At 53.0% G+C, this 257,712-nt stretch overlaps 72 protein-coding genes and 3 non-coding genes across 75 annotated transcripts; 34 read left to right on the top strand and 41 right to left on the bottom strand.

Moving 5' to 3' along the window:
• The first annotated feature begins 7,893 nt into the window (after window positions 1–7,893).
• MYCTH_2309686 (uncharacterized protein) lies at window positions 7,894–11,425 on the top strand. The gene is made up of 7 exons (XM_003665659.1): window positions 7,894–8,139; window positions 8,199–8,273; window positions 8,329–8,566; window positions 8,629–8,781; window positions 8,845–9,154; window positions 9,211–10,765; window positions 10,836–11,425. The coding sequence occupies exons 1-7, from the start codon at window positions 7,977–7,979 to the stop codon at window positions 10,877–10,879; spliced, it is 2,538 nt and encodes an 845-aa protein (XP_003665707.1). The 5' UTR covers window positions 7,894–7,976; the 3' UTR covers window positions 10,880–11,425.
• Window positions 11,426–14,747: 3,322 nt separating this feature from the next.
• MYCTH_116629 (uncharacterized protein) lies at window positions 14,748–17,494 on the top strand. The gene is made up of 5 exons (XM_003665660.1): window positions 14,748–15,418; window positions 15,538–15,797; window positions 16,037–16,133; window positions 16,473–16,690; window positions 16,847–17,494. The coding sequence occupies exons 1-5, from the start codon at window positions 15,231–15,233 to the stop codon at window positions 17,296–17,298; spliced, it is 1,215 nt and encodes a 404-aa protein (XP_003665708.1). The 5' UTR covers window positions 14,748–15,230; the 3' UTR covers window positions 17,299–17,494.
• A 1,123-nt stretch (window positions 17,495–18,617) lies between these two features.
• On the bottom strand, window positions 18,618–20,819 carry MYCTH_2120491 (uncharacterized protein; the record flags this gene model as incomplete). The annotated part of the gene is made up of 10 exons (XM_003665658.1): window positions 18,618–18,659; window positions 18,736–18,881; window positions 18,949–19,104; window positions 19,267–19,738; window positions 19,883–20,144; window positions 20,270–20,313; window positions 20,350–20,373; window positions 20,435–20,469; window positions 20,525–20,561; window positions 20,631–20,819. The coding sequence occupies 10 exons, from the start codon at window positions 20,817–20,819 to the stop codon at window positions 18,618–18,620; spliced, it is 1,407 nt and encodes a 468-aa protein (XP_003665706.1).
• A 4,686-nt stretch (window positions 20,820–25,505) lies between these two features.
• On the top strand, window positions 25,506–26,675 carry MYCTH_2066457 (carbohydrate esterase family 5 protein; the record flags this gene model as incomplete). The annotated part of the gene is made up of 5 exons (XM_003665657.1): window positions 25,506–25,659; window positions 25,726–25,882; window positions 25,903–26,008; window positions 26,086–26,265; window positions 26,328–26,675. 5 exons carry the CDS (start codon window positions 25,506–25,508, stop codon window positions 26,673–26,675), a joined length of 945 nt encoding a protein of 314 aa, XP_003665705.1.
• Window positions 26,676–28,581: 1,906 nt separating this feature from the next.
• On the bottom strand, window positions 28,582–29,308 carry MYCTH_2120489 (uncharacterized protein; the record flags this gene model as incomplete). The annotated part of the gene is made up of 2 exons (XM_003665656.1): window positions 28,582–28,998; window positions 29,174–29,308. The coding sequence occupies 2 exons, from the start codon at window positions 29,306–29,308 to the stop codon at window positions 28,582–28,584; spliced, it is 552 nt and encodes a 183-aa protein (XP_003665704.1).
• A 2,194-nt stretch (window positions 29,309–31,502) lies between these two features.
• On the top strand, window positions 31,503–33,189 carry MYCTH_54466 (peptidase-like protein; the record flags this gene model as incomplete). Its single annotated transcript, XM_003665655.1, has 4 exons — window positions 31,503–31,615; window positions 31,682–32,112; window positions 32,163–32,754; window positions 32,844–33,189. The coding sequence occupies 4 exons, from the start codon at window positions 31,503–31,505 to the stop codon at window positions 33,187–33,189; spliced, it is 1,482 nt and encodes a 493-aa protein (XP_003665703.1).
• A 1,109-nt stretch (window positions 33,190–34,298) lies between these two features.
• MYCTH_112050 (glycoside hydrolase family 10 protein) lies at window positions 34,299–35,898 on the top strand. Its single transcript, XM_003665654.1, has 2 exons — window positions 34,299–34,685; window positions 34,754–35,898. The coding sequence occupies exons 1-2, from the start codon at window positions 34,356–34,358 to the stop codon at window positions 35,663–35,665; spliced, it is 1,242 nt and encodes a 413-aa protein (XP_003665702.1). The 5' UTR covers window positions 34,299–34,355; the 3' UTR covers window positions 35,666–35,898.
• Window positions 35,899–37,197: 1,299 nt separating this feature from the next.
• On the bottom strand, window positions 37,198–39,058 carry MYCTH_2309668 (uncharacterized protein). Its single transcript, XM_003665653.1, has 2 exons — window positions 38,967–39,058; window positions 37,198–38,828 (listed from the first exon to the last, which is right to left on the bottom strand). The coding sequence occupies exons 1-2, from the start codon at window positions 39,036–39,038 to the stop codon at window positions 37,524–37,526; spliced, it is 1,377 nt and encodes a 458-aa protein (XP_003665701.1). The 5' UTR covers window positions 39,039–39,058; the 3' UTR covers window positions 37,198–37,523.
• Window positions 39,059–41,590: 2,532 nt separating this feature from the next.
• On the top strand, window positions 41,591–43,510 carry MYCTH_95473 (uncharacterized protein; the record flags this gene model as incomplete). Its single annotated transcript, XM_003665652.1, has 5 exons — window positions 41,591–41,818; window positions 42,002–42,675; window positions 42,766–43,171; window positions 43,241–43,387; window positions 43,463–43,510. The coding sequence occupies 5 exons, from the start codon at window positions 41,591–41,593 to the stop codon at window positions 43,508–43,510; spliced, it is 1,503 nt and encodes a 500-aa protein (XP_003665700.1).
• Window positions 43,511–44,806: 1,296 nt separating this feature from the next.
• On the top strand, window positions 44,807–46,068 carry MYCTH_2129554 (uncharacterized protein; the record flags this gene model as incomplete). Its single annotated transcript, XM_003665651.1, has 5 exons — window positions 44,807–44,977; window positions 45,059–45,095; window positions 45,155–45,222; window positions 45,285–45,661; window positions 45,738–46,068. 5 exons carry the CDS (start codon window positions 44,807–44,809, stop codon window positions 46,066–46,068), a joined length of 984 nt encoding a protein of 327 aa, XP_003665699.1.
• A 1,939-nt stretch (window positions 46,069–48,007) lies between these two features.
• Window positions 48,008–48,798, bottom strand: MYCTH_2309663 (uncharacterized protein). The gene has a single exon (XM_003665650.1). It carries the CDS (start codon window positions 48,620–48,622, stop codon window positions 48,047–48,049), a length of 576 nt encoding a protein of 191 aa, XP_003665698.1. The 5' UTR covers window positions 48,623–48,798; the 3' UTR covers window positions 48,008–48,046.
• Window positions 48,799–49,115: 317 nt separating this feature from the next.
• Window positions 49,116–49,771, top strand: MYCTH_83083 (uncharacterized protein; the record flags this gene model as incomplete). Its single annotated transcript, XM_003665649.1, has 2 exons — window positions 49,116–49,331; window positions 49,396–49,771. The coding sequence occupies 2 exons, from the start codon at window positions 49,116–49,118 to the stop codon at window positions 49,624–49,626; spliced, it is 447 nt and encodes a 148-aa protein (XP_003665697.1). The 3' UTR covers window positions 49,627–49,771.
• A 2,054-nt stretch (window positions 49,772–51,825) lies between these two features.
• MYCTH_2309660 (uncharacterized protein) lies at window positions 51,826–52,768 on the top strand. Its single transcript, XM_003665648.1, has one exon. The coding sequence runs from the start codon at window positions 52,163–52,165 to the stop codon at window positions 52,634–52,636; it is 474 nt and encodes a 157-aa protein (XP_003665696.1). The 5' UTR covers window positions 51,826–52,162; the 3' UTR covers window positions 52,637–52,768.
• Window positions 52,769–54,854: 2,086 nt separating this feature from the next.
• MYCTH_2309658 (uncharacterized protein) lies at window positions 54,855–58,683 on the top strand. The gene is made up of 4 exons (XM_003665647.1): window positions 54,855–55,897; window positions 55,995–56,231; window positions 56,303–56,378; window positions 56,437–58,683. The coding sequence occupies exons 1-4, from the start codon at window positions 55,198–55,200 to the stop codon at window positions 58,589–58,591; spliced, it is 3,168 nt and encodes a 1,055-aa protein (XP_003665695.1). The 5' UTR covers window positions 54,855–55,197; the 3' UTR covers window positions 58,592–58,683.
• A 72-nt stretch (window positions 58,684–58,755) lies between these two features.
• Window positions 58,756–60,713, bottom strand: MYCTH_2129548 (uncharacterized protein; the record flags this gene model as incomplete). Its single annotated transcript, XM_003665646.1, has 6 exons — window positions 58,756–59,019; window positions 59,108–59,561; window positions 59,635–59,647; window positions 59,729–59,773; window positions 59,843–60,467; window positions 60,603–60,713. The coding sequence occupies 6 exons, from the start codon at window positions 60,711–60,713 to the stop codon at window positions 58,756–58,758; spliced, it is 1,512 nt and encodes a 503-aa protein (XP_003665694.1).
• A 709-nt stretch (window positions 60,714–61,422) lies between these two features.
• MYCTH_2309656 (uncharacterized protein) lies at window positions 61,423–62,329 on the bottom strand. Its single transcript, XM_003665645.1, has one exon. It carries the CDS (start codon window positions 62,046–62,048, stop codon window positions 61,731–61,733), a length of 318 nt encoding a protein of 105 aa, XP_003665693.1. The 5' UTR covers window positions 62,049–62,329; the 3' UTR covers window positions 61,423–61,730.
• A 462-nt stretch (window positions 62,330–62,791) lies between these two features.
• On the bottom strand, window positions 62,792–64,736 carry MYCTH_112051 (cytochrome P450-like protein). Its single transcript, XM_003665644.1, has 2 exons — window positions 64,489–64,736; window positions 62,792–64,398 (listed from the first exon to the last, which is right to left on the bottom strand). Exons 1-2 carry the CDS (start codon window positions 64,595–64,597, stop codon window positions 63,131–63,133), a joined length of 1,377 nt encoding a protein of 458 aa, XP_003665692.1. The 5' UTR covers window positions 64,598–64,736; the 3' UTR covers window positions 62,792–63,130.
• A 4,671-nt stretch (window positions 64,737–69,407) lies between these two features.
• Window positions 69,408–70,608, top strand: MYCTH_2120482 (uncharacterized protein; the record flags this gene model as incomplete). Its single annotated transcript, XM_003665643.1, has 3 exons — window positions 69,408–69,546; window positions 69,620–70,049; window positions 70,137–70,608. 3 exons carry the CDS (start codon window positions 69,408–69,410, stop codon window positions 70,606–70,608), a joined length of 1,041 nt encoding a protein of 346 aa, XP_003665691.1.
• Window positions 70,609–71,093: 485 nt separating this feature from the next.
• On the bottom strand, window positions 71,094–72,454 carry MYCTH_54058 (glycoside hydrolase family 93 protein; the record flags this gene model as incomplete). Its single annotated transcript, XM_003665642.1, has 2 exons — window positions 71,094–71,748; window positions 71,835–72,454. The coding sequence occupies 2 exons, from the start codon at window positions 72,452–72,454 to the stop codon at window positions 71,094–71,096; spliced, it is 1,275 nt and encodes a 424-aa protein (XP_003665690.1).
• Window positions 72,455–73,642: 1,188 nt separating this feature from the next.
• MYCTH_2309651 (glycosyltransferase family 31 protein) lies at window positions 73,643–75,505 on the bottom strand. Its single transcript, XM_003665641.1, has 2 exons — window positions 74,178–75,505; window positions 73,643–74,092 (listed from the first exon to the last, which is right to left on the bottom strand). The coding sequence occupies exons 1-2, from the start codon at window positions 75,288–75,290 to the stop codon at window positions 73,721–73,723; spliced, it is 1,485 nt and encodes a 494-aa protein (XP_003665689.1). The 5' UTR covers window positions 75,291–75,505; the 3' UTR covers window positions 73,643–73,720.
• A 950-nt stretch (window positions 75,506–76,455) lies between these two features.
• On the top strand, window positions 76,456–78,282 carry MYCTH_10713 (glycosyltransferase family 2 protein; the record flags this gene model as incomplete). The annotated part of the gene is made up of 2 exons (XM_003665640.2): window positions 76,456–76,890; window positions 76,963–78,282. Coding segments are annotated over 2 exons (1,755 nt in total), but the record flags the coding sequence as incomplete, so codon positions are not given.
• A 3,091-nt stretch (window positions 78,283–81,373) lies between these two features.
• MYCTH_2309647 (uncharacterized protein) lies at window positions 81,374–83,730 on the top strand. Its single transcript, XM_003665639.1, has 3 exons — window positions 81,374–81,618; window positions 81,779–81,897; window positions 82,013–83,730. The coding sequence occupies exons 1-3, from the start codon at window positions 81,483–81,485 to the stop codon at window positions 83,609–83,611; spliced, it is 1,854 nt and encodes a 617-aa protein (XP_003665687.1). The 5' UTR covers window positions 81,374–81,482; the 3' UTR covers window positions 83,612–83,730.
• Window positions 83,731–84,483: 753 nt separating this feature from the next.
• MYCTH_2316112 (uncharacterized protein) lies at window positions 84,484–85,678 on the bottom strand. The gene is made up of 5 exons (XM_003665638.1): window positions 85,329–85,678; window positions 85,130–85,147; window positions 84,981–85,061; window positions 84,825–84,873; window positions 84,484–84,755 (listed from the first exon to the last, which is right to left on the bottom strand). The coding sequence occupies exons 1-5, from the start codon at window positions 85,557–85,559 to the stop codon at window positions 84,709–84,711; spliced, it is 426 nt and encodes a 141-aa protein (XP_003665686.1). The 5' UTR covers window positions 85,560–85,678; the 3' UTR covers window positions 84,484–84,708.
• A 28-nt stretch (window positions 85,679–85,706) lies between these two features.
• On the bottom strand, window positions 85,707–87,291 carry MYCTH_2309644 (uncharacterized protein). The gene is made up of 4 exons (XM_003665637.1): window positions 86,682–87,291; window positions 86,590–86,617; window positions 86,161–86,452; window positions 85,707–86,093 (listed from the first exon to the last, which is right to left on the bottom strand). The coding sequence occupies exons 1-4, from the start codon at window positions 86,957–86,959 to the stop codon at window positions 86,017–86,019; spliced, it is 675 nt and encodes a 224-aa protein (XP_003665685.1). The 5' UTR covers window positions 86,960–87,291; the 3' UTR covers window positions 85,707–86,016.
• Window positions 87,292–87,296: 5 nt separating this feature from the next.
• MYCTH_2309641 (uncharacterized protein) lies at window positions 87,297–89,976 on the bottom strand. The gene is made up of 2 exons (XM_003665636.1): window positions 89,420–89,976; window positions 87,297–89,364 (listed from the first exon to the last, which is right to left on the bottom strand). The coding sequence occupies exons 1-2, from the start codon at window positions 89,556–89,558 to the stop codon at window positions 87,557–87,559; spliced, it is 1,947 nt and encodes a 648-aa protein (XP_003665684.1). The 5' UTR covers window positions 89,559–89,976; the 3' UTR covers window positions 87,297–87,556.
• An 878-nt stretch (window positions 89,977–90,854) lies between these two features.
• On the bottom strand, window positions 90,855–97,647 carry MYCTH_103061 (polyketide synthase; the record flags this gene model as incomplete). Its single annotated transcript, XM_003665635.1, has 4 exons — window positions 90,855–91,706; window positions 91,768–92,085; window positions 92,157–97,312; window positions 97,368–97,647. 4 exons carry the CDS (start codon window positions 97,645–97,647, stop codon window positions 90,855–90,857), a joined length of 6,606 nt encoding a protein of 2,201 aa, XP_003665683.1.
• A 1,423-nt stretch (window positions 97,648–99,070) lies between these two features.
• Window positions 99,071–100,078, top strand: MYCTH_54987 (uncharacterized protein; the record flags this gene model as incomplete). Its single annotated transcript, XM_003665634.1, has 3 exons — window positions 99,071–99,112; window positions 99,186–99,617; window positions 99,713–100,078. The coding sequence occupies 3 exons, from the start codon at window positions 99,071–99,073 to the stop codon at window positions 100,076–100,078; spliced, it is 840 nt and encodes a 279-aa protein (XP_003665682.1).
• Window positions 100,079–100,113: 35 nt separating this feature from the next.
• MYCTH_2309637 (uncharacterized protein) lies at window positions 100,114–101,673 on the bottom strand. The gene has a single exon (XM_003665633.1). It carries the CDS (start codon window positions 101,393–101,395, stop codon window positions 100,463–100,465), a length of 933 nt encoding a protein of 310 aa, XP_003665681.1. The 5' UTR covers window positions 101,396–101,673; the 3' UTR covers window positions 100,114–100,462.
• Window positions 101,674–105,228: 3,555 nt separating this feature from the next.
• MYCTH_2309636 (uncharacterized protein) lies at window positions 105,229–107,606 on the top strand. The gene has a single exon (XM_003665632.1). It carries the CDS (start codon window positions 105,539–105,541, stop codon window positions 107,414–107,416), a length of 1,878 nt encoding a protein of 625 aa, XP_003665680.1. The 5' UTR covers window positions 105,229–105,538; the 3' UTR covers window positions 107,417–107,606.
• A 1,227-nt stretch (window positions 107,607–108,833) lies between these two features.
• On the top strand, window positions 108,834–113,261 carry MYCTH_2309634 (uncharacterized protein). Its single transcript, XM_003665631.1, has 5 exons — window positions 108,834–109,065; window positions 109,178–111,865; window positions 111,929–112,045; window positions 112,113–112,402; window positions 112,465–113,261. The coding sequence occupies exons 1-5, from the start codon at window positions 109,036–109,038 to the stop codon at window positions 113,129–113,131; spliced, it is 3,792 nt and encodes a 1,263-aa protein (XP_003665679.1). The 5' UTR covers window positions 108,834–109,035; the 3' UTR covers window positions 113,132–113,261.
• Window positions 113,262–114,325: 1,064 nt separating this feature from the next.
• On the bottom strand, window positions 114,326–116,416 carry MYCTH_2309630 (uncharacterized protein). Its single transcript, XM_003665630.1, has 4 exons — window positions 116,118–116,416; window positions 115,759–116,033; window positions 115,607–115,678; window positions 114,326–115,513 (listed from the first exon to the last, which is right to left on the bottom strand). Exons 1-4 carry the CDS (start codon window positions 116,167–116,169, stop codon window positions 114,491–114,493), a joined length of 1,422 nt encoding a protein of 473 aa, XP_003665678.1. The 5' UTR covers window positions 116,170–116,416; the 3' UTR covers window positions 114,326–114,490.
• A 793-nt stretch (window positions 116,417–117,209) lies between these two features.
• On the bottom strand, window positions 117,210–117,678 carry MYCTH_2129532 (uncharacterized protein; the record flags this gene model as incomplete). Its single annotated transcript, XM_003665629.1, has 3 exons — window positions 117,210–117,282; window positions 117,355–117,425; window positions 117,484–117,678. The coding sequence occupies 3 exons, from the start codon at window positions 117,676–117,678 to the stop codon at window positions 117,210–117,212; spliced, it is 339 nt and encodes a 112-aa protein (XP_003665677.1).
• Window positions 117,679–118,857: 1,179 nt separating this feature from the next.
• MYCTH_2027194 (DNA glycosylase-like protein) lies at window positions 118,858–120,327 on the top strand (the record flags this gene model as incomplete). The annotated part of the gene is made up of 1 exon (XM_003665628.1): window positions 118,858–120,327. A coding segment is annotated over one exon (1,470 nt), but the record flags the coding sequence as incomplete, so codon positions are not given.
• A 406-nt stretch (window positions 120,328–120,733) lies between these two features.
• Window positions 120,734–122,059, bottom strand: MYCTH_2112504 (uncharacterized protein; the record flags this gene model as incomplete). The annotated part of the gene is made up of 1 exon (XM_003665627.1): window positions 120,734–122,059. The coding sequence occupies one exon, from the start codon at window positions 122,057–122,059 to the stop codon at window positions 120,734–120,736; it is 1,326 nt and encodes a 441-aa protein (XP_003665675.1).
• A 1,421-nt stretch (window positions 122,060–123,480) lies between these two features.
• On the bottom strand, window positions 123,481–123,571 carry MYCTH_t145. The gene has a single exon. It is a non-coding gene; the product is annotated as a tRNA-Glu (tRNA).
• Window positions 123,572–123,684: 113 nt separating this feature from the next.
• Window positions 123,685–123,774, bottom strand: MYCTH_t144. The gene has a single exon. It is a non-coding gene; the product is annotated as a tRNA-Glu (tRNA).
• A 1,270-nt stretch (window positions 123,775–125,044) lies between these two features.
• Window positions 125,045–127,617, top strand: MYCTH_2309629 (uncharacterized protein). The gene is made up of 4 exons (XM_003665626.1): window positions 125,045–125,510; window positions 125,570–125,835; window positions 125,909–126,103; window positions 126,211–127,617. The coding sequence occupies exons 1-4, from the start codon at window positions 125,320–125,322 to the stop codon at window positions 127,251–127,253; spliced, it is 1,695 nt and encodes a 564-aa protein (XP_003665674.1). The 5' UTR covers window positions 125,045–125,319; the 3' UTR covers window positions 127,254–127,617.
• Window positions 127,618–133,909: 6,292 nt separating this feature from the next.
• Window positions 133,910–134,185, bottom strand: MYCTH_2066192 (uncharacterized protein; the record flags this gene model as incomplete). Its single annotated transcript, XM_003665625.1, has 1 exon — window positions 133,910–134,185. A coding segment is annotated over one exon (276 nt), but the record flags the coding sequence as incomplete, so codon positions are not given.
• A 4,396-nt stretch (window positions 134,186–138,581) lies between these two features.
• Window positions 138,582–139,615, bottom strand: MYCTH_2309625 (uncharacterized protein). The gene has a single exon (XM_003665624.1). It carries the CDS (start codon window positions 139,509–139,511, stop codon window positions 138,771–138,773), a length of 741 nt encoding a protein of 246 aa, XP_003665672.1. The 5' UTR covers window positions 139,512–139,615; the 3' UTR covers window positions 138,582–138,770.
• Window positions 139,616–141,127: 1,512 nt separating this feature from the next.
• MYCTH_2309624 (uncharacterized protein) lies at window positions 141,128–142,035 on the bottom strand. Its single transcript, XM_003665623.1, has one exon. The coding sequence runs from the start codon at window positions 141,848–141,850 to the stop codon at window positions 141,380–141,382; it is 471 nt and encodes a 156-aa protein (XP_003665671.1). The 5' UTR covers window positions 141,851–142,035; the 3' UTR covers window positions 141,128–141,379.
• Window positions 142,036–142,520: 485 nt separating this feature from the next.
• Window positions 142,521–143,183, top strand: MYCTH_2309623 (uncharacterized protein). Its single transcript, XM_003665622.1, has one exon. The coding sequence runs from the start codon at window positions 142,967–142,969 to the stop codon at window positions 143,156–143,158; it is 192 nt and encodes a 63-aa protein (XP_003665670.1). The 5' UTR covers window positions 142,521–142,966; the 3' UTR covers window positions 143,159–143,183.
• A 973-nt stretch (window positions 143,184–144,156) lies between these two features.
• MYCTH_103070 (chitin-binding domain protein) lies at window positions 144,157–145,044 on the bottom strand (the record flags this gene model as incomplete). The annotated part of the gene is made up of 1 exon (XM_003665621.1): window positions 144,157–145,044. The coding sequence occupies one exon, from the start codon at window positions 145,042–145,044 to the stop codon at window positions 144,157–144,159; it is 888 nt and encodes a 295-aa protein (XP_003665669.1).
• A 1,649-nt stretch (window positions 145,045–146,693) lies between these two features.
• Window positions 146,694–148,197, bottom strand: MYCTH_2309620 (uncharacterized protein). Its single transcript, XM_003665620.1, has 3 exons — window positions 147,907–148,197; window positions 147,734–147,852; window positions 146,694–147,667 (listed from the first exon to the last, which is right to left on the bottom strand). The coding sequence occupies exons 1-3, from the start codon at window positions 148,085–148,087 to the stop codon at window positions 146,798–146,800; spliced, it is 1,170 nt and encodes a 389-aa protein (XP_003665668.1). The 5' UTR covers window positions 148,088–148,197; the 3' UTR covers window positions 146,694–146,797.
• Window positions 148,198–148,572: 375 nt separating this feature from the next.
• Window positions 148,573–151,241, top strand: MYCTH_83111 (uncharacterized protein; the record flags this gene model as incomplete). The annotated part of the gene is made up of 3 exons (XM_003665619.1): window positions 148,573–148,783; window positions 148,848–150,487; window positions 150,536–151,241. 3 exons carry the CDS (start codon window positions 148,573–148,575, stop codon window positions 150,953–150,955), a joined length of 2,271 nt encoding a protein of 756 aa, XP_003665667.1. The 3' UTR covers window positions 150,956–151,241.
• A 330-nt stretch (window positions 151,242–151,571) lies between these two features.
• MYCTH_2309618 (uncharacterized protein) lies at window positions 151,572–154,347 on the top strand. Its single transcript, XM_003665618.1, has one exon. It carries the CDS (start codon window positions 151,883–151,885, stop codon window positions 153,995–153,997), a length of 2,115 nt encoding a protein of 704 aa, XP_003665666.1. The 5' UTR covers window positions 151,572–151,882; the 3' UTR covers window positions 153,998–154,347.
• Window positions 154,348–154,664: 317 nt separating this feature from the next.
• On the bottom strand, window positions 154,665–156,003 carry MYCTH_2112496 (uncharacterized protein; the record flags this gene model as incomplete). Its single annotated transcript, XM_003665617.1, has 4 exons — window positions 154,665–154,808; window positions 155,095–155,367; window positions 155,602–155,790; window positions 155,881–156,003. 4 exons carry the CDS (start codon window positions 156,001–156,003, stop codon window positions 154,665–154,667), a joined length of 729 nt encoding a protein of 242 aa, XP_003665665.1.
• Window positions 156,004–158,126: 2,123 nt separating this feature from the next.
• MYCTH_54533 (uncharacterized protein) lies at window positions 158,127–159,612 on the top strand (the record flags this gene model as incomplete). The annotated part of the gene is made up of 4 exons (XM_003665616.1): window positions 158,127–158,528; window positions 158,708–158,871; window positions 158,976–159,370; window positions 159,569–159,612. 4 exons carry the CDS (start codon window positions 158,127–158,129, stop codon window positions 159,610–159,612), a joined length of 1,005 nt encoding a protein of 334 aa, XP_003665664.1.
• A 1,055-nt stretch (window positions 159,613–160,667) lies between these two features.
• Window positions 160,668–161,691, bottom strand: MYCTH_2316107 (uncharacterized protein). Its single transcript, XM_003665615.1, has one exon. The coding sequence runs from the start codon at window positions 161,205–161,207 to the stop codon at window positions 160,785–160,787; it is 423 nt and encodes a 140-aa protein (XP_003665663.1). The 5' UTR covers window positions 161,208–161,691; the 3' UTR covers window positions 160,668–160,784.
• Window positions 161,692–163,503: 1,812 nt separating this feature from the next.
• Window positions 163,504–164,851, bottom strand: MYCTH_2309616 (uncharacterized protein). Its single transcript, XM_003665614.1, has one exon. The coding sequence runs from the start codon at window positions 164,525–164,527 to the stop codon at window positions 163,697–163,699; it is 831 nt and encodes a 276-aa protein (XP_003665662.1). The 5' UTR covers window positions 164,528–164,851; the 3' UTR covers window positions 163,504–163,696.
• A 2,122-nt stretch (window positions 164,852–166,973) lies between these two features.
• On the bottom strand, window positions 166,974–167,848 carry MYCTH_2309615 (uncharacterized protein). Its single transcript, XM_003665613.1, has 2 exons — window positions 167,426–167,848; window positions 166,974–167,341 (listed from the first exon to the last, which is right to left on the bottom strand). The coding sequence occupies exons 1-2, from the start codon at window positions 167,721–167,723 to the stop codon at window positions 167,061–167,063; spliced, it is 579 nt and encodes a 192-aa protein (XP_003665661.1). The 5' UTR covers window positions 167,724–167,848; the 3' UTR covers window positions 166,974–167,060.
• A 388-nt stretch (window positions 167,849–168,236) lies between these two features.
• Window positions 168,237–169,074, bottom strand: MYCTH_56173 (Emopamil-binding protein; the record flags this gene model as incomplete). The annotated part of the gene is made up of 2 exons (XM_003665612.1): window positions 168,237–168,691; window positions 168,819–169,074. The coding sequence occupies 2 exons, from the start codon at window positions 169,072–169,074 to the stop codon at window positions 168,237–168,239; spliced, it is 711 nt and encodes a 236-aa protein (XP_003665660.1).
• A 1,619-nt stretch (window positions 169,075–170,693) lies between these two features.
• On the top strand, window positions 170,694–171,163 carry MYCTH_2129515 (uncharacterized protein; the record flags this gene model as incomplete). The annotated part of the gene is made up of 3 exons (XM_003665611.1): window positions 170,694–170,817; window positions 170,995–171,015; window positions 171,123–171,163. The coding sequence occupies 3 exons, from the start codon at window positions 170,694–170,696 to the stop codon at window positions 171,161–171,163; spliced, it is 186 nt and encodes a 61-aa protein (XP_003665659.1).
• A 2,570-nt stretch (window positions 171,164–173,733) lies between these two features.
• Window positions 173,734–174,737, top strand: MYCTH_2309609 (uncharacterized protein). Its single transcript, XM_003665610.1, has one exon. The coding sequence runs from the start codon at window positions 173,791–173,793 to the stop codon at window positions 174,586–174,588; it is 798 nt and encodes a 265-aa protein (XP_003665658.1). The 5' UTR covers window positions 173,734–173,790; the 3' UTR covers window positions 174,589–174,737.
• Window positions 174,738–175,918: 1,181 nt separating this feature from the next.
• Window positions 175,919–177,065, top strand: MYCTH_103080 (Dihydrodipicolinate synthetase-like protein; the record flags this gene model as incomplete). Its single annotated transcript, XM_003665609.1, has 2 exons — window positions 175,919–176,475; window positions 176,630–177,065. 2 exons carry the CDS (start codon window positions 175,919–175,921, stop codon window positions 177,063–177,065), a joined length of 993 nt encoding a protein of 330 aa, XP_003665657.1.
• A 345-nt stretch (window positions 177,066–177,410) lies between these two features.
• Window positions 177,411–177,666, bottom strand: MYCTH_2129511 (uncharacterized protein; the record flags this gene model as incomplete). Its single annotated transcript, XM_003665608.1, has 2 exons — window positions 177,411–177,457; window positions 177,501–177,666. 2 exons carry the CDS (start codon window positions 177,664–177,666, stop codon window positions 177,411–177,413), a joined length of 213 nt encoding a protein of 70 aa, XP_003665656.1.
• Window positions 177,667–178,846: 1,180 nt separating this feature from the next.
• Window positions 178,847–180,499, bottom strand: MYCTH_2120441 (uncharacterized protein; the record flags this gene model as incomplete). Its single annotated transcript, XM_003665607.1, has 4 exons — window positions 178,847–179,245; window positions 179,401–179,402; window positions 179,706–179,991; window positions 180,290–180,499. 4 exons carry the CDS (start codon window positions 180,497–180,499, stop codon window positions 178,847–178,849), a joined length of 897 nt encoding a protein of 298 aa, XP_003665655.1.
• Window positions 180,500–181,954: 1,455 nt separating this feature from the next.
• On the top strand, window positions 181,955–183,372 carry MYCTH_70142 (RTA1 like protein). Its single transcript, XM_003665606.1, has 2 exons — window positions 181,955–182,460; window positions 182,538–183,372. The coding sequence occupies exons 1-2, from the start codon at window positions 182,223–182,225 to the stop codon at window positions 183,266–183,268; spliced, it is 969 nt and encodes a 322-aa protein (XP_003665654.1). The 5' UTR covers window positions 181,955–182,222; the 3' UTR covers window positions 183,269–183,372.
• Window positions 183,373–184,157: 785 nt separating this feature from the next.
• On the top strand, window positions 184,158–185,105 carry MYCTH_2120439 (uncharacterized protein; the record flags this gene model as incomplete). Its single annotated transcript, XM_003665605.1, has 1 exon — window positions 184,158–185,105. The coding sequence occupies one exon, from the start codon at window positions 184,158–184,160 to the stop codon at window positions 185,103–185,105; it is 948 nt and encodes a 315-aa protein (XP_003665653.1).
• Window positions 185,106–185,802: 697 nt separating this feature from the next.
• On the bottom strand, window positions 185,803–186,166 carry MYCTH_55985 (uncharacterized protein; the record flags this gene model as incomplete). Its single annotated transcript, XM_003665604.1, has 2 exons — window positions 185,803–186,068; window positions 186,133–186,166. The coding sequence occupies 2 exons, from the start codon at window positions 186,164–186,166 to the stop codon at window positions 185,803–185,805; spliced, it is 300 nt and encodes a 99-aa protein (XP_003665652.1).
• A 1,033-nt stretch (window positions 186,167–187,199) lies between these two features.
• On the top strand, window positions 187,200–189,250 carry MYCTH_2112484 (uncharacterized protein; the record flags this gene model as incomplete). The annotated part of the gene is made up of 5 exons (XM_003665603.1): window positions 187,200–187,307; window positions 187,431–187,541; window positions 187,602–187,677; window positions 187,752–187,933; window positions 188,000–189,250. 5 exons carry the CDS (start codon window positions 187,200–187,202, stop codon window positions 189,248–189,250), a joined length of 1,728 nt encoding a protein of 575 aa, XP_003665651.1.
• Window positions 189,251–193,025: 3,775 nt separating this feature from the next.
• MYCTH_2309600 (uncharacterized protein) lies at window positions 193,026–195,579 on the top strand. Its single transcript, XM_003665602.1, has 2 exons — window positions 193,026–193,638; window positions 193,704–195,579. The coding sequence occupies exons 1-2, from the start codon at window positions 193,295–193,297 to the stop codon at window positions 195,337–195,339; spliced, it is 1,980 nt and encodes a 659-aa protein (XP_003665650.1). The 5' UTR covers window positions 193,026–193,294; the 3' UTR covers window positions 195,340–195,579.
• Window positions 195,580–196,664: 1,085 nt separating this feature from the next.
• Window positions 196,665–198,870, bottom strand: MYCTH_2309599 (uncharacterized protein). Its single transcript, XM_003665601.1, has 3 exons — window positions 197,816–198,870; window positions 196,839–197,759; window positions 196,665–196,781 (listed from the first exon to the last, which is right to left on the bottom strand). Exons 1-3 carry the CDS (start codon window positions 198,494–198,496, stop codon window positions 196,755–196,757), a joined length of 1,629 nt encoding a protein of 542 aa, XP_003665649.1. The 5' UTR covers window positions 198,497–198,870; the 3' UTR covers window positions 196,665–196,754.
• Window positions 198,871–199,350: 480 nt separating this feature from the next.
• Window positions 199,351–201,500, top strand: MYCTH_2309598 (uncharacterized protein). Its single transcript, XM_003665600.1, has one exon. The coding sequence runs from the start codon at window positions 199,556–199,558 to the stop codon at window positions 201,098–201,100; it is 1,545 nt and encodes a 514-aa protein (XP_003665648.1). The 5' UTR covers window positions 199,351–199,555; the 3' UTR covers window positions 201,101–201,500.
• A 1,140-nt stretch (window positions 201,501–202,640) lies between these two features.
• MYCTH_2309596 (uncharacterized protein) lies at window positions 202,641–204,476 on the top strand. The gene is made up of 3 exons (XM_003665599.1): window positions 202,641–203,445; window positions 203,502–203,573; window positions 203,675–204,476. The coding sequence occupies exons 1-3, from the start codon at window positions 202,726–202,728 to the stop codon at window positions 204,254–204,256; spliced, it is 1,374 nt and encodes a 457-aa protein (XP_003665647.1). The 5' UTR covers window positions 202,641–202,725; the 3' UTR covers window positions 204,257–204,476.
• Window positions 204,428–206,162, bottom strand: MYCTH_2309592 (uncharacterized protein). Its single transcript, XM_003665598.1, has 6 exons — window positions 205,880–206,162; window positions 205,739–205,812; window positions 205,480–205,666; window positions 205,304–205,416; window positions 204,520–205,218; window positions 204,428–204,461 (listed from the first exon to the last, which is right to left on the bottom strand). Exons 1-5 carry the CDS (start codon window positions 206,007–206,009, stop codon window positions 204,658–204,660), a joined length of 1,065 nt encoding a protein of 354 aa, XP_003665646.1. The 5' UTR covers window positions 206,010–206,162; the 3' UTR covers window positions 204,428–204,461; window positions 204,520–204,657.
• A 706-nt stretch (window positions 206,163–206,868) lies between these two features.
• Window positions 206,869–207,458, bottom strand: MYCTH_2309591 (uncharacterized protein). The gene has a single exon (XM_003665597.1). It carries the CDS (start codon window positions 207,157–207,159, stop codon window positions 206,992–206,994), a length of 168 nt encoding a protein of 55 aa, XP_003665645.1. The 5' UTR covers window positions 207,160–207,458; the 3' UTR covers window positions 206,869–206,991.
• A 256-nt stretch (window positions 207,459–207,714) lies between these two features.
• MYCTH_2129497 (uncharacterized protein) lies at window positions 207,715–208,570 on the bottom strand (the record flags this gene model as incomplete). The annotated part of the gene is made up of 5 exons (XM_003665596.1): window positions 207,715–207,854; window positions 207,886–208,153; window positions 208,265–208,309; window positions 208,369–208,445; window positions 208,516–208,570. The coding sequence occupies 5 exons, from the start codon at window positions 208,568–208,570 to the stop codon at window positions 207,715–207,717; spliced, it is 585 nt and encodes a 194-aa protein (XP_003665644.1).
• A 2,914-nt stretch (window positions 208,571–211,484) lies between these two features.
• MYCTH_103090 (uncharacterized protein) lies at window positions 211,485–213,573 on the top strand (the record flags this gene model as incomplete). Its single annotated transcript, XM_003665595.1, has 5 exons — window positions 211,485–211,611; window positions 211,723–211,833; window positions 211,908–212,086; window positions 212,511–212,895; window positions 213,128–213,573. The coding sequence occupies 5 exons, from the start codon at window positions 211,485–211,487 to the stop codon at window positions 213,571–213,573; spliced, it is 1,248 nt and encodes a 415-aa protein (XP_003665643.1).
• Window positions 213,574–214,102: 529 nt separating this feature from the next.
• Window positions 214,103–215,213, top strand: MYCTH_2309587 (uncharacterized protein). Its single transcript, XM_003665594.1, has 2 exons — window positions 214,103–214,743; window positions 214,894–215,213. The coding sequence occupies exons 1-2, from the start codon at window positions 214,264–214,266 to the stop codon at window positions 214,966–214,968; spliced, it is 555 nt and encodes a 184-aa protein (XP_003665642.1). The 5' UTR covers window positions 214,103–214,263; the 3' UTR covers window positions 214,969–215,213.
• Window positions 215,214–215,443: 230 nt separating this feature from the next.
• MYCTH_2112475 (uncharacterized protein) lies at window positions 215,444–216,613 on the bottom strand (the record flags this gene model as incomplete). The annotated part of the gene is made up of 3 exons (XM_003665593.1): window positions 215,444–215,930; window positions 216,030–216,093; window positions 216,199–216,613. The coding sequence occupies 3 exons, from the start codon at window positions 216,611–216,613 to the stop codon at window positions 215,444–215,446; spliced, it is 966 nt and encodes a 321-aa protein (XP_003665641.1).
• Window positions 216,614–216,880: 267 nt separating this feature from the next.
• On the bottom strand, window positions 216,881–218,488 carry MYCTH_2309586 (uncharacterized protein). The gene is made up of 2 exons (XM_003665592.1): window positions 217,940–218,488; window positions 216,881–217,817 (listed from the first exon to the last, which is right to left on the bottom strand). Exons 1-2 carry the CDS (start codon window positions 218,310–218,312, stop codon window positions 217,168–217,170), a joined length of 1,023 nt encoding a protein of 340 aa, XP_003665640.1. The 5' UTR covers window positions 218,313–218,488; the 3' UTR covers window positions 216,881–217,167.
• Window positions 218,489–218,600: 112 nt separating this feature from the next.
• Window positions 218,601–219,608, bottom strand: MYCTH_2309585 (uncharacterized protein). Its single transcript, XM_003665591.1, has 5 exons — window positions 219,463–219,608; window positions 219,319–219,368; window positions 219,151–219,221; window positions 218,738–219,064; window positions 218,601–218,663 (listed from the first exon to the last, which is right to left on the bottom strand). Exons 1-4 carry the CDS (start codon window positions 219,501–219,503, stop codon window positions 218,825–218,827), a joined length of 402 nt encoding a protein of 133 aa, XP_003665639.1. The 5' UTR covers window positions 219,504–219,608; the 3' UTR covers window positions 218,601–218,663; window positions 218,738–218,824.
• Window positions 219,609–221,451: 1,843 nt separating this feature from the next.
• Window positions 221,452–227,186, bottom strand: MYCTH_2144990 (uncharacterized protein; the record flags this gene model as incomplete). Its single annotated transcript, XM_003665590.1, has 7 exons — window positions 221,452–223,887; window positions 223,982–225,713; window positions 225,791–226,056; window positions 226,113–226,343; window positions 226,639–226,762; window positions 226,987–227,039; window positions 227,133–227,186. 7 exons carry the CDS (start codon window positions 227,184–227,186, stop codon window positions 222,865–222,867), a joined length of 3,483 nt encoding a protein of 1,160 aa, XP_003665638.1. The 3' UTR covers window positions 221,452–222,864.
• A 776-nt stretch (window positions 227,187–227,962) lies between these two features.
• MYCTH_103096 (polyketide synthase) lies at window positions 227,963–237,453 on the bottom strand (the record flags this gene model as incomplete). Its single annotated transcript, XM_003665589.1, has 11 exons — window positions 227,963–228,088; window positions 228,189–229,127; window positions 229,233–229,710; window positions 230,042–234,590; window positions 234,683–235,144; window positions 235,234–235,726; window positions 235,802–235,914; window positions 236,012–236,225; window positions 236,344–236,764; window positions 236,852–237,346; window positions 237,434–237,453. 11 exons carry the CDS (start codon window positions 237,451–237,453, stop codon window positions 227,963–227,965), a joined length of 8,310 nt encoding a protein of 2,769 aa, XP_003665637.1.
• A 3,102-nt stretch (window positions 237,454–240,555) lies between these two features.
• MYCTH_t146 lies at window positions 240,556–240,649 on the top strand. Its single transcript has one exon. It is a non-coding gene; the product is annotated as a tRNA-Ile (tRNA).
• The last annotated feature ends 17,063 nt before the right edge of the window (window positions 240,650–257,712 follow it).

Genomic DNA, 257,712 nt, shown 5'->3' with positions numbered 1-257,712 from the left:
CCCTAACCCTAACCCTAACCCTAACCCTAACCCTAACCCTAACCCTAACCCTAACCCTAACCCTAACCCTAACCCTAACCCTAACCCTAACCCTAACCCTAACCCTAACCCTAACCCTAACCCTAACCCTCCCTGGGATAAATCCGGATAGAACCTTCAAAGGTTAAAGCTATCAAGAATTAGCTATAACCGACGTCAGTCACGGAAGTACGAAGTTTCATCGGATTTATAAACTTCTATCGGATATTTATTAGAAACTTTAGAGCGATCACACGACCTTTAACCCAAATAACTAAGAAGAATACTAAATTCCAATAGGAAGAGTAATATAAGCAAGCATTTATGTAAATCCGCGACGCTATTACCAAAGATCTAGTACTAGTACTACTAGACCCTAAGAAACCATTCAAGGTAGAAACAGACGCTTTAAACTATGCTATTAGAGGACAATTAGAATAACGAGACGGATAAGGAAAGCTATATCCTGTAGCCTTCTTTTCAAAGAAGCTTGACAGACCATGTCTTAATTATCCGATCTATAATAAGGAACTACTTACGATTATCGAAGCTTTTAAGGAATAGCAACTATACCTTAGTAGTACAATTAAACTAGTACAAGTATATATAGATTATAAGAATTTGCGATACTTTATAATGACAAAGGAGCTTAATAGACGACAAATACGATAGGTAGAATTCCTCGTGGAATTTAACTTTGAGATCCGCTATAAGAAGGGCAAAGAGAACGTACGAGCGGACGCTTTAAGCTGACGAACAGATTATACAGAAGAATAAACAGGAACAATACCACCGTTGTTTAAGGAACGAACAGACAGAATACTATATTACAAAACGTAGATACCTGTAGAAGATAATCTACTTAACTCGTTCCTAGAATATTATATAATCTTTCGAGAAGAAAGGATCAATAAGACATAGTATCAAGTAACACCCGGACCACTAGTACCTGACAGAGTGGAAGAAAAAGATGGGAAACTTTAGTACCGAGGCAAAGCGTACATCTATAATAAAGATCAACAGCTATAGATGATTCGAGAACTCTACAAGTCGAAACTCGGAGGATACAAAGGAGTTATGAAGACTGTCGTATAAGTCAAGAAACACTACGACTTTCCACAGTTAATGGCACGGGTTAAGGAAGTCGTATAGAACTATGATATCTACAATCGAAGCAAAACGGTACGATATAGGCCGTACGGGCTACTTTAGCCGCTACTAATAGCTGACAAACTATAGAGCTTGGTTATAATAGACTTCATTATAAAGCTACTAGAATCTAAGGACACAGCTACAGGAGTAACCTACGATAGTATTCTTACTATAGTAAATTACCTAACTAAATATAATCTATTGGCAAGTTATATTAGTACATGCTTAGCCGTAAGAATGGATCACTAATAGAGACACCAAGTTTGTATCGAAGTTCTAGCAAGCGTTAATACAATGATTAGGCGTTAATAGCAAGCTATTAACGACATATTACCTATAGACTGACAGACAAACGGAGTGACTAAACTAAGTTATCGAGTAGTATCTCCGTTCTTATGTCAACTACTAGCAAAACGACTAGGTTATACTATTGCTAATAGTATAACTCGCTTATAATATAACGCTAATGGAAATAACTAAAGTTATACCGTTCTTTACAAACTACAGATATAAAGTAGACCTTAGGCAAAGACTAGAGGTTATAGTGCCGAGAGCAGCAGTCAAAGCAGAATAAATGCACACACTATATAAAAAGCTTAAAAAGGAACTTGAGTTTGTCAAGACCAGAATAAAGAACTACTATGACAAATATAGGCTCGAGGGACCTTGCCTAGAGAGGGGAGATAAAGTCTACCTAATCGTATAAAACTTACAAACCAAACGACTAAGCACGAAGCTAGACTTCAAGAACGTCAGACCCTTTATTATCGAAGAACAAATTTCGACATCTAACTATCGACTATCGTTACTGTCATCTATACGACTACAGACAGATGTTTTTCATATTTCACTTCTCGAACTAGCACCAAAGAACGCTAAGGTTACTATATATATCGAAGCAGAGGACGAAGAGAAAGAATAGGATATCAAAGAAATTCTAGATTTACGTATTATTAATAGGGAACTATAGTACCTAGTCAAATAGCTTAATTTCGGACTAGAAGACAACTTATAGGAACTAGTCAAGAATTTGAACTGCCCTAAGAAACTAGAACAGTTCTACTAGCAGAACCTAGATCGACTAAAGGCAAAACTAGGACAGAATCGAAGATAACGCCCTAATTAATAATATTAATACTACCATTAAGCTACATACCTAGAACCGCCCCCGATTCCTGCTATCCTACCTCTTTTAATTTATCTAAAGATATAAGACCCTGGCGAACCATCTCCGACCCTCGAGATAATAACGATTGCTTTTGACGATGAATATAGTCTAAACGAGCTAGAGACTTATCTAGACAATGCTATACTTTTGCTAACGAATCGTAGTTAGTATAGAGAGCCTCCTTAGCATCTTATTCCAATCGGTTAAGGCGCTTTGACTTATCTATAATATAGAATACTATAGAAGTTAGTATAGGAAAAATATACTAACAAGGGAATATAGACAAGATAAAACTAGAACCCTAGAACCGTCATATAACCTCCTACGACGAACGTATTTACCATAATAAGAAGAACTCTCTATCATATAGTAGCAGAGGCTACAAGAAAAATAATAAGAATAAGGCATTACTTCGAACCCTAGCTCGTTAATAGCAGTAGCCAGGGCAATACGCTCCTTAGTCTTCACGGATCTTTTTACCGAACGCTTTGCTATACGAGACATGTTGTCAGCAGTATACAAAGGAAAGAGGGAAACACGGGAGATAACTTACTAAGGGTTGTTAGCGCTATTTGAAACGGCCTAAGATAGGCTTTCAGGTCAAAAGCCTTGAAGGAGGGGCATCGTATCACGGAAATATACATATAGGACGCTGCCTAAGCTGCCTCCCCCAACAGGCCAATAGGACAGCAGGCACAAACGGACTAATTAGGAAAGGATCACGCTTAGCAAAGTGATCTATATACTATGGGATCACTACCGCAGCCGTGATCCAGACGGCAAAGGATCACTAGGTAAAGAGTGATCCTAGGATTATATATATATATAGATAGTCACTCGTTATGGTAGACTCTAGGAGTTCACCAGTGGTAATAATCATAATCACAGTACTTATACCAAGTATTGCTAATTACTATAAGAGATAACTCTAGTGTTATTGTAAACCCTTTGGCTTTACCGAATCCCTCAGACGACCTGCCTGCTTGTCCCGCTCAATCTACCTTCGTCTGAACCCTTTTAGAAGAAGTCTGAGTTGGGTTCGTTATAGTATCAGCCTGGGCCGGGCCTGTCTTCCAGGGCCCGGAGAAGCTTCTATAGGCCTTCGATAGGCTTATAGAGGCCCTTAAGGAGATAGCTTTAGTCTCGGCTCTAGTAAAGAAGGCTAGTATAGGTGGCAAACGAGCTCGATGGTGGACAAAGGAGGTACGAGAGGCCCGGAAGAGGGCTAGGGAGGTAAAGAGAGCCTATAAGAGTACCCCGAACCCCTATATATAGGAGGCTCTTTAGCAGGCCCTATAGGACCAGGCCAAGACCATTACAGCCGCGAAGACTAAGAGCTAGAGAGCTATACTATAGAAGTCAACTAACTAGCTAGACCTACTATAGAGGCTAGAGCGGTAGGCAAGGCTATAAAGCCACTTACTAGTTAACCCTCTAAAGCTCCTAGCCTTTAAAGGAGGGCTTATAACTTACTAATAGAAGGCTAAAGCACTAGCCAATAAGTTCTTCCTAAACCCGGAAGTAGACCTATCAGATATTAACGACCCGGATCTAAACGACCACTAGGAGCCGAAGTTCGAAATAAGCTAAGGGGTTATAGTAGGCAAAGTCAGGGTAGTACTAGCTAGAGCGGCCTTATAGAAGGCCCCGGGGGAGGACCTCCTCCTTATAAGTCTACTAAAGGCCTATAGGTAGCCGCTCTACCAGATACTAGCTATACTAGCCTTAGAAAGCCTATAGCTCGGCTGTTTCCTAGCCTGGTTTAAAAGGGCTAGAATAGTAGTCTTCTATAAGCCCGGCAAACCACTATAGGCCTACTTTACCCTAGGTAGCTATAGGCCTATAGCGTTCTTACCAATAGTAGGTAAGGTATTAGAGGCTATAGTCGCCTGGAAGGTAACGGCCGTTATAGAGGCCTATAGGCTTCTACCGGCCGAATAGATGGGTAATTAGGAACATAGGTCTATAGAACTAGCTATCCGGCTTGTTATAGCTTAGGTCTGAGAGGCCTAGAGGTACAAGGCGGCTACCTCCCTCCTATAGCTTGACATCTTAGGGGCTTTCGATACCATTAACCATACCCGGCTACTAGCCACTTTATAGAGCTAGGGCTTCCCAAGGTGGTTAGTGGTCTAGGTCAGGGAGTAGCTATAGAATAGGGTAGCTATCCTTTACTTCGATAGCTAGGAAATAGAGGATATAGTAGTAAGGGCTAGGGTCCTATAGGGGTTACCTTTCTCTCCTATACTATTTATCCCCTATATAGCCTCCCTTTACCAGGCCATTTACTAGGCTAGCCCTGTGGTTAGTTTAATAGGCTTCGCTAACAATACTAACCTCCTAGCCTTTAGGAGGGCCGAGGAGGCCTATAACGATTAGCTACGGAGGGCCTGGAAGGCCTGCCTTTAGTAGGCAAGGACCTGGGGTATGGCTTTTGCCCTAGAAAAGTACGAGCTTATCTACTTTAACAGGGGCCGGAAATAGTAGTCGTAACCGCTAGATCTCCTACGGCCCGGAGGGGGTACTACCACTATAGCCCCGTCAAAGTCGGCCAGATTCCTCGGGGTCTGGCTAGACTAGAGGCTATAGTAGGGCCCCTATTATATAAAGGTAGCTAAAAAGCTAGAAACCTAGGAGTTTGCCCTAACTAGGCTTGCTATAAAGACCTAGGGCCCTGGCCTTTTATAGGCCTATAAGGTCTATACTAAGTATATCCGTAGTGCCTTAGCCTATAGGGCCTCGAACTTTTACAAACCTACTAAGCTAGGGGGCAAGCTAGAAGGCCCTGCTAGGAAGCTATCGAAGGCCTAATATAAGGCCCTTCGAGTAGTTACCGGGGTCTATAAGGCTACCCCTATCCGGTACCTCGAAACAGAAGCCTAGGTACTATCCCTTGACCTCTATCTTAATAAGAGGCTAGCCGACTTCGAAGCCAAACTTGATTAGCCACTCCTATGGACTAGGGCAGGCCTGGGAGCCTCCCGGGTCCCTGTAAGGGCTCTTATCTAACAGGCCTATAATAGGCTCAGCCAGAGGTTCTGGAAGAGAAGGGCCAGGGCAAGGGGCTAAGAGCCGAAGCCTATAGCTCTAGAGGTAGCGAGGTCGACAGTCCGGCAGTAGGTTTAGGAGGGCTATAGAGGGGGTCGACCCCTCCTATAGACCCTATAAAGAAGATTACAGGCCACAGAACTAGCCGTAGTAGCTAGCTAGAGCAACCGTTAGAGGGCCGACCAAGCCGGTAGGAAGATATAGTATATATCGGACAAGGACCCCCTACGCCTGGTTTTCACGGGGGAAGGCCCATAAAGGCACTAGGGCCTAACAAAGGCCTAGAGCTCCCTACTAGTATAGGCCTATATAGGGGCTATTGGCCTCCGTGACTTCCTTTTTAGGGTTTAAGTCCCGGGGGTTAGTACCCCCTATTATACCTATAGCTAAGAGAGGGAGACTGTCGAGCACCTAGTCGTATAGTGCCCGAACCTACTAAGAAGCCGAACGTGGGAATCCTAGGAAATACGGACGTAAAGGGACCTAGACCTTATCTTACGGGGTATAGGGGCCTGTAACTATCGTTTGGCAAGGAGAGTTTTACAATGGCTAATGGACCTAAGGAAGCTTCTGGAATACTGCCTTGTAAGTAGGCTAGACCGGGAGGGAAGGCCTCTATAGGGCTATTCTAGCTACTTCTCCTTTTCTTTATAGTGTATTAGTACTCTAGATTAGGCGTTAAAGAAGGGATAGAGGTTTTTATCCGGCCTATTAGGTACGGTTTTCTTTGTATATAACTAGAGAGGCTCTGGCATGCTTATTAGTATAGTAGTATAGAATAAATAATAATAATAATAATAATAATATAGTTTTAAACCTATTAGACTATTAAAGGTACTAACTATACTATTATTAAATATAGTATAGAATATCTTAGTCCTATATAAATATCTATATTAAGATGCTTAGATAGTAATAGACTTTATAATAGCTAAAGCTAAATATATATATAACGTTAATTACTATAATATTAAATTTAAACTAGGTAATTAAGTATATCTATACCTATACTATAGCTACTATCTACCTAGCTAACCGTTATATAAGTTATCTTAATAATATATTAGATCTTTTGAAGTTATTAAATATATTAGCTGTCTAGCTTACTATCTTTATCTATTACTAAATATAAATATCTATCCTATAATATCAATGGTATACTTATTACTTCTACCTCTAGGTACTAACCTATATAAATATACTATACTACCTCCTAACCCTATTAAAGATAGCTATACTAATAGTAGTCTAGAATCTAGAGACAAGTATAAACTTAAGTATATCTAGAACTATAAGTTTATATATAATCAATATAAATATCTAATCAAATAAAAAAGACCTAGCTATAAATATAACATCTAGAAGATTAACTTCTAACTATACTATATATATAAGATAGTTAATAAATACTAGGTATACTAGGGAGGTTAACCTATAACGACTTAAGCTATACTAAGGACTCTTATAAAGAAAACTATAAATAGTAAACGCCTATATAGATGCCCTTATAAGACAATATTACCAAACAAAAGGGACCTAATTCTAGTTCCAAGCCAAGTTATAGGTAGCCAATAAGAGGATATATAGGACACTATAATAATAGGATAACGCTATTATCTTCTATTATAATATTACTATAGAAAGAAAGCATGTTTAAGAGCTATTTAGAGCTATAGTATAAGCATTATATTTTTCCTTCTAGGTAGGGGACTTGATATAGTATGTTATCTATAGACGCGTCCATTATATAAGGTTAGATAAGATAAGCCCTATAGATCTAGCAAACGGGCTGGCAAATGGAGTGTTCTTTGTTCCTATCCTCTACTTATATAGAGCTAATAGGGCTAGCAAACGTAGGAAGGAGACATCGCTCTTTTGAACTATTTATAATTTACTAACTTTCTTCTATTAATTGGAACCATCTTCTATCTATTAGAACCACCATCTTCTATTACCGTAACAAGTAGAGGATTTAATTAGAACCGCCCGTTTCGTAACGTCGCCCCCATGCTCTGACGGTAGTTTCGTCCTCTATCCCTGCTTCCCTCTTTGCCTTACTAATCATACTGTCAGTACGATGACAGCAGAACTTTCGACTGTAAATTGTGCGTCTAGTAAAAAGCATATAACATGGTCTGCTGTGATCACCATTCGGACTATTGACTATCTTTAGGATTAACCCACTTGTGAGCTCCTTTGATTTGCATTAAACGATTTCGTCCTATATATTGCAGATTCTAGTGAGCGGCTGACCACCCGGACCACTTTTCCCCTTCTCTCAGTGGTCTTCTAGTAGCTTGGTGATATTAACTACGTCATACGGCACGTCACCAGTCCAGCATAAACTTCCTATCACCGTTGAACGGTACTCTGGTAACGAAATAGATTCTTGCGTTCACATGCCCTCTCCTCACCTTTATTAGTCGCTTGGTATAATTACCGGTTCTCCTACTGTCATTTTCTCTATCCTTCCAAACGACTCGAGCTACCGGCCGTTATCAACAAGCAGGCTCTATCGAAAATTCCAATATACCGCCAAACAACTGTGAAGCCTCCGAGTCCCTTGCACATCGCTCACCAGGTCGCTACAATGCCTAGAAAACAGATTCCGATCGCGAATCCCCCTCCTCTGCCGTCTCACCTCCCAGACAGCGTGCTGGAGCTGGCGGTGCAGCCCGAGAAGAAGCCGCTGCAAGATGACGTCCGACAGTCATTGAGAAGCTTCCAGCGGGCGGCAGAGTACATCACAGCAGGTAATTTCCTTTCAATTCCATTTCTTAGTTTGAACCTGTAACTCACATTGACATTTCAGCGATGATATTCCTCCGGGACAATGTCCTTCTTGACTCCGAACTGAAGATGGAAAATATCAAGCCCCGTCTCTTAGGTAGGCCTGTCGTTTGCTTCTCATTCCTTCAGCGATGTCTAACATAGGATGACAGGCCACTGGGGAACATGTCCGGGTCTCATCTTAGTGTGGTCCCACCTCAACCTGCTCATCCGCAACCACGACCTCGACATGATCTATGTTATTGGTCCAGGGCACGGTGCGCCGGGCGCCTTGGCTGCGTTGTGGCTCGAGGGCTCTCTGGAGAAGTTCTACCCTGGCCAGTACGACAGGAATGCGGAAGGGTTGCGAAACTTGATCACCAGATTCTCCGTTCCCGGGGGCTTTCCAAGGTGGGTTTTCTCGCGAAGATTGAACTGTCGCCTCAGGACCTGCGGCTGACGACACATCCAAGCCACATCAACGCCCAGACTCCCGGATCCATCCACGAGGGCGGCGAGCTGGGGTATGCGCTGGCCGTATCCTTCGGTGCAGTCATGGATAATCCAGACCTCATCGTCACTTGCATCGTTGGCGACGGGGAGGCCGAGACGGGGCCGACTGCTACGTAAGTCGAACAATTTCAACAGTTTCCTTGTGGCGCACACCGTATACTTACCTACCCAACCAGGGCCTGGCACGCCATCAAGTACCTTGACCCGGCCGAATCGGGGGCCGTCATTCCCATTCTCCATGCCAACGGGTTCAAGATCAGCGAACGGACCATATTCGGCTGTATGGACGACAAAGAGATTGTTTGCTTGTTCAGCGGCTACGGCTATCAAGTCCGCATAGTGGAAGATCTGGAAGACATCGACGACGAGCTGCAGAACGCCCTTGAGTGGGCCGTAGCTGAGATCAAGAAGATTCAGCAAGCGGCGCGGTCGGGGAAGCCGATAGAGAAGCCACGATGGCCAATGATAGTGTTAAGGACGCCGAAGGTAAGGAAGATGGCTCTGAAGTTCCGCGACCGCCGGCAAAGACTGACACTCTATAGGGTTGGACTGGGCCCAAGGAGGTTGAGGGCAACCTCATCGAAGGATCCTTTCATGCTCATCAGGTTCCTTTGCCCAAGGCCAACAGCGACCCAACACAGCTCAAAGCGCTCGACAACTGGCTGTCGAGCTACAAAATCGGCGAGCTCCTCAAGGACGGGAAGCCGACCGAGACCGTTCTCGCCCTTTTGCCTCGCAAGGACGGGAAGAAACTCGGTCAGCTCAAGGCGACATACGCCCCTTTCATTGGCCTTAAGGCCGTCGACTGGCAACCGTTTGGCGTCGAGAAGGGCAGCGAGGAGAGTTGCATGAAGGTCACCGGCAAGTTCCTCGACAAGGTCTTCCAGGAGAACCCCAAGACGATCAGACTCTTCTCGCCTGACGAGCTGGAGAGCAACAAGCTCGACGCTGTGCTCGACCATTCGCAACGCAACTTCCAGTGGGACCAGTACTCGCGAGCCAACGGTGGGCGCGTGATTGAGGTGCTCTCGGAGCACAATTGCCAGGGCTTCATGCAAGGGTACACACTGACGGGCCGGACCGCTATCTTCCCGAGCTATGAGTCATTCCTGGGCATCGTGCACACCATGATGGTTCAGTACTCCAAGTTCGTCAAAATCGGATGTGAGGTCAAGTGGCGCGGCGACCTGCCGTCGATCAACTATATCGAGACGAGCACGTGGACTCGGCAAGAGCACAATGGGTTCTCGCACCAGAACCCGTCGTTTATCGGTGCAGTCTTGAACATCAAGCCTAGGGCAGCTAGGGTAAGCATATCTCTCCTCCCTCCCGGCCTCCCTTCTGCAGCCTGCCACCGTGTCTTACACTCTTGCTCACACTGCCGACTCCTGGTGCAGGTCTATCTCCCCCCGGACGCGAACTGCTTCCTCAGCACCGTCCACCACTGCCTCCAGTCACGCAATAAGACCAATCTCATCATCGGTTCCAAGCAGCCCACGGCAGTGTACCTGTCACCCGAGGAAGCGGCCGAGCATTGCCGCCGCGGCGCCTCCATTTGGTCTTTCGCCTCGTCCCCTCCCGACCCGTCCCGGCAGGCGCAGGAAGATGAGCCGGACGTTGTGCTGGTCGGCATCGGCGTCGAGGTGACCTTTGAGACGGTCAAGGCGGCCGAGCTACTGCGAGCCCTGTGCCCGCGGCTGCGCGTCCGCGTCGTCAACGTGACGGACCTGATGATCCTGGCGCCCGAGGCTCGGCACCCGCACGCGCTGAGCCGCGATGCCTTTGTCGACCTCTTCACGGCCGACCGCCCCGTGCTGTTCAACTACCACGGCTACGCCACCGAGCTACAGGGCCTGCTGTTTTGTCACCCCGGCACCGCACGCATGAGCATCGCCGGGTACCGCGAGGAGGGCAGCACGACAACGCCGTTTGACATGATGCTCGTCAATAGGGTGAGCCGGTTCGACCTGGCAAGGAAGGCGCTGCAGGTCGCTGCAGAGAGGAACGCGGAGGTGAGGGAAAAGGCTGAAGCGCTAATTAAGGATATGGATGCACGGGTGGATGAGGTCAAACGGTTCATTGTCCAACATGGGAAGGGTAAGCCTCGCCACCACCAGGGTGTCTTCGGTCTTGGTCGGGAGGGAGGGTAAGCTAACACGTCATGCAGATCCCGACGACATCTACAAGCCACCCAAGTTTGATCACAACTAAGCCGCTGCAAGGAGAGGGTCCGGCCCGAAACCGGGGTGGCGCTGGGTGATGGGTGCCGTGTGACTTGTCCTGTGAGACGCCCGCGTCTTGATGATGGGGCGGTCGGGGATTCTCGGAGATGGCCAGGAGTACCTGAACTTAACCGTATCCCTGCGATGCCAAAATTAGTATGGTGTAATTAATTATATGATACATGCTTCCTGCATTTGCGGTAATAGCCTTGCCTTCTCCTCGGGAGATGACTGGCTCATTGGCTAGATATTGTGCGCATGCTGAACCCTGTTAATAGCTCGGCTGCGAGACATTTGTGGTTGAACTGTTCAACCGTCCATCGATGTCCTGGGCGAGGCGCTTTTTGTCATGCGACTTGCTGCAGAACAGATTCGATTCCATGAAGGTCGCTCTGCCTTCTCACCTCCACCTGGCTGAATCACTTCTGGCACGTGGATTGATTAATCCACAGCGAAAGACCTGTTGAGGCAGCCCAAACCGCATCACCATTTCCGAGTACTAACGTGAACTCCCGACAACCCTCATGGCCACTCATTTAAGGAATTAGTAATTAATAACTGGCGTATATACCATATAGTGGGCTCAGGTTTACTCTAAGCCTGTTTACTCTACTTGCTTGTTTAGTTTGCTCCTTCTCTATAGAACAAAAACCTGCCCTCGTCCACAAAACTTGATTTTAATCATGCGCAGCTGCTCGGAGGTGATGCTGGCGTTTACTGGCATCGGACCCTGTGCGAAAAACGCATGGCTGGAGACTGACAGTGTACGCTCCCAGTTTGTTTCCGAGGCTCTCGGGTTTCTCCTCTCCCTATCGTTTTAGTAGCATTTTGATGGGCTTCCATTCCTTTACACTACAGGTCCAAAGAGTGGTTGGTGTCATAGTTCGTGATGAGACTTGGACATTGTTAGTCGCTGATAACTTTACCCGCTGCATCAGCTGATAGCCCGTCATACCCACCATCCGAGTACGTCTGGAGATTTACTCCCGAACACTACTGTTGCAGCCCTTTCCCATCGTCGTCCAGCATCCGCACCCCTTGTTTAACATTGTGTTGCACCAGCATCGTCACCGCCGAAAGTTTACCGCCAGGACTAGTTAGCTCCGGAGTTTTCTTCACTGCCGGGCCTGCCCCACTAAAACCAACCTTTGCACGTCTGTACGGAGTAGTTACTGCGTACATACATACATACATACATTACCTAACCGGAACATTTTCCGGCCCTCCACTCTCCCATGTACGGTTTCGCCCGTCAATGGCACGCTGCAGTGCCAAACACGAATTACATACATGCATATCGCAGTGGACTGTTATGCATACCCTGTGCATAGTGTACACCAGAGTGTACGAATTGGTAATGCGGAGGGACTTGACAGTACAGCACGAGGAAGAGGGGAAAGGGGCCGGGGAAGCGTCGGCCATCGGCGGACGCGGGGCGGGCCCGCGGGATGATCGCCCGTCCGCGGCCGTTGCAGGATCCGATCCCATATGCCGCATGCCCGTCACTGGTTTTGATGCGCGCTGATATGCGCCAACGCGACCATCTCCGGGTGATAGCGCTCGCCTACATTACCCCTTGTGTACACTACACTGCCTTACACTACAGAACATTCCGTAAACCGCGCAACTGAAGGTTACACTACATGTAGTATATGTAGATCTACGACATCTCGTTCGCTGCATAATTATGGCCATGAACACAAATACAAGGCCTGCAAGTGCCTGGTATCGGGTGCTGCCGCCCGCTGCTGTTGCCACCCTGCCAGCGATGCTGCCGATGGGGATCTCTCACCTCGCGAAGTGGCTCGACGGTGCCTTGGTCCTTGCCTGAAAGACGAATAGACAAGTCTGGCTGCCCCCCCACATTTTTTACCCTTCGTGAATGGACAGTTCTGATTGACAAGTGCAGCTTGTCGCCTGCGGCTCACTCGGGTTGATGAACTTGGTCGAAGAATCATCCACCACCCCGTTCCCTCTCTTGACCCGCCAACATCGTCAATCCGGGAGATCATGCGCAAATGTCACAACCATTGTCTCAACGTACTTGTATACTCGTACCCTACCTGCGACCTCCGGGCTCTTGACGATTCCTGGACAAGTTTAAAAAGCCCCATCTGCTGTTCGTCAAAAGCCTAGGACGAGCGAAGATCTACCGGTGTCGTCGGTTTGTTAAACGTTCTGCAAGCCAGACTAAAAAACGGCCAAGGTTCCCCGCATCCTTGTCAATAGGGTCGGTCCTGTCGGAGCAAACGTAAGATAGTTAAAGAGGGTGCCGTTTGTAGGAATTGTTCCGTCTACGCCGCAGCTTGAAGCATAAAAATGCTCCCGGAAGGGGACACCGAAGGGTTGCAACGCCATTTCGTAGAATTAGTGTGGTGTCCTGTACAGTACATGCATACATTTAAAGCCGGGCTTCGGTATTGAGATGGTCAGAACCTCCATACATACTAGTATGTGCCATTTTCGTACATTACTCCGTATGATAAAGGTGATCATATTGTAAGTCTCCCGTGCGCAGGCACGTATCATGATCCACAGACACCCCCTCTTCTCCAGTGCAAGACCTCGAACTTTTGCAAACGAAGTACGGAGTACGGACGTACTTCTACCATGTACGACGCAAAACAAGGACCCAGGCTCACGCGAGCACAAAAAAAAGCAAAAGCCGGGCCCCAAGAACACCCCCATGGCAGCGGGTCGCGCAAAACTTGGAATTGCTAACGACAAAGCACCTCCAGGCCCTGGGGCTAGCAGTAGCCGGAACCATCAGCCGGCTCAACTGCCCCATCTGCACTGTGGCCGGTCGTGCAACCCTAGCAAGGAGGCGTCCGGGGAGGCAGCCGCGGCGGCCCCGGACTGGTCGGATCGCCCGGTTCGGTGGAGCGTGCAAGGACAGTGGGCCCCGCGGAATCACAACCCCAAATCCGTGTCTCCCTCAGGGCGAACATCATCCTTGGCAAAACACACGAGACGGTGTTGGGGCCCCAGCTCAATACCGGGGACCAGCGCCGTCCCGCCCCAACTGCAAGAACCACCGATTGAATTACCTGACACCGCTCTTCCCCCCCCCCCCCCCACCCCCTTTCCCACTCTATTTTTTCCCTTGTTCGCTGCATTGAAACGCGGAGAAGACGCGGGCTGGTGGCACATCGCAAGAACTTGATTTCCACTAGCTTGCACTAGTGTAGGGGAACCAACTGGGACCACCCGTGTACCCACCACTGGCTCCCCGTCCCACCATATGCAGGGCTTCAAGCATGGAGCGGATTTGCCCTGCAGTAATACACATAAACCTATCCTGGTAGGAGACAGGGGAGGGGGTTACCCAGGGTTTGTCACACGACGACTGCCCGAAATTCGCTTGTAGCCTCTGTTGCTTAGTTTATTAACTACACTACAGATAGTGTAGGACAGCATTGGATGACAGGGGAAGAGCCGTGCAGCCATATTTGCGGAGAACCACCCCTGGGGCGCCCACTGAAGTGAAAACACATGGTGTGAACACCCACCACCCGAAGCCCATGCATGTCATCAACCGCGGGATTCAGATTCCTGGGGGTGGATGGGGACGGGAACGAGGGGAGGGTGCACCAAGAGTACAGTATTTCATGCATACTCACACTAGTAAGTGTAATCCGTAATATTGTACAATACTACGGAGTATTCCGTGCAAGACATTGCACTAACTAGTGTCCGGGATGTCGAAAACATGCGCGGGGGGCAATTCCGAATTTGCTGACCTTCCCTCCCCGTTTAAGACGGCAGCTCGGCCAATCCAGCGGCTTCCAGGCTCACCCTTCGTTTGCACTCAGCCCACCGCGCTCGAGGAAACAGGCCCCCCGTCGACGTTTAACACCACTACTATGAACAGCGGCCCCAGGCACCAGTTCGTCGAAAAGCACATCGACCGCTCCTGGAGGGAACCGAGGCTCGACAGCTGACACTGGCCCGCCCGCATATCCCTCCGTTCCCGAACCCAGCTACTTCGTACATACATACATACATTTGCGCAGCCACGGCCTGGCACGGCTGCCGGGGGGAAGGGGCTCCTAGACACCACCCTCCCTCTCGGGCTACTCCCGGTGTCGAGTGAGCAGACACGGCTCCGTTTGGCCTCAGCACGAGGGCCCAGAAATAGGCCAACCGCCCGTCACTGCCGACTATTAAGGCGGTGCAGAGACTCCCTGAGAGGGGGGATTACGTGCTCACCCTTCCTGGTTGCCTCTTCATTCAGGACTGTCCCCCATTTCTGCCAACGCGATCCAGAGAATTTAACGCCAAATTCGAGCCCGGCATCCAACGACTGCGGAACCGGCGACTGACCGCCGTCAACCACGGCCATGAGCAGCGAATCCACCGTCGCCAGGGCGCCCGAGGAGGTTGAAGTCAGTCACTTCCCCGAGGTCATCTTCCCCGCCGGCAATTCCGACTTCCGTGCGGTGCGGAACCGGTGTGCACAAGCATGTCGCGTCTTCAATAGTACACCAGACGATGCGGACCCGGAGGAGCGGAGCCAGAAGTGGCTTGAGTACGTCGACCCACCCGGGCGCCGGAAAGACATCCTCCTTTCCTTCCCCACGTCCGGAAGGCTATCCACCGTCGTCGGGTGTGGGGGCCCTAAATCAAGGCGCACTAACATTTCTGCAGCATTGTACGGCCGGACCGCGACCGGGCCGAAGACGGCATCTTGGCCGTCACCCACGACCAAACCTTCGCCGACCCAACGCTCAAGGCCAAGACGCCGTTTGTCAAACCGCCCGTCTTTATCGACTATGGCATCCGCCTGCACGTCGGGGGTTCCACCTTCATCAACAGGAACTGCATGATCATGGACACTCCCGTGGCCGACGTGGTCATTGGCGAAGGCTGCAACATTGGCCCTAACTGCTGCATCGTCGGGGTTACTCGTGAGTCTAATCCAACCCCTTTCCTCCGTCCTCTCCCCCTTCTCTCTCGATCCAGCCAAGACCCCCGGGCTCGAAACCGCGCTCCTTTCTCTCGGGTGCCGTTCCCGTGCCGTCAGCCGAATATGCCCGACCTGCATGGCGGCCCCCCGCCCGGTAGCTTGCGCGCTTGTCCCGATTGTGTCAGCCTGCAGGACCCGCGAGAATGGAGACGGCTAAATGGACAAAAAAAAAACCCACAGATCCCGTGCGACTCGACGAGCGTCTCCAGAAGTACAGCATTGGTCAGCCGGTTACGATTGGCGATAACGTCTGGATCGGAGCCAATGTCACCATCTTGTAGGTTTGTCTGCTTCTGGCAATTGACGCCGGCATTTCGCTCTCACCACACCAAAACCCAAGTCCCTTCTCGTTTCATACTCTCATTCTTCTGTCATCTCTCTCATTTTCTATATGTTATTTTTTTCTCTTCCGTCCTTCCTCTTTCTCTCTCTTTCTCTCTCTCCCTCTTCTTTTTTTGGGGTGTTATTCTTACCCAGCGCTCCGCATTGTCGATCAATGGATGTTCTCATCACCCAATGATCCATCCCTCGGCACTTGAACTAAACCCTCCCCTTATCCCTATCCCAGAAAAGGTCTTTGAAGCTAACTACTGGACCGCTCATCCCCACGGTTCAGAGGCGGCGTGACGATAGGCTCCGGCGCAGTGATCGGCGCCTGCTCCCTCGTGAAGCACGACATTCCGCCCCTAAGCGTCGCCTTCGGCGTCCCCGCACGCGTCGTAGGCTCGGTCCACGACATCCCGCCGACTCCGCCTGACGCCGCTGTTTTCACGCATACGCTGGCCGAGGCCAAGGCGCTGAGCAACCGCCTCCCGCTCCCGCTACCACTGGCGGGTACGGGAAAGAGGCGGCGGTGGTGCGCTTCCGCCCGCTCTTCTTCTTCGACTGCTGTTGATGCTGCTGCTTCTGATTCTCACTCTGCTCGGACTTCCGCCTCCGGTTCGCGAACAGCGGCAACGGGTCGTGGGAAAGAAGAAGCGGTAGATGAAGAAGACGAACAAGAGGAGGGGGACGGAGAGGAAGAAGCGGAGGAAGAGGAGGGTTTGCTGGATTTCGACCTGCTGGAGCTGCTAGGGATGGAGAGTGGGGATGAACCCGATGACGACGACGAAGATGCGGACGAGCGCGGCCTTTTATTCCGCCGGGCGGCGACACCTCCGAGGCGGCGCTTTTCAGTTGTGTCCGGGTCAACGGCGCACAATAGTCGCCTCCTGCGTGCTGGACCGAGGGAACGGCTCAACATCGACCAAGATATGGATAGGATGGTCAGGGCCTTGTTGCTGCGGCGGCAAAGACAGCAATGTCGGCGACTGAAGAAGGCATGGGCGACGAAGGCGATTGCGGCTATGGCGGTTGTGACCGTCTCGATGGTTCTGTGTTTCTTGTTGGGATTATACCTGGGGGCGAGTAAAATCTCGCAAAGGGCCACCGGCCTAGGATAGTTGTAAGGCTGCGGCTGCGTACATCTTATAGACTGGGATATGGCGTCTATGGATGGCATCCTTTCTGGTTTCTCGGGTCGGATACCGGGCTCAGGGGATAGAAGATGTGACCGGCAAGGAATTTTCTCCAAGTCCGAAGGAGTCGGTTTGTTTTATTTTAATGGACGCCCGAAGATTGGGTTATTGTTTTTTGCGATTTCACGAACCCGGGCCTGGATATCCGATGATCGAGCAAGCGGGTCGCATTGGCACATTTGCGCGTGTCGCCACACCGCAGAACTGATGTGCATGGACTAATTAACGAGTACATTGCTGGATGCGCAAGTTCCCGGCTACGGGTGCGCCTCCCGTCACCAACGCAATGTACCAACAGATGATGGCCAACATCGAAACCCGCGTGCGCGAGCTGGTGGAAGTGGCCCAGAAAAGACACGACGAGTCCCTCCGGAACCTGCTGTCGGCCCTCGAAAACGCTTCCAGCACTGCTGTGGCGGGCCGCGTGGCGAGTCTAGAGGCAGACCTTCAGAAACAGAGACGTGATTATACTAACTTTTTCGAGAAAGAGTACGACACCCGTATGTTTCTCTTAGAGCAGGCACAAAAACGACCCTGATTATCCGAAACTGACCTGGACGGGACTGACATACGCCGGCTTGCCGGTATATCGACCGGGACGTGAGCTCTGAAGTTTCGTTTTGCATCAATGGAAGGCAAATTTGGGATTTTCGGGAATGGATACGGATTCGCCTAGGCCTACGTCTCAGGAACCAAGTCCGGGGTGTAATATTTACAAACCAAACGTTCTATAACATTGCCCAGGGCGTATCTTGATGCTAGAGTCCATTGTCTCCTGGCACATAGCTTTGCTCTATTATATTAGAGGAGCTTACGACGTCACGCATAGGAGTGAAAATCCCTATCTCTGGAACAGTGTGAGCAATGTACTCTATTCTAAATTTTTAAACATTTAATTAGCGCTTCTAAGGTATATTTTCTTCCCGGAAAAGAAAATCATATATTGCCAAGTCGGCATGATGAATATTATAATTAGGCAATGACAGCTGCGAGATGATCCTCACTGCTATAGACGCCATGCAATTTCCCCAATAGATTTCTCACCACACAATACTTCTCCCTAATGCATGTACCTATGAGGGTGCATGTCATTTTTGAACAAATGTCCTTGAACAGCTCACCAGAACCTTCCGGTAAATATCCTCCAATTGTCTAGATAACTTTCCCTGGACTCTCGTTTCTTCAGTTCAGCATATGAAAAGGTCTCTTGGGTGTAGAGCCAGCAGCCAAATGCAGCAACTCGGTTACACGGCCGCTGTGCCAGCAGAGACGAACAGGTTCCTTCGCTAATATTGAATGACACAGGTCAGCTAACAGCTCATCAACTATGGTGGAGAGGTGCTCGGGGTGGGATATACTTACGCTCAGGAACAGCGAGGTGATGAATCCGACTGCGGTCGCTTCGCTTCTCGGGATCTTGGGGAGTGCCGAGGTAATCCTCAAGATAGCCCTATTGGTGAAAACAGACCCCGAGACGGACAGGGTGAGGGTGATCCCGAGTACTTGGACTGTGTTTGGGTGACAAGTTTAGTCATTTGAGCCTATACTGGGATTCGTAGGGTTCTTGGGACGCACCAACTGTCATGACCGACACCACGTTGCTGACCTCGGGTGGGGGAGCGACGGCAGACGCGACGCCGACGCCAGCGCTTTGGAAGGCGCCAATACCCAGTCCCAGGAGCACCGTGTATCCGTACAGGGCCGAATTGGAGATAGAGGGGGTAATCGTTGCTATAAGTTCACTGTTGTCAGCTTCACGATCTCAACATTTGCCGCAAGGGACGGGAGGGAGGACGGGAAAAGTTCTCCCTTGCTCATCAGCGTGGATCCAGCAACCAACAAGGCATTTCCAACGACAAACGAAGGCATGTAGTAGCCGGTCTTTGAGCAGACAGCCAAAGACGATCATGCAGATGAGCGGCAGAATACGCACGCCGGCCATCAGCGGGGTGTCGCCTCGAGTAAACTGGAAGATGAGCGGCGTGTAATAGATGGACATCATCATACTGCCGGCAACGAGAAAGGCCTGTAGAGGCACCAAGATCAGGTCCTTGGTACGCATGACGTGCACCGGCAGGAGCCTCAAGTCTCCGGGGACAAATGGATGGTAGATGGTGACGAGGACGAAGGCGATGAACAGGACCAGCGTCATAACCCAGAGGGCAATCTCGGAGCCGCTATTCCAGGCGTAATGCGTGCCGCCAAAGCTGCCAGCCATGCTGAAGCAGGCCAAGAAGGCGGTGAATATTACGATGCCAACCCAGTCCTGCTTTCGCATCTTTTCCTTGAATGGGGTGTCCGGCATCGCATTGATATTCGGAAGGCTAAAGAGGAAAGCGGGGGCAAACAGAGCGGCGATCGGGAGCTGCGCGGGAAGGAGAAAAGTGTCAGCGTCGAATGATCTCATATGAACTAACCCGAGAATACTGGCCTGTCCCCTAGAACTACATACGTTGATGTAGAAGCCCCATCTCTAAGTGGCGGGGCTGGTAGCGAACGAGCCGCCGACAATGGGCCCCAAGACATTGCCAAAGCCCCATACTGACATGCAAATGGCGAGGTAGAGCGGGCGCTCGTTTGACGTGGTGAGAACGCTGATGTAGGTGAGCCCTCCCACGTAAATACCGGCGCCACCAATACCGGCAATGACACGGCCGAGGATGATAGCATTCATGTTGGGTGTGGCGCCACAAACTGCGCTTCCGACCTCGAAGAGAATCAGACTGACGACGAACAAGATCTTCATGCTGAACATGCCGAACGCCTTGCCACTAAATTGAGAATAATGTTCAGCGGAACAGCTCGGTCGAAGAAAGAAAGTCACTATGTCCCTTTTTTCCTCTGACTTTTCCCTTTGTTGTCCTAGTCTTGTTCTCTTCGGGATCTCCACACGTACATGGGCAGAATAACCACCTGGCGGAGCACGAAGCTGACTCCGATCTATGCGAGACTGCGTTGGTCGTTGAATCTCTTAACAATCGAGAGTTGAATGGTTGCGACCTGCGAATTGTTGGCAGTCAGTACTGATCCCCGTCGCATGACTCGTCACAAGGCAACCTGCGATAGTGTTGTCTAACGCGAAGAGCAGAAACTTCCCTGCATGTCGGTGCTACCCAACTTGTGCCAGGCGCTTCTTTCTGATGCAGATTACATACGGTAGACATCAACGAAGTGAAAATGATGAACCACTATAGCACGTACAAACGGGTCAGAAGTGAGTACAGAGATAACATCTCATGGGCACGCGGCAGGCTCACCTTTAGGCCCGTAACTGTCCGCTTTGGTTCCGCATCCTTGCCATCAGGAGCGGTGTCTCCCTTCGTATGGCCGTCCGACGACTCCAAATCGTTCCGGTTTGCCGGGGGACTTGCAGTGGTGCCTAAGCTTTTTTCGTTGTCATGGCTTTGGCGGCTTTGGGCGGCGCTGGTTTCGTCGACAACCGCCATCTTCTTTTCTTCTGTAACAGTGGCGTCTCGGCCGGAAATACAATGCCGGGTCGATGTGGACTGCCGTCACAAATAATATGTTGTGGGAAAAGCGCTCTGCGATCGTAAAATTTCGGCAGATGTCGACGGTATGTATGGGTTGGCGATGGTCGGTTAAAACGAGGGAGCATTCATAGAGCTTCGGGCAGGAAAAGCAGAGAAAAGGAAAATAACGGTCGCAAGAGCTCTCCGAGCCCCCGGCTGACGAATTCGGACAAGCTTCAACTTTTTATTTCGGTTTCAGATCTCTTCGACTTTTTGGATCGCCAACAAGCAGAAGGAGACGCGATCTCCCGATGATCGTCCGTGTTCCCATGAGCGGCTCGGTCCGAAACCACCGAATTAACATCTGGATTGGTCAACCAGCTCCTTTCGACAGGGGTGCCGGACGCCGCTCCGGAGCTTGAAGAGCGAGCCGGAGTCACCGGACCGAGGGTTAGGGTTGTTTGTAGAATCAGGCAATGTTCAGGCAAACTGTGAACAACAGGATGGGAATGTGCATGTTTACATATGGCTTGTGAAGCGCCGCAAGTTCTAACGCTTAGTCACTGAACGAATCTTGAATTTTTTTTTCGTATACCTTACCCCGAACTGTGCCGCTCCAGAAGCTGCCAATACAGAGAGCTCTAGCATTTCGGCTTGCGACCCACAGCTCGGGCCGAGTGGGGCCGTCCGGAGCCGGGCGACGGAGACATCAATCAATCCTCTGCCAACCGCAAACAATGCTTAGTAATCAACCAAAATATCTGTCTCTCCGCCTTGAATCTCTTGCTGTTCTACATGAACTAGAATCTTATTCACTATCGGCGCATTTTCATAGGCTATAGCACCCCTTTGAAGACATCGGGAACAAAGGCTACGCGCCTTGAGGAAGTATCATTTGCAGCCCCTAAGTGGTAACTTCGGGATCGACATTAAATGTGTACCTTTTGGATTCATGTCTAACAAATCCTATGATGCTAAAGCAACGAGGGCGTGAATAAGAGTTGGTACGCTTGGAACATAATACTAGAAAAGTATGCAATACTAGAAGAGAACACTCTTCCAACACTGATAATGGAATGATGAGCAGAACCTATTTGCTTAGAGACGATCCGTAATTAAAATGTTCATAGATATATAACTTTAAGGTAATTATTATACTCAAATAAACAGGTTAAATCGATGTTACACTTTCTGGCTCTTTCTATTAATAGAGTCAGCCTGAGAAAACCTCGCTTTTATAGAGATATCAACTTAAATTTATATCTAATAAGCTCCACATTCTAAAAATTGCTGTCTTGTTCCCCTCTTTACATTATAAACGTACCTAGTCCCGTTCTCTCTGTGACCTTGGACGTTATTTATGAATCGCCAAATAATTACCATTACAAGGAAAGCTAGAAGTCCCAAAATATATATCCATCCGGTTCTTTTAGCATCATTTGCTACTTGTCACTGTGTATACAAATAGAGGGGAGCAAAGACTTGACTATATGTGGAGTACCATAAGCTCTTCACCCTGTGCTGTGGTCTCGGAGCTAGAGAACCTTTACTAGCCAAAGAAGAAGGACTTGGATAGTTTAACACTACTATAATAGCCCACGATATCATACACAATCTCTCTTACGTCCTGCCGATCCTCCATTAATCCAGGTAGTTTCGTCCGAAGTCGATGGAGGGGCTCAATCTTAGAGAGCGCCTGCACTATTTCCCGATGAGCCTCGATTTCCGAAGCAACCATGCCTTAATACCGAGCTCTATGGGCACTCTGGTGATTTCACGATGGCTAACATGCAATATCATTTTCGTTTCTGCAAATGTACTGATTTCAACATCAAAAAAACATTGAATGGAGCAGTAGCGAGTCTAACACCGATTTAGGTTTTCCCCCAGTTTCTCGGTCGAAGTACGGGGGATGATCTGGGAAGCGTCGTTGGTGCCGCGCGTGATGAGTGTCAACGTAATGCATCAAAACAAGGCAAGTACCAACGAGTACATAGTTGCGTGGCAAACATTGGGAAGTCTTGCCCTAACGGTAGTTTCGGTTGAGGCGCGAGGGGTCATGCTAGCCTACTATCAATCGATATACTGCGAGAGCTTAGAGCACTACGCGGATGAAATATATGCCTTAATCTGGTCGTCTCTTCTCTGAGCCAAGTTTTCGAGTCTGTTATTCAGGGCACCCGATATACTCGAAGTTTTATAGAGGTAAAGCATATCCTAGCTGGGAAGTCCATTTTTCTAACCCTTTTTTGCCATAATTAGCACAGGGGTTTCCAAAAACTTCTTCGGTGTGTAATATAGCCCCCAGTATATCTACCTCAGGACCTACCATGACCTGGAAGCAAGATACCGCAGCCAGTGCCAGCCTTCAGATTCTATTTGCTGGGAGATGTCCAGGAACTCAAAATGCTCAGACAATCACGATCAAGATTAGGATCGACCTCTCACTCCAGCCGACAACTTCCATGAATCTGAACCTACGGCCCACTGTCTGCCGCATCGCGCCAGAACCCTCTATTTCCGCCCAATTGCCGAGCATTTACTTTCCGGAAATCCTAGTATAATTAGATGCACCTCCCTAGGCTGGAAGGCCACCCTGTTGTGCGTCCGCCCAGGCCTGACCGGCATCCTTCAGGCGTCCATGTTGGCATGGAGGAGGTCCAGACGCACTCGCGGCCAGTGGATGACGTACTTGTCGCAGAGGGTTTTGAATAAGCTACCTGAGGTGACTAAGTCCTACTCCAAAGGCAGGTGCAATGGTCATCATCCTTGCGGGCATTTTGAAGACGTTTACTCATTTGTCACTCTTTAGCTATTCTAATGTAATGGGCCAAAACAAAGCATCAGAAGGAGGGGGGAGAGGACCCGTCTCCCATACACCCAATTGGAGGATCATTCCTTTTCTCATTAGCTGTCATGTTCAGGTCCTCGATGCCTGAAGAAGAGGTCTGTGAGAAGCGGGGATTAACAGGTCTGTGGACTAGGAGCCGATAACTCCGATCAATCCAAAGTCATGTGGGTGAGCGGGTGTCGTACCAGAGGCTGAAAGCAGCATCAATATTAAGCGGAAGAACGCCTGAGAAAACGCCTTCATCAGGCATTGGTTGATCATCGAGTCAACAGCTGCATCTTAACCGGGCCTAAAAGGCAGGAAGAGGCGTGTGGCGCTCGGGCGGAGGGGAAGGACTCCATTGTATCGTACTTTGAGAATAGTTCAGTAACTTGGGTTTGCAATATAATATACGTATGCTGGTCCAAGTAACGTGGTTGTAAAAGCCCATGTATGTGGAGATTCCCGCGTCCATTAAAACGCGTTTATGACATGATCCTGGCCACTCTACGAGGGTCTCTGAGTGCAGAAATTTGTGAATTTTGATGCGAGACTCACAGTCAGTCAATTTGATTCCTCTACAGCTGCCTCAAGATGGCCAAGTACTAGCTGTGTGATGACGTGAAAAAGGATTTAGTGTATTAGACCGAAATCGCGGTTCCTTGACGGGGTTCTAGGCCCTTCGCCGGTGCAACTTGACCATAACCGGGATATTCGCAAGGTCAGATGACCTTTTCAAACGTTGTTTCCGCAATTAGATCTTGGACTAACTTACCCGTCCACCACAAGTTGTCGTTTGTGACACTAGTGTACGGTGGTAAACTCGTGCATGGCTGGCTAAACTGGTGGAAGAAGTTGTTCTTAGCCGGTCCTTCATCCTGCAGTGTGCAATGCCTTCCTCGCCAACCCGTTTTCGAATGTCGGAGCCTCGTCCGAGACCTGAAATGACATGGCGGAGGCAGTCTTGGAGTGGTTCGATGGAACTTGCGGTCACATCGTGGGCACCTAAGCATTAGTTGCCGATTCAGGCTAAAGGCTAAATCCCCTGCCTCGGATCTCTCCTGGCCGTCACCCCTGATCCTGGTGCCAATCCCAGCGTGTCCCCACAGGCGGTCGAGGCTTGCAGAGTCAAACCCCGGTACTGGGGCTCGGGTTCACCAGATCACCACTGGACATTGCAAGGCACCTTCCAGACAAGGATACGGAGTAGTTCATGCTGAAACCCAGCTTCTCGGGAGATGCTCTTGAATCAGCGTCCCCACAACTGACATGACGTATCTGTTGCTGCAAGTGCATCTGTGCTGATCATGAAATAGCAAATAGCGATGTATAAGACAAATTTTGGCCTAGTTGGTAGTGGCTTGGAAAGGAACCGCTGGCAGGTCTTTGTCTTTAGCCGATCTCGCCAGGGCTTGCGAAGACTCTGGGCCCTCAACTCCACCGCTTGTTCCACGTTGTAGCACAGGGCTGCGTCGCAGCTTAATGTGTAGTCAATGGCCCACCCTGACCCACTCATTGGGAACACGGGGTAGACAAACGCAGGACAGGTCACAGTGAACTGTTTCCAGACCTGCTCTCGGGTACCCGGAATGCAACAAGGTTGTGGTAAGGGCTCGAGTGTACTGACCAGACGGATTTGGGGAAAACCCCAGCTAGTATCGCCCTTGGCTGCCACGGTTTATGCTGCTGAACGAAATGGATAAGTTCCAGGAGCCCGTGGGGTGACATATAATAGCGATGTTAACCCCAGCATCTCCCCTTCGGCAAACCTTCTATCACCACCTCACTTCAACTTCACTCTGCCGTCGTTTTAAACCGGCAACTCGCCCAGAATGTGGCCTACTCCCAAGGTTGCTTACCTCTTGCTGGCAGCTCACTCGCTGCTCGTCAGCGGGACTCCCGTCGACGCCGAGGCCGTGGACACGGCCATCCTCGCCAAGCGCCAATGCCCGCAGATCCATATCTTCGGAGCTCGAGAAACGACAGGTTCGTCGTATTCTTGCCAGGTTACTAATGTGCATCTGAGGTCGTCTAGCTGACAATACGGGACAGCACCACCCGGATATGGAACTGCCGGTACCGTCGTCAACCTGATTCTCAATGCGTTCCCTGGGGCCACGGCCGAAGCAATCAACTATCCCGCCTGCGGTGGACAAGCATCTTGTGGAGGAGTCCAGAACGTGATCCCTTCTATTTGCGCCATGATATCGTCGACTAACCATCCTACAGGTACGGTGACTCGGCAAGGCAGGGCACCGACGCGGTGGCTTCGGCGGTGAACAGCTTCAACCAGCGGTGTCCCAACACTCAGATCGTGCTTGTTGGCTACTCCCAGGTGCGTGTCGATGAGAATGACAAGACACATCTGGGAAAGGACAAAGATGAGAAGGAACGGGGTTCTAACAAACGCAGGGCGGTCAAATCATCGACAATGCTGTTTGTGGTGGCCCTGACACGGGCTCTGGAATCACGACCACGACTCCTCCCATCTCGGCTGCGGCCCTGAACCAGATCAAGGCCGTCATCGAAATGGGCTCTCCACGGTTCGTCGCCGGCTTGTCCTACGACGTCGGTACCTGCACGGCACAAGGTGTAAGTGGCTTCGTCCTCTCTCGAATGAGGTATTCTCTAGTTTCTAACACACGCATTCCTAGTTTGCTGCGCGCCCGCGTGGCTACGTCTGCGGCTCCAACTCGGCGTCCAAGATCCAGAGCTACTGCGATTCGACCGACCCCTACTGCTGCACCGGCAACGACGCCAACAGCCACCAGCAGTATGGCAACAAGTACGGACAGCAGGCCCTGGCTTTTGTCAAGGCCAGGCTCAGCGGCAGCGGCGGAACTCCGACGTCGTCGGCCGGCGGCTCCGTTCCGACCGGCGGCAACGGCGGCACTTGCAGCCCGCTGTACGGACAGTGCGGTGGCCAGGGATGGACGGGTCCCACGTGCTGCTCTCAGGGAACCTGCAGGGCATCCAACCAGTGGTACTCCCAGTGCTTGTAAATCCAGGGCGTGACTCCGTGAGGAACATGGGTTCCAAGGACTCGACCTCTTCTTGTAAATATCTTGATTGCGGCAGTGTGAATACAGCCCGGCACATAGCGGAATTCCTTTCTGCCCCTTCTGACTAACACCGAGAGCAGCATAAGTAGATATATGCTTAGGAACAGACCGAGCCAGATAAAAAAGAAGCTTAATATGGAGGCTCCTGTCACAGGTTATAGACCGGAGTGCACAGCGGGCTCGAAGTAGGTTTGAAGCCGGTTCCAGTGACACCGAACACACCGAGCTCGGCACCAAATGAAAACGAATGCATGCCAGGTGAGAGGACAGATTTTCATCGCTGGGGAGTACTTAATGTTGCTCGAACGGCAGAGCAACACCGGAGATAAGCAGCGATACAACGGAAAAGTGGTCCTCCCCCAGCGACTTCGGAGACCCTCGGCCGGGGCGACACCGGTGATCCCCGCGACCACCCCGGATGCGCGATATAGTGTAAGCAACGAAATAATTAAATAATTAGATAATTCATGGCATGAAGGGACACCTCCTATTTAAAAATCATAATGTATACAGTCGCGTTTTCCATTAATGGTAGATACTAACTGTTTGGTAGAATCATATACGCTCATCTGCTCACTGCCAAGGTCGAGTAGGAGCCAAGGGAGGACTGATATGCGGCAATGCGCTGCTTGTTACGGGCCAAAAGAAGGAGTGCAGTCAGACCATGTGTAGGTCATCATGCTATGGATCAAACTGTGTACCGCCCCCGAACCAAACAGTATTCACAACATGTTGACCTAAGATGGACTGTGCATATCTTTCTCAGAATGCATTGAACGACCGTCAAATTAATAGATGAGGCATAAAAGAACACGTCCAGGACCCTACAGCCTCTCTCAACCATTTTCGTGTTCCTTCTTTCGCTAACCCTTCCTTGAAACTTCTGTCCTTCTCTTTGTCTTTCGTCATTCGTTTCCATGGAGTAGCTCAGAAATAGTTACATATATTGGCCCCCCAATGATTCTCTTGATTAGGTGATTGAAGTTAATTGGACTTGCGGTGGGCTCATCGACCTTAGTTGCCGGATATATGGATCTTAACGCTATCATGGTCGTGGAGTTATTAATCGAGCCTCATTCGGCCAAGCCGCCTTGAATCGTCGTACTAATATACGAGCAGAAGCTGTGCTCCAGTGCAGTACAATGCAGGCCCGGTTTATCACCCGGCCTATCTTCGGATATTATCTAGCTTACGGCCGATTGGCTTAATTATGGTATGTAGCTTGTCTCCGAATTCTCGGCTCTTGCTGGGTTGTCGCAGACATCGGGTAAACCCGAACCCGAGCGCATGTAAAGAGAACGAGCATCTCAGGACTGGATGCAAACTCTTTAGGACCTACTCCTACATCCGACTTGAGTTGGTTAGATTGCAAGAAAAATATTCCTCTCAGTTCCAATCTAGACACCGTTCGCTGCATTTGGAAGGTCGTGTCTTGAGGAAGATAAGGTCCAGATGTTAGGGCTGCCGCCAAGTGGTGCTCATGAATCTTATGTGGACAACCCAGCCGCTCCCCGTCGCGCCGTCAAATACCATCTGAGAGTGGCGAACTACTTCTTGGAGTGTATTGGCAATCGCCGTGCACTTTAGAGATCACCTCCGAGAACAATCATGTGTTGAAGTTAATCATTTCCCTATTTGGCGTGGCAGTCAACTGAAGCTTGATGACGAAACTCCTTTCATGAAAAGCAACGCATCTCTCCTATTAGACCGCCCTCCAAGCCAAATGCAATAGTCTCTGTGCACCCCAACCTCCAAGCACCGTCATGACCGACTACAAGCAGGGAAAAGCGTGAGAGGGTTCGGTCAAGTGAGCCACGACCCAGGGTTGTAACAAGCAGGCAGGAACTCAAATCTCGCCCGCCAGGTACTTGTCCTGGTCCTTCTTCTCCTCATCTTCTTCGGTCTCGTCGGCTCGACCGGTGGCCTCAGAGCTGCCGGCTGCGGCGCCGAGACCAGAGTTGTCAGGCATGGCAGAGGCCGCATCCTTCTTGGCACGGGCGCCGCGCTTGGAACCACCCGCAGCCGACTTGGAACTCTTGTTGGTGCGAGCCCGCTTCTTGGGGGAGGGGTTATCGTCGTCCTCCGGATTCTCAGCCGCGGTGGCTGCGGCCTCCTGCTCGGCCGAGGGCAGGTTGTGGTCCTCACGGAACTTCTTGTCATACGCAGCAATCTTGTTCTTGATGATGCTCCAGGCGTTGGAAACAGAGCGCGGGTTCTTCAGGTTCATGCGGTTGGCGACCTTGACATAGTCGACCTGAATACCCTGGAGACGAGATCTTAGCTTTCTGCTAATCGAAGTTGAGGAACGGAACCTAATCAGAGAAGGCAAACTTGAAGCAAGAGAAAGGTAGAAATTGGAAGAATGCCCTGCAACAGATGAATCGAAGCGCGACGGGGAAATGGTGAAATGGGGAGAGGGGGGGATGAGATAAACCTACAGCCGGAAAGTTGGAATCGGACAGCAAAGCCTGCAGCATTATGGTCTGCTCACGAGGACTGAGGACCGAAAGGGGGCCGCTGCCGCTCGTGGCATTGGACTCCTCCTGGTTACCCGCATCGGCCTTGGGAGCCATGGTGCGCAGTGACTGTGGTGGTTTAAAACCAAGTTAGCGTCCAAGGGAGCCACAGATCGAGATTGACATCCAGGAGATGGAAGGGCAGTTTGAGACACCACAGCTATGATAGCTTTTTCCGACGGTAGCTGCATTCTTGGGGTGGCCAAGAAGAAGCTACTGTTCCAGATCACCACGGCGGCCATGCTTCGGCAGTCGAGGTCCCGAGCAGAAGCCAAGGATGGGATTTGTCGCCGGAGAGAGGGATCAAGATGTGCAAATAGTGACTTACATGGTTAAAGAAGCTGATGAAAGCGTATCTGCTCGAAGATGAAGATTGCTGCAAACTTGAGGTTTCCGTTGGCTCAGTCGAACTCGCCGTCGGAACTGCAGTGATGTAGAGGAAAGGAAGAGTGCAAGAGTGAAGGCAGGCACTCTTATATTCCTGAAAATTGTACCATTTCGCCGAGACAATATATGCGGGTCTGGGAAGAAAAGCACACTTAGTCGTGTTAGGGCTATTATGCTGTATTCTCTCTTGTTTCGTTGCCAGGTATGAATAGGGTGTGGAAGTGCTTGCCGAGCCAGGCTTGTGACCAGGAAGTTGAAAAGCGGAGCAACACCTTGCCGACTATTCGCACCATGACTCCGTCATTGTTTGCCCAGAAGCTAAACCATCGGAGACAGGCAGATACCAGTTGTTAAAAGGGCTTATGGGGTGCAGGAAGCTCTTCTACCATGGGAAGGATATCGAATGTGCTTCCCTTTTTAACAGATTGAAGCCATTGTCTCCATGGGAATGTCATATCTACAGACCCAAGAGGAATGTCGAGATATCCTATCCGGATATCAATTTGCTTTCTTTTTCCATAAGTTGACCACCTTTTAGAAGACACCGCGGGCTTTTTGTTAGAGGAATAGAATTGACCAGCAGCAAAAGAAATTGATCGGCTTTTTCGAATGAATTAGCCTGTGACAAAGGATCTATAATGCCGATCAGGGAGTCGCACATGTTCGTAGCTTGTTATAGCTAGTATATTAACATAGTGTCTAGCTGATAAGCTCCTAATGAGGTATCACCAAGTCATATCACCATTCAGCATTTCTCTGTTTGATATTCGAGAATTTTTTTCAACTTTCCTACTTAAAGTTTTGACTCTTGTGCATTTACGGTGCTGTGACGTCCGGCTTAGAACCGGAAGCGGTCGCGCTGGAGGTTCACCGGCGCCGATAAGTGGGGCCGGGGCCGAAGCCGAAGCCGGAGCCAGACGTCGGCCCGGCAGCAAAAGCACAGTAGAACGCCGTTTCTTATGGACTGTCTACCAACTATGAATTTGAGAATGTTTGGATTCTTTGTGTATATACCAGTAGAGTACAATACTGACATGCACCTTTGGCAACATTGTATAATTAGGTACGTTTCACGTCTCCGGCGACATGTCACGCATTCCCACGATTCTGTGAGGTGGGCTGATGTAGTTAACATGAACTGTTGTGAATCTTGGTAACTTCCGAAATTACTATTCCCTATCGTTTCCGATCTCTGTTGGGAACGCTGCTAGGTGCATTGTCTAACAACGAGCGTCAGTTGCGAGTACGATAACACGGGGCTAAAGCATCGGACCAGGACAGGGCGTTTGGCATCGCCAGCTGTCCGAATATGAATCGTCTGCCGCGAGAAAAATCAAGCAAATTGACGGTCCTAAAACAGCCACTGGTAATATGAGAAAGCGAGATTCGAACGAGTCTCTTGCCATCGTTTGGGAGCACCTTCCATGCTGGGCCGACAACAAAATGCCCAGACTTTGGTCATGCCTCCGAGGGCCCAAGGGCCAATGGCAGAAAAAGTATGCCATCCGCAGTGTTGTACTTTGCGGATGCGCCTGCCAATTCTCATCACCTTCCAATTGCAGACACTGCAGCGCAACGGCTTGGCGCTCTAGCGCAAACGCCGACTGCAATTATCAGATTAATTCCACCGAATTGCAGCAGCGATCCTTGCACTGTAGATGATAGATGATATTGACATGGATGCTGACGACATTGCCGCCATCATAGGAAGATAAATTATCGCCGGCCCCCATTCTCAAAATGGTGCATTGGTGTATACACTTCCCGACACCGCTCAAGAAGAAACCGATCAGATCCAACGAAGTCCGTTGAAACAGAGTTAATGTCGCAGAGGCAAGGCTCTCCTACGCACAACAAGAGGACCATGAGGTTACTCCGCACCGCGGGAGCGGCAACTCTCTTCCTGTCGCCCGCCACTTTTGCGACCAACAACCCTCTGACCCCAGGCAAACTTGAGGCGGACATTAGAACCGAAGAGTATGAGAAGACAACAGTGCCAAACCTTTGATCCCTCTCATTCGTTAACGAATATTGCCAAACCAGGTTGCAAAATGTCCTCTGGAACCTCAATCACATTGCGGTCACCCACGGCGGCAACCGAGCCTTTGGCGAGCCTGGGTACAAAGCCTCGCTCGACTTTATTCTCGAGCGCGCCCAGACACGCTTCCACAATGAGTTTGACACTGTCGTTCAGCCCTTCAACCACACCTACGGCAAGACGAACCAGATCAAGGTGACTGGACCAGAGGGCGAGGATGTCTTTGTCATCAGCCCATTGTACAATCCCGCCACGCCGCTGCCTGATGGTATCACCGCTCCCTTGGTAGATACACCGGTCGATGACGAGCGCGGATCGGCGTGCTTTCCGGACCAGTGGGAGGGGGTCGATGTGAAGGGGAAGCTGGTACTAGTAAAGAGAGGCATTTGTGCTGTGGCAGATAAGTCGGCCCTTGCTAAGGAGCGCGGGGCACTGGGTGAGCTACGTCCTGGCTGACGGGGGAAGCAAACGTTGACGTCGCTCTAGGGGTGATCTTGTATAACGAACAGCCGGGTACGAACATCGTCGTCCCGACTCTGGGTGCAGAGAGCATCGGCAAGACTGTTCCTATCGGAATTATTCCCTTGGAAGTAGGACAGAGCTGGAAGTCCCGGTTGGCAGATGGCGAGGAGGTGACTGTGCACCTGCTGGTCGATTCCATATCCGATACGCGCGAGACGTGGAACATTATTGCCGAGACCAAACAGGGCGACCCCGACAAAGTTATCATGCTCGGTGCACATCTCGACAGCGTGCAGGCGGGAGCAGGCATCAATGACGACGGCAGCGGCACGGCAGCTCTCCTGGAGATCTTGACCGCGGTCCGGCGCTACGATGGATTCCCACATAAGATTCGGTTCGCCTGGTGGGCAGCAGAAGAGAGTGGTCTGGTCGGATCCCTCTACTACACCTCCCACTTGACCGAGGAGGAAGCCGACCGCATCAAGTATTACTTCAACTACGACATGATTGGCTCTCCCCATCCCGACTTTGAAATTGCAAGCGATGGCAACAGCGGAGTCGGGCCGCAGCTTCTGGAGGAATACCTCGTCGAGCAGGGGAAGGAGATTGTCCACGGGTAAGTAGATCCCACTCCAGCTCCACATCTATTTTGCGTACCTGGTACCTCTATGATATGTGCAGGTTCCGCTGACCTTGGGATGCAAGCGGCTTCGGTTCTGGCTCCGATTTTGTGGGCTTCCTCGAGCTTGGCATCCCGAGTACCGCGCTACATACCGGTGCAGGAGCTCCATTCGACGAATGCTACCACCAGGCGTGTGATGACCTCGACAATATCAACTGGGAGGCGCTGACCGTCAATGCCAAAGCGGCCGCTCGGGCGGCTGCCCGGCTGGCCAACTCGCTCGAGGGCGTGCCGCCCCGCAAGAAAACTAGCCTGAATCTTCACACGCGCCGTGGAGTGGTGCAAAACTTCCGAAAGTGGGCTTCATTGGCCGAGGAAGCGAGCCACGGGCACACGTGCTCGCACACGGGAAAGAGGGTCGTAGTGTAAGGCCCCTGCTCGAGGTTGTCCTCCCACAACATGACCCAGGAAATCATCGTGCACATCTTTATAGCCACCAGTATTGCAAGTCAAGTCGCCGAACGTGATAGAAGCCAGAAGCCAGCTCCTATCTCGACTCAATTCGCGACTCCTGTGCTCTTAAGCTTCTCACGAACTGGGTTAACCAGCCCGTATTAACCATCCTGTCTCGTTGGTAATTATTTACGGCCGCATTCGAGTCTCCTTCAACTTCCCATAGATTCAGGATCACAGCGATCCAAGAAGAAGACATCAACCTTTTCAGAAGTGGATAAGCCAGGAAACCTGGAGAAAACACAAGAGAGACAGAGATACCACATTGGCTGGCACCCACCCCCCGATTTCAACCGTATCTTCCAAGTCGTGGCAGGCGCCGCTGCTACGATACAAATACCTTAGGCGAGCGGGATTACGCGTTGAGGCGCCATATTTAGCATGGCTCTTCCCGCGCTTGCTTTCGGATCACGCATGGCATCAATCCGTCTGTTCTTCTCGATGGCTTGCACCGCTGGAGTCTCGGGCGCCAAGCCGCAACAGAATCGTAGCACGCAGTATTCAGGCTAAAGTCTCACGTGGCGAACAGGCCGGGATTAAGGGGTTCGTCAGCGGGGCTAACCGCTGAGAGTGGATTCTGAAGGGCCCGAGTTCCGGGTTCCTGAGGGGTTGGCGTCGTCTAGCCTACCCATTTTGTCCATGGACGGAGGACCCTCCGACGCAGAACCGGGTTGGGTTGTCGCTCCGGGCCACACCCATGACAATACAACTCTCCATCGCAGCAACGGCAGCGGTGTGAGCGCCATGCCAGATCCGACCAGCCTCGAAGATTCCAGGACGGTCAAAGCCGACACTAGAAGCAGGTCGCCCGGGCGACTCAACCCAATCCGGGCCGAGCAACTGGGGCTAATGACCGACAGCGATGCAACCCAGGACCGTGAACCCCATGCTCGAGCTGCAATGAGCCCGCCTGTTCTCCAGGCTCGGAGGACAGACATGGTGAACAGAGACAAGACATAAAGGACCCCAACAACTCCCCCAGTACAAATGGGGTTGCTCACGCCTCTACGCTGCTGGCTCTCCAACACCCCTGCCCCTCAGCCTCCCGCTCGTCAGTGTTGTATCCTCTTCTGGCCGGTATCATGCACTCCAAAGCTTTCTTGGCAGCGCTTCTTGCGCCTGCCGTCTCAGGGCAACTGAACGACCTCGCCGTCAGGGCTGGACTCAAGTACTTTGGTACTGCTCTTAGCGAGAGCGTCATCAACAGTGATACTCGGTATGCTGCCATCCTCAGCGACAAGAGCATGTTCGGCCAGCTCGTCCCCGAGAATGGCATGAAGTGGGATGCTACTGAGCCGTCCCGTGGCCAGTTCAACTACGCCTCGGGCGACATCACGGCCAACACGGCCAAGAAGAATGGCCAGGGCATGCGTTGCCACACCATGGTCTGGTACAGCCAGCTCCCGAGCTGGGTGAGTGCAGCCCCCCTCATCACATCCACCAGTCTGCAGTCATACTCACGAGTATAATAACACCGCAGGTCTCCTCGGGCTCGTGGACCAGGGACTCGCTCACCTCGGTCATCGAGACGCACATGAACAACGTCATGGGCCACTACAAGGGCCAATGCTACGCCTGGGATGTCATCAACGAGGCCATCAATGACGACGGCAACTCCTGGCGCGACAACGTCTTTCTCCGGACCTTTGGGACCGACTACTTCGCCCTGTCCTTCAACCTAGCCAAGAAGGCCGATCCCGATACCAAGCTGTACTACAACGACTACAACCTCGAGTACAACCAGGCCAAGACGGACCGCGCTGTTGAGCTCGTCAAGATGGTCCAGGCCGCCGGCGCGCCCATCGACGGTGTCGGCTTCCAGGGCCACCTCATTGTCGGCTCGACCCCGACGCGCTCGCAGCTGGCCACCGCCCTCCAGCGCTTCACCGCGCTCGGCCTCGAGGTCGCCTACACCGAGCTCGACATCCGCCACTCGAGCCTGCCGGCCTCTTCGTCGGCGCTCGCGACCCAGGGCAACGACTTCGCCAACGTGGTCGGCTCTTGCCTTGACACCGCCGGCTGCGTCGGCGTCACCGTCTGGGGCTTCACCGATGCGCACTCGTGGATCCCGAACACGTTCCCCGGCCAGGGCGACGCCCTGATCTACGACAGCAACTACAACAAGAAGCCCGCGTGGACCTCGATCTCGTCCGTCCTGGCCGCCAAGGCCACCGGCGCCCCGCCCGCCTCGTCCTCCACCACCCTCGTCACCATCACCACCCCTCCGCCGGCATCCACCACCGCCTCCTCCTCCTCCAGTGCCACGCCCACGAGCGTCCCGACGCAGACGAGGTGGGGACAGTGCGGCGGCATCGGATGGACGGGGCCGACCCAGTGCGAGAGCCCATGGACCTGCCAGAAGCTGAACGACTGGTACTGGCAGTGCCTGTAAGGGACGAGGTCCCGCTGAGGGCGAGTCTTCTGGATTGTTGAAGTTGGCAGCATAATTTGGTGAGGTTCCTAGACAGAGACCATCGGGGGCCGATCCAAGAAACACTGGCTGCATCCGACCGGGATTTTCTGACTTCTTCTGCATGTATTGAAGGTTGTGTTGAGAACCAACTGTAAATAAGGGACCAGCAGATCAAAGCTGGAGGTTCAAGCAGAATAAAATCTTCTCCTGACATCTGGAGTGGACAGACATCCAACCCACAAATGCAGGTACAGTGCGATGCTCTCCCTCCTTTTACTAGTGGTATGTGGAGGTCTGACTGTGCTAGTATTGCATAATTAAGAAGCTGCGCGACTTGTGTGGATCGCCTATTGTATGTAACTGACCCTGAGGTGACTTGGAAGGGATAATAACACGCCGTACCTTTGAGCCAGGGACCTATGCCCCTTATAATGTAAGAAATAAATTGCATTCTGCAACCTGCTTCCATGGTTATGACTTGTTTGCTGCCATTTTGCTTTGTCCTTCCTATATGATTTCCTTGCGCTTAACAGGGAAAGCATGATTTAATTAATTAACCTTTGTCCCACGCTAGCAAACCGGAGTTGGGCCATCACTCACTGTAGAATGGAAGTAGTCGCTCAATTGGGAGCAGAACTTATCAACAACAGGTCTGGAAGCAGGTCATTCAGGGGTAAACATTCGCTTGTTACGTTCATTGACATCACCACTTCAATCTGAGAGACGGACACACCAACCTCCAATTCTTGCTCCTGGGGAGGAAACCTAACGGCCGGCCACTCAGAGTGCGTTGATTCCAAATCATGACGCGCAGGAAGCTTCTGACGTGCGATGCCTCTACCAAGCCGCGCCAGGGAACCCCGACCGGTGTCAAGATGCCGACCGACGCTATCACGCGGGTCTCGGACCGCATCAAACACGACCACCGGGAGCTGGAGGAGTACTACGACAACATCAAGGGCGCATCGCGCGACGACAAGGTCAAGTGGCAGAACCAGGTTCGTGTGGGAGCTGGCGCGGCACTCGATCGCCGAGGAACTCGTTGTGTACCCGGCCATGGAGAAGCACGTCCCGGACGCGTGAGGTTGGCCGAGAAGGACCGGTCCGAGCAAGCACCAGCAGGTACTGTCTTGCCTCGATGGATTGTCTTACTTCCTTTCTCGCCTCCTTCCTGCCTTCCCTTGCTTCTTCGCCATTTCTCTTCACCATTTCCAGAACGTGCCGACGAACCCCGTTGTGGACAAACGTAACTGACTGTCCGCGGTAATTCTTCCCTCTTATAGGTGAAGGAAAAGCTGTATGAGTTCCAATCCATGGGCCGCGCCGATCCGACCTTCACCCCGGAAATCGACTCGCTATGGGAGACGCTGTCGCAGCATATCAGGGAGGAGGAAGAGGAAGACCTGCCGGCGCTGGAGAAGGCCATCGACACCGAATCGTCCGAGGCGATGACCCGCAGCTTCGACCGAACCAAGCACTTCGTCCCGACACGCAGTCACCCGGGCGCGCCGGACCGGCCGCCGTTCGAGACGGTCGCGGGACTTCTGGCGGCGCCGATCGACAAACTGCTAGATCTGTTTCGGAAGTTCCCCGAGGGGAAGTAATGGAGGAGGGGGCGTGGTGGTTCTTGGGAGGTTGCCGTAGGATGTGGTGGTGTGCGGCGGGCTTCCCCTTCTTCTTTTTAGGAAACACGACATGAAACTCCAAGAAGACATCGCTTGCATCTGAACCCTCGTCCATTTCAGGCCGCAACAAGCTGACTCTCGTGAACCTTATTGGTTCGGTGGGCGGGTGCAAGCATCTTTGAAAGCCTCACGTGGGCTTCCCTGCTGTCGAGTCACCCCATGACCACATGCCCCGTAATCCAGCCGAGGGCCCAGGCCGAGTGGCGCTTCCACGGCCCCGTCATGGTTCGCGCAATGTCTTGAATGACAGCGGGCGCCCACCCGCGCATGAACCAGTACCCCTGCATCTCTGCGGCGTGAAAGACAACACAGTAGTAGCTCAGTAGTGCGAGAGCCGGCTGGTTCCGCTGTCTCAGCAGCGGGATCAGGTCATCAGACATCTGGATGGGCCAGGCGGCAACCACCCTGTATTCGGGACCGGCGGTCTGGACGAGCGAGTTGCGGATGACCGAGACCAGTCGGTAGGCGTCAGCGTGGATAATAGCTCGGACGCGGGCGTCGGTCTCGGTTTCGGCAATCTCGACGAGGAAGTCGCTGACGGCCAGCACGACGCGGTCCAGGGCCGGGTTGGGCTCGTCGGAGCCGCCGCGCTGGATGAACAGGTCGCTCAGCGGGCCGCTGCGGATCAGGTCCTGGCACGAGTACAGCACAGTGCCGACGCCCTTGACCAGGATCAGCACGTCGACGAGGTCGTCGACGGTGAGGGCGTCAAGGGCGTCGCGGCTGGTGGACGCGGCGGCGAGGGAGCCGATAAAGAGGAGGGAGGACGAGGCGAAGAGGGCGTGGCAGTTGGAGGGCGAGAGCTCCGAGAGGGCGTGGCGCATACGGCGGATGCCGGCGTTCTGGTGCTGCGAGGCGCGCAGCGAGTAGACCTGGCGGCTCTCCGGGTGGAGATGGGCCAGGTGGTACGAGGCCACGGCGAGGATCTGGTGCAGCAGGAAGATGTGCACAAAGGCCTGCTTGGGCACCTCGGTCTGCCACATGCGGCTGGGCTCGGGCCGGGCCGGGTCAAGCAGGAGGGTGCTGTAGGTGGAGGTGGTGAAATGGTGGAGCAGCTCGAGGTCGAAGACCCAGTTGGCCGTGTCCTCCTCGGGCGGGCCGGTGACGAGCTTGGTGAGGTACGGGAAGGGGTCGGGGGTGACAGCAGTCGCGGGGGAGTCGGCCAAAGTGGGTACCGAGCCAGCGGGTGAGGGACCTCCTGCTTCCGAGCCGACTACAAGCGGTTCGATCTTGGGCTGCAGAGTAGGGTTGACGGGTCGTGTCCGGCTCCTCCGGGACGATGCCGGTAGTGGACACGGGGCAGACCCCGTTGCTCCTGCAGCTGTTGGGTTGGCGGCCACCAAAGTCGCAGCCGGGCTTCCGGCGGTTCCGGCGGCAGTCGGCGGGGGCTGCGTGGAAAGGCTACATTCGATGCCATGGCGGACGCAGGCCTTACAGGCCGGCCTCGTCTCGTCGCACTGCGTTTCAAAATGGGGTCAGCTTGTCAGCCTCTCTTGCCCGAGCGCGTTGGAGAGAAACGCAAAGCCAAATGGGGGTCGAAGGTGTGTGTGTGTGTGTGTGCGTGAAATTAACGTAGCTTGTTCCGCATAACATACCTTGACCCTGCGTTGCTTGCACCGCAAACAGCCGGTGCGCGACTTGGTATAGCCCAGTCGCAATCGTGCCATTGCCAGACCGAACAGACGGCTCGAAAGCGAAAGCGAGTTGCTTGGGTTGTTTCGTATTGCACCACTTCAAGCCCTCCGAAAACCTGTTCATGCCAGGAATTGGTGCACAGATCTGTCCAACCAGGATTGAGCAGACGGCCCGAAATGGAGAGATTGCGGGGTTTTGCGGCCCGTCATCAGCTGCCCAGCTGCCAGCTTGAGGGGCTCCATCCAGGGAAACTAGTGGTAACTAGCCGAAGCCCCCACATGTCAGTTCTTGAACCATGACACGCAAGAGGGCAGTCCTATCGGTTGTGCCATAGACACACATGCTGGGTTGTGTTCCATACAGTGCCATGTAGGTAGGAGACCTCTCGGGGTTGTTGACAAGCAGCGGCCGAAGCTGGCATCCTGGCACGGGTACTGGGTCAGGTTAGCCATCTCTCGGGCCTTTTTCACAGTATCGTGGCAGAAGCAATAGCCAATCATGCCCGGTTTGGAACGGCTCGTTGCAGGCGGGACCGATTCTGAAAGCGGGGCAGCAAAAAGCCCATCTCCGTTGAACCTGGCAGAGTGCTGCAATCCAAGTTCGCCCCCTCTCATCGGATGCAACTCCAAGGACGTCAACAGTAAGGAGAGAGACATTGTCATTCACAAACTGACTTGCATTACATGTTTGAGTAGGAAATATATCAAATAGAAACCGGCAGGCACTGGCAACAAAGCTGGAGTATAATTATGCAGATTTGGCGATGGTTCACCTTCCAGGGAAACAAATAATTGAGAAAAGAACAAAAAGAGAGAAGTAGTAATTAGAAGAGGTAGCCAAATTATGAAAGGAACAAACAAGTGAATATGGCGGCCAGGACGCAATGAATACCACGTATGTACAGCACTAGGTCCTATATTTGCTTATCGCAGGCAAGCTGCCGTTAAGCGGCGCGTGGTCAAAGGATGATTGTAGTCAACAGATCACTCTGGGGTAAGGAGCAAAGCTTTCTGTTGGCATTGCTCATCTTCGCATTCTTGTTTCCAAGCATACCTATGCCAGTATATGCGCAATAGACGGGGCGCGTGGGATACCTCATGTTGATTGACACAAAGCTTGTCGTCTGAAAAGTCTTGAATCTGGGATGTTGTTGACCCACAAGAGTTGTCTACCACCTCCCCGGTTTGTCCTGTTACAGCATTCATAGAAGAGGACAACGAGAGACCACTGTCTCTGGAGGCACTAAAACTGAAAAGAACACTCGCAAGCCTATGCATTATGTTTACATCCAAGTATTTGGCTTGTATTTTGTATATACCGTATCACTGTCTGAACGGCTTATATGTTCATTTATGTCAGCTACCTGCCCGGTCGCTTATGAAATTTCTTGAGCCATCCTTCTATGCGCTGCGGTTGCTTCTGCATTTCCGTCACCTGCTTCAAATCAGGGGCTCCGAAATCCTTGCCCGAGCTGCGAGACTGAATGAGTGGATCAGGCAGAAAGTCATAAGACCGACTCTAATTAGAGGTTGATTACAGGTACGCCCAAACAATACAGACGACAGGGTTATAAGGTACAGTACAAACACAAGTAATACAGCATACTACAGAGCCATACAGGTTCCTTTCATTGGAAATAGTATTACATGGCTCCTTCTTTACGAGACAGGTCAGCGTGCTTCATGTTTCTCTTAGAGCACATTGTGCAAGCAACTCCCGCTGACGCCGCCGAAAAGTCAGGTGCCAAATGATGGCGTCGACACCTATTCTCAGCCAAATGGGGACTGAGGCATTACGTAACTAGGTTGGCAACTATTATTCGATGTCCCCCCAAGCACCGGCTACAAATATTCTTTCATTCATATAGTTATAGACTGAGGCTACAGCCAGGAGACAGCGCTCGGGCACCTTTAAACGTGTACACTACGGACGTAAAAGTGCCGTCATGCGAGCTTGAATAAGAGCCGGTTTCGCATCAGAACGTGATTGGCTGGTTATTTGATGCTGCGTGGCCGAGCGGCGATCTCTGGCGGGAGAAATGAGGGGGGGGTTTTGGAGAGCTCTGTTTTCATCGGCACAACTGATCACTTCCGGCTTGAGAATGTTGCACCAGAACTTGTGTAGTGCATGGACGTCCATAGTGTACATTCCGGAGCGCTGTCTCTTGGAGGCCATTGATGTCGTCAACAAGCTTTCTTGGCGCTCAAGGTCAGTGCTAGTTATGACAAGCCATTTCCACTTGTGGTAAGGCCTGCTGTGCCCGTAGGCTAGTGTACGCTGCATACCTCGGTACCTAAATACACTCCCGGCTGTTGTGGATCTTCTGAAACACCTCAGGGCGCCAAGTGGAAGCAGTGCTCCTCCCGTCACCCCCGGATTTCTGTCTTCCGTGTCGAGCCGGTGACCCACCTGACCCGCCTGTGGAAAAGCCCCCTATGTACATAACGAGATGGCGGGAGGTCAAGAGCATCATATATGAATCCAGCGGGACGACATGTTTCTCGCTCCTGTACCTACCGGATACGCCTCCTGGTTCTGTGTCTCAAAGAGCTGTTGTTCGCCTCCCCCGTTGCCACATGACAGAATGCCAGGGTTGCAGGTTGAAGCAATCTTAGACGCCATCGGAGCCCGGCTGTCGCCCATCCTGCCGACCCTCGCTGCTCTCGTTGCGGTCGTGCTGCTGCAGCATGTCCTGAGCCGGGGCCCTCTTGCCAACATCCCCCTCGTGGGCCAAGAACTCGGCGGCGATGAGAAGCGGAGGCAGGCATACCTTTCCAAAGCGGGCGACTTGTACCTTGAGGGTTACAGGAAGGTTGGCTCGACCAAACATCGCTCGCCGGTGTTCTCTCAAGAGAGGCTCGGGCTGACGAGTCTGGTAGTTCAGGGACAGAGTCTTCAGGATCGTGACGTCAAACAGTAAGACCCAGAACCCCCGATCGGAAGGCACCGTGTGAAGTGGCTTGTTGGAAGATGACTGCCTGACTCTCGTCAAGAGTTCACCGTCGTTGTCGTGCCACCCAAGTACCTGGGCGAGCTGAGAAAACTCCCGGACGATGTCGTCGACTTTGACCAGGCCATCGCCCAGACGATGCATGCCAAGTACACCAAGATACCCATCGGCCAGCCATTGATCCCTCACACGATAAAGGCGAGCCTCACGCCGGCCCTGGTCCGGATCAACCCGACGATTGCCAGTGAAGTGCAGCTGTCCATCCGGAAAGAGCTCCCCCCTTGTGACGACTGGACCTCCATCAACATCAACCGGAAACTTCTCCGCATCGTCGCCCTCGTCTCCGGCCGGGTCTTCATTGGCGAGGAGCTCAGCCGGTCCCAGGAGTACCTTGACGCCGCCATCAATTACACCGTCGAGCTGATGGACGCCCGCCGCGCCATCGAGAGGCTACGCGCGTGGCAGCGTCCCTTCCTCGCCAACCGGCTACCCGAGGTGAAGAAACTCGACCAGCGGCTCGCCCAGGCGGACCGGTTCCTGCGCCCCATCGTGGCTGCCCGGCGCCAGCTGCAGGACAGCGAGAAGCCCAATGACATGCTGCAGTGGATCATGGACGGCCAAGATAAGTTCCGGCAATACTCGACCGAGGAGCTCGCGAGGCTGCAGTTAGCTCTCTCTTTTGCGGCAATCCACACAACGTCCCTGACGGCAACGAATGTGTACGTGTCCGCCGTCCTTAGTCACCTACTCCGTCTCGTTTAGATGATGGACGGTTGTTTGTTCCACGGCTAAAAAAAAGCCCCTGGCAGGTTTTACAATCTCGCGGCTTATCCGCACTATATCCCGGAACTGCGTGACGAGATCCGCAGCGTCCTGGCCGAGCACGACGGCGTCTTCACGAGCCCGGCATTGCAAGCCATGAAGAAGGTCGACAGCTTCGTCAAGGAGACCATGCGCCTGTACCCGACCGGCTTCGCCGGGTTTCAGCGCAAGGTCACCAAGACCTTTACCCTCTCCAACGGACAGGTCATCCCGGCCGGCGTGGTGATCCAGGTTCCCGCCGATGCCATCGCCCGCGACCCGGAAGTGTTCCCAAATGCCGACCAGTTCGACCCCTGGCGCTTCTCCCGGCTGCGCGAGGAAGCACGCCGCGCTGGGAAGGCTGAGGAGGCCGCTCATCACCAGTTCGTTTCCGTCAGCCCCGAAGTCCTGACGGTGCGTCTACCGAAGATTGCCCTCGTACAAGTTGTTTTTGTACCATCCCAAAGCTGACGGCTCCCGCAGTTTGGCTATGGGCGACACGCGTGCCCGGGCCGCTTCTTTGCCGCCAACGAGATCAAGATGATCATTGCCAACTTTATCCTCGCCTACGACATGAAACTGCCGGACGGGGTGACCGAGAGGTACCCGAACCTAACGTTCGGCTCGACGGTCAGTCTAATAACATCTCACACGGAATTCAGTAAAGCAGTAAGGTAATACTGACATTACCGAATTATTTTCCAGTGCGTTCCCGACCCTCGTAAGGAGTTGCTGTTCAAGAGGCTGGCATAATACGGGACTTAGTTGGCCGGCAACAAAGGCTGGGCCCAGTCGGTGTGAGAGTCATGCCTTCCAGGCCTTGCAACGGATTTCGGAGCCCAAATCGGAATCGCAGCAAGTCAGTCATTCAGTCCGGCTCAATCAAATGCCGGGCACCATGGCTTCAGCCAAGCCAAGCCGTCCTCGTATTATTATTACTCTACCCCTGATTACTCCACCCCTGAGCTCCCCAGTCACTAGCCGGGATTTCGAAGCCTCAACCTCACCGATGGTGACTAAAATTACCTAGTCATGTCACAGCTTCCTCGGACGAGCTCTGAGTAATCATGCCCTCTCATTTAGTGTACACAGATTAATTACAAGTGTTTGACCTCCCCTTCTACGCCTATTCATGTTCAACTTTGCCTGGAGAGGGTTCTTGCCAGCACATGCAGCGTCGTTCACCGTCCCAGCTGATGGGCCAAAAGATCAGGGGCGCTTGTTCTCTGCAGTAATTAATGGTAAAGCAAGAGTACGGAAGAAATAACTATAGAGTATATAAAGGGTGTGGACGGCCACGTTTTCAACGGCAAGCACGGAGTGTGCAAGGTTTCCAGGTCCGATCGTCGCTTGGTTCTCCCCACACGCCAAGACACACTGTAATTATCCCAAAGGGACCGAGATCTCCCAAGCGCGCATCCCTTTCCCCTCCAGCACCCAAGAGTCACCCCAGCGCGGCGACGCCGTCATGTCATACGTGTACTCTCCTCATACAGAGGAGACCCCGACGCACCCGATGCAACGCAAGTTACACTAGACCCGACGGCTTGGGTAAGGGGCACGATCGGGCAAAGGGTCCATACCCGTCTGGGGAAGAGGAGATGACGACCAGGGGTCAGAAGGCGCGACTCTCTCTGACGATCACTAGCTGCGGCTGGCAAATGCGCCGCAGGTCCGGGGACGATTCCGCTGCAAGTGGAAATTAACTACGGTCGATGAGTCGGCGAATGCCTACTGTGTACTGTAATCCGTAGTGAATCCGGCAGCAGCAGAATAAGAAAAACCTCACACAACCCATATATGTCTAGGTGTTTGGGCGTGGATACTGTGGCGTCTTTGTTTTGATCCCTTGATCCCTTGGATCCAGTTCACCAACATTTATCATCTATCACTATGATCATGCCGCTCCGGTAGCGAGAACCCACTCGGACTGGTGATCATAGTCCAGCGCCCCAGACTCGACAACCTGGATGCTATACTCTCCAGGGGGGCCTTGGTGGGTTGATGCCCAGACTCAGAACCATCCGGCACGACAGCACCGACCCCAGCATGCCTAGAGGTTCCGGGACTGACGCCGATGAAAGCGTCGCAAGCGGTTTGATCGCGTACTGCGTCGTCCTCTTGGTCGTCGTCCTCGTTGTGGTCTCGTTGCGCTTCTACATCCGCTTAAGGCTGCTTCGAAAGGCAGGAAACGATGATATCGCCTTGGGAGTGACAGTGGTGCGAGCTCCTTCTGATCTGCCACCGGGGAAGGTGTGGCCGGAAGTTGGCGCATTCTAACCTATAGTTGCCGGCTCTTAGGCTGCGACCATCGCGGACTGCATCGGGGTCACTTACGGTAAGTTGGCGTCTGGGCGGGCTCTTGGTCAGGATATCCCCCATGTTGACCTCTTCCAGCAACGCGCCTCGGCCTCGGCCGGCACATCGACACGCTGTCCCTGGAGGAGCGGTCGCATTTCCTGAAGGTATTCCTGGCTCATCGTCACAAGGGAAACGGAGGCGTGGCCGGGCTAACAACGTTACGCAGCTCCTGTTCCTCTCATCGATAGGCTATCATGTCGTCGTCATACTCGTCAAGACTACCTTCATTCTCCAGTTCCGACGTGTCTTCCCTCTCCCGGCCTTCCAGCGGCTCTGTGATGTCTTCTTGGTCTTCCTCGGCCTGTGGACGGTCGCCGGGATCGTCGGAGGGACTCTCGTCTGCCTGCCCGTCTCCAAAAACTGGGATCTTCGAGAGCCGATCTGGACATGCGATGAGCGGTACTACTTCTGGATGGCGCAGGGTGTAATACACGTCGTCAGCGACGTCGCTATCCTCGTCATGCCACTCCCGCTATTGAAGACGCTGCCGCTGCCGCCACCTCACAAAGTCGTCCTTGTGGGCGTATTCTGCCTCGGCTTCTTGTTTGTACTTCCCGCCCTCCCAAGGACAGCATTTGTGAATTGCTGTATCTGACGCTGGGATATTGCTTTTTTACAGGACATGCGTCATATCGGCCCTTCGGCTGACTACCCTTCACGCGTCTCTTCAAGAGCGGGATGTCACTTGGACATCAGTGAAGACCGTATTCTGGTCAGTCGGCGAGGTGGCATGCTCGATCGTATGCCTCTGTATACCCACTCTCCGTCCGCTCATGGGGAGCTGCTGCTGCTCTCGCCGCCTGGGCGACACAATTGTCGTGGAGCGCGGGACAAGGAGGTTCGGATTCTACGCGGTCAGCTTGCCTGGCTCAGTTGATCCTCCCGCGACTTCCCCACCGCCGCGGACAAAATCCCAGAACCGCATAACTGGAAACAGCAGGGATCCGTGATATAAACCTGGTGGTACATGCAAGGGCGCAGCCTCCCCTCTTGTGGCCTTTGGCACTGCTGAATCCGCCGTGTGGAATCATCGCGACTGCCACCCCATTCTCTGAGCGCTCTCCCGGGAAGGCTTCCGAGAAGCCGTGCCTTCGGTGGCGAAACAGACAGCGCAATCACCACTGCTGGTTCTGGGTCGGGTTCCGGCAACCGCACCAGCCCGCCAAAGCAGCACAAGCTCCAACACAGTATTCCTGCAGCCAGGAGCTCGAAGAAAAAAACACGCGCAACAAAACCCAAACAAATCTTCCACCGGTGGAAGCATCAAAAGCGCCGGGCTCGATACAATGGGGACAGCGATTCTGGTCACGAGGACAGCATCGAAATGACCTGACCATCGCGTTCAACCACAGCCCCCCTGCCAAGAGATTACAACGATGGACTGCTTCGAGTGCTGAACAAATAGCGGCCATGCTTGAAGGGCAGCGTACAGAAACGGACTCGGTGTACGTCATCAAGAAACTGGGAAACTTCTTTTATTAGCGACAACGCGCGTCCGCAGCAAGGATCTCAGCAAGGAACCCACCTGGTCTGTGCGCCGCTACACTTTGGTGGATCCACTTTCCACCACTGAGCAACTACAACTAATGAACCGAGCTTCTGCTGCTGATCACCTCACGGTCCCATCTGCTCAGAGGGACGACGTGTTCTGCTAACACCTACTATCACTTCCAGCATGGCTCCCAACCTTGTGCCTCCAGAACGCGAGATGAGCCGCGGTCTCGGCCACGGGCAACGTCGACACTCCCTACCGACAACGGGTGTGGAATGAGCCCAACAATGGCGTACTCGTTCATCTGCTGGTCAACCACGATGCTTGCGGCGTGCATGTTCGGCAGGCACGCGAACGAACACCCTCGACGGCATCGACCTGCACCCCAACAGCCACTATAATGCGTACGTGATTGTGGGGAAAAGTTTGAGAATCTGTTGCTGGGCTTTTGTCGAGGCCGACGGCATTGGAAGAAACAACGGGGGGCACGCGCGTGTGGTCTTCGTAGAGCGCTGGGGTTCTCCCTCTAGGCCAAGGCCAACCTGGCCGCTGTGTGCATAGGTGAGTTCTGTCCAAAAGGTTGACGCCGGTCTGCCTGCCTCCTTATCCTTCTCTCCATTCCCAGACCGCTGACTGAAACAACCACACGCAGAAAAGGATGAACCCAGATCCCTCGGCGAACCGAAGCCCCCCGTCGGCGGTGTCTTCTCCCCACACTTCCGGATTCGAACGCATCAGCTGGCTGAAAGTTGAACTACACGTCAAGAACCCGGGGCCGGCCGGTCATGCCCCCCGTACGGCGACGTGGCAGAAGATTTGCGCTCGAATGGCGGGCTGGAAGGACGTGCCTGAGAGACGGGTCTCGCTCCAGGTAGCGAATGATTCCATAATATCGTACAGCAATATCGAGTATATCGTCACATCCGCCGCGCGCTACCCACAACATCAATCACTATCTTGGGCACGACGCTCTATGCGCATGTGGCGCAGGACCTGCCTATCCAGACGCCCAGAGATCCTTCAAACACGCCCACGTCCTTCCTGTGGTATGCGAAGAAGTATGGAAAGGCAGGACGGGCCGACACAAACGCCATCCCTTTGGCGCGAGACCACTACGACATCACGTCCTGGAAGTCTGCCCTGCGCCAGACGGCGACCTACACAGGCCGGCATCCGCTTGGCAGGAGGAATTGGAGATTCTCAAAAGCTGAGCATTGCTTATGAAGGTCGAGTAGATGCCCCTTGCTGCCAAGCGATCGTGTCGATCTTTTCTTGTTGTTTTTTTCGCATGCTATTCTTCGGATCCTGCCCCAGGGCGGTCCCTCGAAGCCCAATACACCAAGATCTTCAGTATTGAGCTCATTGTTTCTTTCCGGTATTCGCTTCCTTCGGGGGGCCGTCCGTGTTAAATGATGATGATGTTGTCATGTGCTGTTTTAGTCGTCGAAGTGAGTCTGCACATGGTATGTGAGAGCTGCCGCATCGCCTCTGAAGTCGCCGCATACAGGGCATATCGACTCGTCTTGCCCGGAACGCAAGTGCGCATTAGCAGGTTGCATGGGAGCTTCGAGCGAGCTCTCGTCGTTTGCGTCGTCAATTGTGCTGTTGCCTGCCTTCGACCCCCTGTTGCCGCGTCGTTTGGAAGGCTTGATGTAAGCATCGAGACCGACCGGCTGTGTGGACGGCGGCGGTGGCTCTTGTCTCATATCCGTGTAGTGTCGTCGTCCTCCCCGGCGGCCCTGCGGAAAGCCCGCCGGCGCCGGACCGAAAATCATCTCTGGTTCGCCGCCAAGCTGATCTAGCGGCCCGGCTAACGCGGCGTCCCCCGCCATGCTCTGAACCCGGCCAACCCTGCCATCCGCCAAGCGCACCTTGATGCCTCGCGGATGGTTTCCCCTGGTCAGAAGCTGGGCGACCGCGCCTTGAACTGTGCGACCTGTGCGCTGGTCGGCTTTGAGAACAATGTTCACGAGCGCCCCCGGCACAACCTCTCTGGTCGTGGGGACTGGCATTCTCGTGATTTGTTCCTGGGTGACGGATAGTGGATATTTACCGGAGTACGGAGTAGTCCCGTACTTGCAATGCGCGCGGTTTGGCGTTGAACGGAGTTTCTCTCCGGCACTCTCAATGTCAGGCTAGCGCCTTGGCGAGGCAAGTTTGGGCCCACAGCTCCTCTTCAGGGCGACCATTATCCGCAATGCCCCACTATCACGGTAGTCGCAATCTGTACAATAGAATCTGTTGAGAGTGGATATCAGAAGTGTTGGCGGCAGCCCGAGAAACCAATAATTTATTTGCTGCAAGAGAGGATTGATATGAGCACCGGAGTTGGGATATTCGAGGAGCGCGAGTCGGAATGGAATAATGCGGGTTAGGGTTCAAAGTGCCCTCATACAAAACCGCTGTGATTGGGTGCAAGGGACAGCTAAGTTCAACATCGAGCGCCCCACCTCGGCCTCTAGGGAAAGCCGAGTGTCCCGGTTCAATTCGCGTTTCGTACGAGGAATGGCGACAGATGAAACATCACCCCTTCTGCCAAACGTTGAATCAGAAGAACCCGCGCGCAATCAGAACACGATGAGCGGCACTCTCTTCTGGAGGACGGGCGCTGTGTTTGGCGCCGCGGCCGTTGGGCTCGGCGCGTTCGGCGCCCACGGCCTTAAGAAGCGCATCTCAGATCCGAACAAGCTGGCCAACTGGTCGACCGCGGCACAGTACCAAGTAGGCCCAGACGCTCGCTGCTGAATCGTGTAGCGGAAAAGGCACCACTGACTCGATCATGCAGCTCATCCATTCCGTCGCCCTTCTCGTGGCCAGCAACAACCCCGTCGCCGGCACCCTCTTCACGGCCGGCATGACCATGTTTAGTGGCAGCCTGTATGCTCTAACGCTTGATACCGAGCGCTTCCGCTTCCTGGGTCCCGTCACGCCTCTCGGAGGGCTGTGTCTGATGGCTGGCTGGTTGGCCCTCGCATTTGGGAAGCGGGGTGCGGGCTTGAGGTGGCCACGCACTTAACTGGAGACCACCTTGTGTGTAGGAAGTGTATTTGAGACAAGTTATTTGTAAGATAAATGTGAGGGTACCCATTGGGATGCTGCCGGGGAAGATGTAAGATACTCAAGGATGCAATCTAGAAGCACACACCGCTCCTTTCTCAACCAACACCATATTTTACCGACATAACATTTACCCAGCGCACTGCACTGATTATGTAATTACCAACAGTCGCAATTACCGCGATAGTGCTGCGGTCTTCTCTCTGTGTCTGTCAAGCATCATTGAACCACAGGATCCTCCACATGACATGCCTAGAGCAGCACAGGATAACAGGGATTGCTTCAATATTGTCCGGGAACAAGCAAGTTTATCGGGAAGAATCTTAATATTTTACCTCCTTCCGGTTAAGACCCACCAGATCTACAGTTAGTCTCGCGGACTTCAATCCCTAGTTACTGTGTATTTTCGTATCGTACAAGTGCTCGGACACACGAGAGTTGCACTTGTCAGAAGATTACAATGAATGCGGAGATGGGAGCCGAAGCTGGAAATCCCGGGAACGCCGAAGGACCAATAAATCACAGACATATCAGACATTTGATAAAGAAAATATGTAGTGTAAAACAATAGAGTAACTGAAACGGAGATCATGCGTAGCGAACAGACAAGCTTCAGGTCACAAGTAGACCGGTCAACACTGTTAACAGTTTCTGAACGTGCGCTCTAAGTCTCCCCGTTCACCCCCCCCCTCCTTCCCCCAATCATCAAAACGCGCAGTGTATGTTTAAAGATCACATCGACCAGAACTCCTTTCGCTCTTTGAACTGAATTGAGTATCTTTTTCTTGGATTGGCCTAGCTCCATTTTCGAAGCTGACCTCCTCCCACTTCGCGGGTTCCCGCAAATCACAGAGGCAACTCTGCTAAATGTGCGCTTGTTCGGGTTGCGCAACAGTTCGCGTGAGAACAAAGCGACGAACCCCTGTACACAAAGTGAGTTTGGACATTGCACCAACCCCGTCTTAAATATAATTAGACCGTTGTCACACTGCATCGCAGCTTCCACTCCGTTGGAGCTGTTACTGCTCGCAGGGCAGGCCATTCTGAGTCTCCGGCAGCCGAAAAAGGAGATGTTAGCGAAAGTTGGGCCAGTGTGGCTCATCCAGGATGCAGGGGTCCAAGCACCGGACTCGAGTCCGAGCAAAGCCTGTAATTACTCAACCCTTGCATTTTTGAAAGACTAATTACTATGCATGCGATCCTCGTTGCATCTCCGAAAAGAAAGGGAAAAAAAAGACTTCAAAATATCTCTGAAATATCTCTGTAATCGAAGCATGACCTATGACTTGGCCTTGTTGGACCAAGGAGTGAGGAGAGCATCGCCACAGCTGCTCTGCACCTCTCCGGTAAAAAGAAGGAGGAATGAAAACAAAAAAAAAGGTGGTTATACTCGCTCGAAGCATCTGGCCGTTGTCGCTGCCTGTTGACAGTGGTAGCTGGGCTTAGTCTTCACTAACGGTATGTCTCAGGAGGTTAAAGCCAGCTAGGTGTAGCATAGTTGTTGAGATTATTGAGGGAAGTAACCATCAATTGTCGGTATTAACTCTTCGCAGGCTCATGAGGAGTGGGGAATCGGGCATCCTTATCTGTAATTATTCCCGCCCCTTGAGTTGCTGATCGTCAAGATGGCTATATGACTTCAGCCCCTTCTGGAAGCTGAATCTGTCCCATTAGCCTAGGATTTGAATCTAGCATCGGAGTGCTAACTAAGCGCAGGTTACCTAGGGACACAATCTGGGGCTGAGGGGGCTGTACACATGTATACGAGCGAGCCACGTAACAAGCCGGTGTGAAACTGTGGGGAACGGAGCATGGACAAGTCAATGTCTATGTCGATCAAATGGAGTACTTTCGTCCTACGAGTTCTAACTGTAAATATTGCCATGTGATTGGCAGGGAAACGAAGTACGAAGGATTCAACCTGCTGGAAGGAATGCGCTGAAGTAGGCTGTACCGATCAGAATGGCTGAGATCCCCAATCAATCCAGAGAACCTTGCATTGGAGAGGAGCGCGCCTTCGTATCTTGTTGGCTGCGTACCTAGGTAGATTGTCTATTGACCATAAACGAGGGCTTCAACGTGGCTGTATTCGGTTACGCTGACTGTTCAGTTCTTGATCCCTAGAAAGCAAACAAGGGCTGACCTCAGACTCGATGTCGACAGAAACACGAAGTGACGTCCAATGGTCAAGCCCCGTGCACCACACTGGGCTCATGGCTCATTTGTACGAGGATGTAGGACGTGTCCACGTCCTTCCGAATCCTGCAAACAATGGGAGTAGGGCTGCTTTGCCTCATACTCCGCCTTAACCTAATACGTCTTTCGGCGTCATGATGTTCAACAACGCTAAGTGTCTGAGCATAAATAGGTCTCCTCTCCTCAGCCTAGACTGTGTTTCTTGCACCATCTACACCAAGCTCTCATCAGTCAATCGAACAGACACTCATATCAGTTAAACGACCACCCTAGGACTCTCAAGCCCTTCTTCTACCAAGATGCAGTTCTCAACCAAACTCGTCCTCTTCCTTACCGCTGCTGCCGCTGGCGTCTTTGCGGGCCCGGCCGTTGACCCGGGTGCCGTCACCTCCAGCCAAACTGTCCAGGATGGCGATATCCTCTACGTCGGCCTTGACGAGGTAAGCTCACGCAGCGCAGAACTCCCAGCTACACTTGTCTGCCGCGCTGACACCCCTTTCTTTCTTCATACAGTCTGCCCTCGAGCGCCGTTCCAACGGCGTCGAGAAGCGGTGCACTGGCGCTTATTTGCCCCCCCACGCAGATTGCACCCCGGGCCAGTGCCAGTGCCTTGGCAACAACGGTTGCTGGTCTTGCAACGGTGGCCGCACGCAGTGCCAGCCCGGCCCCGGCTCGGGCGTGTGCTGGACCGAGTGAGGATGGGTGACGGTGGTGGAAAGAAGAAGAACGCTGAGGGGCATCATCATACGTGGCATCTTCTGTTTTGTTGCTAGGGGATGAAGGAGTTGGAACTTTTCTTGTTTTCATTGCTGTGCGCTCATTACATCCGTCATAATAGTCACTCAGGACGCCGAGCTGGTACATGTCATACAACATAAATATAAACATCATTGGGCCCAGTCAGCTGATAACTCAATACTAGAGTAAGGCGTGACCTGGAGGGCTCTCTCTCTCTCTTAGCCTCAACAGGTAGCTCTCGAGGTGCACCTTGGAGACGTAACGATGAGTCTGAGGGTTGATCTGTGTTTCGTAATGGCTATCGACACAAATCATCCTTTGGGATTGATTGCCTGAAGAGTACAATACGGGCTATCGCCTGTAGCACACCTGTGCATTTCTGCGTCAGATTCTTCTCTAGATTACCAAGCAAGTGCAAGAGCAAAAGCTCGCCTTTACTTAGTACCTTTCCTTGACTTCTATTACGCTATATAGTCAGTTTAAGAGCCATCGGCAGGCTCCCAAAGGTACCAAGGCTAGGTAGCATGGCCAATGCTGAAAAGTCCCTCGCCAACCACTAGCCGGTTTGCAAAGGGATGATGTTTCCATAGCTCATTCTTCTCTTTGCAGGTTATGTTGAAGTGATATGGGCCCTGGAGGGTAGCTGGTGTTATTAATGGTGCAAGAAGAAGACATCTCTCAGAGACAAAAAGGAGGAAGTTGGGGGAGGGGGTGGTGGGACTGGGCAATAAACAGTTAAGGCACCTTACGTACCTGCTTATCCACTGGACTTATCTATCAGGCAAAGAGGCTGTTGATGGATGGTCAACTTGGCGTGATTCCGACACGGTGAAGGATGTGCACCTTTTCAGCTACCAAAGGTGATTTAGTATTCAGGATGGCATCTTGACCACTTGGGTAGATATTAGGCCTGACTTGGTAGGTACCTAGATGCAGGGCGAGCTACCCACGTTGGACTTCCCGCCATCTGGCTTACCTCTGTGTGGGATGCGGAAAGCGAACTATCTTCGTATATCTGCTACGGTGGTGGTGCAAGGAAGCGAAGGCTGATCGAGGCCACCCTGCAGGAAGATGTGGGTGGCTGCAACCTTGAAGACAATAGTAGACTCCACAACAGATGGTGGCAACCTTGCTCTGCCACTTTGACCCCAACTCATCATTTTCCGTCCAAGGACCCCATATTCCTCTTAACATTATATACCCGTGTTCAAGGCCCATCCAGCAATCCATCGTTTTGTGACTCGAACAGGACGACGGCTCAGATTCATCTTCCAAAAGCCCTCGCAAACGCGACGTGTAATTAGGCCATTATGACCAGCTTGCAGTGGTTTCTGCATCATGAGCACATATTACGGCTCAAAGCTTGTGGCCCAAAAGAAAGGCGATTGGGCTTGAAACTTAAGGGCGTCCGTAGTAGTCAGAGTACCTGTCTCTACCTACCTTGAGTACCTTCCTATTTCACTGTGGGACAGTGAGTTCCAAATAGCCTGTTGATCGCTGGTCTCGGATTTTCCGGACCGTCCGCGTCATCGGCTTGTTTCCCCAGGGCAACTTTGTTGAGACGCGGATCCCGCGGGAAAAGCCTGGCTTTTTGTTTATTGATCGAATTTTCGACGACTTTCAGGGGTCGTGTTTCGAAAGTTCCACTTCACCACCAAGAACACGACAGCGCACTGAGCCCAACGCACGGTAGGAATTGTGGTCAGAAAGCCGAATTCCGAAGAGAGGTGGCTCAAACGAGTCACGATCGAACATGTAGCCCAACTACGGCCGTTCCAAACCCTGGCTGCGGGGTCACACGTCTTCCGGAGTCAGCTCGGAAATGGCACGGGTATGGGTCCCGTTCTTTTAGCCCCAGATATAACAAACAAGCTCGACCCCCCCCAAAAACGAATGCAACTTCACATGGAGGTCGCCTGCTTGCAGTTCCGTAGCTCCTCTAACACAACATCGACTCTCAAGCAACGCCAAGGAAAGCTCTTGATGTTCGACCCGCTGAGTCGTTGCTTGGCGCATTGCTAAGCTTTCGCTACGCGGAGCGGGCCGCGGAATGTGCCGGTCCGATCGGACCGGACTGGACCGCCGATACAACGAAGTTACCCCACACCGTAAAGAACAAGTTGGGAATCCGAGTGGAGTCCGCGCTCTCCGGAAAAAGCGGCAGTCGGGCATCGCGCGCCTCGTCGAGCGAATGATGCGGGGCTGACGTCGGCAATGGACCCCTTGACTCGTGGCAGCCACGGTCGCCGTCAAGCAACTGCCTCGACGATCCCGTGCGCCGGCCCTAACTCTCGCGACGCGAGGTGCTCGAGGCACACACTAGCGTAAGCTCCGAAACGCCGATGCAATGTAATGACGCATCCAGCTGCTGGAGATCGAGAAAAAAAAAAAAAAAAGGATGGACGGACGAGTAGGAGTGGTCACAAGCATGGAACAAAAGTATGGTGTCCGGTAGTCTGCTGACAACTTACCCCTAAATATGGGCTATAAAATGTAGAAGAACACTCGACTAGGTTGCTGGCAATAGATGGACCGGCCGGAGCTTCCTTCACGTCAACAAATCCCCGTCCCTTTCCGCGGTTTCTCCGATCTCAACATGACAGCAATGAGGCAAAGAACAGACTACGGAAAGAGGCTGCTCGTCAACATCGTCGACGAGCGTGCGGAAACGGAGCCCAATCGAGAGTGGGTGTCCATCCCGACCTCCTCCAACCCCAAAGACGGCTGGAAGAAGATCACGTACCGACAAGCCGCCAATGCCGTCAACCGGGTCGCCCACAAACTGGTGAGCTCAACAGGCCGGCCGAAGGAGGGCGAGTTCCCGACCGTCGCCTACATCGGCCCCAACGATGTGCGATACGTCGTCTTTGCCCTGGGAGCCATCAAGGCGGGGTACCAGGCGCTCTTCATCTCGCCGCGCAACTCGCAGGAGGGCCAGCTCAACCTCTTCGAGCTGACCAACTGCCGCACCATATGGTTTGACGCCATGTACAAGGACGCGGTCCAGTCGTGGGTGCAAGAGCGGGACATGCACGCCATCATGACCTTCCCAGTCGCCGCCTGGTTCCCCGACGAGGACGTCGAGCCGTATCCGTACGACAAGACGTTTGAACAAGCCGAGTGGGACCCGCTCATGGTTCTGCACACGAGCGGCAGCACCGGCTTCCCCAAGCCGGTCGTGGTGAGGCAGGGCATGTTGGCGATCGGGGATGGCTACCACAACCTGGGCGAGTGGAAAGGGAGGAAGATCTGGCTGGACGAGATGTCGCGGCGGTCCAAGAGGATGCTGTGCCCAAGTGAGTACCCGACTAATTATTAGTGTCCCGGTTCGTTCCCGGCGGCGCAGTGGCCCAATCTACAAAGTATTAGGTGCACTGACGGGAATGTCTGCAGTGCCCCTCTTTCACGCGGCCGCCATGTACGTCACTCTCCTCCTAGTTCAGTACTGGGATCTCCCCGTGGCTCTGGGCATCGGCGACCGACCCCTGTCCGCAGATATGGCTCTGGAGTGCTTGAAATATGCGGAAGTGGACTCGGTCATCCTGCCGCCCGCAATCCTGGAGGAACTAGGCCAGACGCAAGAAGCGATCGATGCCCTAAAAGCGCTGTCGTTCGTCGCCTTTGGGGGTGGTAAGGACATGAACCCGGTCCCGTGGCGGATGGCGGACGCATAGAGTTGTTGACGTTCGAATATTAATCAGGGAACTTGTCGGACGAGGCGGGAGACAAGCTCGCCAAGGCCGGTGTTAAGCTCTTCAACGCCATCTCGACAACCGAGTACGTTGCCCACGCACACCCGCTCTCTCTGCAGCTCTAATTAGACTGACCGAGGCAGGTTTGCTCCCTATCCACTCTATTGGCAGACAAATCCGGAGCTCTGGCGATATTTCATCTTCAACTCGGAGCTCTTCGGCTGTGAATGGAGGCCGGCGACGGACGAGAACACGTACGAGCAGGTCATCGTACGAAAGGACAAGCACCCGGGATGTCAAGGGATCTTCTACACCTTCCCCGAGGCCTGGGAATACAGCACCAAGGACTTGTTCAGCCCACACCCAACACTTCCCGATCATTGGAAGTATTGTGGGCGATCGGACAACATCATCGTCTTCTCCAATGGCGAGAAGCTCAACCCAGCATCCATTGAAACGATTCTGATGGGCCATCCTCGGGTCAAGGGGGCACTCGTGGTTGGCAGCAACCGGTTCCAGCCGGCTCTCATCCTCGAGCCCGTGGAGCACCCGCGTACGGAGCAGGGCGTCAGGGAGTTCATCGACAGCGTGTGGCCGACGGTTGTCAAGGCCAACAAAGAGACTGTAGCCCACGGTCAGATCGGGCGGCAGTTCATCGCCATCTCTAATCCCGACAAGCCGTTCCTGCGAGCGGGCAAGGGCACGATCCAGCGGGCAGGTACCATACGCATTTACGAGGACGAGATCGATCAGATATACGAACAAGCCGACGGGGTCGCGTCCTCGGAGGCCCCGGTGCTGAACCTCGAGTCGACCGAGTCGCTAACCCGGTCCATCGAGATCCTCTTCGAGAAGTGGCTGCAGGCGCCGAAGCTCGAGCCGGATACGGACTTCTTCACGGTCGGAATCGACTCGATGCAGGTCATCAATGCTTCACGGCTGCTCAGGGCAGGGTTGGAAGCCGGCGGCGTCCGGGTAGACTCCGCTTCCCTGGCCACGCGCGTCATTTATGGACACCCGACGGCACGACGGCTGGCCGAGTATCTCTTCTCGGTGGTGAACCAAAAGGGCCAGGATGCCACCTCTGGCGAGCCGCAGCACGAAGATCATGCCATGGAGGCCATCCTGGAGAAATACACGCGGGATATGCCCCGAGCCCCGACCGCCGGCAAGCCCGCCCCGGCCGACGAGGGCCAGGTAATTATCATTACGGGAACAACGGGCACGCTCGGGTCGTACACGCTCGACATCGCCTCGCGCTGCCCCCGAGTCAGGAAAGTCATCTGCCTCAACCGGTCGGACGACGCCGAAGCGCGACAGAGGCGGTCGAATGCGGAACGCGGTTTGCACATCGACTTCTCCAAGGCCGAGTTCCTGCGCGCCGACATGTCCAAGCACGACCTTGGGCTCGGGAGGGAGGCGTACGAGAGACTGCTGCACGAAGTCGACCGGGTCATCCACAACCAATGGCCGGTCAACTTCAACATGCCCGTCGAGTCCTTCGAGCCGCACATCCGGGGAGTGCGCAACCTCGTCGACTTCAGTTGCAAAGCGACGAAGCGGGTTCCCATCGTGTTTATCTCGTCTATCGCAACCGTCAACGGGTGGAGGAAGTCAGAGGCCGTGCCGGAACGATCGCTGAAGGAGCCGGAAATCGCCGTCGGCGGGTACGGGCGGTCCAAACTCGTGAGCAGCCTCATCCTGGAGAAGGCAACCGAGGTCTCGGGCGTTCCCACCGAGATCATGCGTATCGGGCAGATTGCCGGCCCGAGCAGCGAGAAGGGCCTCTGGAACCGGCAGGAGTGGCTCCCCAGCATCATCGCCAGCTCTCTGTATCTCGGAGTCCTACCTGACTCCCTCGGACACATGTCCACGATCGACTGGACGCCCATCGAAGGGATCGCAAACCTCGTGCTCGAAGCGTCCGGGGTGACCTCTCAGGTTCCTCTCGAGGACATCAACGGCTACTTCCACGGTGTCAACCCGGTCACGACGCAGTGGAGACCGCTCGCCGAGGCGGTAAAGGAGTTTTACGGCGGGCGCATCCAAAAGCTAGTCCCCCTGGACGAGTGGGTCGAGGCCCTGGAACAGAGCCAGGCCAAGGCCGAAGACATCAGCAAGAACCCCGGCGTCAAGCTGCTGGACACATATAAGGCTTGGGTGGCGGCGGCAAGGGAGGGGCAGAACTACGTCGCCATGGACACGTCGCGGACGACGAGCCGCAGCAGGACAATGCGCGAGATGCGCGCCATCACGCCCGAGCTGATGAAGAACTGGTGCCGCCAGTGGGCGTTTTAAAGCCCAGCTGAAACACATGGAGCCTGATTACCCTCATTATAGTTCATATCTGTTGTCTTGGCCTGAACATAGAACCAACCTATACAATTGTCTGATATTACACTTGAGGAGTAATTAGGATAGGGTACCCGGATCTCATTTGTCCACACACGTGCTTTCACACCTTATTTATGTGCAGTTTCGATGAGCTCGACGGGCTCCGCCAGCTCCTTCGGTTCGGTCGACCCAACTCCCCTGTTACGCACCTCCTTGAGGGCGGCCTCCGAGATGTTAGTTTTGGTCGTCTTGAACTTCCATGCGGGAACCCTTCTCTCAAAGAGCTCGTCAATCTCCTCGAGGGTGCGCCCCTTCAGCTCGGGAAGAAAGAGGAAGAAGAAGATACCGCACGCAAGGTTTGATCCGGCCCAGATGTAACCGTACCGTGCCCCCTATTGCCTTGCTCTCAGTACTCTTCTTTCCAAAGTAACGGGCATACGAACGTCGCAAAGGGAGGAAGAAGAAGGTTGAGCGACCTACCCAGTTCAGATTCTCGGGGTTGATAAAGTAAGGGGAGCAGAACCCAGTCAGCCACGCAAGGAAGTACCCGAGGCTGATGGCAGATCCCACCGTCCAGGTCCTCAGCCTCGTGCTCACCACCTCGGTCGCAACAGGGTAGCTCGCAGCTCCGACGAAAGCGTTGTACGAAAACATGTACAGCGAGGTGAAGGCGATGAGGCAGTTCCGCGCGACGAGGGTGCCCGCCGAGGTTGTAGCCGTGACGGCGACGATCAGCATACACAGACCTTGCGTCAAAGAACCGATCATCATGATGCTCCTCCGTCCAACGACATGCCGCATCAGGTAGATGCCCACGTTCACGCCGATGAAGCCGAGGCAGGTCTGCATGACAGAATACTTGAAGGCCTCGTCAACGCCGAGACCAGCGACGACCAGGAAGTAGGTGGTGTAGCTGATGAGGAACCACGCGCCACTAATTAATTTTTACCCAAGTCAGAAAAGAGTCCGGATCCGAGAGTCTTGCAAGGGGTCACCATTATTCTTACCTTTCAGTTTGAGCTATTAATATCAATAGTCAGCTCATGTCCTGATTACTACCCTATATTAATTAATTAATTAACACCTGCGCAGGGGACTTACTCGCAATGACCCCGAAACATAGCAATGTCCGACGCAAGTTGCTCCCTGGGTTTATTCACATCCGAAATGTCAGCCCGGTGACGGTCAACACACAGAGAGCCCGCCTGGGAACACTGTTATTACCCCTGAACATGTCGAGCGGTCCGACGGAGCTGGCGAGCTTTCTCTCCTCCTCGATCCCCTTCACCATCTCGACCCACTCCAGCTCGAACTGCTCCTCGTCAAGCGAGTCGCTCCGCAGCACCTCCAGCGCCTTCCGCCCCTCGTCCAGCCGCCCCTTGTTCACCAGGTAGCGAGGCGACTCGGGCACGAAGAAGAGCCCGGCGCTCAGCACGGCGGGGACGATGAACTGGATGCCCAGGGGGATCTGGTAGGACGACTTGTCGAGGAACCTGGACGTCGCGTTGGTCACCGCGGCGCCGACGATGCTGCCGATGTTGACCCACTCGGAGAACAGGGCGACCAGGACGGCGCGGAGGTGGGCGGGCGCCGCCTCGGCGCAGTAGATGTTGGAAAAGGTGACGAGAAAGCCGTTTCCGACGCCGAGGACCAGGCGGCCCAGGTAGACGACGCCCCAGCTGGTGGTGCCGATCTGGATGGCGGCCCCCAGGGCGGTCAGGAGGCAGGCGAGCCAGAGGGCGGGCTTGCGGCCGAAGAAGTGGGCGAAGGCGCCGGCGAATATGGACGAGAGGAAGGCGCCGAGGGTGAGGAGCGAGCCGATCAGTTGTTGAAAGGTTCCCTGAGAATGTGAATGGTTTGATTAGCATGGTGGTGCTCGTGTGTATTATTAATTATTATTTGGGGTTGGAGGGTGTGAGCAGCTCGGAGAAATGAGAGAAACGTGTGAAAACCGGCACCCTGAGCAGGTACATACGTCGATCCCGTAACCTCCCGTGAGGTTAGGATTGGGATAGCCAAAGACTCGCAGGAAGCCGGGCATGGCTTGCAGACTGGCGAGGCAGGCAGAGTCGAGGCCATACTGCATGTTGGCCACGGCCACAATGCCGCATATTAGCAGGCATTTTCGGTTCGCCCAAAGGGAGGTCTCCGGGCGGCGCAGTCCTTCTAGCCCGGCAGTCATTGTCCTGCTGTCGGACTCGGTCGAGATCAATCCGGGGGAACAGGCCTTAATTAGTCGGGAATGGGACGTCTGAGCAAGTCTGAAAAAAGCTAATTAATAACACAACTGTAACCCGAGGACGGAGAAAACCCAGGATACAGCAACTAATACTGCAGAACATGCAGTCGATGGGGTCACATCGCAGCTCCCGTTCTGGAGGCGGGATCGACTGCTGTTAATATATTTACCGTTATTTTGGGGATCCTGGAGGCTTGATCATTACATCGACGCTGGTCACCATGAGGGGAAGTCTCCGGGTATGATTCCCCGCAGGATTCCTTTTGGGGTTTATCCTATTCTGTAATTATAATCCATGCCGACTCTGGCATGGATGTCAGTAGGAATTGACTTCAAGCACTTTCCCGCGCTCGGCAGTTGAAATACAACCGAACTTTTGCATACAAAGAACCAGGTCAAAGAGGTGTCAGCTAGTCTAATTATCCTACCAGATCCTACCCCCTCCTTACTAGTACCTATATTTACTAGCTAATTACCTGAATAGATTAACGACTTTCAACTCATCAGTCACTAGGTTAGGTAGGTTTCCGTTGTGTGCCGCATCAGGGCCATCACACAAAATTTTTCTTGATCGATCTTGAGGCTTCCGGCTGGGACTTTTTTTTTTTTTAAAAAAAATCCAGAGTCAACTATTACTCTAAACAGTTGAAGCAACCGTGTTCATCGCTATTTAAAACCCTCCTTTATCGGAACCCCTCTCTCCGTCAACTGTTCCCAAAAGGAATGACCCAAGTCCATCAAGTAGAACACGAATAGAGCAAGACCCTTGCGAAAACATCCAGCTAGACATCCAACCTGTTGTTTCCCTAATCTTTATACCCCTCCCTGACCCTCAAGCGCTGCTGAATGCAAAATTTTGATGGCTCAGGCATTGCCAGCGTCCGCGTTATCAGCGTTAGCCGCGTTTGCTTGATCGGTTTGCTGAGCGGCCGCGTTGTTGGCAGTCCGCTGAAGGCCGATCGAGAGTCCGGAAATGCTGAAGCCGCCATTCTGGCGCTTGTGGTACCTCCTGTTGGCGTTGGCCTGGGCCGTCGAGCTCGCTCCAGCCGTGACGATGGAGACGCCAGACGGGAGGGTGATGCCCGAGGGGAGGGAGACCCCCGATGGCAGGGAGATGGTGACTCCTTGGGCGGCGGCTGTGCCCAAGCAGGCGAGGAGAGTGGCGACAGTCGCGCTCTTCATGGTGGATTGGTTGGTTTCAGATCTTTGTGAGAAGAAGAAGAGAACTCGAGGTATCGATGAGTTCTGGTGATGTGACTTCTCTGTGTTGTAAAAGCGAGCGGATGGTGTAGCGAGCGTGGCAATCTAGTTGTGAGTCTGAAAGGAGGAAAAGGCGGAAGACTGTAATCGTTTGAAGAGCATTCCAGATTTATACACGATAGGGTCAGGGGTAACACTGCAAGCTGAATCTCATCCCCTGTAAACCTGAGATCATCTGCGCATTTGCTCTTTGATCAGCCACCTGCGCCAAGACATGAACGGGGGATAATGAAAAAGTTCTCGGCATCTCGAGCAGTCTGGGTTGGCAGCGGTGCTGGGGCAGTGTAAACGCATGTGATGGACCGGCAAAATCACTGGAAGAGGCTTAGTGAACCCAGTCCTGCTCTGTTCTGGCCTGCGTGACGTCGTGCCATAAGCCTGTGATCCGTGACGGAAGGCCAGGACAAGACTCGTATTCAAGGGAACTCGGGCTTAACTTAACCCCTTTCTACGTTAGATACGAACTGGCCGCCGCAGGATGATCGAGATTCTTTCCAGTCCGTACCAGCCCGTCTCATCTGCGTGCCTATTAATAATTAGCTTGCAGTCAGACCCAGATAGTTCCTTAACAAGCAGGATCGTATTCCGTACAGGTCAAGGATTCATCAGTTTCACCCCGGTGTTCACACAGTTCGACTGCATCTCGAGACCGGGAACGTCCCATTGCGCCCACAGAATATTAAACAAGTACATTAACTATCATCATTGGCACGTAAGCCGCTCATGACCTCCATCATCCCATCAACTTGCATTTGTTGCGGCACGTCAGTTCCGCATTTCTGGCATCGTACATACATACATTACTGCCGGCTCAGCCTCCCTACATACATCCGAGACACAGGAAGGGCTCGAGTCCATGCAGAGTTCGTCACCAGCACCGCCATTACCGGTAGGTACTCCAAACAGCTCCTTTTTTATCTCTTTGATCACTAATGCGCGGCCAGGAGGGCCCTAGCCACACAAAAAAAATTACGCCTCGGCAAGGAGGTCATATGACTCTCGGCTCAGCGAGCCCTCACCGTTGCCTTGACGGAGAAGTCGATAGGGCGGATATTGAACCAGCCGTCCTGCTTCAGCTGGTAGGAGGGGTCCACGGCCTCGAAGTCGACGTCGCGGATCAGCTTGGTCATGGTGATGACGAGGAAGTCCCATGCCCAGTGCTTTCCGATGCACTCGCGCTTGCCGTTGCCGAACCACTTCTTGACGCCGGCGGGGAGGCGCTCGAACGCCTCGCCCATCATGCGCTCCGGCCGGAAGGCGAGCGGGTCGTCGAAGACGGCCGGGTCCCGGTTGACGCCGGCCAGGACGATGATCAGGGCCTGGTTATGGGGCACCTGGTACTTGCCGCCGGCGAGCAACACGGGAGACTTGTCGCCGGGCCTCGGGATCGGCTCGATGTTGAAGCCCGGGGCGGCGCTCGAGAGCCGCAGCGTCTCGCGGACGAGGCCGGCGATGTACTGCAGCTGCGGGACGTGCTCTCGCTTGAACGGCCCGTCGCCAAGCACCCTGTCGATCTCTTCTCGGGCCTTGGCGAGGGCGTCCGGGTTCCGGATGAGGAAGAGAATTCCGGCGGCTATGGCGCACGGGGCGGTGCTGCTGCCGATGGGCATGGTGACGATCTCATCGATGATCTCCGACTCGGTGAAACCTTTGCCCGTCTCTGGGTCCTTGGCGTTCAGCAGGGCCCAGAGGAGATCCCGCCGGTCCGTGGGGTGTTCTTTCCGCTCCTTGACCATGTCGGCAGCAAAGGACCGCAGCGCTCTGGTCGCCCTCTTGAACTTGCCACCGTACACCAACCAGTTAAGGATCTTGGGTCTGTTTGGCCTCTTCATGGCTTCCGACGTCGCGTCCTCCATTGCTTGCAACATCGGGTGCGCGGGGCCCTCGAGACAGTTCAGCTTCTTGCCGTACAAGGTGAGCGCGGTGGCCTCGAGGTTGAGCCGGTTAAGCTCGTCGAGCGGGCGGATCTGGGCTCCGGCGCCGAGGCCTTGCCACTTCGCAATCAGCTCGTCGGCGCATTGAACAAACTCGTCGAAGTGGCCGGCGAGCGCCTCTGGAGCGAGATGGGGAGCTATGATGCGATGAGCGATACCCCAGCTAGGCTCATGGTCGAACGCGGTGAAGAGCGAATCGTGGACGGCGTAGCGGATCTCGACGATCGGGCCGCCGACGTATTTCCGGAACCGCTTCTCGTCGCAAATTTCCTCGGCCAGCGCACCGCTGGCCACGAACACGATACGCTTGCCCAGCACCTTGATCTGGAAAATCTCGCCTGTCGGCACCGCGAGATGGTCAACATATTAATTATCCAATGGCTTGAGCTGGCAGGGGTGGGGGGGTCTGCGCGTGGTGGCTCACTCACCATACTTCTCGGCGAGCGTCTTGAGAGACCACCATGTATTGTTTGGGTCGACATCGAACAGGTTTCCCAGCAAGGGGATGCCAGGCGGTTGGGGAATTGGCGTCGACATGGCGGTGCCTGACAATGATGATTAGGACCGGCTAATGGACTAATTAACTACCGACACTTTACTTCTCCGGACGGAGACAGCAATCGCCTGAATTGCTCCCTCCCACCGGTGTACGGGACCGTCCAACTTAAGACTTGAGAGGTTTTTGATCGGCGAGGGAGATAAAGTAGGCAAACCCAGGGGCTCGTAAAAACGAGTGACGACAGCAATCAGTCGTAGTTTTGAACCGAACGAGAGGGTCCCCGATCAACGCGCCGCCTACCCCAGACCGGCGTGGCTCGGTGGCGGCCAAGTGCTGTGACTACAGGCGCCATGGCCAATGAGCGATGCAGCCTGTGTTGTGAACGATCGCCCTCGACCAGTCACTCTGCCATGTTCAGCTCCCTGCTGTATCCAAAGCTGAGACCCGTACGGAGTAGCACAAAGCTTTGTCAAGCTTTGACGGCCCGATGGACGGGTGATCGACCGGCACTCTCCGATTCTGTGCTAGCGTCGCATCCCGATCCGAGCTGAACACTTGGCAGCGCGGGCAGGGTTCCTCTCCCCAGGTATCCATAGTTCGGTATACAGTAGTTATCGCTTCGCGAAAAGGTAAGCGAGGTAGAGGCCCTTGGGAAGTTTCCCCCCTCCATGTCTCACAGCAGGTCACAATGACAGGCCATGGCTTATCTCGCCCATTGTGGTGGAAGTAAATATCGAGTTTAAACAAACAAGCAGGGATTGGAGTGCGTCGAATCGGTCCTACCTTTTATTAGCACATTTCTGTCTTCCCATGAGGTCATCCATTGCCCTTCGTCGACTCCCGTGCTAAGGTTCTGCAGCGATACCCTTTGGAGGTGCCTTTGCTGCGAAGGATCCCCGAATCAGCGCCTAGTGGTGGCTAGAAGCAATCAACCAAACATTAACCCCGAGATACCATATTAATAATAGGTCCTACAACATGCCAGTCTGAAGTTGTGGCATTAGGAGCCTCGGCGAAGTCAAAGGAACTGGAGTTTCCCAGGACCTGTATGACAAGGTACGGAAGTAATTCAGGGCCATGGAGAAATAATGAGTAACTGCTCCCCCAATTCATTGCCAACATATACACTTTCGTTGGTGATCTATCGCTGCCGTATAATCTTGCGAGGAACATGGATGATAAGTGACACATGTGTGTTTGCTTCTTAGTTGGGAGGACAACTAAGTCGACGCCTGCCACTCTGGATGTGGGTTTCGCAAGCATTACACATACAGTGTAATTAGCGTTGGCCGTGCACTAATACCATTTGTTGGACTGATTCTGCAGCGTCCCTCGCTACTTTCTCCTGTCCTTCAAGGTAGTCACACAACACGGGTTCAGAAGTGTGAGTCCAGGCGGGTAGGATGGGAATGTCTCACATACGTGGCATGTGTATGCCGGTTTAGGGGAAGGAATACGGCCAATCAGCCATCGCTATCCTAGCTAAGGGTGTCATATCCTGCAACTCTGGGTCGAGAGTTGGCCTTCTACTCTGTGTTGTCAGCGATACATCAAGCGCTTCTAAGGGAGTGATACAGACTCCTCTTCGGCCTCGAATTCTCCAAATCACCAATGACATCGTCTAAACTTTATCGAGCCCCCGTATAAAAGAATCCACACACACACACAGAGAGAGAGAGAGAGGGAGGGAGAGAAGAAGAAGCATAACAAGCTATGATACGACATTATATGCCCTATGTTTTCCTGCCAAGGGACACTTGCGAGCCTTGTTATGCAAGTTGGCCCCGTGTTGTAGGAGCAAGAATATCCCCGGCCCGAACTCGCGCCCGACCGCCATATGCAACGGCGTCCACCCGGAAACATCATACCCATCAATACTCGAGCCTAGGTCCGGTTGGGCACGCTAACAGGAGTCAATGTAGCGCCTCCAGTTCCGTTTTGAGAAACATCTAGATGCCTCATGACACTAGGACTGAGAGGAGATATCCCAAAGTAGCTTGACCACGCCTCGTGATCGACCATTTGCTGGGAGACATGGTCCATCTCAAGCGGCAAAATGTTGAATGGCGGGGCTGGGCCACCGTTCGAAATATTACCCACTAATAAGTCAGGTGCATTGACGGTTTCATATCCGACATCCGGGCCCATCTTGTCGGCAGTCTCTTGCAGTTCTGGCCACGGATTGGAATTGTGCAGCTGGGGTTCTCACTCCCCTTCCTGGACACTATGGCTGACAGCAGCGTACGTTCGATTTCCCGTCATAGGTTGGCTACCTATATTGATGAGGGCAAATTATGGATAATACGACCATGCTCACCAGCAGGGAACCTCCTTCTCATCGTAAACCCAGAGCTTGCCACTGTGTTTCCCTAGTTGCGGCATCGATGACCCTGGTGATCCCGTTGACGCACCCATCTGCGTCCCGCCGTTAGCAGGAATTGTTCGCTTGGAAGAATTCCAGCAATGCTTACCCTGGGTCAATAGGAAATGCGGTGAGCCAATATTGGATCATCCCCAGAAACTAGCCGGCTAAAGTTTGACACGTAAATTATCGTACCTTCTAGAACCGCAACGGACCTGTGAACGTAGCGGACCTATAAATTCGACTCTAGTACCCCTCTCCGCTGTCTTAACAATAAGTTGAAGTTGGTATAAAAAGTATTGTGATCACACCGTAACAATGGTGCCTCCAAAGTCAGTCGACCTCAACTGCGAAGTCTAATTAGGCACCGTCGTTTTCATACCAGAGACGTCTCAGATTTTTCCCAGGAGAGTTGCTTCCCAATCGAGCAATCAAACTCACTATAAACCCATTTTTGAGAGTCTTTTTTTTTTCTGTCCATTACTATTATTTACGTTTTTGATGCAGTACGTTGTCTACGGACGCGTCCATCATGTAAGGTTAGATAAGACCTGTAGATCTGGCAAACGGGCTGGCAAACGGAGGGTTCTTCGTTCCTAATCCTCTACTTATACCAGAGCCACAGGGCCAACATACGTAGGAAGAAGACATCGCACTTTTGAACTATTTACAACTTACCAACTTTCTTCCATCTATTGGAACCATCTTCTATCAGTTTTCCACAAACCTCAATTGTTCGAACGACATCTTATCTTGCATTATAACTGACAATGGTTCCTATACAGGAAAACGACGTCATCTACACGAATAACAAGGCGTCCGTCCGCCCTCATAGACCAGTGCCCAAACGGGATGGTCGTCCCCCTTGGTCCCTCTTAGATACTTTGTGACCAGCGGTAACCTCTGAGACATTTGTGGCAGCAAACTTGTCCATCACGAGATACATGGAGCAGGCAATCTATCATAGCTACTTCCAAATAGCGGCCTCAGTGGCGAGATCTTCTAAATACCATGAGAATTAGCTCAACTTATATTATACGCGACATCCCCTGGACGAAGGGCGGTTCTGTTGCTCTGAATAATTATTGTCCATCTTCTTCCTTACCATGCATTGCCTCCTGTGGCTGAGGCGTCATTGGATTAATTACATCGCATTGTTTCTAGATCACCGTATCAGGCTGCGAGTCGAATCTCCTGGAGGATGTTCTCTCAGACGTTAATGGCCTTACAAACTGGACTTGGTGGCACACCCTAATTAGATCTCATGATGATGTCGGGTGGCAAGGTGGATGTCAACCTGCTGTCAAAGGTTTGTGTTCTAGTAGCCAGGGTGTCGTGTAAGATCACGGATGCTATCAGCTACAGTCCTTACTGTAAAGAGTGTGCAGTCTGTGAAACAGTTTATACTAGACAGAACAGAACAATTGAACATCTGGCATTGTTGCACCACGCGCTCTATGAGGCCCCTTATGTAGTGGATAGTACGTACATACATACACTTATCGTCCAGACCCTCGATTGCCATTTTAATCTTAACCCTGCACTTTGCAAGGGCAGGATCAACGAAGCTTTACGTTTCCATTCAACTTTCTACACTAAGAGAATATCAAGGTTGACAACAAAGGCTTGACTACCTCCCTAGAATCTTCATTCGAAGCTCTTCGATGCCACAGATTACGAGCGAGCTATCTGTTAGTAATGATATGATCATGATTCTCGAGCACGTGGCTCATCCTAACAAAGATTCTCGAGATCGAGTATTTGGCCAATATCAATGTCCTGCATGCTGATTACCTCTGCGACCATGTATTTGAGTCTAGTTTGCTCGATCAACCACGAGAGCTAAAAGATTGGCGCGTTCTCAGCGTCGATCTCTATTCCAATGTCGCCTAATGCGTGTTTCTCCTATGCCCTTCTTGGGGCAGCTGAATTTCGCGAGGATGTTCGAAAATGTCGTCATCCTGCCGCGTGCCTGTCTACTATAAACCACTTAGGTGTGGCGCCAAGAGAACCTTCACCAAGGTAACTTTCTCTTTTCCGCGAACCCCCCACGATCACGACATTGGGCCCCCGGCGTAGGCCATTTGGATCTCCTGTCGAGAATTCCAAATACAGGACGGCGACATACCCCTTTTCTTGGAGACCACTCAACCCCAGCCAGGCGAGGAAGCGAAATCATCGAGGTCTGCGTCCATACCATTGGCTGGTGAGGGAGCATTTAATAATTGTCGTCGATATTAGGCGTGATGTTACGTACTGGAATCATTGCACCAAGGACGAACAGTGGGGTGTGAGAACTGGGGAGGTAACGACAATATCGTCAGAAGAGGTATAAAACGAAGCCTGGCCACGAGCTGGTGCAATGTCCTGGGTGAGGCTTTCTTCCGCAAAGCTCGTCTCTCGCGTCGTTCGTTGTGGACTGCTTGCTTCCCAACACCATCATTGACATCATCTCAGGGGGAGGGTTGCTGTCACGGTATTACAACATGAGGGCCGCACTGCAGCTGTCGGCGTTGGCTCTGCTGCCCGCCGTGCTTGGGGCCGCGCTTCCATCCACCACCAGCGGGCCTCAGTTTGACAACGGGCATCCAATCGACGGGAACGGGAAGGGTGCTCCTCTTTTGGGTATGTGTTACTTGTTCTCCCGCCAGCTCGGGCTCTCTGTGACGGTGAACAAACATGATGCTAAGAAATCTAGGGGGAACAAACCGGCAGATTGATATCGACAATTCCGACAATCTCGGGAAGCAGTCCACAGACAACGGAATAGTCCCGAATCTCAAGTGGCGCTTCTCGGACTCCAAGACAAGGATCTTCAGGGGAGGATGGCTCCGCGAGCAGGTCATCCAGGACCTCCCCCAGAGCCACGACATCTCGGCCGCGCAACAACACCTGTCCAAGGGCGCAATCCGCGAGCTCCATTGGCACCGTGTCGCCGAATGGGGCTTCGTGTATGCGGGGTCCGTTCTCATCTCGGCAGTTGACGAGAACGGGAAGTACCAGGTTGAGAAGCTCAACTTTGGCGACATTTGGTACTTCCCCAAGGGCGTGGCGCACACTGTCCAGGGTCTGGAGGACGAGAATGAATTCCTCCTTGTATTCGACGATCCCGACTTCGACAAGGTTGGGTAAGTGGTCCCCCCCCCCCCCCCCGGCGCATTGCGTGTTGTGAGAGACCCAACCTTGGTCTTGGCTGACACTCCGATACTAATTAGAACCACATTCAACGTTGACGACTGGGTTGCGCACACCTCTCGCGATGTCGTGGCGAAGAACTTCGGTCTCGATCCTTCTGTTTTTGACCACGTCCCGAACCCGAATCCCAACATCTTCAACGGCACCGTGAGCACCAAGAACGTGACCGGGAACCCAGACGACGTGCTCACGGGCAACGCGTCGTTTGTGTACCGAACGTTCCAGCACGAGCCGGAACCCGTTCCTGGAAAAGGCGGCGAGTTTTACAAGATCGACTCTACCAACTTCCCCGCCAGCAAGACTCTTGCCGCTACCTATGTCAAGCTCAAGCCTGGTGGCTTGAGGGAGCTTCATTGGCACCCCAACGCCGAGGAGTGGCTGTATTTCCACCAGGGAACCGCGCGCGCGACCGTTTTCATCGGCAACGCCGCAGCACGTACGTTCGACTTCAGCGCCGGCGACACAGCAGCCTTCCCTGACAACTCTGGGTGAGTATCCTCGAATTCTAAACCGGTTTAAAACACAGAAGACAAGTAAAAACGATTTAAAGGAATATACACTAATACTCTGGGATCGGGTGCAGTCACTACATCGAGAACACGTCCGAGACCGAGGATTTGATTTGGATTGAGATTTACAAGTCGGATCGCGTGGCCGATATCTCGCTGACACAGTGGCTTGCACTCACACCACCCGACATTGTTGCTCAGACTCTCCAGATTCCACTGGAGGTTGCGGAAAAGCTCCAGAAGGAGAAGCAGGTCTTGCTTCCGTAAATACGTAATAGGGACATGACGAGCGAATGAAGTCTGCAGAAAGATTATGGGGAAGGGGGAGAAGTTAAGGGTTCAATTTGGAAGATTGAGCCGGGGGGGGGCGCGCAGTAATCGTATTAGTAGTGTAATTAATGCTCCAGCCACCAGCCAGTAATTTTTAAACCTCTGATTACAAGCTCAATACGGACTTGCCACTTATTATTAGGGTGACTGGCCAGGTGCAGAATAGCCGCCTTGCAGAAACTTGTTCATGTCGAGAACGCTGTCTGTCAGCGCGCCGACACCGTTTCCGTCAAAGGTATCCCCTCCCAACACCATCAGGCGATCCGGCCGTTTCTCGAAAACGTGGAGTGCGCGGCTGTATGCCTCTGGTTGACCGCACTCCCTGATCTGCCACTTATCCGGGTCGCCTCCGGCGGTGTTGAGGTAGAGCCAGCTCCGGTCCGCATCTGACACGATGATCGTGCCCTTGGGTCCTCCCACGGGGGACCAGACAACATAGGGCGATGCATTTGGCGCCACGGTCGTCCCCTCCCTGGTCTCGATGACAATGGGGATCGGCTGGGCCGCGTCAAACTTCCTCGGGTCATCGGCGAGGCGGTAGTGAACAGGATAGTTCACCCCGTGGGAGCTCGAGTTGCCGATCGGCCGTTCATACACAAGAATCCACTTCTTGATGGGCGGGATGTACGCGACGACAGTCATGCCGGGCCGGGCGAGGTATTCGTCATAGGCGACGTCGTTGACAACGGGGCCCCAGTGCTTGAGATCACGGGATGTCTGGTGGGCGAGCTTCTGGCCATGCCTAGGATCGCGCTGGTCGGAGTAGTAGACGATGAGCTCGTCGTCGTAAGTGCTGGGAAGAGGGGGAGAGGGTGAGGGTCAGCACTACGCCAGGTTGATGATTATCAGGACATTGCTGCGGAACGGGGGCACACATACAGGAGGAACGGCTCCCACACGGGCGTGGCGCCATTGGTGGTGTTGGGACGGCCGCCCTCGGCAGCATGGCTCACAAACTCCCAGGTCCGCCCCTTGTCTGTGCTTGCGTACAGGTCGATACGGGTTCCCTTGTCGCTCCAGCTGTTTCCCGACGCCAGGACGGTGCCGGGCTTGAAGCCCCCAAGGGGCTGTCGCAGCTCGAGCAGGGCGGGCTGCGCGCTCATGCCCCAGCCGTTGACCTGGTCGGTGAGATTCGAGATCCACTGGTAGGTGACGCCGCCATCTTTGCTCTCAAAGATGGGGAACGCCGGGAGGTTGTCGGGCCCGACAACGCCGCTGACACTCGCGGTCACCAGGAGAGTGCCGTCACTGAGCTCAGCGACACGCGGGTACACCGCCCGACCACCCTTGGGTGGTGTGTAAATAACACGGTTGCTGAAGGTGCTAAAGGGAGGGAGATGGTCTGAGTCCGGCGGTACAGGTGGCCCAGGGGGACCCGGAGGACCGGGGGGAAGAGGAGGCCCCGGAGAACGAGGGGTATCTGGAGGACCTGGTGGTCGTGCGATGGCAGCTTCGACCGCGAGGCCGAGGATGGCAAAACCACGGAGGTGAATACGCATTGCTCTTGTTCTTCCTGTGGCGGTTTCTCTGCGAGATGGAGGTGAACACGGGAAGCTTGAGAGCAACTGCTCGACCTGCTTTATACTACTCATAATAGTCTGTGGGTCTCACCAACGCTTCTTGTGCTGCCTCTGGCCTTCCACCCTGCCAGTTGAACACAAAGTTCCAAATTTTCGGTCCGGTCCCGACTCTTCTTGCCGATGGATCTGATCTCAAGGTAACATCGGCGGCCCGGGAACCGGAATGAGGCTAAAGGGGAAGCGCGCCTAGCTCAAGTCGACCTCGAGAACGGATATCAGAAGCGCGCCAATCAGGGCCAGTTCAAGTTGGATCGCACCCCAACAAGTCGACCAAGACGGGGCTCTCCTTGTACCTCAGGAGAGCGGGGTAATAATATTCTAGCTAGCTGGATCCTCAGACTCCGAAGTGTTATGTTGACAAGATGCCGTTTCTGAGGGTGGCTGATAAAACGGCTATATTCAGGTAGGTACCCAATTAAGCAAGGCAAGCCGGATCAGACGAGAGACAAGGAGGACCCGAATCCCCGGGCGCGGTATCTCAACTCGGTTGCCCTATGTCGTCAGCACTCACTCACGTCCAATGCATTCGTAGTGCAGCTGTATCTGTTGGGGTAATTAATTAGCCCGTAAAAGAAGTAGAAAGAAAGAAAACCAACTGTTGGTTGACGGTGGATCGGTCATGGAAGGGTAATTAGGGAGTCTGCAGTCCACCTGCTTCTAGTCGTGCGATAAACACAGCAAATTGGGCCAACTGATGGTAGCATTGCATATTTAGTATTTACAGCATTCGGTGATCAAGAAACTAGGATCCGGATTCTTGTGTGAAATAAGCCCCCGAATTCTCCGTTCTGGTGACTCTACCCCGTACTGATTAATATCGGGACTGATCTGTGGCATGCTTTTGCTGTCTGGTCGGCATCCAGCCCCCGTGTTTTGCATCAGTCATGACGGGGAACCCAGTGAATATTCCACCCCTGCTCGTGGGGGGTGTTCCGATATTATTAGATGATGGCAGAGTTTCTTGACGATGCGTCTGGTTGTTGCTCCTACCTTCCCAAATCCAGAAGATATTAGACTCACCTTGATCAAAGAATGACAGATTGAAAAGGGGAATACAAGCTAATTATGATATCTGTAATTAATTATAGCAGTTTCGAAGATAAGGTGCATACATTCCCATCCTAAAAAGAAAATAAAGAAAAAAACCCGGTTCGATATTTCTCACTTAATTATTTAATTAATGCTTTATTCACACTTCCATTCATCGAGTCTCTCTATGAGCCAGCCACTTGTTGTTTTCAGGGCAGTTTTCCGTTCCGACATGGCCGGGGCATAGCCTTGACCCATCATGACCTTGTCGTCCATACTGCACAGATCTTCGACATAACTCCATTGGACACACGAGACCCAGGATTCGCAGGCCGCTTCGCACGCATCTGCAGACTCCCATGCATTGTTCCATAGTGCCATGTCGAAGTCCGTTTCGGGAGTGGGGGGAGACGCCTTGTTCGCTGACGTGACCCTGAGCAAACCAGACTGGTTATCCCACCATTCAGCCCTCTTCCGAAGGTTGGGAGCAATCATGGCCATGAAAAAGTCGCGGTGGAAAAGCGGTTTCTGGTTCCTGGAATTAGCGATAAATGCCTCCCCCCCCCCCCCCCCCCCTAACAAGTTTACGATGGCCAGGTGGTCGTTGGCTTACCCTGAAGTCCCACGCACTCTCAAAGTCGAAGTAACGCGCAACGTCCCGGTTATGGACCTTATGCCACGACATGAGGGGGCTGCACCAGTTCCACCTGCTGAAACCGAACCGCCAGTGCACGACCGGGTTGAAGCCCCAAGTGAACTTCTCGTCGCCCCCGTTCTCCCCGAACCGCACTCCGTACGTGTTCAGAGCATGGCCGAGCACCTGGTCGCCACAACAGTGGCTGGCCGTGTAATCCTCGTACTCGGCGGACAAGTTCGGGTTGAGGCCAAAAGTCTTATCCCAGGCACCGCGGGAGAGCGCAAATCCGGCGCCGCCGTGGGCAAAGACAATGTCGGACTTGGCCGCGTAGCTCCCGAGGTAATGCGGCTCGCGCCAGTCAAAGGCCGACAGGTAGCTGAGCACACTGGGCAGGAAGAGATAGGCGTCGTCCTCCATGTAGATGTACCACTTGGCCTCGGGCCAGTTTTCTCCGGCATGTTGCATCAGGGGCACGAATTTGTACTTGTCGATGATCCAGCCCCCCGGCGGGCCGTAGTTGTCGCCGTCGACTCCGGCAGCCTCGACGTACACATTGTGGCCCGCATATTCGGGATTCTGATGGTATACGTCAAAGTCGGGCAGGGCCTTGGTGGCCGCAGAGACGTTCGCCAAGGCGTCGATGATGTCGAGGTTGCCGATTCTTTCCGGGTGGTCAGAATAGACCGCGACATTCTCTGGCGGGACCCGGGAAGGGGATAAGGTCGTTGCCAGATGGATAAGAAGTCGTTTCCACATGGATGTGCTGCCCGTCTTCAAGATCAGAAGCACATCGTTGGCTGACAGGTTGCCGTAAACGGGGTGCTCATCGGCCCTTAGGCCCCCCGCAGTCTCTGTCGCCGACGCAGACCCTGGTGCTGGCGAAGTTGGATCCGACCACGTAGAAGGAGAAGCCGTCTCCGGTTCTGACGGTGAGGGGGACCCCGTGTCGCTGTGCTGGTCCGAGTTCCATCTCGAGAGCGCATTGCTGAAGTTGTTCACCGTCGGGTCGACGAGACGGTATACCGCCCAGAGACATATTGTGATAATGATTACCGGAAAAAGCCGGTTATTCTTGTGTGTAACGATCATCTCCCGTCGAAGCAGCTCCTCCTTAAATGGGAGGCGAGGTCGTCGACGATATTGATACTGCGCAAGTGGCGCCCGTCAATGAGCGATGAGACGAGCAAGCAGGGCGTCAGACTTCAACTGCTCGAGTCGTCTCCCTTTCCGTTTTTGGCAAGCAACAAGTCTTGCCCCTGAACGCGGGACCCCTGCCAGCCTGGTTGTTGGATCCAGAAAAAAATAGGTCCGTATTCCGTAAGTACTACCCTGAATCTGACCGCCAAGGATCAGCCCTGCTACCGAGATTTTTTTTTTTGGCCTCGTTCTTCGCAGCAGCTACGAGTGCTGTATACTCCGTAGAGAGGTTAGAGTTCACTTGCAAGTAATCAAACATCAGAATGTTCAGGGTAAATTACCCTTATTAGTCGTCAGCTCTCACGGCAAGTGCTTTCTTCGGTAATAATCAGGCAGTCAGACCTCGCGTGCTAAATCTTCAACATCCAGCCCCGAGCCAGGCTCCGGATATATCGGCGATATACTGTGGAAAGTCAACGGAGTGGCCTTGCTTTGCTAGCGTGCCAAATCCGGCCTAGTGTGATACTCAACGGCTCGTTCCAGTCCGTATTCTTTTTTTTTTTTTTTTCGGGTTTCGCCATTGACACGGCAGGTCCGCAAGGCACATGTTAATTTTGCACACGATCCATGCATAGCAAAGCCCCGTGTGATGTCCAATCACGATAGCACGCAGAATGGGCAAGGACTGCCCATGGAGAGCCACATCCAGGCATCTACGAACCAGACTCCGGGTTCTCGCTCAAGCTTTTCCATCACGAAGGCGCAGCCGCTCGGGAGATTCGTGTTGATCAATAGCGCATTCTGTTGGCGTCCGCGTTTGAGGCTCCCAGACTCCAGCGGCATGGATTCCGCGGGGTGCCTATTTCGATATTGCCAGGGGAGGGGTTTTTTTTTACCGCCTTGTCGGTCCGTAATAAAATAGGGGCGAAGAGGTAGAAAAGAGTGGTACCCTGCTCGCTCAGAGATCGAGGAACAAAGAAGAGAGAATGTGGCGGGTTGCCGGGCGAAGCATTGTTTACCCTGCCTTGATCTGCGGACCGTGAATACTCCGGAGATGTTCGTCGATCATGAACCGGGCGGCCGGGATACCCAGCATCCGGCCCCCGTGGGAACCAGCGGCCACCGGGTTTCGGCTTTTCGCCAGGTCCTCAACGTTCTTGGGTGCATCTTGGCGGTTCCGCTCTATTATCTCACAACAGCACACACTCGGTATCCAGTCACGCTGGATATCATCATCACCATCGCCTTTACCGAATTGAACCGGTATGTCATCGAGGGATGTCGAATCGCCTTTCAAGGCCGGCAAAGATCAGGTCGTGACACGGCGTCGCTGTCGGAGAAGTGGGACGAGAAGGCGGCTTGGTACTTGGAAAACCAGCCAGAAACGCCGAAGCTGGAGTGTTTGGCGGCGGTAGTAGGTTGGAGAGAAGATCCTGGCCTGTATGCGCGCGCACTGGAGAGCTACAAGTCGTCGAAGGCATGCGTGTTCCTGCTCGCGGGTATCGATGGCGACGAGGCGGAAGATGAGGACATGGTCCGAGTTTTCAAAAAGGTAATTATGAGCCCTCCATAACAATCCAATGTCGTCATCGAATAAGATTACCGACGCTTAGAACTTCCTAAGGTGTATCCAGAGCACTCGGCCGTGATCGATATCCCGGAGCCTCTTGGAGACATTGCCGAGAGTGTTCGCGCCAAAGTCATCGCCCAGGGTCGCCATCACCAAGACCCAGTTAGCGACGACGAGGTCGACGCCGTCGCGATGCAGTACTGCATTGAGCTGGCGAAATCCATTCTGGTCCAGCACAATCTGCGGATCGGGGCGCCGGACGGGGTGCGACACCTGTGCCTCAAGCAGCGCCACATGCACAAGAAGGGCATCATGTTCACGACGTTCGTCTTCTCCCTCGTCATCGCCGACATCCTGGGTGTCGAGTTTCTGTGGTCCTCGGACTCGGACACCATCGTCTTTCCGGACTCGCTCGAGGGCACCATCAACACGTTCGCAGCAGATCCCGACGCAGGAGGAGCCAGTTCCGGCTTGGTCGTGCACAATGCCGAGGAGACCACGGTCACGAAGCTGGCATCTGCCGTCTACTGGGGCGAGCTGTACCTCACACGCTCCACCCCGGCCTGCACCGGGACGAGCGACTGCCAGAGCGGCCCGAGCACGGCCTTCAGACTGGCCGCCTTGCCCGACATCCTGATCCCCTGGTACCTCCAGAGGGCTCTCGGCAAGCGCATGATCGTGAACGAGGACCGCCATCTGACCACGAACTTGCTACTCCGTGGGTGGAAGGTCATGTTTGCCTCGGACGTGCTCACCGCAACAGACACGCCTACCACCATGTCCCGGTGGCTGAAACAACAGGTCCGGTGGGCGAGGGCAACGCATATCGAGTCGCTGCTGCACCCCCGCGTCTATGCTACCAGCCACCCGCTCCTCTTCTACGGTATGGCCAAGCGGGAGTTCGGTCCGGCCATTGGCGCGATCGCCATCATCTGGTATTTCTTTACGTCGCAGCAACTGGTCGTCTTTTCTGTCAACGACCTCGTCTGCCGGGTGCTGGTCGGCTCTTGCTACAACATTCTCAGGAACCCTGACCGGCTGAAGGGAGGAGACCTTCTTTGGATCCTCCCTAGTATCTTGTTCTACTACATTCCACTTCCGGCCGTTCACCTCTGGAGCATGATGACGATGGGCGCCGATGGGTGGGGCACTAGCATGAGGGCCAGTGGTGAGCGAGCTCGAAAGGAATCCTTGAGGAGGGCATGGTTCGAGACGGGCTTCTTCGTCGTGTGGATGGGAATACTGGGCGGCGTTGTGGCAAAGGTTCTCGGGGCGTACCTTGGTATGGTCTGGCATGAGAGAATGGCGGCGATCCTGGTCAGCGTTGCCATCTCATCATTTGGGACTTGGAGCATCACGATCGGAGTATCTTAGACACTGTAATTAATAATGATTGCTAGAAGGCTAGAAGAAATGCGGTTTCCTGGCGTTCAGGATCTCTAAAAAGCCAATCCAGATGATCGAGCCCAGAGCATTGCCGACTTATTAAAACTTACAACGATGCTGTCTCCAATATCATCGAAATCAACCAAGAGCTACGCACTTCCTACGGCGGATAACATGATACACTTCCGTCGCTAACCATTCGAGCAAGAGAACGTCTTAATTTCACCTGTGATGATAATGGACTCCCCCGAACCCCTCCCAGTGGGGGCTGACGTGTCGAAGGAGGGGAACAAGTCGAAAGCTCAAAGACACCGGGCTGAATTTAGAACAGGACTCACCGATCGGCAGACCTGGCATTAATCTCAAGATGGCTTTTGAAGGTATATCTCAGTGTTGCATAGGTAGCTGTAGCAATTCTAGGGGCCAGCTGCCTCCTCTCAGGCTACGAAAACAGGCCTTGAAAGGAGGTGGTTGGCACACACGGCTGGATACGGGCAGCTTCTCTATATCCGAAACAGTCTTCGAAAGCCATTGTACAGGTTCCTTACATGCATGCATCAACGCTTCACACCTTCAGATGAGCTGCCGGTAGTCCGTACTCTTGTCAGAATTACTCAAGCGGGGGGGTATGTACCGTACGCCTGGCCGGGCCCGACCCTTTATTCGTCATACATTCAAGAGAATATTGCTTGTGTCTCTGCAATGCTACACCCCCTATTTACTGCCGGCGACTGACCTTGATGGGTAGTGGAGGGTGTGCGCGGTCGATATTGAACTGCAAAACCGGACCAAGGCACGGGCCCGGACATTGTTGATGGTAACGAGGACTCACACTGAGGATCACGACAGCTAATGCATAGAAGCTCAGACGTGGTCTTGAGTCTGGCAGGAACATCCAGAAAGCATGTTATTGGAATCCCTTGTGGCCCAGTAGTGTATGTATAGCCCGCCGCGGCTTCTTGGCGGGGGAAGAATCGTCATGGGAATTTGTAAGCCTCCGCTCTGGAACACCACGTGTAAGCCCAGCAACAGGAGATGATGCTTATACACCGAGCGGCAGCAGAGGAACACTTCGCGGGAAAATTTACATCTCGAAGTGTCATACATAAACATATATGACGGAGATCAAATCGACACTCGAAGCCCGGCCGTCGGCGAGAAAGCTGGCGTTGGCACTAACGGTGTGCGTACAGCTCCAGAATGTGTTGGCTTCTTTGAGGATCAGTGAAAAGGCCGAAGTGGTCGTGTCAGGTTAAGTGAGTTCCGCATGATACAGTTATGAGCAACGTAAGCGTCCCTGCCGGACTGGAACGACAGACGAGGTGCGAAAAATGCGCAGTGGTACTCGACTTGTAAAGGACACAAATATACGAACACCGATGCAGGACCAGGTGGCATGTTTTGTGATCGACTTGAAGGAAGCTAGGGCCCAGGCGAAGGATGGAAGATCGAATAATTAAACGAAAAAAGGAACAAATCCAGGGCGAGGGCGGCAAGCACAAGGAGGGGTAGAAGGTGCGATTCGGTTTCTTCTTTTTAATTTTAATGTTTGGTGATTGCGAGTACTCCTTTGCTCGACGTACAGTACTTGTGCAACATTGGTACCGATAGTTTGTACCCGCTGATCGAGGGTGGGAGGGTTTCTTCTCGAGCCCGCGCTTACCCGCTGTGCTAATCTCACAGCGTCGTGCGTCATTGCGGAGCTGACCGACCATGCCGATGGGCATCGAGACGAAAAGAGATCAGTCAGCCGAATCTTCCGATTAACATATACCACAGTATACATCCTCACACCACTTGATAATCAGCGCTAGCAGCATTCTTGCATGATGGCAGGTCCGAGGGATGGCTCGCGTGATGCTGCATCACGCGGGCAGAGGTAGGCGCCTCTTAGCTGATGCGTCCCTCAAAAAGATCGATCCGGCTTCCGGCCAGTTTCCCAAGGGTGGGGTGGTATTTTGGGGGTGTAAATCTCCCGTGGGGGGAAGTAACCTTGGGGGCACAGTCCAGCCACCAACACCTGCCCCGAGGTCGTTCCGTAACACATAATTCGGAGGTACGGTACAGATATTTGAGGTACACCAGATACATAGCATGCTTCGTCGAGGTTGTAGCGAAAGGTAGGTTTTTCCGGCGAATCACGTCATAGCCCCGATCGGGGAATCGGACACAGACGAAGTAACTACTCGACGACAGACTCGAGGGAATGGATGGCGTACATAGTATATAAGGTATGTGTATAAAGTACCAAGTACAGACATACAGAGAACAGCCACGTGTAACTGCCTTCAGAATCCCTAAGCAGCAGGTACATACCAGTGGGAAGGTATGTACTGTACCTAGGCACCAACCTGCTGCGCATGCAGCTTTCCTCGACGAACCCCACGGTCAAGGACTGCCAAGCCAGCCTTGCCTCCCTTCGGCAAGTGTCGGGTAATCACTACGGAGTGCGGAGGATAGAGGTCTTCGTTAAACGGATAGATGCATCGATAGCAGAAGCATTGCTTGATAGCATGGCTGGAGTGCTGCGAATTGCATTGTATGTATGTACAATACGGATTACACAGTTTGCAAGTGGATTATCCACCCCAATTTATCTTGCCTTCGAGTTGACACTGTGTCGACCCCGAGATCTCGGCCGCATTGGCTGCCTTTTACTCCGTATACGGTGGCGGAATTAATTGCGTGGGTGGTTTTACAAGTCCTGGCTCCGTCAGACGTCAACCATCGGCGGGGTGGTCTGCTGGCCATAGGGCGTACCACTCTTCGTCGATGTGATTGCCGTTTCGGGCACTGCCACTGCTCATCGGTACCAAAGGCACGGCCATCAGCTCCGCTGTTCCTTGCTCAAGCCTTTCCACAAGGTGCATACTCCAGCTCGACTTCTGCTTCTTTCGCTTCTTAACCTGTGTATCGCAAAGGGTTCAAGTTTCTATCGGTGCGTGTCTTGCAGCTCGCTGGACCCCGTAACGTCAGTCCCCGACTTCCGTAATCAGGGTTGGGGGTCCCCTGCAGCTCGCGGTTCTTGCATTAATCCCCGCTGCCCGGCCACTGCGCTGCGTGGTTCCAGTTGCCCCTCAATCAGCCTTGCGCATCGGCCCGCCGCCCCTCCTCAACTGACGACTGGGCCACATCCGCTCTTCGTTTGCGGAACCATCGCATCCACCGCTTCCCTCTGAATCACAACGATGGCAGCCCCCCATCCGAGCGAGCATCGACATATGCGCGGCGGCAGTCTCAATATTCCACCACAGGGCGCTCGCCCTGGCGGCATGATGGGCGCGATGCCGGTCGCGCGTTTTGAAGGGCCCCGAAGCCCACCAAGTGAGTAGCTCTGCACATTCCGAGTTTTCTCGATGGGCGGACCTCTCGGTTCAAACGGCCTCCTGCGCTGAGACAAGCGACCCTGCCGGAGCCCTACCCTCGAGGCCCCACGGTTTTGGTTTTGCAACTCTCATGCTGAATGCCCCTTTCTCTGCTCCAGACACGTCCCATGTGCCCTGCAAATTCTACCGACAGGGCGCCTGCCAGGCAGGCAATGCGTGCCCGTTTAGCCACGACCTCAGCGCCGCCTCGGAAACGGTGTGCAAATATTTCGCAAAGGTGCGTCTCTCCAGGAGTCGCCCGAGTTGCACGGCGGTGATGTGCATCCGCCGACGCTGGCCGATCAGGCGGGCGTTGGAACACGGTCGTACTGACTCGGTGCCACACGGTTCAGGGCAACTGCAAGTTTGGTCCGAAATGTGCCAATATCCACGTCCTTCCCGACGGACGCCGCGTCAACTATGGCAAGAACGGCGTGACGATTGGAGCCCCGCCAAGCGTCCCTCTTGGCGCTCGCGTGAACCCGACGACATACCACCACCAGCCGTCCACCAGCGCGCTTACCAACTCGTTTTTGCGCGCCGATCAGCAGCCCCCGTACCACGCCCCGGCTCCCTACCGAGCTCAGGATGACGCATACGGCCACCAGCTCATGGAAAACAACCTCCCGATAATAGACACCACATACAGCTCGAATCCAGCGTCCGCGTATGGGTCGCCTCGTGACGAGGATGCGAACCGCTTCGGGCTCGGTCTCTCCCCCGTGAACGCCAAGGGCCTCTCGGTGATGGATGCTCCGCTACCGGCGTCGTTTGACAGCAACGGCATCTCCCTTGCCGCCCGTTACGGCCCTTGGCCGGCCTCGGTGCCCTCCAAGTTCGGGCTCGACTCGCCCTCGCCGTCGCTGCACTCAGTCAGGGATGCCCGCACTTCCGAGACACTCAAGCTCCTTCATAGCTCCGCCTTTGGAAGCAGTGACCACCTATCTCCCTCGGCTCTTGGTGTAAGCGACACAAACGGCTTCGGGAGCAGCCCGCCAGTAGGCTCTGCGACGCTGAGTTCCGCACCAGGGAACGACGAGTACTACGGAAAAAGGCTGATGCATAGCAGCGCGATGCGGTATACCAAACCGCGCTTGATCAGCAGCAGCGTTCCCAAGATTGACCGCGACTGGGAGGCCGAGTTCATGTTTGAGGAGGACTATGTCCCCGGAGCCCTGGCGAACGAGGTCCTGACACCGGCCGAGAAGGCCAGGAGGGGCTCAGCGACCCATACGGTACGGATGACGGATACCGCTGAACCGGCAGCCGACTCTCTCCTCATCGGATCCTCCAAGTTTGGCAGCCCCGTGGCTGCGAGCCCAAGCCGCTGGGGACCCCTGTTTCAGCGCCAGAAGGAAGAGGAGCTCGAGGCTAGCGGCACAGCCCGATCCATGAAGCATGTTTCGGCATTTGGCCATGTGGGAAGTCCGTTGAGAAACTCGAGCCTGGCACCGAGCCTAACAGCCGATGCCGAAGGACAGCAGAGGACAAGCAGTGCAAACGAGTCAGTCTCCGTCTTGACCCGGCAACTTCGCGAGACCCGGTTAGGAGAGGGGGGTTCGGGAAGCTCCAGTCCCCGTTTACAACCAACTGCAGTGCGCAACCACAAGTCCACCGGATCAGGGACGACAGCCGCGGGCATAATTGGAAAGGAGCGGGAGAAGGAGCGGCCCCTCGAGAGGCACATCAGCAGCGGCTCCATCGGGTCGAGCGTCACGGGGCGGTTCACTACTCCCATTGATGAAGAGGACTCCTCGTTTGTCTTTAGGATGGAGGAGGAGGATGACGCTCAAACGCGGGCGAAGAAGCGTGTCTCGGGAGGCAACCCGGGTACCACAAGCCCGTTGAGCACTACTTGGAGCTACGCCAATGTAGTGGCCAACAACCGGGTCGCCCCAAACGGCAGCAAGGGTGCCGCATCGAACGATGCTGAGACGGTGGCGGGTCCGTGAACCAGACACAGGAAAAGCTAGGCTCCGGCGGACATTTCTTAAGACCACGAAATCACTCTCTAAGGATAAAGGCACAATAACGGGCTGCATCAGGGTCATTGGCAACGGACTGCATCGGTGTGTTTCAGCATTCATGGCTCGTTAAGAATGCTAGGGCGCAACCTCCGGAGACACTGCTTGGCGTTTAATATCAACAAGGCGTTTTGCACCGGTTGGTTCTCGACATTTGATTTCTATCTATATTTTCTGCGCGGTGGTAAGGTTAGGACAGTTTTTGTATAGACGGCTCTGGAAAGGGCGTTTGTGGACGGTGGGTGCAGATTCATCTGCAATGAACGGGTGGTGAGGACGGGCCCTGAGCAGTAAGCGCAAATACACGAATAAGGGTCTTATAGTTGGTTCCTGGCAATGAACTATGGCAGGGCATGGTTGTGAATTGCATGGATTGAGCCGCATATTATCACGTTCGCTACTCGAGCACACAAAAATCCACGGGGAAACCCATTAATCCACGCTGATCACGATGAGATGCGGAGGTGTTCCCGTCATCCCAGGCTGCAACACACTGCCACAATACTTATCACTGGGCATGTGGCTCTTCTAGGCTAGGGCCGTGGTGATCTGGAAATGAAGGCACCTCGTCTCTAAATGGGGGAGGTAGAAGTTCTGTGATATATAGTCGTGTTCTCTACCGAGGTTATTCCGAAGCCGTCAATGGGTGGAGGGTGTATGAGTGTGGACAGCGAGAGTAAGCCTTCGGGACAACGGATCCTTGTGGAAGTACAGTCACAGGCCGGTAGGTGCAGGCGGGGTCGTTGCATGCTTGATCGAGTATGAAGGGACACCAAGAGGAGCCGAGAGAACACGGAGGTGGAAGCGCTTACAATGGCAATGACGATGGGGATATCATTGCCATCTTGTTCATCGGGACGTGGGGAATAGTGTCACGAGAGAGGTATCCGCATAATAGCCAACCCAATCAAGAAATTATCGTGATCCCCCGACTCCAGCACCGTCTAACCGACCAGGAAGCGGCGTGGTATGGTGCGCGTTGCTGCGCTCATGCTATGGTACAGGCGAGAAAATTTGTGAGATATTTAGTGGGCGTCCGGCTGGCTGAGGATATACTCAATAGCCTTGTCAACTGTTGGAACCCATGGCTGTCAGCTGCTGCCTTGGAGAGTCAATATTGATAGGGGATGTAAACACGTACCGCTGTGGATGGTGTCGGCGTCCTTGTCAGGGATCTCAATGCTGAACTCCTGTTTCGCCAACAGTTAGATGGTCGTCGTTCTACCGGGTATCAAAAGCGCTCGGGACCGCGACACGCGGGCCAGGCAGCGTCGGAGAGCAGGTTATAGTAACGAACCTCCTCAATAGCCATCACGACCTCCACCGTATCTAAGCTGTCCAAGCCCAGGTCGTTCGCAAAGTGGGCGGTCTCGGTAATCTGTTGCACAAGTCAGACACCGGAAAAGGACTTGATCTAAGAAAGTCAATTGGGATTTTGGCACTCACGTTGCTGGGATCATTGACCTGCAGGGAAGGAAATTCAAGTTAGCAACACCATCACCTCAGAAAATAAACAGACTATTGACTATTGGATCGTGGAAGGCTCAGCGGCTGACGGCCAGTTCCAAATCACAACTGCGAGCCCAGAACGAGCCGAGCCACCAGCAAATCCCACCAGCGCAGTGAACTATAGCGCCAAACCCACCTTGTCAAAGCCAGACAGCAGCTGCTTGATCCGCTCGTACACCTCGGTCCTGTCGAGCGAGCCACCGGAAGCATAGCACCGCACCGCTTGCCAAGAAACCGTCTTGGGAACGAAGGACGAGACTCTCGGGGCAGGGGCGACGGCGATCCTCCTCGCGGCGGCGGAGGGAATGGGACGGGCGATGGTGCGCGCCGCGACAGCGGCAGACCGGAGGATGGCGGTACGGAGCATCTTGACGAATTGGTTTGAGCGGCTCGAGGGCGTCCGAGTCACGGGAGTCGCAATTGGGCCGACGGGAAAATTATTTCGCTGGTTGTAATCGAAGGGAGCGTTGATGGAACGGGGTTGCTTGATGACGATAAATTTCTCGCCCGAGTAAGGATGCTGGAAGCTCGGATGGCAACGCGGCAAGCTCGCTGCTGTGGCTCGTGCACTGCACGTGACGCTCTCCCGCAAAACAGTACCACCTCCTCGGTACTTCGTACACCAACCATTTACACCAATTGAGTGACTGGGGATGGCGCGAACTCGTTCTGGTAGAAGTGGCGACAAACAAAAAGGGCTGCTCTTTGATTTGTCAGGCGAGAAAAGTGGTATGTACAGCTCAGTCTACAAATATGTGGTGGCACCATCTTCCGGCTCCAACGGTTCCAAACGCCAGGATGTTCCCCCCTTTATTATCCCCGCCTTATCTGTAGGGAGCATCTGCCCGGATCGCCGCTGCCAGCTCGGGCTCCCACTTGTCTCCGTTGGACAATAGTTTTTCTAGATCAATGTCAGCGAGCCACCCCACCCGGTGAGAGGCGTTACCGGCACCAGCGTTAGGTCATACCTTTGTTGTAGAGCAGTTCTTCGCGGGTCTCAGTGGCATACTCGGCGTTGGGGGATTCAACGATGGCGTCGACGGGGCACGACTCCTGGCAGAACCCGCAGTAGATGCACTTTGTCATGTCGATATCGTAGCGGGTTGTCCTCCTTGAGCCATCGGCGCGCTCCTCAGCCTCGATCGTGATGGCCTGTGCAGGGCAGATAGCTTCGCACAGCTTGCAAGCAATGCACCTCTCCTCGCCCGACGGGTACCGGCGAAGGGCGTGTTCGCCACGGAAACGGGGCGAAATGGGACCCTGTATCAGTGTCAATTCTCCGCCCATGAACGAGCCGAAAGTGCCCGAGTCTCGTCGCCGAGGGTTATCCGCTGCAGCGACGCCGCCCGGAACGATTTTTTCCAGCCACTTTGTTGCTGCTGTTCCATTGAACGCACCTTCTCGAAAGGATAGTAGATCGTGTATCTGTTCCAGGCATGTCAGTATTATTTGAGGGAAATTGTGACCTTTAAACGCGGAGTGTACTCACGGCGGCCTGAAAAACTGCTCCAACAGGACATACATGCCCCGGAACATCTCGGTCAGGAGGAAGTACTTCCCAACCTTGTCCAAGGTACTCTCTTTCTCTTGGTCCCATGCGACGGGCGGCTTGAGGCGAAAGTTCTTGGGCGGCGGGCCAGCGGGCGTCGCATAACCCCTCCTCACAACCAAGACTCGCGAAGGAGCGGAAACGCGGAGGAGAGCTGAAGGCCCCCGAACGAGGGAGGCCTGGCGGGCCGCGAGTGAGACGGCCGAAGGCGCAATCATCGTGCTCGGTGTTGACAGAGCTCTTGTTCGAGGCGCGGCGAGGGAAACGAGTTGATGCGGCCGTTTGTTGTTGGCGACACTTTTCGCGCAGGGCAAATTGGCACGGACTAGTTTCGGGAAGTGTGGCGTGACGGTCTTCACGGTGCCCAATTGGAGGGAGCGACACGACTTGGTCGACGACTTGGTCGAAGGTTGAGTGGAGAGACGGGAGGCAACTTGTTTTGAGCTGCCCGGGCGCACTTGACGGCGTCGTCCTGGAGCTCTGCTCTGTGACGACTTCGGGATTTGGTGCACCCACTCGCGATGACAATTCCCGACGATTGATTGGCACGCGGCCTGCCGGAGGGTCCACAACCTTCACGTGACTCGCTTTGCTTGCGATTGAGCTCCTGGAGCCGCGACCGTAACAGACGCAGCAGGGGTTGCCATTTGTTTTTGGCGCAAATGAGTTGGAGTAACCCTTTAAGTGCAACAACGATTATGATCACAACTATGGAGTTCAGGGTATATCTAGAACAGTGCCAAAAAAAAGAAGCCAAATGAAGCCAAAAATCGACAAAAAATAAGAAAAGAAAAGAAAAGAAAAGAAAAGAAAAATCAAGACATTCGGCCCCATGTTGTCCACCACACTCCAACGTTCGCTGCAACCACCAAGTCCAGCATCTTCAACCCCTCGTCATAGATGATGAGCTTTCCCAGTTTCGCTTTATTCCCTTTAGCCCCTCCTCCGGCACGCTCCTTCCCAAGGCTCAGGTCCAACGCCGTGCCTTCATCATAGCTGTCTAGCTCGTCCACCGCTTCCGGCTCTTCATCGCTACTTTGCGCCCTTCGGTGCAGAAGCTTGCTAAACTGCCCCGACAGACGATTACGGCCCTTTGGAGGAGGCTTTCCGTCCCCCTCATGGGAGCGGAGCGAATTCCCCTGGGGTAAGCTGAATCGCAGCTCGCTGACCTGCTTGGCGCCCACCAGGGCCGAGGCTAGTTCCTCGGTGCGCGAGCGGCCCATTGCCTGCGCGTCCCGGATGCTCTGCGAAAGCTCGCGGGGGTCGATCCTCGCGGTCGCGGGGTCCAGGATGTGGCGGCACCTGAGGCTCCGCCCGTCGATGCTGGTACGGAACTCGCATCTCCCACCCCATGGGCTCACGAAGACGTAGCCTCTCGGTTTGAGCCCCGGGCCAGGTCGGGTAATCAGCGTTGGTGAATGTATACCGTCGGCCGAGTCGACCGATCCGATCGTGGACGCGCTGCCGTGTCGTGCGTGGAAAGATTTTCGAGCTGACGGGACCTCGGGCGACGGCCCCTCGCCGTGGACCGGGCTACCGGGACGGTCTTTGCGCTGGAAGGCCTTTACCAGGTTTGACTTCCAGCTGGCGGTGTACGACATGACGACCTCCCGCGCGAAGCCCCCTTCGTCGGTCTCCCATGCGGTCCTTGACGTTGGAAACTTGCCTCTCGCAGGCCCCGCTCCAAGGTCGAGACTTTGCCTCAGTTGTTGGGAAAACGACTGCCCCGGACCCAGACGGTAGGCGTCTTCCACATCGGCCTTGGTGGGCATGTCGCGGTATTTGGCGTATCCTGACGTCTCGAGTCGGATGCTGATCTTTTGGGCATGCGAGGGCAATCCCCCCATATTGTCCGGGTCAAGAGACGGGTCCGCAGTTTCTGGGGTGGGCACGTTCGTCACAAATGACGTGATCTTCCCAACATTGCATTGCGTCCCCGAGGTAGGGTCTCTCCGGATCACGGTCAGTGAGAATGCCACAGAGGATGGGCGACCCCGCGACTGCTCGGTATGCGCGGTTCTTCCCGGTCGTAACGGGGAGCCTTTTCTTTCCGGCGATGCCGGTGTCGCAGGTCCGCGGGGAGCATTGTGATCAGCGACGCCGATCTCGACATGAGGTGGAGTTTCCAAGGCTGAGGCTGCTGGGTTGAGCGGCTTCCGGGCTATGCTCGACGCTGTGGCCGAGGGGGTGGGCCCGGTTGGGTGGTCAGGCGTCTCTGACGCGACCCCCGAGCGCCGTTTCCTGAACACGGGGTTCTCCCGGTATCCAGTAAGGTCGATGGCCCCATCCTGAAGTTGGGGGTCCGGATCCAGGGGCGGCGCCAAATGCCCGGGGCCCAGGGACTGAGGGACGGACGTGGGTGTTGTTCGCTGACACGGCTCGTTGCTGGACAAAGCACCGTGATCTGGTCCTGCCACCTTCGCTTGTGGGGGTAGCGGTTTCCTTGGAATCGCGCTCCTCGCGCTCTCGCTACTAGATCGGGGCGAGGCCGCATTGTCGGGCCGCTGTGGGACGGCCAGCAGACCGTCTTCTGGGGAATCGAGATGGACATAGTAGAGCGAGGAAGTAATATCCTCGCCAGTCACCGTCTTTTCCCGGGGCCGAAAGGTAGAGAGGATGATGTCTAAGCAAGTTTGTTCAGCGGCTGGCCTGTCTGTCCATGATCTGGTGGCACGCACCTTGTGCACCGGGCACCCTAGAGATATACAGAGTTAGGGGCTCGCGCACCTCGGGATGGTAGGGATATTGAGGCGGGTTCGCTGCGAGGTAGTTGATTGCCGACAGTGACCCTGCTTCGGGCTGTGGCTTTGTCGCCATGCTTGCCTTGCCCCTGACCCGTCGAGGGAACGCTGCACTAGCAACAGGCCTAAGTTTATTTTGCGGAACCGCTCAGGCTTGTTTTCGAACTGGAATATCTCCCCTTTGCACTGTCGGGAGACCGATGTCGGCAAGCTGAAACGTAGGTCGGGTTGACTAGAAACAGGAACGATTGAACGATTGAGAACGTCGAGTACGCGGGCAAGAAATGACCGTGGTCGTTGCCTTGGGTGTCTTGAAGGGTTCCTGTGTTTTGATATGCCTGCAACTGACGGGCAGATCGCGGCTCGTCTGAATCTGGTGTCCACAAGGGTCTCTCGGGCTTTCAATAGGCGCCGGCCACAGCTGAGGCCGCCACACTTCGCTGCCCAGTGACGTCGTTTGAAGCAGCGGGGCAGTGCTTGGCCAAACGTCAGCGCTTCGAGGCTGTGTCGTCAAAAAGAGGTCTTTCGGAATAGTCACCCTTTTAAGGTTTTACAAATACTATCAGACTTTCTTTCTCAGCTCGGATCTTGACTGGAATACCTGCCGGGGTCCCGGCAATTCGCAACCAAAACCTCGGGCAAAGGGGGTCCAAGAGGACAAGGAAAGCTTGAGAAAACACGGTGAAATGCACCCGCAGTTGTTCACCAGGTAACCCCACTGCGCTCAGAGTGCCCCGCTATGTATTGTATGTACTGTAATCCGTACTTTGTGTATGTATCCAAACCTGCGGGCTCCATTACCAAGAGACCCACATGCCGACAACTCAGAGCCAATAATTATGGGACCCCAGTTGCTGCCCGATCTTTCAGCTAACCGAGTTTGCGTGCGCCTTGATCTCCAGGCATGCGGTTGCCCCATCAATCCGACTTATCGCCCTAGTTACCTTCTAGATTCCACCACGATGCCGTTTGGTCAACTTGCCTTTGACAAGACGGAGATTCGGATACTGATCTCTCAAAACATCTGCAAAGTTTCAGTCGCTTCACCACCCAAAGCCCCAAAGCCTTCAAGCCGCAAGAACTCGATTATGAAATGCGACGAGAATGGTTGTTTTGGCATGACCATTTCGATTAATAGTGGTCCGAGGACAAGGCAGAGCTCCAAAGCTCCCGAGGATGAACTGCACCCACAATCGTCACGTCTTTTCGGCGAGAACCGCTCTTCCCCAACTACGGTATCCCATGTACGATTACTCGAGTTTCCAGCCGGGCCAACCGACCAACAAATCAGGTAACATGACGGCAGAGACAGGGGAACAGCAAAATCAGGACCAAGAGCAGGCAGATTGTAATCGGCGTTGATTGTGGTCTGTTACACAGGGCTCTTGCATGGTTTCTCATCAGCGCAAGCCGTTCTTGCCTTCTGCACGATCAGTCCCGCAAGGTCATTAATCGTTCCGCTCGACAACAACTCAAGGATCTGCAGGTTGGTCCGGAACTCCTTGGCGATCCAATTCCGCAGCTCGATGGCGGTCAGCGAGTCGAGTCCGTACGACGTGATGTTCCTGGCTACATCCAGGTCCTCCACCGCGATAGTCAGCACTTCCGATAGCTTCTCGGCGACTCCTTGCGCCGCGATGTGCGTTGCCTCCTTGTCTGAATTGGCAGCCCGGAAGGCCGCCCCCGGAGACACGGCCTGCCTTGGGACGAGGCCTTCTCTCTCGGCAGCCGCCAAGCTCTCGGCCTTGAGGTGGGCGAAGCGAGCGTCGTTGGCATAGTACGGCCACTGGCCATCGCGGCCGAGGTGCAGTTTGAGCCCGGTAAGGCATTGGGGTCCACACATGCCACGGACCGCAGCCGACAGAAGAGCGAGCACCTCGTCCTCGCTCACTGACTCGTTGCCAAAATTGCGGATGATTTCTTCCTGGCGTTCCGCGTTCTTGGCCAAGTACCCGGCGCCGGTAACTGCCGTCAGGTCGAGCGCCGTCCCGGGAACGCCCCTCTCCACCAGATACTGTGCGAACGAGTCGAGGAAGGTGTTGGCAGCGGCATATGCGCCTTGTCCGCGGCTGCCGAGAATGCCCGCTGCCGAAGAGAGAATCACAAAATAGTCTAGCTTGACCCTGGTCGCCGTCAGAGCTGTGTGGATGTTGGTTGCCCCGAGCACCTTTGGCTGAATGACCTGCTGATATTCCGCATGCGACATGTTCTCCAGCAGAACGTCCTGAAAGGCTTTCGTCAGCTAACCTCGTTTGTGTACACAATGAACGCCAGCAGAGACTCACCCGGAGCACCATGGCCGCGTGGATGACACCACAGATCGGAGGCAGAGATCTTTGGCAAGCCTCGATGAGTTGCCGGACTTGACCCTCGTCGGTGACATCGCACTTCATTACCACGAGACGCGCGCCACTGCGCTGCATCTTCCGTTGCAGTTCATCAACTGCATCTCCACCGCCGCCGCTCCTCGAAACAAGCACTATGTTACGCGCTCCGTGCTCCACCATGTATCTCGCCATTGACCGACCAAGGCCACCTGTCCCACCGATGATGAGGTGTGTCCCGTTGCTTCGAAAGATGGACCTCGATACTCTATGCAGAGCCTAGGGATGGCATACCAGTCAGCGCCGGATCCTCCACGATGCACGATGCTCGCGCGTCGTTCATAACTCACCCTGACTTGCTCCGTTCCGTCGCCAATCAGTGCTACCACCGACTCGACGGCGCCATCGCGCACCATCCGGATGCCCCTGTGGAGCTGCGAGATGGGGGCCTTGGTTATTGTTGTGGGCGGGGTGATGGCGCCGGTGGCAACCTTATGAACGACCACACCTAGGATGCTCATGGCCTCCGGCCGTTCTGCCGCTATGTTAATCATGTTGACGGACGAGAAGGTTGCGTTGATTCCGAGTTCAGGCCTGGTTCTTTCGTGGGCACCTGGGGTCCTGATTTCCACGAATCGACCAAAGTTGGCCAGGCATTCCCACGCGCTGGCCGTCCCCTGCCCTGACAATGCGAGCACCACCTCCATGCCCCGGCCCTGGGTGGCTTCCTCGAGCTCCTGGCGAAAATAGATGCTTCTTGCGTCCAGGATTCGCTCTGGCGGCAATCCGATCTTCCGCGCCAATGCCCCCTGCTGCTCGTCCAGGATCAAGGCATACAGGCTTGCTCTAAGGTGCCGAGCCACCGCCACGGCCGCGAGCCCCGCAGGTCCCGACAGCTGAACGAGGACGCGCTCGCCTTGTCTGACATTCGCTGTGTTAACGAGAGCGTAGTAGGCGGCAAGTAGAGGTCCTGGGATGCAGGCCGCAGTTTTGCTGCGGATCGTGTCGGGGATGATGGCCACGCTCGTCCGTCTTGCCCGGGCGTGCGTCCCGAACGGGCCCTCGGCCAGGGCGCAAACCCTGTCCCCGACTCGGATGTTGCCGACTGCCCGACCAACGCGCGTAATGGTGCCCGCACAGCTGCGAGGGATCGTCGTACTCGGCTCGTCGCCCACCGTGCCGGATGTGATGTCGTCCTGAGTTAACGCGCTGGCCTCGACGAGCAGCTCGACCTCGTTATCCTCTAATGGTACATCCGCTGCGTCTTCAAAGTAGAGCTCGTCGCCAGAAGACGCATCTATCTGGCGGGAAAGGCGAAACTGGCGTTCCGGCTGGTGGATAGCCTGGTGATACGGAGCCGATTGGCCCAGTGACCGATGGACATCGAGGTTGAGCTCCGCGTCCGGGACGATCCGCGGGACGATCAGCTCCCCAGCCTCCTCAGCAAATTCCATCTCTGCCGCCTCACCCCCTGACAATACCGACACCCCGAATGCATTTCGAATCAGCTCCGCCTGCCGCGTGATGTGGAGCCTGGAGAATGCAGTCAGGTCAAGAGTAGAAGCAACCGCGTTCCTTTCCGATCTGGCCGTGCGGGTCAACCCCAGGGCGAGACTGGCACTCGGGGATGTTGGAAAGCGTGTGGCCCCTCTGGTCACCCACATCAGCCCTGGTGCCTCCGTGAGTAGTGCTATGACCTGATCGAACCGGGCTTGGTCGATGGGATATAGTATTGGCGTCCTCAGTTCGCATAAGACAATGAAATAATTGTTCCAGTCGTCGATCGCACCAAGGGAGCATGCCACCACCGGGACGGTTGTACATTCCTTCAGCTTGCGGATCAACAGGGTCACGAGAGGGTCTTCGGTGTCGCGTCCTCGCTCAGTGACGATGACAATGGCTTTATCAGCTCCTGCGATGTGCCGTCTCGCTACTTCATCAATTTCGGTCGTCTTATTCAGTGGCTCCCATGTCGTTTTGTAGCACAGCTGGCGTGGTGAGGGCGGCTCCTGAGGCTTGCATTCCAACGGCTTGAATTTCAGTCCAGACATGGATACAGCAGCGGCAGCGCCGGCGGCAGAAAAGAGTTCCACCATGAACGATGCCGTCTTTGGCTCCGGAGCGGCGCTGACTTCAAAACTGTCCCCCGACTTATGGGTCCAATGAGAGCGTATGATCATGTGCCGGATGGAAGAGGGGAGACAAGCTGCATCGCTCGTCTTCACCTCGCTCTTTGCGTCTGGGTAGAGCAGCGGTATCTGCAGCATGGCATCCAGGACTGCCGGATGAATCGTGTATGGAGTCTCATGTTCCAGCGGCATGTGGGATCGCGTGTTTCGGACAACACAATGCGCCCTCACCCGGGACTTTCTCATGATAGTACCGACCAAAGACTTAAACGACGCCGGAAACGACAGACTCCGTGACTCAAGGCGTTTGTACATATCCATCTGGGAGCTGTTTTTCTGCGATGGTTTCAACAATCCATTTCCGATATCCGAACCTTTGTCCGAGGCTCTAGGCTGGGCAGATCCAGAGTCAGTAGAACCGTTCTGGAAGGTTGAGAAACTTTTGGTGCCTGCTCGGCTCAGTGCTCTCCCATTTTCAGCGCCGACTGACGCTGGGGCAGACGATGAGTTGAGCTTCACAGTCACGATGCCCGTGCAGTGCTCCAACCAGTTTCGATTAGCTTCGTACGAAGAGATTCGAAACGCGTGACCCGTTCTGTCGCCTGTATCGAGGGGGCGGAAGTTCAGAAGAAGTTCAAACTCTTGGCCGTCAGCCAGGTAGAGATGTTCGGATATTCTAAGGCTCTTGATCTCGAACATGGCAGCGTCTGTCTCGTTCAGGCATGCGGTTTGGGCCGCTGCTTCAACAACCATAGAAATGAAGCCGGACACCGGAAAAACCATACGCGACTGGACTTGATACTCCTTCAGCCAGGGCAAGTCCTCGGTACGGATGACGTTGCGCCATGTCGGGTCCAGAGCGCTCGACCAGTCCGCAAGAGCGCCAAGCAAATCGTTCCGTGGAAAAGGCTTGAGACGGTGCTGCCGAGACAGCCGGGACTCGTACCAATACCTCTGCCGTGACCAGGGGTACGTGTACAGCACGGGCACCACCTCCGGCTTCTCGTTCTCCTCGCGGTTGTGGTTGATCTCGAAGAAGTTTAGGGGATGCCCGCGGACAAAAAGTTGCCCGGCCGTCTCGAGACAAGTGCGCGCGGCGTCCTCGCCGCGAATCAAAGAAGGCAGGTACGATATCTTGAGCGCTGCAGAACCCAGCCTCTTCAATGCCTGCATAATGGGTCCCTTGAGGGCCGCGTGAGGTCCGATCTCCAGAAGTATGTCTGGGCGATACTCGGTGCACAGCTTCTGTATGGCTGTGGAAAATCGGACTGTCCGGGTGAGGTTGTCGACCCAGTACTGGGGTCCCAGTTCACCAAGGCTAATCTTGCGGCCATGGAGGGAGGAGAAGAACTCGACGCCGGAGGACGTCCCGCCTACCGGGGCTTCGATGTGGCTGACTTGGGCGAGGTAAGACTCGGCGATCAGCTGCATGTGTGGGGAGTGGTAGGCTACGTCGACAAACAGTTTCCGGTTGAAGACGCCCTTGTCCTGAAACAGCTTTCCCACACGGTCGATAGCTTCCTCGTCGCCAGACAAGGTGGTCGAGGACGGCGAGTTCTCGCACGCCACAACCACTTGGGGCCCGCCTCCTTCATTCAGTTCTTGAAGCATGGGACTTAGTTCATCCGCGCCAGCGCCGACTGCCATCATAGAGCCCCTGAGATTGGGATACCTCTCCTTCAGTTCCACAATGATGTGCCCTCTGTGGTACGCGGCAGCCATGGCGGACTCGAACGTCAGGGCACCTGCCGCATACGCTGCTGCTATCTCGCCGCTTGAGTGGCCGGTAACGGCAGCGGGCCTGACTCCGAAGGCGGCAAACAATTCAGTCAATGCTAACTGGACGGCAGTGCAGATCGGCTGACTGATACGTGCCAGGCCAACCCTGGACGACGTCTTGTCGCGGTGAAGCTCCTCGAGAACCGAGAAGTCGGCCCCTAGAGCGCGCAAGACGGCATCGGCACGACTGACGGCATCAAAGAACACGGGATGTGTGCCGAGCAGCTCGCGGCCCATGGCGAACCACTGGGCTCCTTGGCCGGTGTACACAAAGGCTAGCCGGGGTGGCTCGCTCGGGGCGCGCGCGGGTACGGTATCGTGGCTGTTAAGCGCGCTGGCGACGCTGCTACACATGTTTGCCACCACTGCCACCCTCCACGGGAGATGAGACCTGCGCTGGCAGAGGGTGTATGCCAAGTTTCGCGGCATGGTGGTCTGGTAGAGCTCGGCATGCTGCTCGATCCAGATGCCGAGTTTTCTGATGGAGTGTTGCAGCGCCGTTTCGTCGTTGGCCGAGAGGACAAAGAGCCTGAGCGGGCTGTAGGAACTGTTGTCTCCGACCTCGAGCCCCCTGATTTGAGGAGCGGCCTGCAAGACGCACATCGAGTTTGAGCCACTGAAGCCAAAGTTGTTGACGCAGACGTACTTCCGCTTGGCCGGCCACGGTTTTTGCTGCGTGGCCACGCGCATGTTCCATTCATCGAGGGGGATTGCTTTGTTCGTCCACTTGAAATCCGCGTTGGGAAGGATGAAGCCGTAGTACAGCATCAGAACGCTCTTGATGACCGACACGACACCGCTGGCGCATTCGAGGTGACCAATGTTGGGCTTGACGGAACCGATATATAGCGGATTCTCGGGAGTGAAATAACGGCCGACCGCTTGGTAGATGCCTGTCGCTTCGATGGGGTCCCCCTTCTTGGTACCCGTTCCGTGGGCCTCGAAGAACCCGACGTCGCAGGGGTCGATGCTCGCTTCGGCGAGAACTCTCTTGACCAGCTTCTCTTGCTCCTCCGGGCTCGGGGCGACAATGCCGATCGTGCGGCCGTTGTGGCTGGCGCCCGAATGAGTGATGACGGAAAAGACGTGGTCGTTATCAGCCTGGGCCCTGGCCAGAGGCTTCAGCACCAGACATCCTGCGCCCTCCCCCCTCGCATATCCCGACTTGGCCCGGTTATCAAAGGCGTACGTTCGTCCTGAATTGGAAAAGAGGCGAAGCTTTCCCATAGACACCCAGATGTCCGGATGGGTTATCAAGTGTGAAGCTCCGACAATGGCTTGTTCCGACTCGCCGGCCCGGATACTTTGCACTGCAAGATGCAGGGCGTGCATGCTTGACGAGCATGCAGTGTCGACCGTAAGCGTTGGGCCGTGAAGGTTGAAGTAATAAGCCACCCGGCCGGCGAGGAAGGCTCCTTGGTTGCCCGTGGCATCGAAGCTGGGAATGTGGTCCAGATCTCGGAGGTTTCCAACCCGGTGCTCGCTGTAGTTGGCACCGACAAATACCCCAATCTTTTCCCCGGACACTGTTTCCTTTGGGATTCCGGCGTTTTCCAACGCTTCGTATACGCACTCCAACAACAGTCGCTGGGCCGGATCTCGCCTAGTTGTTAGCCGAGTCCGTCGGATGTCGGAAGGAAAGCTGTCACCTACCCATCGACTCGGCCTCCTTTCTGGTAATGTCGAAGAAGGCGGCATCAAACATCGAGATGTCGTCCTTGATGAAGTACCCCCCTTCCGAGTTGATGCAGCCCTTCTTGTCCGGGTTTGGGTGGTGATACGCCTCCGCATTGAAGCGACCCGGGGGGATCTTTGACCATCCTGTCTTCTGCCGGCATAACATGCGGTAGAACTCACCCGGGTGTGACACGCTCCCCGGCAAGCGACAGGCCATGCCCACGATGGCAATGGGCTCGGGTTGTTTGTCCGCCATGGTGTACGTCAAGGTACAAGCGAGAGAAAATGGCGAGACAGTAGAGACATAAGCCGAAACAGGACTACTTCAACCAGGCTCTAAGGAGAGCCGTGGTAACAACTGCCAACTGCGAAAGTGGCATATCTATACATCCTGATATTTGTTAGACCACTTGGGGTGCGTCGTCCCTGCATTCGCTTTGATATTTTGGCAGACAGGTATTATTTGCTTGTTAGGGCACTTGAAACAGTGGCACATTTTCCATGTGTCTAATAGAAGGATCAATAAGACGTCAATCCAAAAGGCCACGGTTACGAGCTCTGTTCTGTTTATATCAACTGCAATCTCTTCCCCCCCTCCCCCCCCCCCAGGATCGGGCCCAACGATGTTGGCATCCATATGGAAGGGATACCGCGCGTCTAAGGGTTAATCATCCCTTGTGGGCCAATATACAAAAGCAGTAGAATACAAGGCTGGAGAAAATCGTCTCGTCCCGATGGCTCGGTGCCACACAATAATTACCGAGCATAGACAAAACTAGAGAACCTTGCAGATAAGAGAGAGCTTCAATCTAGTGTCTGTTCTCTACGGTCCGTGTACGAGCCTGCCATAAAAATTATATTCAACCCCGTCTTGACCCTAAGCATGAAACAGCCGTCCGTCATCATGAGCCGTACGGAGCGGGGGCATCTTTTCTACTCGAGAACGTTGTTCACATTAAGTGTAATCAAGCCTGATTCCATACCTCGCCTCTGTATCGTGACTGGTTGTTAATTGGCTGATGGGCACGATGAAACGAGAAACTCGACTCATCCCGCGTATACGAAGCCGGGAATGTATGGGAATGCAGGCATCTTTGTTACCGTGGTATGTACATGCACGCCGCGCGCCATGCATCCTACCACCAACTCGTATTCGACCAGGCGGTGAGAATGCAAAGAAGCGGTGGAACCTCCTGGGCGTTCTGTTCCGTATACTCTGCATTTCCGAGGCTAGGGTATTTCTAAGTGCCCATCTCTGCACACCAGATCACAGACGTTAAGTATGCTAATAATGATCATTAATACCTTAGTAAGGAGGTCCGTGAGTTCCATATACATACACGGGTCGAAACATGACAGTTCGTGTACGGCGACAGTACCCCCTATCTGAAACCGCTTTCTGCGTGCTGTCGGCAGGAGGCGGCCGAGGAAGTGATGAAATATGACTGTCGCGATGCTATCCCGGCAGGCTCAAGTATACGGGGTTGGAAGCGTTCACGTCTTCAGCTCTGCCGCGGCCATGTTCTCCAGGTCAACCCACCAGGGCGTTGAGAGGGAGATTGCAGTCTTTCGTACCGAGAGCTCGTACACATCTCCTAACTACTTATTCGGCTTCATTCCTTGGGTCAATCAGGATTATTAAATGAAAGCAAAACGGGAACGCTGGCGAGAACTCCAGGATGAAGTTTCTCTGCCTCCCCGGGGCTTATGGTAGTGCCAAGGTGACTTGGTTCCATAATTACATGCAACCAGCCATTCCCACCTCTTCATGAGCCGAACTGATCTTTAAGCCAGAACTTCCGTGTTCAGCTGGGACCCCTGGCGGACGAGCTAGAGCGGCGAGGACTAGCGACTTTCGCCTACAGCCAAGGGGCTCACGAAGTAGAGCCCCCGGCCGGGTGGGAAGACTACTTTGGAGCCCGGCCGTTGTACCGTTTTCTCGACACCCGCCACGGGGACAATTTCGAGAATCTCCGTCGTCTCCGCCACATGCCGTACAGCATCAATGCCGAAGACGCCATCCGCATGTTTCAAGATACTGGCAAGGGTGATGACTGGCACCAGCCGGTCTGGCGTGAGGCCATGGACGATGTTATCAAGAAGGTCGACGAACATCCCGACGTCGACGCCGTCATTGGCTACTCGGAGGGCGCCATGGTCGGTGCGAGTCTGATTGTGGAAGAGGGCGAGCAGGAGCGGCGGACCGGCCGTAAACGACGTATCAAGGTGAGCAGAGGCGGACATGCATGCCACGACGGGTCTCTCTCGTGGGCTAGGAAGTTCGCAGGTTGGTACCATACTGAGTTTTTCTTTTCTCGCAGTTTGCCGTCTTCATTTCCGGTTCACCGCCCCTGAAATTCGAGGGCGAAGACCGCGTTGTCGCCCTGCTCGCGGATCAGTCGGGCGTCGTCATCGACATCCCTACCTTCCACATCTTTGGTTGCAACGACGCTTTCATGGGCGGCGCCGTCGCCTTGTACAACGTTTGCGACCCTTCAAAGTCCGCCATGTTTGATCACGGACTCGGGCACATTGTTCCCCGCGACGCCGAGAATGTTCGCATGTTGGCGGATATTCTCGAGAAGTTGATCCCCGAGGTCGAGGGGAGGAGCAGTCGGCAAGGAGAAACCGAGTCGGAGACTGATAAAAGCACGGCTGGGTCAGAAACGTCGGAATCAAGTGCTTAAGCAGCCAACAAGGGAGGGCCCTAAATCTATATTTGTTGACGTTCTGTTCATAATATGTCATGTTGCGGTTTGGAAGCATAATAATAACTGATGGTACATTTTCGACTCCTGTATAATAATACAACTATTAAGTCCCTTGCTCTCCTCGTTTTAATTACAAACCTTGGATAGGCAGCCCAGCATTCGTGTTAATAAAAAAGCTCCAAGAATTACGGATCATAAAGTAATCCAAGCACCTCAAACGTTTGCCGAATGAGCTCTGGTACATGATTGTCTTCTTCAATCTAGAGAAGGTCTCGTCCGGCACATTCCCCCGTCTTTTGTTCTCCCGCCGTCCATGTCTGGGTTGCTAGCCGCCCAAGTTGTTAACAATCTTCATCACCATCAAATCGCCCTTAGCATATTATCCCTCATTGTCGACATGATCTCGTCAGCCCTGTGGAATGTGAGGGCCCCATGTCCCTGGCCCTCAACAACTCTCAATCCCGCATCCGGACCGAGTTGCCGGGCAGCCTTTTCCGCCATGGCCAGCGGCACATTGGCGTCCAGGTCTCCGTGCCACAGAACAAGCTCGTTCTCATGGCCCGGCCGGACCTCGTCTAACTCAAACCCCCAATGGCTTGCGTACAACTTCATCTCCCAAGCGGGGCCGCGGCCCCCATACCTCACGCCCTCCCGGATGCCCATGACTACGGCCTCCCGAGCTTCCGGAGCTGCCGCTTCCCAGGCCAGCTTGTCGCTCTCCCAGGTCGCCTCCTGCTGCATATCTGCTACCAACAGCGCCTCCAGCTTCTTCTTCCCGTCCTCGTCCCGGGCCACCGCGCCCAGCTGCCTGTCGATGGCCCAGGCCACGATGCTCGGGAACCACGTGGCAAGCCGGAGCATGACCCGCGACGGCAGCTTCATCCCGGCCGTGCCGAAGCTGGTAACCGGGTAGATCCCGGCCACGATCCCGACCGCCGTCAGCCGCGTGCGCGGGATGCGCTTCCGACAGGCGAACGCGTAGGGGGCGCCGCCCGACACGGCTACGATGCCGAAGCGGGGGACGTCGAGGTGGTCGGCGAGCGCGAGGACGTCGTCGGCGTACTCGAGAAGCGTGCCGTTCTCGCGGAACGCCGAGCCGCCGCTGCCCGGCCGAGAAGGCGCGATGATGCGCAGGCCGTGGCGCCGCCCGGCCTCGGACAGCAAGAATGCCTCGTGGTGGGAGGACGGGCATCCGTGAAAGTAGAACACGGTCGAGGCCGCATCCTGTGCGCCGTAGATGCCGTATGCGACCTGCCGCTGGTCGGGGAGGACGAAATAGCGGGTTTCTGGCATCTTTTTTTGTTTTTTTTTTTTTTTTTGTTTTCTTGTGTCCCGCCCTTCAGATGCCGAGTTTATTAATATTTGTCGCGTTTCGTGTCGGAAAGAGGTTTGAATGACGGTCAGTCACCGATGTGCTGCGAGCAAGAGCAAGATGATGGGGACGAAGAGTGATGCCGAAGCATCATCGCAGAAGAGGTTGCCATGACCCCTATTCTAGGCCACCGGACGAAATAATTAAAGCTCTAGCAACGTGTCACTGCCGGGCAGGAATGTCATTGTCTGAACGACGGTGCATAATCCTTATGTGCGGATACATGTCCCGGTTTGCTGGCTCGAGCGAGTCGTTCAGCTCTCTTCTATTATTAAAGACGTGGGGCGTCTTGTCCCAACCGGCGATTGGAGGTTTTGGGCAGCTGAGCCACCGGAAGTAGCCGGGATGCTCCAGAAACACCGGCCAAGGCCAACCGAGTTGGATAAGATCGGTGCCGAGTCAGCCCGGTCTCGGGAGCGCATCGTCCACCGGATCCTTAAATGACCCGTGATAACATTCCTTCTTGGCATTTTGCAGCCAGGCTGAAAGAGGAAGAGACAAGTCACAGAGCGATCTGCACGGATCCGAATGAACGGATCACACGGGCCCTACTATGTACGGATTAGTGTAGGGTTCCCGGCCCCACCAGGGTTGCAGCACCCACATTTTCCTGCAGGGGGCCCCTGGTCAGCCTCTTCCTTCTTCCTCCACCATCGAACTCTATAGCAGTCATCCATCCACAGAAATGGAATAATTGCTGGCAATCATGCTTGAGACTATTTACGCACTTTTCATATGGGTAAATACCACCTGTCTAAGGTAGTAGTGTTGGGATAAATTGATATCAATAGCTCAAAGTGTATATACCCAAATATTTAGATGTCTCCGCAGTAATTAGGCCCCCGAACTTACACAACACCAAAGGGAGATGGTCCCCAACCAATCACCTTCTTCGGGGACACTACGAACCTTCCATGGATCGAGACAGTCCAAGACTCTTTCAGCTGCCCCTGAGATGGTATTCTCCTTCCGCTCGGTACCAGCAGCGACCGAGGCATGAGCACAGACGCCCACTTACTCGGTAGACGGGGAGGCGGATCAGAACAGGGATTGCTGCTCCTATGTGTCGGACTCGGATGAAGTCAGTGTGGGGAGCCACGTGGAAATCGGGGGTCAATGTGGCCTCGTCGAAGCGTTCTAGACAGCGTATCTCCCACAGGGCTGCTTGTAGTCAAGGAACCGGTGCGAACAAAGCGAGTATGCACTATGTAATCCGTATGTAATTAATCCGTACTTACATATCATTCGCCTGGAGGTCCCAGTTTCAAGTAACATTACCCTTCGCTAACTTGTGTGCTCCTAAAGAAGGTTCACGCATATTTGCCAGTTGCACAGTGGCGCGGTGATGCCACGCGCTGATGCTCTAGCAGGAAATGTTGATGACCAACCATGACCAACCATGACCAACCACCCCAGTATCACATGGCAGTTAGGAGTGCGCTTCATCACGACGGATTCATCAGGTCTTGGCGTTGCTGGTTCACTAACACTAGCGTCAGTGCGTTCATGTTTAGCTCGGCCCGAGCAGCAGTGTTGGGGGGGAAAGGGGGGGGGATCCGGTGGATGTGAGTAGAGCGAGGAGGGATTCGGCTTTTGCATTGATAAACCTAGAAACAATAGAGCAGGAGCGACAAGAGAAGGTTTCCTTGGCTCTAAAAGCTGGTGGATAACCCCTCATTTTTCAAGAGCATAGGCGTCAACCGGCTTTCGGAGAGAGGGAATAATTATCCATGCCCCACGGCCACGTGGTTGCATGGATGGGAAGTGTAATGTACGGTAGAGCAGCGGCGCAAGTTTGCGGGGAGGACCTAATAGGCCTTTTTGACTGAGAGCTGAAAATTCGGCAAGTTTGAAAGACGACGAGAATTGAAGCCACTAGCGTGATGGAAATGTCGTGTAACAACGGATTACTACGTTGGCCCCTGTACGGATTAATTACGGATTACTTAGCTCTCCGTACTTAGTAGGCGATGCTAGTGTAATATGGAGTTCAGATCCGCCCCATGCTGTGTGGGTCCTGATCCCGAGATCTCGATCCTTCACAAAGAACGAGATTTTCAACGGCGAGGTGAATGAGTTCTAAGCTCTAACCTCTGCCTAGACCAGAAGTCAAGTCAGGGGATCCTGGAAGTTTTTCTCATATTCCACACACCGAGACTTGGTCAAAGGGTCCCAGAGGTGGCGCTGACCGACTGGATGGCGCGTTTTACCATGGCAGAAACTCGTGCGAAGTTACCGCGACTATACGACGCTGCACCATATTTAGTTCACGCGCCTTGTTTGCCGCAGCCGTTCTTACTGTGCAGTAGTGCGGCCAGTGCAAGACAAGCACCTGGAATCGATCGATCTCTACTACTAGGTAATATGTATAAGTATGTTTGGTAGGGCGCCCAAGGGCCAGTATGCTTGCCTAGTTTGGTAACATTGCGTCTCCGGCAAAGCCAAGCACAGCCAAGCAACACATAATATCTTCAGCCGCTCGGTACACGGGAGCTGACTCCTCCAAACTCCCACTACCCGGGCCGTTGATGATGAACCAAGATGCCGCCCCTCAGATTCTGTTCGTGCAGACCACTTCGTTAACGACCTCCAACTTATGGAGTCATACGCCTTCTTCGGACGCTTCCCAGAAGACCTGAAGGAGGCAGGATGGCCGACACATCCACGACGGAGGACCTGGCCCGACACATCGGCCAGGTCGTACCTTTCACGATCGATCCCGGACTGCTGGTACTGAGCTATATCATCAGTTTCGTCGGTGCCGCTTCGACGCTCGAGCTCATCCATCGCCGTACCTCGAGAAGGGGTTACTACAACAAGTACGTACGTCCCGGCCGGAACTCAGTTGAGCTCAGGTCAAGGGTAGTAGTAGATTGTACTGTATGTACATACGGTTGCTAACGGTCCGGTAGTCTCCTCTTGTTTGGCGCTGCGATATCAATGGGAGGGGTCGCCATCTGGAGCATGGTGCGGCTTTTGCTGTTGTCACATATTTTTTTTTGTCGACCGTTTTACTGACTCTTCCCCCCCCGTCGTTAGCACTACATCGGCAACCGCGCCACAACCATGTTGAACGGCGAGTCCGACATTCAGATCGCGTACTCTCCCGGAGTCACCATCGCATCCCTGTTTCTTCCCATCGTCGTCCTGGTAGTGGCCTTCTTCGTCGTCACCAGCACGACCGCTAGCAGCACCCGGGTCGTCTGGTGGCGGATCCTCGCGGCCGGCACGCTCTCGGGTGGCGCCATCTGTGGCATGCACTACCTCGGTAACGCGTCCATCAAGAATTACAACTGTTCCTACGCAGTCGGGTTCGTCGCCGGGTCGGTCGTCATCGCGGTCGTCGCCAGCATCGTCGCTCTGGCGCTCTTCTTCGTCTTCAGGAGCACTTGGACCAACTTGTGGTGGAAACGCGGTTGCTGTGCCTTGGTGCTGGCCGGCGCCGTGTCCGGGATGCATTGGTGTGCCGTCATGGGCACGAGCTATACCTTGCTACATGTCGACACGGCCATGAGCGACCTCGGGTCCCGCAACACGACTGTTATCGTGACGGCCTGCCTGGTGAGCAAAAGCTTCCCCCTCTCCCCCTCCACCCCCTTTCTTTTTTTTAACCCAACACCCCCCGCCTTCCCTATTTCCGTGACCCCCCCCCCCCCCGAAGAATTCTGACCGAGTAATTAATATATCCCATCATCAGTCATTTGCCGCCTGTCTCACCATGGCTGGCCTCGCTATGTACTCCGCCCGGGTTCGGAAAGGCTACGCAGAAAGAGCGCAGCGCATCGCTCTCGCAGCCGCCGTCTTTGACGAACAGGGGAGGATTATGGTCACGCCCGATGTCTTTTTGCCGAGCGAGGTGGTCACCTGCACCTTCTTGCAAAAGGTGCGTTGCGAGGAATCCCAACCGCTTGCTCTCGGCCCTGTTTATTTTATAGGTAATTTCTCTGACTGGGAGGGAATTCTTGTAGACTCGGGCCGCCACATTTTCGACCGCTCACCCGCTATTCCATTGGCTATTTCAAGCGTCCCGGAATTGGCCCGTCATATCCGCTCTTCTCGACAAGATGAGCCAGCATCTCTCCCGCCTACCGCACACCGGGCGCAACGTGAGGACTGGTATCGAGCTGGTCGATAAGGACGGCCACATCATAGACAACTACGACATCGTCTTCTGCGAGCTGTTTTGTCTTGCCGCTTCCGCTCTGGCCTTACAGATGAACGAGGATCTGGCCGACGCCGGAATTCTCTGGGACGAGATCATGGCGACGGGCGGACACTCGGCGGCGAACCCCGTCGGCCAGCCGTCAACGGCAACAATGAATGGCTCCTCGTCCAGCTTCAATCACGAGCTCGACGACCTGGCCGAAAGGGGGATTGTCAGGTCTGTCAGGCCGGTCAGGAGGAGCGGTCACGGCCACCTCATGTTCCTGGTCCGCAGAGTGGACAGCAGCCAGGTCGATCACTTGGCCGCCTCTGGCTACTGCTTCGCCGAGCCCCGTCACGTAGCCCATATGATCCGCTCCAAGATGCAGATCCGGACCAACGGGCTGGTGGACAAGTTCAGGGCAATGGAGCGCTACGCCCGCGGTGTCATGCTCGAGCCGGGCGTCCACGTCGGCCTCTTCGCGGTCAGGACCCGGGTTCACCATCTGGGATTCGATGTGCTCGTGAGGAAGCTGGCGCGCAACCTGCTCCCGAGCATGGAGCTGCCACTGGAACGCCTCGAAACAGCCGATCTCAGCCTGCTCCGCCGCCTAGATGGCACGACCTTGGGTGTCCTCCAACGGCAACTCGAACGTGTCAACAATCACCTACCGCGCGAAGCAAAGTTTGCCAGCCTCTTGCTCGACGCAATTCGCAACCTCCAGAACTCGGTTCAGGACCCTGTCTTTGCCAGCGCAAAGCTAGTGGCCAAACCTTTCCCCGTCCCCTGCACGCCGCCCTCCAACGATTCGCGGCCGACGACCTGCTTCTTCATCGCCTTCACCATCATGATTCCCATTCACCTGCGCGTGGAGGCGCCCGCCTATGACTTTATCCCGCTCCCCTTCTTCAAGACGCAGCAGCTCGTGTACAAGAACTCCCCTCACAAGGCCGCCTTTGCGCGCTCCGTGCACCGCAACCTGTCGCCAATCCTGAACTCGGTCCCCCCCACCCCCGACAGCGCCCTGTTTCCCACCAACCGGTTGCCATCATTCATCCCGATACCCCGCTGGCTCCGGCTCTCCGAGTCGCGCATGTCATCTCAGGGCAGGGCCCCCGCCGAGGTTTCCTCGGGCGCTGTCAGGCTGGGTTCGCCTGGCGCAGAGCACGTAGCGCTGACGCCTTGCAACGAGAGCGTCTCATCCTTGTTGTGCGAGAACGGCGGGGACGCGGACAACAACAATAACAATAACAACAACAATAATAACAACAACAACCCCGTATCGGAGCGCAGGGCACGGAGCGACATGCCCGACCACTCCGCCGTCGGGCCGGTGTCACGGAGGTGGAGGCGGCGGCAGAAGCATTGTCCGGGCGCGTCGTCGTGCGGGGGCATCATGATCTCGCAAGAAGTCATGGTCAACGTAGAGGAGGAGGACGAGGAGGAGCGGGAACGGAGGCGGGCCCACGACGACGACGACGACGACGACGACGACGACGACGACGTACCAGGCACGCCCGCGCCGACACACAACACCAACCATCACGACTCGTCCGAGAGCGGCGAGCCTCCTGGATTGAGGCGCCAGAGGAGCCAACGAGCGCTTTCTGATATGCACGACGAGGCCCGTGCCAAGAAACCGCCCAAGCAGGGCGACAACATCGAGCGCAAATCCGTCTCGAAAGCTCTGCGCGTGGGCGTTTCAAGGGCGGATGTTACGAAAGGGCAGGACGATAGGATAACGACGTTCGTTGATGACATGTTCGCGATTTGTATAGATTCTGCTCGAAAGATGTAATAATTACATTTTGGAATGTAATTACCTTAGTATGATATCCTATAATATCTCATCTCGAATCATATCGGTTATTGTGTGATACGGAAAGCGAACTACAAGTCTCTTCTATAACTGCTAGTTACTGGTGATGGTGGTGGTGGTGGTAGTAGTGGTAGTGGGGGTGGAGGAAGGAAGCGAAGGCTGACTGGGGGGCCGCCCCTGCAGGAAGATGTGGGTGGCTACAACCCTGGTGGGGCCGGGAACCCAGTGGGCCCGGGGCCGGACCACCACACGCAAGGATTTGTGTGGAGCCACCTAAGATCAAGCTTAGTTACTTCCCCGTGCCATCCCATCGGCAAATCCGCCTTGTTTCAATGCGCCTCGCGGCCATCTTATCAGGCGGTGCAGGGCGATTGAGCGGCTTGGTTGGTAGGGCAGCGCCTTCTCGAAGCGCCCTCGTAAGGTTCTGGGACCTGCATATGTCGCTATTGCTGTGCCTTTCTCGGGGAAGCGGTTCTTCCCCAATTCCGTTCCTAATGGGGACCAAAGGAACCTCGCCAGCGCGTCGCATCTGCCGCAAACGGCTTACGCAGTGTAGTAGAACGCTAACTGCCCGACTGCGGAATTGCATCCCCAGGATTGTAGGGTGCCAACCATGGCATCAACTTCAAGTACGGAGCTATATCATACGACCGCAAGCTCAAAAGCCCGTTGTGCAGCACAGCTTTACCGCTCTTTTCCCTTTGATGCCCAAGTAAGACATCGCGCACAGATATATAACTATAATCCGTAGTGTATACACTATGCTGCACTGGCAGCGATTGAGTGGCTGATCTTGGTGCAGCAGGACACGCAATTGCCGCGTCTGATGTCATGCCTGCCGATCATTGGTCCATGCTGATCTCAGTCCCACCGAAGAACCCGATGCTTGGGACCACTCATGTAAACATTGCGACCCTGCACAGTCATGCAATGTGCCAGATTGGGTATGATCCTCTCTCTGGCTAATCGAGCTGGCTATGCTTTGTTTGGGCTCGCATGCGCTGCTTGAAGGTGCCGAGTTCAAAACGTTCAGACTGTTCTCGGTATGTGCCTTTTAGGCTGACCAGGCGTCCAGCAAGCTTCCATGGGCAGGACAAGGTAAGGTGGCAACGGAGCCGTTACGGAGTGTTGAGAATATGCTGTGCTACCTAACTTTAAAAGCACTTTCCGTACTAAGTAATTAACTGCCGCAAGGGCTGCCCGGATGGGGCACTTGGCGTGCGTGCGCCACACCTTCCCTCATCCGCTTCCTAAAGCGGCTCGTCTGGTTTTTGTGTGCCTGGTTTCAGGTAAACTTTGTTGGCGCTGGTTAACGTTAGCGCATCACACAGTTCTGCCGAGACGTGTCCCTGCGGCCTAATGGCGCCACTTCCAAGATTACTCGACGGGCCATCATCGACGCATCGTGGTGCAGTGGCAGTGTCCTAGCGTGGAGGCCTCTCTCCTGCTGCAATTTTCCCAGCTTTTTTTTCCTTTTATTTCATTATTTTCGCTGCGACTGTTCTCCGTTCGCGGGCCAGGAGCCCTCGGAATTCTTAGACGACACGTCGATTGATCAATTGATCAACTCTCTCAATTATACACCTATTTTTACCACAATGACAGATACTGACCCTCCAGGGATCGAGGTATGTTTTCTCGCGCGCGCTCTGAATGAATGCCCATCAGCGGTGCGGGCCCGGCCTCCGCAACGGACCAGCCATGACTGACCTCTCTCTCTCCTATTACTTTCTTCCGCAGCCCGAAAGCTCCACCGCGCCAACAGCAACAAAGCGCGATAATGACTCGGCGACACAACTGGCCGCCACTGGCCGCGGCCGAAAGGTCAAGGGAGCGTTCCAGCTCAACGTCCACGATGCGCTGAGCCCGGACCCGACTAACGAGGACATGTACGACGTCCCCGACAACAAGTTCGCCTTCTCTCCCGGCCAGCTTTCCAAGCTGCTCAACCCCAAGAGTCTCGACGCCCTCTACGCCCTTGGCGGCCTGGCCGGCCTCGAGAAGGGCCTGCGCACCGATCGCCATGCCGGCCTAAGCACCGACGAGAGCGCCCTTGACGGCACCGTCAGGTTCGAAGACGTCGCGCCCCAGGGCGTCCCCAAGTATGGCTCCAACGGCGATACATTGCCCGTCGCCGCCAAGGCCGGGGACGCCAAACCCGCCACCGCCCCGGCGCCCGCGCACCACGCGGGCGGCCAGTTCGCTGACCGCAAGCGCGTGTTCCGCGACAACAGGCTACCCGAGAAGAAGCCAAAGTCGTTGCTGGAGCTGGCCTGGATTGCCTACAACGACAAGGTCCTGATCCTGCTGACCGTCGCCGCCATCGTGTCCCTCGCCCTCGGTCTGTACCAGACTTTTGGCGTCGACCACGAGCCGGGCGAGGCCAAGGTGGAATGGGTCGAGGGCGTGGCCATCATGGTCGCCATCTTCATTGTCGTGGCAGTGGGTACCCTGAACGATTGGCAGATGCAGCGCCAGTTCGCTACCCTCAACAAGAAGGCCGGCGACCGCACCGTCAAGGTCATCCGCTCTGGCAAGTCTGTCGAGATCTCCGTCTTCGACATCATGGTCGGCGACGTCATGCACCTCTTCACCGGCGACATGGTCCCCGTCGATGGCATCTTCATCGACGGCCACGGGGTCAAGTGCGATGAGTCTTCGGCCACCGGCGAGTCGGACCTGCTCAAGAAGGTTCCTGCTGACGACGTCTTTGCGGTTCTGGAGGATGTCGCCAAAGGGGGCAAGCCGCCGGCCGACATCGAGAAGCTCGACCCTTTCATCATTTCGGGCAGCAAGGTCAACGAGGGTAACGGTACTTTCCTGGTCACTGCTGTAGGTGTCAACTCGAGCTACGGCCGCATCATGATGTCGATGCACACGGACCAGGAGGACACGCCGTTGCAGAAGAAGCTCAACATCCTCGCCGACTGGATTGCCAAGTTTGGCGCTGGCGCGGCGCTCCTGCTGTTCATCGTCCTCTTCATCAAGTTCCTGGCTCAGCTTCCCAACAACCACGACACTCCCGGCCGGAAGGGCCAGGACTTCCTGCGGCTCTTCATCACGTCGGTCACCGTCGTGGTAGTTGCCGTCCCGGAGGGCCTGCCCCTGGCCGTCACGCTCGCTCTTGCATTTGCGACTACGCGCATGATGAAGGACAACAACCTGGTGCGCGTTCTGAAGGCGTGCGAGACAATGGGCAACGCCACTGCCGTCTGCTCCGACAAGACCGGAACCCTAACGCAAAACAAGATGACGGTCGTGGCGACGACTCTCGGGAAGAGTCTCTGCTTTGGCGGCACCGATGCCCCTCTGGAGGAGGAAGAGGAGGCGGACAAAGCCGCCAAGGCCGTCGAGATTATTAACATCCCGAACGTCACCGTCAGCGAGTTCGTCAAGGCCCTGAGCGACACAACCAAGCAGCTCCTCATCGAATCCAATGCGGTAAACTCGACCGCTTTTGAGGGCGATGTCGATGGCGAGAAGACCTTCATCGGCTCCAAGACCGAGGTTGCTTTGCTCACCCTCTGTCGTGACCATCTCGGTGCCGGGCCCCTTCAGGAGGAGCGCGCAAACGCCAATGTCGTCCAGGTCGTGCCCTTCGACTCGGCCGTCAAGTACATGGCCACCATCGTCAAGCTGCCCAACGGCAAATTCCGTGCCTACGTCAAGGGCGCCTCCGAGATCCTGCTCGCAAAGTGCACGCGAGTCATTGCCGATCCTGCCGGCGAGGAGCTGGCGACGACCGCCATGACCGAGGACGACCGTGCCGTCTTTTCGCAGACCATCACTTCGTACGCCGGCCAGACCCTCCGCACCATCGGCTCGTCCTACCGTGACTTTGATTCCTGGCCGCCCCCGGAGCTCGCCGGCCAGCAGGACCTGACGGCCGCCGAGTTTGACAAGGTGCACAACGACATGACCCTCGTAGCCATCTACGGCATCAAGGACCCGCTTCGGCCCTCCGTCATTGACGCCATCAAGGACTGCCGCCGCGCCGGTGTCACCGTACGCATGGTTACCGGCGACAACATCCTCACCGGCCGCGCAATCGCCAAGGAGTGCGGTATCTACCATCCCGAAGAAGGCGGCATCGCCATGGAGGGCCCCGTGTTCCGCCGCAAGAGCGAGGAAGAGCTCAAGAAGCTCGTGCCGAAGCTGCAGGTTCTTGCTCGCTCGAGCCCGGAGGATAAGCGCATCCTGGTCCGGATGCTCAAGGAGCTCGGCGAGACGGTTGCCGTGACCGGCGACGGCACCAACGATGCGCCCGCCCTGAAGATGGCCGATATCGGGTTTGCCATGGGCATCGCGGGCACCGAGGTGGCCAAGGAGGCTGCGGCCATCATTTTGATGGACGACAACTTTGCATCCATCGTCAAGGGCATCAGCTGGGGCAGGGCCGTCAACGACGCCGTCAAGAAGTTCTTGCAGGTATGTTACGCACAGTCTGCTTTGAAGGGATAATAATCACAAGTTGCCTAACTTATGGTACAGTTTCAACTCACCGTCAACGTCACGGCCGTCGTTCTTACCTTCGTCTCTTCCGTTGCCAGCGACAAAGAGCAGTCCGTGCTCAACGCGGTTCAGCTTCTCTGGGTCAACCTCATCATGGTAAATATGATAAAACGCTAATTAATTCCCCAAAAAAGGAAACGCCGGTTGACGTTGCTTATTCTAGGATACATTTGCTGCTCTCGCCCTCGCTACCGACCCACCCTCGCCATCGGTTTTGGACCGGAAGCCCGATAGGAAGACGGCCTCCCTCATCAGCACCCGCATGATGAAAATGATTATTGGCCAAGCCATCTGTCAGCTCGCCATCACCCTCGTCCTCAACTTCGCGGGTGCTTCGTTGCTCGACTACGAGGTGTCCAACTCGGTGCAAAATGTTCGTGAACACGAGCAGGAGCGCCTGCGGACTCTCGTCTTCAACACTTTTGTCTGGTTGCAGATCTTCAACGAGCTCAAGTAAGGCCGCACTTCACTATCTCTCTCCATGTCCGTCCTAATGTGACTAACCTTACGTTCAGTAACCGCCGCCTTGACAACAAGCTCAACATCTTCGAAGGCATTACGCGCAACTACTTCTTTATCATTATCAATCTCATCATGATTGGCGGCCAAGTCCTCATCATCTTCGTCGGCGGCGAGGCCTTCAAGATCACGCGTCTGAACGGCAAGGAATGGGGTCTTTCCATCGGCCTCGGCGCCATTTCCCTTCCCTGGGGCGCTCTCATCCGCAAGTTCCCCGACGCCTGGGCGGAGGCCATGGTTCCGCATATGCCAACCCCCAACGTCTGGCCTTTCAACCGGAAGAAGAAGAAGGAGGCCGCGCTCGCAGAGGAGCAGGACGTCGAGAAGGCAGAGAGGGCCACGTCGGCATCCGACGAGACCGGGGCGCTGCACCAGAAGCAGAGGAAGAGGACCACGCTGCCCGTCGATGGCGAGCCGGGCGATTATCCGTTTGAGCCCCCGCTGCGCACGCTGACCAGCCTGAGGGGCAAGCGCGCGTCAACGCATATATCGCAAGTACGCAGCGGGTTCCGGGGGTATGTGCACGACAAGAAGGACCAGATGAAAGCGAAGGCCAAGGGAATGTCTGCGAGCAAGACGAACGTGTCGGCCCACGTGGTCGTGCCTGCGTCCGTCGCTGCCGCGCCTGGCATCGCGGGGAAGGGCCCCGACGTGGCGCACTAATTAGGATATTATACATTGCAACAATCTCAACATGGGGAACAGGGAGGTAATCTGGCTATACTAATCTACGTCTACTTGTGTTTCTTTCTTGTTCTTGTTTCCCTTGTTATTTTTTTTGGTCTTGTCTTTGTTCTTGTTTTTTTTTTTTTTTTTGCTCTTCCCCTTTATTTTCACTGAGAGCTACTTGATTTGATTCTAGACGGGTTTATGTTCGGCATCTTTCTGCACATGCATAGCATAAACCAGAAGGGGGGGGGGGGGATGGGGGGTTGTTTGATGTGGGTTATATTGGCGCTAAGGATCTGGATACCCGGGATAGAGATGATACATGACACACTGAACAGGTGGCTTTTATTACTAGCATTGAACTATTAATTACATGAGGTTAGGGACTGGTTTGTGTAGCAAGTGCAGCTTGGATTACGCTCCATGTTGACGAGGAGTTGGCGAAACAATTCTAATAATAGAGCTTGCTGAGCAGGTATCTGCTACCGCCAGGCAAATACACAATCTTGTCTAAGGGTGGCATGGTCCAAATCGGGTAGTGTGTGTAAAGTCTTCCAAAACTTCCTATGTCGAACTCCAAGTACCTTGTTATTTTTGACACATTGAATCTCCATTCACGGGTCCCGCTCTCTCCCCTCGTCTCATTTCCGTCCAATGGATGACATGATGAGACCAGGGGGTGATAGTTTTCGGCAGCTTACAGATGGCATTGTACCTTTCGTCGTGCTAGTGCTGATTTGCCCGTCTTTATAAACCGCTGCGTTTGGCAAGTATTCTTCCCCTCGTGCCTGTTTGTTTCTTTCTCCCTCGCCGCAAAACAGACGGCCTCTGACTATATGAGATCTTAACCGACATTAACGTTCTCTCCGCATCAGTTCAATGGGTAATTAAGCAAGCTCCTCAGAGTGCCCTAAGTGCTGTTAAAGCGGATGTAACCCTCTTCTTTTCCTATAGCAGCATCGATCTAGCATGCGTCTACCTAGTCGAAGAATCTCTTACCACTCGTACTCCACATTATCCATAAACGCGTCATACTTCAAGTAGCGATTACATGACAGTCGAGTAGTCACAGGCTTTGTCCTGCAATTTGTCTGAGTGGTCCTAGGGAGCACTTAGAACTTTTTCCAAAGAAGTTCCCCAGCTGTTGGCTTCAGCCAGTTGATCAAGTTGCGAGTAATTACTAAAGGATTGCGGTGCTGGAATCCGTCTGTCAGGCGGCGAGCGTTTCTTGGCCAAAGGGCACTCTGCTAATTATGCACCGTCCTTGCATCAGCAGAAAGTGACCGTAACGTCCACGACGACTTCACGGCTTTTTTTGTTTCCAGTCTGGCCCCTAGACTTCAGCTTAAGTAATTACTCGGCAAGCTTCACGCCACGCAACCAGATTCCCGCGCTTAGCGTTACGCCATTGCCGATTCCAAAGACCTTCTCCAACCGCAGACTCGGCGCCCGGAGGACCTCGTCGAGTGGCACCTCGACCGAGCCGGTCTCGTGCTCGGCATTCATCAGCGTGAGCTTCACCGGCGGCGCACCGTTGACCATGCCGGCCTTAAGGGGAACCTGGAACGCCTGGTCGAACGAGGGGTTCTCGATGTCCGTGCCGGGCGCGTCCGTCTTGATGGCGGTCCGGAACGTCTGCTCGCCCCAGTCAACCCTGACGCTGGGCTTGAGCTCCTCGCGGCGGCCCTTGAGCCCGCGGACGGCGGCGACCAGGACGCTCAGCAGCCCCAGCACCGCCTCCGGTTCCGACCCCGACAGGCTCGCCGGGTCGGGCACGAACCGGTAGAACTCGGCGCTGACCGCCAGCCGCCCGGCCGTCTCCTCGCCCTTGTGCACCAGCCGCAGCTCCTGCCTGCCGCCGGCGAGGAGGAGCTGCTTGACCGTGGCGGTGGCGATGCCAATGTCGTCGTCGCTCGCCGTGTCTTCGTCCTTGACGTCCAGCTCGATCGCCTGCTCGTGGTCGGTCACGAGGAAGTTGTGCGTCTCGCGCCATTCCGGGTGACGCGAGTTCTTGACCGTCTTGGTGCGCCACTCGGGCTCGGCCGAGAGGTTGACGGTGGCGAAGCAGTCGGGCACGTCGTGGACCAGCCTCTTGAGGAGGTTCTTGGTCTCGCCGGCGTCCTCGCCCAAGTTGGAGCCCGACTCGACCGTCAGCCGAAGCACGCCGAGCGGGTGCTGGTACGTCTTGAACCAGTCGTTGGCCGCGTCCAGCTTTACCAGGAACCGGTTCGGCAGCACGGCCATAGAGGAGATGATGTCGATGATGACCTTGCGCAAGGCCTTGTCGATGACCCCGAGGCTGGCGATGCCGGCCGCGTCGGTGTAGGTCATCTTCAGACTCGGCTTGTTGATGAAGGCGATTTGGAGGGCGCCGACCTGGGAAAAAAAGGGGGGGCAATTGCTGTTTAGCGGTTCTGCACACGCCGTAGAAAGCAACACGCGGCAAGGTTACGAAGGGTGGAAACGTACACAAGGTAGGACATTCGTCAAGGGGCACAGCAGAACAGACAACCGGCCATACAGCTTGACGTGCTCGACCCCCTATGACCGCGTTAGAGATAAATATTCAGGTAGCGAACGATCTCATTCTGGCAGACCCATAAACGGGAGCCACGGCTTACAATCTTGGGCGTCATCTTCCCATCCAACTCAATGTCGCAGGCACCATCCCACGAGAGATCCAGGTCCAGCTTGATCCCGCCGTTCTCGGTGCTGTGGACGTCGACCTTGTCCAAGTGCACGGGGACATGGCCGAGGTCAATCTTGACGAAGCGTAGCGTGTCCAGGGGCGAAGGCAGCATCGAATCGAGCATGGGCTCCACGCTCTGCTTGATGGTGTCGGCGACCGCGACAGCCAGGTTGGGCCACAATTGCTTGACGAGATCATTGAGAAACCCTAAAGTAAGTATTGGCGGAACAAGTCACGTCAGCAACGGCTGGGCTCGAGGCGTCGAGAGCACGGGGAAGATGTGTTAATTACCGGGCGACTCGGGCCCGCCGGAGGCCGTCAGGGTCTGGACGAGTGAAGACATCGTTAAATGCCACGCACGGAGTACTACTGTTTATTTTTATTTTTATTTTTTGTCAGTGATTGTACAGATCGAAAAAAAAAGGACGGTAGGGGAGGGAGCGGGCGAGAAAAAGTAGCTCTTCGCTGGGTTTATACCGCAAGCTCAGGTTCCCCGCTCAGGGCCACCAGGTAAAATGAGCCTACTAAGACTAACGGATGTACATACAGTACGTACAAGTCATCTGAGGTGACTTGCGCGAGGAGTGGAACTTGAGCCCATCACGGCGGGGTATTTGGCCGCAATCAATCACGAGCACAAGCGTCTTGGCTTGTTTGACCCCTCGCGCCTCAGTGATGTCATGTTTCACCCTGTAATATAGATACGGGGCAGTAATAAGCGAACAGCTGCATTGCGGCCTGATGGCAAGATATCAAACCACCCCGTTTGTATACGAACCTACCAATGTATAGGGGCAGGGCGGGTGCTTGGCTTTTCATCTGAACATGATTCCAATTTTCCTTTGCCTGTCCCGAGCAAGCTAGAATGAGGGGAGCAACCTACCCAGGTACCCTTACCTTTTGGACTAATCAGCGAAGATAGGTGGAGCTGAATAAATAGTGTCTCCGCGTACCAAGTTCCAAGTTGTGTAATTACGGATTACGTGCGCACCTACTATACGGACCTAGAGCGAGATATCTAGAACAACGCCATGAGTAGTTACCCTTAGAAATATAACGGCACCTATGCGCTGAAAACCCTCGGGGTTTGAATCACGTAGATACAGAATGCTGATCTGAATGACTGTTGATGTTACCAAGCGCCAAGGGCCAAGCGTGACCGTGACACACTACGCAGAAGCAGGCCTCGACGCGTCACAGTTTCTTTTTAGGACGAATTTAGAGGTTATTGGTGCTTTTTCATTTTAAAACAAACATATAATTACGGTTGAGCTAGGCCACAGTAGAGTTGATATCATGAGATTTTGGAGATCAACCCAATATCGATGAAACGCTTTGAGTTCCCGGAAGGAGGTATGCATTGGATTTGGAACTGACCGGGTTTTAGGGCCCTGGTGTCGGGGCTGGCGTCACCGGAGGAGTCAGCTTGACAGGCGAGGTGTCCGTTGGTACGCCTCTGGGCATTGATGTGAGACCAGAATGCTCTTCCCAACCCTCCAGGTGTTTGTTATTTTGGAGTACAACTTACTCGCATGCGCTGGACTTCGATATGACCTCGCCAACAGGAGTATACCCTAAACAGCCATAGCATTGGCACACCTAGCATCCATGTCAGCGTCATACCCGGGGCGTGCTGTCAAGAAGCCGGTAGGCATACTCCGATTCTCCCACCCGAGATGCACTTGAAGATCTCTTCGGCTCCCTTTGGGTTGAGGAAGCAGGCCGTGTTGTCCATTATCTCTTTGCAATAGTCATTGCCGTTGATGTCGCAAGGGCCGTAGTCAATTGCTTGCGGAGCAGCGATTGCCACGGGTGCTAGAAGCAGCGAGATGATACCGGACGAGAAATGCATGGTTGAAGTCTCAGAGGACGAACAATCTGGACAGTGTCGATGCAGCGGCTTCTCTCAGGTGAAACAGATGAATGAGGAATGGGGACCTTGTTAAAGAATTCGGATTGTTATGGCTGTGCTTCAAAAGTAAATATATCCCCGTGCTAAGAGATATTGCCTCCCCCTCATCTCAATATGAGTTTTATTGGACATGTTACCAACACATATATTAGGTTTGGGAAATATCCGTTCCAATACGACGCCATCTAGTTTATACGAGCTCCTGCCGGCATATCATATCATAGCTTTGAGTCGCAACATGTTCCTCCCGTTCGAGAACGCCTCGGTCCATGTTTTGTTTCCCAGACGGAGATTTCCAAAACCGCAGTGTTTTATTGTGGCCTTTCCTAAACAACGTATTTAACGTCAGAGCAGGCATGGAATGCCGATTGTTCAGAATTCTTTCTGTTTCAGCGTCCCTAAGAAAAGAAGGACCTGTAAGACACGGTATGGAATCTAGAGATATGTATGTATAATTATACATACATTCCGCGCTTGAAGGCTTCTCTTGGTGGTTCGCTTTGACAATCCGGGATTCAGGAGCTGTACGCACACTCACACTGTAGTTTTTCCCTGGTCTAGGCACAATGCCTCATCCATTACTCCGTATGACCGGCGTGCTTCCCGTGTTCCATCAACCGGGACGCGGCCTGCTGGTCGGTCAAGGGGGGCCTTCAAGTAGGTCCGATACCGGGGTTAGGGTTAGTACGTTAAACCTTGGTCTAATTAATTAGTTATTGAGCACACGCCGCGAAACGCGAAAGGCGACTCGTTGAATCAAGATTAATTATAATAAACCCAAAGCATCACAACAGCATGACGACGCGTAGAAGCGCCCGCATTGCTGCACAAAACCAGAAGGATTCCAGAGCTAGTCCGGAATCACAGCAAAATGGCGCATCCGGCGAGTCTGACGATTTCGAGGATGCGCTCCCCTCGGCAGATTCAGATGTGGACACGAGCGATTCCTACAGTAATAGTATTATTCGGCCGGTCAAGCGCAGGAGAACACAGCCCCGGAAAGGTCAAGGTCTGAGTTCTGTCATTAATACGCGCAAAACTACGGGCACCACTCCTAGGCGCGCCCGGGTCGAAGCGCTTCCCGTTGCTCCTCCCGCAACAACAACAGCGCCGGGGTCCACCCGCCCTCATTCCCCATCCTACCACCGCCCCCTCCTGCTCTCATCGCGCTCGGCCCGCGCCGCCCTGCTCTCGTGGTTCGGCACGGTCGCGGAGGCGCGGGACATGCCGTGGCGCCGGCCGTTCCGCCCGCCCTCGGCGCTGTCGCGGGCCGAACTGGCCAGGCGCGCCTACGAGGTCTGGATCTCCGAGGTGATGCTGCAGCAGACCCGCGTGCGCACCGTCGTCGCCTACTGGTCCCGCTGGATGGCCCGCTGGCCCACCGTCCGCGACCTCGCCGCCGCCTCCGAGGCCGACGTCCTGGCCGCCTGGCAGGGGCTCGGCTACTACTCGCGCGCCCGCAGGGTGCTCCAAGCCGCCCGCGCCGTCTGCGCCGCCGACCCGGACGGCCTGCTGCCCGGCACCGTCGACCGGCTGATGGCGCTGCCCGGGCTCGGCAGGTACACGGCCGGGGCGGTCGCCGCCATCGTGTTCGGCGTCCCCGCGCCCATGGTGGACGGGAACGTCCTGAGGGTGCTGAGCAGGCAGATGGGCCTGCTGGCGGACGTCAAGGGGGACAAGCGGGTCGTGGACATGCTGTGGCGGGCTGCTGAGGAGTTGATGGAGGCCGTGGCCGCGGACGGCGACGAGGTCGGGGCCCACGGGCAAGCGCTTATGGAGCTGGGGAGCACGGTATGCGCGTCGAAGCCCAATTGCGCCGCCTGTCCGATCACGAGCACTTGCCGAGCCTATTCGGAGGGCGTCGCGCTGGCCGAGACCGGGCGGTGTGCGATAGAAGGGGAGGCGGTTTTGGAGGACGTCGAGGATCTCTGCGCCATCTGCGCCCCTTTCGATGAAGCCGTGGGAGGGGAGGACGAGGAAGCAGCCGAGGATTGGCGACCGCCGCCATCATCGCCGGGGAATGGTGATGGGAAATTGTCTCGCTTCTTCGCGGGAAAAGAAGAGAAACGGGGCCCCAAGTCGCCAGCGGGAGGTCGAGGTCAGGGAGGACTCGACCCCCGCACGCTGACGTCCGCTGTCAACCATGCAAGAAAGTTCCCCCTCAGGAAACCCAAGAAGAAGGTACCCCTGGAAGACATCCTCGTCTGCGCCATTCGCCGCGTCTCGGACGGGCGGTTCCTCATCCACCAAAGACCGGACAAGGGACTCTTGGCTGGATTGTGGGAGCTCCCTAGTCACCCATTGCTAGACAAGAGGACTCCTAAGACCCGGAGAACGGAGGCAGTCGAATATGTTACGGAGCTGCTAGGTAACAGGGACAAGGCCGTGAAGCACGTGGCAGAGCTCGGCATCGTGCCTTGGCTTTTTTCTCACCTCAAACTCCACATGCACGTCCACCTCTTCGAAGTGGAAGATATTGACCCGCTGTCTGGCCAGGGGACTCGGGCGCGGTGGGCCACAACTAGCGAGATCGACGCCGAATCCATGGGAACTGGCATGAAGAAATGCTGGTCGCTTGTGAAAGAGAGGATGGGATAATTAAGGAGGAAGATCTCTCGTTCAAGGGACACCTTCCGGCGTGATAATATAATAATAATACCTTATACCCTACAGAATAGACTTGTGCATGCCTCGGGTCGCGTGAAAGACGAGCTAGAGAAGACTACCCCCCCTTCATGCCAGGGCCCCGAACAAGCGACATTATAAGCTTTCAGCGTCCTATCTATATCCACCTTATAATACATACTTGCGGTCTTGATCCACTAGGATAATAACGATAAGATCTCGTATGCGAAAGGTGATCTAGCTCACTTGTGCAGTTCGACCACGAGTAGCGTATGGCAGCTCTGGTTAATTATCGAATAGTTAACGACGAATTACGGAAACGCGGAACAGTTCATCCGTGGACGGGAGTAACGTCCAGTGTCCGATTATCCTACAAGAATTTCCTGGTTGACTTGGAGACCTCGCTAAAACGGTGATATGTGTCATGGCAGTGGTTATCCCGCTGGACAATGGTCTCCCAGCGTTCAGTGGTCTTCTCCCGCCAGTGTGAACTGGCACCCTTGCCCCGGTTGCTCCGGCCCACAAAGGCTTTCATGTCGCCGTCCAAGGAGACTCTCCCCCCGGGGGATGTGTTTGTGCGCGGCGGGGCTTGTTGATGCCAGGTTGGCGCCTCCTCCGGTGCCGGGTCGGCGAGTTCGTTGTCGCCCGAGTATGCCTCGGAGGGAGACTCAATCCCAAAAGGCCCGTCTTGCAGCCAGTCGACACCAGCTAAGGCCCTGATCTCACCAAGCTGCGGTACGATGGGTGGAGAGCCCAGATCATAATAGAGCCCAGCGGCATCGACTCCCGCCATCTTCGTGCCGGACCTCGCCTGCACATCCCGGTTTGCCTTGCCTTCCGCGCGCCGCCTTAACAACCTCTCCCTCTGCATTCGAGCCTCCGCCTCCATCCTGATCGCCTCCTCTACTCGCCTCCTCTCACGCTCCTCCCGTTCCTCGAGCAAGAGCTTTCTGGCGGCCTCGCTGATGATGGACTCCTCGATCGCCCTGGCCACCGCCGCCTCCTCCAGCTCTTTTGCCCGTCTCAGCGCCGCCGCCCGGTTCTCCATCTCCGCCTGGACCTCCCGTTCTACCTCCTCCCGCAGCGCCCTCTCCCGCTCCCTCTCCCGTTCGCGCTCTCTTTCCCTCACTGTTATCTCCTCCTCGATCCGCGCCTTCAGCCGCTGCCGCTCCTGCTCCCGCATAGCCATCTCCCGCCTCACCTCCCTCTCGATCCGCTCCCTCTCGGCCTTCTCCCCCCCGAACCGACTTTTCTCCCCCTCCGCCCTCGCGTTTTCTCTCTCCTTCTCCCTCACCCTCGCCTTCGCATCCCTAAATGATTTCTCCATCCTCATCTGCTCCCGTACGGCCTCCTGTTCCCTTTCGAGATTTCCAGCTGTGCTTCTGTCATATTCATTATCTGACAGGTTACCAACCGTTGTCTTTGCAGTGGTGGTGGTTTTAGTGGCGGTGGTCTTGGTCGTGGTCGTAGCAGTCGTACGGGTGTGCGTGCGGGTGTTAGCTGGGTTCGGCGAGGGGAGGTCTGCCCGGTTTAAGGTGGTGTGTCTGTTGCAGTTGTTCCGGTCGTCGTCGCCGTTGTTATTGTTATTGTTGTCGTTGTCTACGTGAACCACCTTGCGGATCTGGACGTCTTCGAAGAGCCAGGTGTCCAGGGGTGGCTTCAGCGGGGTGGCGGCGCCGTCGCGGGGGATGTGCATGCTGTGGCCGAAGACGTTAGCTCACCGACGGTAGGCTCAGAGCGATGGAATAATGGTAAGGTCACGTTATAGACGTGTTTGAGAATCCTCGTGAGTGGATAAGGGTAGTTGTTGGCACAGACTTGGGAGAGGGGCACGCAGTGGACGGGCGTGCAGTGCGTGTTGACGGCTTACACCGGCCACGGCGGCCGTGTCTTCGATGACGGCGGCGACGGTGATGCTTTGCAGCAGGTGGAACGAGCCAAAACAAGTTGCGGTTTCCCGGTGGTCGGGAACAGATAAGTCCCATCTGCTGTTGGATATGCTGCGGTGCTAGTTGAACGATGTTTGAGGAGGGATGGTCTGTTCCTAAAATAACAAACAAGTTCCCTGCCTACTCCTAGAGCGTTTCGCAGATTGGTTGATTACTTCTCCATCTTGATCAAACTACAACCTTAGAGAGGACTTTTCTGCCGAGTAAGAAAATGATGTTTGTTTAAGCTCCTCATCTTTGCAGAGGGGATTGTCTTAGACATGCCGCACTTACAAAGAGGGTATCCAATCAATCATCGCAGTGCCGCTTTCTGACTGTAACTCCAAGGATACTACTCCTTTGTTCACCCTTCTTAGCTCTCTTTGTGAGTGGATTAACACACCAGGAACCATATCTGCTTGGATGCCTGCTCCATATCCGAGACATCAACGCTTGCTTTGCTCTTCGGATGTTTACGTGAAGCATCCCGCCCTGCATTGGTTCAACTTCTGCATTGGTGCAAGAAGAGTAGGTGTGGTGTGAAAGAGAAACGTGAACACCAAGACATTGACTAAGGGTAATCGTTGGACTGACATAAAAGAGCTTTGTACCAGACCGCTGCATCACTGGCAGCTGAACCTATTGCTTCCTTCCATATCCAATGATGCTCTTCGGGAGGTGTCCTCTAGTGTCGTACAGGATATCAACGAACTGGATATTATCCGAGTTGCACATTAAACTGTTTTGGTCCTGTGCCGTAGGGTGTCATGTGCTAAAGACGACTTCGCCTGATTTCGGGAAGAGAGTAAAGTGCTAATGTCTCGGCAACATACTTCGGTTTTTTGTTTGCCCCTGAGCCATGTGTGTCATCATCCACTGGACAGCACGATACCAAATGCTGGCTCAAAGTTTCTGAACATCCAAGACCACAACGAAACATTCCACATCCATCTTTGGCTGGGGATCTGGACGAAGTTGGCTGTCAACCAAAATTTCGCCTCTTTCGGCTTGCTAATGATTTAGTGGCTTTCTACCATGTCTGGTTCCTAAAATTACAATGCTTAAGACTACAATGGCGCACCTGGTGTCGACTGTGGCCGCGTCATAGTTTGCTCTTTCGTTCCAGGAAGCTACTAAGAGGAAATAGAGTCAACCAGGTATGGGAAGAAAAAAAGAAACATCATCATCACTCGGATACCGGGAATCGAACCCGGAGCTGTTGAGAGGATTCACTGCTACGCAATGAGAGTCAACGATGTTGGCCATTACACCATACCCGATAACGGTGCTGTTGTTGAGGCAGGGCATGAAAGCGGGCTCTTGCAGTCATTGGGGTGGATGGACTACGAAAATGTTATACTCGAGGACGAAGCAGAAAAAAAGAACATCTGAACTCGGATACCGGGAATCGAACCCGGAGCTGTTGAGGGCTTCACTGCTGAGCAATGAGAGTCAACGATGTTGACCATTACACCATATCCGATGGTGTTGTTGGGGAGTTGGTGGTGAAAGTGGACCCTTGTGAAGGTAGAGTTTTTGCTGTGGGTCAGGGGTCATTCTTGTTTGCCAATTGACCAACCCTCATTTGCAGGTAAAGAAGCCTTAGTCTCCACCTGGATATTCTAGGTACTATAATCCGTATAGTTCCACATCTTGTCCCAGGTTGCTAGCTAGCTTAGTGGAAATTTGTAGGCCGGCTTAAGTGCCCTTATAACCTACTATCCTAATCATAGTTCCCTAACAGGAGCCGGTTTTCCGTTTTGGTTCTGATAAGTTTCCTTTTAACTAGCCACGTAACGGTATCCTTAGTTACTTTAAAGAGAGGAAGGGGTAAGGTATACCCGGTGGTTAGTACTAACTAATTAGTTCAGGACTACCACCTATCTCCCGACAGGTAGGGCCAAAACCCCTAGACATACTAATATGGCCAGACAGGAAGATAATCAATCAATTATAGTAGTAATTCTCTTTTAGCAATGCTCTTAATTATAGTAATACCTTCTCTTATACCTTCTCTTTTAGCCTCCTAGTAATGGTTATTATCTTCTATCCCTAGCATTACTACTATAGACTTATAGGCACGTCGCTTTTTAAACCTCCTAATATCCTTGATAATAGCTATATATAGAGACTCCTTCTTAACCCTAGATAGAGATAATGACTCGATATCCTCTTCCTACCTATCTTTACTATCTATAAAGTCAAATCTATTATCGTTACTATCGTCAATTAACATTATAGACATACCGCTAATCTATATCCTAGAACGTTTAGGGGATAGGAGTTTGACTTCTGACAACGGCTTCTTAGCTGACCAAGGGATTAGGACTTCTTTTCTATCTCTAAAGTCGAAAAATGCTAGTAGCTAACGCTCCTTCTAGTCTTAAATAGTTATTCCTTTCTATAGGGTAAACGGCTAGTTTAGTGGCGAGTTTAAGCGGCAAGGAGCCATTTGGCGGCCTATATACTAGCTGGTTCCTAGATTTGGTCGGTCAGAGGCATCGTATATAGGAAAGTGGTATAGGAAAGTGTAAATTAGGCTTATGGCAGTGGTTATATCTTCCTGTCCGGCTATATTGGTATGTCTAGGGGTTTTGGCCCCACCTGTCGGGAGACAGGTGGTAGTCCTGAACTAATTAGTCAGCAACTAACCACCGGGTATTTGGGAGTGGCCCTAACGTAGGTAGTCTGGTATACTTCCGTTTGTCTTTTCTTTTTCTTTTTCTGTTTCTTTTCTTTATAGTTCTCACGTCATTACACTGTCACTTTTATACGTCTTAGTGCTGGGATGCTGCAAGTTCAATTTTTCGGGGTATCTATCCCGGTTAGTTTCGGGAGAGGCTCCTGCAGCCAGAGTGCTTCCTCTCTCTCCTGGTCTTTTCAGACATCCGTGGGGCTTAGCATGTGGCCTGCCAGCTTTCTCTAGAACACGGGCATCCGACTTCCTCCCATCTTCTGCATTCATTGGACATGTCGGATCCTAAGCGCACAGCAGTATTGTTCGCACTCTCCAACTGGAACAGACGCAATGCCTAATAAATTCCAGGACCTCCATACTGTTGATGATGTCAGTTATCCCTACGTCTTTGAGCAGAATGCTACGGTCAACCTCAAGTCCGGCGGTGTAGTCCGCTGCAATATATATCGGCCCATGAAGGGCGGTCCTGTCCCGGTTTTGGTCACCTACGGTCCGTACGGCAAGGATATTCACTACAAGGAGTACCGAAGCCTCCCAAGAAGCAAGCACATAAAGACAACAAGCTGATGAACCAATTTAGCTTCAGCTCGAAATACTCCGAAGTGAATCCTCGTCATAAGTCCGCCCATTCCGCCTGGGAGACGCCCGATCCCGGCTTCTGGACCGAGCATGGCCTCGCCGTGGTACGCGCGGACGAGGTGGGCCTGGGCCAGTCTCCCGGGATGCTTGACACTATGTCGCGGGCGACTACGGACGCATTCGTTGACGTTGTCGAGTGGGCCGCTGAGCAGCCGTGGTCTTCAGGCAAGATTGGCCTCTTGGGCGTTAGCTACTACGCTGGAAGCCGTATGTGACGCTGTATGGCCTTTGGCGAGCCGTTTCTCGTCAGACCCTACTGTCGGCAACTGACACGGGACAGAATGGCGCGTAGCTGCCCGGAAACCTAAGGGACTCGCGGCAATCATCCCGTGGGAGGGAATGTCTGACTACTATCGAGATCGGTGCCGCCACGGCGGAATCCTGTCCAACGGTTTTATCAAATTCTGGTGGGATAGGCAGGTCGTCACAAACCAATATGGCCGCCCAGGCAGGGCCGCTTCAAACTGGGGGCCGGGTATTACGTCTCCATTTCTTTTTTCCCCTTACCTCTGATTGCTCTCTTTTATATCGAAGTCCTTTAGAATATCTTAGCAACCGTATGCAGGGTTGACATAAAAGCAGATACGATTGAAGGGGACCTCTCAGAAGAAGAGCTCGCCGCCAATCGCCGAGATCAGACTATCGACAACCGGAAGCACCGATTCCGCGACGAACCATACTACGCGTCCAAGGAGTACGACATGGGTGACATCGAAGTGCCCCTACTCTCTGTGGGCAACTGGGGTGGCATCCTGCTCCACCTCCGGGGCAACGTCGAGGGCTTTGTCCACGCCAGCTCCGAGTTCAAGTACCTCCGCATGATCACCGGCCGACACGACCTCCCTTTCTACTATGACGAAGAGGTCGAGGTGCAGCGCAGCTTTCTCGACGCCTTCCTCAGGGCCGAGGACCGTGTCGGCTGGTCGCAGCCCGGCACGGTCCGCCCCGTGAGTCTGGTCCTCCGCAAAGGCAACGTCGGCTTCAACAACCCCGAAGCAGAGAAGGCCTACCAGCGCCGCGAGGAGAACGAATGGCCCATCGCGCGCACCCGGTACACCCGCTACCACCTCACCCCGGATCTCACCATGCACGCCGACCCGGCCGGCACCATGCCCAAGAGGAACAAGCTGACCTACCACGCGCTGGGCACGATCGAAAACCCGCACTTTCTCCAGTTTGTGACACCTCCGTTCGAGCGCGAGACGGAGATCACGGGCCACGTCGTGGCGCATCTCAACGTGTCGGCCTCGCCCGACCCGTCCTGCCCCACCGTTCCCTCGGACATCGACCTGTTCCTGACGCTGCGCCACCTCGGCGCGGACGGTAACGGGATCTTGTACACAGGCACGGCGGGCGACCCCGTGCCGCTGACCAAGGGCTGGCTGCGGACGTCGCTGCGGCGGGTCAACGCGGCGCACCCCAGGCACCGCGACTGGCTCCCCCACCGGGACTACACCAGCCGCGACGTGCTGAGCGTCATACCCGGCGAGGTCTACGCGGTGGACGTGGAGGTGTGGCCGACGAACGTTGTCGTCGAGGGCGGAGGCCGGTTGGTGCTGGAGGTCAGCTCCGGGGACACGCAGGGGAGCGGCATCTTCTTGCACGATGATCCCGTGGATCGGTAAGATCTCTCTTGTTGAATGGGATTTCCTTAGTTCGTACTTCTTTGTGACAGAGATTTCGGAATGCTGACGTGTTTGCATCGACAGGTCACCCGAGGTATTCCAGGGGTTTAACCACATCCATTTCGGGCCGCAGTTTGAGAATTATGTCACCCTCCCGATCATACCTCCCAGGGAAGATTGATGGGCGTAGTAAAAGTGAAGATGGGAGGTAAATTCGGTGTCGTGGGGTTTTAGCTGTCGTGGGGTTTTAGCTGTCAACAAAGCTGAGGCAACGTTGTATGGGACTCGGTTTGAGCTAGAGACTTAAAGCAGAAGTAGTGCTATTGTCATGATAATACTATTAACCTTTGAATTTCTATTGTCAACAACTTAATTAATCCTCATACCCCCCCCCCTAGGGCTCACTTCTTCTTCCTTTTCTTATTTCTTATTTCTGTTTGGCAAGAATCCCTGATAGGATTTGCTACAGCTCGGTGGCTACAATCAGTACAGCTCAGAAAGGCTGCAAAGGTACGACACCATAGCGGTATTCGCGCCGTGGGCGGCACTCCTGGACCAACTGTTGCGGTCTGCAGAAGTAGGTGATAAAAGCGTTGATTATCCTAAGTACCAGAGGCACTCAGAGAAGCTGTCTAAATATATATTAACCCTAGCTCGTTATCCCCATTAGTAGGTTAGTCAGATCTGACCTATAGATAGCTAAATGCTATAACAGGTACTAAGGTTCGAAAGGAAAAATAACGACCTGTCATAACTTAGTAAATATAGTCTTTTGTCTATTATAATAGTCCTTATAATCGTTCCTCTATCCTATAGTCGTATCTATCTGCTTATCTGTTAGTCCTTCTTACTACCTGCCGGGCCTAGGTTATCTAGGAATACGGATAATGTTAATAGGTACTCTTGCTATAGGTACGTAAGAGTCCTGGCCCTAGCTTAGGTATCCCTGGCTAGGGTATGGTTACTATAGAGCGTGCTAGCGGCCCTCTTATACGAGGGGCTCTCTTATATTAGCGTTTCTAGCCATAGTCGTTTCTGGCTAGTGGTTATAGGCAGCGGGTATATAACTAGGTAGGTAATTAAACTAGGAGGGGTGCTAGCCTTTATAGTAGCTAGTAGTAGCTAAGCTATAGGTAGCTATATTCTAGGAGCCCTCTATAGTATAGTAGCTAATATAGTATATTTATTAAGTTAGGTAACTATACCTTTGAGCTATTATAGCTTTTTATTTATACCTTTCTTTTAGTTAAGGGTAGCTATATAGCTATTATTTATAGCCGTCGAAGTCTCCTATAACTGCTTAAGCTCTTCCTTAATCTAGTTAAAGGCTTTGGTAATACTATTAGTAGCCTTATCTTACCTTTAAACTATAGTCTAAGCTAGCTTAAGAAGGTTAGCCTTAGTAGCTAGTTACTAGCGTTTAGTAAAGTCCTTATTAGCCTTATTATCTTTAGTTATACCCTAGGTAATAATGACTTATATAGGTATAGGCTATATGACCTAGTAGCTAGGCAGGCTATGATATAAGTAGCTAAGCTTAAATAGGTAGCTGTTAACTAGAGTATTACTATCTCCCTTAGGTATATAGATATAAGCTATTAATAGTTCCTTAGGCTTAGGTATACTAGTAGGTACTATACTAGTAGTATAGTACATCCTATATATAGTCTTTAGTTTCCTTTTAAGGCTGTATATAGCCGGGTTGGCCCTAAAAGAGTCACTGCCGGCCTTTTTATAGTAGCGGCAGATCTAGTAGTAGGTACGGATAAGTATATCCTTATTACCGCGATACTCCTAGCAGGCACAAGTAAGGCAATCTTTAATAGGCCTAATTGATATACTTGTAGATAGGTATAGTAGGCCGGACTTAATGACCCTAGTGCTAGTAAAGGGGTCGAACTCTATACTTATAAGGGTGTTTTCTACCTCCTTAAGGCTATCGAAGACAATATAGGCATCGTTAAATCTAGCCTATGATTTGGCCTCTTTGTTATCATTAGGGTCCCTCTTACTCCTATAGACAAACCTGCCGGTAGGTACCTTATACTAAGTATACCTAGTTAATGTAACAGGCTAGGGTATAGGCTTAGGTAGGTAGAGTATTAGGTCTAGCTATAGCAAGGCTTAGGATGTCAAAGCGGTAGTAATAGTATCTATAGTTTTAGTAATGACTAATATATCCTTGTCGTTATAGTGCTTAGTACCCTATTATATAGTTATAGGTAGGCTAGTAAGCGTATATAGGTATACGGTTATATCCTTAGTAGTAGCGTTAGTAGAGCCGGAGTCTTAGTAGTTCTACTCCAGTTAAGCTATATTCGATTTATAGGATAGGTAGTTAGTAGGCTCGAGCGTTAAAATTGCCTAGTGTATAGTTAGGGGCGTTAGCGGCCTCTTCTTATTCACTATATCCTATACCTTAGTAATAGTAAACTTGATTAACAATGGTAAGGTCGGCCTATTATCTTAGTCTACTAGCTTATTAGAGCTATTAGTAGCTAGTTCTTTATACTTACGTACCTTATATAGGTTAATTAGTACCTATCTAGTTACATTAATACGTTAGCTATATATAACTATATAGTTACCTTCTATTTTGTATACTATATTACTATTAATAGTATAAGGCTAAAATCTTCTCTATAGGTTTAAGGTCTCGTAGTGCTTAGTAAAGAATAGTACCGGTATAATATAGTAGATCTTAGCCTTAGTAGCCTTATATAGGTTAACTATGACCGTAGTACTAGTAATAATGCTAAAGAGTATAGCCTTTATCTTGCTATTAACTCTAATAAAGGTAAATCTAGCCTCTAGGCAAGGGATCTTAGTAGCATTGTCCTTATCTATACTATAGAAGGTCTTATAGTTAGCTATAGTCATTTACTCTCCCTAGGACTAGCGGCTATTAATAAAGTAATATATAGCTAGGAAGCAAACTACGTTATACTTACTAGCGCTAGTATAGACCATGTTAACGACATTGCCTAGGACTTAGGCTATAGCACCTATACTACTATCGTAGCATTATTCGACAATAGCATCGTCTGGTAATTACAGGTATAGAGGGCCGAAAGTGTCATATATACCGGTTTGATCGTTAGTAACGGCTAGAGGAGGTATATACTATGGGTTATTCTAGAGTATAGTAAGGTCTTCGCCCTCGGAATCGAAGTGTAAAGTCATATCCTTATAGCGTACTCGGACTAGGCTACCTATCACTAGGTCATTCCGAACCTCTTCCTCGTTACCTATAGCGGTAGCAAAGCCTATACCGCTCTTAAGGAAGGTATCTATATAGTCAAGGACCTCCTAGATGACCCTATTATCCGGGCTATTATTCTCGCTTATAGGGCCTAAATATACGCCCTATATAGGTATCGGTATAGGCTATGCCTGGCTAGCTACCTTAGTGCCTATGGCTGACGGTGCCCTTCGCGGATTGATAAGCGTAAATATAATAGTAGTAGTGTCGGTTAACTCTGCTACTACCGATTACGGTATAGGCGTATCTTACTAGCTAGCCGTAGGCTTATTTCCCTAAGCTAGGCTTATAGCTATAAGGCCTTTAGTACCTTTAGTAGCCTTCTTATCGCTCTTCCTAGCTCTGCTCCTAGATTTAGCTATAATGGTTATAGCTAGGTAGTTCTAGGTCGATAAAACTTAGCTAAAATCGCTAAACTTGGTAGTTTCTTACATACGCGATGGAATAAGTAAAAAGGAGTAGGAAAACAAACTCTAGAGCCTCCTTTTAATAGAAATGACGATATATAGGCTATAGGAGATAGCTATATAGTAGGGGTTAATAGAAAAGGCTAGGTTAAAGGGTCTAGTAATTAGAAAAGAAGATAATTATAGAAGAAGTTATAGGAAATTGAAGAGGTTTAAAGAGGTAGGAAATAGTAGGAAATCTAGGGTTCTTATAATTTAGGGTAGGGCTTTAAAGATAGGATGAAAAGTGCCTGAATAAGAGGGGTGTTTAGCCTTACTAACCGGAATGGGTAGGCTGTTTAGCCCTATTAATTAAATAGGTAGCTATTTAATAGGTTAGCCAAGCTAGGTATATAGTTTAGAGTAGTGGTTAAAGCCTTATCTGTAATAAGTAGTAGAATTAAAGCAAATATAGTAGGTAAAGGATAGGTTTAAAGGGAGTAGTAATAGGCTTTCTAATGTTAAACTAGATTCTAGGATATCCTATTAAAGGTATACGCCCCTAGGCGCTATTTGGCCTCTTTCTAGCTAGAAATGACGCCTTAGCCCTTCTACTTAGGCGGCCGGCCTTGTTTTCTTCTAGGTGGTGGTTAAATCTGACGGTAATTCTTATATTCCTAGATTAGTTTACTAGCTATAGCTTCGAGTTCGCTTTTTGGAAGCTACTAGTCGTCCTTTACGTCGAATCTAAGCCAACGGACAAGGTATTCTACCTTCGGGCGCTTCTTTCTACGTACCTGATGGTTAACGATCTTCTTAATCTTCTAGTATTCCTTGCTGTTAACTAGAATTGGCTATAGTAGAGGAGCGGTCCTTTTAAACGGATCGGGACCTTGTTTAACGTAGTAAAGCTAGGTAATGGATATAACTAGGTAGACTTTCTAGGATTTAGGAAAATCTAACTTGTATGCCAATTTTCCTATCCTCTATTTAATCTTAAATGGTCTCACCCTCTAGGCTAACTACTTCCTATTAGGTTTGCTAGGTAGGTAGTAGCCTTTGTATAGATATAGCTAGATAGTGTCTCTAACCTCGAATTTAGTAGGTATATATCTCTAGTCATACTATAACTTGGCTATGGCTACGGCTCGGTTAATTATTTTGCTAGCTTTGGCCTAGTATTACTTACATAGGATTTCCAAAGCTTCTTATCCGCTAGATTTAGCAGTCCTCTTACTAAGGATATCTAGGACTAAGTATAGCTTAAACCTATATATTAGCTCATTCGGTAACCTTCTAATACTAGTAACTAGGGTGTTATTAAGGTAGTGCTATAGAGCAGGAAGGATTTCGACCTATAAGCGGTTAGAATTGGCCGTAAAGTTCATTCTAAGTATAATTTCTACCGTCTAGTTTATTCGTTCGGACTAGCCATCGGTCTATAGGTGGTAGGCTATAGAAAATAGTAGCTTGGTTCTTAGTAGTAAGAATATTTCCTTCTATAGGTCGGATGTGAACTTAGGGTCACGATCGCTAATGATCTAGGTAGGTATACCCTAGTTAGTAAACATCTAGGTCCTTAGAAGAACGGTTGCCTATTCCTTGGCCATATATGTCTGGCGGCCTACCACTAGTAGCTTCTTCTTACTAAACTTGTATATTATAGTATAGAGCGTATCTGCTAGGGCGTAGCCTTCGAGTGACTAAAGGGTCTTAATAGTCGGTGCTAGTAGCAAGTTAGTAATGAAGTCTATAGCTACTATATAGTATAGTATCGGCTAGGTCCGAATTAGCTAGAGTTCTCCTAGTGGTAGGTTCTAGTTAGTCAAGTTTACCTAGTATACCTTATAGTGCTATACGAACTTTGAAATTTTCTAAGCCTTCTTATAGAAATAGATGGCTATAAGCTTATTAATTATCTCATTTTTACTAAAATAGTATATATTATTATAAACGATTTGAAGGATTAGGTTAATAGAGCTTTCCGGTAGGTAAAGTCTCCTAGTACTATTAAAGTTAATATAGAAAAGTAGCCTGTTTGTCAATTCGAAAAGTCCTATAGATAATTTTGGCTGTCTACGTTTCCTAACCCTATTCTAGTCATTTCTAACTAGGTCCTCCTTGCTTTCATAGAGTATATAGTAGATAGGTCTATACTTATAGTCCTTAGGATAGCTAGCAATGATCTTAGCTCTAAACTTGTCATTAAGCACTAGTTCTATAATAGTTATGTCTGCTATAAAGATACCCTTATCCTAGTACTCGCTCTAGATATCTCTAAGTTCGTTAGCCGGACTATCCTTGACCTTTAGATCCTTCTATTCCTATATAGGTAGTCTTAATAGTATGTTAGGTATGATATTTAAGGTTCCTAGGATATAGAAAATATTAAGGTTAAACCTAGATAGGTAATTGGTAGCGTTAGCTAGCTTAAGGTTAGCCTTAGCTAGATCTATCGTAATTAAGGACGTATACTTTATAATCCCTTTTGTAGGGGTATAATTAATAAGGATATTGACTAAATGCCTATTTAATTAGATTATCCTTCTAAGCTTCCTAATTACCTAGACAAGTATAGTAATCTCTACCTTGGTAGATCCATGGCATTTTTCCACGTTAATAGTCGCTTGTAATATAAATAGGATAGGCTATACCTCGCTTATAGGAATGTCCCTACTAGGAATTTTCTCTCTATCCTAGTCGCCCTTAAGTTAGAAGGTAATAACGCTATAGCTATTACGGTAGGCATCTAACTTTAGAAATAGTAGCTTTTCTAGGCAGTAGTGATAGAGAAACTCCTAGTTATATAAGTGTTCCTATAGTAGTTAGAAAGATTCGAGTTCCTCCTTAGTTAGGGTGAATTTGACGGTAGATATGACTACTTTCCGGGTACGTTTAGCTTTCCTAGGGTTTAATTTTCCTTCCTTCCAGGCTGCTACTATTAGTGCCGTCTTCCGGGCTTAGAGTGGCCTTACTTTAGCGTTAAACTATAGAATGCCTTTCTTAAGCTATCTAGCTATCTCGAGGTAGTGCTCTAAGCTATCGAGGGTGTCTAGGAACTTTAGCTTTTTAAAGGTAGCAATATAGTCGTTAGTTTTAGTAATGCCTTTGCCATTTATGATATACCTAAGGAGTCTTATAGCTAGGTATCCTATAAAGGATTTGGTAGTGCTAATATAGATATAGGCCTTGTTAAGGATTTTGTAAATAGTATATAGGTATTCTAGGTATTCCTCTTCTGTTTTGCTAAAGATAATAATATCGTTGATATATACCCTGATGAAATGGTAGTGTTTAAGGAAAAGTCTATCTATATAGCGTTATATAAATATAGGTACGTTTTTGAAACCTATAAGTACTATATTAGATTTCTCTAGGCCGTAGTGGCTTATAACTACTATATAGTCATTATGCTCTTTAGCGATTAGTAACTAGTAAAAGAATCCTAAGATATCTAGGGCTATAAAGAACTTATTACTAATTATAGCGGCTATAATGTTATCCTAGTTAGGTAAGGGGTAAACATCTGGAATTATAATTATATTTAGTAATTATAGGTTAATTATACTTCGGCTCTTCCTAATTTCTATTCCTAGCTTCTTAATAACCTTCCTCTATACGATAAATGCTAGGTATATAATAGAGGTTAGTTTATCTATAAAAGTAAATCTACTAGATGCCTAGAGCTAGTTATAATACTTATCTAGAGCCTTACGATCTTTAAGCCCTATTAGGTATAGTCTAACTATATAGACTTACTTTTACTAACCATTAACTAGGTTAATCCATATCTTTTAGTTTTCTAGCATTAGTACGATTCCCCTATTATAGTAAAGGTTATATTTATCGAGAAGTTCCTTTATCTTAAGCGCGAACTCAGGATTTACATTAGTAATGCTAATACTATCCTTGCTTTTAATGGCTAGGATGTTGTTAGGTTTCTTAATACCGTAAGATAGGGTATAAAAGTTAACTCTGTTTAGCGGCTAAAGATCCTAGCTATTGTCGCTAATGTCTTCTTAGTAGTATGCTTACTAGGCCTCTTCTAGCTTTTCCTTTAGCTCTTACTCGGTAATTCCTTCCTAGACCTTAGTCTATATATCCTCTATATCGCTCGTATTAACCTAGGCAGTAGTGTCCTCCCTATGGTATTCTAAGAGGTAGCTAATCTTATCTCCTTTCTAGATGACTATAGGGATATTAGTATTATTTCTAACGATAGCTACTAGGGGTATACGCCGATTAATTATAGCATCCTAGACTCTGTCTCGGCTGGTAGTAAAGTAGAAGCACTTGTCCTCTAGGGTAGTATTAGGTAATAGGATAAAGTAAGTCTCGACTATCTAGGTGGAGTATATAGGAATGACTGTGTACTAGATAGTGGTAACCTTCTAAGAGATAGGCTTAAGGTTCTTCTTTACGATGTCCCTATAGACCTTTATATTTGCTAGTAATCTAAAGGTATAGATACCCTTAATAAAGTTAATCTTAATACCGTAAGCCGTTATAAAGTCAGTACCTAGGAGTATTTTTAGAGTAAGTTCGTCAATGACATTAGCTATAATATAGATATATCTATCGATTAGTATGTTCTTAGCCTCCCCTAGGATATAGAAGTTAAATTCGACCTATTTGCTAATCCTAGTCTTTAAATTGACTCCCTTAAAGGTATAGGGTTTGCCCTTAATCTATTAGGGATTCTTTACCTATTAGGTAATCTATATCTGGTTAACTAGGTTAGTTAAACTGTCTATGTCGAAATAAATGTCTATAGTTTGATCCCCTAGGTTAGCTCGAACCGGAATACGTAGGTAAGATGTTTTCCTTAGCTAGTAGAAGGGTATTTCTATACTTAGGTTAGCTTTTACTACTTAACTAGGTTCGAAGGAAAGGAGTATAGTTTCCTATTCCTATTCCTCGGGCAGTTCTAATAGTATAATCGTTCCTTCTACGAAGTCCCGTTCTATCTAGGGAAGGTCTTCCTTCTTTAGTAGTTCTAGTAATCGTAGTTTCTTCCTATAATTCTAGCGTAAGTGACGGTATAGCGCTCTTTGGCCTATAAATGACTATCTATAGAGCCTATAGACATTACTGTCTTCCTAGATATAGTCTCCCTTGATAATATTAAGGAAGTATACCTCTCTATCGCTACTATCTCTATTAGTCTTAGATTTGTAGTTACTAATTAGAAGATAACCGGTAGCTTTAAGCTCCTTATATTCTACTTTAGCTCTCTTATCCTTACTAGATACTACTACGGTATTATAATAGTAGTAGGTACTATCCTTATTAATATACTTCTAGCTATAGCGATGAAATCGTTAGAAGTAGGGATTCTATTTGCTATATCTGCCCTTCTCCTAGGGTCTAGTACCCTAAGAATAGTTACCCTTACCTTAGTTATTATAGTCTTTTAGGTAAGGTTCCTAGTTATAGCTTTAGTATTACTCTCTTTATAGAAGATACCTACATTTCCATTCCTTTCTCTACCTATAGCGGTCGGACTAGTACTATTAGCCTTAATTACCCTATCTTAGCTTAATATGTAACTAGTTAGCTTAATCTTTAGAAGCGCTATTACTATTACTATTACTACCGCTTAGTCCTTTAGAGGTATCTTTAATATTAAATGTAGCGGCTTTCCGTGCCCTTCTTTCGGCCTTAAGCTCTTTAGAGAGTACCTCCTGTTTTTCGGTGACCTAAAGGAGGTATTAGTTAAGTATATTCGTTTCCTATAGCTTAGGATAGAGCTTACAAAGTACTAGGGTTATTACTAACTAAAGTCTAGTTAGAAGCTAGTAGTTTGTCTTATCTCCCTAGACTTAGGTATCATAGAAAAGGTCTATCGTGAATTTATAGATAGATTTACCTATAATAAGGTTATCTTTAGTATAACTTTTCTAAACTAGCTATTAGCCTACCTAATTAAACTAGATATTAAATTATTCTTTAATTCTTTAAAGCTATATCTTTATATTTAAGTAAAAAGTCTCTTTCTTAATAGGGAATAGTTACTATTTATATTACTATGGAGCTAATCTATGGAATAATACCTATAGGTTATTCTATAAGAGGAGTTCCTTAGAAACGTTTCCTTTAATTATATTATAGATACGCTCGATCTAAAGGTTAATATCTATATAATAATAGATCTTCTTATAATAGAAGATTAGCTAGCTATTAGTAATCTTTTGGTTAGTATCTAGCTAAAGTAAGCTAATATTAGTAATCTTCTATACCTAATTAGCGGCCAGTTATAGCAATATATATACTAGCTATAGCTAAAGGGAACTAATATCTATTAATTTGATTATAATATTCTATAAGAGTTCGATTATAGCCTATTAAAGTAATCTTATAATTATCTCCTTAGTTAAATCTAATAGTAAGAAAGGTATATATAATCCTTCTATTAGATAGGCTATTAGCTAAAGGGTTTAAAAAGACCTTTATTAAGGTTCTTCCCTTTTTAAAAGCTCCTTTAATATATTAGTTATAATTATAGTTTAGATAATTCCAATAGATCTACTTAATACCTAATTACCTTATTAACTTAGACCTATTAGGTTTAACTTAGACCTTAATATCTCTAGTAACTCTAGTAAGCTAATAGGTAAAGTTATCCTTTATAAGGCTATTTCTAATAATATAATAAATTATTAAACTAGGCTATTAGGACTTAGCATTTTTAAGGTCTTTAAAGGTCCCCTAAGTTAGGATTCCTCTTAAACTTATACTTCTAGTATAGTTCTTACTTCTAATAGTAATAGTAAAATAAGCGCCTAGTCTAAAAGCTAGGGAAGGCGCTTAATAAAGCGGTTTACAAGTCCCTTTAATATATACTTATCAAGATTCTATAACTTTAGGTAATCTTCGTCGATCAGGTAATTATTAAAGTCTTATATATAAGCTAAATACTAATTAGCCTCCTTAAGGGATACCACTAACTCGAGGATTCGAAGTTCCGTTAGAGTAAGCCTTTAAATCTAACGCTAGTAGGCGTTTCTAATGACAAAGCGGTAGGTCTAACGTGCTTATCGTAATTCGGGCTCGTTTATCGGATCTTAATAGAGTTACTATTACCGTCGTATCTAACTATTTAAGCGTCTACTTAAGCAGAGGGATATAATCGCTTACCTAGGTAAATAGTCTCCTATAGTATTTAAACGCTTACGATTAGTAATAAGATTACAGATTCGAACCGGTAATAGGCACCACTTGCTATAGCTCGGTAGCTATAATTAGTATAGCTTAGAAAGGCTATAAAGGTACGATACTATAGCGGTATTTGCGCTATAGGTGGTACTCCTAGATTAACTGTTACGGTCTGTAGAAGTAGGTGATAAAAGCGTTGATTGTCCTAAGTGCCAGAGGCACTCAGAGAAGCTGTCTAAATACATGTTGACCCTGGCTTGTTATCCCTGTTGGTAGGTTAGTCAGATCTGACCTATAGATAGCCAAATGCTGTAATAGGATTAGTTCTGAATAACCTGGGACAGACCCTCTTGCGTGCTCGCTGCTTGATCTGCAATCTTGCTTGCCTTTACCGTTCTGCAGGGTGGTGAGACAGCGGAATAACCTACCGAGAGCGAGCCGGAACAGAGGTATGTTACTTAGAGCGCCTAACGGGAAGAGACTTGAGTATTGAAAACAACGCACTTGAATCAGTGTCGGTGGATTGTCGATCAACATTCAGAAAGAACAGGGAGAGATAGAGTCTTTAAATCTAGTGCGAGCTACCAGAGCTCGAGCTAAAGCCAAAATCTAAGTCTACGGCATCCTTATCTTCCAGTCTCGAACCTAGATAATCAATACCCAGTATTTCCTCATCCACCTCGCCGTGCCAAAGTGCAGCAGGACAGGCAAAGCTTAGAAGTTGGCTGGGTTGGCTCCGTTGAAAATCCTGCCCTGGATATTGTTGAAGAGAGCCTCAAGCAGTTGCAACTCAGCAAGGTGGATTATGTTTCCATTCGCGTCCGCATCCCAGTAGTTGAGGGTGAAGGCCCGGGTCGTGTCGATGATCCTTCCGTTGACGTGCCGTTGGTTCGGCATGTTAACCGGGCGAATGCGTCCATCGATCTCGTCGTCCCAGGGCTGGCCGTTATCCTTGAGCATTTTCAGGCCCTGTCCCCTAGGAAAAGGGTTGAACGGATCCCACATGAAAGGCATCCATTTCATGCCTATGGCTAGGATCAGGAAGACCTCGCGATCCGGATGGGCCGCATTCAACCGCGTTACTGCCTCGCCAAGCACGTTGTGCCATCCGTGCGGTTTCAGATGGGTCGGTGCCTTACACTCGATCCAGAGAATATCCCGCTCGATGGCAGTCGGCCGCTGGCCCGCCGCTTGCTGGACGTTGTGGATTCTGACAACGATAACGTCGGGCTTGTGCTCGGGCGGATCGCGCGCCGAGCCGCGATAGGCCTCGCGTTCGATCGAGTAGCGCGGAGCTGTTGCCGTGGCACCACGTTCGGGGAAGTACGGGCGCGGAATCTTTTCCCAGGCGTGCCAGACCACGTCTTCGTATGCGTAGTTATCGCCCTTGTCGGCAATCTTGCTGATCTTGAGAGCGGCTGCCTCTTGGATATCGTAGAAGTGATTGGCTGCCATTCTGAAGACTCTTGAGACGAGCGGTCAAGAACAATGTGGAGTTACTTGCTGCAGAGAAACAAAGAATATGAAGAAGCAGTCCAGTTGCGTTGATAGACGCCGAGTTCATGAGTCTGACGAGGACTGAACCGAACATATCACTCCCTCATATACCCATCATTGTCCACTAATTACAGTTCCAACGTACAGCACAAGGACTAGTACTACTAATTTTAGGAATTGCTTATCCATGTTTTAGCCATGTTTTGCATGTCAAGATGCTTCTGATTTTCTCTTGTCAAAACAACAACCAAAGAGGCGAGGCAACTTTGCCTCACACCGGCGACCATACGGCGAAGCCTTGTAAGCCGAGTCTGACAGCCTGCCACGCTTCGTATCACACTTGTGTTACCCACAAACACCCTTTAGTGTTCGAATGTGGCAAACTCGAAGGGGCCGGTATGAAACGTCCACGCCGGACATCCACCGTAGTCTTGTCCTAGAGGCCAGCCCAGGTTGGGGGATAATCAGTATTACTACCACTATTAATAGATGGCAACACAGGCCAGTTGAACCTTGAACCTGAAACAGAGGTAAGGCGACAAGTTTCGAACACCGATCCTCCTTCTTTCTTTCGTTAATGTTTCCTGGTGGCCCTTAGAGCCGGCCGAACTCTTGGCGAGTTGCATGACTTCTTCCTCACTGGGGGCTCTACTTATACGGAGTACTTTAAGGCTCTAATCACTCTCGCTACTCGTGCCTACTCCAACCGAACTACTGACTTGCTTTCTCATATTTTCGGGACCAACACCAACTTGTGATCGAATCTTCACCCTCGCTCTTTGCAACGTCATCACATACAGTATTCTACAACCTTTATCGCCCTTCGCTGAATATAAGATCCATCATGCTCTCCACGAAGAAGCGCACCACGGCCCAACAGCCTGCTGCTCCAGCAGCATCTAAGACTAAGACTCTAGGTACGTCATTCCATTCCTGTGCAAAAGCACATTGCTGACTGTTACTTCGTGATTTAGCTCGGCCACCGCCTGGAATCCAGACTTGGCAAGACCTCCAAAAGGCCAACCCCACTCTATACGCCAGGATCGTGAATGCCTCTAAGCTACTGGAAAGTCTCAAGAAGGCTGGCATGATTAAGCCATTCAAGCCCAATTTTGCACGAATCAATGTCGGTTCGAGGCGTTAGTTATACACAAACTACCACATATGAGATCTAGTAGCAGGGGGAGGAAGAGGTCTCAGCTTGCTGTAGTGACCTGATGGGTATGATTAGGTCAGGAGGATGGGGCTGGTTCCCATAGGTAGCTGAAAACATGCTTGATGCCTTTTACTTAGAAAGGATATCGCAGTTCACATGTTTTATTGTTTGTCGTGATACTCGTATTCATCTCTAATATCTTGACCATGCACTCCTCAGCGGTGAAAACACCATTGAAGGACGCTAAGAAAAGAAATGAGAAACCAGCAACAGAAAGAGAGAGGATATGGAGAGAGGAGGTGGCAGGGGGGGGGGGGGGGGAAGAAAAAAGGGGGGGTGGGGTTGAACACGTATGTACATACATACCTACCTACCTACCTAGTAGCCGTCAAAGTTCCTGCGGATAATTACCAGCAACGCAACTCCAAAGCTACGGTTTCGAGCGACTGAGGCTCGACATCAGAAGAGAACTTTATTCCCCAAAGCATTCAGGAACAAACCAGGCGCTCTTAATGACATGAACTTCAATAATGATGCTGTTGCCCCTTGCTCTGCATAACCTCTACATCAAAGACGACACCACACCAATCGCAATACCGAGGGGGAAAACTTTGCACCGGAAGTTCCATCATTAATTAGGCACCTTATTCCCTCTACAATAACCGCCCCCTCACTGATCCTCTGGCGGACCACGATGACCGCGAAGCCCGTACGTGACAACAAGATACACCCCTATCTTTCCATCGTCTGCAATCCTGTCCTTTGCCTCCACCTTGTCGCTAAAAGATAGAATTTCCGACCTGAGCTCCTCAAAACCTTTCGGAAGCTCAGCAGGCAGGTCATGCTCTAGGTCGACCTCGCGATGCGCGACGACGCTCGCCCATGCGTACGTGACGTATGCGGTGGTGGCGATATCTCGGCTCTCGACGGAGGGGATTACGACGCGAAACTTGTTCTTATCCGCGTTCTCGTCGAAGCGAGCAATCTTGGAAAAGAGGAGCTTCGAGATGGGGTCGCGGTCGGGGTGATCTTTGTAGAAGGGCGGGGTGCCGTAGGTCTCGTCAACCTTGTTGGCTGCGAGGAAGGCGTCGAGGACGGCGACTGAGACTTTGAAGCCGCGGAGGAGCGTGGTCGAGCCCATCTTGACTTGTTATCTTTCTGTGTGCTATGATTGCTGTGTGATCGTCGTTGCCGTCGTCGCCGTCGTTATTGTTGTTTTTCTTATTGCTGTTCTTGACACGAGCCACTGATTTATTTCCTGCGGCCGGAGGTAGGCAGAGAGCCTCGAGCCAACAGCGGGGTAGGTGCCGTCAGCACCAGTGTGTATTGTGTAACGTGTAGTCAGCTTACTAGTTATACGGATCACATACAGTTCAGGACCTGTTTGTTCGTTAGCTCAGGCACTCGGCCCACCGACACACAAGGCTCCTGCAGGTGCGATGGATATACGTACTGTACAATACTCTGTACTAGTACGGTACAAGCCCCTCCAAGGCACTTGGCTGTATTCGAAAGCTCTCGGATTGGCTATAAATAGAGTTCCGAATTGGCTTTTATGTCAGCACTCTGAAGAGGTTTTCTGTATAAGCGAAGTAACGAGCTAACAAACCAACAAGGATTGAAATGTTATCGAGTGGCGTATGTATTCTAGAATGTGGAAGGATTGGGGACGATAACTAACATGATGAGGTGGAATTGTCAGACCTATTCTGCCACTGCACGTAGTCTGAGGTGGTCCGTGCTCGTCGGAACGGTAAGGCTCGTTGTCTCAAATGTTCACAAATTACGCGCCGCGCGGCGATCGAGCAGCGCTTTTCTCAATGTGCAACGTTAAATGTTGGTTTTCTACAATGACTATGAACAGCACGAGACGCGCCATTTTCTGGATTGGATTTTTGTTCACCGCCACGTTGCTGTTCCGGGGAACCATACAATGGATGCTAAGTTGCAGAGAACGGTTTCCTGGATTGCGAGCACGACTGTGAGCTAGGTGGTGCCCTCCCTCAAACCCCATCCTCCAACCCCACAAACAAGATGGCAGCACTGGCCAGGGTGACAAATTCGGCGGCCAGGTAATCACGACGCAGCTTGGCTCCTTGATTGTTAGCTAACGTACATGAAGAGGGTAACAAGGCACCCGAGAAAGTTTGTAATTTAAAGTCCCGGGTATTTTCCATCTTGCTGGGACCCAGGCCAAGATCCTTTGGCATTTCAGCATGGTGCGGACGAAGTTGGACGACTGGGTCTTTATTAAACCATGTATTTCACGCTCTTCACAGCCGCGGCCTTCTTTCTAATGCTTTGCTCCGGAGCTCCCCTCGTTAGCCACGGGAGACCAGTTCGAGGGGTTGATGAACCCTGCAAGCAGGTCCGAGACCACGTAGCCAAGTGGACAGCGGTCAATGGCATTCGTAAGGAGGTTGTTCCCAGAGCTCCCGAAGACCCTTAGTTCATTAAATTGTAACAAATTGTCCAGTGCCTACCTGACTGGCATTACTCGACTCAGCTTTTGGACCTGTTCAGCTTCGTATGGGGTGCCAGGTTTGTTTTCATCTCGGAAGACGGGCTAGCATTGCCCAGAATCTATCTTCATGGTACTCTTCCCGAACTTTAGTTTTTTATTATTTCTTCATTGTCGATTTTCCATTTATGGTTTTGGCACTTTATCTAACAGCACCCCTACTTGTGTGACAGACGATGTCAAGGCCAGCCAGCACGGGTACATCCCGTCGCCGGTCTTGACCATTGATGGCGCTCCAGCGCTAGAATAACTTCAGAGAGCCGCCGTTAGCGAGGGGTGGTCCCATGATCCGGACGCTCGTTTCAATAACCTGTTTCCGAGTGTTGCAAACGAAGCGAACCCAAACTACGCGACCCATGACCCGTCTACCCCAATCTTCCGCGACACAATAGTAATAAAGTTGCAGAACAGCCGCCCTCCGTACCGCGCCGAGGTTGAGGATCGGTACCGCCACGGGAAGGGCCCGGGGGCCATGAGTGGTAGGGGGTAGGCGTCTCACATGCAACTTTTTCCGTTTCCCTCTCCGGAGCCCAGACCATGCATGCGTTCAAAGATACTGTACCGGTCACCCGTGCCATACTTTGGGTCTTGATGATGCAAACGGGTGATTTGATTGTAGTAATATACTTGGCATTCCCGGATGCCGCACGAAGAGAAGTTTACAGTCCTGAAAATATGTACATGAACAACGATACCAAAAATGGATCAGAGTGATGTATCGATGGCCTGGTCGACCCCTGGGTCCTTGAGCAATATTGACTTGAGTCTCCGTATCCCAACCAGAGGATGCGGCAGGAGCTCCAACATCAATCAGCCACAGGTCCACCACTCCCTCTTCTCCCTTCCCTCTCTCTCTCTGACTGTCTTTTTTTCCCTCTCAAAATCTCACAATGGAGAGGCACCCACGTAGCCGCTTCATCGGGTCTTCACTCATCGTCCGCGATGCATTTATCGCCGTCCTCGTCGTCTTCGCCGTTGTCGGCCGGGCACTCCTCGTCCGCGTTGTCATCCTCTCCGTCGTTGTCCTCCTCCCCGTCGTCGTCGACCGGGCACTCCTCGTCGTCTCCCTCATCATTAGGAACGGGGGTGGCTGTGGTTGTGGGCGCGGCGCCCTCGGTCGAGGTGGGCGGGGCAGCAGCCGAGGTCGTCGTCGTCGTGGCAGCAGCGGCGGAGGAGGAGGAGGTCGAGGGTGCGGAGGTGGGAGTGGCGGTGGTAGTGGGATCGGTCGGAGAGGCAGAAGTGCCGCTGCCGCTGCCGCTGCCGACGGTGAAGTCGACGCAGGCCTCGTAGGTCTGGTTGATGTCCGGGGCGTCCCAGAACCACTGGAGGACGCAGTCGCCGGCGGTGGTGCAGGAGCCGCCAAGGTTGGAGGGCAGCTTGACGCTGAAGGCAGTGTTGTTGGCTGCGACGCCGTTGTTGGAGGCGTAGTTGTCGAACTCGATCAGGGGCTCGCCGATGACGGTGTTGGTGCTCGTCTTGACCACCGACACGTTGGCGTAGCCCGTGTGCGGCGCCGCGATGTTGACCTTGAAGTCGATGGTCTGGCCGAGCGAGAAGCTCTGGACCTGGTCCTTGTTGTCGTCGAGCACAAACCCCTTGCAGAGCCACAGGTTACACGCATCCGTCATATCCTTGCCGACGACCTGCTGGATGCCCTGGACGTTGCCGTTGATATCGGAGCTCTGCTGGTAGAACGGCTGCTCGCCGCAGGTAGCTCTGTAGGCGGAGCCCGGACGACGGGCCGGAGGCGAAGATACGAAGCCGTGCGCAGCCACCACGGGCAGCAGGCTGACCAAATACGCGAGGCGGTGCATCTTGATGTGGAAAATGAATGTGCCCAAAAAAGGAAAGGTGATGCTTTTTTTCCTTCTGCTGTTCAGGTTCAATAAGGGTGAAGCCCGGCGTGAAAACGAAAGGAATGTTTGCTTAGAACGCTTGTCAAAAGACCGTCAAGGCCGAACGAAAGTGTCAGTTGGAAATGAGTACAAGAAAGGAATGATGATGCGAGCTCCCTTGACCAAGGAAAGAGACGTAGGGATGGTGGACGAAGGAAAGACAGACGTCAAGTTAAGACTATTGATATAGGTATCTATGTATGTATGTACGTACAGCAAGCACTCGCGCGCCGGGGATCGAGGTGTCCCACCCGTATGCTCGGCTAGTGTACACTAGCCCCTGATGTGGTGCTTGTTTGCTGGAGGAGCAGCTAAGGATGCATGTCACACCATGTCAGTGTACCCGACCCGCTGATGATGACTCCAGTCTCTACGGAGTAACTACACCAGCTCTCGTTTTCATTTACGTATTTCTTCCCAAGGGCATTACCACCCGTGTACCACCGCTCGGTATCCTCGCAACCCGTTGAGGTCTCCCTTGAACGTCATGAACCGTGACAATCTTGGATGGTTTGCAGGCTGAACTCGAGCTTGGCCCTTCCTGGTATCTTCAAGGTGCACTGCTGGCTGCTCCCATTCAACCCCACAAAGGATTCGATGCTGTGTGGCGGTTACGCGGCTCAACGGTCCAGTTTGGTGGCCGAACGGTATGTAACACCACGATCCAACCCAGATGACGATACCCCTGACCGGATCATGCAACGCCAGTGGGCGGCTGCTGATTCTTTTGGCAACGTGGGGGAAGCTTTCGCGTGTGCTTCTCGTCGTTTCGAAACCCAAAGCGTGGGTAGTTGAGACGGGTCTAGTCCTCCCTCGACCCCCTGGTAATATCCGAACGCTCTAAGCGACATCCACTTCCCGAGCCCGCAACCAACCCGCCCAACGACCCTGCAAGAGTTGGATCAGGCCGGAGATAACCACGCCAGCATACTCCGTACGTTAGGAAACTCTTGCCGTGGCGGATGGTCGACAAGGGCCCGAGTACCTGGTTTCTCGTCTACACTCATACCTGTTCAGTTCTAGTTTGTATCAGGTGAGCGTGGTGACCAGGGATCGGGCGCTTGATGCTACCGGCCAAGAGGTCTGCGTGGAGTCCACAGCAGCGCTATCCGGTCGAATCGGATCCGTCGCCTGGTCCGACGGTTGGATCGACAAGGAATCCACACTCCGTAATGTACGAAGTAGTTATGTGAACAAACTCCCACATCCCGAACATCAAAACATGACATAACTCCACGAACAAGTAAGTGTACCTTACTCTGCTGTGTAGGTCAGGTAGGTGACTGTATGCACCACATATCTGCACTACTCACTTTCCTCCACGGCACCTCCTCTGTCTCATATTCCGATGCATATTGTTTGGTTTGTTCGCGCGAGGATCTCGATTCGTTGTTGACCCAGGGGCAGGTTGGGGTGTTGCTTGGCTGTAATTGTTTGGCGATCTTACGGGTGGTCAGGGTTTAGATTATTTACAAATTTAGATCAACGGCCGCCCGCCTGACAAACTCAAACGAACTCGACGCGGCAGCAGCACGGTCAGTGGTAAAGGAGCTCGTCTAAGAACCCACAAAGCATCCATAGGCCCCCCACAAGTGGTTGGATTGCTCTAGAGTATATGGTTACAAGGGGTGAAGAGTACAAATAGCACAGTCAGGCGATTTACCCCCGGTCTTTACCGCACAAACTCGTTTAGGTCCTTGGTGTCCTCGAACCTGACCTTTCCATCCTTGGCGACGCTGGCGACGTGGATGGCGACCTTCTGCTCGGGCCGCTTCTCCTCCTGCACCTTCGGCTTAGTCGCGAGCTTAACCGCAGCCGGCACCACGCCGGCCTCGGCATCCGCAATCTCGTTGACGTCCTCCCTGCTGAGCACGTCCCTGACCCTCACCCCCCTGGTCGACATGAGCAAGGTCATCGGCCCCCTAAACTGTAGGAACAGCCGGTCCCCCCAGATGGTCCGCCTCACGGCGGTGCGCAGCCCGTACAGCAGCCGCGCCAGCGACTTGAACGTGCCCGTGTCGCGCATGGCGTTCCAGAAGCGCGCCGCGCGCTCCGGGACCAGCCGCCCCGCGGCGCTTGTGATGGACGCCGGCACGGCGGGTACCTGCAGGCCGAGCCGCGTGCTTCGGAACCGGAACGGCAGTGGCGGGTGGCGGGTGACGGGGTACGCGACGACGTGCGACGGGTGCAGCACGATCTCCTCGCCCTCGCCCAGCGTGAGCTCGTGGATCTGCCCCGGCGCGGCGAGCGCCGCCAGCCCGCGGCCCGTCAGGTGGGTGCTGCCCCAGTGGGCGAGCGACAAGCCCTGCTGCACGCGCGGGGACGGGGTCAGGGTGTGCCCGGTCCAGGCGAGGAGGGCGTTGCGCTGGGATACGATCCAGTCGGTCGTGCCGTCGAGGTGGAGGATCGAGAGGGTCGTGTTGGGGGACTTGGTGGCTATGAGGGCGGTAATGGGCGTCGTGGAGGAGACGCGCTGGTAGAGGAAGGGGATGCCGAGCGGCGCTCGTCGGAAGGGAGACAGGAGGGAGAGTGTGGATTGCGCCTGCGATTAGACAACGAGGGGTCAGCGGTTTATTGATGTGCGGTCAAGAGGGCTCTATGGGCGCACATTTTCCACTTTTCCGGCGACAGATACCAGAGTGCCTCGTCTCGTGTAGAGCCGCTGCGATGCCGAGAGAGTGACGGAGAGGAGGGAGTAGGGCGACCCCAACACCTCGAACCGAGCATCTGACTAGTGTTAGAAACCTGCCAGATCGGGCGCGGCCTTCATCAAATGCCTACCTGCCGAGTCTCGTGGGGATCCGGGGTAAGCTCCGAAGGCGTCGGCGGCGGGCCGCGAGTCGGTAGTGGGGGATGCGCTAATCTGGATCGCCCTGCATTGCCGGCAGACAAAGCCCAGCCGCGCAGCCGGCGTCGGCGCTGAGGGACGTAGCCGTCGAACCAGAGGCGCCTGTCGTTTCATGGTCGGGCAACCATGAATTGGACGACGTGGTGGTGTCAATTGGCGGGGGAAGCCGGAAAGTTGAGCTTCCTTGCTTCGGCCAAAATCCGGGTCCTGAATTTCCAGACCAAGGTACTCGGATCTCGGCGGGCGGGTTAAGCTGGTTGAGAAGCACGGGCCACCCATTCATCAGATGAAAGCTCGAGTAACTACGGATACCTGACCTTAGCTTGATTAGGCCGACCCTTTCAGGGGATCCACAGTGCCGAATTGTTGCCTTGGTGATCTAAATAATTGCAGCTTTGCTTCGCTAAACACCACACTATGCACACAGTCAATTTGGTGCCGTGCAAGGATTGGCATAATTCGGTTTTGCAGCCCGATCCCGTCACTGCAACGCGGCGTCACACACCCAATTGGCCCTCTCCTTCTCTCCTTTTCTCCTCTATATCTCACATACCCCCCATTTCCCTCTTATACCCCGTGTTTATGTCAATTGCTACGCCATGTCGGTGCGCGTTGTTGCCAGAATCCGTCCGTTGCTTGAGAAAGAGCTGGAAAAGGATATCATTGTGCGCGCCGACCGCGTGGAAGAGGGAAAGCCCTTGACCCTCGTCAAGATACCGAGTCCAAAGAATGGAGCGGAAGAGTTCTCGTTCGCCTTCAACAGCGTCTACGGGCCGACCACTTCGCAGGAGGAGTTGTTCACAGCCGAAGGTAGGGAGCCATCCCCGAGGACGCGTCCGCGAACCTCCCGGCCCGGCTGACCTGTGAATGACAGTGGCCCCACACATGAAGGCTCTTTTCCAAGGCCTAGACGTGACCATCTTTGCATATGGAGTCACCGGAACCGGCAAAACACACACGATGCGCGGTGGTCTGCGGCTCGCCGACCGCGGCGTGATCCCTAGGCTGTTGAGCAACGTCTTCCGGCGGGGGAAAAAGATCATGAAGGACACCAACGGCGCGACTACCGTGACCGTCTCCCTTTCCTACTACGAGATTTACAACGACAAAGTGTACGACCTGCTCGAGCCTCCAGAGAAGCGAACCCCCGCCGGGCTGCCGCTCCGAGAAAAGGACGGGAAGACCGTCGTCGTCGGGTTGTCGGAACGCGCTTGCGACGATCTCAAGGACTTCGAGAGGCTGTACATTGAGGCCAACAATAACCGGGTCACGGCGGCCACCAAGCTCAACGCCCATAGCAGCAGGAGCCACGCCATCTTGCGGGTCAAGGTGACGCAGACGACTGGCGACATGATCAGGGAGAGCACGGCATCCGCCATTGACTTGGCCGGCTCGGAAGACAACCGGCGCACCGACAATGGCAAGGAGAGGCTGGTGGAGTCGGCCGCCATCAACAAGAGCCTCTTCGTTCTGAGCCAGTGCATCGACGCCATCGCGCGCGGCGACAAGCGGATCCCGTACCGCGAGTCCAAGATGACGCGCATCCTGTCCCTGGGTCAGAACAACGGCATCACCGTCATGATCCTGAACCTCGCCCCGGTCCGGAGCTACCACCTCGACACGCTGAGCAGCCTGAACGTTAGCTCCCGGGCGAAGCGCATCGAGGTACGCGAGATCGAGAATGAGATTGTGTACAAGCAGCCGCCGCGCACTACCTCCGGGATTGGAGGCACTGGCGTCCAGCGGCAACCCCTCAGGCCTCTGAACAACGCCCACAACGTGCATACAGGTGCCCTGGCAGCCAAGGCGGCCGAGAAGGCCGACAAGTCTGACAAGCCCGACAAGCCCGTCAAGGCGTTTTCCGTCTACACAGACAAGAAGCCGGTCGCCCCCGCCCGCGCTGCCGCGCCGCCGGCAGCCAACACCTCCCTCCCGCGACAGCCTCTCCAGTCGAAACGGCCTTCCGAGACCTCCGACTCTCTCCCACGCCCGTCGAAACTCGCGCGCCCAACGACGCAGTCTCTCCTCCGCCCGCCCCAGCCCATCACCACCACCGCCGCCGCCGCCGCCGCCGCCGCCGCCGCCCCTCCGGCGCAAATCTCCATCACTCCCGACCAGATCGAAGCCATGGTCGAGAAGAAAGTCGCCGAGATCCTCGCCGCCCGCGCCGCCACCGTACCACAGCTACAGCCGCAACCGCAACCGCAAGCTGCCCAGGCAGCCGAGCCGACGGTCGCCGCGGCCTCGGCGGAGATCAGCGAGGAAGTCAGGCGCCGGCTCGAGGCCCTCGAGCGCCGCATCGAGAGCGAGTCGCGCAGCAGCGACGCAGACGAGCGCCGGACCGAAGGCCTGCGGCTCCTCCTGCGAGCGCGGCAGGCTAAGGAACACGGCGACGACGCGGGCGCTCTGCGGCTCTACGAGAAGGCGCTGCCTTACTTCCCCGGGCAGCCGAAACTGTTGGGAAAAATCGAGAAGCTGCGGGCGAAGCTTGGGCTTGCCGATGCGGATGCGGGTGTGGGTGCGGACGCCGGCGCCGATGCGGGTACCGACGGGAAGGGTGAGGGCCGGAGGAAGAAGGAGAGGAAACAGACGGAGGAGGGAGAGTATCAGGAAGGGACCGAGGCCGATATCGACGAAGACGAAGAGGTGGCGGGGAAGAGTCCCCTGCGGGGGAAGGGGGGAAAGAAGAAGGGGTCGAGGTCGAGGGCATTCGAGCACGAGGAGCTTGACGATCCCAGCTCGCCGCGCGTGAAGCAGCTGCTTGATATCGTCAATTCGCGGGACGTGACGCTAATCAAGGGGCTGCGCGGCTTCGGCGCAAAAAAGGCGCAAGATCTGGTCGACTTCCTCACCCTTAAGGGCGACGGGGAGTCGGGGCGAATCGAGTCGCTTACCCAGTTGCGGATGCTGCCGGGCATGGGCGGGCGGACGGTGGAAAGGGCATATGAAGGCTTGGTTGCCGCTCAGGCTCAGGTGTGCTGAGGTAATGGCTGCCGAGGATGTTGTTGACTTGATTTGGGCTCATTGCGCTACCTTTTTTTCTGTTTTGTTGGCATGCCGGTCTAGCGGCGCATCTTTCTCTTTCGTTAACCCCACTGCATCGGTTGGGTCGGCAATTTTCGCGCCTGGTTTATCATCCGCGTTGCATGGCTAGGAGTTTGGGGGCTTATAGACTTTGGGGTTTAGCATTTTGCTTGTTTATTTGTTGAGGGATTGCATGTCCCTCTGGGCGTTCCTAGATTCCCTGGAGAAATAATTAGAGAATGCCAAAATTTCCTCATCCTGGGCATCGGCAGCCGATGTCAGCTGCTTGTCTTGTCGCTTTTAGACAATTGGATACCGATAGAGAAACTTGGAAGAGCAGAGTTCAAGAATGTGCATAAAAGCGACCGATGTCTCCTACTTATGTCTCGTAGCAAATGATGAGACCTCGTCCATGCTCGCAGCTGACAGTGCAAGTTAAAGTTATCAAGTGTTAACGGGAAAGGGTGTTAATGTCGAAGCTAAGGATCCACATTGCATCATCGCTGACTGCCCCACGGATCTGAGCCGCTGCGGACATCGAGGGCGCTCGGCGCTCGACATTTCTTTCGCCGAGGCCGACACAACCTACGAGTAGACATGTAAATTGCACGAAAACATTCCACCCACGTTCTGGCCGACCAGCAGCTGGCGATATAACATGAGCGCCTAGAGACCTGGCGCTTTTTTTTTTTGTTTTATTTGTTTCCACCCCCACCGTTTCAAGGCCTCGGACCCCCAGATTACCGTATTCCGAATTCCGCACAAATCGCGCTGGGCGCTACCGCGTTGACCGACGTCGGTCATAAGGGTGCCATTGCTCCCTCTCTCCCGTGGGAGTAAGATGTCGCGCAGGTTCTCGTCGCAATGGCTTCGAAACCACGAATTATGATGGCGACAAGCCTACACAGAGCCAGAGTGGCCCCAATTCTCCGACCTCGAATCGCTTGCCCTTCCTTTCCTCGACGCCCATGGACCCCCCGACTCGGAACCTTGAACGTCGCCGCCGCATCCTCTCCCCTGCGAACGGTCTTCCATACTAGCACGCCGCGCAGCTACGGACCGAGAACACAAAATGTCGAAACAAACCCGCCTCCCGACGGGCAGAAGACCTCCCGCCCCCCACCACCCCAAGATCCCCTCGCGGCCGTGGATAAGAGCGCCCAAGAGCAGCGCAAGGCCGACTGGGCCATCATGAAGGAGATGTCGCGGTATCTGTGGCCGAAGGACAGCTGGGCCGACAAGACGCGCGTGCTTCTGGCCGTGGCTCTGCTTGTCGGCGGCAAGGTGCTCAACGTGCAGGTGCCTTTCTTCTTTCGCGAGATCATCGACTCGCTCAACATCGACATTGCCGCGACGGGTGGCACGGTGGCTACCGTGGCGGGGACTGTGATCTTTGCCTACGGCGCCTCCCGGATAGGGGCTGTCGTGTCGCAAGAGCTTCGCAACGCCGTCTTCTCGTCCGTCGCGCAAAAGGCGATCCGGCGGGTGGCCACCAAGACGTTCGGCCACCTCTTGAACCTCGATCTCAACTTCCACCTGTCCAAGCAGACGGGCGGTCTGACGCGCGCCATCGACCGCGGAACCAAGGGCATCAGCTTCCTCCTGACCAGCATGGTGTTCCACATCGTGCCAACAGCTCTGGAGATCAGCATGGTGTGCGGCATCTTGACATACCAGTTCGGATGGGAGTTCGCCGCCATAACGGCCCTCACCATGACCGCCTACACCGCCTTTACCATCTGGACCACCTCCTGGCGCACAAAGTTCCGGCGCCAGGCCAACGCGGCCGACAACAAGGCCTCCACCGTCGCCGTCGACTCGCTCATCAACTACGAGGCGGTCAAGTACTTCAACAACGAGAAGTACGAGATTGGCCGCTACGACAAGGCGCTGCAGCAGTACGAGAAGAGCTCTATCAAGGTGGCCACGTCGCTGGCCTTCCTCAACAGCGGGCAGAACATCATCTTCTCCTCGGCGCTGACCGTCATGATGTGGCTCGGCGCCAAGGGCATCGTCGCCGGCTCCCTCTCGGTTGGCGACCTGGTCCTGATCAACCAGCTCGTCTTCCAGCTCTCGGTGCCTCTCAACTTCCTCGGCTCCGTCTACCGCGAGCTGCGGCAGTCCCTCCTCGACATGGAGACCCTCTTCAACCTGCAAAAGGTCAACGTGTCCATCAAGGAGAAGCCCAACGCGGCGCCGCTCGTCCTGCCCAAGGGCGGCGAGATCCGCTTCGAGAACGTGACGTTCGGCTACTATCCCGACCGTCCCATCCTCAAGAACTTCTCCGTGACCATCCCGGCCGGCAAGAAGGTCGCCATCGTCGGGCGCTCGGGCTGCGGCAAGTCCACCCTGCTCCGCCTGCTCTTCCGCTCCTACGACCCGCAGTCGGGCCGCATCTTCATCGACGACCAGGACATCCGCGAGGTCTCGCTCGACTCCCTCCGCCGCTCCATCGGCGTCGTGCCCCAGGACACCCCGCTCTTCAACGACACGGTCGAGCTCAACATCCGCTACGGCAACCTCGACGCCCCGCCCGAGCGCGTCCTCGAGGCCGCCCGCCGGGCCCACATCCACGACCGGATCGAGTCGTGGCCGCACGGGTACCAGACCAAGGTCGGCGAGCGCGGGCTCATGATCTCGGGCGGCGAGAAGCAGCGCCTCGCCGTCTCGCGCCTCGTCCTCAAGGACCCGCCCCTGCTCTTCTTCGACGAGGCCACGAGCGCCCTCGACACCCACACCGAGCAGGCCCTCATGGCCAACATCAACGAGGTGCTGCGCGAGAAGCAGCGGACCAGCGTCTTCGTCGCCCACCGGCTGCGCACCATCTACGACGCCGACGTCATCATCGTGCTCAAGGAGGGCAGGGTGATCGAGATGGGCAGCCACCGGGAGCTGATGGAGTCCAACGGGCTGTACGCGGAGCTGTGGGCGGCGCAGGAGATGCTGTTTGACCAGAACCGCGGCTCGGGCCAGGACAAGAAGGAGTTGGAGAAGGAATAATTAGACCGGCTGTGCTCCAAAGGCGCTCTGTGTGGTCTCTTCCAGTTGTCAATTAGCGATGCGGACTGAGGGGAGCCTCTTCGACCAATCCTTAACAATATACTTAGACACAAAAAGTCCAGCTATCCTCAAGAACAAACAACCTTCTTCGTTGCCTACCCGGTCGGAAATTTGACTTGCTGACCGCTGATCCCTTTTCTTTGCCGTTTTATGAGTGAGCACCCCCTGGTTCATGTGAGGTTGTACATTCCCCGGCGCCGATTTATATCCTCCAGCAAAGGCGCACTCACGCCCATTCTCCAGTTCGGAATCGGCGCGGACCGGTCGCCAGCTCCGCTCAAGGACCGTGCAATGTGATATGGTGTGTCTTTGAACTCTCTAAAACACGGAAGTTTTACCAAGGCTATATTCCCTGTGCGAGTAGCAGAGTCTATTGGGAAATTTGGGACCGAAATCTGGGGATAGAAAAAAAGACAACCACGTTTACTATCTTGCTTTGCTACTATTACTGCATGCTCAAAGGCAACAACTCCCATAGGCTGCCAAAACTCACTTGCAGCCCCGTGACGCCTGACCTCCTTGCTCCCTCCTGCCTTTCTCAAACAAAGAGCAACACTCATCATACGCCACCCCCAAACGCGGCCGGCAGCATCCTCACTCGCTCCTCTCAGCCAGCCGTCCGGACCTTCATCAATACATCGCCGCTCGAGCCGGCAGAGAACCGGCCGCACTGGAACGCGTGCTTGCCCAGGACGGTGTCGAGGTCGGTATGCCGGAGCCGCGGCTTCGCGGCGGCCCCGTGGTCGCACAGCTCAAAGTCGAACCAGCGCGCCAGCACCACCAGTGCTACAGCTCGGTGGCTGAATCAGTACAGCTCAGAAAGGCTGCAAAGGTACGACACCACAGCGGTATTCGCGCCGTGGGCGGCACTCCTGGACCAACTGTTACGGTCTGCAGAAGTAGGTGATAAAGCGTTGATTGTTCTAAGTGCCAGAGGTACTCAGAGAAGCTGTCTAAATACATGTTGACCCTGGCTCGTCATCCCTGTTGGTGGGTCAGTCAGATCTGACCCACAGACAGTCAAATCCTGTAACAACCAGCATCACCTTCATCTCGCTCATGGCCAGGTTCTGGCCCATGCAGGACCGGAGCCCCCGCTCAAAGGGGCGGAACGCGCTGCGCGGGAACGACGGCTCCGCGGCTCCGCCGGCGCCGGTGTTGGTGGTGGCGGGCAGGAAACGCTCCGGCCGGAACGACCTTGGGGTCCTCGAACGCCTCCGGGTTGTAATTGGTGGATCGAGCAGCCCAGCACCGCGAAGATGTGGCCCTTCCTGACCGGGTATGTCTTGCCCTTGTACTCGAACGATGTCCTGGATAAGGCCGCGTCGTCACTGATTCTTCTTCCACGTTAAGGTTGTCTCCCTCTACGGCTGCGTGCGTGCCGGGGGGGTTTAGGCTGTCGATGGTTGAGGTTGGGTTCGACCTCCTTTTCCATTCGCCTCACGATGGCGGCCTTTTCCCTCTTCTCCTGCCAGATCGTGATCGGACTGAGGACCGGCCTGGTCGGGCCACTGATGTGGTTCAGCCACTTGGCCCCTTCATACAGGTCCGAGACCGGAGCAAACGATGAACTCGGGTCTAGCGGGCCACATGTCCAGGTGGAAGATGTCGGGGAGGTTGAAGTCCTGCTTCATCTCCGTCCACGGCCCTTGTATGTAGTCGCCCGTGACCATCTTCCCGTACTCCCCGATGAGCTTCAAGTGTCCCCAGATCGGGTCGTGCGGCGGTTGGGGCTGCGGGTCGGAGGATTGCGGGCATGGTTAATTAGCATTCCGCTCTTGACTCACTCAGACTAATAATTGATCAGATGAGGAAATACGCACAAGGTCATGACGCCGGTAGAAACGCCGTTTGGCGGTGACGCGAACGACAAAGTAAACAATTGCTGCGCTCAGAGCAGCAACTGCGGGCCATGCGACGCCCAAAGGACTGCGAATTGGGGTCATGGTGAGGTCGATTGGACCCTCTCACAATAATTGTTGCTCTTGATGAGAGGTACATACGATACACTCGTAATCCGTACGGACGAAGGAATGTGCCCAGCCCTTCGGTTACAGTCTAGCGACTGGAAGGAATTGTGTGTGCCCGGAAAAGGTTCAGTGACATTGATGCACTTACGCTCTTTCGACAAGCGAACCTCGCTTCCGTCAATAACAGCCTGCATGCAGCTAAGCATTTGTTTACTCCACAAGAAACTAGGGGCTTTCTCTGCCTTCAGTTATTAATTATTCCTACCTACCCTACCTGGGATGTTGAGCCTAGGAAGGCACCAGCTAAACTCTAGTCCACCACACAAGAATAATATGAGATCACGAACATACAAAGCTTGTAGCTGCTGTGAGTCGACTTAACCTAATTAGCAGCTACTAAGTCGCCTTGTAATTATATTTTTTTGTATTCTACGGAGCTTTTCGGGTGTCTATCTTGTGTGTTAAGCTTGAGAACATTGACGGATAATCGTATCTTGTCCATGCCAAAGACGGATCCCCGAGATTCCAACCACCTCCTTCAAAACTCTGGAACCCATACAACCTCGTCCAGACCCAACCTTCTTGATGATGTGAAACACACAGCTTGACTTTGGGTTCATCGTAGCTACCACACCACGCGCTTTCGGCACTGCTCGGAACCAGTGACGAATCCCATAGCCAGAGGTCTCATCCAACCCCCCCTCCCCCTCCAACCTCTGTAATATAAGGTACCTGAGTCAAAGAGATAGGAACTTCGCTCTACTCTCATGGCAAAGAGGCCGCAAACGTAGTTTCAGGAACGACGGGACAAATTACCAGGTACAAATCAAAGCGGCTGTGTGTGAGTATGCCCATGAGAGACAAAACGAACTATCGCATTGCAGGCATTTTACGTGACACGCGGCAGACCCCAAGGCCCTAGTAAGATAGAGTGACGGGTCGTCTCCGTTCGGGAACCCTTTTTACGTTGCACACTGGGTGAAATCAGTCTGGTCTCTATAAGTTCTAAGTACTTTCGGCTCTCGGTCTCTCGGTAACACCCTTGATCGGCCAGTCCAGGCTCAACGACAAAGCGTTGCAAGGGCGGGGATCCCAACTGCCGGGGACGGGCAGGACAACAACTTTCCTAATCGGTCCGTCACATCACTTCTTCATCAGCGTTTCTGGCATGTGCACCGGATCGTTGTGCTGTTTTTGAAAAACGAAGCAGATATACTTTGTGTTTCCAAACTCGGTCTCGGCAAGCGTGAGCCGCCGCAGGGTCGCGACGCATGCTTCTTCGTATTTTGGTAGTCAATTAGTCCCGGGGATTGATCATGCCGGGAGTTTCATTGCATCAAGCACGAGGCACAGAATGATGAGGAAAAGAGAAAGGGGGAATCAACCACGTGGTGGCCGGTCACCACCCGCGGGCTGCCGGTTAAAGAGAAGAAGAAGGTCTTGGATGCGGCACAAATTCCCCGGTCAATCTCGGCAGATGCCTTGACCGGCAGATGTTGGCGTGCCAAGACGAGGGTTGAACGCGTCCTGGCCATCTGGGCAACCGTCTGGAGCGCTCATGGGCAAAGGTTGAGTGGTGAACGGCGCTTCGGGCGATCACCTTCCCTCTTTAGCATGGGCGACAGCCATGGCAACCAAGGGTAGACTTATTGAGCCGTCCAGTTCTGTGCGTTACGATGGGTGTTCCGGGATCCGGTTTGGCAGGGGAGTATAGATTGGGCGCTCATCTACTGACCAATACAGATGTTCGAGAAGCTAGGGATGCGAACATCCTGTATAAGACATATGAATGCGCAGCCATGGGGGGTTGCCCGCCTCCCAATCAGGGACTATTAAGTATCATCCCCCGCATCCAAATATATCGATTGTTGCTATAGACCTGGGGGAGGAAACGGCGGCAACTCTTATCTGAGAGAGCGGTCGGGAGAGATAATTATGGATGCGGTCAGGGCCGTGGGTATATAGCAAGGTGGGTTCTGTGGCGCAGGCCGCGGGCAGGTTTGGACTTCTTCTCTTCAGAAGCAGCTAGACAACCTTGCACGTTGGTTGCTTGAAACTTGAACCTGTCGTCCTCGCGCCCAAACCTCTTTTGCTCCACGATGAAGTGGCTCGCACTCAGCCTTGCCCTCGCCGGGCACTCCCAGGCGGCGCTGCGCTTCGGGTGCTCGACGGTGAGCATCCAGCGCCTCGATCCCCTCGTCGAGCCGGGCAAGATCCCCTCGTCGCACGTGCACCAGATCGTGGGCGGCAACAGCTTCAACGCCACGATGGAGGGCGATAGGTCCGAGCACGCCACCTGCACGACCTGCACCTTCTCGGAGAACTTCTCCAACTACTGGACTGCCGTCATGTTCTTCAAGCACAGCAACGGCTCGTACAAGCGGGTGCCCCTGATGCAGAACACGGCCCTGCCCAACGGCATCAACGGCGGCATGACCATCTACTACACCCAGCAGGACTTCTTTTCCAACGGCAACCAGAAGATCACTGCCTTCAAGCCTGTGAGGACTGCCCTTTTGAACCCACCCCCCCTTTTTTTTCCCTTTCCTTCTCTTCGTTACCGGAAATTGTGACTGGTAGGGAGGGAGGGAGGGAGGGGAGGGAGAGAGAGAGAGAGAGAGAGAGAGAGAGAGAGAGAGAGAGAGAGACCACTAACACAAGTCTTGTTCTTCCTCCACAGGGCTTCCGCATGACGGTCGGCAGCCCGACGAACACGGGCGACCAGGGCAACCCGGGCTTGCGGTTCGTCTGCCTGCAAAACAAGGGCACCCGCTTCCCCGAACTCCCCACCTTCCCTAGCCAGCCCTGCCCGGGTGGCATCATGACGGTGCACCACTTCCCAGCGTGAGTCAAGGGCCCTTCCCCCCCTTTTTTTTCCCCCTGCCCTGGGAGGAAAGAAGAATAGGTAAGGACAAGGAAGAGACTATTAACCCCGGAATAAACAACAGCTGCTGGGACGGCAAGAACCTCGACTCGCCCGACCACCAGTCGCACATGTACAACACGGTGCGCGAGGCCTTCACGCCGGCGGGCGCGTGTCCGGCGTCGCACCCGGTGCGGATGCCGCAGCTGGCGTTCGAGACCCTCTGGGACACGACGCAGTTCAACAGCATGTGGCCGGCGGACGGGTCGAACCCGTTCGTGCTCAGCTACGGCGACGGCGTCGGCTACGGCACCCACGCCGACTACGTCTTCGGCTGGAAGGGCGACGCCCTGCAGCGCGCCATGGACTCCAACTGCATGTTCAACGCGTGCGAGAACGGAAACCCGCTCCAGAGCCAGAGCGTCCAGCAGATGAACGCGTGCACTGTCAAGAGCCAGGTGACCGAGGAGCTCGATGGCTGTAAGTCTTTTTTTTTTTTTTCTTCTTCTCTTCCCTCCCTCCACACACACACACACACACACACACTCTCTCTCTCTCTCTCTCTCTCTCTCTCTCTCTCTCTCTCTCGCTCTCTCTTTTTCGCCGTTCTTGTATTGTTTGTCGAGTTGTGAAAACAAGAAAGCATACTAATGCGATGCGCCGCGCGATAAATTACAGGGCTGGATCATCTCCCCGGTCAGGAGAACATGGGCAACATGTAAATGACATCGTGAGGAGAAACCCGCGGGGTTGGCGTGGTCCGTCCAGCCGGACCGGCTACGGAGTGCTGCTTGGTCGAGAGTTCCCTTTTCGTTCGTTTCTGTGTGCGAGCTTCGTTGTCCGACTGTGCTGTATTAGCCCCTTCTTATGTATCTAGCGCGGTCATTGATACCATAAATGTCCCGTCCCGAGTGAGACAGATGTCGCGGCCTATAACTACTGCATGCACTACTCCGTACTTTCCCTAGAATGTCCTTAGAACCTAGTGTAAAAACTGCAGGGACTGAGACTTTTCAGGTGGGTGGTGGCTTCGTTGGCTGAGTTCGGGACCTCGCGAGGGTGAATCATGTTCTGTCTTGGATGTGTGTTGCGCATGCACGTGCTTTGACGCGCGCCGGATTAAGTTCGCAGCTTTCTAGAAAGGAAAAATGCTCCAAGCGGCAGAAAGGCGACGGACGTGATCATTAAACCCATATGTACATAAATCTCGACCCCTCTAGGCCGGCGTCATCGCCCATCTGCCGTTGTCTAAAAAGCAAAGAGGTCCACCCTCGCGAAATTACACTGTCCGGACAACGTTTGAGACATGTCGCGGCAAAACCCCCGAGACATAAAAAGCCTCCACGGGACTGTCCAGCACAAGTCCCCAAAGCCAGCGGCCTGGCCCCATCATAGCATAACATGCTCGGCTCCTCAGAGAGTGTCGTAGAATGAGTGGTTGATCCCTGGTCATGATCGAACCTGTCGTAAGATGCCCCCGTTTAGAATGCCAAGCGCCTGCGAAGAGCAGAAACTTTTCGTCGTGAGAAGGAAAAAAAGAAGTCGAAAAAAAATGGTCGTCCCGAGGTAGGTTGGAGTTGGCGTCCTGCCAGGGCGCCGAGAGCGGCCCGTCAGAGCGGAGAATCAAGCAGCAAACAGTGCTGCAGGAAAAGTCGCTGAAGCAGAGAACAGCCCGCGGGCGAGAGCAAGCCAAGCCACGGTATCACCGCCACAAAAATGATTGCAGCTTCAGCAACCCAGCCTCCTCCACGAGAGCGGCGAAAAAAATAGCCCGTCTATCGTCCATGACACCATACCACACGGCGCAACTATCCAAAGACAAAAGCAAGAGAATAAAATGACCAAAAGCCCACTCGAATCCTCCTCCCCTTTTAACCCTCCCAATTCGCTCAACTCAATACCGCCGCCTCTCGTCAAAGCTGACCCTACCGCCCCTCCACTCCTGCTCCCGGACGGTCGGCATCCCGCCGATACGACCCATGCTGGCGTCCGGGCTGGATCCGGGCCCGTATCCCGGCATGGACGACCAGCGGTTGAGCCTCTTCTTCTGCTTGGTGGCGGAGGCGGTGGTAGGGGCAGCGGCAGAGGAGGAGTAGTGGGAGGAGTCGAACTCGACGACGCGGGTGGTGGCGATCGAGGAGGACGTCTTGCTCGTGGCGGCCGAGGAGCCGGTAGTGTTGGGCGACTGGTAGATGTACTCGCCGTCGACGTAGATGGCGTTGGAGACGAAGGTGGAGCGGCGGTGCCGGCGGCGGGTGTAGCGCTGCTCGAGGCGGAACAGCTCGATCTTGGCTTGGATGCGGTCGATGAGCCTCATGGTGCGAGTGAACAGCGGTTACGGATGCAACCGATTAAATCTGAATTACGGTATTGTTTCTGATCCTTTTTCTTGCTCTTTCCTCCCGCCTTCTTCTTCTTCTTCTCTGAACGAGGGTGGGCGGTTCTCGGCGCAAAAGTGCGAGGGCGCTCTCAGGACTCGGAAACCAGGGATCGTCCGCGGTGATTCTCGAGGATAAAAAGGGCGAGAATAGGACGCGATGCGAGAGGATGTGAGTTCGTTGAGGATGACTGCTTTTCTTCAATTTGCACGAAGGACGATCAGAAGACTTGATATGTCCCGGCTGGGTTGAGGGGGCTGCGGAAAGATCGGCGTCGGCTGTTTTCGCGGGAAATTCGCTTCGGTTTGGATATTACGAGTTGCTTTGGTCGGCGTCGGGCCAAAAGGTGCAATCGCAGCACAGCGCAAGGAGGGACTGACCGGTGGGAGAAGCAAAGAACGGCGCGGACTGGACTGCGGTCAGGTCCGGACAGGTATCCAAGAGATCGTGGGGTTGACCCGGGAGGCTGGGAGAGGGAGAGAAGGGAAAATCGAGAATGGAAAGGAGGAGGTGCTTGGAGTTGGGACGCTACTGCGGAGCAACGAACAAGTTCCTTTGTGGCCGAATCCCTGATCAGTGCCGTGCAGAGTTGGTGGAGTCCACCTTCAGGAACAGGATGCCCGTTGGTTGCCAACCCTATCTCTGCTCCACCCTCGGTCCCACCAGGATATCTTACATACAATACGGAGTACACTACAGAAGTACGGATTAATCCGTACACTATTCCCCCCCAAGCTAGCTGCAGGCCCGATAACTAACGAACTGGCTTCTGTGCGCGGGCGTTCTCAAGAGCCGGGACATGCCTGAAGTGCCTGGGTGCGTGGGCTCGTCCGTTTCCCCCCCCCCCCCGCCCTCTTCCCCTGGCGATCGCAGACCAAAAGGAATCAGCTCTGCAGGCGCATTGACCACTTACCCACCCGCAGGGGCTGGAAACGATGGGACGCAGCGCAGGGGTATGTCACGGAGCCAAGAGGCTAGTGTCACCGGTCGTCCCATGGTTCATCAGACCATGGCCAAACCGGGCAAGTCGGCAAGGGCTAGCGATGCAGGAGAACATGTCGCGAGAACTGTGCAGGATTGCGGGGGGATCGGAGCTCAGTTTTTCTTATCCGCAGTGTGCGTGGATGCGGACTTTTTAAGAAGGTTGCCCGAAGGAACGAGGGGTTGATGTAGGATACTCCCTTATCGTGTATGCAATTCGCGCAACTAACGGCGTGTACCGCAAAGGTATGAGTAGTAGCAGCAGGAGTACGATTACATAGTGTATTCGGGTTTGCGGCACTACTAGTAATGGAGTGCACTGGCATTCGGCTCTGTTTCGTTCTTGCCAGCTAGAGTCTCTCTCGATTTGTCAGTGCAGATTAGCCAGCAAGGTATGTACGGATTACTGTATTGGACCCGCTCCCACGAGATGCGGCCCGAAGGCGATTAACCCCGCAGCCCCCTCACACTCCATTGTTCTGTGTCTGTTCCATACCTTAACCCCAAGCCAATCATCCATCCATCATGGATTGTCGGGCTCCGTCGAGGTTGACATTGTGTCCCGTTCGTCGGGTTTTGGCGTGGACCTAGCTACTTTGTATGACTGTACTCAGAATCCCTTCACCATTGCTAGAAAAGTTTTTTTTTTTCTGATCATCATGGCACTTCGGTGTGTGCTGGCATGGTACAGTACATACTTCCTCTGATAATTAATTATGCTGTTCTCCTGTGGATGTGAGATGCATCAAGAGAAAGCAGTGGTTTCCCACAAAACCCACAACGGCGGAAGCTGATCAGGGCGGCTACATTCTTCCACTGTACAGTGCTCCGAGAAATGGACCATGGCGCGAGGGAAAAAAAAAATCTACATCACGAGTGGAGGCCTTGGATGCTCCAGAATATTCACGGCATGCGTGCGTCGGAGCAAGAGCCTGATCATAGTGGAACCCGTGCAGGAAAACCGGGCCGAGGCGGATAATTATGGGCTGCTTCCGCGCGTGGTGATTGCAGCCGTATGGTGAATGAGGTCCACGTTGTAGTTGTCTCGTGGTTTCTAATAGGGCTCCGGGTGCGGAGATACCCGAGATTATGTACTATGTATGTGTACTGCAAAGTCCGAAGGCAGGTAGATAGTTAACTAGTGCACTGCCCTTCGAGTGGAATTAGGCGCTTTTCGGCTTGCCCAGAGTAACCTGGCACGGGCCGTAGGGCTTGATCGACATGCAGCGGCAGAAGTTGTCAGACTAGGTAGATCCCCAAGAAAAAAATATATTACATTGACGTATTTACACGAAACCTGTGCCGGGTTAAACACCCCCACACCAGAAATCATGATGGTATAACTATCTGAAAAGACACCTAAACCTTCACCTCGCCAGCCATTATCGTATCCCAGGACAGCCTTAATCAGCCCCACAAAACAATTTCAAAAAAAGAAGAATCCTCTCTACGTGCCATCGACCTTCTCTGCAGCCCCGAGACCCGAGACCTTTTCCGCCTTGCCGAGCTGCCGCAGCAAATGGAGGCTGAGAGCTGTTGTCACGACCATGAGGGTCCAACGGTCCCCCAGCTCGCCCGTTAGCCCGGCGCCCTTGAGTTCCAGGGTGAAGAGATGTGTGAATGACAAGACGTCGTTGAAGGAGAGCTCGGCTACTGTTGTCGAAGGGGCGCGAGGGTTCAGGGGGAGGCGTTCTAGCGTGTACCGAGCCCGGACCTTGTGGCCGCCGGGGTCTCGCCTCCCTATTGTCCCCGTCACTTTCCTCCATTCAAAGGTCTCCCTCCGCAACCACCTGGTCCCGACCTCGATTGAGAACCGGAAGGTGACGCCGTGCTCCCGGCTGATCTCTGTCCTCAGCACTTCGTCCACCATGTCACGCGGGTTCTGGTTCATATCGGGCGGAGGCAGCTTCACAAGGGTCTCGGATTCAAACAGGGCGCCAAGGAGGGGCAGCTGGGACTTCTCGCCGGTAGCAGCGAGGATGGGGTCTTTGAACGTCATGCCGTTGCGCAGATAGTACCCCCGGCCAAAGTTGAGGGGGCCCCTGGCGGTGTAGCCGATGTGGTACTCGACCAGGTAGAGGAAGTCGTTGGGGGTTGCGCCGCAGAGCTTGTGGCTCTTGATCGCGCTGATAACGCCGGAGGAGTAGTTCGCGTACAGGTTCATTACTGGCGGGAAAGGGTGGTAGCCGATGAAGGCGGCCGTGGGCATGGGCCTGAGGGGGACCCGGTCCAGTACATGGTAGGGCAGCGTCCGGGAGCCGTTTTGCGTCTCGATCATGGTGCCGGTGGACGCTGGCTGGGCTGAACCTGCACAGTGCAGGAAAGGAGAGTGGGGTGATAGTGATAGTGCTGCGAAGGAAGTCTTTGCCGAGGATAGAAGAAGCACGAGCGACGCTATGTAGGAGTACTATTATTATAAGTGGAAGCAAGGCGATGAAGGGTGCCTGGAGGGCGGGAGCAGAGAGGAACGATGAGGACGACGGCGAGGATGGCGAGCATGAATTTGAATTCGTGAGGGCAGCACAACATGTGGCCAGCAAGCCCGACTCCGGGGCCTCTTGAGTCTGGTTTGGATGAGCGCACTCGTGACTCCGAATTTAACAGACCCGAGGCCATTGGTCCCTTCCATTGGGATTGCAGGTTTCTGTGAGGACCCAGCCAACAGTTAATAGTGACTGCAGCTCCCCCAGAGCGGGGTTACCTCTTATTGGGGCCAATCACCAATCGGGCGAAACGGTGCGGCAGGGTGACAGACATGCGGGTGAGCAATGCAACCCATCCTCCAGGTCCTTTTTTTTGGCCGAGTGGCGTTCAAGTAGGAAATTCTGATCCCGGTGAGCTAACTCGATCCTCCCGGGTGTTAGTCTTGTAAACCACCTAGTGTATGTACTGTACGGCACATACCTTGGTTGGCCAAGAGCACCGACACGCACCCCTGGGGTCCCGGAGAGCCACCTACCTAGCTTGTATACTTGACCCATGGCTTACGCCTCGAGGCTACTGGCCCATGTTCACGTCGGACGGTTTCGTCCTTCGTACTCGGTAATCCTTCGTGGCTTTGTTTCTTTCAAGGACCTCTTGACGTGCTGTTGCCCGCAGGAGACAATTATTCCAGACTTTCGCAACGGACTGCCTCGGATAACATGTATTTAATGTAAGTCTTCTATCATTACATCATGCAAGTACTTGAACCGCCAGCGTTCTGCTAGCAAGTCATGAGGGTTGTGATTGGTGAAGAGACCCATGAGAAAACGGGCAAGGGAGAATTGGACGTGATGTTTGAAAAGAGACGGAATGAGAGAAGTGGAGGCGGAAGAAAAGATGAGAGAAACAGAGAGAAGGCAAAGACGATTTGAGTAAAGGGAAACGAGTCAGAAGGAAGAAGGGAAAGAATGAGAACAGAAACCAACTTATGAACGATTAATTAAGCTAGACATGGACCGGGGATATAGAGCCAATTTGTTTGTCTTCGACGGCTCTTCTAGCCATTTCTCATAATTGCGGCTCAAAGATGCTGTTGGTGCCTTGGCCTTTGGCATGACAAGCCAGTACTTTGCTTTGGTTCCAAGTTGCGTCGCAGTGCCACCGTCTCCGTGCCGCCCCGCATATGGATGTATTGTATGTAGGTACATACATGCATACGCTCCCAACGCCTCAGTCTCTCAGAGGCGGCCCGATTCGCCTGTTTTGAACTTACCGAATGGACCGTTTGCAGGCCTGCGGCAGGGTGAGGTTATCTTAGACGCGCACATGGTGCAGGTTGTACGGATTTCGGATTACACATCAACTATTGGCTCGCGCGCCATCATAACGATAGGTGAGCTCGAAAAGTGCGGAAGCGCTGACTTTCGACTGCTGCTTGTGTCGATCTGGAAGCGGGAACTTTTGAGTCTGTAGGTCAACCGCAGTCAAGGAATTGATGAGCTGTCACCGAATCTTAATGATCAACACCAGCACACGGATGTCCTGACTTACGAATATGAGGGCTGTATAAGCTGGCCATCATTGCCGACAAGCTGCTGGACTTGTTTTCCTGTGATTAGGAAATCCAAGAGGGGTTGCTGGGCATGAATGGAAGGGGGGATGATCCAGCTCGCTGCTTGAGGGCCAGACTCTGACCCATCCTGCCCCTGTACTCAACTGAATCACCGAGTGCCATGCATGGCCGGGCTGTTTGTGCACTTGCTGGGCACTAACCCCGGGGGGTTGCGCTTGTGAGGACTTGAACATACCACTTCCAACGCCAAGTAATGGCTCCGGTCCTTCTATCCGTTTTTAACTTCACTGTTGGTTTCCAATTAGGCCTCAAACGGACCAGTTCGCCAACTGGCCCAAACCTCGGAAACTGTTGGCTCGGATGAGACTAGTGTGTGTGGGCCGCCTTTAAGTCCGGTCTGTCCGTGTCGGTTTTGGCATCAGTGACCTTTGGTTAGGTACCTAGTGCTTCTTAGATCAGCCTCGGCTTCGCCCCCTTCCGAAGCAAAGCGGGAAGTAGGTCAGCTCGGGACTCGCGCTGCTCCGACCCCCTGGCTCATACACGACACCCCATCACCGACACTACCCGTCCCTGCTAGCTGTTCATCCTTATTAGCTGTCCCACCTTTTATGCTGTCATGAACTTTACTTCGTCAGCAGGTCACAGCTGCTATAATGAATGTCCAATAAGCTCATCTGGATGTAACATGATCGGTAGGGCGTAGGTTATATCGGGCCAGCTTCCATGACATAAGAGGAACAAGAAGTGATAAATTGGGTCTCGAAGGTTCCTAGACCACTTAATATCGTCATGAAACATCTCGATAACTGCTGTGTCACGGCCAGGCTGCAACGACTTCTTCCCACGGCACGACCTTGGCCCCCTTGAGTCGCAACCGCTCCTCCACCTCGCGCTCGAGCTCCTCGGCCTTCTTGGCCCCGTTGTCGTAGGTCGAGTGCGCCCCAGAGAGGAGTGTGACTCGGAACCCGGCGGCGAGGGCACCCGCGCAGGTGGACTCGACGCAGCACTCGGATTGGATGCCGAATGCGATGATCTCCTCGATGCCGGATGCTTTGAGCTCGGAAGCGAGGTCTGGGTTAGATTCGAAAGTGTCGCCTGCATTGTTCAAAGGTCAGACTGTGTGGCTTCGTGTTTGTTTGTATTTCCATCCGGGGACACATTTGGGTGGTTGGAACACACGTGTCCACTTGGCGACTAGACGTTCTCGAGCATCTCCCGGGAGCGGTTCAAAAACCAGTTTCCACGGATCGCTGCCCCTGACCAAGGTGCCGTCTTCTGGTTTCTCCTCATGCTGCACAAACACAATTGTCTTGAGACGGGAGCTGGTGTTGTTGTTCTCGGCTCGCTGTAGCGCAGCTCGGGCGGCGGAAATGATCTTCTCGCCGGAGGTGTTTATACGGGAAGCATGAGGAATCCTGGTCGCTGGATCCGTTGCCAAATCATTCTGGACGTCTATCACGAAGAGTGCGGCTGCCATGTTGAACCGCACGGGACGTAATTACGGGTAACTCAGCACTGGCAACTAATTTTGGGAACAGGATGATGAGATGCGTTTAGGACTGGAATAGAGCGGGGTAACTAATTAGGCATCCGCCCACTCGCAAGCCGAACCCAGCCAGAATTGGGAAAAGATTCTTGATAACATCAGTAATATTATAGCTAGCGCCTCGGCTGCCACCACTCGGCCACCCTGGCCTTGAGAATGCATTGGCTTATGCGAAACCTGAGGTTGTAAGTGTTAGAGATTGAGCTTCCTTCAACCACCGCCAAAGAGAAGGACTTCTGTGCATCACGTTGAATTAAAGTTCTGCTGAATCGAGAGGGAAAACATGGGGTCAGGTTTCTTAGAGTTCCGAGTGTTTGGCAAGCCATCGAGATGATGACGTCCAAAAAGCAACCGCTCGAAATGTGGCGAGGGGAGACAATGCCTTCGGGTGTGTGTGTTTGGGGGGGAGGGGGGATAAATCTCGACTTGGCAATACTAACCTGTTCATTTTGACCTTCTTTGCTTCGTAGCATCCTGCACGAACTGAAGGGCTCTTGCGCATGCCACGGTGCTCCGAACAATGTGGATCAAAGGGATGACGATCCAGAACCCATTGAGCATGACGAAGTAGGCCCAAAAGTAGAAGGACCCGGGGCGGCAGTAGACGGCGCCGTAAACGGACTCGTCGAAGAAGAAGATGGCGTAGTACAGCACATCCCCGTATAGCTGGCCGAGGCTGACAATGATCTGCAGCGGGTGGCGGAGCGGGTTGTCTTTGATCACGAACCATCCGATCAGGAAGGACAGTGGTCCCCATGCAACCGCGGTGACCGTTTCCATGCACACCGTAAAAGAGTCGCGTGTGAGGTATCGCCTGTCCGATTTCGCGTACTCTTTCCACAGCTGGCCAAAGAGATCAGAGCGCGCCGGCATCGAGCCGTTGTGGTACGCGAAGTAACCTGCCACCCGCGGGTAAAGCCTTTGTCAGACCAAAGCCGATATCAAGCGAAAGGCTAGGCAAGGAAGGTGGCTATCAGGAAGAGAGGGGCAAAGGGGCAAAGAGAGCATGGAATCGTCCGAACCAACCTTCAAAGAAGAGGTGGATACAGCCGCAGAGCATGAACCACATGGCCGTGAACAGGTCAGCCCTGCTGATTCCGGGCCTAATGGTTCGTGCGAGTACCGAGGTAACCCATATCACTAAGCTCGCGGCACCGGCAAAGGAGGCAAGGAGGACTGGTACAGAGATTTCGTTTGGCACGAAGCCAGGGAGCACCAGATCAGGGGGGTAGTATGGATGGCTGGCCATGCTGTCGTTGGGGTAGCTGTAGCTGGTTGACATGATGTGCGAGAAGAGGCCACGATGTAAGGACTTGTGTCAAAACTGAGCAAGAAGGTTAACGGGTTCCAGTTAGACACAAAATGGGGAGTAAACAATGCGTTTATGTTAAGGTCCAACAAATTTGGTGTCGGTGCACGTTTGCCAGGGTATATGGAAGCGGTGTGTTTCTAGACCGTGTGGGTTTCCCTGGCACGCAGCCCCCCGCGTTTTACAGCCGCCGCTTTGCGCATATTAGCTGTAGAGGTGGTAGTGGATGTATGGACGGTACTCCGTAGGCAGGAGCGTGCAGGGTTAATTCGCCTTCTGTCAAAAAGATCGACAACCAGTTGGGTCGTAGTTCAGTTTGGCGCTAACCATTTTAAGTGTTTGGTTTAATGGCATGGCAGGAACAGGCATGCTTTGGCTCCAGTGCCGAGCCGGATGCGCCTAATCCCGAGAGCTTAATTCTCAGGCCACACGCAAACCCCATACCAGACTGCTTGTCTGTCCGGAATATACTACGGATTAGACAAACCAAATTAACACTAGAAGAATTTACAAAGAATATCACGTTTAGCTCTTGTCGACAGGTTATGAACAGCAGAAAATGTGACACTGGTCATGTGACACTGGTCAGGCCGTAGTCAGAGCAATATCGCTCCTTTAGCTTTATAAATAATGACCATAAGAAGGCACCGACCGACCCCTTTTGACGTTAGGGCTTTAACCCTACTAACAGCAAATTGGGAATAAGTCCCGGATTAACCGGCGATCAAGATCGAGAAGTAGGACCACGATCGAGGAAACCCGACTTACTAGTGCAAGTCTTAACACTCGGTATCACTTGTGTCGTTGTTAGCCTGCTCGAACGAATGAATATATAACCAAATGCTACTTCCTCTATAGAGGACCCTGTAGCTGAAGAGAGCGACTCAGAAAGTGTAGAATCAGTGGCTTCCTATATTGTAGTTAGTTAAACAGGTTGTAGGATAGATAGTTGAAGAAGATGGGTGTGGTTGCAGGCTAAGATTTGCCAAGTGTTCGGAAACAGGGTTGTTCGGAATCCTGGGGGGCTGACTTAATGGAAGTGAAAGTCGATAAGAGGTGTACATCCGTATACCTATTATACTCGACCCAGCCAGTGCGAAAGTCGAAGGGACTCTCGCGGCGTCACCGAGATTGAGCATGTCTCCTGCACCAGCGTCGGGCTCTTCAGCGACAGCCCTGTATCTCTAGGCACTTGACCCCAAGGCAGCAGTATCAGCCTTCCGCTTTTTGTCCTTGGCCCTGCGGCCTTTTGCTCGTGGCATTTTGTCTAGCTCATTCTTAGCGACTCTGTATAGGATTCGCTTTCGCGTCATAGTAGCAACCTCCTTCTCTGAGCTGCTGCCACAGTCCTTCTCCTTCTTCCGGACCTTACGGTTTTCGAAGTGCCTCATAATTCCGAATATCCCTACTTCGATGTCCGTAGAATTTGCGCTTGTCGTTACATTTGACGTCTATAAAATACTATTAGTTAATGCTTTTATAGTAGAAGGATTTAGATGAATGATACGCTTGGTGTAATGTCGCTGTAGATTGGGTTTCTGCGAGTAGGGTGGTTGGTTTTCGCATTCCGGGTAGGGACACGAAATCGTCGGATGAGAAGGATCATTCTCGATATCCCCACGCTCATCATTATCATCGTCTTCGCCTCCGAACTTGCCGGTGTCAGCTACGTCATCGTCGTCGTCGATGACGGTGGCAGCGACGGTAGGAGGATCGGTGTGTGAGTGAGTTGAGGCTTGTTGCAATTCGAAGATGAAGGTTTGTACAAGAGACTGCGATAGGAGGTTAGTGCGGTAGCTGCCTAAAGCAGCGGTTCCATAAACCTAAATAGCTTCTGCATGTTTGTATAACCTGCGGCACGTCTGACAGCTCAATTGCTGAACTGGGCTCCAGGACATCTCGTCGGCCTGTCAGGTAAGTGGTGTGAAGAGAAAGCGATGTGGAACCGAGATGCCCTGCTTTTAGGCAGAAATGAGAGCCCAAAGCACGTGTCCCTCAGTTGACGGCAAATACGGCATCAGTTATTCACAGCATAAAAACTAGCGCCTTCCTCGTCGCCTAAAAAGCCCTGGTTCGGCAGCTACCATCACATCGTCATCGCCATCGATCAGCGAACTTCCGACAATGAACAGTGCTCCGGAATTGTTTTTAGCAAGCCATTCTATATTAACGATTAGGTAGTTATCCTCCCTCGGTGCAGTAGACGAGTCGTTGACATTTCAGTCTGTAGTTCCTCCTAGGATGTCTCCCTGTCCTCTCTGTAACGGTAATACTGGAAAACAAGAGGATTTGGATTGTGGACGTTGCCACGGAACGGGCAAACGCGACGCCGAGTCTTCCTCCAATGCGGAAAGAAGCCAAACCTTGCAGTTAACGCCTGCACGAGCGCCGCGAGGTTTTGCGTGTGTACAGTGTTGGAACGCCGACACTTGATGAGGCCAAATCCTACATCCTGGTCTGTTGGCTTGGAGGGGTACCTGGATGATGGTTGGAGCTTTACCGAAATTACTGCAACAAGGGTTAGCCGGACTGTTCTGTAAAGCTTCTAGAGTACCTCGATAACATTTGAAGCTGTGGAGGTTGTCTGCTCGATTCCAATGCAGTTGCACACATGCTCCGGAGATTGTTCTGGGCAGTTCTGATTGCGCGCAATCCCTGTGTTGGCTCTGGCGTCATGTGCTTCGCCACTCACCCCACCTTGCCAATACGTTCAACCGTGATGCCCCCGCAGACCACTCCGCGGGCTCGCAGCAGAATATGCGGGCCCGCCTAGCGGGAAAAGGCAGGAGATCAGCCGTGGCAACCGCCTTGGGTTTTGTGCATATGGTCGAGCAGGACTTCTGTCAACCGGAGGCGCCCTACCCCCGGTCTTTCATCAAACAGCGGCAATGCAAGCGAGGCACACATACACCCCTAAACAAGTCAGCCGCTCGACCGACCTTCACAATGCCCTACAACCTTTGGTTGCCTGGAGAGAGGGGAGGGGGCGTGAAATGAGACAAGGCAATAGAAATCACAGATTAAGGGCAGAGATTAAGTGGCTGCTAGATCGGACAGACCACTTAACTCGTTTCGTCACACCGAACTCGCGCGTTCACATTCTTCACGATGGTACGCACGTTTGACTTCTCCTATGAGCACCGTGACACCCTCGGCGAGCCTAGCGAGGCATCCGCACCGATGTGGCGGCAATGTGTGCAGCCGATGGATACGTTTTTGGTCGCTCCGCTTGTAGATAGTGTAGCTGGGGGCTACTCACATAAGAACAACCCCTGGCGACAGACATTCTACACCGTCCGGGGCTTACCAGCAGCTAATCACTATATATCTGGGATGCACTGACATCTTATCTACTGTATATACCAAACTTCCTCCTTCACTATGCCCGTTGCTTAGAACTTGCACTTTAGATCTCCGTATCGTGAATGAGTACATACGGGAATGTCAGGCGTGAATACTGCCAAGGGCGGATGAGATCGGCTTCTCCTTCGTACCTTCGTATAGCAGGGCTCTCGCTCCCAAACGTACTCGTCCAATAACATCACAATAAGGCTTCCGGTCCGTTTGGTTGCCTGGTCTCTAGTCTGCATTTAGCCACTGAAGGCGTGACATGGTCGCTAACACATATCTGCTCCAACACTTCCACTTCATTCGAAACGGCCCTTTCTCTAGTATATGCAGAAACATGCAGAAACGGCCGAACATGATAGGCCACTAGGAGACCAGCAGTCACTACGCGTTCCAACCGACTGATCCCCCACCGAATGGAGGTTCTCTGCTTGATGCCACACACATCTGCCAACGTAGGCAGGTCTATGCCCTGCAGATGTGGGAGGGAAGGTTAGTACCGCCATAAATGCCTTGGGTTTCCCCAAGTATATAACGAGTCGTTCTTGTCGGCGATGGAGAGTCTGGTGAGCAAAACTCTTCTCAACACCGCCCTCAAATCCGCAGTACGAATTTTACTTCCGCTCTCGCTTCAAAATTCGCCTCCCTAGGAAAGATAACACCATGGCATGTGGGTGTCAGCGCCGCATTGTCCGCAAGAAATTCCAGAACTGCACCGCGACGCCGAAGCATGTTGTCGAAGACGTCTCTTTTGCTGCCTGCCCGAATCCTGGCGGCCAGGACTGTACCGGGTACAAGGACGTCTACCTCGGTAGCACCACGGTCAAGGTACAAGGCCATCTCTGCCCGAAGTGCTAGGCATGTCATCAACGATTTTAGGTAAGTAATCGTCGATATACCCCGGTCCCGTCAACTGTATGTTGAAGTACTCACAAAGGTTAGGCCAAGCCATATTAGGTTTTAGGCAACACGAGTTCAGGGGAGGATTCTACATGCCTTGGGTAGCTTGTGATTGATCGCTGTCTAGGGACATGGTGGGGTTGGGGTGAAGGAGACTATGTTGCCAGACTCTCCGTTTTCATAGATAATTAGTTGACACCTTTTTTTTTGGAGCACGAGCACTCGTGAATTGCAAACGAGAATACGAGTATTGCAGCTCACTGCTAACGTTAACGCTGCTGATTGGCCCAGCCACACCGTGCGAGCACATCCGGACACACCGCCTCAGCACCTGCTATATATGTATGAAGAATCCTTGTCGGCCCCAAAAGTCGCCTCATATCCTTCCACCAAAAACTCAACCCACTAACGGAGCCTACTTCAACACCTTCGCCGTCCATCATGACCGACGATAAAGGTCGAACCGTTACTGTTTACCATTCCTACTACCCCCCAGGAGTGAAGCGGATTCTTGCCGTGGGAAGTAGCGCCTTCATTGGAGAAGTGGACGAGTTGACTGTGCTCAAATACCCACTGGCCCCGGGCGGAGATATGACCCGCCTTGAGGTAGAGAGGCAGCTATTCGAGATCATTGGACGGCATGAGCGTATCATCGCACTCAGGGGCTTCACGGACACGGGAATCTACCTGGAACGCGCCCCGAATGGTACCGTGGCCGAATATATACTTGAATCCGGCAAACCGCCCCCTTCGGTCAAGCAGCGCTTGTGCTGGTGCCGGGAGGCTGCCGAGGCCGTCGCGTGGATCCATGCTCGGCGAGTCCTTCATTGCGATATCCAGCCTACAAACCTGCTTCTCGACAAGGACCTCCATATCAAGCTCGCCGACTTTCAGGGCAGATACTTGTCGGAGGACGGCAAGGTGCTCCTTGACGGCTGGAGCGGGGAGCCCTGCAGGTTCTGTTGCCCTCGGGACGATGACTTCGATGCGGACGTTAAGACGGACCTCTTTGCGCTAGGGTGTACTATCTACTTTATCATGATGGGGCACGCCGTTTTTCCGGACATCATTGACGGGGAAGATGGATGGTATGAGAAGGTGGAAGATAGATTCGCGAAGGGCGAGTTTCCTCGGGATAAGCATGCTTGTAGTGCTATCACCCTAAAGTGCTGGCAGAAGGAATATGAATGCGCCGAGGAAGTGGTTCGAGACCTCCAGGTTCTCGACGGGGAGCCGTGATTTGCCGGAAGAGCAGCTGGAAATTAAGATTACCTGTTGCGTGGACTATCGAGGTGGCATGCTCTAGATCATTATAGCCCAAAATTCAGCCCGAAATTCATATGGAAAGGGTCGTAGATAACCCTATCCTTGAAATACGTAATAGGCTCCTACCTATCGTGCTCGTGCCTATATCCTTCCCACTTGACCAGGTACTCCACTTGCCTTCCTTGTTGTGGTGAGCGCAGGATCTCCTCGACCTGAAAATATTCGCCTCCCTGAACCTCCTCGGCCGTGGAAACCACTTCTTGAAGGGTGCGAGCGCCCCGTCGAGGAAGTTCTCTCTGCTGGTCACTTACCTCGCGGGATTTCAGGTGGGATCTGGCGGGGCAAAGGAGAGACGCACGCACCATCCCCCGTATCATGCGCCCGACATTTGATCTCAAAGTGATAACGTTTGGGATCAGAACCTCGGCCAACCCTGCATCTCGGCTTGCGGTCCGAAACGGCTTGCCAATAAGTGCAAGAATATGATAACAGCTGATCCTGATCCCAGATAGTCGTCGGAAGTCGAAGGAGAGAGGTCAGGTGGTCAGGTCACATCAGATTAGATAAGTATCATGGGTTGCGCCCCACCGAGCCACCCAGCCGGCGCGATCGTAACTGCCTCAGCCTGCCTAGCTCTGCTGACTAATTTGAGTCGTGGCACCGCTGGAGTGGCTTGGCTGGCGCAGGCGCCACAGGCAAAGCAATGCTAGAGACGTGCCGCTTTCGCTTCTCTCCCTTTCACATCGGGAGCCCGCCATCCATAATGGCAGACCAGTCACGGTCAGAGATCATCAAGGGCAATCCTATTGGGAAATGTCTTGATACTTTGCGCGCTTCATTCAATGCGGTCTGTACCGACAGGAGAATTCCGTGCACTCAGGGAGGCAAAGAGAAGGCACGGGTGGTTCGTCCTGAACCCCCCGGAAATCGATCGGCACTTGCCGTTCCTGGCGGCAGTCTACTGTGTAGCAAGTAGGTGGAACCTTGCTCGGTGATGACTGCAGCGAGCCGCAGGTTTCGGACTCAATATACCGAAGGTGCACCCCGCAATGCCCGCACTGAGTGGGTTCCGATCGGATTGCCTCCCAACGTTCAAGTGCAGTGTGACATAAACCAACTTCTTACCCCCCTTTCTGCCTCGACCCGTAGCTCAGCTCTCAGCAATCTCACCTTCGGATTCCCTGTGCTTCCCGCGAACCTCGAGCTGCCAGCCAACGAGACGGTTCCCACCTATCCGACACCAATCCCCTACACATAACCCTAATAAACATCAAACGACAATCAATTAATTACCTTCTTCGCCATGTCGGAAAACGCGCCACGCGTCCCGCCCAAGGGCGTCTTCGTGCCATCGCCTACCTTCTTCAAGCCGATTTCCGAAGGGCAAAACTCGGTTCAACCCCCCGTCGACACCGAGACACAAGTGAAGCACAGCATCTTCCTGGCGCGGTCAGGCGTCACGGGCATCGCCATCCTGGGGAGCACGGGCGAGACCGTGCACCTGACGCGGGAGGAGCGCCGCGACCTGGTGTCGGCGGTGCGCAAGGGGCTCGACGGGGCCGGCTTCCCGGACTACCCGCTCATGGCGGGCGTGCTGACCAACGGCGGGCTGGACGAGACTGTGGAGTGGCTGTCCGACTACGCCGAGGCGGGAGCCCAGTGGGGGCTGGTGCTGTGCCCGGGCTACTTTGGCGCCGCCGTGTCGCAACAGAACATCGTCGACTGGTACACCGCCGTCGCTGGCTACAGCCCCATCCCCATCCTCATCTACAACTACCCGGGCGTCACCAACAACGTCCAGGTGCTGCCCGAGACGTACCGCACGTTGGCCAAACACCCCAAGATTGTCGGCTGCAAAATGTGAGTTTCCTTGTCTCGCATGTATATCATGTGGAAGGAGGGGTTTTTTGGGGGGGAGGAGAAGAGGGGGGGTGTGGTGGGCGAGGAGACAGAAGTGGCCAGCATGTTTGTTTGAATTTCGCTGACCGTCTTGGGGGGTCGGTGAAAAAAACAGGTCCCACGGCAATGTCTCGCACCACGTTCAGGTGTCGCTCGACCCGGAAATTGACCACGACAAGTTCCGCGTGTACAGTGGGTTTGGGAACCTGCTTGGGCCCATCGTGGCGTTTGGCGCGGCCGGCGTCATCGATGGCATGGCGGCATATTACCCAAAGACCGTGGTTCGGCTGATGCAGCTGATGCTGCAGGCGGAGCCGAACCCGGAGACCCGGGCCGAGATCCGCAGGTTACAGTTTGCTGTTGGCCGGGCCGAAGAGTTCGTCATGAGGTATGGCATCATGGGTATCAGGGAAGCCACCTCCCGGGTCGCTGGGTTTGGCAACCTGGAGGGCGGCCGGCTGCCGCTGCGCGGGAGCCTGCCCGAAGGGGTGTGGGAGCAGGCGAAGGGACTGTTCCTGCAGGAGATAGAGGCGTTCGAGTCTTCGCTATAGACCGGCTCCAGGCAGGTCGCGTTATTCCAGTCTATGAATATTTCTTGATTGATAGTATATATTAGACAATACCTCTACACCCACCTTGCAAAGCCCGTTTCTAGATGTTCCCAAGGGGCACAGCATTATGCAGAGTGTTGACCTCTTCTTTGCGAATCAGATCACGATGGGTTTGGGTTGGGCCACTTCCGTAGGTCGCTTTCGCGATCGTGATACTGGGTTGGCAGATCATCCATCAGAAATTCACAAGAGGACCTCGATGGTTTTAGTCCATACGTTTGGACCTTCAACTACCTAATTATCATAAGCCTAGGTCACGGAGATCCCGTAAGCCACATCACATCTCTAAAACACGAAGACGTCGTCGTCCATGGTGGATGCCGCCCCCGGGACTGTATACCCCATGTCGGCCAACATCTTCTTGGCAGCCGTCACCATGCCCGGCGGGCCAGACCATGACCTTGCACCCCTGCCCCGGCTGCGGCATCCTCTCGCGCAGGGTCTCGTCGGCCGGGTCGCCGCAGACGGCGCGGGCGAGGGCGACCTGGTACATGGGCGTGATTCCCGTGCCCCGGCGGACCCACCCGCGCCGGTACCGCATCGCCCCCTTGCGGGCCCCGCACCTCTACCCGGTCCACTCCGGCCCGCAGCTGCGCCAGTTACCCGGCCGTCAGCCGCCCCGTGCGGCCGGTAGCAGCGCACCACCAGCTCCGTTAGCGATAGTCTATTTGCCGCCTAATCTGAGTATCGTGAAATTGAGGGTTCATTTTTTGGCAGACCTTCCCCGTGGATAATTAATGATCCAGTTGTCCGACTTGTCCGTGTGTGTTGGCCACATCTTCGGCCGTCAACTCGAGAGGTGGAGTTTTTGTTGTTTCCGAGGGGTCCATTGCAAATCACAGAGGGCTCGCCTGCTGTGATCTACTGTACCCTTTTCCTCTTCCTCTTTACCAGAAGATGACTGGCGGATGGGACTTGGAGGCCATCACGGTGAGTGATACAAGTCTCAACCCCTGGGTTATGACGGCCATGGCCGTACGGAGTACCCCGAAATTCTCATCGTGTGCCGTGAGAGGCCCTCTCGAATCAAATATCAGCATGTCAGGGCACGCAGTAAATGTGGCGGTACTGTATAATAACACCGTTCAGCACCCAAGTCACTGAGAACCCCCCCTTCTCCGAGAGGGATAGGAGCTTCTTTCTCTGCATACTTCCTCTACGGTTTATGTTTCGTAATTGATTAAGAAACTTCCTGAAGACCTGCATGGGACCCTCATGGAGCGTATGTACATAATTACACCAGGAAGGGTAATTGACACAGTTCGTTTGTCTGCGGACGCGTTTGTCATGTAAGGTTAGATAGGCCCTGTGGATCTTGGCAAACGGGCGGGCAAACGGAGGGTTCTTTGTTCCTATCTTCTACTTATACAGAGCCACAGGGCCAGCAAACGTAGGAAGAAGACATCGCACTTTTGAACTATTTTTGAATACTACAACCTTCTTCCATCTATTGGAACCATCTTCCATCAGTAATATAGCTTCCTTTTTTTGTCAAGTCGACCCAAGGTTCTAGAACGATTGATCCTCGGGTCTTTCAACATTGCGAAACGGATATTTCGTCAATGTAGTGTAATATGGACATGATATTGGTCTGTATAACGTATTTACATACCTGATTTACTGTCTACCCCTTTCCAGAGCAGTAAGAAAACCACCTTTCCACTTAATAGGTTAGGTTTGTTGGTCTTGCAAGACTGACTGACTGCCTAATTCATTAATTGTTACCCTCCGCGCCGCGTCCGCATCTCCCTGAGCGGCCACTCGATCCAGGCGCGGTGGTCGTCGTCGAGGATCTCGGCGGCGCGCGCGATGACGTGGTCCCCCCACCCGCGCAGCCACCAGTGGCTCTCGTGGTGGCGGAGGAGGAGGAGGCCGAAGTGGGCAAAGATGGCGACGGCCTCCTGCGTCCGCGTCGGCGCCCGCAGCAGCGGCACGAACTCGTCCGACACCACCCACAGCCACACCATGGCGTCCAGCACGTCCCGCGGCGCCCCCGGGTCCGCCCGCGCCCCGACCAGCGCCAGCTCCAGCTCGTCCAGCGCGTGCGCGTACGTCCGCCGCAGCGCCGGGTCCGCGGACGCGGCCGCCTCGATGCGCGCGCGCAGCGGCGCCAGAAGCGGCTGTGGAGGGGGAGGGGGTGCGGATGCGGTGGACGGTTCCTGCTGGTTGTGTAATGCTTGATCCTCGTGCTTGTTGCTGCTGTCGTCATCGTCATCGTCCTGGCTTTTGCTACTGTTGCTGCTGCTGCTGCTGCTGCTGCTGTAGTTATTGTTACTGCTGTGGCTGTTGGCACTGATCCTGGCTAGCAGTGCCCGCTGGGCGTGCCATCGTCGTTGACCGTACTTTAGAAAGGGCCCGGCCACCGTGTCCAGGCCGGCTTGTTGTCCCAAGACCTCCATGATGGACTTGCTGCCCGACAGGAGGAAAGGCCAGTCGGGGAAGCCGGACTCGCCGATGAAAAAAGTCCCGTCGGGATTGGACCGGCGGGGCGAGGCAAGAGCTGGTAATTACCTGTTTAGTCCTTGTCTTGGATACGGCACGAACTGAGAGTGGCGGGCTTGAAGAGAAACAGAAACTCACCGAAAAACATGGTGAGCATGCTGAACACGAACAGGGTCGCCGCCTGGTCCTTGTCAATCTTGTCGCCGGCCGCCATGACGCGCATGGCCGACCGGGACGCTTTTTGATGAAGGAGGATTCCCTCCTCGATGTAAAAGTCACGGCGGTCCGGCCGGTGGTAGGCCAGGTGCAGGGCGCTGACGGCCAGCACGGCACGCATGATATAGTCTTGTCGCAGGCCCAGCTGGACAACGTCATCGCGCCAAAACTCCCACAAGCAAGAGTCCGCTGTGAGCGTGGCGTAAGTCTTGGTGGTGAAGTTGTGCAGCAGTTCCAGCTCAAGGAGCGGCAGCGGGCCGCCCTCGGGGAGGGCCACGGCTCGGCTGAGATTCTGCGTTGGGGTGCCCGCCGGCCGGACAGGCGACCGTGGACTGGCTTCGAAGGGTCGGGTTGAGGACCTCCCGTCATCGCCGGCCTTGAGAAAGGGGCACCGTACGCCGTGGGATATGCAGTTGACGCATGCTGGGTGTCTCTCGTCGCACTGACCTATGTTAACGGGTGATGATAAGGTTGGGGGCGAGCGGCATGGTTGGAGGGGAGACAACCTTGATCTTCCTGGCTTTACACGTCGAACATCCGGTGCGGCTCTTCTTGTGCGTCCGTCGGCCAAGAGTGGCGTACCCCGGGGGTCGGTGTACGGAGAGGGGCTTCGGGAAGCTGTTTTCCAGAGAGGCGTGGACTATGGGTGTCGAGGCGTCCCGGCGGCCGGGAGGAGCCGAGAACGGTAGGTCGGACGGCGGCACAACGCCCGACATGATGCCGATCGACTCCCGCTTCAAATATCAGGGTCCAAATGATTGGCCAGTGTCACCCCGAGCAGCAAACGAGCCCGATGCAGTGTAGTGTGCTCCCGCCTGCACTCCACCACACAAATGTTGTTCCAAGTACAAGGAGAACTACTCCCTGCCGGGATAATTACCAGACTAGCGTTGCACGATTACCGGCGGGCCGGGCCGTGGCGGAATGGGGGGTGGAGATCACACTGCTACCCAAGTTAGCCTAATTAGTGGTCGAGGACAGAGCGCCGACAACAAGCACAGAAGTGTAGTTGACCACTCCATTCCAACATAACACTACGCAGTATTTGCGACAAAAAGTAAGGTAGTGTATAGCATTGACTGGCGTAGAGCGAGGAGGACACAGGTGCTGCACAGCCAATGTGAGACAATGGCCATGGTCTCACACGAAATGCGTCTGATGGTGCCATGTTCATTCGGGCCATCGTTTGATGGCTTCGCTAGCCCGGAGGCGTGTCGCCTCTGGTGTTTTCGAGAACAATACGAACAAGTTACTGGCAAGTTACATACCTCCACAACTATCCCTGCAAACAAGGTGCGGATACAACCGAGGGGGGCAACACTTGATATGCGGCAGATGCGTGGTACACCACACGGCAGGTTTGCTTCCAGTTAACTCTCGGTAATCGGCCGATCGACCGGGAAGCGCGCCGTCCAGTCGGCGACTCCCGTGTTGGGTTCAGAAACGCCACGTTAAGCGCACGCGACAACGTGTGGCTCGATTTCCAGAAAATTTCGGAACTCCAGCTCGGGGAGTGGGGGGAGCGGTTCGATACTGGGAAGACTCTGCGTGTTACAAGTTGTTACACGACCTCCGGCACGACCCAATGCGCGGCGCGATCCGTCCCTGCGTGCTCCGTATTCTCGTGTCGCAGCGGTTCGGGTACCCTATTCGTCGTGTAGTGTAAGGAGCTTCGTTGTACCGAGGACAAAATGGTTGTGTAGATACGTTTGCTGCCTGGAGGAATGGTAGGCGCTGCCTCTTTACCGTCGGGGTCCCGGTGGAGGAGGATGCGGGTTAGTGGGGCACAACCAGCAAACTCACACCGGTGTTAATCTAATCGTATTCGGGTCAAGCTTGTATTTTCAGCAAATCATATCCCGTCGCGGAAGCTCAGCTAGGGCTGTTAATTATCACCCTACCGTGACCCCACTCGCGTTCGTACAAATCCGCCCACCTGGATGTCGGAGATAGCCCAGTACACTACGCGCCTCCCCGGCTCGCTCTCGGTTCAAAAAGTTCCCAGAAATCCACAGGTTCGAGAAACGGACTGCGACGCTGAATAATAATTAATGGATCCTTTTTGCACAGCCCGGATAGGCCGGGCTTGCTTACGCCCAAGGCCGTACCAGTCTAATGCGATTTCCTTTCTTCCGTCGAAGGCATCACACTCTTTTCTGCCTGTTCGTCTTGGGAGTTTCATCCAAATCACCCGGTCTCTCATTTTTCCAGTAGATATTTTCTTTTTCGCTTGAAGGCGAGTTTGACCCGGAGAATCGGCGGCTCTCTCTCTCTCTCTCTCTCTCTTTTGGGTTTAGTCACTCAACTCGCCGTCTCATCTCCGCTCTCAAAATCCAAACCTTATTTGGGTTTCCATTGGCCGGGCCAGATCGCGACGGCCGTCCCGTCTGATCCCGACCCTCCGATTTTCCCGCTGTCTGGTCTGATATCACCGGGGCTATGTCGACACAAACGCCTCCGCCTGGGTGGCGCCCTACCTACGATACCTGCCATGAGGTGTCACAACTCTGCCCCGTTCAAGCCACGACACTCGGCTACTATCCTAATGAGGGCGTCAACATCTTTCTCGCCATCGCATATGGTTTGGCCGCATTGGTCACCATTGTCATTGGCGTCTGGAAGAGGACCTGGGGTTACTCTCTCGCCGTCGGGGCCGGATGCATTCTAGAGTTCGCCGGTAAGGTCTCCCTTCCTCCTTCACACCGGCACCCCCGCCAGAAAAAACGTGTAGCTTTGCGTATCTAACCTCCGCAGGCTACATTGGCCGTATCCTTTTGTCCAAGAACCCCTGGAACGACGGGGCGTTCAAGCTGCAAATTGTCGCCATCATCCTCGGGCCCACCCTCATCTGCGTCGGCCTATATTTTACTCTGAAGCACGCCGTGCTCGCCCTCAACCGCTCCCTCAGCCGCGTCAAGCCACGCCTGTACCCCTTGTTCTTCGTCCCCGCCGATGTCTCCTGCCTTGTCATCCAGGCCATCGGCGGCGGCATTGCTGCGTCCGCCGGGCGAGACAAGTACGATCTTCTCCAGCACGGCAACAGAACCATCATGGCCGGCATCGTGCTCCAGGTAGTCGTCCTGGCTGCTTTCGGCGCCCTCGGGGCCGACTACCTGTTCCGGACCGGCCGGTCCTTCAAGAGCGGCGCTGTGGCGCCCGAGCACCGGGCTGGCGCAGCCCTCTGGGCAACTAGGAAGTTCCGCATGTTCTTGTGGGCCATCGGGATCGCTTACACCACCCTGCTGATCCGATGTATCTACCGTATCGCCGAGATGGCCGGTGGCTGGGGCAACCACATTATGCAGGACGAGCCCTCGTTCATCGTGCTCGAGTCCTTCATGGTCCTGATCGCGAGCGCCTTGCTGGCCGTGTTTGCGCCGGGCATCTTCTTCCCGCAGATGTCGCACAGTTATGTGGCCCCCGAGGACGAGAAACGGCCGCAGACCGAGAGCGACTCGGCCGGGACCGAGATGGAACATGTCTAGTCTAGCTGCGATAGCAGAGCATTGAAGATAGACCAGGATAGCAGGGCATTGGATGTTGCAGGATAGACGTCAGGGATGGCTATATAGGGCAGGGTTTGCTGTGGCTATTATGGCGGTTAAGGGCATCTTACAGTCATATAGAATTGTTGTTAGGACAGTCAGCTATTATACAGGTCTTGGCAAGTATAAATATACTTAAGTATTCCTGTGTATTTGCTTGACAGGGGGTCGTATTTACGTTAGAATTGCGTTGATTTGACTTACTTGTGCTAAACATATTTGCGTTGTCCAGAGCGCTGCATTAATTTAATCATAGATCACCCGATATTTGCCATCAAAAACCACCCGACTTGAGTCTCTCCATCTTCTCCAATGTCGACCGCCATCCTTCCTATGTTCTACCTCCTCCTCTCCCTCCTAATAACAAACCCCCTTCTCCCTCTCTCCCTTACTGTTTGTCAAAAAGAAAAAGGTGTCAGATAATACCATGCTTCTCCATAGCGGCGCTGCGATAGTTGACCTGTTGCAGGGAGAGGGGCAACTAAGAGACCTGGTGGTGGGAATCCGCGGTGAAAGGCGGGCGGTCGGGGGCCCGGCTGCATGACAGCAGGGTACGGCACACACACAGGCCATTCTTGCGTGACTAACTTGTCTGGGTCGAACGTGGGCTGCTGGCCAGTGCGGGAAACAGTCTCCAGGGGAGGTCAAAAATCCGCCAGCGGCACGCCAGCGAATTTCGGGTCGTCTAGTTAAAACCGAAGTGCCCCTCACGACTTCCTCAAAAAGAGAGCCTATATCATTCTCCAAAGACCACTCGTCACTCATAGCTTTTCTCTTCTAGCTACCGTACTTTGTCTATGCTTTGCTTCATCCACGCACGCGACGGACAATGCACCTCGACCATCCTGTTAACCAGTCGCTCCAACAAATCGATGAGAACTCCTGGCTCTTTGGGGACCGGATCCTCCTTACACGGCAGGCCTCGCCTCCGCCTGACCGCCCATCCTGGGGGGATGGGAACGGACTTTACTACGTCGTTTCCGAGCCGCCCAGCCCTCTGCCTCCGTGTCGACCGTTGCCAGCGGACAGCCACATCCAGAAACTTTATGATGCGGGCGGCGTGTCGGCGGTTTGGAGGGTTGGCGATGCCATCTGCAAAGCCAAGAAATACTCGGATCCGAATATGACGTGGGAGCACGTTACGTTGGATCATCTCCACAACAAATGCCCGCTTGGACAGCTCAGCTTTGCCGTCCCGAACGTCATTCACCATGTGCAGAGCAAGGACCGTTACTTCATCATCCAGAGCCGTATACCTGGCAAGACCCTTGCTGAGGCCTGGCCTTCGATGGACGAGAGCACGAAGGAGTACTACGTCTCACGGATCGCGGGCATCTGCACGGAGCTGGCAGCTTGGACAGGCGATGGCATTCATGGTGTCGACGGGCGGAATCTGTCAGATCTCTATCTCACTCCTCTACACGGCATCGAAGACATGAGTCCCCAAAATCTCCTCAGAAACTGCGCCAATTTCGGGATGGATTGTTCCCAGTTCGTCTTTTACCATTGCGATCTAGGGCCCGGGAATATAATAATAGATCCTGGAGAGAGATCTTTCGGTGTGGTTGATTGGGAAATGGCTGGGTTTGTTCCTCGGGAATGGATAAGGACAAAAGTCCGCGTTTCAAGCGGATTGGATCTCCATGGCGACGACGACGAGTCGAGACAGGATTGGAGGAGGCGGCTTCAGGGACGATTAGGGCAGGACGGCTTTCCCGAAATTGCGGATAGGTGGATGGATTGGTTTATGAATGATGGAAATCAAGAAGTGAAGTAGCGGAGGCGTACTTGTTAGAGTGGAAAATAAGATGTCCTGTCAGTGGCCGAATGCCCGTTTCTTGACTTATCCTTCCTCCTCTTCCCGCCCTTTGGCACTATAAATGAGGTGTCTGGAGTAACGCCTTACTACTTAGCGTTGCTCGACTGGCTGTGGCATTGCCGGCTTCATTATTGCCAAGATACCTACCAAGTACCCGAGCTTGCGTTCCATTCTCACTGGCCAGCTTGAAGGTGCAATACCTTCTCTGTCGTTAGGGAAAAAGTGGGCGATACAAATCGAGCATACCGTCAAGGAACTCCATCGCCATGGTGTTGTCTGGGGGGATGCAAAGCCCGACAATGTTGCTATCGACGTTGACGACAATGCTTGGGTCCTCGATTTCGGGGGCGGCGGCACACCGGGCTGGACGGACCCCGTCGACGTACGAGACAGAAGAGGGCGACTTAAACGTTGTCGCGAGGATAGAGACAGAGCTGTTGTCCATTGAGAATGCTAAGTGAAGAAGGCTGCAAGATAGAACCCAGAGACCAGGTGGTCGAGAATGAGGATCCGCACTCCAAGCCCAGGCAGGGAAGTGTGTTATGTTGTTGCTGGGAAGATGAGCAGGGAGGGTTGTCAGGAACCTCCTTTTTCCTCTGTGTCCTCTGCTGTCTGGTTCCAAGGCTCCGCATCTCTTCATCCCAATACTTGTCGATTAGAACCCCTGTCTCTCGACCTGCGCCTTTGCCACGGCAACGGTCGCCTCGGCATCGGGGTCGACAAAGCCACAGCCGTTCTTGCCGTTCTGGAACTGAGCAGCCTCGGCCGAGCAGACGCCCACGCCGTTCGCATCGGCGCAACACTGCGAGCTGCAGTCGGCGTCGTTTACGCACCCGCTCGTGATAAACTGTTGGCCGTTAGCCGCACCGACGTTCCTGGCGCCGGCGTTGTTTGGAGTGATGGACATGGAGGAGAGGGCGACTGTGAGGTTGACGGCATCCAGAGTCGGTGCCTGTTCGATACGAGCAGGAAGAAGAAGTCCTACAAACCAGCAACGCCGCGGCGGTAAGGCGGACCATTTTCTTTGATTCTGGATAATGAGCTGGTCAACAGCGACGACTCCAGGCCGTGAGAGAATTGAACGGGGGCAACGAGGCAGTTGGAAACCGAAGCAATCCGAGGAATGTGAGATGACCGCCAACATCATCACAGATCAATTGAATACTCCATTTTATGGCCCGTTTTCGAAGGGATACAGAATAGCCATTTTTGGTTCTCCAATCTTGTCTGTTGCCGATCGCTCCGTCAGAAAGCGCATCCTGGTGTAATAGGTCGCCGTGACCGATATCGTCTCGGATCTTGCCTGCCAGATTCGCATCGAACAATTAAGGGGTCAACTTCCACTGTCAAGTCCATCGGCGGATAGTGAGGAACGTTATTGTTCGATTCACTTTCGTGGCTCGTTTCTGGCAAATATGCTTAGGCAGCGTGGTCGCAAAGACAACTTGGAAACGTTTGATCGCCCACGAACGTTCATGTTCTCAGGATAGGGGCTTGCATTAACCGGGGAAAGTTAAACCGACTTGATGTGAGCTGGAGCACAACTATAGTAGAATGACAAGTTGACAGGGCCGGGTTAGAGAGTGAGATGGTCGCCTCCATGGTCCATGGTAGCGATGGAAGGCGCGTTGGTTTTCAAGTTGAGTTTTGCGAACTACATGCCTGAGATATGAGGATTCATTTCAATCGCTAATTCTCGTTTCAGGCAATTATCCAACATCTGTACGGAAATGGTAGGTGCTTACTTGAATCTTAGCAGCGTCGAGAACTAGCTCTATCCCCATCGTGCGGGCAGTTTAGGGGTAAGAGCGACCTTAGCTCTCCTTCTCTCGCAGTGAGCGTTTTGACACTGGCAGTATCCTTTCCTCCACTTTTCAATTAACTTTCCCGAGGGCAACGCCAAACATTTAGCAACCACAGTGTTGAAGTCCTTTGTCCTCAATCTGCCACGACCGAGAATAATGAAAGTTTCGCTTACCCTATTATGAGTTTTGTACCATACCAGAAAATCACATTTTTGAATGCCAGCGCCACGAACCTGATTCTCCCATCATGCCGCTCAGGATCGACATTTCCGACGTCGCCATTGAGAAGACCGAAGCAATTCACCAACTCCACGTTTGGGGCGTCAAGACCTCGCGATGGAAGAACAACTGTATCGTGTGCGGGAAGGATACAGACGAGTCCAAGATCCGTTGTAACTGCGGAGAAGGTTTCTTTTGCAGTGAAAAGTGCCAGAAGTACCCTTTCCTTGCCCCTAAAACACAGTGCTCCATCTTTCAGAAAACTCCGCTCAACTCTCGCCCCAGTCCCAACCATCGACGCGCGGCCGTGATGCACTCGGAAGCACCCAGCCTCGATCTCGTCTGGGCAGAGATCAGGGATGACCACATTGTTATCGACCATCCTTCGTTTAAAGACTGTTTTGGCTATCCCGGCATCGGCTGCTCTTAGCTCGAGCTCGCCGTTATAAATCCCGCCATGGAGGACAATGACCTTCTAAACAAGCTCGGGCATGGCATCGCTATTGGTAAGTTGCTCTTCGTGTCAACTGAATGTTTGCTCGGAACACGTAGTGACTCAGATGCTTTCTCGATGCGGCAGGCTTCTCTCCTACGATGATGGACCCGGATTCGGTCGTCGACACCAAATGGCGCAACCAAGCGCTGACAGACATATTAGGGCCGGGCCATAAGGTACTGTGGCCAGGACCTGTCATCTTCTTCTCGTACGGATATGACGTGAGCGACTATGTTAAAGTCGGTCCGAACCAGCCAGACGTCGCAGTGAGCGGGGCCGAGGCGGGCATGACCCAACACGAGATCTGGAGAGAGCTGGACATGTTGCGCTAGAAGCACAACCGTTTCAGATCACTGTGGGAGACCGATCATGGAAAGGGAAATGACATGCAAAACGAAGGCAACGACTCGTGCTCGGTAGGCGAGATGGTATGGAAGTGGAAAGTCAAGGAACGCGGCACATCCATGAGGGTCCTCGACCTGAGCCGCCGCGACCTCAGCGCAATTCTTGACTACACCGCCTACTCGCAGCTGAACCCCATTCCCTCCAGTTCCATGTTTGCCGGAAGCAATGCCTTTCATTGCGTTCACGTCCTGGACCTCAACAACCCAGGCTACAGCCTTAAAAACCTCTGGACGGAGATTGACCCAGCCGCCCCCCTGATTGCGAGCAAGATACCAAGAGGGGTGCTCACCTTTCAGAACCCCCGAGGTGATAATCTCAGTTTCTACTTTGTGGGCCTCCCCACCTGGCCAAATCCCCTCCAAGCCATGCTGGGAGCTTTTGCCGTTGGCCTGCCATGGCTGATCCACTATTCGATGGACATAAACCCGCCCTTTCGCGGCAACATGCCTCGCGCCACCCGCTGGCCTCTGGCGGACCTCCTCTGGTCGATAGACTTCCCCAGCCACGACTCCGCAAACAGGGCAATGTTAGAAGCAGCAACGAAAGCCGACGCCGACCCCTACACGGGCGAAGACAGAGACGTCCAACAGGCATCAGCGCCCTCACTACGGCCACCAGGAGGAAGGGGAAGTGACACCACCGACGCCGCACCGCTCCTCCACATCTACCGCCCTACGCACGCCTGCGACTCGATCACTGTGGTGCACGCGCTGGGCGCCGAGCTGCGGCCCGACCACGTGCGCGCCCTATACAAGTACCTGCGGCACACGCGGCCGACTCTCTGGTCGCGGCACGGCGCCGACGGCTTCGAAAACTATTGGCATGTGTACGCGCGTGTCCACCTCCGCGGGGAGGCGGCGACGACGGCAGCTGCCGAATCCCCGTACGCTATCACGCGGCGGGCAGAGGAGAAGGTGCAAGAAAAACAGGAGCGGAAGGGGAAGGGAAAACAAGAGGTTGGTGATGAAAGGAACGGCGGGGGATGGCGGAACGATCCCATGCTCGCCCGCATCATGGCACATATGACGCTGGAGCGGTTCACTGGCGAGGACGCGGTGAAGTCCGGGGAGCGCCGGGCGCAGATCGAGAGAAGAAGGCGCGCTCTTTTGAAGGTCATTGAATGGTGGCGGACCAAGGGACCAGGGAGGGAAGGGCCACCGGCTGAGGGTGGTCACTGACTTCGCCTCCTTACAGTGCCTAAACCTAAGCGAGGTATCTAGCTTGACATGTAGCGGACAGAGCCACCTGTCTATGCCAGCGACTCAAACTGAATCTTGAAGCCTGAAGTTAGGAATAATTAGGGCTGGGAAGGCGGTGAGACGCTGACTCGCAGGTGCCTGGCACCACCTGCGTTATTAATAAACATACCTAGCCTCCATAGCGCCTTGGAAACCGCCTCACCTTACTCGTCGGCTTTGGTGTGGATGCTGAAATGTGATGGCCGAGAACTGGAAGGTGATGAAGCTCCCTTGCAACCATCAAGGCATCATTGATCTGGCCATGCGGAACATGCTCACTATTAAGACCAGTCTAAGCCTTCGATTTAGAGTATCTGGGCAGAGATAGCCCATTGTCAAATCAAGAGTTACTCAAATGTTGATTTCCTTGGACTGCCCAACTAGAGATATAATGGCACGCCGAATGGGTAATCATTCTCGGCTTACGGCTCTTTCAAGTGCTCCAATCCTGGTGGGTATGCATCGGTCTCTCGGTGCGGACGGAAATGACCCGCATCCATGCCCCTGGTTGGTGTAAACAAATTAGACCAACCATTTTCGAGGCGAGTGGCTTTGAATGGGGAAACCTTTAGTCTCTGATCAGGTGTCTAACACATGGCCACAGAAGTGGTGATCCTGAGCGTTTCTCCATTGTGACGATGTGGAAATGAGTCTGTGGCTGGCCTGTGAAGTCCTCGTCGTTAGAAGTGCGACCTGTGTGGAATGACGCCGGCACCAGTAGGCAGGGTCTGAAGTGGGACAGCAGTGCGTAGGGCTAGCTCTGCTTATTAATAGGCGGCAGCACTGGCTTCGCTACATCCCGAGAAGGCACGTGCCATCAAGATGCCACCCCACACCACCTGCAACACAGAATTGTGCCTGCGCCTTGCAGGAATGGAGCAAAAGTTCGAGTCCTGTCAAATGCCCAGCAAGGAGACTCAACACGTAGCAGGGACAAAGGATGGGGTGGTAAAATAGGGATCATAAACGTGTGTGTATGGCTATCTTGACAATAATACCAAAGACTTGCCTGATTAGGAAGCCCGGGAAGATGGAGGAAGGTCCGTTTGGAGATTAGAGGCAAAGGGATTTGGTTGTTAATAATGATAATATATGGCGCCGCCGGTGCTTCGGTGCTGGTTTTTATCGGACGTGACGCACAGCCTTGTTCCGTTTGCCGACTGGCGGTGGTCCGGGAAGGTGAAACTCGGACATTTCCTGGGCATTTCCTAGGCCTAAGGGCACGCCCTGTGTTCTTGCTTGCTAAGCAATACACCGCTAGCCACGGCGGTCGCGTTCAGTATTGATCGAGAGTGTGACCACGGCAAAGAACCAAAACTGGTTCGTAGATGTCGGAGCGGACAACCCTGAATCAACTACCACGGCGGAGGCCCTGACAAGATGTTCGAGTGCAAATCTAGGTAAGACGTGAAGCTGTCGGGCCCACAAGGTGCTGGCCCCCTACAGACCGCCCTGTAGTGCATCCGGCCACGTCGTGGTTTTATATTCGATCTTGGGCTTGGGTCTTGCCTGCAACACTACACAACATCGTGAACGGCGCATCTGACAGGTCCGTGTGCCCTCGTCACCTGGCCGCGACACTGCCCCCTCGGCCATGCATGTCGCAGAATCCAGGCCCACCGCACATCTGGGCAGCTCTCTGCCTTCAACTTACCCAAGTACATACATACACCCATTCCATTTCCTCGTCTACCGCACACCGTAGTCCGTTGTGTAGCAGTAACATCGGCTTCAAACCTCACAGATGCCCGAAACTTCTGGTATGTGCAAAGCATCTGGGGGGTATGCTTTCGTGCCGGCTTGTACCGACGCAATCTGCTAACTCAAAGTACCTGGGCTTGTCTGTGTGTAATCAGCATGCTTCTCATGGGTAAGGTCAGCGTCCCAGGTGGGCCCGTGGGTCTCCATCATCCATGATGACGCAATGCGCTGGCTGTTGGTCGCTCAAAAGACCTGGCCATGACACCCAACCTCGCCGACACCGCCGCTGATCAGTTCGATCCGATATTTGGATGTCCGTCTCACTGTGAGCATCTGGCCTCTCATTTGTTAGACAGGCGCGTTCCAGGGTGAAGAGAAAGCAAACGGTATTTAGCCCCAACGCCACACCGCACCACGATGCAAGACAGTACCGTTGAATGTCTCTTCTTTTTTGTAGACGCGCACGCGCCTGTCTTGCGATGAAGCAGCATTTTGTCGCACTCGACCCCGCAGTCTCGTTGTTGAGAGTTGAGTGAGTCGATCCGCAACCCAACGGCACAGCCGGATCGACTTGCCGTGCCCTTTGAGTACTCGGTTGTGGTCCCCACTAAAAGGGGCGACTTTCAGGTACCCGGCAGGTGCAGCTGCATTCAGAAGCCAGCACGCCAGGTACCCGGCAGCTGCGCGAGAAACCGGTGGGACTGGGAGCGCAGGGGGAGCAGAAGAGACGGACGGAGAAGCGTCTAGGCCACACAAACCGGGCCGCACTACGCCGCTACGTAGCCGAATTGGCGCGGTTTTCGGGGCACCCAACACACCGTGACCCTGTCTCGTCTGACTCAGACGACTCTTGGATTGTGCAACTATTACCGCACTCGGCGTAACAAAACGCATCACACCTCCGTTGGAGCTGCTCTTGCCTTTCAGCCTCCCCTTCAAAGCCAAAGCCCGTCAAGCCACTGAACCCCAGCCGAGCTGGCTTAGGCTGCTGTTTGAAGTGGGTAAACCTGGAAACAAGGACCTACACAGTAGTGTATTTTGTGGCGGGGAAAGCCCAACCTCCAGGGCCGCTAAACCCATCTTGGAGCTCTTTCTGCCCCTCTTTCCTCCCCCATTACTCCATGGATTTACAGAGTACTCTTTCCTCGCCGGAGGCTTGGGTCATTCAAAAGGATGCTTGACAGCAGGAGCTATTCCACGAGTTTCTCCTTGCCAAGATTCCATACTCGTACCTCCCTCTGGCCGGAATCGTGGGTCTGACTCGAATTCATTCACACACAGTCGGGTCCTAGGAACCCGCGCACTGCTGCGAAGTAATCTGTAACTACTTGACTGTCCGCACACAATCTGCAAACGGCAACTGCCCTGAGATCGCGGGCCCGAGAGCGCCTTGGTTGGCCGTTAACGTCGTGTGCCAGTGAGCAGGAGGGTAGCTCGGCTGCTGCGGCTCCCGGCTGACGGGATCAGACGCTGTCGACACCCATATCTCGGGCAATCGCATAGCATCCCCTGCGTCTCGCCGCACACCTTGCCACAGCGCACGCTCCCTTACTGCCTGCCAAACCCGAAGAGGGGACCCGACACCTTCGGCCAGACTTTTGTTAACTTCCTTCCTTCGTGTGACGTTTTTTTTTCCTTGCTTGGCGCATCATCTCTCGACGGCAACCAGCGTGGAATGCGTTTGCTGGCGATCGACTTCCCTCACAGTACGGCCTGTCCCTGTCCGCCCGCCCCAGTAATCCCCACCGGGAACCGGAACCTGGAACCTTTGGCTCCATCCGGCCTCGCCATCTTTTTTTCTTTTTCACAGCAGCCCAACCGTGCGACAAACACTTTGCCAGCCCGCTCCTGCAATCCTCGCGCGCCTTGCCGTTGCGGCTAGGACACGGCGAATGAGTTGCTCTCGGCGCCCAGATTCCGTTTTGCATCCTCGGACTTGATCCCTCCTCTGCGTCCGACCTTCCAAAATTTGCCCCCTCTACCGTCGTCGCAATCATTCCCAAACACAACCCCCCGCATTTACCCCTGCAGCGGGTTTGGCCGTCTCAGCCTCGCCAGGCGCCCACCCATATCTAGTCGCCTCTCGACCCCGTTGCAGCAACCCCACGGTTCTTTCAAACATCGCGCGCGCATAGGCTCTCGACGATGGCTGCAGCATTTCGCCCAGTTAACAGTCCGCTGGCGACGGGAGAAGCCGCTAGGGACACTCTATCGACGTCACCAATGACGCCACGACCAACCACCGCGCCGACCCAAACGACGAACCGCTTAGATGAGTCCACAATGCCCACTCGCGCGAGCTTCGGCACCGGTGCCTTGGCATCTCAGAAGCCCCTTCCGACGTCGCCCTTTCCAGAGTCGGTACAAGTGCCCGAGCCCGGGACAACCGCCCCAAAAAAGGAACAGACACAGCCCCCGAAGGCGTCCAAAGATCCTGATAATGTGGACATGGAGGAATCTGACGGGGATGCGCATGCCGCCGATGACGCTCCTGCCTCGGAAGACGAAAGTGTGAACGGAGATGGCACAAAATCCAAGAAGAAGAAGTCACAGCGGTTCTACTGCACTGACTATCCGCCTTGTAATCTAAGCTTCACCAGGAGTGAGCATTTAGCGCGGCATATCAGGTAACGCCCAGCTCCCCCGGAAGACAACGCTGGACTGACGCTGACGGCGATGCTTGTTTCTTTAGAAAACACACCGGGGAACGCCCTTTCCAATGTCACTGCTCCCGACGCTTCTCCCGACTTGATAACCTGCGACAGCATGCCCAGACCGTGCACGTAAACGAAGATATCCCGATCGACTCGCTCGCGGCTACCGGAACACGGTTCCAGAGACAGATCAGGACCGACAGGGTGCGCCAACCAGGTAGGACCAGGGCCTCAACAGCGGGCAGTGTCGGACCCGGCGGGCGAGGTCATTCAAAGTCACTATCGACTTCTAGCATCACCAGTGTCAGCTCAATCGCTTCGGGCTACAGCGTGAGCGATGCTCGGCGGAGGCCGCCACCTCTTGTCATGGCAGATCCCCGGTCTCGAATGTCGCTTGAATCGTATCGTGGCCCCGACGGCCAATACTACAGAGCACCTTCACCGGGAGACTTCAGCACTCCCACTTCAGCTACTTTCTCTACGGGCCAAAACAGCCCCCGATGGGGACCAGTCATGTTACCCGGGTCATCTCACTCACGAGCACACAGCATGTACACCCCCGGCTCTAGAACGCCCGGCCGCCGCCTGAGCGTCCCCTCCGGTGGCAATCCTTTCCAGTCGCCTCACGGTGCCGGTGTGAGGGCTCCGATCCTTGGCCCCTCGATGTTGAACTCGTCCAACTCGGGCGCATTCTCGCCATCGCAGAGCAGTCTTCTGGCTTCACCCACAACATCGACAGCGACTTGGTCCCGCCGAGACTCCACGTCATCGGCGGCGGACGAGGCATGGCGCAGACGAACATGGCACCCCGATACACGCGATTACAATGGGGCAAGCAGGCTGAGTCAGGTCATCACTCCGTCACAGTTCCCTCCAGACACCGTCACTCTCCCCCCTCCCAACACTGGGGGCCAACAACAAGGACAGCCATTGCGCCTTCCCGGCATCGAATCTTTTGACGAGTTCACACGACTTGCACCACCCCCACGAAACCCCTCCCCGATGATGATTGATTCGGGGATCTCCAGGCCGCCCGCGGGATTCCAAGCCGGCGGGACCGGCACAGAAGACCAGCGGAGTCGCGCGTCCCAGTGGGATTCGAGCTTAGATCGTGGGTTGAACAGATTAGATATCAATACGCCGCCAAGAGATGGCGCAGGTGCTTGGGCTAGCGAGGCGAACCAGGCGCTCCATGCCCGGGCTGAACAGACCCGGGTGAGGTTCGAACCCGAGGTCAAGCCCTCACCGGCGGTGCACCCTCCGGTGGCACCGACGACACCTCCAAACATTTTCGGACCTCGGCACCAACACACTGTGTCGGCGCCTTCCTTTAACACACCGCGCGAGTCTAGGCGGCATGGATGGTATAACGGTCCAGTCTCCAGCTATCCTACGGGTGAAACGATACATGAAGGCCGTTCCCACGTCGACCGTATCGTTCACCCTAACGTCAGCTCCTTCCAGGGCTTCCCAGTTCGCGATCAACAGCCTGTCATCCACCAGCATCAACCGGGCTCCCCGATGGAGCGAACTGAGCGAGTAGAGCGGGTCGAACGGATGGAACAGATTCCTGAGCGATCTCCGAATCAAGGAGGTGAACCAGAATCTATGAGGCGCCTGGAGGCACTTGTCGCCGTTGCCACCGGCCAGAACAACGCCGCAACCGCTTATTGAAATGCTTGTGGTTTGCGCCGTTGCTGCATCAGGATTATGATCAAACATACGGGTACCTCCCGTGAGTTCAGCGGCGCCCGAGATGCTCCACACTCTGCGCCCGGTTGATTTCCTCTCAGGATATGCGATCATTCGCTGGCATATGATATCACCACGAGCCTCGACGCTCTTTGCATTTTCTCTCCCTTTTCGAAACGTGCAGGCTGGGACAGGCTACTTTTGGTCGGAGTTGATTTAGATCGGTTTTGTTTTCCTTGTTAATTTTCCTTTGTCGCAATTTCTCGTCTTGTGATGTTTCCGAGTCTATCTTGAACCTGTGATGCAACGACGTTTATCATCTAGTTGTTTTTCTACCTCCTCGCTCATCTCATATTTTATGACGACGAAACGACAGAATGGAACCAGGCCATAGGGATACCCAACTCTCAACTCGGCGGGGCGGCTCGATATGTTTTTTTCAGACGGTTGGTTAGCGGGGGGTTATGGGATCTTGCATTCTTGGGTTTGCTTTTCAGGGGTGCTTGGGTCGGTGCATAGTTGGGTGATGGGGCGACACTTGGCATGGAAGAGTTGAGAACACGAACAAACCTCTGTTCTGGGATTAGCTTCCAACATCCAGTCATACTTCAAATGACCGTTCAATTCAGACGCGTTGATCTTGTGTATCTTGAATGTGTCTTCTTTCAGCGAAACTCGGGGGCGGTTAGTGCTGCATGTTTTGCACACGCTTGGACTCTCCTTTCGGTTGAAACTCTGTAGCCGCTGTAATATTGGAGTTAATATCTCTTTAGCTTGCATGGTAGGTCACATTTTCCAGACTTCTCTTGCCTTTCTTAGAAATCTTGTCAAGCAGAGCATTTGAGAATCTTTATCTGTTTCCTGAGAAGGATAGTGCGCCCAGTGTACCGATCCGCGGAGTAAACGCCAATGTGTTAATCAGCAGTGATCCCACGTCTAATAATTACAAGAGCTATACAAAATGACGAGATATCCAAAACATTATGCTGCGAAACTACACGGCTGATGTTATGCGTTGCCTCTTAAAAGGCCAACGCCCAGTCCGTGGGGTCGCTGGACTCGCCTCCCTCGGCCGGGTTCGCCAACAAGCAAGCAAGGGCGTGTTTCTGATTCGCATACCCTACGGCGCCACGTCGGCCTCGAAATGTAGCTGAGTAGGTTGCAGCGCGGCACACAAACTCGAGAGCCCCAGCTATGCAGTCTGTTCAAGGACAACATGCTCCTTGACGGACTGGGACGGTGGCCCCTTCAATGGCTAGGCGGCAGCATGGCATACATCCTTTACGCGCCCGGGGTCCTGCTACTGAACCAGGAAGCAGGCATGCCGCCTTTTTTTTTCTAAAAAAAAGAGGACTGTGTAAAGAGGTTCCTTCTGTTCTATGACCCTCTTATTCGTCTCACACATCCAACATACTCCTGATCTGCTGTGGCGGCTGGTTAGTCGAGCCCAACGACGATTGGCCGGTCAAGGTCCTCGTTACATTTGGCGCGCTATTGGGGGTGGGCTGGGCGCCCCTGACCGTTTCGGTGTAAGAAGGGGGTGGGCCGTCCTTCATCAACTCTTCGCGCCTGCGGGCGGCGGTGGCAGCTGAATTCTGCGCCGCTATGGGGTAGAGAAGGCCGGCGGCAAGTTCCGCTGTGCGCTCCTCCCGTCTTCTCTCCGATCTTCCGGTGTATGGCTGCATTGGAGGGCGGGTCACCCTGGGGGATGCGAGTGGTGGGGAAGAGATGGGGGTCATGTCGAGAGGCACACCGAGCCCTTCATGCTGAGCGTCGGCGCCGCTCACCGTGGCTGACGCGGCCGGCTTGGTGCCGTGGACTTCGCGGACATTGCGCATCAGGCGTTCGCGCATGCCCTCGTTGGGATCCATATATTCGCCGTTGACGCGGCGCCACCACGACGGTTTAGGAACAATGCCCATTTCTCTGTTGAGCACTTGGTTCCGTTCGCGGCGCTGGCGCTGCAGCTCTCGGTCTTCGTTTGGGTTGATGAGCCCAAACACGATTTGCACCACGAGGATGAGGAAGGAAGGGGTGTATCCGCCTACGAAGATGGCTGCGTCGTTGCCACCAACCTTGACGGGGCCGTACTCGAAGCGGAAGGCCACTAGGATTTGGTAGGCGATGAGAGCGGCGGCTAAGGGTATGATGAGAGCGAAACGGAGAGGTGTGTAACGGACAAATCCTATGATGCGGTTGAAGATGCCACGGTTCTGAGGGCAATAATATTTAATCGAGTGCCGCAGGGAGAACACAGTGACCAACCAGCAGCCGACGAGCATGAAAGCCCCGGCCTTGAACCGGGAATCGGTAGCGCTCGGTGCAGCTTCTAGGAGAGTCTGTTCGGGGGAGCGTTGATGCTGGATGGCCGACCATTTCCGCGGAACAATCATGAAGAAGTTCTGCGAGAGATCTGGGTGAGCTTACGGGCGGAAGAGATTGGGCATGCGGAGCGTACCAGCCAGAGGAAGAGGTAGAAGAGCAACGGCAGGTAGAGCTCTACCCTGGCCCGCCTGTCGTCCTGCCGCAGAGTAAAGGGGTCCGGATCGATAAACTGGCGCTCCATCCAGCTTCCCCAGTGCCGCACAGCTTCCCAGACAAGGGCGACAGTGCCCATCTGCATCAGATACCAGAAGAAGGTGGTGAGGATGACTGGCAACTCGGGGAGATAATAGCGGTCGACGTCGATCGAGACGAAGAGACTGACCATGGCAGTGGCGCACACGAAGGAGGCCCAGTACCACTGCCATCTTCGTCCGATGGGGTAGAAGCGCTTCTCTGCCGGGAGGTGGAGCCTTCCGTGTTTATGGAGGTTGACCAGCGTCAGGATAAGGGTGATGCCGAACAGAACGGCATAACCAATGGCAACGCCGCCGCGCTCCCTGATGGACTCGGTGGGGGACCAGCATTTTGTCGCGTTGAGGAAGGTGCCGTTCGGGAAGACGTAGGCGGGCGTGTAGGGGGGGAAGGTAAGAAAACACCACGAGCCGTTGGACAGGGTCCCGTTCGAGAAGTAAGTGTAATTCCAGTGCTCGAGGGTTGTGAGATTGAAGTGGACGTTGTCGATCACGGTATCGGTGAGATTGCCGGAATTGCCTGGCGGAAAGCTGAGGGCTTCGCGGGCTTCTAATAAAGACATCTTGGGAGGTGGACAGCAGCGGTAGTGAACAGCGGCCGTGGGACGTAAGAAGCCGGGGAGGAAACGGCGCTGCGTACGAGAGAACTGGGCGGTCGAGAAAGCGAAGGAAGGAATAAAGCGATTGAGCGATTGAGCAATCGAGCAACCGCATTGGCGCAAGCCGTCGCAGCCAAAGCTTAGGGCATTTCGAGGACCGGGACGCGGCTCTGACGATCGATCTCGACAGGTAAGAAGAAGTGCCCGGATCTTCTTCGGCTGCCGCAAAAGACGAGATCGAGTCCGGGGGTGGCGCGCGGCGCTTACTTGCAAACCATTTGTTCGGCGCGGCGGCGAGCTCTCCTGCCGAGCCTTCCGCTCCTTCCGGAAAGTTTAATCGCTCAAGTGGGGAGTGGCCAAATGCAAGGCGCCGCAAGCTGCACTGTACCTACCATGTAATTGGTAGTTATACTTTTACTACTAAAGAACACTCGACTTCACATCCAATTTTTAAATTCCACCCCAGGTCCGGACAAGACGTCGAATTGTCACAATATTTCTTTCCTTCTTTTCTGGGATGCCCTATCGTCATTCAATAATCGGGGTCAAAGGACGCCAATTCATTTGTACAATCCGAACACTGGGAAGTGATAACCCCAATGTCAAGTTATTCTATCGACAACATGGAGTAAGCGGAGAGTGAGATTTCTCCCGAGCAAAACGTCATCAACGTACACAGTACTGTGTTCGTGACTGTGATGACCTCACTGACCAGCGGTGCAGCAGGGCTCTCAGCGCACAATCGCGGTAACCTGCGGGTCCCGCGGGGCAGTACGTACAGTACGGATCCGTACTCCGTACACTACACTATAACTATGCCGGGCGGCAAGCAGGGATCCACTGCGGATTGCACCTGGCCAGACCAACGCCCGGCCTTCCGAGCCTTCAGGGTCGCGTCCCGACAATTTGGCCTCAGCGCGCGGCGGGTTCTTGGCGCCAGCAAGCAGCAAACCGGCAGGACAACCCTGACCAGCGTCCTCGGTCGCCGCGAAGAACGACGGCAACAAGCTCGCAACCGCCAGGATGAGCACGCAAACAACGCCGACCGGCCCCGCCACGCTCGACGACAGCGAGCCGTCATACATTGACTACGAGACCTTCCTCGATCCCTCCTTCACCCCCGCCTCCTTCGCCAACACGCTCGTCCTCGCAACCAACAACCCGTCCGACACGCCCCTGGACCTCTCCACCCCGCTCTCGCGCGTGCTCTTCGACATCCAAGAGATCGACTCGCACATTGACTCGCTCACCACCCGCTCCGCCCTACCCCTCCTCCAGTACACCCAGGACAATGCGGAAGCGAGCAACCACATCCTCACCCAGTTGCAAACCCAGATCACCGCCCTCAACGACAGCTACGCCCAGCTCGACCGCGAGGTCACCCAGAAGCATGCCGAGGCAGACCAGGTCCGCGCCGTCGCTTCCCGCCTGTGGGACACTCTCCGTCTCGCCCGCGCCGTCAGCCGCTGCCTGCAACTCGGCCGCCGCCTCGAGGCCCAGCATGCCGAGCTGATCGGCACCGCCCCTGCTGCTTCTAGCAGCACATCATCATCATCATCATCATCATCAACAACAACAATAACAACAACGATGACGACGACAAGTGCGACTGCCTCTGGCCCCGGGAGGGCCGGCGGTGGCAGCAGCCGGGAGGACCATCGCGCGCTGGTGCGGTGCGCGCACACGCTGCTCGCGCTGCGGGAGGTGTTTGCGGGCGCTGGAACGCCGGGGGCCGAGGGGTACGGCCTGGACCGCGTCGGGGTGGTGCGGACGTTGCGGGAAGGCGTGGTGGGCCCGATCGAGCGGGCGGTGCGCGAGACGGCCGAGCGGGTGGTGAGGGAGTTCTCGATGATGGGCGGCGTCTCTTCTTCTACCTCCTCCTCCTCCTCCTCCTCCTCCCTGTCCATGTCTGCCGCGACGTTTGCGCAATTGGAGGAAACCAAGGCGCGAACGGTGTCGGCGCTCGTGGCGCTGTGGCTGCTGACGCCGGCGCCGACCAAGAGTGGGGAGCGCTGGGTGCCTTCGTTGATGCTGCAGGCGCTCGAGGGCTATCTGAGGTTGGCGCTGCAGAGCAGCATCGCGGGGCTGTCGCGGGCGCTTGCGACGTTGCCGAGCCTGGAAAAGACGTTGGCCGAGGTAAGCGCGCGGTGCCAGAACGTCGTGGCGCTGGAGGCCGTCTTGGAGGGAACCAAGCCGCCGGCGCATCCGGGCGTGCCGGCCAAGCAGGCGGCGCAGGTCGGGGGAAACATGCTGCAACCGCTGCTGACGTACCTCGAGACCGGGTCGTTGGCGAGCTACTACTGGAGAACCATGGCCAGCAGTCTCGCGCCGAGGGTGCAGGAGATCATCGCTAAGGGGGGAGTCTCCGCGCGGACGCTGAGGACCAACCGGCAGAGCGTGGGCGACGCCATTAGAGAGTGCGTGGCCAGAGGCAGTCAGCTGCCCAGCGCGGTGGCCGCAGCCGCCAAGGGGACCTCGAGGGCAAGTGAGACGAAGGAAGGCGGGAAACATTGGGAACGCGAGGTCGCTGTTATGGTAGCCAGTGTCGTCAACAACCTAGGAAGGTGACGACACAAGGTCTAGAAAAAAGCACCGATGGGAATGGACTGACTGGCGTCGTTTTATCGAGCCCACGTCTACAGTGATTATCGGTTATCCTGATTAACAACTCCCGTGTTCCTTCCCGTGTTCCTAGTCTGCGACTACCAGCATGATAGGAGAGCGGAGCATCATGTGAACGATATCCTCAGTATATGCCGTGCTTGTCAAGCGCGTTCTCTAGCCTTTTCCGTTTCTCAACTGACCCCAGGTCTGTATTCATTAATGGGTGACGAAATACGTCTTGATGCCAGAGTATCACCAGCTTCAGAATCCCCGGTTCTCCCAATCTGCCAATCCTCTGCTTCGCTTCCCCTCAACCTTCGACGCTTCTTCTGTTTCTTAACATTTATGAACTGGTCCCCTTATGATTATTGTACTACCGAGAGGTAACTGTTCTTCCTCTCCGTCCCTGTCTTGATATTCTCTGTGGTACCAAAGGCAGTAATTAACGCGTGCTCCGCCTCTATCGGCAGAAGAGACACCTAATTAAACACACGCCGACTACTTGAACGCTTATCAACTAGTAGTCTATTGCCAAGTCATCGGGGACGGAGCAGGTCACTTCACCTTCAGGGTAGACTTTGTGCTAAGTAGCCTCTTGTTGCTGGTTGGGGTACGATTCATGTAATTATGTCCTGCTAATTTGTGCCACCGGTAAGCATTAGTCAAGATGTCCTGCAAGCGCCAGCTCCTTCGGACACTTCTGGAGGAAGAGCAAGGCTCGACTTCGTCCCCCCCCCTTCCCCCAAACAACTTGTCCGGCGAGTCATGCTCGAACCACTCCACGCCCCTTGCTGCATTTATTTACATCGTGAATTTTGCCGTTCGCATCTAGTCAGGTTAATGAATAAATTAGTATTAAGTAGGTATTCTCGTGCGTGGCGTAGATTATCTCCCCAAATGCCCAAAGTTGCAACCCATGGAAAACAAGTTTGGATGAGTTCACGCTGTCTGGAAAAAGACAAGTCTCTCCAACGGCAACGGCCGTTGTGAACCGGAGTTGGAGTGCCCGACAACACTCGATTTACCCGGGTAACACTGCCAGAGCAACCAGAACCCCAACTTTCCCCGCACGATCCGCACCTTGGGCAATGTTGGAGCTTGTCCTTCTCCTTCCGCAAACCAGACGCCCGGTTATTAGATGTTATGGTGGGGTCGACGGCAATAAATCAACTTCCCCGACTCCTCCTTGCTAGGCCAAAGTTCCGTCTCCCTGCATACACAACACGTGGACACTGGGTGCCTGCATGCATCAGTTCATCTCTCCCCGGTACAATGCCATGCCTCCGACCTGGGTGCCCCCCTCCTTTCCCCCATATGTTCCCCGGCCCGTGGGTGCGGGAGAGCAGCCCAAAAAAAAAAGGGGGGGGGAGGGGGGAAGGGCGGATGAAGCATAAGTCTGCGCGGCATCCCAACGGTTGACCTCTCTCACGGCCAACCCCTGAGACGGTGTGGATGTGCCTCTTGTCTCTTGGCTAGTTCCTCTCAAAGTAAGAAGCGGTTGAACAACCTCGTCCACCGACACCCTCAAGTCCTCTTGCACAGAGCCAAGAAAGAAGACAACGACAAGAACAGGGAGACAAAGAGACACAATGAGCGACCCAGCCCCTAAGCGCCCCTTTTCAAAGGTGAGTCAGCCGCTGCCGATTGATTCCGGAGGTTGGAGAGAGGAGAGACTCGCCCTCGCTGACCCATTTCGTCTCTTCCGCCCACGCCTCACCCAGGTCATCATAGTGGGCGCGGGCCCGGCGGGGCTGCTGCTGGCCCTGCTGCTCTCCAAGAAGGGCATCCCCGTGCACATTCTCGAGGCGGCGGCGGAGCTGGACCAGCAGCCGCGGGCGGCGCACTACGGCGCGCCCGCGATCCCCGAGTTCCTGCGCGCGGGCATCGCCGAGCGCATCCGCGAGCGCGGCATGGTCCTCGACACCATGTGCTGGCGCGCCCCCGCCGACAGGGACCACGCTTACATCGCCGGCTTCGACGCTCGCCGGGTGCTGAGCGACGTCGACGGCCGCGGCACCGACCTGCGGACGCACTGCCTCGCGCTGCAGGAGCTGGACGCGCTGATGCTCGAGGAGGTGACGGGCCGGTACGGCGGCCTGATCGAGTGGGAGCACAGGGTTGTCAGCGTCGGCCAGGACGCCGACGGGGCCTGGTGCGAGGTCGAGGTCGCCGGCGGCAGGGGCGGGAAGAAGGTGGTCAGGGGCGATTATGTGGTCGGTTGCGACGGCGCGAATAGCACGGTGCGCAAGTCGCTGTTTGGAGACGAGTTCCCTGGGTTCACGTGGGATGCGCAGATTATTGCTACCAACGTGAGTGTGAACGCTGGGGTCTCTGCGTAACAACGGCGGCTGACGGTGACATTCAGACGTACTACCCCTTTGCGGAGAAGTTCGGCTGGCAGGATGCCAATTTCATCATCCACCCGGAACACTTCTTTGTGAGCAGCCCGACTTTTATCACCACCACCCCTCCTCCTTCCCATGCGTACTTGCCTTCCGGCGTACGGTCGACCGGGCCAGACAGCTGACAGAACCGCAGATGGCGGCTAGGATAACCCGCGATGGCCTCTATCGCATCACGTATGGCGAGACACCGGGTCTCTCCCGCGAAGAATACCGAGAACGCCTGCCCTGGAAATTCGAGACCATCCTCCCCGGCCACCCTAAGCCCGACGAATACAAAGTCATCAACTTCTCCCCCTACAAGATGCACCAGCGGTGCGCCCCCAAGTTCCGTGTTGGCAGGGTGCTCTTGGCAGCCGACGCGGCCCACCTATGCAATCCCTGGGGTGGACTTGGCATAACCGGCGGCTTTGTGGACGTCGGCGGGCTGTACGATTGCCTTGCGGGAATCTGGGACGGCAAGGCGGACGAGTCAATCCTGGATCTGTACTCGGAGAAGCGGATAGAGAAGTGGAAGACCATCATCAACCCGGTCTCGTCCGAGAACTTCAGGAGGGTGTCGGACAAGGACCCCGCCACGAGGTTCGAGAGGGACGAGTTTATGCAGATGTTGAAGAAGGGCGAGACGGACGAGGCTTTTCTGAAAGAATTGCTGATGGGCCCGATGGAGGTGCGGTACGATTTCACCCAGAATTATAAGGATGCGGCGAAGATATGAGGGGTTCCGGTATCGCAAGATTCGGCGAACCTGAGAGCTGGCGAGGCGTATCGTGTTGTGGTCGGTCTGTGTTACTGAGTTAGAAAGTCGGCAACCTGGGTGCGGAGCCCAATCTTGAGAACCTCGACCTCAGGGTTTGAAGACTTTTACTCTTCTCTCTAGTCGCGTCCGGACGTTAGGTTGATATGCTTCGCCCCTTTCGTCGCTGTACTATCGTTAGTTAACATGTCTCTTGGCGGGATTGCCGACGGGAATGCGCCGACCTCTCTGAGAATGTCGGTGATGACCGATGCCAAACTCCATATCAACCCAACCCAACGAGCTCTGCGTCTTCAGTAAAACGGGTGGGGAAAAAAAACCCTCCCCGTTCGTTGATAGAAGTGTTTTCTCATTGCACTGCTTCATACCCACGTTCGCTCCCTTACGGGTTCCTTTCCGATATCTTCTCCTCCTCCGGCGCCCCGGTACTGAAACTCGGGTCGATAATGTGGCGGTGCACCGGAACGCCTATCGTGAGTTCCCACGGTCTCAGCCAACCCGATATCCGCCTCGTCCTGCGCGACGACTTCGTACCGACCGGCGCCTAGCGGCCGTGCCTCTGCCGGCCACTGCTGCACTTCCAGTCCAATGCCCTCCTCCGCTGACGCGTCGTCCTCCCTGAGCCGGGCCTTCCGCCGCTCCGCCTGCTCCGCCAGGAGCACCTTCTTAACCTTGCGCATCTTGTAAGCAATGTAAACGGCCATGACGACAGTGACGGCAAAGGCGATGGCAAAGACAATGTTCTTGGCCGAGTTGTCGGGCTTGTCCTGTAGCAGCAGCACGCCGAGGTAGACGAGAAAGATCTGTTTCGGGAGGGTGACGAAGGTGGCGAAGGCGTAAGACCAGAAGTTCACGCCGCATGTGGAGAAGACGGCAGTGGAGAAATGGGAGGGGATGGCGGAGAAGCGGATGACAAGGACGATCTGGGGAAGGTAAAGAGTTGGAGCCGTTAGCGGGCATGGGGAAGAGTCAAATGGGGTGAGAGAGTGGAACACGTCGCAGCCATACCCAGAAGCCGCCATCACGGGTCAGGCGGGCAAGCGCGCCGTAGTTGAGGTTCGTCCGCTCGAGCTTCTCGGCTTTGCGGCGGAACATGTACCTAAAGGCGAACCAGGTGCACACTGCGGCTGTGTGAGAATCGCGATCCGGACTGACGTTGGGTCGTAGGAAGGACTGGTCCATACGTTCGCCCAGAAATGTTCCCGCCGCCACAATCCCGAACCCGATCCATAAGCCGTATACCACGCCACAGAGAAGGGCTATTATTTCGTGCCCAAAAAGAGGAGGGAAGGAGATGATAACCAGGATGGCAATCGGTATGAGCCAGCCGGCTGGGAGATCGCGCACTTTCTCGGACCAGGGTCGAAGGGTCTGTCAGAGCCCATCGTCAGCGCGTGCTGAATCTCGCCGCAATTTCGCAAGGGTTTGTGGATTCTGGCATACGGCAACCACTTGATCATGCTTGATGGTTATGATGATAGTCAAGACGAGGGCAATAAGCGCGACGATCCAGCATGCTGTCGGAGTTGGGCATTAGCGGCTGTGTCCCTTGGATAATTAATCGAGGGGATGCAATGTCCATACCAAGGTATTTAGGCGCCAGAAACAGCCTTTTCCAGTTGACTGGCTGGTAGTCAGTTTCGATCTCGTGCAGCTTCTGTGATTGCCGACGGGTCATCATCTCGATGTCGTCGCCGTCCCTCACGGTGGCCATCAAGCAGGCGTTCGCTCATCAACACAGCTGCCGAGGCGCCTGGTGGAGCGGAGGAGCGATTGGGGAGATCGAAGCGAGACTAAGGTCGCTGTGCAGTTAGTCGAACCCAAAGGGAAAAGGGAATCGGGAAGCATTGGCAGTGAGGCAGATACGATGCGGCAGTGCAGAAGGAGGGAGCAAGCCAACGCCCAAACGGGTAACGATTGGAGTGTGTGTGGGTTGCGGCTTCGTCAGCCAAGCGCGGCAAATCGATTGGCGAAAAGCTTGTCTGGTCTGTGCCACAGGGGCAGGGGTTTAGTGTGCCTGAAAGAAGGGCCAGGAACCCGGCACCGCTCTCTGAACCCGTGCATTCGAGCTCTAACTACTCCGTACGTCCGTACTTGGTAGAAGTCTCAAGTTCGAACCCAAGGCTATATACTACTCCCTACAATACTCTCTGTAGCTTACGGCTAGGGACAGACCGTCTCAAAGCTGTTCCGGTGTCAAACACCTGCCAAGCACGCTACATGCCATCGGTGCGATCTCTGACGTTGGATTGTGTTCTTTTAGCCCCGCTAGCGCCCACGATGATGTTCGGACATAGTGTAGAGCGACGGGAAAAGGCATGCCACCTGGTTGTCGACAAAGCCAATGCAGGTCTCAGTAAGAGCATTTGACACAAGACACTGAAATGGGGCACATGGAGTAATCCGTAGAGATTTCAGAAGCAATGTTTCCACCCACCGACCCGCATACTTGCCCGATCACGTGAAGAAAAGAACTGCAAAAAAATTTCTGCAGGCGTGCACAGACCACCCACAAAGTTTATATAATGCCGTCGACGGCGCCTGCCTTTGGAGTTCTCTTTTCTTCTTTTCTTCTCCAAGCGACAATACTTCAGAGAATCATTTCTATAGTAGTTGTCCTCTTTTGTGTTCCCTAAAGGAGCCACAGATCCCACCCGGGTTGATGATCGATATCCTCGGCACCCTACAGTGAGGCTTTATGTTTTTTTACTCTCGACCTGCCTGCAAAGGTGGCGGTTGTTGGCTCTTTGAGCTACAGCTGTATAGAGAGTGGCGATGATCTGTACCCCGGCTTTTCTCGAGGTCTTGCCTTCGGGCGCTCGGGCGGGGTGGGTGTCGATGGAAGTCTGACCGGCTTTTTCCATTTTCTTTTCATTACTTTCCTGGGCAATGCTTGGGATGTGAGGAAGAGGAATGGCGCGCTTGGTCAGGTGGACTGTCGTATGCATTAAATTAATACAAGAGGTTTCGAACAATCCGCAACGACTGCCAGTAAAGACATGGTTTCCAACCACAACCACAACGCAGTTCTATCCGCTAATAGCAAAAACGACTTACAGACGCTAGGTGTTAATCGAGGCAGCCTTGCATCGGTAGACTTTCTGGCGGAGGGTTGCTGGCTTCTAATGGATGAGGAACCACCGTTTGTCTCGTTTACTAACTCGCCCTCATCACATTATGTTTGGACATGTGTGCCATAACTCAATTTCCGTGTATGTCGTTGCTAACCGTTTGGTTCCTCCTGGGCAGTTCCTGTAGGAAGATCATATCCCTAGTCTTTCGCGACCTCAAGCCTTTAGTCCGGGTATCAACCTCTCCACTTCCGCGCCATGAAACATGAACGCAAGACCAAAAGCAGAACAATCCCTAGTACCACTCTCTAACACCCCCCGATCTGATCTACCTCATCTTCGCCCTTTTTAATCACTCGCTGCCACTGCTGCTGTTTCCTTCGCCAGAATCGCCGGTCTCTGCTGCACTGGCGGTGGCGCCACGACTGCCCGGGCGCTGGTCTTGGCTGCGATGGCTGCGGCGGCGGCGGCGGTGGCGACGGCGTCGTCTGTTTCCGTCGTCACTGTTGTCCGGGCTACAGGTGAGTTGGAGCGGCGGGTCGCGGTGGTGCGGGCAGTAGGTGGCCAGGTGCCAGCGGTCCAGCAGGTGGCGGCGCTGGCAGCGCGGCGTGTTGCGGTGCTCGCAGCGGCGGAGCAGGATCACGCCGAAGTAGCAACCGCAGCCCCACCAGATGCGCTGGTAGTAGCACATGGCCGACTCTTGCTTCTTCACCAAGCGTTCGGGTGGCTGGTTAATACCCCGGGATCTTGCGTAGTACGGCAGTGTCTTGGGGGGATGTTGCTCAGGCTGGGCTGCGTGTTAATAGTGGGCTCTGCTGGCTATCTTAGATGAACCCCTTGGTTGACTTGCCCGCCGTGGAAGGTCTCGGAGAGGGTCCTAGCCGGGTGATTTGCTTACCTTGGTTGCTCCTAAGCGGAGGGTAGTTGGATGGTTCTTGGGAGTCTGCGAAGATGTGATATTAGTGGTCTTCTTGCTGAGTGAAGGCAGCGCTCTAGACGTACCGACCACGTAGATAGGGGAAATGAGGTGGTTCTCGGGGTAGATGTCGGAGCAGGGTGTTGAGTGGCATCCTGAGACTCTACAACTATGTCCAAGAGGAAAGAAATGGCATGCTAAGGCGGAGTACCTGTGTTTACGAATAAGCCTACTGATGTTCATGGTATGGTATTGTGCACCAAGCTGCGAATGGTGCTCCGGTGCCATTGTCGCCTGTTGCGAATAGTCGTGGCAGGAGCTTCTAATGTCGCGTGCTGTCACAGGCTCTTTCCATGTTTATCTCGCACACGATCACTGACTGTAGTGAGCCGTAGTCAAAGAACAAGATTAATGGGTCGACTTGAATAGGCTTGCTGCATAGAATCAGAAGACAACGCGAACAGGTTCCATTTGAACTAATAGCCCACGCCATACATCAAATGTATGGATTCTACTGCTTAAGTGAACCGGATATTTGGAATTCCGCGTCTAACCCTGGCTATTGATCACAGCTATGACTGAGAGATATCCATATATAAGATGTTGTGAATCGGATACCGGATAAATTCATACTGACGCTACGAATTTCAGGGTCTCTGTTGTGGCTTAATCATCCAGTATTTTCCGCATCTTTGATCATGTCATTACAAACGCCCCGGTTCGCCTTAGCCTGGTTCATCTCATCTCTCTTGTCGTTCGGGCCTTTGGACAACAACCATTGCGGTCTTTTGAGTTTGCGTGTGGCTAGCCATGCCATTGGTCACGAGAGAACCGAGTGATGGCTTCCCTTTTCCAACCACTCGTTCTTTGCTTGTGCACGCTGGGCTGGCTGGTAGGCAGCAATTTTTAATATTTTTTTAACTTTCCAATTCATGTACATTGAATTCCATTTCAGGCAATTGTCTCCTACCAAAGGCGAAAACAAAATCTTGTCGGAGGCATTTCCAACTGTTATCAAGCCCAGTCTCGCCATAATCTTCCTTTCTGCCGAGATGGGTTCAGAGCTCTCTGCGATGGCCCCTGCGCCCTTCCTTTTGCAGCAGGCGGTGCGGGTGTTTTCCGCGGTTGTAACGCCCAGGTATGTATGTACTGTAATCCGTACATGCAATACATACTTACTGCATACCCAGGTAAGTGGGGACACTACCCTAATAGCCTTGATGCCCCACTAATCAGGGCTGCCACATGGAGATCCCAGCCAACACGCCTTAAATTCTCCAAATCGGAGTAACCCCGCGACTATGCCGGGGTGGGGGCCGACAGGCCTGATGTGCTGCGAGTATCGACTGACCAGGCAAGGAGGCAAGGTTTGTTGTTACGGTCCCCATTTTTATGTTGACATCTGCAACAGCACGAAGTTTCAACATCCTGACGAGTCTCAGGCCGATAATAATGGAGATCGTCGGGGACTACCGTGGAGTACCACGTCAAAGATTTTCTGTCGCATCGAATGCCCCACGGCCCGAGGGCGATGCCAAGCCCCGAACTAACAGGACGATCTTCAAATAGCACGAGAAATTCCTCGGCAAGAAATCGTCTTCTCTTTCCAGAAGAGAGGACATGTGACACGACTTGATTCTTCGCAGACTCCAGAAGAAAGATGACTCCGCGATAACGAGCTTGAAAGAAGGTCGCAATTCCAATACCGGAAGGACGCAACGCAGTTCCAGTTTTGCGGGGGCTTCATCATCGTGCGACAAGCTCCGCGACCGAGCTTAGCAGTCCTTGACAGGATATGGAATGCACAGGAGTAAGGTCGAGCCCTGCGGAGTACTCCGTACCACGAAATACAGGTGGGGAATAAGCATCAAGTACGGATGTCGCTACCAAAAGAACTGGCTCACCGCCAAATTTGACCGGCAGAATGAATCCGCTAAAAGCAACGTAAAGTACAGTGGGGCAAAGCACTATAGCCACTAAAGCCTAGGCACTGTGGCCGATTGTTAGTGACGATACCTTCTAAAACTTTAGCGACCTTGTATGGTTCGTACACAAAGGCGGTGAGCCAGTTCTTTTGGTAGCGATATCCGTACGGAAACATAATTCGTCTGTCTCCTACCAGCCATAGTGTACAACAATCACGCTGGCGACACCGAGCTTGTTGCTGGGATCGCCGCCAAGGCCGAGCGAGTTTTCAACCCCACCAAGAGAGCCAACAAGCTATCCACCTGGATCAACGCGTTTCCCCTCAGCGACCTGACGATGTGTTGAGGGGAAGATCCGCCTCAACCAATGCGGCCTTTATCAAGATACCGATGAGGTCGGCAATCGGATGATCGTTAAAGGAGGGCCGCCGGATGGCCTAGACGTCAGGGGCCAGGCGAGACGTGTTACACCCCGAAACTACGGCAGTATGCGGTCGAGACCTTCTCGCGCGGGCGAATTTTCGAAAATTCTGCCATTCAGTCCCGGCGGCGATTTTCAGGAGCTTAGGGCTGACGGTTGCATCGGGCCGCCGAAGCTGAACTGTTAATGCAAATATCCGGCTGCCTGTTCCTCGCTCCCGGTTGCATTGGAAGGTTCTTTCAGGTCCAAGAGCACGGGCGACCACATGCTTTCCCTCCCGAGCCGTGCCGGACCGAATGCCTCTTTTCGTCGTGTCCCGCGGGAGTTGCTATCGAAACAATGCCCCTCGACCCACCAGAGCGGGTCGGGACCCCATCTGCAAGAGTAGAAGCTCTGCATGAGGAGCCCCTTTTTCGCGGCCTCGGCCACAGTTTGGACTCCGCCTTTAGAAGCGAACCACGACAGAGGAGATTGTGAGAGGTTGGCCTTCGCGCCTTCTTGGGTGACGGCTCAATTAGTGTACACTACGCAGTACCCATGCATTGGCTGCTCCGCCTTGAGGCCCCAGTGATGAGTTAATTAGTGTATGCCAAGCCCACGATGCAGCCATGTCGACAGCCGTCCCATGATCGTGGAAACCTGGGGCTGGCAACCGGGAGCCCGCCGCAAGGACCAGGGATGGCTCCCGGGGCCAGTGTAAATACCGCGTGTTGCCGACCAAGTCCACTTCCGCGCCCGTCTGAAGCTTGCTCCGTCTCCGCCTTTCTTGTTCTCCCTTGTCCGGAATGTCTATCGCGCCCACCGGCCTGCCGAACGAGGGCTGTGACGATTGCGCCACGAATGGTCACTTGAAAACATGCGGTTTCTCAGACTCGCGATCGCCATCCTCGGATTGTGTCTGCTGGGCTTGAGCGATGGCGTCACCGCTGCCGCCGCCGGCGACCTGATCTCGCCCCTCGACGGTTATGCTGCGCTGCCAAAGTGTGCAGTACGTACACACATACATCGCATAGCGCGGAACCGCTCGCGACGACGAAAGGAAACGGCCTGCTGACGGCTCCACCAATAGCAAGAGTGTTTCACGACGGCGATAGGCAACTCGACCTGTGCTCTGACCGACGCCGCATGCCTCTGTAGCGATGCGAGATTCAACAGCGATGCTACGGCGTGTGTCAAGGCGGGCTGCACTATCAGGGAAACTCTCAGTATGGATGCGCTCGCTTGGGTCGTCGTCGTCGGATGGGCCCGGTGGGCGGTCGGATGCTAACGCTGGGGGCAGGCGCCAAAAATGTCACCGAACTCATGTGCGGCCACGAACCCGAGCGCGACAACAGCCTCATTCCCATCTACTCCGTCTTCATCGGCCTGGCTGTCGTTGCCGTGGCCCTCCGCCTCGTCGCACGTGTCCTCACTCAGGCCTACTTCTGGTGGGACGACTTCAGCAATCTCTTCGGATTTGTACGTGTCACGGCTCTGGTATCCCCGGCTGTTACAGGTTGAACCTCTCTGCTGACCGTGACAAAGATCGGCTCTGCCGCGTTTACTGCCATGAATATCAAATGTAATGATTCTCAACCTCCACTTCCCGGACACTTTAACAAATGTTCGGTTATTAGTTACACGGAAGATTCCCCCCCCGGTGCTGACTTGCATTCTCTAGCCATCGAAACTGGCCAGGGTTTGGACATCTGGTTTGTGAAGCCCGACAACGTCACTATGGTTCTTAAGGCAAGTACGCCAAGCAGCGCACGTTTGGATTATTCGAACAAGACGGAGGACGGACGGCACCATTCCTTCTTCTCTCCCTTCCTCCCTTGCTCCCCAGTGTTCCCGCCCGCGAAGCTCCCGACCTAACTCGCCCGGTTCTCCTCCCGGTTCCCAGTTTTTCTACGTCGAAATGCTCCTCTACACCGTGACGCGCTTCTTTGTTCGCACGTCGGTCATCCTCTTCTACCTGCGCGTCTTCCCGCCCAAGCCGGACAACAAGCTGGGCCGCGTGCTGCAGTACACGATGGCCTTCAACGTCGTCTACAACATCAGCTTCCTCCTCGCCGTCGCGTTCCAGTGCACGCCCGTCACCGACTTTTGGACGCAGTGGGAGGGCATCCACCGGGGCCACTGCGGTAACGCCAACGTCCTCGTCTGGGTCGCCGCCATCACGGGCATCGTCTATGACCTGTGGCTGCTCGCCGTACCGTTCCCGCAGCTGCTCTCGCTCAACGTGCACTGGAAGAAGAAGCTCATGGGCGGCATCATGTTCTTTGTCGGTGTTGCGTAAGTCCTCTCTCGCCCGATATATTCTCTGATATTTTGTTTTCCATAGGCTGACTTGGAATAACAGCGTCATGATTATCAGCCTTATCCGGCTCAAGACCATCAATCAGTTCACACGGGCTGTCAACCCGACGAGTATGTTCCGTCCCTTTTTTTTTTTTTTTCCTTTCTCGGTCCTGGAATTGCTTTGCTAACAATATAACCCACCCCCCCCCAACCCAACAGAGGACATTGTCCAGGTGTGTCTCTGGTCCGGTATCGAGCTGGACGTGGGCGTCATCTGCCCCTGCCTGCCGTCCTTCCGGCTGCTTCTCCGCCGGCTGCTGCCGCGCGTGCTGGGCTCGACGGGGCGGTACGAGCTGGATCCCATGTCGACGGCCGCGACGGGCGGCGGCATGCGCAGCGGAGCCCGGAGGAGCTTCGGGGGCGGGCCGACGCGCATGTCTGGCGGCGGCGGCGGAGGTGCGTCGGGTGCCGGTGCCGGTGCCGGCGTGGGAGCGGGGAAGATCGTGGTGGAGAATACGTTTGCCATCAAGTACGGGAGCAGCGCGGATCTGGACGACTCCGAGACGAGGAGCTCGGCGAGCGTCAGGGGACTGGTGCAAGGGAGGGTGTCGGTGGGGGACGAGGAGAGAGGGGGAGGTAATAATGGCGGGGAGAGGAAGAAGTAGCCAGGGGGGGAGTGTGCGGTGGGGTGTGTGTGTACGCACATTTAAACCTAATTCAAAGCAGGGAAATAATAATGATGATGACCACGAACGACGACGGCCGCGGCGGCGACGACGACAACGATGACCACGACAATGATGATGGCGACGAGAACCAGGACGTATTAATGTGTTCATACGAGAGATCTTTAATGCGAAGACCACGCATCTGTGGTTGTGGTTCCCTAACCAATCCCTGGCGAACAACGTAATGGATTTGGCTTCTTCACGTTGGAATGTTGAATGTTTCAGACGACTTTGCCAAATACCGAGAGGGCGTGATTGTATCGGGCGGTGCAGCTTCCACTTATCGCGCTAGCGTCGGACGCTAATCTGATTCATGATCACTCCTTCCCAGACTCGGTACTAATTAATCATGCCACTTCCGCACACACGCTTCGGTCCCGAGCTGCAGGCAGGTGTGTTTTTACGTGCACTGGCCGGTGGGGAACTCCGATGATGACCGCTCCCGGTCATTCATATGAGGGTTTATGAAAAAAAAAAAATATCAACACATAATTATCGGGATTTCAAGAGAACCTCAACAATATAACAACAACCGCAAGAACAGCGACGATCACCACCACCAGAACCAAGATCCGTTCTGATAATTAGCCAGCCCTGTACATCCCTGAACCCAACGCCACCCAAAGCATGGTCACCATCAACCTCGCCTACACGGCGCCCATCAACCCGCCCGGTGCCGACCCGGAGTTAACTCCGGACCAGGTGTGGACGGGCCTGCAGTACAAGGTCCGGCGAGCCGACAAGTTCGTCCCCATCATCACGGCCTGCGAGGTGCTCGACAAAGAGCCTCCGGCACCAGAGCAGGAGGAGGAGGAGGAGGAGGGGCCGCGGGTGATTACGCGCCGGGTGACCTTCCGGCCCGGCATCACCGCGGTCCTCGGCGGCGGCGGTGATGACGGCAGCAGCCCGCGCGTGGTCCGGGAGGTGTGCAGGCTGTACGCGCCATGCCGGGTCGACTTCGTGCAGGACGACGGGTCGACGGTGGGCAACTACGTGTCCCGGGGCCCCGCGGGCGAGCTGATGATGACGTACGTCTTTGAGTGGCGCGCGCACGGGGAGCGGGCGGGCAGCGCGAGGGTGAGGGAGTTGGAGGAGCGCTATGCCAAGGTGGGTGATAATTCATTACTTAAGTCTCTGTGACGTGAAATTCTTTTTTTTTTTTTATTTATCCGAGTGCCGTCGTGACCGGAAGGAGAGGGAAGGAGATGGAGAGACCATGGTAATTAGATGCAGTGCGCTGACTGCAGTGGTTGACAGGTCGCCAAGATGGCTATTGACGGTAGCATTGAGACGATCAGGAAGATGGTCAAGGGAGAAATTGCTATGGATTGAGGAGGTCAAAGCGCACGGGGGTTAAGGTACCGACCGGTTCGAGGTGCCTGCCTTTTATTAGAGCCAGAAAGCATTCGCAAGTGGTTCTTGGCGGCATGTTTAATATGGATTGTGGTGATGGGAGCTAAAAAAAGGGACCCGGTCTGTTGAATCATGGTATCACGGTGCTGGTAATAATTTGATACGGCATCACTCGGGTTTCCAACTAGTGAGCTTTAACTGTTCGTAATAATTATATATTCCTTATGCTTGTTCTCTCTTGGATATGAGATTCTTGTGATAAAGTGAAGTATACCCGTAATCAATCGCTGGCCAGGAAAACGTGCCCTCTTGGAGAATTATGGTCCAATGTTTCTAAGATCACGCCCCTCGAGGAAGAAACGATAATTAAAATTTAACTCGCGTTTGCGATCATCCTGGTTAACCCCCCCCCCCCTTCCTTTCGAACCACTCATTCTGACCAACCCTCTCTGACTCAAACACCCCACGGGTGCGGCGACTGCAGCAAGGTCATGCCCGTGTCGACAAAGCCCCTGGTGTTGCACAGGACCTCGGTCTGGCCGTCGGGGGCGGCCCGCACCATGTCCCAGAACCGGGCCATGCCGCTCAGCGGCAGATCGGCGGGGAAGGACTTGTCGTGCCTGTCTCCCTCCTCCGCGGTGGTGGAGGTGCGGGTGCGCAGCCCGTGGCCGGCCACGAGGACGGGCGAGAAGCGGGCGAGGGGCAGCGGCCGGTCCGTGTCCTGGCCGGGGTCGAAGCTGTCCGAGACGAACCACCAGGCCGAGTCGCCGCAGAGGGCGGGCCGCTCGGCGTCGCGGTAGCGCGCGGCGTAGTCGAATTCCAGCTCGGCGCCGTTGCCGCGCGTGACGACCCGAAGGACCGTCCCGCCATCCTTGACGGCCACCCGGAGGTCGACGCTGATGGTGCTGTTGGAGATTGCGCTCTCGAATTTGGAGAAGGTTCTTGACGGGGGGTGGAGAAAGAGAGAAAGAAACAGTAGTGTTAGTAATGATGATGGTCTGTCCTGGGGTGTGGCAACGAGCCTGAACATCCGGACTCACATCTGTGCTTCACCCGGCCCATGGATCTCTACTCGGGTCCAGAGGACATCCGAGCTGTTCAGCTCTGGCCGGGAACGTCAGCAAAATTTCAAATTTCACATCCCTTGATCAGGCATGGGACCCGGAAAACCGCGAAGGGGTCGGGTCGGGCGAGTTAGTTTCGACCTACCGAATTGATGCACCGCGGGTATCAGGACCGGCGTGAAGACGGGGCTGAGCTGGAACATGGCCGATGCCGAGCTATCCCGTCCCGGTTCCCGCGGGGATGCCCAGGCGCCGGCGGCGAGGCGGGTTGAGCAGTCGTCTCCGCAGCAGAGGGCTACTCCCAGCGAGACGTAGGGCGCTCGCCTGCCCGACCCGTCCTCGTCCTCCACCTCGGCTATTACCTCGGGGACTCTCCAGGCGGCGTCGATGACGGAAAAATTACCCACCTCGGGCCCGAGATCCGAGGTGTGCATGCTAACTCCGCAGAGATCCTTGCGGCTCTTGTTCGCCTGGGCAGGGGGGAATAGGCCGGCGACCGCGAGGAGCGCGAGGGGCGCAATGAGCTTGATAGTCCTGCCGAGTATTCGTGGCCGATGCATGTTGTACTAACTGTTGGGAGCGCTCCGGCTGATTGATGCGAGTAGCGAGCGGTAGTTAATTAATTCTTGCGAAGGCTTGGTTAATTATGTTCTAAATAAGTTGTCCAGGATGGGAGCACTACTGCGAGGATGTTCTCAAGGAAAGAAACGGGAAGGCGGGTAGGTAATATTAACTAGACAAGTGGCCAAATAATAACAAAGAGCAGGAAAATGTGGTCTCCTGATTAACTAACTACAAGTTGGCATCCTTTGAACAGGTCATGCGGTGATTGCTTGGTAGGGATGCGATGAAGGGTTGTAGAAGGCCTTATTAACTCTTTACACGTGGATAATTATTTAGGTCATGAAATGATTGATATTATGACACACTCTCATCGTACTCTCGGGACGGCGAGGTTCCCACTTCGCAAGGCTCATGAGCTCGAAAATCCGACATTAATTAACCCAAATATCACCCCCTTTTTTTTGTCTGAATCTATCACAGGCAGGCAGAAACCAAGCACCCGTACTCCCCCCCTCTTGGTGGCCGATCCCATGGTCCATCGCTCAGGTGATCAATGCGTAGCAATCTCCTTGACACTCGCCCTATGCACCCTCGCCAACCAGGTCGTCGCCATGAAGCGGCGGATCCTCTTCCCCCACAGCATAAAGACGACGAGGGCCAGGTTGTTGACGAGGACGACGGCGCAGAAGACGCCGGCGATCATGACGGCGTATCCGTGCTGGAGGACCCAGTCGAGCAGGTCGAGGCCCATGCCGAACGAGATGGCCTGCTTGCCGAGGTTCATGGCGATGAGCATCTCGCTGATGTTGGCCGTGTAGCTGTCGATGGCGTAGGCGAGGGTGAAGGTGAAGAAGAAGTAGCTGGCGAACTGGTTCATGGTCACGCCGGCAAAGTAGGCGACCCAGTGCAGGTTCCGCTCGGCCGCGAACCCGTAGACGATGAGCCCCGCCGGCGACAGCAGCACGACGGGCAGCATGACGCCCAGCCGCATCTCGGCCTCGCGGATCGACTTGTTGCGCCGCGTCAGCCGCGCCGCCAGCAGGTCCGACGTCGCCGTGAAGGGGATCGCCAGCAGGTAGCCCAGCAGCGAGGCCAGCGCGATCAGGCCGGACGACGTCTGCGACCAGCCGTAGGGCGGCGCCGTGATCTTGAGTGGGAACGTGTAGTTGAACGTGAGGGCGCCGAGGCCGATATAGATTCCTGTTAGTTATTACGCAGGAAGCATGTTAGGAGTGCTGATATTAATTAAGGGGGGAAAGAAGAGAGCAGACAGACGCGCCGAGTCAAAAAAAAAATAAAAACAAAAAAAAAAGGAAACTGACCGTAAGTGGTAATGACCCAGAGCACATGAGGCACCAGGAAGTATGTAAAGGACCGGGCAATCATCAGGAAGAACTCTGTATCCTTGTCGTAGACGCCCCAGAACTTGAGCGTCTGGAGGAAGGTCTTGCGGGGCGGGATCGGGTCGGTGCCGGTGGCGGCCGGGGCGCCGACGTCCTCGATGGCCGCGTGGGTCACCGAGTTCTTCTCGTCCTGCTGGGAGCTCGAAGACTCCTGGACGGATGGCTCCGTCGCCGGCGGCTTGCGGTGGTATAGGGTCTCCTCGACGACGAAGAAGGCGAGGATGAGCAGGGCGCAGCCAAAGGCAAACTCGACGTAGAAGAAGAGACGCCAGGAGTAGCCGCCCGCCAGCATGTAGCCGGCGTAGAGCGGGCCGGTAGAACCGATGCAGAGGCAAACTGGCGGAGGGCATCCGTCAGCATAGGGGACCAGCGTCCTCCGGAAGGATCAGAAAGGAGAGGGAGAAGTATTAGGAGGAGAAGAAGCTATTGTCGAGGTGATCTTGTGGGGTAATTATGCACATGACACCAGACATACCCGTGTAGTAGCCCAGCCGCTTCCCACGCTCGTGAGGAAGAAGATGTCGTTTACAAGCTGCACGGGCAGGGCTTCGCACACCGACGATGCGACAGCGTGGACGACCCGAGCCGCCATGAGGCCCCCGTACGTCGTGGCCTGCGAGCACGCAATGAGACCGACGCAGTACTGGCAAAGAAAGACGCCATGAGTCAGTCGCCTGATCAGTCCGCCCTCGTGGGAGAGGAAAATGAAACACGTACGGCGAGGAGCGAGGTCAGCATGATGGGACGGCGGCCAAACTTGTGGTACGCGGGCACCAAGAGTAGGGAGCCGTAATTAGGTGGGGGTTAATTCTCGTGTTTATTTTTGTGGCACTCCCGGACTCCCTTTCCCCCGGGGTGGGAACTCTCACCAAAGCCAAAGGCGAGATTGGCATAGCTGACCAGGTTGCTCGCCTTGTTGGGCGAGATTCCAAACTCCTCCGCATAGATGCCAATGTAGACGGAGGGGCCGAGCAGAGCCGAGTTGCTGAGGAACGAATAGAGTGAGCAGACGACGAGGATGAGGTTCTTGCGGGTTTTGGACCACTGCGTAGGTTATTAATCATCCCTCGTCAGCAAGAAAGGGATTCAGCGAAGCACAAAAGTGCTACGGTTGTGAATCAGCATCTCACCTGCAGCGGGTCGTTGGGATCCTCTGCCGGGACCGGGTATAGCGCCTGGCCATAGCCGGTATCGTCGCCCTCTGGTCACGTCGTCAGCTATTATTATCGCACCTTAAGGATCAATGTGTTTTTCTCGCGGCATCCACACCGGCGCGTCTCCGCAGTGTACATACTCACCTCTGGTGCTCAAGTCGACCGTGCCGGGCACGTCGCCCTCCCTGGCATGGCTGTCGCGCGAGAGCCGTTAGCCACCGGCCCAAGTGAGAGACGGTGAAGGGAGGACGGAGAAGAAAGAGAACGGGGGTTGGGAAGAAGCTTCACCTGTGCGCCAGGTGCCTGCCCCTTTTCTCCTGAGCGCTCATTGTCGCAGCAACGTCGAGGCTTGCTTGATCTCCAGATAATATCCGGAGCCGGGACGTAAAAGAACAAAACAGCAGGATGGAGGTCGGGGGGTGAGATGCAAGATCAATGAATGGTTGTTTGTACCGGCAGCTGACACCGTTACACCGTTGGAAGCAGCGGTCATGCTATTAATTAATGTAACCATCGACCGGCGCATTGGGGAGGCTACTGTTACCCTGGACACGGGATGACGAGGAAGGCCGCCATGTCGTGGTGTGGTACGGACCGCATACGTTGGTGCTTGGCCGTCCGAGCGGCCGAATCTCCCTGGTTAATTTTAAATGTTGCTTGCATGGCGCCGGGGTGGTGACCGGGTAAAGTTGGAGAAGGATGCAACTCTGGATACCGTAGTTTCACAACAGAGGGCATGGTCGGTTTTCTTTTCCAGAAGTGCTCTCTCGGAAACAGTGATCCGTAAACCACATACTCGGTGCTAATAAGAAAGCACACGCGTTCGCTCATTCATTAGTGTTCCTGGCGGGCAAGTCCAGGGAGACCCGACAGATTCCCTGATTCAACTACCCCGGATGTTGCGCAGGCCTGTTCTCGATTTGGCGGCTCCGGTCCATTAATAGATCAGGTTGGGTTTCGAAGTCTGCTTAGCGTGGCCAAGTTTGTCGAAGAAACAAGTGCCGAGGGTCATGTTACGAACGGTCGACGGTAGCGACAATCCAATAGCGCGCGATCGAGAATCGGATGGCAGGGATGGGCTTTGATATCGATATCTCCCCGTTCAAGAGCATTGAACATGTGGTCCGGGTTCCCGCGGGGACTTGGGGTTTCGCTCTTTGTTTGGCGCCATCGGTCTGGGGTAAGTTGGAGAAGGAGGGGTTTTGGCGCAAGGCCCCTGCGGGACCGACAATATATCTGGGTTCCGAGTGTGTCCAGCATGATCGTCTGTATAATAATAATAAGCAGCCTGGGAATTTATTGCATACAAACTTTCCGTAGAGCGTCATGATAGACTGGCCATGGTGCAAACACTCGCGTTCTAGACCTCTGCTACCTCTCACTCGACGACCGGAGAAGACGTCTTGTGACCAGGACCATTGGATCGAGGCACAAAAAGACCATCTCTTACTTCTCCAAGCAAGGAACCTGTCGTCTGAAATGGAGCACCAAGCCTTAAGAATGGGCAATGATCGAAATCCAATCCCAGAGACTCTGAATCCCACACATTGGTAATTAACAATCTGGACTTGAAAAGCGGGGTTTCGAGGTGATTGATACAAAGACCGACATAACGAATCGGACAGCTTCATAAAGAAAAGCCTGCAAGCAAATACCTACACAGCTTGCAAGTACAACAGTCGTCCGACGTGCTGTTATCGTCCTGGTCCTGCTTGACTTGATCATTGCTGCCGATGGTTGTCACAGGCCTTGCCTTGCCTTTTGTTTTAATCCAATTCGGTTAGGAGGCAACTCATCTTCAACAAGCTGACGTTGAAATTTAGCTCTGATTCTCCTGCAGTATGCGCCTTAATCTTGTTCTATGCCCATTACAGCACTGTAGCAAAGTTGATTATTTCGCACCAAACAAGTAATTAATTAAGGTTTACTACTGAAAGGCGCGCATGATTACCTTGGGTAATCATAAACACTTTCTCATATCAACGAATTAAACAGAGAAGCCCCTCTACACTCCCCTTCTTTAACCCACTTTTTCCTTTCTGTTAAACAGGGTTGTTACACAGCAGCACGCTTGCTGACCCTTAGTCCTGTATGTACGGATTACATACAAGGATTCGAGTCAGATCGAGCCTATGGTCGTACGAGCAGTATGCAACGTTGGCTAATACCCAGGCAAGAAGATCGAGTGATGCCCCACACGACTTCCGTCCCATCTTCGTTCGTCGCCCGTACCCGCTCGCCTTTCCTCCTTCTTCTCTCCCTCTCTAAGGAGTGCATGTCCAATTAATCTTTCCAAAGTGCCGCAACCCGACACAGGGGACATCCATCGAAACATACGACACCATCTGATCAGACCAACACACAAAGATCTGTTCCCGGAAGCAGACAACCAATCTCCGATCATTCGTTTCCATTGCATTTTCATAATTATTTAAAGTATTAATTAATATTAAATCCTCGGCGAGGATGGCGTCCCGCCTGATCTTCGACCCGATCGTACTGCTGCGCGTCACCCCGCTGGTCTCGTCGACGTGCACGCTGCTGTACGGCGCCGACCAGGACTTCTTCCTCGGCCTGCTCAACCGGCCCGAGAGCCGGGCCAAGAGCGGGCCGTTGTTGCCCGCCTACTTCGGCACCTTCTTCCGCCGCGGCGTCGTCTTCGTCGTCGGCTGCCTGGCCGTCACCACCTGGTCCTCGGTCGCCAACCTCTATTACGCCCGCCGCCCGACCCTTAATATCGCCAGCCGCTCGTCCGGCTGGTGGTATTACGTCGCCACCGCCGCCCTCTCGACCGCCCACCTCCTCTTCGTCCCCCTCGTCGCGCCCCCCATCAAGGCCATCATCGACGCGGACAAGGACAGCAGCACCGACGCCAACGCCACGCTCGACGCCTGGCTCCGCATCAACCGCCTCCGCACCCTTACCGTCGACCTGGCCGCCTGGGTCGCCTCCGTCGGCGCTGCCGTCGGCTCCCTGGCCGCGTGAGAGGGAGGGGCTGGAAGTGCTGAACTGTTTGTGCTGTGCTGGTGCGTGTATGTATTGTAGATAACCGGGCAGAGGAGGTAATTGTCTGATTTTCATCAATCACTACTCCCTTTTGATTACATGCCCTCGGCCATGTCGATGTGAGACAATCACAGGCACGGTATACGATTATCGAATCTGTCAAATCTATATGGGGAAAACTGCCGGCCATCTTTTAATACAGGAAGCAGTGTTCTCACTGCTAGGATCGCCGTTCTATCGAGCATAATTATTACATGATTTCACAGAATCTGGGTCGCGAAGTATTATTCTCGGCCGAGACATAACGTTGAATTGGCAGCCTAGCCGAGCTATGATATGTCTAGCTACGTCACCTACCTTGTCAGACAGAGATCTACATCCACAGCGCCTGCAGACCTCCTCTTCCACCTTTTGTCCGCGACGGTCTGCACCCAGGCCGGGCAGCGTCCACCGGCCGAGGGCCACCGCCGCCGCCGCCACCTGCTCCTCTGCCGCCTTCTCCCCCCCAGCGATGGCCACCACCGCGCCATCGCCTCCTCCTACACGCACCTCATCGCCACCAGCGGTAACCGCCGCGGCGTCCGTTCCGACCACCACCAAGATCTCCACAGTCACCACCAACATCTCCACAGCAACAACAGCCTTCGTCTTCTTCATCACCCGGGGCTTCCCGCCCCTTCTTAGTCAATCACGCCCGTCGGCGGCAGCAACCATGCCCTCGGAGCTCTCGTAGCCGGAGAGGTACTCGCCAAAGACGCGCTCCTCGATATCCATGTCCTTCCACAGCCGGCCGGTCCGCTTCCGGGCGCGGCGGCGGAGGAAGACGCGCTTGGCCCACTTCCAGGCCTCGACGCCGGCGAAGAAGAGGGCGGCGGCGACGAAGACGATGCCCCACTCCCAGCTGATGCCCTTGTGCTTGAAGACGACGGTGTTGATGACGGGGATGTAGAGGGTCGGGAAGAGGGAGACGAAGCCGAAGACGACGGCCCAGAAGAGGAACTGGTTGCGCCAGACGTCGTGGAACCACTGGGTCAGGTACTTCTTGCTGCCCGGCTGCATGCGGAAGAAGGACCGGCGGACGTCGACCACCTCCCAGGCGAGGAAGAGGGCGAACCAGGTGAGGCAGGCGAACGTGGTGGCGCGCGCGCGGAAGACCGTCTCGCAGCCCTCGTGGAGCCTGTCGTTGCAGTTCTGCCCCAGGTTGCCGCCGCCCCAGGCGTAGACGCGGAGCACGAAGCTCGACAGGCAGAGGGCGGCGATCCACAGGCCGTAGACGACCATGTCGAGCAGGAACTCGAAGGTGAAGATGCCCGTCTTGAGCGAGTGCGGCGGGCGGCGCATGATGTCGGGCACGGCGCGCTCGAAGCCCAGGCCCATGTCCGGCAGGCCCGACGTGATCATGATGATCCAGACGATCTCGACCGGCGCCAGGGGGAAGACGGACAGGGACGTGTTGTCCTTGAAGGCGAGGCCGGCCAGGAGCGTCGCCGCCTGGGCCACGTTCTCGGCGAGGACGTGGAGGACGAACTTTTGGATGTTGTCGAAGATGCGCCGGCCTTCTTCGATGGCGGCCACGATCGAGGCGAAGTTGTCGTCCGTCAGCACAATGTCGGAGGCGTCCTTGGCCACGTCGGAACCGGCTTGGCCCATGGCGATGCCCACGTCCGCGCGGCGGAGGGAGGGGGAATCGTTCACGCCGTCGCCCGTCTGCAATGCGTTATTAGCTCTCTCTCTCTCTCTGTCTCTCTCTCTTCTTCTCTCCCCATGCGTGATCTATCTGGATAATAATTGTAAAACTTACCATGGCTACAAACTTGCCCCGACGGTGCAGGGCGTCAATCATGCGCACCTTGGTGCTCGGCGCACACCGCGCAATCACCAGCGGCAACACGGGGAGGGCGTCTACCTCGGCGTCGGAAAGGGCGTCGAACTGCGCGGCCGTCATGACCATGGCCGCCGCGATATCGGCGCTGACCCGGTGCATCGCCTTGGGCAGGATGCCCACCTCGATGGCGATCGCCTTGGCCGTCTCCGGGTGGTCGCCCGTCAGCATGTGCACCGAGATGCCGGCCTCGTGGCATTCGCGCACGGCCGGGGCCGACTCCGGGCGGGGCGGGTCGTAGAGGCCGATGAGGCCGAGGAAGGTCAGGTCCCGCTCGACCTCGTTGCGGTCCGTGTCCTCGTTGGCACCCATGGCCGCGTCCAGCTTCCTGCTCGCCAGCGCCAGCACGCGCAGCCCGAGCCCGGCAAACACCTCCATGTTGGACAGGATATGCTGTCGGAACTCGTCCGTCATCTCGGCCACGCCGCCCTCGGAACCGGCCGGCGCGTCCTCGGTGTGGTACTTGGTGCAGACGCGAATGACCCTCTCGACGGCGCCCTTGGTGAAGGCGAAGTGCTCTCCGGTCGCGTTGTGCTTCATGATGACGCTCATGCGCTTGATGTCGCTGTCGAACGGGTACTCGGCAACCTCCTCCCACTCGGGGGTCTTGCCGTCGTCCGCCTTCATGACGTCCAGCCTGTTCTTGCCGAAACGGCTGGCAAACACCTGGATCGCGATCTCGGTCGGGTCGCCGCGGGCTACCCAGGTGCCCTCCTTCTCGAACACGGTGGCCACGTTGGCCAGGGAGGCGACGGTGAGGAACTCCTGCAGACGGGACTTGCTGGCACCGAGGAGTTCGAGCGGGGAAGAGACCTGTGCCTTCTCGCCCGCTTCCTCCTTTTCTTCCCTGCCGGAGCGGGGGCGGAAGTTGATCTCGTGCGGCTCGCGGGAGTCGAAGCGGACGCCACCCTTGGTCGGGTTGAAAGGCTCGCTAGAGGTGAGCTCGACCGTGTAGGTGCCGAGCCCGGGGATCCAGGCTCCGCGGGCGACCATCTTGCCCTGGGTCAGGGTTCCGGTCTTGTCGCTGCAAATGTCGGTCACGGCGCCCAGGGCCTCGAGACTCTTGAGATTGCGGACGATGACGTGGCGCTGCACCATGCGCTTGGTGCCGGCCGCCATGGTGATGGTCAGGACGACGACGAGAGAGGCCGGGATCATGGAGAGACCGGTAGCGACGGCGTAGATGATGACATCCTGCGGCGTGTCGAAGCGATTGGCGGCTAGCACGATGATGGCGCAGATGACGGCGATGCCGAACAGGACCATAGCGAGCTTGCTGAGCTTGCGCTGGAGAGGAGTGCCAACATTGACGCCCAGGAATCGGCCGATGGCGTCGCCGAGGGTGAGCGTGTACGCTTCGAGGTAACGGTGAGGGCCGGCCTTGCCATTGGGCTTGCGCTTGACCGGGCGCACGCGGCGTTCCTTCTGGTTGAGGGCAGAAGCAATGGCACCAATCTCGGTGTAGGGGCCGGTGGCGAAGACAATGCCCTTGGCGCGGCCCTTGGTCACGGTCGAGCTGCTGTAGGCGACGTTGAGCCGGTCGCCGGGCCCAGTGTTGTCGTCAAAGGTGGCGTTTTCGCGCTTGCGGACGGGCAAGGACTCGCCAGTCAGGAGGGCCTCGTCGGTCTCGAAATTCTTGGCCTCGATCAGCCTGTTCACCTTAGTTAATGAATTGCTCCGTTTTGATCAAAGCGTAAAAAAAAAAAAAAAAATATATATTCCTCATACCTGATGTCAGCAGGGATGGTGTCACCCATCTTGACCTCAACCAGATCTCCCGGGACGACTTCGCCGGAGGGCACGACCATGGCCTCGCCGCCGCGGACGACAGTGGCAGTGGGCGAGCTGAGCGAGCGGAGGGAGTCCATGGTCTTCTCGGCCGAGTACTCCTGGAAGAAACCGACGACGATGTTGAGAATGATGACGGCAGCGACGACGCCGCCCTCGATCCAAGACTTGATGCCGAAGCTGACGGCCATGGCGAGGATAAGCACCTGTGCTCCGGGATCAGAAACTCGAATTTGGCGGGCTGGAGGGTGGAAACAGTTACCAAAGTCATGGCATTGGCGATCTGCGCGACAACAATCTTGAGGGGCTGCACGCCTTCCTCCTCGCCGAGGTCGTTTCGTCCATACTGCTCGAGCCGGACTTTGACTTCGTGAGCGGGGAGGCCGGACAGAACATCCGCATCGAGCTCAGCGGCTACCTGCTCGTATGTGAGCGCATGGGCCGGGCGGCTCAACGGCCGGTTGGACTGGCCCGAGACATGGCCGCCCGAAGGCTGCACAGTTCGTTTCTTGGCCATTCGAGACCGGTTCAGTCAAATGGATGGATTGATGGATGGATGGATGGATGCAATGTCTCAAAAATGAGTATTGGTGGTACGGAAGATGTCTCTTTATATGAAACTCTGTACAACGACCTTTGGGCCTCTCTCGACAAGACGCCGTGGAGTAAAGGTTTGTTAAATGACCAGTTCGTTGATGACCAAAAAGTCGAGCTTCTCCGTCACGGATTGTAGTTCGTGGAGGAAAGTGCGGGTGTCAAATAATTTCTGCAGTGGAGTACGGACGTACATACATTCGGCTCAAGCCCCACTGGCCCGCAAAAAGCTTCCCCATCGATAACCGGTCTTGGCTTCTTGGCCCACAAACAAGGGACCAGATCCGCCTTTTCGGTATGCTCGAGTTGGCGTCACATCTATAAAGCGCTCTCGTTTGCTGGTTGGGAAGAGGTGGACCTGAATGTGCAGCTTTCGTTTTCTAGGCGAACTTGGCGTGGCACACTTTCGGTGTCCAGTTTGTCCAAGATAAGAGGAGAATCCCGAAACTTCAACAGTAGTAGTAGATGGCGTTGCGTGAACCTACTGCGTTAATCATTGCCTGTTCCTTCCCATAACTAACGCCGTCGTACGATTTACTTACACAGTACAAACAGTTTTGACACGGTAGGTCAGGTACTTGTGTCTACGGCCAGCCTTCGAGGTTGCAAACATCAATTATTGTCTTCCTCTTGTGGGGAACACTAATTGAGGGATCGATTTGACGGGTCAGCATTACTATGTACATACATTGGAGACAATGCGAGGGAGAGCAGTTGTGGTGAGTGGCGACCGTGTCGTCATCTTTGGAGGGGCAAACCAGGGCAATTGGTAGTGTACACAGTACATACATACCGAGAACCCGAATCAGCATGTTGCGTTTCGGTGTGGGGGTTCTGAAGCCGCTGGAGCCGGGGGGAGCTGCATGCCAAGGCCGCCAAGACCAGACCCGAACATCCCGGGCCGGGTTATTCAAGACTCAGTTACCGAGTAATTATGTATGGAAGATGTCTAGGCCTGCATGCACAATACTCGTGTGGAGGTAGTAGATGAACACGATGGTGCGCTGACCAAGCTCGGGATGAATCAACTTGGGCTGTTGATGAAATCCAATGCTCTGGGAACAATACCGCTATCCATCGTCGGCTACACGGCAGAAACCCGCCCGCACTACCCGCTAGCGCTGGCTTGGCATTTTGGCCTTTTGAATCCGCAGCAGCCTGCTCTTCTACTCAACCCACGTGCGCTCGTTAACGTTCCTCTATGGATCGCTGGTCTAGAAGACCCACTTATACAATGGCAGCTTGCTCGGTCTTTTTTTGGGCTTTATCTTCTCGCCCTTAGTGTACGCCGCGAGTTGGGATTTGTACGAATCCATTTTGAGAAAGTGAGCACATGCCTCCAATCTCATTACCTTACTTTTTTTTTTTTTTTTTTTTTTTTTTTTTTTTGGTTGCAATGGCCCCATTTTCTTTCGAACTTCAAGGTGGTCCATAGCTCTTGCTCTAATTAGGCTCAGGCATGAAACGTCTGTCAAGAGCAGGCTATGTACCATCGAAGCTTTCCAGCTCGCGGTAAACCTAAGCTGAGAGCACCCCCGAAAGAGGTTGCTGCAATTCAGTTACGAATGTGGTAGCGCCAGTGCTGTTCTCAGTCTTGTGCATTGTGATATTAGCCATGGATAAGTGTCCCGACTCCCACAGACACTATCTGTATGTACAGTTCCATAGGCGTTTGTTAATCTCTCATGTGCTTGTTATTAATTCAATGAAATGACACCTTAATTATTAATTACTGCCTGTTCGCCAATCTCTCAGACAGCTTGGCCGCGATCACCTCACCGAGCTGATACAAAGAGCCGGAGCCGACGATCTCCAGGACGCTGATGGCGATGCCAAAGACTCCCCTCAGCCACCGGCGCAGCTCGATGGCCATGAGCGAGTCGAGCCCGATCTGGGCCAGCGTCAGGCGGGTGTCGATCTCCTCGTCTTCGCTCACCGGTCGCATCATCAGCTCGTAGATCTTGTTGCCAGTCTCGCGAGCCAAGAAGGCGATGTTGTCGGGGTTGCCGAGCAGGTTGGCGGCCGTGGCGGCGTCGGCGTTGAGGACGGCGTCGAGGAAGAGCACGATCCGGTCCGTCTTCGACCGGGACGAAGAAGACAGCCTGTCGTCGCCGTGCCGCCTCACGTTGTGGTACAGCCCCATGCGGCGGTCGCGGCGCCAGTTGGTGCGGTTGTCGAGGTGGTCCAGTGGCAGGTCGGAGCCGGAGCGCAGGGCCATGACGACCTGCTCCGGGTTCTTCCAACCGTAGCAATCGGAGCCCGTGACGGTCGCGGGACCGTCGGCTCCGCCGGCACCCCCCTTCCGTCCTGCGCGTGACAGGTTGAAGCGGACAAAGTCGAGGAACTCGGACTCTCCGAGCAGGCAGAGGCCCTGTGCCTTCATGTTCCGCCGGGCCTGGGAGTTCTCGGCGACGTAGCCGACGCCCTCGAGCGGGCAGATGTTGAGCACGGTAGCGGGGAGGCCGAGGGAGTGGCGGTACTGGCAGAAGGCCTCGAGGAAGATGCAGCCGGCCGAGTAGTTGGCCTGCCCCGGCTCGTCGACGACCGTGACGACCGAGCTGGCCATCCAGAAGAAGTCGAGCGGTTGACCGGCGAGCGCGTGATGCAGGTTCCATGTCCCGCGGACCTTGGGGCCGATGGTCGAATCCCACTGGGACCAGTTCATGCTCAAGAGCGGTCCGTCCTGGAGGCGTGATTAAATTAGGTAATTAATGTCAATCAGCTTACCGATCCAACAGGTTCGTTCACACAAATATGACCCTATTGAGAGGGGGTAATAAATACTCACACGCATGGTCGTGGCCAGCTGAAAGACCCCCCTAACGGGCCTTCCGGAGCCGGAGACGGCAGCGGCGACGTCCTCCTTGTTCTCGACGCTGCCCGCTACCGCGGTGACGGAGCAGCCCATGGATTCGAGTTCCCGGAACAGAGCGCGACTCTCCGAGTTCAGGCCTGCGCTTCTGGAAAGAATGGTCAGGTGCCTGGCCCCCTGTTCGACCAGCCAGCTCGCCACGGAGCCTCCGAGCCCTCCGGCACCTCCGGCGAGGAGGTAGGTAGCGTCTGGGTCCAACAGGATCGGCCGGTCCGGGGGTTGTGAGGGGAGGCGGGAAGGGTCTTCGGGCATGGTGACGACCACTTTTCCGATGTGGGCCCCGTTCTGAAGATGGCGGAAGGCCTGCTCGACCTGGCCGGCCTCGAAGTAGGCAACGGGGTCCGGTAGCGGGAGCAGACCTTGCTCGTACATTTCGACGTAGCGCGTGAGCAGCCTGAATTCCGGCGATATGGCGTTAGCAAGAAAAAAGAAGAAAAAAGAAGAAAAAAGAAGAAAAAAGAAGAAAAAAGAAGAAAAAAGAAGAAAAAAGAAGAAAAAAGAAGAAAAAAGAAGAAAAAAGAAGAAAAAAGAAGAAAAAAGAAGAAAAAAGAAGAAAAAAGAAGAAAAAAGAAGAAAAAAGAAGAAAAAAGAAGAAAAAAGAAGAAAAAAGAAGAAAAAAGAAGAAAAAAGAAGAAAAAAGAAGAAAAAAGAAGAAAAAAGAAGAAAAAAGAAGAAAAAAGAAGAAAGAAAGAAAGGAAGAAGAGAGAAAAAAAAAGGGAACTCACGCGCCCACCCTCTCGGGCCGATCACGCATGTACTCGTACAGGTCGACCCCGACATAGGCCCTGTTCTCGAGGAAGGGGGCCATGTCGAGGCGTCCGGCGCCGACGAGGTCCCGCTTCCCGAGCTCGACCATGGTGCCGTACTTGGCGACGCACTCCCAGCTGGCGTGGAGCAGGTCGCCCGAGAGGGAGTTGAGGACGAGGTCGACGCCGCGGCCGCGCGTGAGGCGCAGGACGCCGTCGCGGAAGCGGGCGTCGCGCGAGCTGAACACGCGCTCCCGGGCGACGAGTCCCGGGTACCGCCCCAGCAGGAACTCCACCTTCTCCTCGCTGCCCACCGTCGCGTACACCTCGATGCCGGCACCACCTGCACCTCCGGCACCACCACCGGCGGCACCTCCGCCGATCCGCGCGCACACCTCCAGCGCCGCCAGTCCCACGCCGCCGCAGGCCGAGTGCACCAGCACCGACATTCCCGGCCGCAGCCGGCCCGCGTCCAGCAGCGCGTGCAGCACCGTCGCGTAGCACACGGGCGCCGCCGCCGCGGCATCCAGCGATGGCAGCGGCAGCGGTAGCGGCGTCGTCGTCGTCATCGTTGTTGTCCCCACCCGCGCCACCAGCGCCGACGGCACCACCAGCCTCGTGGTCAGCGTGCCCGTCGGCGAGAGGAGCACCACCCGGTCGCCCGGCTGTAGCCGCTGGCGGCTGCTGCTGCTGTTGCTGCTGCTGTTGCTGACGCGGGTGATGACGCCCGAGGCTTCGAGGCCGAGCTCCGGGCCGGAGGCGCCGGTGGACGATGGCAGGCGGAGGGAGCCGGTCGCCTGGAGGACGTCGCGGAAGTTGAGGCCGGCCGCGTGGATGCGCACCTCGACGTGGTCCGGCGGCAGGGTGGCCGGGAGCGGGGTGTCGGTCCAGGTCAGGGTCGAGAGGTCCCCCGGCTGGCGGATGCGGAGCGTCTTGGCCCAGCCGGCGCCGGCGCCGGAGGCACTCGTCTCGGGTGGCTGCCGCACCGGGGCTGTGACTCTGGAGTTGGGGTCCGGGTCCGGGTCCGGGTCGGAGAGGGAGGAGGAGGAGCGGGAGAGGAGGGCCTGGGCACGGGTGAGGCTGAAGGGCCGGTAGCGGCCGACGAGGAGGGTGCCGTTGTCGATGACGAACTCGCGGTCCGCGTTGAGGACGTCGTCGTCCCGGGCGCGCTGCACTTTCTTGACGAACACGTCGGATATGAGGCGGGCGGCCGCCTCGGCCGTCTCGCGCTCGTAGTCGAGCTCGAGGGTGAAGAGGGCCAGGTTGAGCTCGGCGCGGACGGTCCGCATGACGGCGAGCGTCTGGGCCCCGCGCGGGTCGCGGCACTTGACCTGGAAGGGGGGAGCGAGCCAGAGGATCCGGTCGGTCCCGTTCTGGACCTGGCGGAGCATCGCCTGGAAGGCCGAGAGGCCCTCCTCGGTCAGCGTGTCGTGGTCGAAGAAGCGGGACTCGAGGTCGACGCAGGAGATGACGTCTTGTCCGCTCGGCAGGGGGTCGTGGCCCAGCCGGCAGGGAGTCACCTCCCAGCCTTCCTTCTCGAGACCGGACAGGAGAGAGGTTGCCGGACCGCTCGCCCGGTCCTGACAGAGAAGCGTGACTCTTCTTCCCCCGTTCTTCTTCTTCTTCTTCTCCTCCTCCTCCTCCTCGTCCTCCTCAGTCCGGGGCCGGGCCAGCATGACGACGGCCATCTGCCAGGGCGGCTCGGCGTCCGGCACGACGGCCTCGGCGCCCCTGAAACCGGCCGCCTTGAGCTCGGCGTCCCAGCGGTCGGGCGACGCGAAGGGCTCCCAGACCCTCCCGTCCTCCTCACCGAGCCACCAGCCGGGTAAGTTGCCAAAGATGAAGGCGGGCGTCCTGGCTTCGGTCGACATCTCGATCATCATCAGCACGCCGTCGTCCCGGAGCAGGGTCCGGAGGTGGGCCAGCGTCTCGCGCAGGCAGGGGGTCGCGTGCACCACGTTGGGCGCCACGACCAGGTCGAAGGACCCGGCCGCGAACCCCTGAGGGAGCGGGTCGCGCGAGATGTCGAGCGCGCAGAAGCGCATGTTGGGCGCGTGCCGGAACCGCTCGCGAGCCTTGGGGAAGAAGCCGGCCGAGATGTCGGTGAAGACGTACTCGGCGTACACGGGCAAGCCCCCGAGCCCCGGCCCGGCCCCGTCGCCGTCGCCGTCCTCTCCGGCGAAGACGAAGAGATGCCGCAGCAGGCACGCCGTGGTCGCGCCCGTGCCGGCGCCGACCTCGAGCACGCGGAGGCGGCCCGCCCGCGCGTGCGCCAGCCGCCGCACCAGGCCGCCAAAGTCGAACGCCCCGGCCCCCTCGGCCCCGTACATGTCCGTCAGCAGGCCGTCGCCCAGCAGCAGGTTCAGCGCGTCCTTGCTCCCGCCTTCTCCCTCGGCGTCGGTGGTCGCACCCCCGTCCGAGCCCGAGCCCGGGGCCGGCGCCGTGAAGACGGCCTCGGCGTGATCGCTCAACCGCTTGATCGCCCGCGCCGCCGCCGCCGCGGCGTGCATCTTGTTGTTATTGCTGTTGCTGTTGTTGTTCCCGTTCTCATCCTTGCTGTTACTCGGGTCCGGCAGGGCGAGCAGCCGGTCGTAGACGGATTCCAGCATCGCGCGGCGGGCGGGAGGATCCAGCGCGGCGATGGACTGCGCGTCCGGGACGAGCGGGTAGTCGCCCGATCGCGCGAGGCCGACCTGGCGGTCGAGCCAGGCGCGGTACTTGACGTAGTGCGGCTGAGCCGGGGTGAGGTTGGCCAGTCGGTCGGCCGACTCGAGGATGCAGAGGAGCGTGAGCGTCTCCCTGAGCTCGCGCTCGGCCACGTTGGCCGTCGGCGACTTGACGAGGCCGTCGTCGAGCGGCGCAAAGTCAAAGTCGGGCAGCCAGTGGAGGTGCGCGGCCGCGTGGACGTCGACGGGGCCGTCGTTCGGACTCATATTATTCTCGCCGTCTCTGTCGCTGTCGCCGTCCCCGTCCCCGTCCAGGGGCGTCACTTGAAGGCCGGACATGCGGAGGCATACCCGCTCGTGGTCGTGGTCCTGGTCGTCGTTATCCTCTACCACGCACTCGACTTCGGCGGAGCCCAGCCCCTGAGCCGGGCAGAATGCCTCGATGTGCATATTATTAACATTGCCATTATCGTCCTTGCTCGCACCGCGGGAGACCTCGATGTTCTCGACGAGCGTCGGGACCACGAGCCGGCGCAGGTTCCGACACAGACCGCGGACGCTGGCGACGAGGAGCAGCTGGATGCAGGCATCGATGGACGCCGGGTGCATCGGCCCGGGGTACGGATGAGCTGCTGCTGCCTCGGAGCTCGGCACGGTAATAAGCTTCGCCCGGGCCGCGCCGTCCGTCACCGACGTGGAGATATCCGTCAGGCGCCGGAACTCGGGCCCGAACACGAGACCGGCGCGGGCCACGGCGTCGTACAGCCGGTTACTCTTGACCAGACGAGGAAGCGATCCCGATCCCGATCCCGATCCCGATCCGTCCTCTGGCGCCGTCGTCTTCATCACAACACTCCTCCGCAGGGGGGCCCGGTCGAGGGGCGCCACCTGTCCCTCGCAGTGCTTGACCCAGCTCGAACCGGTGTAGGAGGCGATGGCGAACTCGAACCAGGAGGCCGAGTCGTCCGTGTCGGTGAGCCGGCGCGGGCGCAGGGCCGTCACCATCTCGGCCGGCTCGGCCTCGATCAGCACCAGGGCGGCGCGGGCGACGACGCGGCGCAGCCGGTAGCCCGTCTCGCAGCCGGTCGCCTGGCGCACCGCCTCGCCGGCCATGGCCGCGTAGCCGGCGAGGGGGAAGACGATGTCGCGGCGGACCTTGTGGTCGGCCAGCCAGGGGACCTGTTCCAGGCTCAGCAGGTTGCGCCACTGCGGCGCCGTGTCCGGGCACTCGACCACCCGGACCCCCAGGAGGCAGTGGTCGGGGAAGCGCCGGGCCCTCCAGTCCCGCGAGAGCCGGCTCTCGTACCAGAACGGCCCCGCGCTGTGGTCCCACGGGTACGTCGGCAGCCCGGCGAGGGCCCTGCTGCTGCTGCCCCCTTGGGGGGGGAAGAGCGGTCTCCAGTCGGCGGGGACGACGGCCTGCTGATAGAGGCCGCCCAGGGCGGACAGGAGGCTGGCCACGCAGTTCTTGCCGCGGATCTGCGCGGCCGTGTAGTTGCAGGGCCGGCCGGCGGCCTCGCAGATCTGCCGCAGCGGCCCGGCGAGCGCCGAGTGCGGGCCGACCTCGAGCAGGATCATGCTCGACGAACCGCCGTCGGTCGCCTGCTGGTGGTCGTCGTCATGGTCGTCGTCGTGGAGGAGGAGGTTGTGCACGGCGTCGCGGAACCGCACGGGCGAGACGAGGTTGACGACCCAGTAGTAGGGAGACGTAAGGGGGGTCCCCTCGCGGGTCAGTGTCCTGGTCGTCACGCTGGAGAAGAAAAGGCGGGCGCCGGGCCCGTCGGGGGCGCCGTGGCACGAGTTCGTGCTTTCCTCTCCTTGGAGCAAATTGAGGTACTCTGCCGCGAGCGCCGCCATGTGGTCTGCCAGCACCAGCACGTCAGTCTCTCTTCTCTGCCTTGTAATCGAGAAAGTTTCGCCTTTCCGTATAAGAGGGGGGGGGGGGTTCACGAACGAGAGTGGTAAGCCGTGTCGACCTTCAACGGCCGCGCCAACACGTCCGGGTACTCGGCCAGGACGGACGCCAAGGTCTTGTGCACCGCCTTGGAGTCCCCGGAAATTGTCGTGCTCGACGGGCTGTTCTCGCAGGCCACGCAGGCGCCGGCGTGCAAGAAGCGCGAGACCTCGGCCGCTCCGAGGCCCACGGCGGCCATGGCGCCGATGGAAGAGGATGCCGCGCTGGCCCGCGACGCGACATAGCCGCGGTAGTACGCAATCGTGATGGCGTACTCGAGCGAGATGTGGCCGGCCGCATAGGCGGCCGCGATCTCGCCGCTCGAGTGGCCGACGACGGCGGCCGGCGTGATTCCCAGGCGCTGGAACTGGCGCACGAGGGCGATCTGGAGCGCCGTCGTCAGTGGCTGCGCGAGCTCCGCGCGGTGGACCTGGCTCGTCTCATCGGGCTTGAGGAGCTCCTCTGCGTCAGGGGTAAGTAACGTAGTCCGGGGAAGAAGGGATAACGGGACCGTCAGGGAGCCAGCACCCCCGCCCGGTTCAACAACATACCGATGATCGACCACCTGGGGGGGATCCGCAGCCCCTGCAGGACTTCATCCATACGAATCAAGTCCTGACGGAAGGACGGGTCGGTCAGGATCAGCTCCCGGCCCATCTGGGGCCACTGTGCACCCTGTCCGCTGAATACCATGGTGACGCTCGGAGCAGAATGAGGCGCTTTGACTTGGGGTGAAACTTGGAGCACCTTGCCGTCTTGCACCAGGGCAAACGCCCTATGCGGCAGTTTCTCTCGATGGACCGCCAGCGTGTAGGCGGTGTCCCTGGCGAGGTTGGGATATCGGGCTGCGTGTTCCCGGAAGGAAGCAATCTGTCGATCCAGAGACGCGGGTGAGTTGGCCGAGAAGAGGAACAGCTCAGGCCGAGGGGTTGGCACTGTGCCATTTTGATAATTATTAGTGCCGTTCACACCGTTCACACCGTTTAAACCGTTAATGCTCAGACGAGTGCCGCCGAAGTATTGCGATGAGGACTCGAGAATTACCTAGCGACGCGAGATGAGCACGAACATCATCAATTATTAATTACAGCTTTCGGGTCTGCTGCCGTGTGAACTTACATGAGCATTGGAACCGCCGATGCCAAATGAGTTGATGCTGATTCGCTCGGCCCGGTCCTTGGGAAATGCCGTAGGTTTAAGCGGCACAGTGAGTTTCTTTTCGGAGAAGGGAACTGGAGAGTATAGTAGGTAAGGTATTAGGTAGCCTTGAGTCAGCCGCGCCGCTGCGTTGGAAAAAGGGGAGAAGAAACCGAGAAGGGACAACCGTACTCTTTGGGTTAGGTTTCTGGAACTTGATATTTGGCGGGATCGTGCCCTTCTCCAGGGCCAGAACCGCCTTGATCAGGCTCGTGAGTCCGGAGCAGCCTTCCGAGTGGCCAACGTTGGGCTTGACCGAGCCAATGTACACGCCTTTATCGCCAAAGACATTGCCAACAGCCCGTGTCTCGATCGGGTCGCCTGTTGGAGTGCCTGTTCCGTGACACTAGAGGAGTACATCGTGATCAGTAATTGCCCGATTCCAAAAAAAAAAAAAAAACATCAAAATTATAGCGACTCATGCAAGGTTTTGTGAGCATATTATATCATCCATTAATTATTACCTCGACAAATGCGGTCTCGGAAGGATCCAGGTTGGCCTGGCAATAGACATTCCGCATCAGAGCTTCCTGGGCCTGCCCGTTGGGACACGTCAGCCCCTGGCTGCGACCGTCGCTGTTGCAGCCGGTATTCCGAATCACGGCTCGGATGGGGTTCCCATCTCGGAGGGCGTCTTCTAGCCGCTTGACATACACGGCCGTGATGCCCTCGGCTCGTGCAAAGCCGTTGGCGGCCGCGTCAAACGTCTTACAGGAGCCGTCCGGGGACAGGATTCCCTCGTCAAAGAAGATGGTCGATGTGGTCGGGGTCATGATGAGGCTGGTACCGCACACAATAGCGCCCGAGGCGTCTCCGGATTGTAGAGCCCGACAGGCATCATGGAGAGCCACGAGGGAGGCAGAACAGCCCGTTTTGATAACCGTGCTAGAAGAGACATGTCAGCTCCTTTGACGAGACTGACGTGCCGGAACCCGACCCATGTGTGACTTATTAATAGGGGTAATTACGTACCTAGGGCCGTGTAGGTCAAACTCGTACGACACCCGGTTGGCCAGGACGAGGTCGCCGGATCCCATCAAGGAGTAGTTCCCCATGCCGTGCATGTCCTTGGTTGCCATTTCGTACCAGTCCTGACCAAACGTGCCGACGTAGCACCCAATCGGCCGTCCGCGGTAGTCAACCTCGCCGGCATCCTCGAGGCATTCCCGGACGACCTCTAGGAGAATTCGCTGCTGGGGGTCGCATCGCTCGATCTCCTTTTTGGACATGGAGAAAAACGAAGTGTCCAAGCGGGAGAGATCGTCATCGATAAAGTAGCCGTGCCGCGTGTGGATGGCTTTCTGGCCCGATAGGGAGGCGTCGAAGCCGTCGATCGCAAAGCGTGTCGGCGGTATCTTGCTCCGCGCATCTCGACCCTCGGCCAAGAGCTGCCAGAACTCGTCGCCGTTGTGTACTCCTCCGGGGAGACGGAGGCCGATCCCACAGACCGCGATGGGTTCGATGTTCCTGAATCTGGGTGCTCCATCGGTGCCACAAGTCCTGTCGGTTTTGACCGAGGAGGTGCCGTTGGCAACGGCACCATCATATACCGACCGGTCAGAGGAGATGGTCATTGTGTCAGGTAAACAAGAGGATTAATTATGCTGCCTAGAGAGAATAACTTGATCAAACCAGTGTAATATGGGCTTAGACAGGCAGGATTCGTGCATAACCGTCAAGATTCACAGGAGCCTCCCATGGATTAGAAGGAGAGGCGGCTTCAGCTTTATATCCTCCTAATCCCGTCTTCTCAGCTAATTAGCTTGGAAGCTCCGAGACCAACAAGCAGTGCTCGAGGTGAATAGGTGACTACCAACTCTTGTCGCCTAACCACTCGATCCGACGGAACAATTAGCACCAGGTCCCCTGCTTATCCGTCATCCCAGTCTGGATATCTGTCTCCTCCTTACCCACAGTCACGAGCCCAATGGTGGCCGAATCCTATGTTCCAACATCATGTTATTTCCTTTACGTATCTCGACTGTTCCTCCTGCAGCCAATGCTTGGGCTTGTTCCATCCCGCGCCTCTTCCGCTTGTATTCGCTGGCTTGCTTCCCCCCCACCGCATGGGAAGTTCCGGGTCAATGGTCGTCTCCCAGTTCAAACACAAGCCCACCCCTGATCCGTACGCTCATCGGGTATGTCCAGCTATGCATGCCGCCGGGTAGAGCCAACAAAGGGCAGAATCCATGGCTGCTTAGCGACCATGCATGGTGTGCGTCGACTATTCCCCTCTCAGAGTTCCCCACAGGGCAACTCAGCAAATGGTTGTGGGAGAACATAGTCACACTGCGTTAGCAGTTCTCTACGCCACCAACGGGGGCTTTCGTATCCAGCATCAACAACACTTGGGCGCTGCACTACTACGTAGAGGAGGCTCTTTTGAGGAACCAACATAGCAACACCCCACAGACACATGAGCATCACCAACAGGCCCGACCCCTGCGGGCATCTGCATGAACGGATTAGCCAACGCCATTTCGGCGGCATGGAAACGGACGAACCGTCGATCCCCCAAAAAATGCTGCGCCTCGACGGCCCCGATCGCTTCGTCTTGCACAACATATCCTCCCACGCATTCCACCACACCGGGAACACCACCCCTGCATACAGCCCACCTAGATTTGACAAACAATATTTTTGGGACCGGAAAAGGAGCCAATGCCCGTTCATAAGGAGCCGAACCCCTCACCGGGTCACACGCCACCATGATAGAGACTGTTTGTCCTTTGTCGGCCTTCGGCCGGCCCCGCGGGCCCCAGCCATCCGAACGGCACGGTACTTTTTTTTCCTGGCGCCTCGGGAACCCACCCGTTCCCGATCGGCAGACCCGGCAGATGACCCGACGGGCGCGGCGCTGGCAGTTAGCCTCGAACCCTGTACCACATGCTGCAACCCGCCCCTGCTAAAGCTACCAACTGCAGGTTTCTGGGCTGGCAAGTTCTCTGTTCCGAGTGTTGTTGCATTGTCGTCACTGGGTGAGACAAGATAGTTGGTGCCCTTGCCGTGAGGGGAAACCTGCGCGGGAGATGGCTCCGCTGACCCTCAGGAAAATCAGCTTCAAGAGACCGGCCTGAGCGATTGGGATGATAGGGATGGTCCGGCCAGCCCATTAGCTTTTCAAACAGGATAGTCCTTGCGGAGTAGTAACATGATCAAGCCGGAGGAACATCGGAACTCCTTAGCTGAACACTCTTGAATGATCATGGAAGCGACGTAGCAGCCAAGGTTTAGTTATGTCCAAGAAGACTAATGGTTGGCTCATATGGCCATTGTTGGACAGGCAAGGAGTCATGGGTTAAGCATGATGATCCATTCGCCTGACAGATCGTGCTTATAATACGACATTGGACTCGCATACAATCACCAACGACCCTTTCATGACACGGCCTACATGGCTTGAGATAGAGACACGTACATCAGTACATCAGTCGCAAGATTTGTCACATGTCTAGAGCATCTCCCTCCTGCTATCCACGCCTGTTCTTTCTCAGTAACGTTCTTTGGATAGGCTTCTTTAATTCTTAGTTATTTCTTTAAGATATTTTAATATAATTATTTATCTTCTCGTCTCACTTATCTCCGAACAAGATCTTGCATCCGTTTAAACAAAGCCTTGCGTATCCACCCGCAGGACTCTGATGAACGAACCGTGAGTAATTATCCGTAACCTTGTCAAGACGTACCAAAAAAGGCTACCTGGTCAAGAGACATGCATAGTTCACATGTGTCTCAGACTACTTGAGAAAGAGCTTGGAACATCTTCTCGAGCACCCTGACTCCCATATCGCGCAAACAAACAAGACATACGACGCAGATCTCTCCTGGGGTTCGGGTTTCTCAGCTACATAAGTCCATCCAATTCGGCAATACTCGGGGGTTCTTCGGCACACAGTACTAACGCAACTCAGGATGACGACGTATCTAACCTGTCATGTTTTCCCAAAGATTAGACACCGCTGCGATGGATCATTGAGGTACATACATACATACACGAAGAAACGCCGATGCACACCTTGCAACCACACAACGACCGCCTCTTCACACTGCGCCGTGACAGGGACCATGCCCTCCAGGCCATCCAATGACGCATCGCCGGTCCCTCATACCATTGCAGGCCATCCTTTAGTTAGTCTGATTGCATCTCTGACCGGTGGGCTCCGGGGCCATCTACGGATCATCATCCTAGAAGTGAGAGACCCCGGCACAGCTGCTCAAGTCACACTACCCCTCTATCTCCCCGGGGAACGTCCCCTAAAACCCGACCAGCACCCTCCGATTCTCCCCATTGGAAGGGAGGTGATCTCGCCCAATGGTGGTTCCTTGTGATGAGGATAACGCTATGCCATACCAGTTAGTTTTGCCAAGTGGAAGAGCGAAGCAGTTAATAGCTACCAATGGTCCGAGACACTAATTAATAGGTAGGTACTATACTTTCCGAACCCCCCCCTCCTTCTGCGCTCCACCCGGCCCAAAGAACAACCGAAACCAAAAACGACCAAAAATTTAGAAGTAATTTGGGATTAGGATAGTATCGACATGAGAAGGAATGGGTAGAGCGACTTACTCCAATTGACTGGTAGTCTCGGCAGGAATGTGTCCACGATGCTCGGGAGCTGTTCCTGCACAAGTCCGTGGCAAATGAAAGGTGGAACTATTTTCGAAACAGCACAGAAGCCCGGTTAGCTCAGCTGGTTAGAGCGTCGTACTAATACCGGTAAACCTGTATGTGGTATGCGAAGGTCAACAGTTCAATCCTGTTACTGGGCATCTATTCTGGGAGTCTATTTTTCACCCCTAAAACTTTTTACACACAACGTCCGTCCTCTTTTCGATGATCTAATGCATCATTCGGTTTTCAACCACATTACATGTTTCTTCTCTCCCTGTCGCGTCTTGTTTGCCTCTTAGCTTCCCAAGCTCTAGTATCCTATCCCACATGTGCAGCTCTATAGTAATATCGACAGTAACATCTAGCGGATGAGGTAATTAGTATTTGCCGAACGCAGTGATAAGCTTCCTAGAGCGTTAAAAGCAGTGTCTATAGTAGGTAGCTATACAAAGGAAAGAGTGCCTTGTTAAACTATCTATAAAGGAGACAAAACGACTAATATTTATAGACAAAGGAACTGGCTAATGTATTGGCAACGACGCCTTATACACTATAGCACGTATGTGGCTAATACTCTTAGAAGCTCTATAGCTTCTGACACACCCCCTAGTTAAACATGGTAGTCGTTTAACTACGCTTTGTGGTAATACTGTTCTTGGTGTTGTATCCTTTGTCGCTCTTACCTTGATGGCTCCTTTAGGGGCCTGCCTTCTATATTCGGAAGTCTGAAAGAGTCAAGCATGGTAGAGCGATTCCTTTAAAGCTATAGATTAAATATAGCTATCGTAGTTATAGTAGCAATAGTATTACTAGTTTTATTTGTAGTAATAATAGGATGACACCTCCTATATTCGAATTAATAGATGACTTGTTAGGTGTGCCTGCCGTAAGCACTGTAACTACTAGTAGGTTAACTCTTACTCTTATAATACCTTGAAAGCGTAAGCGTATTAAAGCTTTTACCTTATAAGTGTTCCTGTTTATTACTGGTTTTATAATTTTCTAACGCTTTGCTAGTCATATTAAGATCGTTCGAGCTAACTAAATATAGTGATATTATAGCTAGCAAGCTTTATAAGGTGCTCTATAGAATATATATATAGTTAGCTCTAATAAGATGTTCTTTTGACGAATATTATAATTATTCTAGTACTAGCTCCTACTACTACCATTATACCTATAGTTCCTATAAGTATAAGGAAATATATACTAATTACCTATACATCTAATAGCTCTTATAATACTTATACTAATTATAATAATAGTCCTACTTCTTATATTAGGTTAGCAAATAATTTAATAAAGGCTTTACTAGATAGAGCTAAGGCTTCTATAAGTCCCTAGATTCTAAACCTCTATCCCTATTATAGGCCTAGGCTATACCTAGGCTAGACAATGCCTAGGCTTTACCTAGGCATTAGAGCAGACCTACCCTGCCTTACTTACGTACGCCCTATAGGTCTAAGGAGCGTTCGTTACTCGTTTATAACTCGTCTAGTAGATATACGGCTAAGGCCCGGTTAGGGCCTAACCTAGAGCCTAACTAGGCCCTACCTAGGTCATATACGTATATATTAGTTAAAAGGCACTCCTCTATATAACTCTTGTATTTTTCCTCTTTTTCCTCCCTAAGGTAGTCGAATGAAACATTATACGCTTATCTATAGATGCTATAAGGCTAGTATATTATATTTTAACCACCTTCCTTACTAGTAGTAACTCTCTAAGGGAGTTATTAATAATATAGTCATGGTAGATTTAGGAGTATATAGGCCCTCAGGCTTAGCGGAATTATAGGAGCTTATCTACTCCCTTTAAGTAGCGGTAGAACAGTAGAACGCTATAATCGACACCCTCTAGGCATCCTAAACCTAACCTGTCTCGACCCCTAAGTCGGCTAGGGTACCCCTTAAAGCTTAACGGCCATAGCGGAAGCGTCTCCTAACCAGATAACCTTTCGACGATAAGAAGGAACTCTTTATAATATAAAAGAGCATGATAGAATATATCCTTATAGCTGACAGAGATTTTATCGGCTCTAACTATAACTAGTAGGTCTTTATCTAGGGAAACCTTATATATTAGGTATAGACCCAAGTTATAGCCTACTATAAATCTATAGGCCTAAAAGTTAGGTATGACCTGACCTAGTTCCTCTAATATCTCGAGAGTATCTTCTCTAATCTTTATAAGAAGACGGTAGCCTTATTAGAACTAGAATTCTTATAATAAAGGGACGATAAACCGTTTGCTGCCTTTATTGTTTAGTTTAAGGCTAAGCTATTAAAGGTAGGTAGCCTCCTTTGGAGTAATAAGCTATACCTAATTAAATTATAATAATACCTCTCTTTAAAACTTAAATATACGGTGGTTAGATAAGGAATTCCTTAGGATAACTATATAATAATAGTCGAGAAATACTATAAGATTGCTATAGATCTTAAGGCTCTTTAGCTTAATAATAAGTATTAGCAGACACGAAGGCGGTAGGTAGTATCTAAACTATGGAGAGAGAAGGATATGGATAGAGATATACTAATAACTAGAATTAACTTGTTATATATTAATCTATAGAGGAAGGGACCTAATAAGGATAGGGTAGGAAAACGTAAAGGTAATGCCCTATAGGCGAAATAGGTTAGTCTAGAAGTATATATAGCCTAATAGGTAGCTAGAGTATATATCTAGTATAAGTAGAAGGGTTACTTTATTACTAAATATAACTTCGCCCTTACTTTAAGGCTAGTATAGTAAAACTAGTTAAGAACTAACATTAATGCTTTAGAGGCTAAGGATTAGAAGGAAGACAACGACCTATCTAATAAAGAAGATAGGGAGTAGGGAAAAGAGTAGCCCTTAAGCAAAGTCTTATAAGGGGGCTAGAAGACTATAACTACCTAGAAGACAAGTTTATAGAGATTAGTAAAAGAATGGATAGACCTCCTTTTCTTATTCTAATCTTCCTTAACTCTATTAGCTTTATAAATGCTTAAGTAAATAATAGATATTCTAGCTATAGTACTATTAGTAAGAGAATATACTAAAAGCTTAGAATTAAGTAGATTAGTTTACCTACTATATATACCTTTAGGACTATAATTAAGCCATAACTAGATTAGAAGATCACTTAGATAGCCTATATTACGATAGATATTGATAGCTAGGAGAGCTAGGCTATATTCCATATAGTCCTAGGACTTATATATAATATTATATCAGGCCTCCTATAGATAGAATACTGGGAAATTATACTAGATATATATATAGGCGTTCTTAAGATCGGAATATAACTAGGATTACTTATCTATAAGATCTCTTTATAGCCTAGATAAACAGGAATCTCCTAAATTATAAGTATAGTCTTTATAGGTATAGTATAGAAGGTATAGAAAAAGAAGACTTCCAATACCTTCCTAGTTACTAATATCTAAAAGATAATAACTATCCTAGAATTAAGACGCTAATTTGATAGAGACGGCCTAGGAAAAGGGGATACCTAACTTAAGCCTAATATAGAGTTGGAGGTTACCTTACTAGACAAACTTCGTAACTTTACCGACCTCTTTAATAAGAAGAAAGCTAGTAGATTCCCCTTATATTATAGCACGGCTAACCATTATATCAAATTAAAGGAAGGCCTAGACGGAAAGATTCCCGAACTCCCTTAGGAGCCTCTCTATAATATACTATAAGATCATTTATTAGAAGTCCGAAAGCAAGTCGTTAACTTACTAGATAAGGGATAGATCTAAGCTAGCTCTTCTTTAGCTATTACCTTTATCCTCTTAGTAAAGAAAGCAGATAGAGAATAGAGGTTCTATATTAACTATCGGGCGCTAAATAAGATTATGAAGTAAGATCGATACCCCCTTCTACTTATTAAGGAGACGCTTTACTCTCTAGCTAGAGCTAAGTAGTTTATAAAGCTTAATATCTAGGCGGCCTTTTACTATATCTAGATTATAGAGGGCTATAAGTATTTAATAGTATTCTAGATCTAGTTTAGCCTCTTTAAATAGCTTATCTACCCCTTTAGACTTATAGGTATATCTATAACTTTCTAATAATATATTAATAATACTCTTGGCCTAATACTTAAAGACTTTATAATAATATACCTTAATAATATCTTAATCTATATATTAGGTAATTGGAAAGATTATATAAGGTAGGTAAGGGATATGCTCTAAAGGCTATAGAAAGTAGGGTTCGTATTAGATCTTAAGAAGTATATATTTACTATAAAAGAAGTTAAATATCTTAGCTATATTATGGAGGTAAGGGCTTAGGTTTACCTAGACCTTGAAAAGCTAGCCATTATCCGTAAATAGGAGGTATTATATAAGGTTTAGGGAGTATAGAGTTTCCTAGAGTTTGTAAACTTCTACTAAGACTTTATCCCTAACTTCTCCGAGTTAACCGTACCCTTAATACGGTTAACTTATAAGAACACCCCATTTTAATAGAGGACTAAGGAACAAGAGGCCTTTGAAGCTCTTAAGATAGCTTTTATATTAGAACCTATCCTAGTATAATAGGATCCTAAATAGGAGATAGTACTTAAGGCAGACTACTTTAGGACGGCGTTAAGAGGGTGCTTATCCTAATAGGGAGAAAATAGGGTCCTATATCTTATAGCCTACTATTCCATAAAACTGTCCCTAGCCAAATAGAACTATATAATCTATAATAAGAAACTGCTCATAATTATCTTATATCTAAAAGCCTTGTTAGTCAAGCTTTATAGTATCACTACCCCCTTTTAGATCCTAACTGACTATAAAAACCTTAAATACTTCTCTTAGCCTCGTTTATTTAGCGAATAGCAAGCTCGATGGGCTAAAATACTCTCCCTCTTTAACTTTAAACTTTATTATCGACTAGGATTATAAGCTTCCTACCCTAATACCTTATCCTACTATAAATAGGATTACCTTAAGAATATATAGTATATAGTATAACTCCTCTTTACTATTTAGATAGATATAACTCGTACTTTATCATTATCTAAAATATATTACCTACCAAAGGGGAGTACTATTTTCATAGATATATAGCTTATAGCCTTATAGGATAAGGGAGTTATTAAGGATAAACATTATATATACTAGCTCTAGGCTATCTAAGATAGGGCCTGAAAATTTCCAAAGGAGGTAAACGTAGTGTAAACCTAGATTATAGATTCTCTCTTAATACGTAAGGTACCCTTTAGTTCTAGGGTAGACTTTAGCTTCCTATATAAGAGCCACTTATAACTACTATCCTTTAATGTATTTATAACTCCCCTATATTAGGCTACCTAGGGAGAAACAGGTTATTTAAAATACTCTAATAGGACTACTATTAGAACTTTATATCCCTAGATATAAAGAGCTTTACAAGGAACTATTATACGTGTTAAAGGGCTAAGGTTTTACGTTAACTGTGACAAGGACTCCTCTAGCCCTTACCTATCGCTAACCGCTTCTAGAAACAGATTTCTATCGATTTTATAGTCGATCTCCCTATACGAGACAAGAATTTACCCTAGTACCTTATAGTAATTACCGACCGGCTGTCAAAGTATGTCTAGCTTGAAGCTATATCCTTAATAGGAGCCGAGGCGTACGTGCTCTGGTTCTAGGATATATAGTGGCAGTTCTACAGATTTCCGATACAAATTATTACTAATCGTAGTTTAGACTAGCTTAGCTAGTTTTAGACTACTCTCTATAAGACTATTAGAATCAAGTAGCTATTATTAATAGCCTATTATCTATAGATAGATAGAGGTATAGAACGTATAAATTAGGAGGTATAGACTATCTTATAGATTATAGTTTCCTTTGCCTAGTACGACTAGCCTAAATATCTACCTATATACTAGCTTGTGATTAATAACTATAACTTGATAGTGACTAGGACAAGCGCGAGCTACTTCCTTTATAGTTATAATATAAGCCTAATATAGTTTATTAACTTGCTAAACGCTTCTACCTTAACGTTATAAGGAAGAGCTACTAATTTCTTACATTACCTAAGAGAAGGTACCAAATAGACCTAGGCTACTATTATATATATATAGTAATGCTAGCAAAAAAACGCTAATCGCTCTTAACGCCTAGCTAAGAGATTTAAAGTAAGGGATAAAGTATAGCTATCCTTATATAATATTAAGACTAACCGCCCTAGCCGTAAATTTAACTAGGTTAATGCTAAGTATAAAGTGATTATGATATTAATACTACTAATAATGACTTTAAATGTTCCCTATAACTTCTACCTTACCTTCTATATCGACCTTATTAAACGTACTATATCTAACCTACTACCTTTATAACGTATATTAGATTTCTAACCAGACCTAGTATTGGAACTTCCCTAAGAGGGACTACTATAAAAGGAATATAAAGTAGAAGCGATTCTTATAACTAGGAACGTAAGGGGAAGAGGAAATTGACACGATATACTAGTAAAATAGAAGGGATATAATACCTTAACTTAGGAACTATTAGAAAATCTAGAAAATACTAAGGCACTTAACGCGTTTAAGTAGGAATAGGGAGACGTATATTATTATAATGGATTAATTATAAATGGGAGGTAGGGGAGAGTATAAAAGCAAACGATATAAATTTTTCATATAGGTAGGCGAACCTAAGGCAAACGAGCGGTAGGTATATTATAGTCACGTTATAGACGCGTTACGACTATATTATGGATATACCTATAGAGATAGTCTAATTATAAAAATAAAACAAATATACTAACTAGTACGTAATACGCTTACTCTATAACCTCTTTCTCTTTATCCTCTTCCTCTAAAATAATGGTTATGGTGGCAAGGGTAGGGTCGTCGCGGTCACGGACCAGGCACGCCGCGTGCTCGGTGGGCGAGGAAGAGCGGTAGGCGTAGGAACAGCCGAAGTTGATTAGCACGGGGGCGGGGCGTGTAAAGGCGCTTAAGCAGGTATAGAAGGTAGGCGACAGGGTGCTTAGAATATAGGCGACAAGGGTAGTATTAGTATTGACTAAAGTCGATATATTCTTATTTGTATACTATATCTGGTATAGTATACTATTATTTTATACTATGGTATAGCGTATAAGCTGCCTAGTAGCTTATAGGGTAAGGTTAGGGCTAGTAGTAGGCTAGATAATATTACTATAATAGGTAGGGGTATTAGAGGTAACGGTAGTAGCGATTAGGGTAAAGTTATTACTAGAATGACAAGAACTTATAGCCTAGGTAGGGGCGAAGGCAGCCTAGCTAGGTAAGTGGTTAGACTAGGTAGCCTCGAAGAGTACAAAGAACAAATATATTAGTATAGAGAACTTAGGTATTAGGACGGTATAATAGGCGCCTTAGTTAGTAGTCTTATAGTAGGTAAGGAAGGCAAAGGCAGTACTAGTATTATAATAATTTATAATTTTCTTAATACCTATATATAGGTAGAGGTTATTAGCCTAAAGCTATGGATCCTAAATATAGCTCCTATAGCTCTTATAGTACATTATATAGGAAGCACTCTAACCCTAGATATACTTAACCTTATTGCCTTTAAGAAGTTAGTTAATATATAGTAGGTAATATTACTACTTCTTAAGCTATAGTTTAAATTCCTTATTAGAGGAGTTACCTTTAATAATATACCTACTAAGGGAAAGGTTAGTATTCTTATACTATAAAATAAAAAGTTAGTCTATACCTTATATATATATATAATGGCCAAAAAAATCAGTATAAGTAGGGAAAAACTTATATAGTACTCTTTATTCTTATTATTACTAAGGTAATAACTACTACTACTATTACTAAGTAAACTAGCAGCTATTAATATACTAGATAGATACTAATTTAAAAAAAAAAAAACTGTAAAGGTATAATAAGGATATAGGTAATAAGCGTAGTTATAAGAGGCAGAGGCAGTTAGAAGGTATAGAGGAGGAAGAGAGTTAGTTATAAGAGAGAGAATTAGAAAGAGAAGGGAAGAGGAGGGGGTATTTATAGGCATTAGGAGGAAGGCGGTAAGGGAGTATATAGGACCTAGGCAAATTGCTTATTACACGTATAATTTACTACTACATATATAGGTTATATTGTTCTAATGACAAAGGGAAGGAGCTTAGCTTTCATCTGAACTCGAATAGCTACCTATTCACGCTCGACATACCATTATATACGCAGGTTATATTATTATAATGACAAAGGAAGGAAGGTACGAGACCCGCTTATAGGACCGATATAAGGGTAGGATATAGAGCAGGTTGGCCTAGTAACCGCGAAAAGAGAAGGGGGGAGTATGTTATAGGCCTAGGCTACACCCGGGCTAGATAATGCCTAGGCTTTACCTAGGTATTAGAGCAAACCTACCTTGCCTTACTTACGTACGCCCTATAGGTCCAAGGAGCGTTCGTTGCTCGTTTGTAACTCGTCTAGTGGATACGTAGCCAAGGCCTGGTTAGGGCCTGACCTAGAGCCTAACCAGGCCTTACCTAGGTTATATATATATATATTAGTTAAAAGGTATTCCTCTGTATAACTCTTATATTTTTCCTCTCTTTCCTCCCTGAGGTAGTTAAATAAAACATTATACGCTTATCTATAGATGCTATAAGGCTAGTATATTATAATCCCTAGTATATAAGCAAATTGCTAATAGATATATATAGAATCTTAAGAAGTTATATATAGTTCTTTGGAATAACTTAAAACGTACTAGTATAGATAATATAGAAAAGTATAAGCTTAATAAGGCTAAACCTGTACATTTTACAAAGATCGCTTGCTTTATATATGATATCTTCCACTAGTTAGGCAAGATTAAGGAGGCTTGTAATGCTTACATTAGTATGTCTAATAACGCGTTAGGCGCTATGTCGTTACCTAGCTAAGATAAAGGTAAAAGTAAGGCTATTAATCTTAGTAATGGCTAATAGTAGTAGATAAGGAGTATTAGGCGGTATTTTATTTGACGAATTCGAGTTATTTTCTACCCCCTAATTATATAAGCCTATAACTTATATTTTAAAAATTAAAGAGAGCCTTCTAGTACTTGAAGGCTTATTAGCTAAGTCGTTTAGTAAGCCTATCTGTTAGTATCTAACTAGTTAGTAAATATATAGCTTTAAACGTTCCTTTTGCTACTTCCTAGTATAACTATATATTATGGATATCTATATACTATAGACAAATATTAATATATTCGTCCTTAGCTATTATTAATTAAATAATTTGCTAATTATCGTAGTAGATGTTCTAGGGTTCTCTAAGCTTAAGATCGATATCTGTAAATAGCCTTTTAAGTACTATAGCCTCTCTTACTATAAGAGAAAGCATTAGAAGTTCTACTTTAGTGCTTAACATTATAATAGTATTCTAGTATAACGCCTTCTACGTAATAGGACCTCTAAATAGGAAGAAGATATATCCCTATAACGAATACTATATATCTGGATTATCTATATATAACACGTCCCTAGCGATTATAAGCGTCGAACTATCTAGCGCTCGCTTGCCTCTATATTAGATTAATAGGCAAGAGCTCCTAAATGGATATCTTACTACCTACTATACCTCTAATAAGTGGTCTAGTCCTAGGTTAGTCAGGTATCGAGAGAGTACTAAATAGGTATATACGATATCTAGACGTAGTATAACTATATGGTATAGGATTGATCTAATAAGCTCCTAATACTCTTTGATCTATATACTAGTAGCGCTCCCTTCGAACTTCTTAAGTTCTTTATAGCTTAAGGGAGTTAGCTTATACACGCTAGGTACGTCTAGTCCATATCTTCTTGCTACCTTTCTAATATATTAGTTATAGACTAACTATATCTTACGTATAGGTTAGTCTCGAATTACCGTAATGTCGAGGAACTAACTAATATTACCCTACTTATAGACATTATATTAAGCTTTAATTCCTTCTATTACCTACTCGGCTACTATAGTATTGCTTTTATAGAAGAAGACTAAGAAGTCGTTAATATAGAAGATTAGGATAATATATTTATCGTAGCTTAAGAAGAGGTACTTCTCTTCGCCCGATAGCTTTATACCTAGATCTGATAGCATTTTATGGAACTCCTTATACTATAAAAGTAGCAAGTCTCTTAAGCCGTATAGAGCTCTTTATAACTCTACGTATTTCCCTAGCTACTTAAATCCTTCTAATGGTTTGTAGACGACGGGATCGTCTTCCGGTCGTTTAGCGGTAAGGAATACTTACGCTATATCGAACTGCTTAACTTCCAAGTCAAAGTATATAGTGATTACCATTATTATATAGAATGACTATACTACTAGAGTAGCTATGTATATACTTTCTACTAAGCTAATATCTTATAGATCTCCTTATATATAGATCCTTGCCTTATACTTCTCTAGGAAACCGTCCTTATTAAACTTATATATAAAGATCTATTTTAGTAGGATAGGTTATACTTTCGCCTGCTCGTGTGGTACGATCTTCTACGTTCCCCTACTCTCTAAGTTATATATCTCCTCGCGAGCTACGTCTTTGAACTATTATTCTAATAGGTAGTTATACAGGTCTTGCTAGTTAGTAGAAACACAAGTAAGATCGTTAATATACTAACGCGGCTTATTTAGGGCTACTCTAAGGCATATAGCATCTTTCTATCGTATAGTAGTAGCGAACACTATATATATTGTTCTTATACTCAAGTCCTCTAGGTAAGCTTCCTATTAATTAGGTAGATAAGTCTTATAGAACTATCGCTAGAGTTCCTTTATTATATAGATAAAGGAGTAATAGTAATTGACCCTCTCTTTATTTTATAGCCATTTGCTTAACTAGATAGGGTCCCTAGGCTTATAAATCCTCCTCCTGCCTCTGCCTTTCCTTATAGGAGGTTACTAAGTAGCTTTTCCTTTGCTTCTACCTTCTAGAGGATACGTTGGCTAATCCGGACTTCGCTTAACGCTCTACTCTTCTAGCCTAGCTAGATACGATATATCGGTAGTACCGTCCCTAGCTCCTAGCTCTTCTGTCCACTCGTTACGCGCGCTAGATTCTTCTATAGAAGGCATTCCTCTATTAGATTCGACGGCTCCCCTGCTCTCCCTAGCGTCTAGTTAGCTAGCTAGTGACTAGGAAGGCCCTAATTCAAACCCTCCTACTTCCTAGTAGATATCCCCTTTACTAGCTAGTATAGGGCAAGTCACTAAGGGCTTAAATATATATTCAGGGGTTAAGAGTCCTCTAAAGCTCTCTATCTATTTAGTAAGTTCGTCTATTACTTATATCTCTACTATAAGAGTCTCTAGAGCTAATTATTTACTTATAGGCTACGTATTAGAGAGCTCCCTTACCCTTAAGTCTTGACCTTGTCAGAGAGGTTAGTCTACTGCCGGACTTTCTTACAATAGAGGTGGCTAAGCTACTATAATAGAGTCTTCCACTAGTTGCTAGGTCTATTATAACGCTTCCTAGAGAAAGTCGGTATCCTAGGAATCTTCGCTAAGATCGAATTAATTGACTTCCTAGCTTGCTACCGCTAGTAACGACTCTATTGGCTGCTCTTCGCCTAGATGGTAGAAAGTCTTCTTATTAAAGCGAACGTTATAAGTTATAATGACCCTATCGAGCTTAGGTATCTAAACGTGATAGATATTAGATACGCAATATCCTATAAGATACCTTATTAGCCTATATAGTAGTACCTTGAAGTCCTTTGTATGCTACTTAGCTTCCCTATCCTTATAGAGGATATATGCCTGGCATTTATATATAAAGATACTACTTTAGTCTAGGTATAAGTCGCTAGTTAACGTAATTCTCAAGCTAGGTTCGTACTAACGAAAATACTATTTAAACTAGCTATAGAACACTTTATTAAGAGTTCTAAATAAGTAAGTATAGCTTAGGCTTATTATATATAAATATACTACCGCTTATATACTTTCTAACTAGAGCTTTATGGGTAGATTCATACTATTAAGTATCTTAATTAAACGTTAGACTAGGGCTAGAAGTTCTTAATATAACTAAAGGAACATAAGGTATAGTTTTGTTTTTCCGGTTCTATACAGCTTTATTATATATAATAGGCATAAATAGGGGTTACCTATCTAGGGGTACTAGAGAGATAGATAAGGACAATAGATAGTTTTAACACTTATTTACTCTAATGGATTAGAGTAGTAGGATATAGTTCTTCTTTCTTTTATAAGTTAGGATATCTTTTTCTATATAAGTAGACTCTTTTACGTCTGTCTAGAGGGACATTACTATTGCCGCCTTTGCCCCTATTGTTATTACTATCTAGATAGTCAGACTTGCCTACTATAACTATAAATACTCAGACGCCCTGGACTTTTTAAGCCGAAGCTCCTCCCTATCTAACCAGACAGAGGTTTAGTTCTAGAGGTACTAAGTGGTACCCTAGAGGGTTAGTACTAGCTTATATTTTAGGGGCTTAATTAGGGAAGAGCTTAGCTTTAAGTCTAAATTAGATTACTAGACTTTAAATGTAGTAGGATAGTAACGTTTATGATAGAGGAGTGAAGATATATATACGGAGGCATGTACGGCAAAACTGTTAGGAAAGCAAGAAGGGCAAATATAGGTGCTAAGAGATCGGTATATCTAGCGGTAGGCTAGGGAACTACTCTTGCCCTAACGTAATAACACTGCTAGTAGAGATGGTAGGAATCGTAGGACGATAAGTTTAAAGGAGTTTGACGTCTATTTAGAGGGATAGAAACTCCAAAATGCGGATTAGCAACGCTAGAACTGTTTAGAATTTAGAAACGAGATTTCAGAATTATACGGACACTAGAGAAGAGCTTTATAGCTATCCTAGCCCTAGTTACCTTAGTACTAACGCTTGCTAGTAAGGGTATATCTATCTATATATTACTACTCTTTAGTAGTCTAGTATAGGTTTGTTTTATTATTTTAGGAGTTCTGACTTTAGAGGTTAGAATGCTATTATTATAGAGTATCCCTTATTAGAAGGTTTAGGAATAGCTTTACTAGGTATACTCTAAAGGAGTGAAAGTAGTAGACCAAGTTTATATTTAATCTTACTAGTTATAAGAAGACTTAAAAGAAAGGAAGAAGGCTTCCTAAATTAGCTACTTAGATAGAAAAGTTATCTTTAAGGAAGTTACCGAAATAGGAAGGTATAATTAAAGATGGTAACCTTAGGTACTACTCTTCTTAATAGTTTAGTAAATACCTTAATTAGAATTACTACTTTTAATACCTTTCATATCTAGGTATATTAAAACCTTATTAGAAAGGACGCTATTAGAATCGCCTTAATTACTAGAGTTTAGAAACCTCACTTTAGACTTAGAAGTCAAGTATCGTACTTAAGTAGACATTATAATAGATAGACTTACTAAAGTTATTTAGGTTATATTCCCTTTACCAATAGATAAGAGATTACCTAGTCTCTTCTCTAGTTATAATACTACTAAATACCTTAAGCATTTTAAAAAGGCTTATAAGATCTTTAGTACAGATAATAGCGATAAGATCTCTTACTTCAAGTAGTAGTATACGGATGACCTCTAGAAAATCCTTAACTAGTAGCTAGAGTTAAAGAAGAAGGATTAGGCTACTTTCGAAGCTATTGTTAAGGAACGCTAGAAGTAGAACGACTCTCGCTAAGAAACCTCTACTTAAGAGCTAGAGTATCTCCTAGATTCCTAGTATATAGATTTGGCCAAGTCTATCTATAACTACCTAGAGCACGTTAACATCCTACTTACCTAAGTGCCAAAGAAGAAGAAAGCGGTCTATTAATCGTTAACTATCTAAAAGATATAGGATAGATTTCCCCTTATTCTCTAGACTAGTCTTTAGGTCTATAAGAAGGGTGACTTATAGGTTAATGACATAGAGTAGGAGGACTTCTATGACTTTATATAGGAGTATCTATATAAGGGAGTTAACGCTAGGTTAGTATACTATAAGCTAGATCTAAAAGAAAGGGAAGTTAAACTATAGGTAAGCTAGACTATTAAGAAAAGTCCTTTAGCTCCCTAGATATAGGAGAGTCCTTTAGGTTCATCTGCCTAGAGAGATACTACCTTTAATAAGATCGTCGATAGGCTTATAGACGCCTTATATAAGCTTTAGATTAATAAGGGCAAAGTTGGTTGTAAATCCTTAGATAGGAGTAAGCGTTCCTATAACCAGATAGACGACCTAAGTAATGATAAGATTAAGGAGATCCGAACCTACCTATTAGCTACTTAAGAGTCTTAGTAAAAGAAGAAGAGCGATAGGTTCTAGCTAAGTTCGACCTTAGCTATACCTTATAGTTACTATTACTATAGTAACTAGATATACTTTATATAGGTATCTAGTTTTGGTAAAGGATATCTATAATAGTCTTATCTATTAGCTTGGTTTTAAGTAGATCTTGGGTAAGAAGGATCTTACTCTTCTAGAAAGCTAGTAAGTTAAAATCCTTAGTAAGGATATAGCTACTATAGCTAATTAGGGGATATAATAGTATATTATTTATACTTATGCCTCTCTTTAGCTAGATCTTCCTAGCTAAGAGATATACTAATAGTTTATGAAGAGCTACTAAAAGAAATATAGTTAAAAGTACTATCTAGACTTAAACCTCATTACTAATAAGACCTTCCTTTAGTATACTAAAGGTTTATATCTATTAAAAGTAGTTATAACCTCCCTTAATCGCCTTACCGATACTAAGAGAGTTTCTCTAGAGTTAATCTACAATTATACTAAGGCTAGGGAGATTAATTTCCAGATAGATCGTAAGCAAGGTAGATGTATTCTTATCTAGCAGGTAAAACGGACGGCGTCTCGGACAGACGACCCTATTCTTGCCACCGACTATAAGGGCTTACTAACGGACGTGTTACGAACTAACTAGATAGCGATATAAGCTTTTAATACTATCGAGTTAGAGGTTAATAGTAAAGATATTTCTAATAGGGATAGTAATATAGTAACTATAGTATAGAGTATTACCCTTATAAAGTACTATTTTATAGAAATAGAAGACGAGCTAATATAGGATTCTATCTAGTAAGAGGGGATTAATAAAGTAAAGACTATTTAATTACTAAAAAGGAATATAAAAGTAGGAGGAACTAACCTTCTAGCTATAAGCTAGAAGGTTATAGCTACTACTAAGAGGGCTATTAACTATATTAATGAGGGAGCTCTCCCCCTAGCTAGATAGAAATAAACTGTTTGCTTTAGAGAATTAGAGAAATTAACTAAGGAAAATATAGCTTATAATATACTCTCTCTAGTTAGTAAGGCTCTTTAAGCAAAGATACTTACTATTAACAAGGTCTTAAGGATCTCCTTAGCATTTAAGAATACGCTAATTACATTCCTTAAATAGGATTATAAAAGTCCTTAGGAGGTGATCAAATATAAGGGCTTAGCTATTCCCTTCCCTAATAAGCTAGTTCTATAGACAAGAGGGAGAGTGCTATAAGAGGTTAAGATATACCTTAGCTATCTAGGCAGATAGAGTAGCGTTAAGGAAAAAGAGTCTACGATTATAGTTCTAGTATTTTTAGAGGTTACTAGTGATAGCTAGTAGGCCGTTATAACGGACGGTTTCCAGAGTGACTACCTTACTAGATAGCGAGACTAGCTAGATTTGGAGGAAATCGAAATATCCTTCTAGGCTCTAATCTATACGTTCTCTACTAGCTAGAAGATCTAGATAGGTATACTTATATAGATATATATATTACTAATGCTCTATTATAACTTTAAGAATCTAAAGGGTAAGAAGATACTTACTTTAATTAATACTGGATCCAAGTATAATATAATTACCTTTAGCCTAATATAGAGATACCGTCTCCCTATATAGATAATAATAGTAATTTCCTAGGGTCTTTATGATAGTAAGCCATTTACTAGAAAAATAGTTAGTATAATTATTTTAAGGGCTATCTTAATCTATAAGCATTTCTTTATTTTAGATAGAGATACTAGTAATTACTAAATCTTACTAGGTATATTATTTATTCATAATATAAGCCTAACGTTTAACCATAAAGCTAGCTATCTAGTTATAGTAAACATTATTACTAGAAATAAATTAATCAAAGCGTCGGTTATCTTAGACGTTATAGCTAAAACGACGTTCAAAAGAAAATATTAACTTATAAGAGACAAACTTTAGCATTTAGTTATAACGATTATCACTACCCCTACGTTTGCCGATATTTAGGATAGTGAAATTCTACTTAGATTTCTTAATAATTAGGCTAATAAAGCCATTTTTAATATAATATTAAGGATTTCTTACCTACCTCTTATCGATACATTTACTAAAGTTTTGACATTTTATCTTACTAGATAGAACACTTTAAAATAGAGATACTAGGAAACGGAGGGCGAAACGGACAAGCCTAGCTATCTAGATGGATAGAAAGCGCTTAGGAAACTTGTATTAGAGGTTAGAAAAGGGTTATAGGAGGTATAGACATTTACTATATAAAAGTCTATAGCTAGGAAAGTTTACCCTATAGATATAGCCATTAGCGATAGTTTAGTACCTAAAGGTAACCCTAATTAGCAGGAATAGTACCTAGGGGAAGCTATTAAAAGGATAAAGTTTAGGTTAGAGTAGGATAGCCTTATTATACTACGGTTTTCAAACCTAGAACCTAGGACGTAGCTTATAGCCAAACGGCTTAATATACTACTTACGTCTATAGGAAGCTTTCTATCTAACTACGAGAAGGAACTCTTTATATAGGTCCTATGGAATAGGGAGGCCGCCCTAGCGTAGGATTTCACTAAATATAGGCAGATTTACCCTAACATTATCCCTCCTTAGGTTATCCGGACTATCCCTTATATAGCGTAGTAATTAAAGAGTATCCCTATCCTAAAGCTATTAATGCCAAAGGTCATTAACCTCCTAAAGTAGCAGATCTAGTATAGGATTATCGAGCCTAGCCATAAGAGCTACCGTAATAACTGGTTCCTAGTCCTTAAAAAGGACGGCGGCCTCTAGCTAATTAATAACGCCCAGAAAGCTAATGCTATAACTATATAGGATATATTTATACCGCCGGCTATAGAGGAATTTAATAAGGACTTTGGTAGTTATAAAGTTATCTCTCTCTTAGACCTATTTTCTAGGTACGACCAAGTAAGCCTTAATAAAAGGAGCCGGGATCTTACTACCTTTTAAACGCCTATTAGCCTCTTCTAGATATATACCCTCCCTATAGGTAGAACGAACT

The sequence above is a fragment of the Thermothelomyces thermophilus genome, chromosome 5, assembly GCF_000226095.1.
Source record: "Thermothelomyces thermophilus ATCC 42464 chromosome 5, complete sequence".
Taxonomy (NCBI): Eukaryota; Fungi; Ascomycota; class Sordariomycetes; order Sordariales; family Chaetomiaceae; genus Thermothelomyces; species Thermothelomyces thermophilus.
This window is presented reverse-complemented; position numbering and strand designations above follow the sequence as displayed.

Bases quoted from the DNA above. Each gene is read 5' to 3' on its own strand.
- MYCTH_2309686 (XM_003665659.1), top strand. From the start codon at position 7,977: ATGCCTAGAAAACAGATTCCGATCGCGAATCCCCCTCCTCTGCCGTCT. The intron at 8,274-8,328 runs GTAGGCCTGTCG...ATAGGATGACAG, and splicing joins TATCAAGCCCCGTCTCTTAG to GCCACTGGGGAACATGTCCG. The intron at 10,766-10,835 runs GTAAGCCTCGCC...CACGTCATGCAG, and splicing joins CATTGTCCAACATGGGAAGG to ATCCCGACGACATCTACAAG.
- MYCTH_116629 (XM_003665660.1), top strand. From the start codon at position 15,231: ATGAGCAGCGAATCCACCGTCGCCAGGGCGCCCGAGGAGGTTGAAGTC. The intron at 15,419-15,537 runs GTACGTCGACCC...ACATTTCTGCAG, and splicing joins CGGAGCCAGAAGTGGCTTGA to CATTGTACGGCCGGACCGCG. The intron at 16,134-16,472 runs GTAGGTTTGTCT...CCCACGGTTCAG, and splicing joins GGAGCCAATGTCACCATCTT to AGGCGGCGTGACGATAGGCT.
- MYCTH_112050 (XM_003665654.1), top strand. From the start codon at position 34,356: ATGCACTCCAAAGCTTTCTTGGCAGCGCTTCTTGCGCCTGCCGTCTCA. The intron at 34,686-34,753 runs GTGAGTGCAGCC...ATAACACCGCAG, and splicing joins ACAGCCAGCTCCCGAGCTGG to GTCTCCTCGGGCTCGTGGAC.
- MYCTH_2309668 (XM_003665653.1), bottom strand. From the start codon at position 39,038: ATGGCACGATTGCGACTGGGCTATACCAAGTCGCGCACCGGCTGTTTG. The intron at 38,829-38,966 runs GTATGTTATGCG...TTTGAAACGCAG, and splicing joins GCAAGCAACGCAGGGTCAAG to TGCGACGAGACGAGGCCGGC.
- MYCTH_2309663 (XM_003665650.1), bottom strand. From the start codon at position 48,622: ATGCCAGTCCCCACGACCAGAGAGGTTGTGCCGGGGGCGCTCGTGAAC.
- MYCTH_2309660 (XM_003665648.1), top strand. From the start codon at position 52,163: ATGCAGTTCTCAACCAAACTCGTCCTCTTCCTTACCGCTGCTGCCGCT.
- MYCTH_2309658 (XM_003665647.1), top strand. From the start codon at position 55,198: ATGACAGCAATGAGGCAAAGAACAGACTACGGAAAGAGGCTGCTCGTC. The intron at 56,232-56,302 runs GTAAGGACATGA...AATATTAATCAG, and splicing joins GTTCGTCGCCTTTGGGGGTG to GGAACTTGTCGGACGAGGCG. The intron at 56,379-56,436 runs GTACGTTGCCCA...TGACCGAGGCAG, and splicing joins AACGCCATCTCGACAACCGA to GTTTGCTCCCTATCCACTCT.
- MYCTH_2309656 (XM_003665645.1), bottom strand. From the start codon at position 62,048: ATGAAGAGCGCGACTGTCGCCACTCTCCTCGCCTGCTTGGGCACAGCC.
- MYCTH_112051 (XM_003665644.1), bottom strand. From the start codon at position 64,597: ATGTCGACGCCAATTCCCCAACCGCCTGGCATCCCCTTGCTGGGAAAC. The intron at 64,399-64,488 runs GTGAGTGAGCCA...CGGTGCCGACAG, and splicing joins GACGCTCGCCGAGAAGTATG to GCGAGATTTTCCAGATCAAG.
- MYCTH_2309651 (XM_003665641.1), bottom strand. From the start codon at position 75,290: ATGATCGTTACACACAAGAATAACCGGCTTTTTCCGGTAATCATTATC. The intron at 74,093-74,177 runs GTAAGCCAACGA...TCCAGGAACCAG, and splicing joins AGAGTGCGTGGGACTTCAGG to AAACCGCTTTTCCACCGCGA.
- MYCTH_2309647 (XM_003665639.1), top strand. From the start codon at position 81,483: ATGGCAGCCCCCCATCCGAGCGAGCATCGACATATGCGCGGCGGCAGT. The intron at 81,619-81,778 runs GTGAGTAGCTCT...TCTCTGCTCCAG, and splicing joins AGGGCCCCGAAGCCCACCAA to ACACGTCCCATGTGCCCTGC. The intron at 81,898-82,012 runs GTGCGTCTCTCC...CACACGGTTCAG, and splicing joins TGTGCAAATATTTCGCAAAG to GGCAACTGCAAGTTTGGTCC.
- MYCTH_2316112 (XM_003665638.1), bottom strand. From the start codon at position 85,559: ATGCTCCGTACCGCCATCCTCCGGTCTGCCGCTGTCGCGGCGCGCACC. The intron at 84,874-84,980 runs GTTCGTTACTAT...TTGGCGAAACAG, and splicing joins TCGTGATGGCTATTGAGGAG to GAGTTCAGCATTGAGATCCC. The intron at 84,756-84,824 runs GTACGTGTTTAC...GGGTTCCAACAG, and splicing joins CGCCGACACCATCCACAGCG to TTGACAAGGCTATTGAGTAT.
- MYCTH_2309644 (XM_003665637.1), bottom strand. From the start codon at position 86,959: ATGATTGCGCCTTCGGCCGTCTCACTCGCGGCCCGCCAGGCCTCCCTC. The intron at 86,453-86,589 runs GTGCGTTCAATG...ACACTGATACAG, and splicing joins TCTACTATCCTTTCGAGAAG to GGTCCCATTTCGCCCCGTTT. The intron at 86,094-86,160 runs GTATGACCTAAC...ACATTGATCTAG, and splicing joins AGAACTGCTCTACAACAAAG to AAAAACTATTGTCCAACGGA.
- MYCTH_2309641 (XM_003665636.1), bottom strand. From the start codon at position 89,558: ATGGCGACAAAGCCACAGCCCGAAGCAGGGTCACTGTCGGCAATCAAC. The intron at 89,365-89,419 runs GTGCGTGCCACC...AAACTTGCTTAG, and splicing joins TAGGGTGCCCGGTGCACAAG to ACATCATCCTCTCTACCTTT.
- MYCTH_2309637 (XM_003665633.1), bottom strand. From the start codon at position 101,395: ATGCCAGAAACCCGCTATTTCGTCCTCCCCGACCAGCGGCAGGTCGCA.
- MYCTH_2309636 (XM_003665632.1), top strand. From the start codon at position 105,539: ATGAGCCAGCATCTCTCCCGCCTACCGCACACCGGGCGCAACGTGAGG.
- MYCTH_2309634 (XM_003665631.1), top strand. From the start codon at position 109,036: ATGACAGATACTGACCCTCCAGGGATCGAG. The intron at 111,866-111,928 runs GTATGTTACGCA...CTTATGGTACAG, and splicing joins CCGTCAAGAAGTTCTTGCAG to TTTCAACTCACCGTCAACGT. The intron at 112,403-112,464 runs GTAAGGCCGCAC...CCTTACGTTCAG, and splicing joins CAGATCTTCAACGAGCTCAA to TAACCGCCGCCTTGACAACA.
- MYCTH_2309630 (XM_003665630.1), bottom strand. From the start codon at position 116,169: ATGTCTTCACTCGTCCAGACCCTGACGGCCTCCGGCGGGCCCGAGTCG. The intron at 116,034-116,117 runs GTAATTAACACA...TACTTACTTTAG, and splicing joins CGGCGGGCCCGAGTCGCCCG to GGTTTCTCAATGATCTCGTC. The intron at 115,679-115,758 runs GTAAGCCGTGGC...ACGCGGTCATAG, and splicing joins GGAAGATGACGCCCAAGATT to GGGGTCGAGCACGTCAAGCT.
- MYCTH_2309629 (XM_003665626.1), top strand. From the start codon at position 125,320: ATGCCTAATAAATTCCAGGACCTCCATACTGTTGATGATGTCAGTTAT. The intron at 125,511-125,569 runs GTACCGAAGCCT...GAACCAATTTAG, and splicing joins AAGGATATTCACTACAAGGA to CTTCAGCTCGAAATACTCCG. The intron at 125,836-125,908 runs GTATGTGACGCT...GACACGGGACAG, and splicing joins TAGCTACTACGCTGGAAGCC to AATGGCGCGTAGCTGCCCGG.
- MYCTH_2309625 (XM_003665624.1), bottom strand. From the start codon at position 139,511: ATGGCAGCCAATCACTTCTACGATATCCAAGAGGCAGCCGCTCTCAAG.
- MYCTH_2309624 (XM_003665623.1), bottom strand. From the start codon at position 141,850: ATGGGCTCGACCACGCTCCTCCGCGGCTTCAAAGTCTCAGTCGCCGTC.
- MYCTH_2309623 (XM_003665622.1), top strand. From the start codon at position 142,967: ATGTATTTCACGCTCTTCACAGCCGCGGCCTTCTTTCTAATGCTTTGC.
- MYCTH_2309620 (XM_003665620.1), bottom strand. From the start codon at position 148,087: ATGAAACGACAGGCGCCTCTGGTTCGACGGCTACGTCCCTCAGCGCCG. The intron at 147,853-147,906 runs GTAGGCATTTGA...AACACTAGTCAG, and splicing joins ATCCCCACGAGACTCGGCAG to ATGCTCGGTTCGAGGTGTTG. The intron at 147,668-147,733 runs GTGCGCCCATAG...GTCTAATCGCAG, and splicing joins TCGCCGGAAAAGTGGAAAAT to GCGCAATCCACACTCTCCCT.
- MYCTH_2309618 (XM_003665618.1), top strand. From the start codon at position 151,883: ATGATGGCGACAAGCCTACACAGAGCCAGAGTGGCCCCAATTCTCCGA.
- MYCTH_2316107 (XM_003665615.1), bottom strand. From the start codon at position 161,207: ATGAGGCTCATCGACCGCATCCAAGCCAAGATCGAGCTGTTCCGCCTC.
- MYCTH_2309616 (XM_003665614.1), bottom strand. From the start codon at position 164,527: ATGATCGAGACGCAAAACGGCTCCCGGACGCTGCCCTACCATGTACTG.
- MYCTH_2309615 (XM_003665613.1), bottom strand. From the start codon at position 167,723: ATGGCAGCCGCACTCTTCGTGATAGACGTCCAGAATGATTTGGCAACG. The intron at 167,342-167,425 runs GTGTGTTCCAAC...TGAACAATGCAG, and splicing joins TCTAGTCGCCAAGTGGACAC to GCGACACTTTCGAATCTAAC.
- MYCTH_2309609 (XM_003665610.1), top strand. From the start codon at position 173,791: ATGACCGACGATAAAGGTCGAACCGTTACTGTTTACCATTCCTACTAC.
- MYCTH_70142 (XM_003665606.1), top strand. From the start codon at position 182,223: ATGTCGACACAAACGCCTCCGCCTGGGTGGCGCCCTACCTACGATACC. The intron at 182,461-182,537 runs GTAAGGTCTCCC...TAACCTCCGCAG, and splicing joins ATGCATTCTAGAGTTCGCCG to GCTACATTGGCCGTATCCTT.
- MYCTH_2309600 (XM_003665602.1), top strand. From the start codon at position 193,295: ATGCCCACTCGCGCGAGCTTCGGCACCGGTGCCTTGGCATCTCAGAAG. The intron at 193,639-193,703 runs GTAACGCCCAGC...TTGTTTCTTTAG, and splicing joins CATTTAGCGCGGCATATCAG to AAAACACACCGGGGAACGCC.
- MYCTH_2309599 (XM_003665601.1), bottom strand. From the start codon at position 198,496: ATGTCTTTATTAGAAGCCCGCGAAGCCCTCAGCTTTCCGCCAGGCAAT. The intron at 197,760-197,815 runs GTACGCTCCGCA...GATCTCTCGCAG, and splicing joins TCTACCTCTTCCTCTGGCTG to AACTTCTTCATGATTGTTCC. The intron at 196,782-196,838 runs GTAACGAGGACC...CAGCCGCCACAG, and splicing joins CCCCCAATAGCGCGCCAAAT to CAGATCAGGAGTATGTTGGA.
- MYCTH_2309598 (XM_003665600.1), top strand. From the start codon at position 199,556: ATGAGCACGCAAACAACGCCGACCGGCCCCGCCACGCTCGACGACAGC.
- MYCTH_2309596 (XM_003665599.1), top strand. From the start codon at position 202,726: ATGAGCGACCCAGCCCCTAAGCGCCCCTTTTCAAAGGTGAGTCAGCCG. The intron at 203,446-203,501 runs GTGAGTGTGAAC...GGTGACATTCAG, and splicing joins CGCAGATTATTGCTACCAAC to ACGTACTACCCCTTTGCGGA. The intron at 203,574-203,674 runs GTGAGCAGCCCG...ACAGAACCGCAG, and splicing joins TCCACCCGGAACACTTCTTT to ATGGCGGCTAGGATAACCCG.
- MYCTH_2309592 (XM_003665598.1), bottom strand. From the start codon at position 206,009: ATGGCCACCGTGAGGGACGGCGACGACATCGAGATGATGACCCGTCGG. The intron at 205,667-205,738 runs GTATGCCAGAAT...GGGCTCTGACAG, and splicing joins AGCATGATCAAGTGGTTGCC to ACCCTTCGACCCTGGTCCGA. The intron at 205,417-205,479 runs GTATGGACCAGT...ACACAGCCGCAG, and splicing joins GGGAACATTTCTGGGCGAAC to TGTGCACCTGGTTCGCCTTT.
- MYCTH_2309591 (XM_003665597.1), bottom strand. From the start codon at position 207,159: ATGGAAAAAGCCGGTCAGACTTCCATCGACACCCACCCCGCCCGAGCG.
- MYCTH_2309587 (XM_003665594.1), top strand. From the start codon at position 214,264: ATGGTCACCATCAACCTCGCCTACACGGCGCCCATCAACCCGCCCGGT. The intron at 214,744-214,893 runs GTGGGTGATAAT...AGTGGTTGACAG, and splicing joins TGGAGGAGCGCTATGCCAAG to GTCGCCAAGATGGCTATTGA.
- MYCTH_2309586 (XM_003665592.1), bottom strand. From the start codon at position 218,312: ATGCTGGCGGGCGGCTACTCCTGGCGTCTCTTCTTCTACGTCGAGTTT. The intron at 217,818-217,939 runs GTCAGTTTCCTT...AATAACTAACAG, and splicing joins CTGGGTCATTACCACTTACG to GAATCTATATCGGCCTCGGC.
- MYCTH_2309585 (XM_003665591.1), bottom strand. From the start codon at position 219,503: ATGAGCGCTCAGGAGAAAAGGGGCAGGCACCTGGCGCACAG. The intron at 219,369-219,462 runs GTGAAGCTTCTT...CTCGCGCGACAG, and splicing joins GGCAGGCACCTGGCGCACAG to CCATGCCAGGGAGGGCGACG. The intron at 219,222-219,318 runs GTGAGTATGTAC...CGACGTGACCAG, and splicing joins GGTCGACTTGAGCACCAGAG to AGGGCGACGATACCGGCTAT.